Raw genomic sequence first — 205,561 nt, forward strand, 5'->3', positions numbered from 1 at the left:
CTCCTCAGTGAGACCAGGGCAGTTGTACTCTGGTGGCTCTTTTCCCCATAGCTCAACTGGGGAGTTTGCTTATCACACACCTGATGGAGCCCAAATATGGGCATTAGTCCGAATCCAGGCCCAGAAAGGTGAAATTACTGTGGAATTTTTAAAATAAAGTAATCCACTAGGTGGCAGTCTCACACTGAGTGTGCCTATTAATGCGGGAGGGGGGACGACAAGGTGTGGGAGGGAATATCTTATTGGACCAACTTCTGGGGGTGAGAGAGACCAGCTTTGGGGTTACACAGAGCTGTTAATGGGAGGGTTCCGTGAGAATTTGCTACATGCTGGTGCCACTGGGTATCAATAACTTCAGGCACTCTCCAAACACACAAAGGCCACTCCCTGCTCCAAATCGCATTCAGCTAATTATAGCAAGACAGACTCCTTGAGTCTATGGTGGTGAGCGAAGTAGGCTTGTGGGCCCCATTTTGTGAGTTGAATTTTGTAATGGCTGGGTATGAACTGGGGTTGCTGCAGCCAGTGTGGCCTTGCCCAGGTTGAGTTTACAGGTGTAGTGTTAGCTAACATGTTTTAAAAGTCTAGTGTAGACAAGCCACGTGGCTTTTAATAACTGCTAAACCATTCGAGTTAAGCCCTGGGCTTCCTGCTCATATCTGCTCTCAGGGGACTTTCTACAGCAAGGAGCCTGAGCTGGGGGGCTGCTCGGAGTCTGTGGAAGGAACTCATGCAGGAACTAAGGGTCATCCCGCACCTTCCCACTTCCTCTCCAAGTGCCAGGGTGCTTCTCTCAGGGGCCTCCTGAACCATAAACCCAGAGCAACATGGACATCAAGAACATCACCCTAGCAAAACGACACTGCACCTGCAGTTTTCCATCTGGGGGAGAGAGTGAACCACAAGTGACAAGGTTAGTCATATTGTTGATGCCCTAAGGGAAGGTGCTCCCGATACTCCAGTGATGAGGGTGGGATAAGAACGTGTCTGGGATAGAACAGTGCTAACTGCACCTTTAAATTCTAGCGTAGAGAAGGCCTACGTAAGAGATGAGAGGGTAGTAGAGGGAAGGCTGAACTAGAATGGAGTGGATGAAATCTCTGTACACCCTTCCTACATATCCATGGGAGTGCTAAAATCGTGACACCCCCCCCCCCCCCCCATTGGTATTGGTATGTTCTCTGGATCGGGGGAGAGACAGCCTGAGCTTGTCTGATGGGGGATTTGGTTCACACATACCAGCCTGCAGCGGTCTGCCCTGCTTTTATATTAACTTACGTTAAAGTGATCTGGATACAACTTTCTCTGCCTAAAATGGAAACTTCAAGCCACTTTCTGAATGGCTGGAAACTCTCCTGGCTGTATGGTCGTCTGTCCACTGCTGAAATGCTATTGAAACTGAGCAGCGGCGCTTCATAGAGAAGCACTAGATCCCCCTCACTGCAATATCATGGAGGGGGAACTATTTTTCATTCTTCTTCTGTGGTGGCAGCATTACAGAAGTCTGCTATAGCAGGGCTCTCGCCATGTTTTTCATGATGCTTATGTATCAAGTGTAGGGAAGAGATTGAACAATGGTTTGCGTGTGGGTGAATGTGGTCTGCTAGCAAAAACAAACCCTACTGTAATATTTAACTGTTACGAAGGGGTTTTTGTTCATAAATCTCGAAGCACTCCATGAGGGAGGGTACGTACCATAGAATCATAGAACTGGAAGGGACCTCGAGAGGTCATCTAGTCCAGTCCCCTGCACTCAAGGCAGGACTAAGTATTAAGACCATTGTTGACAGGTGTTTGTCCAACCTGCTCTTAAAAATCCCCAATGATGGAGATTCCACAGCCTCCCTCAGCAATTTATTCCAGTGCTTAACTACCCTGACAGTTAGGAAGTTTTTCCTAATGTCCAGCCTAAACCTCCCTTGCTGCAATTTAAGCCCATTGCTTCTTGTCCTATCCTCAGAGGTTAAGAACAACAATTTTTCTCTCTCCTCCTTGTAACAACCTTTTATGTACTTGAAAACTGTTATGTCCTTGCAGTCTTCTCTTCTCCAGACTAAACAAACCCAATTTTGTCAATCTTCCCTCATAGGTTATGTTTTTTAGACCTTTAATCATTTTTGTTGCTCTTCTCTGGACTTTCTTCAATTTGTCCACATCTTTCCTGAAATGTGGTGCCCAGAACTGGACACAATACTCCAGTTGAGGCCTAATCAGCGCGGAGTAGAGCCGAAGAATTACTTCTTGTGTCTTGCTTTCAACACTCCTGCAAATACATTCCAGAATGATGTTTGCTTTTTTTTTTGCAATAGTGTTACACTGTTGACTCTCATTTAGCTTGTGGTCCACTATGACCCCCCAGATCCCTTTCCGCAGTACTCCTTCCTAGGCAGTCATTTCCCATATTCTCTGGTAGAGAGAGATGAAGTGACCTGTCTTAGGGTCACACAGCAGGTCAGTGGCAGAGCAAGGAAAACTCAAGTCTTCTGCTCCATTGTCCCTATTCGCTGCCCCCACAGCCTGGCAGTGAGCATTGTCGTTTAGGATTCTGGAGTCTTGTTTTATTCTGGTGAAGGGAAGTGGCATGGTCCAGTGGTTAGGACCTGTATTCTGGAGACCTGGGTTCTATTCCTGATTGAGTGCATGACCTTGGGTGAGTCACATCCCCTTTATGCCTGTTTCCGGTTCAGTAAAACTAGAATAAAAATAGTCACCTCTCAGGAATGCCTAGGGTAAATGTATTAACACTCGTAAAGCGCTCTGAGATCCTCCAATTGGAAGGTTATAGTGTCACTGAATAAAAGACAGCGCTCAGACATTGAACAGGAAAATATCTGCATTTTCAGGCTAAAATATTGTACTTGCTGCTCCAATTAAGTTATTACCATACACCCATAAGGCTAAACAAAACGCATACTTTTGGGGTGGTCCAGTGCCCCCTGCAGGCTGCGCTTCCACATGCACCTTCTAAATTTTGTGCCTGCAGTTTTGTGCTTATAACCATTTATGGTCAGGCTTGACAAAGCCCTGGCTGGGATGATTTAGTTGGGGATTGGTCCTGCTTTGAGCAGGGGGTTGGACTAGATGACCTCCTGAGGTCCCTTCCAACCCTGAGATTCTATGATTCTCATGTATGTATAAACCGCCACATGGCAAGGTACACAGGGTATTTGCAGGAGCCATTTGGGGTAGTTGTATTTACTCAGTTCACAGCTGCAAACATTGCTCCTGCAATGATCTGGGAGTACCAAATCTGCTCGGAAATGTTGGCTCGGTGTGTAATTGTAATACAGACAGCACATTCCTCTTCAGCATAAAGATAGCTGGAAGTATTTTTAAAATCTGCTGTAGGTTCTCTAATGTCTCTTCTGTTCCACTCAACAAAGCCCCTCTCTCCAGCTAGCAAGACTCCTCTGTGTAAAAAAATTAGCTTTACTTAGTTGGCTTTTAGTCTAAATTCTCCTTCTGATCTTTATTTTTCTTCCTTACAAGATGGAAAAGTGGGTGGAAGTGGCATTTCATCCACAAAGGACTCTCCCTTAGAAATGTTAATTGTTGTTTTTAAAAATTTGTAAAGAAGGTGGTTTTGCAGTGTGTGTGTGTGCTTTTCTCCCTCTTCTCCCCCTCCACCACCCTGCTTAAGGCGCACTAGGGAATAAAAGTATAAAGGAAAGACTTGATCATAACTCCACTGGCAACCGAACAATATTTTTTTGAGTACCATAGCTAATTGAAGAAGGAATTCAGACAACAATTTTTGCAATCTAAGGAGGAGTAAACATTAAAGGGGATGCTGTACTTTTGATGCATTCTAATGAGTTTGTGTGAGCACAGAAGATGCCCCTAAAATTAAACTCGAGATGAATGGCTCAGATGTTACATTTTAGTCTTTTATTTCTTACATCGCCGGATCAAAGGCACAAGCCAAAGCCCACGTCCGAGAATACCTGTTGAGAGAAGAAACATCTGGTAGGTCTCACAGGTAGTGAAATCCAATACGCAACTGGAATGGGGGCCTGGTTCAAACCCCATTGCAATCAATGGGAGTCTTTCCATTGGCTTCAATGGCCTGTGGATCAGACCACTGAATGGCATAATGAAGTTCCAGTCCTACATGTGGGCAGACTGCTGCACCTGTGTGGTGATCCCTGTTGGCTGTGCTGGGGCTGCATACGGGCTTGGGGGCCTGCCCACATGGAAACAATTACAGGATCAGGGCCACTCACTGAACTTGCACTGGATTGGCCAGAACTGTGTTTTAGATGGACTTAGTTAAACTTGTGCTAGCCCCTGTGTGACACACTTTACAGGCCAGTCGTAAACCAGTGGTGGTTCTGTTGTTGGCCTTTAAATGCTCCCCTGCCCTGTTTGCCACCCAAATCTTCCAGCTTCTTGCTAGGTCATGAGCACCAGAAAGTGAAACTGTCTAGATTTGTAGATTTAAGGCTGATCATCTCGTCTGAGCCTCCTGCGGCGCACGGGCCAGTGGTTCCTGCGTGGAGCCCAATCATTTAAAATAGAACATCTCTGTTAGGAAGAACTTCAGTCTTGATTTAGAGTCTCAAGTGATGGAGAATTTACCACATCCCTTGGTCATATGGTCCAGTGGTAAATTACCCTCACTGTTAAAAATTTGCATTTGTAACTCACGTAGCTTTGCACAATGTAAGGACGGTACACGGCAAAACATTGTTTAAACTCCTAGAGTGCTTTTAGTTATAGTACTCTAATGTGGCATTAGTTAACACCGGTACGGAGTTGGGGTTTTTACTTCTTGTGGAAGGAGCTCAGATGCCCTGGTGATGGGTGATTAAAAATCTTGATAAATTACAGTGATTTTTTAAAACTTGACAGTGGCCCCCTCTGTAAAAGCAGTGACCCCTCCAATAATATCTAGTTGCATAGGTTGTGGTGTTCTTCCCCAGCACATACAATTTTTCCATTGTAATTATTTATGATATGTATTGTGCTGGTGCCTTAATACATTCCTCTCATGTCAGTGCAGTCTTTGTTAAAGCTTTTATGTGTGTCATGCTTAAATCTTTTGCCCGTATTCAAAGCAGTGTCTGGGTTCGCTCGTTGAGATCTCTTCCTGTTGTCATTGTGGCTGCATTAAGGTTTTCATGAAACGGTTTTGGAGGTGACTGAGTATTCCACGTGGTTGGACTGGTGATCTGCCATCTCACGGCTTCTCCAAAACTGGCACTTTTTGCTCTGAAGTGCAGATTTGCCTTATTCTTAGCCTTATTCTTAATAAACATTTATGTTTTTCGGCACCCAAAAGCCCCTAATCAGGCTCAGACCCTCAGCGGCTGTACATCAGTGACTTCACTGGAGCTACCCGAATATACACCAGCTGAAGATCTGGCCCTGAATCTCTGCCTCAGAAGGTTTAAAATCTCTGGACTTAGGATGTAGTTTATAGGATGGTTTAGGTTAAGAAATAAGTACAAATTAGGTAGTTCACCAAGTGATGGTCCCTGTGGGCATTCCACACGTGGGACATGCATGTGCACAGTGCTCCTGAGTCTGGAATTGGGTGTAAGCCGTGTCCGTTGGCCTGCACATGTCTATAGCTCTCCTTGTGCTCTGAACCGAGGGCATAAAAGGGGGTGCAGGCTGACGCCTCTCCAGTTCCTTCTTAGCACTGCATGGTCTGAGTCGGAATCTTTGGTGTCCTCAGCTTCATTTTTTACTGCATCGTGGCTGTAAGATATTTTTATATAGTTAGTTTTAGAAGTTAGTGTTTTCTCCCCTTTTCTTCCACACTCAGGGGACCCCCACCCAACCCTGGACCCTCCTAAGGAGTCTGGGATTATGCTCATGGTCCCAGGGTTCAAAAAGTGTGTTTCCTGACATGCTCCTTTTCAGTGAGCGACAAACGAACATCAATGCTGCCTCTGCTGCTTGGGTGAGGCTCATTTCTGCCAAGTGCAGTATCTGCTGCTCTTTCCCCCCAGAACTCTTGGGGATAGGGAACTGAGATGGAGAAGACAATGAAGCCCCAATCGGATCTGGGCTGGAGACCCCCCCCCCCCCTTCCCACCTTACATCAGTTTCACCAAGCGGGCAGCACTTCTCTGAGCATGAGCTCGCGAATGGAGACGAAGACTGTTAAGGCCAAGAAGAAGGCTTCACTTGAGAGCAGTGGACGCTCTCGTAGACATAAGGACAAGCCGTCTCCGTCTAAAACTGCTCTGAAGAGAGAGGATACTTTCCAACCCTCTCAAAGTTGGGCAAGCCGGCGTGCATGGGTGCTAAGGACATAGGCCTGAGTAAATCTTTTTGACAGGAGAAGGTGACACAAATGGGTACGGATCTGATGGTTCTGACGTTGGGGCAGATGGGGAAGCCTTAGGATAAACAGCTCCTATCTGCTTCTAGAGCTGATGCAGTACCGGTAGTGACACGTTCCCATAGGGAGCTGACTGCCGCGGTGACCAGGGGAGCGCCGGTTCCGATGACTCCGCCAATGGACTCTTCCCAGGCCCCAGGGCAATCAGAGACCTACGTCTCCCAGGAGGACATCTTCGCTCTTCCCTATCTGCATTCACCCCTCCTATTGGGATCATCTCTATTCCAGGACGTTGTGACACCAGAGGAAGAGACCATCCCGACGAGGCAGAGTCGTTCTCCCATCCTGCCTGCCAGCCGTGAGGCGCAACCATTGGTGCCTTCAGATGAGCCGGAGGCGCTGTAGGAGGCTCTGTGGCATCGGGTGGAAGTGGCATGAGACAGGAGCCCCAGAAGATTGGGGTTCCGGCCTCCAAATAGATATGATTGGCCAAGAGACAGGTGGTAACTTATGCCATGGGGTTCTCCTCCACCAGTTGATCCATCCTACTGGCTATATTGAGGACTGTGGGAGCCTTACTCTAGATTCCCAGGATTAGCGTAGGAGTTCCATTTGCCATCGCCTGGACACCCACAACTGGTCCTGTCAGAATGCTCAGAAGGGGAAGGTGAGCTGGGCCTGATGGTGCCAGGAGCAGTCTGCTCGTTTTCATCCAGCCTCTCTGTCTCTGCGGGACGACTTTACACAATATCAAGAGCTCATGCCCACGTTGACTGCAAAGTTACAGATTTTGCTTGAGGAAATCCAGGAGCCTCAGCACAGTTTACTAGACATTCTGCAGCCTTTCGGTCCCAGTCGAGTGGCCCCTCCACATCAACAAGGCCATCGTGGACCCAGCAAAGACGGCTCCCCGAGAAGGCCGAGAAGGGCGACTTTGATCTGTCCAAAGGGAAGAGTTTTTGTTCTCTCACCCACCACTTAGGCACAGGTGGCTACAGGGCAGTCCAAGCAATGAGATCCAAATGCTGCTACTCCTGTTAAGGGACACAAACCACTTAACCTTCTGGGGAGAAAACCTTCTTTTCCACCTCCCTCCAGTTCAGGATCTCAAATTATCAGGCCCTCTTGGCCAAATACAATTTTACTAATTACAATAAGTTTTTGGAATTTAAGGACAAGCTCCCTGAGAAGGATAGGGCTGCTTCCAGGCCTTAGTGGATGTGGGACATTGCTGGTCAAAACTTCCCTCCAAGCCGTGGTGGACACAGCAGATACTGCATCTAGGGGGATGGCTATTGTTATGAGGGGATACTCACAGGTACAATCCTCAGGTTTCCCTAGAGAGGTGCAGAGTGCTATCCAAGATCTGCCCTTCGATACCGTCAGCTTATTCCACAAGAAGATGGAGGAGTCTCTCCAACTCCCTCAAAGCCTTGAGAACAATGCTTTGCTAGGTGGGTGTTTATATCCCTGCTCTGAAGAGCAAACACCATAGACGGGTAGAGGGCTAGACCACCGCTTCAGCTGTTTTACCACCAATGTCCTTAGGAGCCATCACGCAAGAGACAGAGGGTTTTTAGACCCAGAAACCCTGCCTCTGCAACATCCACCACCACATCATGCGCTAACCCCACGTGAAGAGCGTCTTTTGATGGACTGTTGAGACCCACATCCTTTTATTGATGCCGCTTCATTCCCCTCTTCTGACATTCAGAGGTCGGCTTACCCAATTTGTGAAAAACCGGAGGGCCCTAACTACAGACACATGGGTATTAGAGATTATTCATGGCAGTTATCTGATCGAGTTTCTGGTACGTCCGACCCACAAACCTCCGTCCTGGTTCCTGTTCAGGGATCAGTCTCATGAGGAGATTCTATCATAGAATCCCAGGTTGGAAGGGACTTCAGGAGGTCATCTAGTCCAACCCCCTGCTCAAAGCAGGACCAATTCCCAGACAGATTTTTGCCCCAGATCCCTAAGTGGCCCCCTCAAGGATTGAACTCACAACCCTGGGTTTAGCAGGCCAATGCTCAAACCACTGAGCTATCCCTCCCCTCCATAGAAAGGGTTTCACCTCAATATCAAGGGAAGGGATTCTATCCCCCTTAATTTCCGAGCCCTGAGAAGAATAGGGGATGGAGGGCGGTTCTCTGTCTGAGACAGCTGAACAGGTTCTTTCGAAAACCAAAATTCCGCATGATCTCCTAGATAATTCCTTCATTAGAGGAGAGCATGTGGTTCTCGGCTTTTCATACGAAAGAGACACATTTTCATATAGACAACCACCGAGCCCATAGGAAATTCCTCAGGTTCCTCTGTGATCAAGAACATTACCAGTTTGGAGTCCTCTCCTTTGGTCTAGCTACAGCTCCCAGGGTGTTTACAAGGTTTTTTTCAGTAGTGGCAGCTTGTATGAGAAGAGAGGGGTTCTCAGTCTTCCCCTACCTCAGCTGGCTTCTGATGGGCGGTGCCTACAAGGAAGTCCAGTGGGCAGCCAGTGTTCTTCTCAGCCAGTTGCTGTGTCAATCACAAAAAATCCACAATGGCCCCCATGAGGTTCATACATTTTATAGGGTCACGCTGGACTCGACTACAGTTAGAACGTATCTACCCCTCGAGAGGTTTCAGGCTGCGAGTGCTCTCCTACATCAGGTCACTATCAGTGCCAGGACATCCATCAGAACTTGCCTTTCCCTCCTCGGCCACAGGGCGTCATGCACACATGCGATGCTGTTCGCCAGGCTTCATCTTCGCTGCCGATAAGCCTGGCTTCTGTCCATGTACATAAACGGCAAGGTCAAGGTGACAGTTCTGTCCGAAGTTTTAGACACTCTCATCTGGCAGACAGACCTGGAGAATGGTTTGGGTGGGGATCCCTTTCCTCACACCGACTCCTGAGGCAACTTCAACTGGGAACATTTCTGCATAAAGGTTACAAGAGATTACAAGAAGCTGCGGACTCCCCGTGGGAGGAAATGTGAACATGGTGGTGCCCACAACGGGCAGGAACCGTCTGTTGCTGTAGCACAGTAGGACCTGGGGGTGGCCTCTGGGCACCATTGTTATATAAATGTCAAGAACGATACCTAGAAGTTACAGCAGGAGCCACGGATCTATCAGTTTAAATGCCAGGTTCTAGTTTCTCTCCTGGACTTTTTCTTACAGGGCACTTGGGTCACTGCATTAACCCACTTCATAGCAGAGGGCAGATAAGCCCATTTTTCTCGTCCACACCCAACACTCCCTATTTAAAGGGTGGGGGTGTGATTGGGTTCCTGCCCTTTGTGGTCTACACAGACGACTGGAAAGGTTAGTTTTTCTCAAAGGGTTTTTAGACTCCCATCCATTGTAAATCTGAGGAGTGTCAAGTCTCATGTTCCCTTTCGTTGGTGGATGGCTTCTTAGCTGACTTAAATGCTTTGGGAGCTCTCTCAGCTGTTCTTAGAAGAGGCAGGGATGGAGCCTCCCTCCCCGCCTCCCAGGTGTTTGAGGTAGATAAGTTTCGGTGAAGACCGTTCTGATTATGAATAAAATCCTTTCCTCTTTCGGTTAGGGTTATGTTACGGCAGCACCTAAAGGCTCGAACTGAATCCCAGTTGGGCTGGGCGCTGTATGGACATGAGACAGATCCGGCTACAGGGAGCTCAAAGGCAGTATTATCTTTTTGTTACAATAGACAGGCACAGAGAGATGAAGTGACTTGCCGAAGCCCCCACAGGGAGGCAGTAGCAGAGCTGGGAATTAGTTGGTGTTGGTCCTGCTTTGAGCAGGGGGTTGGACTAGATGACTACCTGAGGTCTTTTCCAACCCTAATCCTCCATGATTCTAGTAATTGAAACCAGATCTTTTGAGTCCCAGCGCAGTGCCTTTGCCATATGACCATTCTTCCTCTTTCCAGTTCTCCAGTCACCCGCGGAGTCTCCCAGAGAAGCCAAGACCTGACTTTCTAATGTAAAATCCTCTTTTTGAGGGGCAGTCTGGGGACAGATTCAGGCCAACTTCATAGCACAGAGCAGGGGACAAAGAAAGCAGTAGCGTATTCCTCACTCTCCCGTCTTTGCAGGTCACCGTTAATACAATTGGAGATGATTTTTCATCCCTTCCCCCAACGCAAACACACTGTTTTTAAAAGCACTCTGCTCGGCTCACTTTCCCACAGCCATTCTCCCAGCTTCAAAAGGTTTACTAATTACCCTAATGAGGTCAGGAGAGACCAAACGCTTCTGTCACTTAAAAGAGGAGGGGGGGGAGAATATCTTGACTTCTGCCCATACTGATCTATCTATAAGAAGACTCTGTCTCTCTGTATCTCATAACTCATTGCCTTCAACTCCCCCCTCCCCCATCTCCAAATCTCCAGCAAAAAAAGAAACTATGGACAGAAGGTCTCAAATGTATCAAACAGCTTTTAAAAAGAAATTCCTTTTGCCTGTCAAAAGAACAAACAGATACACCAAAAACTGTCAGAATTAGTGTTGGAGTAATTGCAGAAGCTCTCCAAGGTTAATGCTCCATTAGTGAGCAGCTCTCACACAGCTAAAAGCCAGGAAGAGACAGGTTGTCAAAGGCTTGTTGGAGATTAAAGAGCTGCGTTCCCAGCCTAAACTCTCTTGTGTATGTTGTGTAGGGAGGATGGGAAGATGAAGATAATAGCAGCGTTGGTTTGTGCTGTGTGAAGCCACCCAAAGTATTTGACAGCAGTGTCAAGGGAGAAAAGCAGACTCAGAGCTGGATTAAGGCTCTCTCAGCCCATGGCTGCCCCCTACCCCGCCCTGACCCCAAAGCTCCCTGGGGCCACATGATCATTGCAGGAGCTTAGCTTAAATTAAAAAAAAAAATGTCTCTAGCCTTCATGGATGCAAAGCAAAGCTTAAAAACTTGACCCGAAGACACCTTGATGCCTGCCTGAGTTTGCAGACAGCCTAGAGGGATGGCTCCGATAAGTGTGAACTGCCCCATTTATTTGACCTTTGCAATATGCGGCTGCCCCAAAGAGCGACAGGCCCGGGCAGTGATGGGAGGCAGAGGGGTATGCCTAGGGCCTTGGATTGCATTAATTAATCCCGAAAACAGACAACATGGGTGCCACCTGAGCCTAGCGGGCTGTTTCAGTGAGCAGGGCTCAGTGGGGCCCAATTCTCCTCCTGGGCCAGTTTAATGCTGTTGGTTTTAAATCCAGTTGACCTTGTGGTATGGGGGGAGAATTGTGCCCTGTCTCCCAGAGTGCAGCACCGCTGCCCCTAAACGCACTGTGCCGGGGTTGGAGCAGCTGGAGCGTGGCGGGCACAGCGCCACCTACTGAGCTGCCATCACCTTTTCCTTTTCAGCGGAGGTCTCCCGTCAACATGTTGACCTCGCCTAGCCTGTGAGCTTTGAGCTCCGCTTGAGATGTCCCTGCTCCAGATTTATTGCTAACACGGCAGACCAGCTCGATCGGTTTCCAGAAAGGTACCCGTATGAAAATGCAGCTTTCTTCGGAGCACTTTAGCCATGGGGTGTGTGGATTTTGGATCACCCAAAGAATTGGGTCTATGAAAACAACACAGATAGACCCCAAAGCACCGTGCTACCAGACAACCCCATTGCAGCTCACCTTCATTTAAACGAACACGTGCTCAAAACTAAACCAGCGGAAGTTATCAGAGCTGCTGGCGAACTGAGCTGGGATGAGTCTTTTCGACTGGGCTCTGGGGCTGCTCCAGCACTGGGGTGGTGGATTTGGGTTTTAAATTATTTATTTGTATTATGGGAGTGCCTATTGGAGCCCCATTCTGCCGGGTGCTGTATGCACCCACAGTGAGAGAGTCTCTGCTCTGAAGAGCTTACAAGGTAGACAAAACGTGTGAGGGAAAACAGGCACAAAGGGTCCTTCTACACTGCAAAAGAAACCCAGTGGCCGCGAGTCTCAGAGCCTGGGTCAACTGACTTGGGCTCCTCGGGCTTGCGCTGCGGGTACTAAAAATAGCAGTGTTGATGTTCCCACTCAGGTTGGAGACCCTCCTCCCTTGGTGGGTTTCAGAGCCTGAGCGGGAATGTCTGTGCTGCTATTTTGAGCTCTGTAGCATGAACCCCGTCAGCTTGAGTCCGCTGACCCAGGTTCTGAGACGTGCGGCTGCAGGGTTTCTCTTGCTGTGTAGGCGTACCCAAAGAGAGGAAGTGACTTGCCAAAGTCACGTGACAGGTCAGTGCACGTTTAAGGGGTGACTCGATCATGGTCTAGAAGTGTCTACGGGAGATGATTTCTGATAGTAAAGGGCTCTTCGGTCTAACGGACAGAGACATAACATGACCAAGTGGCTGGAAATTGAAGCTAGACAAGTTCAGACTAGAAATAAGGTTCAAATTTTAAACAGGATCAATAACCTTTGGAACAACTTACCAAGGGATGGGGTAGATTCTCCATCACTAAAAGCCTCTAAATCAAGACTGGGTAGCTTTTTATAAGAGATGCAGGAATCACTTGGTGGAATTACTAATATTTATTATTTGCATTAGTGTAGTGTCAGGGAGGCGCCGGGGGGAAGATGGCGGCGGCTGCTGCCCGAGGCACAGGTACGGCGTGGCCAGGGTAGGTGCCTCGTGCGTGGCTCCGTGGTTGAGGTAAGATGGCGCTTGCCCCTTGCAGCTGTGCTGGGGAAGCGCCCTACCCCCGGTTCATGGTGTTGTGCCCGCCCAGCTTTGCTGTAGGGCTCGAGACCCCCTTTATCCTTAACAGGCTGTTACAATAGGGAAGAGACTTAGAACAAGGAGCAATGGTGTCAAGTGGCAGTGGGGGAGGTCTAGGTTAGATATTAGGAAACACTATTTCACTAGGAGGGTGGTGAAGCACTGGAATGCGTTACCTAGGAAGGTGGTGGAATCTCCTTCATTAGAGATTTTTAAGGTCAGGCTTGACAAAGCCCTGATTGGGATGATTTAGTTGGGGATTGGCCCTGCTTTGAGCAGGGGGTTGGACTAGATGATCTCCTGAGGTCCCTGCCAACCCTGGTATTCTATGGACCAGGCCGCCACTGTGTTAGGTACTGTACAAACTCTGAACAAAAGAAAGTCCCTGCCCCAAAGAGCTGACAATCCCTGTGGGGGTGAATCTAGATGATCATAATGGGCCTTTCTGGCTTTGAACTCGATGGGTGAAATCCTGCTCTACTGAAGTCAAATGGGGCTGGAATTTCACCCTATCAATCTATGAAATAGTGACTAGAAACCAAGTCTCCTGACTCCTCGTCAGGGGGTTCCATCCGCTGCACCATGTGGCTTCTTTAAAGGGTCAGACATGGGGAGGGGGAAACAAACAATGTCATAATTAGAAAATTAAACCTTCCTCATCCTTTTGCTGTCTAGATCGAACTTGTGATCATTAGACTTAGGGTGCAGCAGAGCCAGGCTGTGCAAGAATATTTTGGAACAGCAAAGCAAGACTGCTGCTCAGACCACATTGCTTTAGTGAGTTGATTTGCATTCATAATCTTCGTTTGCGATTATTATTTTTTCCCCTTGTGCTTAGAGAGTGATATTAGCATAAAGTCCCTTTTTTCTTGTTTTCTATTCACGCTCAAGGTCAGAGACTTAGCGAGACACGGAGGAAAACAATCTCTTCCTCACCCTCTTTTAATTCTTTGCAGAAATGCGTCCTGGGGATTTTAACATAACAATTGCTGGGAAAGGGGAAAAAAGGACTTGAACAGAGGGCCCTTTCTGTGTTGGAAACAGGAGCTGCCCCAAAAAGAGATGCAAATCCACCAGAGGAAGGGAGGCGGGCTAGATCCCAGAACAGCGCCAGTCCTGTCTTATTTCTCTGACATTGTGGGCTAATGTAGCAATTGGAAAGGCAGGGCTCGTAGCACTGATTTGGAGCAGACCTGAGGCTGGCGGGAGGCACGTGAGCAGCTTCTCTGCTGAGCAGTGTTGACTGTTCCTAGTGGTTCTTGAACAGAGTCAAAAGGACAGCGTTTTCCAAGCACAGAAAATTAATCTTGCCGACTCTCAACCCTGACCCTGTGCTATCCCCTATGCCGCTTGCGCAGGAGCCGGCAGGGGACTCCTGTGTGTTGCCTCTGGGTTTGTCTACACTGCAGCTGTGCCTCCCAGCCTGGGTAGACGGACACGTGTCAGCTGCCCAGATCCAAGCCCATCCAATCCCCTGGGTCCAAGCTTGGGAGGCGAACTCAAGCCGCTGGCCAGGCTCCGTTGTCCACGCTGCTGTTTTTAGTTCACTAGTTCGAGCTGGGAGATTGTCTCCTAGCTGCATTGTAGAGGTACCCTTCGTGCCCTTTGTAGCAGGGGACAGGCCCTAATTGGAGCCACACCCTAGGGCATGGTATGTCCATATATAGCAAGGCGTATTTCTTCCAGATTTTAAGTCAGAACTGTCTAATCAGTGAAAAGGGCAAGGAGGGAAGATTTCCCTTTAATAGCTTGAGATAGTTGAGGTTCAACTTTTTTAGGGGGAGGGAAAGGGTAGGAAATTGATTCCGTTTTGTGTGGTCAGGCTGTGATGGTTTTAAAAAAGAATCTATAGTTTATAGAAATCTCCAGTCTTGGGTATAGACTTCAAGGCAGAGCGATTTTCTGTTAAATCAGATGTGGGGGTTGGGTTTTGGCAGGTGGCAGCTGCTTTTGCTAATGGCCCAAATGATCTAGCAATCTAGCCATAGGAATATTGAGAAATTGACTGCAGAAGCTGTTAATTAAGCTTCCAATGGCCAGGCTGGAAGTGGAGATGGGAGGGTTGCATGCATCTGAAAGCTCAAGTGTTGTTTCCTAGTGCTAAGAGGTTTTCATGTATATTTTCTTTTGTAGGATTAGATGGTGGGGTGCTTTTTTGTTTTAAAGGATGCTCCAGGGGGTTTAGATGTTCTGATATGCAGTCTGAGTGTTTTCATGGCCCCTTTAATGCTCCACTAACCAGTCTGAGATGCTGTCTCTTAATGCCCTAGTCATGCCCCAAATGCGGCAGAGCTGGGCAGAGCAAGCAAGAGAAATGGGGATCGATGAAAAATGAGCTCAAGAGAGGTAGAGATAGAAGGGAACGATGGTGGGGAAAGACTGCACCGAGTCCCATTCCCTGTTTAAACAAACCAGCCAACCACTTTGTCTTGTGGGCAGAGCAGTGGAGTGCGGGTCAGCACTCCTGGGTTCTGTGCCTGACTCAGGGAGAGGATTGTTCTACTCCACTGCTTCCCAGCTTTTTCCATGACCCCAAGTTTCGGGATCCTCTTCCCATGCAGTCATAAAGGAAGGTCGTGAACCCAAGGTTGAGAACCCACCTCCTGGTGGTTAGAAGGAGGGAGTGACTTTGGTTCTGACTCTGGGAAGGAGCGTGGGCAAGTGGTTAGAGTTGGAGAATTGGGAATCCAGACTTGTGGGTTCTATCCTGTTTCTGGCAGTGATATGCTAACCGTGTCAGGCACTACAGTGGCGCTGTTATAACGTAGATGCTTTCAGCAGCGACGGAAGGGTTTTTTCCATTGCTGTAGTTAATCCGTCTCTCCTAACGGCAGTAGCTGGACAGAAGAATTCTCTAGCCACTGTGACAAAGTTCCTCCTCTATCTTGGTGGGTCCTGCGCTTATTGGCGGATTTTCTTGCCTCAGAGATTCACCATGTGGGTGGGGGAACAGCCCAGAGACCTTCCCCTCTGGAAGAACCCACAGTCCAGGTCAATTGGGAGGTTTGGGGGGAACCCGGGCCCACCCTCTACTCCGGGTTCCAGCCCAGGGCCCTGTGGACTGCAGCTGTCTATAGTGCCTCCTGTAACAGCTGCATGACAGCTACAACTCCCTGGGCTACTTCCCCATGGCCTCCTCCAAACACCTTCCTTATTCTCACCACAGGACCTTCCTCCTGGTGTCTGATAACGCTTGTGCTCCTCAGTCCTCCAGCAGCGCTCGCTCGCTCGCTCGCTCTCTCAGCTCCTCACACTCCCACCACAAACTGAAGTGAGCTCCTTTTTAAAACCCAGGTGCCCTGATTAGCCTGCCTTAATTGATTCTAGAAGCTTCTTCTTAATTGGCTCCAGGTGTCCTAATTAGCCTGCCTGCCTGAACTGGTTCTAGCAGGTTCCTGATTACTCTAGTGCAGCCCCTTCTCTGGTCACTCAGGGAACAGAAAACTACTCATCCAGTGACCTGTATATTTGCCCTCTACCAGACTCCTGCACCCCACCGGTCTGGGTCTGTCACACCGCATCTACCCCAGGGGTTAGGGCGGCTTACCTACATCGCTCAGGGCTGTGAATTTACCCCTGAGCGATGTAGACCTGGGCCACGTCCCTGTTCTGTGCCTTGGTTTCCATCTCTGCGCGGTGAGCAGATCGGGTGCTTGGGCTATGGAGAGCCCAGGATCATTCCTGCTTGCTCAGGCACTCAGGAGCTGTCTGCTAGGCAGGGCTATTTTGGGTGCATATTTTTTAGAACAGAGACATTTAAAAGGTGGAGAAAGGGGGTGGGAGGAAAAAGATGAAAAGTTTTAACCTAACAAGGCAAAGTTTGTGTCTCTTCCCAATGGCAACTGAGGGGAGTTGTTGGCTCTTGTGTTGTTAATTCAAGTCATTAAATTTCCTGCACTCTGTGTATTTCTCCACAGCACCACTTGCCCTGTCTGTTTGATCTGTAAGTACCAAAAGTACAGCCTAAGGCGGCGACATCAGCAACCTCGCGGTCGCCATAGGAACCAGCGTCTCCCGCTCCCATGTGCCCAGGTCTCTTGTGGCCCAGTTCCTGAGGCTGTGCTGTAATGAGCCTGTGAAGTTTAGCTTATAAAGGCCTGGCTACAAGGCCCCGGAGGCCTGCGTGCTCTGCAGCAGGCTGTTGCTAACCTGAAAGGTAGACTTCCTTTCTGAGCAGAGAAGCACAAAGGCAAAGGTTATTAGTGTCAGAGAACTTGCAGATTGAGAGGCTAAACTGCTGTAATATTCTCTTGAATATGGGGCGGGGAGGGAGAGCTCTCACAGCGGGGCCCTGCAACCTGGAGCCAGAGCCTGTTTCCTCAGGCCTCCGCCAGGGGAAGGTACCAGCCGGATGATGAGTTATGATCTATAATAGGCAGGGTGGTTAGAGCCCTGGACTGGGATTCAGGAGGTCAGTGCCCGGCTCTGCCAGAGAGGCGTGACCTTTGACAAGTCCTTGCTTCTCTCGAGTCGTCAGTGCCGTGTCTGTAAAATGGGTGTAATGATCCATCCTCCCCTCCCCCCCTTTTGTCCGTCTTGTCTGCCTAGAATGTGAACTCTTTGACAGCCCTTGCCCTGTCTACTACGTATATTTAACTGTGGCTAAACTAAGAGAGTTAGGCACCCAACTTCCATTGAAGTCAGTAGCTGTTTGGCACCCAACTCCCTTGGATGCCCTTGAAAACCAGAGCCCATTTGGTTTACACTGGCTCCCTGAGGCTCTAACCAAGCCGTGCTCAGTTCTGCAGACATGCAAGAAGAGACGTTCCTGCCCCAAAGAGCTGACAGACTAAATAGACAAGACAGACAAAGGGGGTGGGGAAAGGGACTTGCCCAAGGTCACCCAGCAGATCAGTGGCAGAGTTGGGACTAAAACCCATGTCTCCTGGCTCTCCCTCTAGTTCCCATAAAGGGCTTAGTAAGGAAATCAGGTCCTGATCTCACCTGGGGCCTATGGGCACTACCATAATACAAGTCAATAATAATAATCTATATATCATGGACGTATATGTGGCCTTTGGCAGTGTAGTATCCAAGCTCTACAGATGGCTGAATAATATTGGCAGTAGATGAGGGGTGAATTTTTTCCATCCATGAACTAAATGAGGCAGCGTGGTCTAGTGGATAGAGCACTAGGCTGGGACTCAGGAGACCGGGTTCCAAACCTGGCTGTGTGACCATGGCAAGTCTCTCTGCCTCTGTTTCTCCTCTGTCTATTTACACTGTATGCTGTGTCTGTGTCTCACCATGTGTCTGTACAGCCCCTGGCACAGTGGGTCTCGGATCTTGGTTGGGGCGTCTGGTATAATGGTAATGCAGATGATTCCTGCTAGTGAAAGTGAATAATCTCCCCTCCCATGACTTGAACCCTGTGATTGCAGACCAGGCCCCAAGCAGGGGCTTGCAGTCCAAAGGCAACTGTCACTCCCCTCCCTTTGAGACAGCTGCAGGGGTGCAGTCCTTTTGGCCCAGAGCTTGCTGCCTCTCTTTCTCTCTCTCTCTCCGTGATTGACACCCCTGAGCAATCCTGACTCCCGTCTATAAACACATACACTTTCTAATTGCTGACAGTTATTTACTGTAAAGAAAGGAACGCATGCACCGCCAACCTTGACATTTCATGTCAAAACCCCGCAGGAAACAATATATATATTCCCCCTCTGTTCCAAACAGTCGGATATATTTCCCCCTTCTCTTTGTCTTGTTACCTTTGACAGGTGAGCTGCGCCTTGGGGTCCCCCCCCCCATGATAAAATCCAGTCCTGGGGAGGTGCTAAGAGGGGGAGGAATCTTCCTTCTAGTCCCTCACCCCCTAAGTCCATGGCTCACTGCTCTCTGACAGATGGGTGCAAACTTACATACAGAGAATTCTAACTCACGCCTGCTTGTTTATTTGCTGTCTGTTGGACCCTCTGTGTTCAAACATAATTGGTTCTGCTCGGAGCAGTAAACAATGATGTGCAATGCATCACTAAGCCCTAAACGGCACCTACATGCAATTAAAATAATTGGGCCCGTACCTAGGTCTGATTTCTTCCCCGCCCCCATACCTTCTCTCTTCATCTGCTCTTTTTCATGCTTTCATTCCATCTTGGCAATGCATCACACAAACACGCGCCCCCTACCCTTCCTTATTCCTTTTAGCCCTCTAAACCAGGTGCTATCACTTAATCCTCTTCTGATTGGTGAGTGTGCAAGGAGGTGCATTGCGGGGGACGCGCGCGTGCGCGAGTGTGTGCGTGGGAGGGGATGGGGGGCGGGGCGGTTTGGAGGCTTATTCAGCTTGGCCTTGACACAAGTGCAAAATGAGTTCTCGAGCAATGAGTGAGAGAAGATATTCCAGCCGAGGTCCATGAAATATAATGAAGGCCCAAGGGATTGTAGCAGCTCCTTGGTTAAAAATGATGCTGTTATATTTAGACAAGGTAACTAGAGGCCCCTCTGGACACAGAGGAGTACAATTTTTTGTTTAATGATTCCATAATCTGATATAATGTTGGGCCTGTAAGACATAATGAAGACCTGGGGGAGTTTACATCTTTGCTGCTTTAAAGGGCCCGCACTGGGGGCTAAGCCAGGTGGAGGTTTGAACTTTGATGCAGTCAAACATGTTTTTCTCTGGATTTGTTTGACATGATTGAGAGAGAACCTGGCAGCTGTGGGAAGGGGGGGAGACGGCTGTAAACACAGGAGCACTTAAAACCAGCCCAGGCAGCTGGTTTGCTGGCATGTGGATACACCTGGGGTGTGTGCCTGGAATGCTTGGGGGCCCAATTTGGAGTGTCCTGACCCCTGGGTGCTTAGCAACTCACAGGATCACCATTGTTTATGGTATGGCTGTGGCCCCAGCCGCGATGGGGAGAAGGGATGGGGAGTGGGCATGGCTCTGCGCGGCACAGACAGGCAAAGACAGAGTCCCTGCTCCAAAGACGTTACAATCTAGACAAATAGGGCTGATTATCCCCATTTTACAGACGGTGAATTGAGGCACAGAGGGATTAAGGGGTTCGGCTTCACCAGGAAAGAAGGTGTGCTCTTAACTCAAGTTAGCCAACACCTGGTGAAATCCCAGTAAAGACAAAGCAGTTCGTAGTTTTCACACGTGCTAGAGGGTCTAGGTAAGGACTGAGGGGGACCTTTGGGGTTTGTCTCAAACTGCTCACTCCTGTGAAAATGACCGGCTGCCTTGTCTTTACCTCAATTTAGCTAACATGAAGTAAGGACACCCCTTTTTTCCTCAGTGAAGACCAGGCCTAAGTGACTTGATCCAGGTCGCATGCACAGTCCATGGCAAAGCCAAGAATTGGGGACCAAGGACTCCCAAGTCCCCCTTCCGGTGCCTTTAAACACAAGACTACCCTTCCTTAATCAGGCCCCACGGTGGGAGGCAGCTGGAGGAGTCAATGAATGGCAGGGAACTTGGTCCTCCTGCTTGTGTTAGCAGCCCATCCGTAGGGTTCCAGCCATTTCATCATTGGGCAGGGACATTCCCTCATGGTTTCTGATCAATACAAGAGATGACGGTAGGCTGGGCCTGAACCAAGATTGGATCCACACCCCCAAATTCGGGAGGGCTTGGAGGCAGATTTTGGGGTTGGGTTCATCTCTAGACAGGTAAGGGATCGGAGGGGAGTGGTCAGGGGCACTGCAGTGGCAGGTTAGTCTGCACTTGTTACGCAGCGTCCCTGGATGGGTTGGTGTCAGGGATTGAGCAAGAGCTGCTACTGCCTGAGCTAAAGAACCCATGCTCCATAGCTCCATGACGGTGGCAGACTCATACCCTTGCACACATGGACCAGCTCCTAGAGAGGGACAGAAAGAGGCTGTTTAGGGAGGGTGACATAGAATCATAGACTATCAGGGTTGGAAGGGATCTCAGGAGGTCATCTAGTCCAACCCCCTGCTCAAAGCAGGACCAATCCCCAGACCAATGCCCCCCTCAAGGATTGAACTCACAACCCTGGGTTTAGCAGGCCAATGCTCAAACCACTGAGCTATCCCTCCCTGCGTCACGGCAGGGATACAAAGCGGGCTCTTGGGCCACAAGGAGACCAGGACAGGGACTGAGTGGCTTGGGGAAATAGTAGTCGTGCCTTGACCTCTAGATGGCCAGTCTGGATCCAGCCCAGGGCAGTGACCACTGGAGAAGGGGTGTTGGTTCTAGCTCAGTTCCTCAAGAGCCAGTGTCCATGTTGTGCACAAAAATCCCCCTAGTTTGTTGGTCGTCTCAGCAGAGAGGATGAGGGCTGCCTGGGCTCCTCCCCCATCCACAAGGGTGGTCCCTCTAGCTCAGAGCTGAAGCACAATGGCGGGATGGAGCGGGCCAGGGAGCCCCATACCAGTGGCTAAATGGAGGGCTTCAGTCTGCAGAACCGATCACCAGCATTACGTTTGTTAAGGAAAAGCTTCTCATTAAAAAAATCTAAACAGGAAAGAGAGTGGGATTGAGGAAGGAGAGCTGGGGGAGAAGAGACTGGGAGTCAGGACTCCTGGGTTCTCTCCCAGCTCTGGGAGGGGAACAGGGATTAGTGGTTAGAGCAGGGGGGACCAAGGAGGCAGGACTCCTGGGTTCTATTCCTGGCTCTGGGAGGGGGTGTTCTCTTGTGGTTAAAGCAGGGGCTCCTGGAAGTCAGGATGCCTGGGTTCTATTTCCAAATCGGCCACTGACTTGTCTGAGCCCAGGAGAGTGATATGACCTCTTGGTGTCTGAGTTTCCCCATATTGTAAAGCAAGGATGATCTCTCCCAGGGGTGTTGCACGGATGGTTTCCAAGTCCTCCGAGAGCCACAGCGAGAAGGAGCAGCATGAGCAGCCAGTAGGGTGATGACAGTGGCGGGATCCTGCCCAGGCAGAGCAATCCTGCACTGGGAGATAAAGATGACAACCCCCCTCTCCCCAAGCCTAATATAAACAGTCTCTACCATCTCCCAGATCATCTCCTCCCCTCCTGGTCAGCCTGGACACAAACAACGTGCAAATGGCAACATCCCTTTGCTAGGGTACACTGATCGAGTGAGGAGCATCTTGGAAGAAGGTGACTACAGCTAAAACTTACTCCCACGGATTATAAAGGACCACCAGGTCTGCTCTAGTTCAGGTTAAAACCTACTTTCTGTTTAAAGCACGACTCTTTCCTGTGCTCTAAAGTCCACATGGTTACTCGGATTGCCTTGGAATTCACTTGCAGCTTCTGTTTTCCATTGACACTCATTCTTGGGGGGCTGTAGTCATTAAGCTGTTGTGCAGGGGAGCACAAGCCGGAGAGACTACAGTGATGGGCCCTACATAAGCTAGTCAGCGACGTGGTTGTAACATAGTCCTTCCTTCACTGGTTGGTCCAGTCAGGATTAGAGATACCTAGCGTGGGGGACTGGGCAGCGTAGGCTGTGTAAGTCTGGGAACCAGAGGGGACCACAGGATCTGTCCGTGTCCAACAGCCTATATAAAGAAGCCCCGTTATATTCGTTATCGTTGTCTGTTTACTGCGTGGATGCACCAGGACTAGTTTTGCAGCAGATTCTCAGCACCTACGGCCTAATCCAATAGCTAATGGAATCCAGGGAAAGGCTCCGATTGACTTCAATGAGTTTTGGATCAGGGCCTTGGAGATGACCGTTAATCTGGAATAATCCCTCCCCCTCCCCACTTTCACCAACCCCACTGATTTCAGCAAGAAACTACTGCATGCTGGGGCTGAACACACTGAGCCCTTCTGAACTCTGCGGCCGGCTCAGGTTTCAGCATTTAGAAGATAATCTAATCCCCTTTAGGGTATGAGAGCGCCTGCAGATGCCTCCATTGGGAATAGCCCCTCTGGGGGGGAGCTGTAATGAATTCCTATCATTCCAAGCTTTTCCAACACAAAGGCAGCTTGGCAGAAGATATGTGGGTCACTGACCTACCATCCCTTGGAGACATCAGTTGTACACCAGTGATTCTGTACTCCTGACAGGCAGTAGCCCAGAGCTGCGGGGAGGTTAGTGGAGAGCGGAGAAGCGGGACTCTCACTTGCTGGCTCACTTTCTTCTTTTTTTTTTTTAAACTTATTTTCTGCCTAAACAAAGGTTTTTAAGTACCTGACTGGCGCTGCATTTTCCAGACCCCACGGCACATGCGTTGCTCTGCTTGTGAAACCGAGTTATCTGCACAACATGAGGTGGAATCTCACACGCCGTGGCAAACTTATGGGGTTGCAGCGTGGTGCAAATTATGATCCCGTGTCCCATTGTTTGTGTCCCAGTAGCAGCTAAATCAGGGCTCGACGGTGCTAGATACTGTGTAGACCCAGAGTAAGAGACGGCCCTGAAGAGCCTACACTAAGCGTCAGCACGGTAGGCAACGGGTGGGAAAAAGGAAGGATTCTTATAATTATTCGTTACTTTGGAGGACAAGTCACTGCGTCGCTCTGTGCCTCAGTTTCCCCATTTGTAAAATGGTGAGAATAATTACCGCTTCCCTGGGGTACTGTGAGCTAAATCTGCTCCAGGTTGTGAAGTGCGTTTGAGATCCTGCATTGCTATAGAACAGGGGTTCTCAAACTTCATTGCCCCGTGACCCCCTTCTGATGATAAAAATTACTACACGATCCCGGAAAGGGGGACCAAAGCCTGAGCCCCTCCGGCCCGGGGCTGGGGGTCCAAGGCCGAAGGCTGAGCCCTACCCCCCGGTGGGTGTCAAGCCGAAGCTTGAGAGCTTCAGCCCTGGGTGGGTGAGGGCTGTAACCTGAGCATTGAAGCCCTCAGACTTTGGCCTCAACTTTGGGCAGTGGGGCTTGGACTTTTGGCTTCAGCCCCAGGCCCCAGCAAGTCTAACGCCAGCCCTGGTGCCCCCATTAAAACAGGGTCGTGGCCCACTTTGGGGTCCCGACCCACAGTTTGAGAACCACCGCTATAGAAGAACAAACTATTACCCTTCCGTTTCATATGGTCGTTGGGAATGAAGGGACAGAAGCTCCTCCCTAGGCTGTTTGGAGAGAAGGCGCCCCCGCCCGTCCTTGTATTGCTGGAAAAGTTACTAGTAGTTTGATCCTTATTATACTGAGCAAACCTCTCCCGGACAGGGACTATGAAGAAACTGCCCCATGGGTAGGTTATTCCATAGTTATCCACTAGGGGCCAGACTTTCAAAAGTGCTCAGCAGAACCAATGGGCGCCAGATGTCCCCAAATGCTCAACACTTTGCTGCTCCCATTGGTTCTCACGGGAGGGGGCAATGGGGATTTTCCATTGTTCTTAGTGGCGGGAGGAGGGATGGTCCATTGTTCTCTCCTGGGTGCAGAGCCCTTGTGAAAGTCCTGAGCAGTGCTGGAGGCAGATCGTGGCCAGGAGAGACCCGTGGTCTGGTCCAGCGTGGCCATTCCGCTGTCCCGATGGACTCGATCCTGTAAGGTGCCACGTGCGCTGACATCTTTGCGACATGCAGGTCCGAAGAGTCATGAAAAATCTTGTCAGGGGCTTGCACAAACCCTGTGTCCGTGTCAGTCCGGGGGAGGGGGAATTGCATTTCCCCACATAACTTTGGGGTCACCAAGCATGTTCCTGCCAGCCAGTGAGGCCGCAGTGGATGGACCCTGGCCCCCCACCCAGGGACCTGCCCCCCCTCACTCAGGGTTTGTTCCATGTCTCTGCTCTCCCGTTTCCTCCGTCCTTTTTTTTTTCTCTTCCCCCACATGAAAATGAAATAATGAAACCTGTCCCGTCAAGATGCTCTTTAATATGGTTCCATATCTCGGGCCTGGATGTTTCACCTCAGGAGCTGCCACTCCATCTCTGTCAAGCTGTCAGATGCAGTGTGTTTGCGCTTGGGCTGAAGCCGAGTTGCAATTCAAAGTGGATTAACTGTTTGGGCTGCTTCCCTCCCCCCTCCTCGCTTCCAATTCCACTTGGGTGGGTTCTGGCCAAGCAGAATGTGGTTTTTCTCTCGTGGTTTCCATATTCAAGCGGCCGAAGCACAGAGTTAGACACCTGATGGGCTGATTCTGCTCTCGCTGGGGTAAATCCACCGCAGTCACTGCAACCCCATTAGTATGAAAACAGCAAGAGCAGAATCAAACCCCGGCAGCCTCACTCCAGCATCTCTTCTGCCCACTGTATCCTGCCTTACTCACACCCATCCAACCCCATGGGCCCTAAGAATTCCATTGGACCGCTGGCCAAGCCATTGATTACTATCCCCCCCTCTTTTGATACATGCCAGCGAGCCTTTCGCCTCTTCCGGGGACGTTGAGCCAGACCCTCCAATGGTATAAATGGGCACAATGGATGTGCATTAATTGACTCCAGCGGAGCATCTGGCCCCATGTTCCTGTCCCTCCCTCTGTACGTCGTTCCTGGAGACAGCCACACAGTCAAAAAGTTTTTGGTGCACGAACTTGATTGCATTTGGGGTGGGGATGGATTTGGGGAGGCAGCTGCAAAGGGGCCATCAGGCTTCTGGGGTCAGTGCAGCGGTTGGGTCTATCCAGGTTCATAGACTGGGTCCATCAGTGCAAGATCTGACTTAGACCTAGCCTGTTAAAAGGCACATCCCAGCCAATGGCTAGGTAAAAGCTGAGAGGGTGGGAAAGGAGCATGGGGTGTGTGTGTGTTTTGTTTAAATCCTAACAGGGCCTAGGGATAGAGACCCCAGTGGAAGCTGAAACCAGGCACGTCGGAGGCTTTGCTGGTAGGCAGGACAAAGCACTTGAAAGAGTTGGCCACCGCGGTGCAGTCTCCTTTGGTTGAAGGTGCACACCCACAATGGGTCCGTTCGGTGCGTAGCCTAGCCATGCTGCCAGATTCCTCACGGGCTCTCACGTTGCAGTATCCACGGATAACACTTTCTACCATCTCCGGTGGGCTGAGACTCCGCCCCATCTTGGCGGATGATGACCTGGCCTTGGTTATATTGGCAGGCCTACAGCAATGCGGTACACCTGAGCCCTTAGGAGACCCCACCTGGTGCAGAATGCTGCGGCGCATCACGTCCGTCCTCCGTGGTCTGTGCCGGTTCCCTGTAGGATAGCGAGTCAACTTATCTTCAAGACTCTGCATGGCCTGAGCCCAGGATAGCTAAAAGATCAACTAAAGCTCGGGGATGAAGACCATGTCGACAACTTTACTGCTCTGCCACAAAGGAACTCTCGGTGATACGGGGAAAGCTCTCAGAACTTCCTCTGGGGGCCTGTCCAAGCCAGTGCAACGGACTCCCCAGTCACTAAGGCCCATCACAAACCTCCCCACCTTCCTCACCAAGCGCAAGATGCGTTTCTGTGACCTGCCTTCTCTGCCATAAGCATATAGCAAGGGGTGTGTCTCTACCAAGTTAATACAATCCAAACCAAAACACTCCATGCATATGCTTCTCCCCTCCTGGCCTCCCCCCAGAGAGGAGGAGAGGACGGACATGTGACAGATGTTAGTCATATATACTAGTGGACGGTGCTGAGATAGTACAGGAATGGGTGCTGGAGAAGAAGCTATAGAATGGATTTGTACCTGCAGGCAGGTGTTTAGAAAGTGGGGTTCAGGTCTCAGCCACCCCTGTCACATGGATTCCAACGTGCCCTGCTGTTCTGTGGCCTCCTTTAAACAGGCCCGCCAGGTTCTTTACCAGAACTCTTGAATTCTGACAATGCCCCTGTGTGTGACAGTAGATCCGTGTTATCCCCGTTTGACAGGTGAGGCGCAGAGACAGGAAGTGGTTTAAAGTGCTCATGGTCTTACTGCAGGTCAGCGGCAGCGCTGGGAATGGAATCCAGGCGTCCTGGCTCCATGTCCTCTGCTCTACCACTGCTCCAGCACACGCCCTGCCGCAGTGCTGCAGCGCCGGCTCGGCCTGGGGCCTGAGGCCTTGCTTCCACTGGAGGAATGTCAAGCTGGGAAACTGCCATGTAGGTTTTGAATGTTAATATCCCCATTCGCTCAAGGCTTTTAGCACCAGCCTGGTAGCTCACCTCCCAAACGGGGTGAAACAGGCCTCTTAAAAAGTTTCCCCATAACTTTCAGTTTAGGTTTCTACAGCAAACAAAGGGAATCTGCAGATGTTTGCACTTCTCTGGGCTGTTTGCCATGGACAAACTCAGCTTAGGAGGGTGAAATTTGCATCCATAAATGCAAAAAGCCCCATGTGTGCCCCTCAGAGATTCCAGTCTCCTCCCATGCATGTTAACAAAGCTCCTCTGGACTGCAGAGAAAGGTGGGGTATTCTCTCAGTGAAGCAATTATTACAAGGGGGGGACATAACACAGAGCTGCCACTAGGGGGAAGTATTGTCTAAGCGATTGTGCATCTTTCCGTTACCCCCTGCAGAAAACCAAGGACCCATTCTTTGTCTTCAGCTGCAGCGTTGGTTAAAAAATTAAATCAAAACTTCAGAAGAACATAACTTTGTATTTTATCTTTTGAAACAATTTAACATTACTCAGTCAGAGAATCACTTCAACTGGGCAAAGTACATTTAAAATCTAACTTTTCTTTTCTTTCTATTGTATACCTCTCAAATTTTCCCTAATACATTTTTTTATATATAACTAAAACACCCCTCTCCCCTTATGAACGAAGATCTGGCTGTGTTGCTGCAGAATGAGGGAGGTATCTCAAAGTAATAGTTTGTGAAGCTATTAAATGAGGCGAGATTAATTGTCTTCCCCTAATGACAGCATGGCAAATCCCGGTGTTCTAATTCCACCTTTTCTGCTGTATACCGTAAAAATGTGAGAATCCCAGACTTGCTCAGTAAATTTGGGTCTCAGAGGATGGGACAGTTGGGTTGTAGCTCAGGGATTGTTACGTCTGTTCTTTGCTTGTTCTAAGTGGCTGTTAAGAGTACCATGTAAAGAGCTGCTTGCATGAAGCCATTGGCAAGGCACATTCGATTGGTCCTACAAACCCCTTCTCTTGAGTGCCCTGTACTGGCACCGTATCTGTTCATTTACAGGTCTACATACCTCTCTCATTTAGAGAGCACGCTCATCTCAGTGGGCAGAACTTGATATGGGACCCTCCAACTCCCAAGGGAGGTGTTTCTGCCCCCTGCCTACCGTCGGGCACTGTATTTTATCCTGACAAGCTTCATTTGGTGCCGCTCCCTTTCAGGGACTCCTGCAGCGTCATGTGCCGCTGTAAAGGCGTCAGGCTTGCCTGCCGTTGGCCTGAGTTATGCTGGCTAAACAGCGAGGACAGCCATTGGTTCCCTCCACATGGCAGGGAGGAAAGGCCCCATAATTCTTGCTGTCGTTAAAATTAATTGGGTTTCTTCTGCCATGGATATTCATAGTAAACCGCTCATAAAATCTCCACTTGGCTTAGGATTTATTGCTTCCCCCTTTAGAGAACCTTTTTAAAGAGGTGAGTCTAAAAAGGCTGAGATAGCGGAGGTCTCACCCGTCCCGTTCTGCAGGCCCCTGTTCCCGAGAGCGGCCCAGAGCCTGCTGGAGAAGAGAAGCTGTGAGCAGGGTGTTAAATGGAGTGCAGGAAATGTCTGTCAGACCACGGGCCCAGCGCATCTGCTACTTGGCCTTTGATAGCGGCTCCTGCCTTGTAATGGGCTTGAGTGATGGGGCCATGAAACCGGACTGCATGTGTGTTAGCATCTTCGAGTTGATCCTAAACCTGAACCCCCAGCCTTGAACTTCGGGCAAGTTTGAAGCTAGAGCCCGATCAACACTTTGCAGCTTTGGACTCATCCTATAATGGGTCAAAGTGTAACACCGACCCCACCCCAGCACCCCTGAACCTTGGGGAACTTGCAGATCAAAGCCTCTCGGCTCTGATCCATCACTCCGTACAAGCCTAGTAGGGTATGTCTGCACTGCAATAAAAGATCCATAGCACATCACTCAGGCTTGTGCTGCGGGGCAGAAGGTCAGGCTTGGACTGGAGCCCTGGCTCTGAAATCCAGCCTGGGGGGGTGGGACTCAGACCCTGGCTGAATGTCTACACTGCAATCTTCAGCCCCGAGCCTGAGGCCAAGTCAATTGACCCAGGCTCTGAGACTCCCCTTGGGACCAAACCCTGCAGGATGAGACCAGGAGCCCTGGATTCTTACCTAGTTTCTGAAACCCCTGTGGCGATTCCCAAAAGAGTCTGGAGAGTCCTACCCAGGAGCTGGGACAAGCCTTTCTTACACATTTAGACCCAGTGTCTCTTACTTCCACCCCATCTAGGACATGTAGGTGCAGACTTACCCCTTTGTCCTGGGCTTCCATATTGTCCCCAATAATGTCACCCCTCTGCAAGCAGTCACAGTTTTGGGGGGCCTTGCAGGTCTGTTTTCTATTGGAGAAGAAACCAGTGATGTGGAGTCAGGTATTTTCCTAGCGTAACTTGTTTGATTTACACGAACCCTGGAACAGAGCTGGTCGCCAACACCACGCAGGCAAGCCCCTGGTTCTGAACTCTCTGCCCAAATACCAGTGCCCAGGAGGCAAATCTCCTGGATGCTCACTAGCGATTAAGGCTGGGAGCAAATGCTCTTGCTGCTTGCAACAGCTCCCCCAAAAGAGAGACTCCAGCACAAAAGTAACAGCCCCACGCTCTCGCCGTTAGACCATGTTTGAGTCTAACTCTTGGCGCTCCTCCATAGGGCCTCCGGTCCTGGGCCCTTTTTCACCAGCAGAGTGAGAGGCACCTGTCAGGCTTTAATGACCCATCAGAGCAGCACGGACTAAAGAGCGTGGCTCAGTGCCTCTGTATCCCTGTTGAAATATAGTCCGAGCTGACCCCTCTGCCCTTTGTAACAGCTCAGAAGGATGTCTAAAAAGCTGCCTTCCGTGGCTCCCAGCAAATGTGAAAAATCGGGACGAGGGTGGGGGGTAATAGGCGCCTATATAAGATAAGGCCCCAAATACCAGGATGGTCCCTATAAAATCGGGACATCTGCTCACCCTAGCCCCGTCTATCCTAGGTGGATGCAGGAATCCCTAGTTCGGAGTGCGGGCACATTCCCTGCTCACACCGGCATTGCTAGCACAGAGATCCCAAGTCTCTTGAGTCCCCCAGCGCTGGCTTTATGGCTATGCTTTCCTTCTGCCTTTATATTTTGGGATGAAATGAAGTGTCCATACCCTGCTCTGCACCTTGTTCCTGAGGTGTAGCCGGCTCTTTCTGTTCAGTGCTCCTCCTCCCAGCTCTGCTGATGCCACTCAGTCTTGACCCTTAGCCCCTCCCATAGGTGCTGGGACAATTTTTATCCTGGGGGTGCAGCAGCAGCAGCTCTGATAAGCACGCGGAGTCCCGGCATCTGTGGCCCCTCCTGCTATTCCAGCCCTGGCATCTCTGCAGAGGCCACATGGTCTGTTTTACTGTGATTTGGCAATGTGGACTAACGCTCACTAGATAAGATTACCAGAACAGTTTCACTTGTAACTTAAGCCTCATTTGAATGCCTGTCTCTGGCAGTAAGAAGGTTGCATGCAACCCCCGACCCCGCCCTCCCCCCACCTTACAGTCTCCTGTCTGCAGCCCTTACAACATGTGACTCTTGAATTCCCTTCCATCCTCGCCCATAAAAACGGGGAGGCTGATCTTTTAATAATCCCTTTTCCCTAACTTTTTAATAAAATCTCTGAATTAAAGGGGGGGAAAAAAACCCAAACCCTCTTCAATGTTTTATGGAAATCCCTTATTGCATGGAGCAGACTGTCTGTGTGTGCAATAAAATGCCTTTTACTGTCCACCTTATTCATAATGCATGATTTTATGTCCTGGGAAAATAGACTTTAGACTGCTATAAACTTCCACTGGCAGGAAGCCTTTGGACTAGGAGCTGGCATAGTATGGATGGAGCCTTCTAGCACAATCCATATCTATAGGAGTTAGGTACCTTGTAGTGGTGTCCCGTGGCGGCAGCTGTGTTACGGTAGCACCTAGAGGCCCAGCTGAAGCTGCAGCCACATTATGCTCGGTGCTGCAGAGAGCCAGTGGGGATGCTGTCAACGCAGCGTTAAGTCGAGTTATCTACACTCGAGTGGCTCCTCTTGTTAGCCTCGCGCGCTGCTAGCAGCCACACTGCGCACCAGCCCGCGAGCTGCTGCAAGCGTAGCTGGAGTTACTGCCCCCACTTGGGGGTGGCGGCCCGGCTTAAGGGGCACATCCCTTGGTTTGTAGCCCTGCGCAGACTGGGCTGCCCTAGGATGTCTTTCGCAGTGGATCGTGGGAGGACGTGTTTGTCTTTCCTGGGCACATGGGAGGAAATGGTGTCGTCCCAGCAACTCCCTCGAAGAAACCGCTTCTGGCTCGGCACACTGCAGATGTCTGTCTGCGACCTCCCTTCTAACCGGTGGGTAGGCGCAGCGCCTACTCTGAACAAAGTCTGGGGCTCAGGGCTGGCTTTGGCAACAACCCAGGTGAGTTTCAATTTTGGAAAAGGAGGCTGATGTGGGGCCCAAGACGCAGCGAAGGGCATTGCCATCAAACCAGAGACGGGGTTTATTATCCCCCTTTCACAGAGGGGAACTGAGGCCCAGAGACATCAAGGGACAGGTTTTCCCAAAGAGCTCCGCTCCCAAAGTCACTGGCGAGATTTTATCCCGTGCTGAGCATGCTTGAAAATCTGGGGTTTATCTATGGGCCTCTATGAGAATGTGACCCCTGTGTGTGCCGAGCGCCAGCAAAGCTAGCCCTAAGCCTCAGCTCCCATAACCTCCTTTGAACCAGCCTAAGAGGTTTGCCCAAGATCACCCAGGAACTGAACCTAACCCTCCTGAGTCCTAGCCCACTGCTTTATCCACAAGCCCCTTCCTCCTGGAGCTCCCTCAGCTGTGGGAGAGAGGGGGTGTAACCCTGGTAACAACAAGACTTTCCTTCCTCTGCAGCCAGCCCTGGAATTTCTCACTGGCTCCTTTAGAAACTCAAGACAAACAAACCTGGGTGTATAGAAACAGGAAAGGCTCCAGAGCGTGCATCCTATGGGCAGCCAATCTGTACCCAGTAACCCAGATTTCTCCCCCAGGTGACTTTCCTGTTAGGACAGGGCTGGATTCATGAGCAGATCTGATGCCAGCTCTGATAAGGAAGGGTCTGGGGTTTGTCACTTTGTTGGGAAATCGGTGCTCTTAGAAATGAGGCTTTAGCTTCTGAAAGTAACTGACCCCTCTAGGGGGTTTGCCGGCTGCCTGGACAATGCTACAGGGGCAGGAGATTTAAGAGCATTGAAGAAATGGAAGTGACTTTCATAAATAAATAAAGCTACACAGGGCTCTCTGAGCATGGCTGATGGACAGCCGCAGCGCACACAGGAAGGGGCATTTTCTAGTGGTTAGAGAGCAGGACTCCTGGAGTCTCCTCCCAGCTCTGGGAAACGTGCTCTAATGGTTAGAGCAGGGGACAGGGAGTCAGCTTTGGGGCGGGAGAATACGTTAATGCATGGTGTAGAACTGAACACCAGGACTCCCAGCTCTGCTACTGTGTGACCTTGGAGGAGTCACCGCCCCGTGCCTCAGTTTCCCCATCTGTAACAGGGGGATTCTGTATTGAATTGCACATAGAGGGGGTCAATCGCTTTCCTAGCTAGGCAATATGGGGGGGGGGGATAACTTACCTACCTCCCTGGGAAGGGGCTGAGGCTTAATTAATGTTTGCCAATTGCTCTGGGAACTGCTGCTAAGAGGGCCTGGGATATTAGCAGTGCCTGCCTGTGTTTGTGAATGGCAAAGCTTTTTCTGTGGGAACAGCTGCTCAGCCAGAGATAAAACACTGGTTAATTTCGCTGTGAGCTGAGCACCCTGGGGGCACCGTGCTGAGCCCTGTGGAAAAGGCGCTTCTGGACAAGTAAGGGGTGAGCTTGATCAGCTCCCAGGGGACCACCCTCCAGGTGTCCTGGCTAAGAAAGCTTTGGGAGGGGGCTACAGAGGCAGGGGGGCTGGCTGCAGAGTGTCGGGGGCGCGGGAAGGGGAAACGGGAAGAGGGAAACCTAGAACTTCTGACCCCTTCCACTGCTGAAAGTCACCTAGAAAGGGAGGTAAGTCTGGGGATCCTCTGCCAGAGGCTCTCTCAGCTGTCCCCATTTCCGTCCATGAGCCTCTGCCCTCCCTGCCATCGGGATGGGAACCCTACACGGTATTGCCAATGCCCAGTGTTCAAAAACCAGGAGTTGGGCTCACCACAAATCACGAGACTGGCTTCAAAATCATGAGATGATGTAAAGAGAATAGATTTGGCGTTCTTTTTATTTGCCTTCTGCTTTGTGAGCCTTTAGGGTCACATTTTGAAGCTTTCTCCACAGCCACGAGGGCTAGAAACGTACTTTTTTCTTTAAGAAGGAAGGCTGAAATCATCACTTGACTCCAGGAGCTGGGGCTTTAAGGAAAACAAGAATGATCGGGAGACTCAGGACAGACAGCAACGCCACCTACGTTACCCCTTATTAAACTGAATTCCTGCTGCGTCTCCCAGCTCCCCCGTTTAGCAGAGAGGGGCTGAATTTGCCAACTTGGAAGGAAGCCTCAGCACCTTCTCCACCCAGAAGAACCCACTTCCCACCCACCCTGTAGACATTCTGCGCCATCCACTCTCTCAGCTGGTGCTCTTGCTGGGAATCCCCAGTTCCTGGGATAGGAACTGAACACAACAGGGATGGGATCGTGGTGAACCCCTTCATTGGGGCCTGCACTGACGCTGCCTGGAGATTTCCTCCACAGCGATCGCCCCCCTTGGGGAGCACGTGGGGTCAAACGTATCCCTGTCTGACGTAGATCAGCTTTGCACCCTTGAAGTCAAGGGAAGCTTTGCTCACGTGCGCCTATGGCCTCTCTCAACAGATGAGGGAAGGTTTGATATGCAGCTGGATTCCTAGGACTGGCACTGGGGCAGATACCTAGCCCTGCGGCTCAATCTCTGTGCAGACCACTTGGAGCAGTTTCCTCACTAAAAAGAAAACCACAGCCCCAGTGGGGGGGGGGTGAACTCTCTCTAGGGGGTGGGACAGAGAGAAGGAGGCTGCCCACCCAGCCTGCCTTGGGAAGGTCTGTTTCTTATGACTTCTCCTGACAAACTGCGGACCAGGTGCTTTTTCCTGCTGGCTGCACCGGGCCGTTGACCGTTAAGCAGAACTCCCCTCTGAAAGCTCAGATGTCAGCGGCTCAGGACGGCCTGTGGTTATTCGCTCCCTAGTGCGGAGTCCTTCCTATGCAAATGTGTCTCCTGGGGAGTGTTACTGAGTGCGTTACACGCCTCAATCCGGGCCAGCAGCTCTGGGTCTCAGGGAGGTGACCTGCTAGCCCTGTGTGGGCCGTGTCCCTTGTGGCAGCGTGGGGTAGAAAAGGGATTCTCTCTCTCCGGACTGCAGGAGACAGACAGACCCTGTGCCTCTCTCTGGCTGTGCTGCCTAGTGTCACCATGTGGCGTCTCCCGAGGCTGGCACCCAGGTGACATAGATTGGAAGGGACTGTTCACGGGATGGGCAAAAAAGGCTTGCGAGCATTAGCACCCCCTGCTGGCTGGCTGTGTTTCCCAGACCGCTATCCGGTCTGACCTCCTGCACAACCCAGGCCAGAGGATTTCACCCAGTTATCCCTGTATCGAGCCCACTGACTTGTTTGACTAAAGCATCTTCCAGAAAGGCAGCCAGTGTTGATTTCAAGACTTCAAGAGATGGAGAATCCACCGCCGCTCTCGGTAGCGGGTTCCACTTGTGGGCACCTCCTTGTTAGAAGTGCGGGGCCTTATTGCTGTTTGCCTTTAGGAGAGGAGGGGCAGTGGTTCTGTGCCAGTTGATCCCTCTTGAACCGGGAGCGCAGACACTTCTCGTGCTGCCCGGTGTGGAGCGAAGCTGTTACAGTTCAGGAGCTCTGGCCCCCCAGCCCGGCTTGGCTCAGGGGAGCAGACAGGCCTGAGCTGACAGGGGATGCTAATCAGCTGGCAGTAATGTACTTGTGGTTGTTCATTACTTTGGGTTTCCTGACATTTGGGTCAGTTAATGGATTTGTCTCTTTCCCTCTCTGTATTCCTCCCCCTCCAGTGTCTGCCTGGCCTAGTTGTAAATTAGCCCTTAATTTCCCACATGTGTCTTCACTTAACTAGCAAACTCCACCCCGCCCTGTAGACATTTTTGGGTGAGTTTGGTATTCATGAAAGTGAGGGACTAAAAGCATTGGATTAAAGCCAGGCCCAGTGTGGGCAGCTGCTGGGAAAGCTCCTCCCCCACTGCCCCAAATCACACACAGCCCTGCCAGTTGCAACAGCCCCTGCTGTTTCGGTCCTGCCCTGCCTCCTCCAGCTCTGACAATGCCCCTCAGTCAGGACCCCCTAGCCTAGAGTGACCAGATGTCCCGATTTTATAGGGACAGTCCCGATTTTTTGGGTCTTTTTCTTATATAGGCTCCCATTGTCCCTCACCCCCTGTCCTGATTTTTCACATTTGCTGTCTGGTCACCCTACCCTAGCCCCCCTGCTATTCCGGTCTTGGGTTTCCTGCGTGTACCCAGCTCTGCCAATGCCCTTCAGTCCTGACCTGCTGTTGTCTTTGCCTGCTACTCCGGTGCTAGGCCCGTTCCTAATACTCCTTCCAGAGCCTCTGTGTCCTGACTGCAGCCCCCTGCTATTCCAGTCCTGAATCTCTCCCCCTTCCCCCCCGCTCTGCAAATGCCCCTCAAACCTGACCTGCCTCACCCCGGCCGTTCCCATGCTAGGCTCCCACACACACAGCTTTGCCAATGCCCCTCAGTCCTGACCCACAGCACCCCCTGCCATTCCATTCCTTCCCCTCCCCGCGCAGGCACCTCGCTCCTGACCTTCTGCAGCCCTGGCTCTCGCAGTCCTGAATTTCTCCTGAGCAAGCTGCCAATCACGTCCCAAATCTGCAGTCATTTTATGGTGCAGATCAACTCCTCTAGGGGCCGAGGTTCCCCCCCTCCCCCACTCAGACATACTCATGTCCTGCTAAGGATTTCAATCCAGGTTTGCAAAAACTCCCAGCCAGTCATAAGAGCCCCCTTTTAACTGTTGCGTCTAACAGACAGTAGCCATATGTGTTATTAAAGAGACAGATTCATTTCTGTGCCACATTTTCGGTACCATTCAATTTTGTTCTCTTTTCAAAGCATTATCACTTTATTGGTTAAACAGGGAATTTCTTTCTTTCTTTCTTTCTTTTTCCCCACTAGCAAAGCTTTTTCCTGCTCTCTGGACCAGCTCCGCTGACGCTAGAGCAGAGAGGTGTAAATTACACTTCCTTACAACCAGTCCTGGCCCCTAGAGTAGTGGAAGGTTGGAGATTTGAGAACTGCCATCATTAAGGTGAGTAGGGGGTGTTTTTCTTAATTAGCATCGTTACAAAGAAAGAAAGAAAAATTCATACAACGTGTTTTTCTTCCAATTACCAAGAACTAGCAGAGGGGGGGAAAAATCAAGATATGAAAAGCTTTGGGTTTGATGGGGGGACACAGAGAAAGTAAAACAGAACCTCATAATAAAGTCAACATTCGTCGCTGTCAGGGGAGACGGCTAACAAGTAGAAAAGATTACCGGGGCTGTTTCTTGTGTTCTCGATGCTTCTCCTCTTACAAGCCATTTTCCAGTAAATTTGATCCATGACTTTCCTGAACGCTTTGGCGGAGCTGGGCAACCTATCTGCCCAGGTGCAACCTAGCAGAGCCTTCTCCAAACCAGCGTTGTCTAGTGGTTAGAGAAAAGAACTGGGAGTCAGGACTCCTGGCTTCTACTCACAGCTGTGGGAGGACAGTGTGGGGTTTAATGGTTAGAGCAGGGAACAGGGAATCAGGACACCTGGGTCCTGTTCCCAGCCCTAGGAGGGAGTAGAGCAGATTTGGCAGCAGGACTCCTTAGTCCTATTCCTGATTGCCACTGACTCACTGCACAACCTTGGACAAGCTGGTTAGCCTAAATTTTCAAAACTGGCCATTCATTCTGCGAGCCTTAATGTTGGGGTCTTAGCCGGACACCCCAAACTAATGGCCACTATTTAAAATATTGATGTAAACCTCTCATTGCCTCTGTGTCTGCAGCCACAGGAAAAAAACAGATTAATCCCAAGGGATGTTGTGAGGCTTAAAGATGTATTAAGTATCATTATTAATGTCTCTGCGTAGGGGCCTGGTCAACGGGAGTCTTTCCATTGACTTCCTGGGGTTTGGATCAGGCTTTAGCTGCCGCTGGTACCATAGGCAGTGAAAATGTGCTGAACAATTGAGAGTCCCTGCCCCAGAGAACTTACAGGATAAACCACAGCTGCTGTAAGTAGGTGCAGATCTGCGCAGGTTCCGTGGTGTTGCACCCTGGCACGCCAGGTCTGAATTTGGCTCCCGTCTAAGGCACCAGCTGGCCCAAGGCAGAGTCCTGCAGATCTGGACAAAGGGGGGCGGGGTTGACCCTGATAGCTGGAATTCTGGGGTTGGGAGGAGGCACGTCTTGAGGAAGAAATGGAGGTCTCGGGGTGGCTATTAAATGACCAGGTTGTCCAAGCATAGCTAACGTTAGTGTGGAGCTGGAGATGCTGGGGCAGAAGACACTGGAGAAAGGCGGGCAGGTATGAGTAAGACCTGGGTCTTTTCCCCACTCCTGTGTCTTTCCAGAGAGGGTTTCCCAGTTGCTAACGCCGCTGTTTATTCCTTCGGGGTCTCGGGTTACCCTCTGAGCATCACTGCTGGATTTTCTGTATCGAAACAGAACAAAGTCCTGCCCTCGCCCCCACCCCCCATTGGAACCATTAGCCAAACTCCTGCTGAAGTCAGTGGGATGAGAGTTGGGCTCCAGCTCTCTGTAGCCCCCCAGGAGGAGGGGGAAATGGGGCAGGTAAGGGCTGATCTGCTGCACCAAAGCTAGTAGGTGACTCAGCTTTCCGAGCAGCTGGTCTTCTGCCCTCAGCAAACCCTTGGGTTTCTGCCAGGGCAGGTTTAGGCAGAGACTGACAGGCTGCAAGGCCAGGACGATTATTTAGTCTGACCTCCACGGGCCAGGGAATGTCTCCCGGCGGTTCCTGCCTTGAGCCCCAGTCACTAGGGCGTGACCCAGACTGAATGTCGCTAGCCCCGTCCTACAGAGACAGAGGCCCAAACAGACCCGCCCCACCTCCAAACCGAACGGTTCTTTTAGGGACAGCCCCGCAAAGTGAGCTCCCCCCGCAGACGCGACCAAGCAACCAGCTCCCCTTGCAGCCAGCCCTGCAGACTACTTTCCTGTATCCCAGCGAACGACTGCCCCAGAGTGAGCGTTTCCTCTCCTAATAGCGTCCCGCTGAGCTCGTGGCCCCAGCCCTCCTGCCAAAGGAACACCTCCGCTCAGCTGCCCCTAAACCTGCCCAGACCTGTAAAGCAGCAGTACCCTCCTTGTTCAACCCCAGCCCCACTGACTCCCCCAAACCCACCCCTCCTTCTGCCAACACCCCCACGCTGAAATCTGCCAGCAGCACTACCCCCTCATCCCACCTCCTAGCCCACACTGCACAAATGTCCCAGCAGGACGGGCCTGGAATAGACCGGGGTGACAAAGTGACACGGCTGAACTATTCAGGACTCCACTCCCTCAAAACCAGCCTTTGTTACAGTCCTCCTGGTTCAGTTGCCTTCATACGCCCCAGCTACCCCGGGGCCTCCCCCTCGGGTACTTCCTGCCAGCATCCATTTCCCTCACCCATTGGCTGGTGGGAAATTGCTACCACGCATACTTGTTTCCTCCCCCCCTTTGCACTGGGTATTAGGTTCCTTCCCAAGCTGTGAGCAGTTTGCTGTAGACTCAACTGCTCTTTACCCATCTGCTTGCAGAGCACTTAGCCCTTCTCCTCTGCATCCCATTAGCATTTCTATAATGGGAGCACCACGCAGCCAGCTCCGGGCCAGACCCATACACCTAGGCCTCACCCTGCTCCCCATCCAAACCATGTGGTGGCTGACCACCTCTGCGGGCTTCTCCCAGACCACAGGTTCAACGGTGATCGTGGGGGTTTCAAATACAGGTCTCAGACCTTTAGGGCTAACCAATATAGAGCAGGGACAGGCGGTATGGTCTAGTGGGCTCATCTCAGGGTATGGAGCCAGGACTGATGAGGTTCACCAAGGACAAGTGCAGAGTCCTGCACTTAGGACGGAAGAATCCCATGCACCGCTACAGGCTGGGGACTGACTGGCTAAGCAGCAGTTCTGCAGGAAAGGACCTGGGGATTATAGTGGACGAGAAGCTGGATATGAGTCAGCAGTGTGCCCTTGTTGCCAAGAAGGCTAATGGCATATTGGGCTGCATTAGTAGGAGCATTGCCAGCAGACTGAGGGAAGTGATTATTCTCCTCTATTCCGCACTGGTGAGGCCACATCTGGAGTATTCAGAGTAGCAGCCGTGTTAGTCTGTATCCGCAAAAAGAAGAACAGGAGTACTTGTGGCACCTTAGAGACTAACAAATTTATTAGAGCATAAGCTTTCGTGGACTACAGCCCACTTCTATGTGCACTTATATGCATCCGAAGAAGTGGGCTGTAGTCCACGAAAGCTTATGCTCTAATAAATTTGTTAGTCTCTAAGGTGCCACAAGTACTCCTGTTCATCTGGAGTATTGTGTCCAGTTTTGGGCTCCCCACTACAGAAAGGATGTGGACAAATTGGAGAGTGTCCAGCGGAGGGCAACGAAAATGATTAGGGGTCTGGGGCACATGACTTACAAGGAGAGGCTGAGGGAACTGGGGTTATTTAGTCTGCAGAAGAGAAGAATGAGGGGGGATTTGATAGCAGCCTTCAACTACCTGAAGGGGGGTTCCAAAGAGGATGGAGCTCGGCTGTTCTCAGTGGTGGCAGATGACAGAACAAGGAGCAATGGTCTCAAGTTGCAGTGGGGGAGGTTTAGGTTGGATATTAGGAAACACTATTTCACTAGGAGGGTGGTGAAGCACTGGAATGGGTTATTTAGGGTGGTGGAATCTCCATCCTTAGAGGTTTTTAAGGTCAGGCTTGACGAAGCCCTGGCTGGGATGATTTAGTTGGGGATTGGTCCTGCTTTGAGCAGGGGGTTGGACTAGATGACCTCCTGAGGTCCCTTCCAACCCTGATATTCTATGATTCTATGACTCCTGGGTTCTATTCACAGCTCTGCAACTGATATACTGTGCATCCTCAGGTAGGTCATAGGCCCTCCATGTGCCTGTTTCCTCATCTGTAAAATGGAGGTAATGGTACCTCCCCCTCTCCCCCGCCCCGGGGGGCGCTATGACCTTAATGTTGATTCAGAGTTGTGACTAGACCCCAGGAATCATAGGGATGTAAACGCACCATAAGACGCGCTAAGCAGTATTAATATTGTATTCTATTTTATGTCTGGAAATTGCCGATAGGTCAGAAAAAACAAGCAGCTCTAATGCGATTTCACCCGCAGGCCGGTTATTCTCCTGGCGCCTGGCATTCTTCGTCAGTCTCCGCTCACGTGACTCTCCCACCGAAGGGCGAAGTCAGTGGGTGTTCGCTTGGGTGAAAACGGAGCAGACGCCCCCGCGTTGGCCCTGGCGAACAGGAAATCAGTGCTGGCCTGGCTCGAAGAGTGACCATTCACTGGGCTGCGACCTGGAGCGGTTGGAAAGCGAAATAGTTATTATCGACAGCAGCATTATCGAAAGCACCAGCTGTTTTGGTGCCTTCGTTTTTGGGTGGCCTGGCCTGTTTTCCCCCCCCCCCCCCCAGCACTCACAACTCGGGTGGAACTCAGGAGAGGCGGGCGGAGGGGGGCACAGCCCCTCCACAACGAGGCCCTGGGGGGTTCCAGTCGGGTGCCCAGAATCAGTGACCACTTTTGAAAACATTGGTCTGAACCTCTTCAGGCGTTGTTGCTTTATTCAAATAATTAGATGCCGCCCGGACTCCTGGGTTCTTTTCTTGATTCTGCCACTGACTCACTGAGTGATCTTGGGCAAGCCACTGATGGTCTCCAAAAGTGCTCAGCCCCCAGTGGCTCTCATTGGCCTAGATTTTCACTAGTGACAAGTGGTTTTGGGTGCCTGACTTTAGGTACCATAAAGCCACCCGATGGTCAGAGGGCAGGTGCTAAGCACTGTCCGGAAACCAGACCCCCACAAAGGGTCTCAAGTTGGACCCCCAAAGTTGTTAGCTGTTTGAACGTTTGGCCGCTTCATCTAAGTGCCTAAATGGAAACTTAGCTGTTGTGGCCAGCTGGCCATTAATCGCTCCATGCCTCAGTTTCCCCATCTGCAAAATGGGATAATAATAGTCCACTGGCTTTGGAGAGCTTGTGAAAGACCTATGGATGTAAAGCACCTATAGAAAAGCTAGGGGATGGTTTCTGTCTCCAGGGTCATCCCCATATGTTGCTTTGGTGGTTTACAGGAGCCAAAACTGTGCCATGAAGGGCCAGGGGCAGGCAGGGCCCTGGGCTGCCCTCCTTACAAGACCTGCCACAGGGGACATGCCAGGGGTGGGGCTAAAGATGAGAGGGGGAGTCTTCGTAGCACATGCTGTACCGGAGTTTCTGTGCTGCTCCAAACTGCGAAGTGACCCGTAGCCAAACTTACTTCCTGTACCCAAGAGCTCCCGGGGGGCATGGTGGCCCTCGAGCAGCCCAAAATGTTGCAGGCACAAAGGGTCTAGAGCCCGTCCCCACTTCTCCTCCTGCCCCTAAGTATCCTTTGATTAGCGGCACCGCAGGGACCGCCCCTCACCATCGCCGCAACGCAGGCAGTGTTTCCATGTGAGCCACATACATAGGGACAAAGCATCTTGGATCAGTGTTTCCTTCATATTGTCTCCCCCTGCTCCCCTCCCACCCAATTCCTCCCAGCACTCAAGTACGCGCAGAGCTAAATTCGCCCAGCACGCGACATCTTCCCCCTGTAGGAACATGAACAGCACAGGGCCAGATCCTCCGCGGGTTTAAATCAGCCTCCCTCCCTTGTGGCTGATTTACACCAGCCGAGGATCCTGGCTCACTCCGTTTTTTAAAAAGAAAGAATAAACCGAAAGAATAGAAGGAAAATACAACGGAGAAATCTGATGTGACTTGGTGACACTCAGCACAACAATGTGTACATGTGGGTTATCCGTTAGAGCCGTAGGGCTTGGAATGGAAGGCTCCTCTTAGATTCCCTTTCCCATTCCTTTATTGTTCATATTATAGTAGCATCTAGAGGGCCCAGTGAAGATCATTGACCCCATGGTGCTAGGCGCTGTACAAACACATCGCAGGAGACAGTCCCTGCACCAGGAGCTCGCAATCTAACTGTAGTTAGCTGCCCAAAGTCATTTAGCAGCTCAGTAGCAAAGCCGGGAATAGGTGGCCCAATGCTTCCCATGATAAGATCCTGTTTTCAGTCACTTATAACTTTGCCAAACTTCAACCATTTGGGCTGACATTTTCCAAGCTGGGTGTCTGTCTGAGGCTGGATTACTTTGGAAAATTTCAGTCAAAACAATTAAGCCATTTCCAAGAATCTGGCTAGGGAAAAATACATCGTTTTGCCCCCCATGCTAACAAATTCTGGCAACCTTTCCTTTGAAAAGCTTTAACGTCCCCATACTTTAGAGCAGGGACTTGAAACTTGGCAGGCAGTGGCCTTTGTGTCAGGGATGTGCCTTTTACCATCCCTGTGAAAATCGGCCCAAATTTGGCCAAGTTCTAAAGCTTTGAAAAGTTGCAGTTTGCACATGCTCAGCAGAGCCTTCCTAAATTTTTAACTGCTAAGTTTCCCAGAGATTGTGTCTGTAGTGCACTGGGCGTGTTCCAGTTTAGGGTTGAGCAGAACTTTCCCTGCAAGTGCATCTCTGGGCACCTGAACTGCGTGCAGGGGGACTGTCTATCCTCTGTTCTCGATGACTCCCCTGCTGGCCCCTGTTTAATTCAAATATAGAGGAGACAAAGGCCGGACCTGCAGGGGAGGGAGCGGGAGAAGAGGGAACTTGGGACTGGGAATTTGGGTGGGGAGTGAGGGGAGTGTAACTGGCTGGGCAAGGAGACTGGGACTGGGAACCAATGGGAGGGGGGAAGGAGGTGAGTCCGAGGGGTGGCAGATCTGATGAGGGGGAAGAACTGGGACTGGGTGGGACAAGGGGTCGGGGGGGGGGGAGGGATGTTGGGAAATGAAACACACTGAGCGTGGACAAGACTCCTGGGGAGAGAAATTGGGACTGGAAGCTGGTGGGAATTGAGAACATGGGCAGGTGGTGGGGGAGAAAAACAACTAGCATGAGGAGCTGGGAGTGGGGGAACTGGGATTGGGACTGAGACTGCGGGTCTGGAGGGGTCAGAGATTAGGACTGGCTGGACAAGAAGACCAGGACTGGGATGAGATGCCGGAGTGGAAAATGGGACTGGGACGAGGAGTCCAGGGTGGGGAAGAAGGGACAGGACTGGGACAAGGACAGTTTAACAGACACACGGCAGAACGGGTCAACATGGGAGGGAACGAGTAGAAGACTCAGTGCCCCCAGAGCACGCTCCCCTCCAGGGCCTGGAACGAAACCCAAGATTCCTGAGACTCACCGTTCCTCTGCTGCCAGCAAATATCTGTGCAACTCCCCAGCAAAGTGTCCCCCCCACCGCCTTGTCAGGTACTTCCTTAGTGCCAGTAGCAGAGCTCTGTGTGGTGGCTTGAAGGTTCCAAGCCTGCTGACGAACCATGTGGGTGTCACTATGGCCATGTCTGTACTATAAAGTTTTGCTGGCCTAGCCGTGGCGGCCAGGGGGCGTGAGTCCTGACTGCCGCAGCTGTGGTGATAGAGCTGGCGTAGGTGCAGCTACATCAGCAAAACGGCGCTTTTGCTGGCTTACCTGGCCCTGGAACTGAGCCCCTGCCCGTATCACACCGACAACCCCCCCGTGTCATCGGTGGGCCGGATCGAACTTGGGATCCTCTGGAGCTAAATGCATGAGCCTCTATGCCACATGGCCCTTAGCTAAGGCTGTAGCAGACTCATTAATCTGGAAGTGGTCTCGGTGCCACTAGGTGGGACAGAGCACCACACCCAGGAGGTGTGTGAATTACACCAGCTTTAGGGGGAGGGAGGCAGGGCCTCGGGGCAAACACGGGCAGCAGGGCCGGCTCCAGCTTTTTTGCCGCCCCAAGTGGCAAAGCGGAAAAAAAACAAAACATAAAGCCGTGATCGGCGGCACTTCGGCGGCAGCTCTACCGCGCCGCCTCATTCTTCGGCGGCAATTCGGCAGTTAGTCCTTCCCTCCGTGAGGGACTAAGGGACCCGCCGCCGAATTGCTGCCGAAGACCCGGACATGCTGCCCCTTTCCATTGGCCGCCCCAGGCACCTGCTTCCTTCGCTGTTGCCTGCCCTGACGGGCAGGGCCATGGCCTGAACTAGGGGAGGCTTGGGCTGCCCTGGCCTTTGATACCCACTGCCCAGGTGGGCTTAGCTGATTTCACACAGAGGTGGGGGAAAGGGTTGGAATAAGCTGTGCCAACAAAATTGCAGTTTTTGAACAATGAAGAGAAAACAGAATATTGACCAGCTGTTCGTTAAATCCTGTGCACTGAATGGGGCAAAGGCCCTGTGGGAAAAGTAATATATGTGATCATTTAATTGAAGACTGTACCTTAATGCATATCCACAAGTGGGCTGAGTTAATGTTGCACCCACAGCCTTCATTCTGGCATTTCCTAACTTTTGAGGGCTCGACTTTGCAACCTTAATAACGTTCCTTTAACGTAGCTTTGTGTAGGCAATAGATAGGTCACCTGTGGAGCAGAGGAGAGGTACAATGCCCACCCCTGGTCTCCATGGCTTCCTAAACTCAAAGGAGATTTGCCAAATGCAAAACACATTCCACATCAAACCCTGGATCAGAAACCCCAACATCATGGATCTTAAATCCCTGACATCATGTGTGTGTGTGGGGGGGGGGGGGGGGCGGGGGCATCTGAATTTTTGCAAACAGACCCCTGCCTTAATAATGGGCTGAGTCCAAATTCCAGATCCCATTGCCAGCGACTTTGGGGTGTTTGAACTCTGGATCCACACCTGAATCCCGCTGCCTGAGCCAGCGTCCGTAGATACATGTTTGGGCGCGGAGATGGGGGAAGATGAAGCCATGGAAATGTACGGTATCGTTAATGATTATGATTACGTTCCTGGATGTCTCACAGACCCACAAAAAGCAGTTGGGAAATCGAAAGCTGCCGGAGCATGGAGTTTCGCTTCCGATGCCCAGGAAAAGGTCTCTGCCTGACCCCCCGCCGAGCTCAGCTCTACCTTGTCAGCGTGATAGGACATAAGAGGAGGCCTAAATTTGTGACTGCAGACGTCAAACGGCAGGGAAATGTGTCCTTCAGCTGATGTGCTGAGAGAGACGTTTAGCCTACTTTGCCGTGTCCCTCTTACCTTCCTCTGCTGGAGCTGCCTCCGTTCAGCCTTCAGTGGTGCCGAGCTGGGAGGGGCACTAGCATGTGTGGCTCGCAGTCCTGTGGATCCAGTGGGGATGGGAAGTGGGGTAGTTATGGGGGGTGGGTCAGGAACGCAGGGTTTCCTTGGGAGCTAGCACCAGGAGGATGGGAAGGGCCAGACCAGCTCAGTGGAAGGATATCTGCAGGAAACCACTGGCCCCAATCCCACCAATAGCTTTTGATCCCCCGTCCATGTCTTGGGGATGGGTCCCATCAGCATCCTGGACCCAGAGCGGCGCTGGAATCGGACTGGTCGTGAGAAGGGAATGCCATCTGCCGCCTGATGCCAAGCTGCCTGCTGGGAGATGGGGCTTGCCCAGCATTTGGCAATCTCCTCTGAGCCCACTCTGGGCGGGCTTAGGAACGCAGGGTGACCAAGGGAAGGGCTATTGCTCAGTCCCTGCTGGGACCTGTCCTTCTGGTCTGAGTGTGATCCCTTCAGCTGCCACACAGGGCATCATCCCCTTTGGGTTGTAGCTGTGGCAGGTCCTGGGCTTGCCTCAGGCCTGTGGCTTTGCAGACCACGTCAAGTCAGCCTAGATCCAGTGGTTGGATGGGAGACCACCGCCACATCCGTTTTGGTTGGTGCTTCAGCAGATGGCGCTCTTCCCTCTGAGTACTGAGCCAGCAGGGCATGGGGACTATTTTTGGGATGAGCTGTACTGCCCAGATCCTCCCCACTTGTAGCTGTCACAGATCCTGTAGCTAATCATGCTTTGCTCTGCTTTAACACCTTCCGCTGAAGGATCTCAAAGTGCTTTGCAAACAGGAATGAACCAATTCTCACTCAGATCCATGAAGATATGGCTCTTGTCCCGCCCCATCCCGCCGTCCAGGTCAGAAAACTGAGACACAGAGCAACTAAGCAGTCACGTAGAAAGTCTGTAGCAGAGCCAGATCTCTGGTCCCTGCACTATGGTGTGTTAGCCCCAAGAGAGGCGTTAACATGGCAGCTGGACTGAATATCAGAGCTGGAGTTTACATTCAGCCTCTCAGAATTCTCCTTCTCGCTCTGGTTGTGCTAGATCCCCTTCACCCTCGGTCTGTACATTTTTGTGGGCAGGCTTGCAGGGGCTCAGTTGCTGTGTTCCACCCCAGGGCAGGCTGCACCTCTGTGCACTCTGGAAGTGTTCCTCCCTGTACGTATAGTAGCTTGGGATCCTTCAGGATCAGGAGCCCTACACAAAACTGTGAGCTGTGTCATTGTTATTATTTGTAGAAGATGGTGTAGCAAGGACAGGGGTAACCCGGATGGGAGCTGGCCGTGAATTTAAAAGAACGCTCGCGTCGTTCCAAAAGCTCCCATGGGGGGAAAACATTTCTCTCTGTGTTTCTGCTCTCTCGATTGTGTTTGAAGTTAAAAGTTTTTTGATCTTAATTGGCATTTGTGAGCCTCCTGCCAGCAGCCACCATCCAGCTGGGAAGTAACATGGCCAGGCAGCCCGGTGTCAGGGAGTGGAAACCAGTCCTGAGCATCTTTCCTGCTGGATGATTGACCGTGGGAGGGATTGTCCTTTTTCTCTGCCTATGGTCCCACTAATCCCATCCACGTTAGGGGATCTTCTCTCTGCCCCATCAGTCGGCTCGAGGGGATCCTCCAAGAACACGAGGCTCCCCCTGGCCTCGGATGTCCCAAATTCTGATTTCCATAGGCCACCCCCTTGTGCTGCAGCGAGATGCTTGGGCAGGTCCAGGCATTTTTTTTCTTTAGCATTTAAAAAAGGGATCAAATACAGCGCTGGCGTAAGCAGGTGCAAATCCTTTTGAAACCAAAGGGAGTTGAGAGGAAGGATGACCTTATGGAATGGGACTCAGGGGAGTTCAGTGCCTTTCCCAGCTCTGCCATGGACTCCCTTGGGCAAGTCACTTCATCTTTCTGGGCCTCAGTTCCCCATCTGTGAAATGGGGATGCTAATCCTTTGTCTCTCTGGTTTAGTTAGACTCTTTGGACAGGGACCATCTCTCGCTATGTGTCTGTACGGTGCCTAGCACAGTAGGGCTCTGATCCTGACCGAGACCTTTGGGCGCTACCATAAACACAATCAGGAAGATGATTACCAGCCATGAAGTTGTACCCTGGAAGTGGTGTAACAAAGTTGTCCCCCGTATGATCAGATGCTTCCTTCTCCGGTCCACGTCAGAATCTGTAATATACTATAGCAAGCAGCCACCCTGAAGTGCTTGAACTTTCTGATCTCTGTCTTATCAGCACAAACTTGAGAGGCTTTCTGGCCTATCAGAGAGCGCTTAAGTGGCAAAGCTCATTTGCAAGTTCTCAGCCTGGGTACCTTTCCTGCCTGCTGTCCAAGCATATCATGTTTATCCTGGGTTGTTTCTTCCTCCGGACCGATGCCGTTGTTTGGCTCCAGCTTTTGACAGGTCAAGGTCATGAGAAGCTTCTACTCCAGTATGAAATCCCCTCTCCCCTCGTCATGGAAAGCCTGTTATCGTTCTGGGTCACACGAACACCAGTCCAGAAGCTCTAGGCCAGAGGCAACCTATTCCCAGTAGTTCTGCTTCATAAGCCCATCTCAGGCCATGCTAAACTACTTATGAGTGGCTAGAGTAACTCACTGTCCTTTAAAGAGTCCTGGTTCCCAGCATTCCAATTCTAGGTGCTTGGAGGTCTTGGGAAAAATCTCCAGTCTGGCTTGGCTTGGGGACTGCTCCAGTTTTTACCAAGCCTCAGACGCACTTCTCTTGCCCTGCTGCTTGGACGAAATACGTTTTTGTTTGGTTTTAGTGGATTTTCCCCTCCTTTGCACTGCAGGGTGCAGTTTTACACAGCCCAACTGGCCGCAGCCTGACACTACACCAGGAGTAGGCAACCTATGGCACGGGTGCCAAAGGCAGCACACGAGCTGATTTTCAGTGGCACTCACACTGCCCGGGTCCTAGCCACCGGTCCGGGGGGCTCTGCATTTTAATTTAATTTTAAATGAAGCTTCTTAAACATTTTAAAAACCTTATTTACTTTACATACAACAATAGTTTCGTTCTATATTATAGACTTATAGAAAGAGACCTTCTACAAATGTTAAAATGTATTACTGGCACGCGAAACCTTAAATTAGAGTGAATAAATGAAGACTCGGCACAGCACTTCTGAAAGGTTGCCGACCCCTGCACTACACCAACAGTGGCCGGTCCCCTCTTCCCAAATCCTCTCTCTTGCTGGCCATTGCCGCTGTGATCATACATGACGGGACCATGTGCGAGCCCCGTCGGTGTGGGGAAAAGGCTTTTAGTGGCTGGGCTTGATGAATGAAAACAAGTAAAACTGATGGACAAGTGGACAGCTTTATGATAGCTTCGTGCTGACAGGAAGAAAGATTGGTTGACGGTGGCTTGATAGAGAAATATCTTGATGGGAGTCAGATAAAGAGATGTATAACCTTGATGACAGAGAAGTCAGTTGCACAGGAGGAGGAAGAATTCTGCCTTTATTTTTGGGGGGTGTCACACCCACAGTTCACTGGCGTTTTCAATTGAGATTTGCCAAATAATGATGCAAATCCATATTTGATTCATATTGCACCTATCCAGATAACGTATCCCAGGTGCTTTATAATAGCGCTTGTTTTGTGTTAAAAAAAAAAACCCTTCTCCAAAACAAAACGTAGCTGAGATGAAGGGCCAGATTTAAAGAGGTAAATAGGTGCATGCAAGCCACCTTGTCAGCTGTACAAAAGCGTCCGACTCCCACTGATTTCAGGGGACACCTCGTCATTTTTGAAAAGCTTTAGGTGCCTAAATACCTTTGTAAATCTGGCACTTCAGCAATACTAGATCGGAGGTAGGGCATGGCTTTGTCGTTTGAGTAGCTAGCCTAGACTAGATGGAGCTGCAGGCTCAAATCTCCCCCCCACCCCCAGCATCAGTTTATCCTTTTGAGGTGCTGATAATTTGTGCTTAGGGGTCTGAAACGATAAGGCCCTCAGCTCTCACTTGAAGTCATTGGGAGGTGAGGGTTTGCAGTATCAGGCTGTCATCTGAGGCTGGTAAGTGGCTCACCAAACACTTTACTGTGTCTGGGTCTTTTAGAAGAGACCTTAACTAACCAAGCTCCTGTCTTCCTGCTTGGAATGGAAGGATCCCCAGGTGTTCATAGGGGTTTGCTCCTGCATTCCCGGCTAAGAGTTCTCCTCCCCTGCACTGGTGTTAGAAAATTATCCTGCAGCGGTGATCTAAACCACCGCCGTTTACATCAGTGATTCTGCAGGGTTCGGGGCCCGTCTTGCTCTATCCCTGCTTGAAGGTGGGTCGCTGCGTGCCAGCAGGCCGCCCCCTGCGTTGGCCAGGCTGTGCGGGGTTTGGGGATGAAAGGTGCTGTGTATAATGGAGTAGGGCTTTGAATGCAAAGGGCCAACGGGCGTTGCAGTGGCTGTATACGAGTTAAGTATTATTATAAATATGAAATATTGTCTGTCTACAAGATCTACGAATGAACGTGACGTATACATGCAAACTCTCATATTATTTAGATTACTATTTGATTTGTTCACCTATGAGCTAGCGATGAAAAGGACTGTATAATGCAAGGTATTTTATCTGATCTCTCTCCCCCCATGTAGTCTGCCTGGCTCTCTACACCATATTTGGGCCTTTTGCTTGTATTTTTGTAAGGTGATCCTTGCCCGTGGCACTAAAAAGCCCACCAGGCACAAACCAATAACTAACCCCCCCTGCTCCCAGGCCTGGAGCCAGGGAAAGGACAGCCCAGCCCTGAACCCTGCTCTGGCTCGGGGAGAGCCACTTCCAAGCCTCTCCTCTCGCTCTCCAGAGCGGAGACTGACTCGGCAAGAGACACCCCCATGCAGAGGTGGGGCCAAGCCCGTGTGAGCCTGGTGCCGGCCAACCAACCTTGAGCCCGGGGCTCCGCCTCTGTGAATGGGGGGCCGAGCCGCGGTTAGGGTGACCGCAAGTGGCAACAATGTAAAAAAAGAAAAAAAAAATCAGTTTCATTCACTCGGAGCTTGCAACTCCGGCGAAAGAGGCGCCGAGGAGCGGCGGGGGCGGGGGGCAGGGAAGAAGGGGAGCAGTGTCCCTGCCCATCTCTGCAACTTTGGACTGAGAGATGGGGGGGGCCTCATTGCTGATCATGATGCACTTGCATTAAAAGCCCGGGGGAGGGGGGGCAGGAGAGGCCTCCTGTCCCCCCCCTCTGCCTTTTGCATTTCATTTCGGTGCAATGTTGGTTCGTTTGGTTTCTGCCTGTTTCAGGCTGAAGTGAAAGAGGGAGAGAGAGAGGGGGAGATCCTGGATGCCAGAGGGAAGCGGCAAAGGTCTGTGAATCGGGACTGCGCTGAGTAACCGGTTGTAGCCTGGAGCTGATCCTGGCACGAGATTTGCAGCGCCTGCTCCCCGGATCTCAGCCCATTCTGGTTTGACAGGTGTGGGGAAGGCGCCCCGACTCTTCCTGGGGAAGGCAAGGGCAGAAGGAGCCCTTTAAGAGAAGAAGAACTTGGTTAAAAGTTTGTTTTGGGGGTGGGGGAAGAAATTATTCACGCTTGGAAATATGTGTGTCTCTCTTGCTGGGCTGTGGGATTGCTGAGGACGATGGGTTGGCTCTAAGACTCTGAAGGAAACCTCCCCCCCTTTGCATCGCTGTTGCTGAGTGCGAAGTTGCCTGCTTTATATTTCTTTTCCTCCTTGGAAGACATGGGATGTGTCCGTGTGGCAGTGCTGTCGGGGAGAAGAGGAACCACAAACTTCGCCTGTTGACTTTGCTCCCCTTTGGAGAGGGCTGGACCATGCCTGCTCAGAAATGGTAAGGGGATCATTTGCAACCTGTCGCTTGAGCCTGCCGACTGCGGCTGTTCCTAGCTCTCCTTGTCCTTTAAATTTGCACCGATTGGATTGAAGATTTTTGATTTGGAAAGACATGGGATCCCTTCACTTCTCCTGCAGGAAAACCACCTACAGAGTTTGAGAACCAGGGACTTTGCTGGTGCAGAGAGAATGCACGAGAACAAGGCGAAGGGAGAAAGTTATCGGTGAATTCCCCTTCTCACCCCCCATAGGACTTTCATCCACCGCTGGATTATTTAAAACAAAAATTCCCACAGCCCCACCTACACCAATACAATCAGAGCATACTGAAGACCGGCAATACTTTTGTTTCCAAAAGATCCGATTGCAACAGACTTTGCAACAAGGGGCGACTGCACCCAGGAACTGCACATGCTGCCTAGCAATGATTGCAAAAGGGATCCACTGCTCTGAATGAATCAGGAGTGTTTAGTTGCATCAGGAGCAAGGGCAGCCAGAGGCTCTGGGAATAAATGAACCGGTTGCATTCTTGGTAAAGCGAAGCCTTGCAGAGAAATCGGAAGGTGGGGGGGAGGTGGGGAGAGAGAAGAGAAGGAAGAAAGGACGATAAAATACGATGGTGCATTTGGAGGTGGCCGTGCTGCTGGTAGCCCTCGTCGGGGTTTGTGTCTGGACTGATGATACTGGGAAAGTTATCTCGGATCGCTATGCTGTTTATTGGAACAAGAGCAACCCCAGGTAAGATGGACAGAAGCCAGATGCATGCATGCACCCTCCACACCCGCCCCCCTTTCTATGCAACCCCAGGGCAGCATCAGAGAAAGCCAGCGTCCCAATGTTCCCCTCCAGCCCTAGTAAAGAGGGAGCTGGGCTGGGGGGAGGGGGCTGGAGGAGGTGGGGGAGAGAATCTGGCTCACATCATCATTTTGCTGTTGTACATGTGTTTGTTTGGTGGGTGGTTGTGTTGGCTGGGACAAGAAGGTCTTTTATTCTCCAGGGATGCACCAAGCCTGCCACAGAGCCGTTCCTGCTGGGAGATAGATCTCTCTCTACGTATGCATGTAGGTGTATATATATACATACATACACACACACATATTTCCTTCCCCCTCTCTCCTCTAAAAAGCCCAGTGGCAGTGATCAGGACAGAATGCCAACTTAATGATCCGTTCAAGCTGAGGCGAATAAGGTGAAAGGTGCAAATCAGATGGTGCCTGGGTTTTTCTGTTTGTTCATGGAGTGGGAGCAGAAAGGGCAGGATTATCATAGACGCTGGGGAGATTATTTTATATGAAAGTTGCCACCAACTTTTCAGCTCAGCCCAGGCCTGATTTCCCGAAGAAGTGAGAGTGATGCCTACCTGGAGAGTTGCAAACAGTCTGCCTTCATTTATTTGTCTTGTGTGTGTGGGTATTATTGCTGACTTGTTGCAAAGCAAAGCATTCCTAAATAATGAATCGTGTCAATTTGCTCATTCAGACTCCTCTGTTGTAAAACTGGGAGTGGCAGAAGTACACATGCATACATGTGGATATAGATTTGGTCTAGCTATGATTGTATTTGGCTTCGCTTGCATAGTGATTTGATATCCTCAGGAAATCAGCATGCTTTATTAATAAAAGTATTTGTTGCAAAAAAAGCAATTCTGGGCAATATCCATTCGCAGTGAATAATGGATTTTTAAAAAATATAATAGATGGCAGCTCCCCGTAAGTCTCATATTTAACAGGAAAAAAACCCCAACCATTATATTTTATTTTATTTTATTTTATTTACTGCTGCTAGTTTTAAGGGGCTTTGCGAGAGTTTCACTTTTAAACTTGTAAGTCCTTGTTGAAACAAAACTGATGCAAACCCAATAGATATAGATATTAATTTTACAGCTCTGTTTTTTGGCAGACGTGGTGCTGGCACCAAATATCCATTCACCCAGAAGCCAATTCTGGGAAGTTGTGAGTCTGCTTAGCCAAGGTGAACAAATTATAGCAGTTTTCAGAACCACTGCAGACTGTAAAATCAATTACACGTCACTTAGGAACTCTCTTCTTGTTGAATTAAACACCCTCCCTCCGATGACAGTTGTTCATCTTTCTTTGATTACTGCCTGCTGGTTCAGGTGTATATTGGATGCAGGTAAATATGGCTCATGCAGGAATCTTTTTCTCAGTTGCCTTTTTAAAGTTTACAAATGGCTGAAGAAGAAGCCTCGCTCCTGGTCTGAGCTGCAGTAGGTATAAAGATGAGGTCTGTGTGGGCAAGTAATTTTGTTATTACTTTAAGTGCAGGAGGGATGCAGATTCGTGTGTATTTTTCAATAGTGAGGATTTCCATTTCTCAGGAAGTCAGAACCAAAAAAGGCCACATTACCTTTAGAAATTCATATTAAGCCCAATAAGATAGCCTTGGCCTGCCCTACGGACCATACTTAGGGGCTCTGCAACCCCTGGGTGTGTGTTCCTAAATTTGCCCAATTTCTGTTGTGAGATATTTAAACTCTACCATACTCCTTGATAATGAACTTTGGGTAAATTAAAGTTTTCCCTTCCATGCAAGATCCTGAGCTGGTACTATTTGGGGCTCTTGAAAACAGAATGGATCTTCCAGTGTGACTTTAAGAGAAAGCGTAACTGTGGGGAATGTATAGTGTGGAGCCATGAACGTACACGGTGAGAACCCGAAATATATAACAAAAGGCATCTTGTACTGCCAATTATTGCCACATGATTATTTAGAATAAACCCCCATGGCTGCTTCAGTGGTGAGACTAGAAAATGGGTTATCTGTGTTCAGAGGCTCATAATGGCTTTTGTGAAATATTATTCAGTCTACCAGTGTCTAATAAATAGATCACAAAACAGTGATTGCATGTGGTGTGGAAAACTCAGAATTGAGAAACAAGATTTCCCAAATACTGTAAAGGGGGAAAAAAATAAAAGTTTTTTTTTTCATTTTTTCATTGCGGTTGAAAAAAATGGTATTTGGTTACTTTAATTTGTCTTTGAATTTAATTCTGTTCTTTCAAAGGTTAATTTAAACAAAACAAAAGAAAGTTTCAGTTTTGTTGTAATTCTTTTAAGTCTGAATTTTTTGGGAAAACAAAATAATTTGAGTTTTAAATCAAGATTAAATCATTGTCCCCCCTCACGACTCAGGTGACTAAGACCATAAGGAATCCTTCCTCCCCCCCCAAAAAAACCTCCTCACAAACACCCCTGCTTGAAATAGACAAATATGTGGACAGTTCTGTTGAAAATCTACTTTTTACAATTAAAAAAAAGTTACACTAATCACCAAAATCTTCTTTATACGGCACTAAATATAATTATCACTGAGTTTGTAGGAACAGTAATTGTGCTAATTTTATTCACTAGATGGTTTATATTTGCCGTTTCCTTTAGATCTTGTTTTATTTATTTGGGTAAAAAGTGTATTTTTCAGCTATCTTCAGAACCTGCAGAGCGTTAAATCCGTGCAGGTATGGAAACATGAACCTTAGCTGATCTTTATGTAAAGACCTGTGCCCCCTTGTAATAGTGAAATAGACAAATAGGTAGCGAAATAGACAAAATGTTGCTGCTGACAGGGGGAGACCTTTTGCACTTCCAGTGCTGGAGATATTTCCCCCCTCTTGCTGTGGGAAAGCTCCAAGGGGAACCTTTAATAGAGAACTTTTTATTTTCCAGTTCGCTTCCTGACAGTATGAATGAACTCTTCATTCTAGTTGATCTCCAGTGAAATTTTTACATTTTATTAGAGCTCCCAACTGTATTTCAATGAGGATCTCTGTCCAAACAAGCATAGCATGATGTATGAAGTGGAGGCTGGTGAGACAACTTGTGCATGGGTCTTTGATGCAAGTCGGTCTGTCTCACTAGTATGTCCCTTATATAACGATCTGTAGTCACCTATAGACTGTTAGATGCACACAGGATTAGGAGAATCTTAAGAGTCTTCCTACCAGCTTTATTTATCCAGCCATCGCATGTTCTCATGGAGGGATAAACAGGATCCTAAAATGTACAGTTTCTTCCAGCGTCGTGTCTGTGTTGCTCATACAGTAACCCTAAAGTTCGGGAATCCCATCCTTTCGTGCGTGCAGCCCTGTAATGGCTTCTTTATGGGCCGATTTTGTTGCATATGGATTTTATTATCTCTCTCGCATTTTTGTGGGGGGTTGGAAAGGAGAGATTTTTTTCCCCCCTCACTAAGTTTTTGGTTACAGCTTCAATTCCTTCCCAGCTTCCACGGCCTTTGCTCTTTTCTTTTGTTCTGTTAAATGCCAAACATGTGCGAGGGCCCTTACAAGACAGAATGGATGTGGCTTTAACATATGCTATGTGACCGATCAAGCTTTAGGATCAAGGTCGTTGGAACTGGGGGACAGTATCGCCAGATATTTTGGGTCAGTTTCTGTTACTAGGTGCTCAAGGATTGTTACAATAGTACTAAAAGCTGAAATTAATTGATGGTACTTCACTCCCCCTTGATATAAAGATCTCAATAATAACGCTCACCTTCTGTTATAAGGCTCATGACCTTTACCTCCCAGCTTCATGAAACATCACTATAATTGCCCTTTTTGCCACAGCGCCTCTGTCCACGCCCCTGGGTGGAGGTATATAGGAGGGAGTGGGGGTATTTACCACTTATGCTTTCCTTGTGAAACATTATTTTATCTGCAAAGAAAAAAATAGGGCCGGGGGTGAAAAAATGAAAAAAAAAAAAAAAAAAAAAGAAAACGGAGAAAAGGAAAAAAGAACAATGAAAAGGGTCAGTGGATTTTAGCGAGATGCATTAGCAACATTTGGATCCAGTTAAAGGTGCCAAATTTTCCTGATGCGGTTACGTCCCGCATTGTGGTGTGCCGCGTGTGTATGTCTCCGTTCCGCGTGAGTGGGTGCAGGACATTTCGGGCAGTTTATTAGATGTAGTAAACACAGAAATTTCTGTTGAGTTTTCTGTTCATTTTTTTTAAAACCAACAAGTGGTGTTTTTATTTATTTACCTTTAGAGATAGCAGAAGTTTGCGTCAATCTTTACAAACATTATTTTTTGTCTGTTGTTTTCTGTTTTGATTTATGTTCTTTTCCATCTTGTTTAATAGAGGAGAAATGAGAAATATTAAAAAGGAAAGAAAGAAAAGGAACAAAACCATAATCCTTAAAACCCACGCGCCTGGCTTTGCAATACGCGTTTTTCCTTTCGATTTGTACTATAATTTATACTCCATAGAAGCCAATGTTAAATCTCACGGTCCACATGATTTGTCTGGGTTGCATAGTAATTCCACACTCGATAATTGTGACCAAATTAAAAATGAATTGTAAATTGAGACACTATGGTCTACCTGTTCTGTACACATTTTTAATATAGGTAGTCTCAATAGCTTGAGAGAGACGTATTTATAAGGGTGTTGTAACCATGCATCTGGAAAATGATAGATACGTTTTATTAAATATGTCTCATATTGGGCAGTATCGAAATACCCGTAGGAGAGATTAGATATCATGTATCTATATCTAGCTCTCTTTCTAGATATACACCCACTTACATACAACAGATATGTACTTACGTACACACATTTATTTGTGTGTGTGCGCGCGTGTATGTGTGTGTGTAATATATACACACTAATACTTTTGTATATGCTTAAATGATGGAGGTACCAGTTGTTCTCATGAAGCTGTAAACACCCCAATCAAGCTGCATAAAATGGGCATATGTGTTTCCCATTCATAGATGTATATCTAAAAATCTAGGTCATACTATGTTACATGCATGTTGATTGTAATATCTGAAAGGAGCCACTTTCATATTGGTTCACACGAGTCATTGTATGATTGCCTGCAAACCCCAACGTACAAACCATGAATGTTTAACTTCTAGTGATGGAAAAGACCCTGATTTAGAGCTCCAGTCCATTGCTCGGCCAATGCAGGATTGTTTGCTACAGTATATTTTCTAGAGTGCTGTACCGTAGAGTTTTAATGGTCCCGAGCGGTGGGGTTTTCTTATGCAGCACCCGCATAGACATTGCATATATTTTTAATCCATTTGACAGTGTAGTGCAGGGAACCCTTATTTGTAGGGCTTGTGAGCCAGTTGGTAGAGTTTGGGTTGAATTAAAAATGTAGGCGAGGCAATGCCGATGGAGCGCGGAGAGTTGCGAGTTTTGTGTGTGGAGCACGTATGTATCTCATGCCATCACTTAGAACCAATATTGAAACTTTTCCAAAACCTGTCCTCCAACTAGTTGGATCACGTTACGTCCGTCGATTGGAACGCACATCTACAAACTCTGGTAGCTGCATTCGGAGGTACGGCTGTTTAGTGGGCAGGAATGACTTCACTCCAAGAGGGCTCTCTGATACTGTACGGCCATAAACCCCACCAAACCCGCACTGTCCTGTGCGTGATTGAAAATCTCTACAAAGGCAGAGGGAGGACCATGGATTTAATATTTGTCTCCATTCCCCACTCTACCTGCAACTATGTAATAGGAGGTTATAGTAACTCTAGAATGACAGCTTTCCTGCAGCAAATGCAGTTCCTGTACACAGCCATATATTTATATATATATAAAGAAAGAAATATGCAGCGTATTAGGTATTTTCTCTCTCTGTTTCCAGTACAGGTACAAACACCGTAAATGCTCTAGCGTTTATCCATGTCCTATATTTAACTGCCAAGTCGTTTCTTTGCCTCGGAAGATTTATTTTTTGATTTTTATTGTGTTAGCACCTCTGGGGTTTCTTCTCTGTTCTCCTGCACCCCCCCAGTTTTGTGGAAGGCAGGGATCGGCAAACTGGACACAGTCCCCATCGGGGAGGTAAACCCTTGGGATTGGGGCAGGCCACGGGGCAGATGACCAACTGCATGGTGATGCTCAGTGACACCCCCCCGATGGGAAGAGCTTTCTGGGGACTGTCCAGGCACCAATCTCAGCCCTGTCTGGAGTGGGGTGGAGGTGCTCGCAGACGAGTTGGTGAGATGTCAGAGTTCGTCTTGCTGTTTGGATGCGAGTGGAGGGTTCCCTTCCAGACAGGGCAGGTTTGAAGGCTGATCCGCATTCCCCTGTCCCTCAGGAGGGACAAATTCCCCCAACCCACGTATCATGCTCACACTGTCGTCTGTGTTATTTCCCCATAAACGGTGGAGTCTCCTACCTGAAAAGCTCTAACTAAAGGCATCTGGAAGAGGCACCTCTTTGTACTCCAAGGCGCAGGAGTTCAGTGCACAGCAGCTATGGAGGAGACCAAAAAAAAAGCCCAGAAACTTCGCTTCCTTTGGCTATTCTGGGATCGGGATGGTTTTGCTCATACCCAACTTAGGTGGCAACGGGTTAAACTCTGATGGGCCAAATTAATCACCAGGTTCTGCTGACTTAAAAGTGTTTTCACTGGGCCAGATTCATCTTTGTTGCAACTCCATTATTTAAAATATGGGAGCAAGGGGCACATGTCATTATTGTTCTGGGGATAGTTTGATGCCAGGTAGAAATGATGGGGGATTGAACAGGGTGGTTAGAGCCCCATGGGAAAGTGCATGCCTATGTGTATCCTCCCGGGAGCATTCAGTGCCAGGCTTCCAGCTGGCCTTATCGTCAAGACCTCTGCTTTCCCGCACTTTCCGTGGGACCTTGGAGTTGGCGATGGTCCTTTTGGATCATTTCTTCAATTTCTCCAGCTCACGCCCCACACAGATTTTTCCAAGCGTCGCCCTGGGATTTTTGCATCAACCTCTCCAAGAAAAGTGTCTTATTCTACGCTCAGCCCTCTTTAGAGATCAACACCGGCACCCAGTTAATTTCAGAGTCCTTGACAGAGTGCAGTTAATTGCCCCCTCGCTCCATTAATGCCGTGCACTGCAGCAGGCTGGCTTATTTTTTTGGGGTGTGTGCGAAAGGGCTTTTTCGGGAATGCTGATTTGAGGCGCAAGACGCCACTGTCCCAGCTGCCCCGCTCCCCTCTGATGCACGCGTCATTCTCCTCTATTAGCTCTTTTTATTTTTCATTTATTTTATTTTCCTTTTATACAAAGATTGTTTGCAACCCTGCCTCCACCCCCTTTCTCTCTCTTTTCCAGGCTGTTAAGCCCTGTTAGCTGTTCTTCACTCACCAAGGTCTGTAGCAAGCACAGTTAATAAACAGCAGATACAAACAGGTCCAATGTCTCTGACAAGATTTTCTCTCTCTACCTGTCTCTCTCTCTTTCTAGGGATTGCAATTACATTCCCCACTGGTTGCACATTTGGTATCCAGATGCTGGCTACGCACAGAATCCTAATATAAGGCTGGAGCTCGGAGGTTTGAGGTGGAGCGAAACTGTTTGCAGGTTCACTACTCACCTATGCACTCCACACGTTAAATCCTCTAAGCCATCCACCCGGTCTTAGCGCAAGACCAAAGCAATAGGGAAAGGAGCCGGAGTGGGAACGGTGGGGGAAAAAGCCACTTTGAATTGAGACATGAGGGCTTTATATCTCAGACACATGTATATTCTACATCTATAAACAATACACACACACACATATAATCTATCTATAGGCATTGATATATAATATATACACATTTATCTATAGTTATCTATAGGTGCACACACATCTCTATATTTATATATAATATACACACATGTATGTATATATAATGCAAAACCAACAAGGAGTCTGGTGGCACCTTAAAGACCAACAGATTTATTTGGGCATAAGCTTTCGTGAGTAAAAATCTCACTTCTAATGCACACACACTTATCTATAGGCACGCATACATCTATACGTATCTGTAATGTGTATAACACATATTTATAACTGTCTGTCTATAGGCACACATCGTATCTATGTTTCTCTATATAGGTGATACTTTCCCACACACGTATATGGTTCTAGAAATAGTATGTTGTATAAAACAGCCGTTGGTCTCCGAAGATGAAAATGTTGGCTCTTTTGCATTGGGAGTAAAGCAGGTTTTTAGGGACTGCCTCCCGCCAGTAGAATTAAATGAATCTTTTGGCAGGCGATCACATCTGAGCATTGTCACCCTCAGCACTGAGGAGTGTTTTAACATTTTTGAGCTCATCGCGTCTCACCCCAGAGGCAGCCGCATTCCAAGCCCTGAGTTCCACCAGTCTCATGTGCCTGTGGCTTGTTAAAAAACAAACCAAACCCACCTCCCAACCCTCCCCCACAGCCTTTTGTGCCTTCTTGGGTGAGGGGATGAGAGGCGCTTCTAGAAATGTAAAATACTAATATAATGGGAGCGTCGCGTAGCTGATCCTGCACATTCAAGCCCCTTGCTGCTTGGGCGCTGTCTGGCACCGTGCAGACGCAGCTAGGGAGGTAAGGTCCAAATGTACCAACATGGGGAGAGAGAGAAGGCAGAATTCTCCCGCCGCCTGTGACACGCTGGTATTTAATAGATGAATTTGTGGAGCGTCTCTAAAATCAGTGACATTCTCTGAGCAGGTGTTGGGATTCACTATGGGCTGGGGTGGAGAACTCTGAACTCTTCAGCTGCGTGTTTGCCAGCGGAGTGCAGTATGGAAAGGCCAGTCGGAAAGGTCTGCTCCCAAAGGCTGCGCCTCCTCTTAAAATCTCCCACCGTGGCACTCCCACCAGGGCAGCACGGGGCAGGGGTGCCCTGGCCGTTGTAATGCTCTATGCTGTGGTTGCGGCGGGTAGGAAATCTTAAGGAAAAAGCCTAGCATAGGCCAGACCCATGAAAGAAAGAAGGAAGAAAGAAAGAGGAATTGTGTTACAGTAATGGATAGGTTTTATTGCGTGCACTGCCCCTGGCCTGCTTCCTTTGCTCTGAGTCATCCCAGCTCCATCCAGACAGTTAATCAGCATTTATTAGTAGGTGTTAAAAGTGACTTCATTTATTTATTTATTTCTCCCCTTTGGTTGTTGATGCTGTCGCTGCCAGGCTGCTAAACAGCTTCCCATTGTTCGAGGGCTAATTAGCTCTTAATGAACCTCCTTGCTCAAAGCCAGAGCCGAATGGAAGGGGATGCTATGGTGGGTTTTTTTTTTTCAGGCGCGTGAGTTGAGGGCAAACTGTGTCTGGGAAAAAAGCATGGCAGGCCGGGAGTGATCTATAGAGGGATGCCAGGGGAGGGTTGGGGGGCTCAGTTGAACTCCCTGTTGAAAGTCAAAGAGGGTCGTGCTTCACCCCCCCCAGGATCACGCCCTTCGTCATTAAAAAGTAGGGGTTTAATTTTGCACCGATCCAGGACTGAAAAGCTTCGTACCCCAGACTAGTTAAAATATCCGTGGTGCTTCCGCTGTATGTTCTGTGCTCCCAGTGCTTCTCAGAGGGTAACAAGGGGAACAACTTGGCGATAAGTCACGTCCTGGGCCTTGAACTAGGTAATTTTTTTGGTTTTAACTTCTCAGCTCCAAAGTGGGTTTCAGAAAACTTGTGCAGGAATCACGGGTTGAGATTGGCCTGGGTTACGCGGGAGGTCAGACTAGATGTTGCTAACAATCCCTTCTGGCCTTAAGAATCTAGGACAGACTGGATCCGCAACGAGGAAAATAACATTGTCAATGGTCATCTATCGAGGATGATCATTTTAAAACGATCCATTTTCATTCATATGTGCAGCTGCCCAGGACGTTCTAAGCAGATTGTACAACGCCTAACACAGCTGGGGCCTTGGCACTACGGTGAGATAAATAACTAATAGCAATGATAATAACTTGCTTACAGCAGCCTCACACATCAGTGCAAATCCTCCTGCGATCTGTCGGTCGAAGTCAACTCAACCCAACCCTGCTTTGGTTGATGTCACCGAGCCGAGCCGTCCTGGCATGGGAAGATCAAGTAGGGCTGTGGCCGGAGCAAAGCTCCGTTGATCGGGAAGTAGAATCAGTCACTGAGAGTCCCGAGGAGCAGGGTTATGGGATAATTTTTGTATAGGGCAACATGGTTGTGTGTGAAATAAAGGCTTTGCTATTAGACGGTTCCGCAGTACATGGCGAGAACGCATGTTCTCTCTGTGTATAATATTTAGCTTGGGTATTTGAACCAGTTTCTTAGCTGTTTCACTCTTGTTAAAGGGAAGAGGGCAAGAACGAAATAAGGTTTTTAATATTTGCCGTGTTCCTTTCACCCCATAACTAGCCACGCGGAGCTGGATCGAGCCACCGAAGCTCCCGAGTGGTTTGAATTGGGTATGGCCCACTGTCTTTTAAAAAAAACAGCCAAGGGGGCCTGATCCCACAACCAGGGAACACAGGTGTTGTCCCATTGACTTTGATGGGAGGTGGATGGGGGCCTTTGTTTTCAATGATGCGACTTGCGCCAGCAAAGGAGGCAGGATCAGGGCCAGGGTGGTATATTTCTGCCAGCAAATGTACCGAGTTCCCGGAGTCCGAAGCATGCTGCCCTCCACTGTGCCCAGGGGCCTCCCCTGTGCTGCTCCAGGAAAAGGGCTGGCACTCATGGGAAAGAGATGGCTAGCGCGCAGCGGTGCTGCTTACTACCCATAGGATAAAGTGTCTGGCCAGAGTGGCGGAAGGAGAGTCCCCGTCTCTCTGCTCACTGGGTGTGGAAGGGCAAACCTCGGGTATGTTCAGACCGACTCCTCTCTCCCCAGCTGGTTCTGGTGGCGGGGGTTTGGGAGCGGGCACCCTGTCGCGGCTCACGCAGCTCCTCTCTCTGTGAGTCAGCTGGCGAGGCGGACAGGGTTGAAGCTTGGCAGACCTGATGAGAAGAAGGGTCCTCTCCAAAGCGAGTTCGGAATCCACCCCCCTTCCCCACCCACCTCCTGGTCTGATTGAAGCTGGCCTTTGTGTCCTGCTGCGCCCCGGTCTGGGGGCGGGGGCGGATAGGAGGCTCCGAAACTTCAGACGTGGGGTGGAAGGAGTCCAAGCAACAACGATGGAAAAATAAAGGGCGGAAATTGACTTTCTAGGATAATAACTAAGATGGGGAATGACTTTTTACTCCCCTGCACAGTGTGGGTAGCTCCCGGTGCTGCGGTCGGGATGTGCGGAGGGTGCACCTTGCCTCTCCTGGCCCTGACCCTACTCTCAGTCAGCCCAATGTAAATCAGGAACGACCCTGTTTACAGCAGTGGAATTACACCAGTGTCAGCGAGACCAGATTTAGGCCCTAATCTGGGGTTGATGGGAATCTCAGGGGCTTGTGGCCTGGTCCGTTGAAGGGCCACATCACCAGCTGGTTTAAATCGGCAAAGCTCTGCTGAAATCAATGGAGCCAGGCCAGTTTATGCCAGCGCAGGATCTGGCTGTAGGCTGGACGGAGCGCTGGAGTGATGGGACAGCCCTGACCTCCCCCAGGCCCTTGGGTAGGAGATGGACTGGGGGAGCATTTCCCACCGCTGACGCTTGCCCGGTGATGGGCAGCCTCGCGGAGATGGGTGGAGGGCCAGGGGAGGTAAAGGAGAGTCTTGCTGCATGTGGATCTGACAGAATTCTGCAGCAGGGAAGGGTGTGCGGGGGGGGGGTGGGGGGGAGCCTGGTGTGCATTTGATCTTTCCCCAGTTTGCATGTTAATGAATGTACCCATGGGAGATGGGGTGGGGTGGGGGCAGGGGAAGGCAGAGCTGCTGAGTTGGACAGGCCTTTCTGACCCTGTAACAGGGATCCCAAGTCCAGAGGCCCTTGGGCGGCAAGGAGGATCCCCAGTTCCTTGGGTTTACCTGGTGCTGTCCAAAAGTCCCCCTGAAAGTTTGGCGCACCCAGCTCCTGCGCCGTTGGCCGTGAGCGGATATCGATGCCGGGAAGCAGGGCGCGCTCAGCATCGCTGGCTGTATTGATCCTGGAGAGTGATTTGACGTCTCACGGCCTCCAGTGAAGCCAAATCAACATCGGGGCCGGCAAGATCTGAGCTTTCCTTTCCCAGCTCTGCTCATAGTTAGTTTGACGTTTCCCTTCAGGTTGTTAATCGAGGGAGGTGGGATGCAGCGGGAGAATGGAAATGAAGACTTTTTATCCCCCCCCCCCCACCCCACCAAGATTGGCGTTCCAGCGCCATGTATCTCCCCGACATGCCAGACGAGACAGGGCGCGGTGCCACTTACAGGCAGGATCCCCGTCCTTCCCTGCCCTGTGATGCTCTTTCAGGAACAGTGTTAGCAAAGTCCCCCCCAAACTTCAGTTGCTGAAAACTCCCCGCTCCTCCAAGCAGGTGCCGTTCCCCAGAGTCAGGCAGCCTTCGTCTCTTTCAGCACGTTTGCTCCACTCGATGCGCCGATTTTTTTCTGCCCCTCTAAATTCTTTTTCCCCCCCGGCCCGGGTTTGCGCTCGGGTGTGGTACAGCAGTGACTCGGAGGTGTATGGTGTTGAAGGGCAATGTTCCAGGCGCTCCAGAAAGCCCTTCGGAATAGCCCAGGCTTCCGCTTATACTCAAGATTCTGCCTGGTTTACACTATGAAATTGACAACACGCTGTACCCACTGGAGCCCATATATAAATATGAACGTTATTTCCGCCGAATGCTGCACTAGCATTCCTGTAAGCTGGAGCATTTAGGACCATTGTTCACGACTCCAGTACTTTTTATTTGAGGAAGAGAGCGTTCTTTTCAGTCCTTGGTTAACAACCTCCCAAACTCCCTCTCCCCCAAGGATGAAACCTTTTTATTTCTGATTTTTTTACAAAACAAAAATCCCCGTCTTTGAATTTTATGGTTTTATTTTCTAGGGGGTCCGAGATCAGCTGCTTCTGTTATTGCAGGATCTGTACCAAAGGCATATAAATGGCAAGGCTGACTCGTAACAATCAGAGATGGAAAAGACCTATTAGATTGTTTGGTCGGTTCTCCCTTCTGATGCGTCAGAATTGTCTCCTAAATGCGTTTTATTAGAGCATTGTCCAGTCTCATTTCAGAGAGAATATTTGCTGGTTCTCAACAAATTTGAAACCAGATGTTGTAGGATTTTTGCACAAGGGCTAAAAATATTTGTATCATCTTATTTGCTCTTTAACATTCTGTGAGGAGCAAAACAGACCCCAGTAAAAACCTCCCCATGTGCTAGGAAATAGACAAAGAGTTTGGACAACTAATCCAAATATTTCTGATCGATCGGTCCAGAAAATTTGGCTGCCAAGTGAGATTTCTTACTGTGCTTTCTAGTGGGTTTTTATTTAGGCTGGATTGGGATATTTTTTTAAAGCCCTATTTATGTTTGCAGTGAAATAAAATCCACCAAACCTGACCTGGTAGAGAACTTGCAAAATCCCAGTTCTTTCTCTTTTCAATCCCGTTTCTGCTGAGAAAAGCCGCCAGCCCTCATGCCCCACACCAAATCCAACCGCAGTGGAATTATTTCTGTGGTTGAGATTTCTGAAGTCAAAGGAACTCGTGTATGTGTGTTGCAGGAGGCGGTTGGGGGGTAGAATGGTGTCTCCTGATCTGTGGGAGGTGCGGACGTGGAGGATTCTTGGGGGGAATATGCAGGGCTTTTCAGGATCTACGTTCCATCTCGCCGATCTGCCTGTGAAATTCCTAGCGGGATGGGTTGGGTGTAGAACAGGCAGCCACATAAAGGTCTTTGAGCCATAGACCAAGGTGACTAGTGCACCGTAATACACTTATCAAACCATAGTACGAAGCACAGAGAAAACACAGAGCGACCGAGGAGTCACGATAGATTCCCCGGTGCGGGAGTTGCGGCACATTGAGCTGGGAGACTAGGTATTTCATAGCACGGGGAAACATAGATTTCCTCCATATGGACAAACCTCCCCCCCCCCCTCAGCTCTGCCGAGAGCTCTTCAGAACCCTGCTCGGGCATAGAAGGCAGGAGTCCTGTGTAATTTTAGCTCCTTTCCCTCAGATGTGTTTATCTTTGTAAAAGAAACTCTCCCGTGCGTGATTTTGAAAGGAAGTGGCCAAATAGGTTCCTTTGATTCATTCTGCCCTGCAACCCCCACACCCCAACCTGGGATAGAGAGGTCGGTAAAGAACCCAATCGTGCTGCGTATAGATTGTGGCCATTCTACTCACCCTGCTTAGACCGGTGAGTTTGGGGGCTTAGGAAACATCCAGTGCTGGGCAGTTTAACTGGGGGTTTAGCCTTGTGACCTTGAGATTGTGCGGGGAGAAGGAAGGGACGGAATCAGTGAAAAACCAAGCCTGCCGTAGCCTTAGGTACCAATGAGGTGTCTCTCCCCGTGAGCCTCACAGCTGGGGTTGGCGTGGAGATGCCTAAGCTATTCAACTAAGCCAGCTGCCAAAAAACCAAGAGATATCAGGAGCAGGGGAAGCTGTTTCCCAGCCAGCTCGATAATCCCAATTATTATCTGGTTTCTAGATCAGGATTCTTATTAAACCTGGCACTGTTGGATTTGCTGTTCCGGCCGCCTGCCTCAGCAAAGGGCTCGGAACGGATTTATCTCCCGCGGATTCAGGAAGGAAATTGAGTGGAAAAAAAAAACGGGGCAGCGCCCCACAGGAATGCTTGGTATTTTGGAGTAAGCAGAGAAAAAGCTGCCGGGGGGGTTGGGGTGGGGAAGTTAAGAGGGCTGTTTGAATTTGGGGCTGATGGCTTTCCTCTTTTGAAGTGACAATTGACGCTGATCTGGTGATGGCATGGGAAGAAAAAGCTTTAAAATGTGTATATATGTGTGCGCGCGTGTGTGTGCGTGTGTGCGTGCACATCTTTGTGCGTGCACGTGTGTGCGTGCACATTTGTGTGTGTGTGCACATCTGTGTGTGTGTGTGTGCATAAAACCACATCACTACAGCCTGACTCTTGGCTGCCCTGTATCTTCTTGCAGTTATTTACACTAGGGCAAAAGGGGTGAAACAGAATCAGGCCCCATGTGTGCACACGTATCTCTGGTAATATATGTACATGTGTGTATTTGTATTACTGTATGTGCCTGTCTACGTATAGAAATGTGTGTGTGCCGGTATACCTATCGCAATAAGTGTATAGATACTTATAGCTATATAATCAGGGCCAGTTTTATTTCAAATTATTTTAAAAGTTTGTAAATTGAAAAAAGTTTTTAAAAACTTACTAAAAAGTGGCCGTAAGAAGAGCGCTGTGTAGCTTGAAAGCTTATCTCTTCCACCAGCAGAAGATAGTGCGACAAAAAGATATTACCGCCCCTCACATTGTCTCTCTAAAAAGTTTTTCTCCCTCACTGATGAAATTATCAAATAAACCTATAGCCTTTCTTTCTTTCTCCCCATTGAGAACCCCCCTAAACATTTTTATTTAAACAGAGTTTTCAACCTCTGTTTCCCCCACCTTACATTGTGATTTGTTTTTCGAACACCTGCATCGGACCCGTCCCCTCTGTTCATTAGCATAAGAGATTCATTTCATGACTGGTCGCGGGACTTTAGTTTTGCAGGGCGATGTGTTTTTATAAATCTGAGCCATTTATTTTGCCTCACAAGGGCCCTGGGTCCCATCCTCTGAGTCACCTCTAATTCTCCATCTGCGAGTTTTCTCTACGTGGTTCATTTGCGGTGCTGCCTCACGGACCCAAGGGGCTGCGACCAAGCGACTGGACCACAGAGGGGACAGGTAACACTGCTGAGGGAAATGGTACAAATTGGAAAAGTTTCCCTCTGAAGTTACTACTTGAAAATAAATCTAAATCTCCCTTCCCTGCTCCACTGAAAAACCGAGGACCTGATCCTCAGCTGGTGTGGCTTGGCGTAGCTCCAGAGACTTCAGTGCAGCGACACCATCGATTCCCGCCGGGGATTTGGCCCGTTGGGTTCAGTGGTGTGATGTTGATTTACATCTGCTGGGGATCTCGCCCTAAAACACCTTCTTGTTCCGGCAGCTGTGATTCCGAAATGCAGTCGAGAGCGTTGTGCATTCGCCCGTAATAATGAGGCTGGCGATTCACGGCCAGATCAGAAACCAACTAGAGCAAAGCGCCCCAAAATCCTGAACCGATCCGGGCGCGGGGTGAGCGTAATTACATGATTAGCAGCGTGGCAGCAAATGCAGGCTAAGCCTCTTAGCCGGACTTATTTACAGCGCTGGCCGGATTGCAATCAGCACCGTGCGCTGGGGCGAGCCGGGCTGCTGGTGCCGCTCAGCGCAGAGTTTTGCTAGATCCTAGGCTGGGGTATTGAGTCCAGTGGGTGCAGGACCTAGCTAGGCCTGTGTCGAGTGTGTTTCTCCCCCGTATATAGTTGTTAGTCTCTGAGCGTGCGAAGTCTAAACCACGCACTTGGGTTTGGCCGTCTGGTCCCAGGTGAGCGCTCGGGTCGGAACTGGGCCTCCGCTCCTCACCCAACTTGAGAAAATTGGGGGTGTGTGTGGAATCCCTAGCACCTAATGTGGCGGGTTGGGTTCGGAGAGGGGGTCTTGCATCCCCTTCCCTATCTGAGAATCTGAGCGTGGGCGGCGCACAGGGTCAGCTCCAGCATTTCTGCCACCACAAGCAAAAAAAAAAAAAAAAAAAAGCCGCGATCGGCACCGGCAGTTCGGCGGCAGGTCCTTCGCTCCAAGAGGGAGTGAGGGACCTGCCGCCCCCGAATTGCCGCAGGTGCCGCCCCTCTCCCTTGGCCGCCCCAAGCACCTGCTTGTTAAGCTGGTGCCTGGAGATGACCGTGGTGGCGCAGCAGCCTGCAGTTCAGTGGGAGCTGGGGGCACGCAGCACCTCTCCAGATTGTGCCCCAAAGCGGAGGACGATTTCAAACCGGCTGCTGAAAGTCAGGGGCCGTAAATGCCCATGTTAGGCACTTGACTCAAAGTGGCCTGGTTTGGGTTTTTTTTTCCAGCGGTGCTGGGCTCCTGCTGACCCCATCAAAGCCAGCGTGAGCAAGAGGGACTCAGCACCTCTGGGACAAGCCTGGTGCTTTTCCTTCAGTGCCCAAGCGCGGGTTGAAGGAGACGAGCTTTAGGGATGGCAAAGTTCGGCCTAGGGTTTTTGCTGTTGATGGAAATGGCCTTTGCCCCCGAGATCCTGGCTCTAGATGCCCCGGAAAGTGGACTCTGTCTCATGAAAGAAACGTCTGTGTTCCCTGCCCTGCGCTGCTCCGTCGCCACGGGCTCTCTCCTTCCGGCTTTCTCAGCAGCCGTGTTTCCATTTCCCTTCCTTTTTTAATCCTGTTTTATTGTTTCTCCTCTTTTTCTCCTCTCCTCTCCCCTTGGTTGATTTTTATCTTCCAGTGTTTCCTCTCCTCCCCACCCCTATCCCCCACTCCCTATCCCACAGTCTTCCCCTCCATATGTACCCCATGATCCCCTCTGACCTCTGTTCCTAGCCCCATCCTTGGGTCTCTGTCCTTCATCCTTCATCCATCCTTCCTTTTCTCTCCTCCACAACTCCTTTGGTCCTCTTGGGATGGGGGCTAGATCCTAGCCCCCCTCCAGATATAGGTGAGGAGAGTGTTTCCGGAGGGTGAGCAGGTGCCGGGATGAACTTGCCGGTCTCACCTGTCAAACGGAACTGAGTTGACAGCCGGAGCTGGATTCTGGCCCCTGCACTCACACAGCCTAGATACGGATGTGAAATATCCCTCTGCTCTGCATTGTTTGGGGCCTTGGACAGGGGATGAATTCTTAGGAGTGGGTATTTTTTTGGTATTTTATTAAAATAAATGACTGTTATTCCCAATCTTGACGGTTCTGTTGTCACGCGTTGGGGAACGGAGGCCATCTTGAAAATCCCCAAACTTCCCCCTTCCATTCCAGGTTTCCTCGAACTTAGAGGGTGCCCCCACTTACAGCTAAATGCAGTGTCTCCCCCGCCCCGCACCAAAAAAATAATTTTCTTTCCTGGCCCTCTCCTCTGCAGTATCTGAGTGCATGGATCACTATATTTCTCTCCCCGGGAGAGGTTCCTGGGTTTGTCCATATATTCCCTCCCGCTCTCTAGATCCTTGATACAGAGGGAGTTATGAAAACATTACCTCTCTCCTGTGCCTGGACCCTACCCTGTACTCCCTCTCTTCCTGTGTCTTTCCCGGCGCGGTGAAGTACTGGGGATCTGGAATGAAGCTGTAGCCCCGTTGTGCTGCATCTCAGATGTTGGCATTTGGAAGCAGATGATTTAAGCGCTTCCGTTCAGACACCTGTTCTCACTGTCTGTGGCTCGTCCTCTCCTGGGACACCGTCTGTAAATACCTGAGCCCCTTTGAGCCGAGCAGCGCTGTTCCGGAGCAGAGTAACGGTGGGCACTGGACCCCCGGAACGCCCCTTAAATACTGTGTCAGCTAAACCCGTTTCTCAGGCCAGCCCCAGTTTGGCTTTTTTATTTGGCGCAGGGCAGTGGAGTCCAAACCCAGCTCTGGACTTGGAATTGGCTTTCGGCTGTTGGGCCTGAAAGCGTCTGAACCAGAACCCCAGGTCCAAACGGCCCCCTGCCTGGGATCATAAACTAAATCCGGCTCTGCTATTCCTGGTTCTGACACTCTCTGCTTTGGCTGGTGCCGGACATAGGCGTGTGGCATTCGGACCTTTAAAAACCCCTGAGCCTGGTCCTCTACCTGCCTTGTAGGAGCGGTCAGGTACCTTGCCTACCCGACCCAACTGTAGCATCTCTTGGCTCTGTGCATACTGCGCTAGAGACAGTTTGACAGGAACCCCGGTTAAACCCAGTCAAAACCTGTCTCCTATCTCGGTGTCCTGGATAAGCCGCGAACTCTCGAGCAGAGACTGACCCTACAAGTTTAGTGGGTATTGCGGGATGGCGGTTGGGGTGGGGTAAATGGAGGGACATAGAGGGTAGGTCTGTTTCCATAGCATGGGAATGTGGTATGGGGGGGCATGTTCATAGGGGAAGTCGGGCTATACGGGTTGGATTTTGCGGGTACTCTCGCGCTTCTTTTTTATAAACCAGTTCCTGCCGATGCAGCACGGTTTGGAATTCTCATTCACTTTTTACATTTCTTTTATAATGACCTTTTATACCCACCCCAACTGGACTCTGTTCCCCCTTTTCTGCTGTCTCTGTTGGGTGGTAGGTTCTCATGGGCTGCGGTTCTGAGCTTCCGCCTGGTCTGAATTCTCTTTACGCCCCGGGAGCACGGTACCCAGCCCTGTCTAGAACCTTCATTTGCGTTTTCACTCCAGGCCTTGGCTGATTTGCACAGATTTCCTGCGAACCACGAACTTCAGGGAAAGCCGCCCACTGGGACAGATCCTCCGCTGGCAGAGGTCACAACAGACCTGCATCAGTTGTCACCAGCTGAGGATCTCGGCCCTGTGTCTGTGCCGTAGAGAATTTTTTTAAGTTGATTAAAAATCATCATCATCTCTTTTAACCAAACCAGAAAGTGAGACTTTCAGGCGAGGAGAAAAGATGCTCGCCTGGTTAATAAAGACACAGGGCTGCGAGTTAGGTCTCCAGGGTCCTATTCCCAGCTCAGGGCATGAGCGCAGGCAAGTCACTTCTACTCCGTGTCCCCACCGTGAGAGTGAGGATTCCTCGCAGGAGGCTAAATCAATTAATTAACGTTTGCAAAGCGCGTGGCGAGCTGGAGCGGGGTGTTGCTATCCAAGTGCAAAGCGCTGCGTCAGCTGCAGAGAGCTGCTCCTTCCTGAGCGGTGTAGGTGTCTTCTTCCGTATCACGTCCTCCCACAGTTTAGACGCTGGCCAGACCTAGATTCTGTCGTCAGCATTTGGGATTCAAGCTGGAGCCGGGGGGGCTGCGGCGGTTCTCTCCACAAAGCCTGCCTGGGGGCTGGAATCTCCAGCTGCAAACACTGGGCTCGTAGCCCCACCGGCAGCTCCAGGAATTCCACCCGTCCCAGCCGGAGGGAGAAGGCTGGCTGGTGAAAATTGCTGACAGGTTTTTAAAAAGGCACTCTGTAAACAGCACGCTCCCCTCCCCGCCACTGTGATCCCTAGAGCCTCAGGTTCCCATGTACCCTGTAAAACCGGGGAGCCAGTTACAACACGGGGCATCTTCCGGCGTGGTTAGAACGTTGGTCAGCGTAGCTGGGACCTAACTGTGTTTTACCCACTTTCCCATGCCGCTGCCTGGGACAGATCCTGTAAGCTGCACGGCCGAGTGCGTTTTAACAACGGCAGGGCTCAGCTTTATTAGAACTCCCCAACCCGGCCGACATTCCTCCTTTTATGGTGTAAACGGGACCTTCTTGGATCCTGGAGGCAAGAATCTAGGCTGTCCGGTTAGTGGATGAAGGTATCTGATTGCAGAGGGTCACCAGGAAATGCCCATGTGCCAAAGGGATAGGAGGGCACAGTTACTACAGTCTAACCTTTGGGGTGCAGGGGAGAGGCGTCCATCTGATTTTTTTTTAAACCTTTTAATATTTGTTTCACCTTATAAATCATCCCACCCGGCCAGCTTGCAGAGACGGGATTTATGGGCCCAGGTGTAGCTGCAAGGAGATGAACTCGGTTGCTGGCGACCAAACTGTTTTAATGTTTTTATAATGATGGCATTGCAGGAGCGATTTCGTTTAAGCGAGAGGTCTCTCCTGGCCATAAATCCTCCCCCAGACAGGCTGGGAGGCACTGCCAGCTGCCCGGGGAACGTGTGAAAGGAATAGGAATCGGACTCACGGGGAGGGACGGTCCCCGGCAGGACAGAGTGAAATCCACCAGGCCGTATGGTTTTGCATTTAGGGTTTGTTTCTGCGCTGGAACCAGTTACGAAACTGACACCCGGACACAGCATGAGGCCATCGGGTCTTGTCCATAGCTGGCTTCCCACCTTCCTCTGGATTCTGGGCCACCTCCCCAGTTGGTGTCAATCAGGATAGCTGCAACGGGGCCTGCACCCATCGACAGCACGGGGGCATCTGGCCATAGATTTGAAGTGGGCCAAAAACGGAGCCAGTTTTCTGACTCCTGTATCCCCCGTTTTAGGGGTTTGGATCAAAGAGGACCTGGATGAGAACCAGCACTGGTGGGTTATTTTTGGCTTGGCACCCTGACTGCTGTAGATTTGCAAAATCTCAAACTTCCCTCTGACTTAGTCCCGCTCCTAAGTGTCTCCCTATTTATCCCCATATCCGTGATGTGGGCCAGATTCTCACCCGGTGTGAGTCAGCGTAGCTATGTTGAAGCACACGGCCAGCCGAGTATACTGCCCCGCGAGCAGTGACACGGATCTGGGGGAAAACAGACAGAAACATCTCTTTTCATTGTATTTTTCGCTCTTCCCTCAGCCTTGTCCGCTAGCTGGAAAATGGCGAATTTAGGGGGAACCTGTCTGTGCTGATTGTGGTTATGAAGAAAGGGATGACAGACGCTCTGATCCCATGCTGATTATGATGCATCAGGGCCTAGACAGATAGTATTTCCTAATGGCTTCAACTTCCCCAACAAAACATTTAGCTGGTGTAAATCGGCATTGCTCCGTTGTCCGTACTGGGAGTGACACCAGTTCACGCCAGCTGCGGGTCTTGCTCTGTGAATTGTTGTGCTAAAAACATGTGGGTGGTGGCAGCGACCGGGGTCGTAGGAATATCCTGGGGAGGGTGGATGGATGGACAGTGGCACGTTTGCAGGTGTGGTTGAAAAACGGGGAGTGAATGACTAGGATCTTGCTTGGAGGGCTGGGGCCCAAGGAGGGTGAGTCTCACACCAAATAAACCAAACCAGAAAGGGGCAAAATTCCTGTAAGGCGGAGAAAGGCTCAGTGGGATTTTCCCTGCGCAAAAAGTGGCTCCTACACCAGCACAAACGAACCAAGTAATTGGCGAAATTGTAACATTTCGTGCTCATTAGACAGTCGGAAGCAGCTGATGGTAAAGCAAGCCCTGTCCAAAGTGGGCAGAGGCTGGGGAGAAAAGCAGGGGGAAGGTCTCCCCCTTCCTGCACCCCGGGGAATGGACTGGGTGGGAGCTGGTGGACTGGAAAATTGCAAACCTGTGGCAGCGAATGCAAAGCCACTGCAACTCCATCTGCCGGATTGTGGGGTGAAAGTCCGGGGGTGATTTTAAATGCATGGCAATATGCAAATTGCACTTACCCCTGAGCCAAAGGGAAGGGTCCCAAAGCACCACACAAGGTGTGCAGAGACGATTCCTGCAGCCACCTCTGGGGTGGAGAGTGGCAGTTAGGCAGACAGCTGTGATGCACAGGAGGGAGTGGGATTGGGGAGCCCCTTGTTAAAATCCTACCACCAACTCAGAGGAGTGTGGGAGCGGATGGTGATTCCCTTCTTGCTTTCCAGTACACAGAGAGGGTTGGTTATTTGCCCTTCCTTCGCGGGATACTGTTGAAATCCCGCTGCCGGAGGCAACTAATCTCCGGGGGCCTTGTTAAAAAAAAAAAGGTCTGAAGCGGGTGGAATGGGCCAGATTGCACCAAGTGTCAGGTACTTTGAAATCAATTCCTGAGGGGAGGATCACCTCCCCTTGGGCTCTGTAACCCTTCCCTTCCTCCGCAAGCCACCTGTCCAGAACTCAGAACTCTTCTCGCCAGCAAAAGTCTCCACGTTCCCAGCAAGTCACTGGGACAGAAGTTTGTTTGCTCAGTGATGGTGCTTCCCCTCCTGGGTTGCGGTTCGGGGAAAGCGCTTTCTGATTGGGAAACAGTTGACTAGAGCCCTCCTTCCATTCACACCCAGGGCTTCATCACAGGTTAAAGGGGGTTAATTTTGGCAGGAGCCCCTTGTAATATCGGCAGCACATCCCCTGCTGCCCAGCCATTCAGAAGGAGGCAGTTGTGGCTTGCGGGTGCCGGGGAAGGCACCCTGGCGATCTTTAAGGGCCAGTTTTTAAGGTTGGAGCTGAATTTGCTGGAGGAGGTTGGTGGGAGAACATCTCTGAAGCGGGGTCCAGTCTGGGAGCTTTCAAAAATCCGGATGAGCTGAACCATGAGAGCAGCTCAGTCAGTCGATTGATCTGCTGAATGCGAAGCGCCGTTGGCCCAGCTGTGCTACCGCGTGTGCTATGTGTGTGAGTGTGTTTGGGGGGAGGTGGGTTTTTGTTTTGTTTTTAAGCATCCCAACAGGGCAGCAACCGCGGGAGTTAAAGTGTGAGGAATCCCATGGAGGGGAGGTGCAGGGCACGGAGCGGATGGATTTCAAAGTCAGTGGCTGAGGGGCCCAGACTGACTGAGTGCTCTCTCCTAACTACCATAAAGCCGACGGATTAAAACCTGAAACGGCGATTCTCAGCCACCGGCTTTGAACTCCTCCAACCCTGGCGTGTGTTGCGGCGAGGCTCCGAGAGGGGTGTCAAAGGGGACGCGGGAGAGCTCAGTAGCCCCTCTTGGTCCCATCTGATTCCTGCCTTACAAAAAGAAACAGGGCCTGGTTTCCAGAGGGGGCCGAGGCCTGCAGTCTGCCCCCTCGGCGCTCCGGATGCTGTGCAACCTGGGTGATCTGGCCCGAAAGGCAGAGGAGGGAGCTACAGGTCTGGGGAGCGAAGCTGAGAGAGATTGCCCCCGTCCTGTTCACGCCAAGCCAGGGAATTGCTCCAGAAATCTCAGTTCAGGGCTGGGGAAAGGGCTTTATTTTTCCAAGCCCACTGGATGGAGGTGTCCTTAGCAGCTCAGGGAGCTTGCAGGGATCCTGGTGGGTGTGGGAACATCGCTCGCCTGCTGGAAATGGCAAGGGAATAGGATGGGGAGATGGCGGAGCCAGGAAAGGAGAGGGGCCTGGGGGGCTGGCTGCATGGCTCTTAGGACAGCCTGTAGACAGAGGGAACAAAGGGGAAACTGACAGGAGAGGAGACCTCAGTAGCTAAAGGGGAGGAGAGGGGATTTAGCTTGGTGTGTCTGTCTGGGGTGGGGAGGGAGGGGTCTCCCCATTGGTTGGGGCCCAGTGAAGGCTGTGGTGACAGGGGCAGGGGGAGGGGGACGGGGCAGAGCTAAGGGTCGCGGGCTGATGGGGAGGGCTCTCAGACTGGTTTGCAGGGCAGGGGCAGTACAGCGAGGGAGGGCAGAGGGGTAGCCAGCGTGGAGAGCCTGGAGTTCTCCCTGGTTGGGATGCAGAGGGGTCAGGAGGAAGGGACCAGCGGCTCCTGAGTTGAACTATGGATTCCCCAGCACAGACGAGGCCTCTCGGTCTCTGTTCGTGCACAGACCCCGATCCAGCAAAGCAAGGAAACGCCTGAGGACCTCGGGCCTTCGGTGCTTTGCAGGACCCGGGCGAGTCCTCAGCGGTGTCCTTGGCATTAACACCGAGAGAGGGGCCTCTTCTGCGCGGCTGGGAAACGCGGGGCCTGTAACTTGCTGGCGGTGGGAGCCACAGTGTAGGGAGAGCGCTTGGGCGTCTTCTCCAGTGCGGGGCTCGAGGAAGCAGCGGTGAAACCTCCTGAGGCCCGGCCCACCGTGGCTGCCACCGGCGGTGAGTTACGGGCCGCGCTGCCGCCCGCGTAGAGACGAGTGAGAACGTGTGAGCTTTATGACTGTTGTTCCAGTGGCTTTATGATATTGTAGCTGAGCAATTACCTGCTATTACCTGGATCGATGCAGCGGGATTGAGGCCATCCGGCCAGGCCCCTAATCGCCGTTACATGGCACAGGGTCATTTTCACTTTCACTAAACCCCTTCGGCATTTTCTATTTTAATTCTCTGACGTTCTCCCGCTTCCGCCGCCAAAACCGCACGCTACTGGGCAGGGGTTTCAGGCAGGGGTGGAGAAGTGGGTCTCTGTGCTCCCGTAGGGGGTGTGTGTGTGTAGATGGATATAGGTCGGTGAAGGGGTAGGAGATCCTGGATTGCCCTCTGGACTACAGGGCATTGGCCCTGTTTATTATCTCCATTACTCACTTGTTTGCCCTGGGTGGATAATGGGCCCTTCCTGGTGTTATGTCCCTGACCCACCTAGGGAGGCAAACATGACACAGGATAACAGCATAAAATAAGGAAGGGTCAGGAGCGCTGAGCCCAGAGCTGATAACGGCCACTTCCTTGTGCGTGAACCAAACGCTTCCTGTTGCAGCAAGACAGGAGAGCTGCGAGTGACACGTCCTGGTATATTTCTGATGGGCGTGATCGCCTTCCGCCTGGTAGTTCAGCGGTGTGCTGAGTTTTCTGGATCCTCTGCCAGGGTGGGATCAGTCCTCGGAGGCACTAGAAGAGGGGATTGGGAGCGTGGCCGCCTGCATTCTATCCCTAGCTCTGGGAGGGGAGCCAGGCATGCTGATAGGCGGTACTCCAGGGTTCGATCCCCAGCTCTGCGAGGACAGGGCGGGTCTAGAGGGTACAGCAGGGGCACGCTGATAGGCAGGACTCCTGGGTTCTATTCCCAACTCCTACAAGTTCAGTAGGTGCCTTTGGGCAAGTCGCTTTCATTGCTGTGACTCAGTTTCCCATCTGTAAGATGGGGATCGTCACACTGACATACCCTACCGGGGGGATTGCAGTGGCTAATTTAAAAAGTGTCTGCAAAAAGCATCCTGAGGTGCCCCAGTCATTAATGCCCCATCTGCCTGGCGCCAGAGCCATCACTTGCAGTTATGCCTGGACTTTACGGGCACCTTCCCGTGGAATTTTATTACAGTCCCTAGTCCTGTTTCTTCCAGCCATCCACTTTAACTCTTGCTTCTGGCGGGGGCATTAACAATGAAAGCCGAGGCGTGGGAGTCAGGCCCCCTGGGTTCCATTCTGAGCTCTGGGAGGGCACGTGGTCCCAGGAGTAGAAGAGGAGTGGGCTGCAGGACTCCTGGGTTCTCTTCCCAGCTTTGCCTCCGCCTTGCGGTATGACCTTGGGTGAGTCACGTAAACTCAGTGCACGTCATTTTCTGCAGCTGTAAAACGAGGACAGTGCTACCTTCCCCACCTCGCAGGGGGGGTTGGGAGGCTTAATTAGTTAATGTTCGTAAAGTGCTTTGAGGATTAATTAATACTGTGACTCTAATTTCTCCGATGGTAAAATGCAGTTTAAATATCTCAGTGACGATACGTTTTCTGTGACCCTATAAAGCGAATCCACAGGGGGTCTTGCCTCTCTGCAGGAGCCGAATGCAGCTCGGTTTTGTTTCTCTCTGCATCATCTCCCTGGCGCCGAGCTGCGAGGCTGCTGGTGCTGGTGAAAGGGGCAGAGCCTTGCCTCAGGAGAACAACTGGGCTGAGTACAGCAGGACGGCCCAGTCATAAAACAGTGCCTGAAGCTGCTCTCCCCCGGTAAGCACAGGGCCACGCTCCCTCACGGATGCGAGTCCTGACTCCCTGAGAGCTTCCTCGGCGCTGATCCTCCTTCCCTGCAAGGCTTCCCCCTGCCGTGTAAACATTACAACTCACAAATAAGGGAATCCGCAGTGACTGTGCCAAGGCTCGGTGAGTGGAGCGGCTGTGGGCACCTGCAGCACCCACCTTGTTCTGTTCGTCGTTGCATTCGCAGTCATGTCTCCTGCAGCCAGGGCTTTTGCGGTGCCGCCCAAAGCCCAGAGAGATCAGAGCCCGTCCTGAGACATCTCCGACCTGCTGTGGGGTTTATGGCAGGTGCAGCCGAACGGCGAACGCTTTCTCTCTGCCCAGGGCTCCTGCGTGTTTGTTTCTGGTTGAAATGCTGGGATGTGGATGAGCCCAGGCCCTGAAGCTCCCTGTGTGGTGCCCGTTGGCTGCGGGTACCTCATTGGGGCGTGTGGGTCGCACCGTGCACCCTGGTGCGGTCTGGCCTGTGTCTCTGTGCTGTGCCACCAGGAAAGGAAAAAAACAGCTCATCAGCTTTGTACAGCCATGAATCCGTCGTCCTTCCCCGGGAAAACACGCTGTTGCAGACACACCTGCCTGGGAAACTGCTGGCAGGGACAAGAAAGTATTTTCTGGTATCTTAATTCCCATATGCTATTAGCCAGATCGCTGACTGGCAAGTTTTGTTTCCTCTGAGATGATTTCACAGCAGCTTCTATGGCTCTGCAGAGCTCTCTCCTTTGCCTGCACTCCTGCTCAGGGCTCTACCGGGTCAGGGAGCATGGGCCGACACCCGGCAAGCCACAGCTGGGTTTCTCTGTGGATCCCAGAGCTTCCCGGGAGAAGGCTGGCTCCAGCAGTCCTCGGTCAAGCTGCAAAGCCCCGATCCGGATTCAGAGAACGAAGGAACTTCCAGTATCCAAGCCCGCATCTTCCACGCAGGCCACTGAGACAGCATCAGCGGTGCACAAAGACCTATTAATAACAGCTGTGAACGGGACGGCTGGTTCTCCTGACCTTCTGTCTCTCAGCCCAGTTAATAATCGCGTCCCCAGCCCCATCCATCCGAGGAGCTCAGAGCCCTTCTGCTGAGGTTAATGAACTAAGACTGGCTGCCCACTGTGATAGCACTCTCATTCGCCCTCGTTTTCAGATGGGGTGCAGAGCACGGAAACAGCAGAGCTGGGGGATAGAACCCAGGTGTCCTGGGATCAGCCACAAGGCCAGCCTGGCTGTCCGACACAGAGGGTACAAAGAGCTGCGGCACAGCCGGGGCTGACCGGGGTCAGCTGACTCGGGCTTGGGTGGCAGGGCTAAAAATCACTGCGTAGACTCTTAGGTTCGGGCTGGAGTCCGAGCTCTGGCACCCCCCTCCCAGGATCCCAGAGCTCAGGTGCCAGCCCGAGCCTGACCTTCGACAACGATTTTTCAGCCCCGGAGCCCGAGTCAGCTGATCTGGGCCAACCGCAGGTTTTTTATCGCCGTGTAGACGTACCCAGAGGCACTTGAGCTGGGACTGAGGTTTTACTGGTTTCTGTCTGCACAGGGGCCCCTGGGTTTTTCCAGCCGTTTATGTGCATGACACAAGAGGTCCTGTTTTTCGGCACACCGTGTGGTGATCGTCTGGAGCCCTCGCAGCCAGGGGCATCAGTTGGGTCTGCAATGTGGTATTCCAGCAGTTGTGATCCGGAGTCACCCTTTGAGAGCACATATGTCCCTCTGCCAATCCCAGCTGCCCGGTAACAACGTGGACCCAGGTAGAATTCATCTCTGCCTTTCGAGACTGTTAGAATCATAGAATCATAGAATCATAGAATATCAGAGTTGGAAGGGACCTCAAGAGGTCATCTAGTCCAACCCCCTGCTCAAAGCAGGACCAATTCCCAGCTAAATCATCCCAGCCAGGGCTTTGTCAAGCCGGGCCTTAAAAACCTCCAAGGAGGGAGACTCCACCACCTCCCTAGGTAACACATTCCAGTGTTTCACCACCCTCCTAGTGAAATAGTTTTTCCTGATATCCAACCTGGACTTCCCCCACCGCAACTTGAGACCATTGCTCCTTGTTCTGTCATCTGCCACCACTGAGAACAGCCGAGCTCCATCCTCTTTGGAACCCCCCTTCAGGTAGTTGAAGGCTGCTATCAAATCCCCCCTCATTCTTCTCTTCTGGAGACTAAACAATCCCAGTTCTCTCAGCCTCTCCTCATAAGTCATATGCTCCAGACCCCTAATCATTTTTGTTGCCCTCCGCTGGACTCTTTCCAATTTTTCCACATCCTTCTTGTAGTGTGGGGCCCAAAACTGGACACAGTATTCCAGATGAGGCCTCACCAATGTCGAATAAAGGGGAACGATCACGTTCCTCGATCTGCTGGCAATGCCCCTACTTATACAGCCCAAAATGCCGTTAGCCTTCTTGGCAACAAGAGCACACTGTTGACTCATATCCAGCTTCTCGTCCACTGTGACCCCTAGGTCCTTTTCAGCAGAACTGCTACCTAGCCATTCGGTCCCTAGTCTGTAGCAGTGCATGGGATTCTTCCGTCCTAAGTGCAGGACTCTGCACTTCTCCTTGTTGAACCTCATCAGGTTTTTTTTCTGCCCAATCCTCTAATTTGTCTGTTACCTCTCAGCGCCCAGAGCAGCCAGGGAAAATCTCCGGAGAGCTCTCTCACCTGGTTAGTGGCTGCCCTGGTTCTCAGCTGCCCTGCCCCTTGTGTGGGCTTTTATGCCCAGTGCAGAGTGGGTGTAAGGCTCGGAATTGCAGCCCTTGCAACGGTGTAACGTCAGCGATGGGGCAGATCCTCAAGGGCTCTGCACCCACGGTCAGGGGCGGATTTTCAGACGTGCTCGACGCCCTGCGTCTCCCACGCTGGCACTTGCGGACAGAGTTTTGGAAGTGCTCAGAACCCACTCAGCACCCAGCCTGCCGAGCTCTGTTGAAAATCCAGCCTTGTATTATTGAACAATAGCACGATGCAGATTTCGACGGGCAGAGTCAGACGTTTCTAAGGCCGGGAAGGATCGTCGTTAAGATGGAGAACTCCAGATTCCCTCCCCCCCAAGATCCAAATCTCTTTCTCACCCAGAATTCGTATAGAAACTGGAATCTTTTATAAAGGCTTTGGGTCTTCCACCCGGCCTTGGTAAAACCAGAGTTTCATTGTGTGTGACCCAGGAGGCGGTTTATTATTCTTTTGTATGTGATTGTTGCTCATGTATTAGTATTGATCGATTTTTTTTTATGCCTCACCTTTCACCTGCCTTGAGTCCTTTCCACACATATATGGGGGTCACTTAGCTCAACCTCTCTGCGGCGGAAAGCAGCAGCTACTTAACGCCGCCCCACGGGAAGGAAATGTTGCATTTACTAAAGCAACATGGGAGATGAATTTAATTCCTCACGATTGATTTGCCGAAACTGGAATTTGGCCAGGACAACAGGCTGAATGCCCCCCAAAATGCCAGGGTGTCTCGGATGACAGAGAGTTCCGGGCCGTAGACATCTCGTATGAAATACAGAGCCTCCAAGCAGCATTTCCTTTGGCTTTTCCTTGAGGGGCTCCCATAGGCAAGTCACTGAGGGGACCTGATCTTCCAAAAGCCAACATGCCCGCAGCCCATGGCAGGGCCCGCTAAGCTCATGCTCCGGGGGGGCTGGATCCAGTCTGTTATTAGCGTCAGCACAAAGTGAGTCTTTTCACCGGGGCAGAGATCGGGGCTGTTTCAGAAGGATCAGACCAGGAAGGTGACTCGTGAGAAGCAGTGCGAGCACGGATGGAATGAATTTCTGGAGCAGAGTGGAACTTGATACCAAATAAATAAGTGACTGGAGGGGCGTTCTCCTCTCCTTCTGGGGCCCCTGGTTCTCTCCGGGTTACAGAGCTCTCTGCCGGGCAGTGGGGACCTGGAGAAGGATTGTGGCATGCTGGGAACGCTCACTTTTCCTGGCTGTGGGAGGGCCCCAATTTGTGATTGTTTAAACCAGCCAGATCCCTCTCTCCATCCTCCCCTCCGCCAAAAAAGTGCTGAGTGAGAAAATCCTTCATCGGGAGAGGGAGAGGCTTTAAACTCCGGAGCGAGCGAACGAGCCTCGATCCATCAGAGCGGATCTTGGCAGGCCCCATGGCTTCTCTGGCTGCTCCAGAGGCCCTGCTAAGGCCTGTGGCAAACGCAAACACACGCAAGAGGCAGGAGTTAAAGAGCATCCAAGTGGGGGGGAGGAAGGGGGCACTGGATGGCTCTGGGGCTTGGTAACGGGAGACGGGAGCGCTTCATCTCGAGGATGCTGCTTCATCAGGGCCACGGCCGCGCGAAGGAGACACCGGCACCTGCGTGAAGTGAGTTTGTTGGGCCTCAGTTTAATAACCACTGCCCTGATTCTGCCCATAGGCATTAATGGGACTTTCAGGGCAGACTTTGGTGCCAAAAATGCCCCCGCCACCGTGTGCAGTTCATAGCGTCGTAGGCCACTAACCGGGAACTGATGTTGTTTTTCTGCTGTTCCCTTTGACAGCATCATGGCCAACCCCAGGCGTTCAAAAGAAAAATCAATGTTGGGTTCTCTCGTCTGGCTTTTGGGCTTTCAGGGATCGTGTTTTCAAACTTTACTCCATAATCATGAGCACTGGAAACATACAAGTTTTCTCATAAAAGCCGAGTTTTCACTTGATCACAGGACTCCAGGAGCTGAGGGTCTAAGACAAACTGCAAATATCGCCGGAGCTGGTGACACTGGGACACGTCAATTTCACTTTGTGTTTGCGGCAGATTCCAGGTGCTGGTTCTTCAAGTTCATTTCTAAAGGTTACAGCCCCTGTGCCCTATTACAAGGCCAGAGCACTGCAGAGGAGGGATGGGGATCTAAATTCAATTCCCCCAATTTCATTGATTTTTTTTTTTAAATAGATGATTGTGCTGAACCATCCTGGACCTAATTCTCTCCTGCCTTGGTCCTGAGTCACCATTTACACCTTGTAAAATGCTCGAACCCGCATGGATGAGCGGAGAACGTATCCAATTTGGTGGCGTTTCACGCTCCCTTTGCACTGGTGAAAGCGACTACACAAGCCTTGGGCAACAACGGATCGGGCCCACAGGGTGCAGGCAGGGGAGAATCAGGCCCATTGTGTGCTGTTCAGTGCCTCCTCCTGTGCATCTTCGTCCTGGAGAGATGGCAGCCTCGCTCCCCAGGTGGCAGTGAAGGCACCCGAGATTCTGTCTGCGCCGCGAAGAACCAGCGTGGAGCTGAGGGTCTGAAGCCACTGGCTCGTATTTGATCATCGAGACTGCAGCACCGGGCTTGGCTGTTTGCTGTCAGCTTCGACAGTGATTTGTATATCCTGCCTCCAGCCAGTGTGCCCTAGAACAGCAGCCCTCTGCACTGGGAGGGACTGGTCTGCCGGTGGCAAGGGTTTCGGAGGGCTGGAATGGAAGCTGATGGAACTTGGTGTTCCAAGCGAACGCCTGGTTCCAAACACTGGTGGGGACGGGTGGATCGCTCGGCCAGATTAAGCCGGTACAGTCCTTTGGTGGTGGGGCTAAGACAGAAGCCATCCATGGAAAATCCTGAGTATAAATAAAACTGGCACCGAGAGGCCCTGGGGGGGCTTGATGGGACACCCCTGACGGGGGGAAAGAGCCGGAGGAGCAGTTTAAAGTCACTCCCGGGGATGTTTGCAGAGATCACAGGGATCCCCAACTCCAGTGATCGTAACTAGATTTTCCCTGGGAGGCGTCCGGCGTGGGGGGTTTGTGTCAGTCGGTGCTCAGGCCAGCCCGAGGCTAGATGGCCAGGTGGTAGAAGAGTTCAGCTCCTGCTTGGGCACCCGAATGACGCTGCCAGGTTTCCCCAAGTGCTGTGAATCTTCCTGTTTCTCCCCCCCCCCCCCCACTGAGAAACCGGGGAGCTGTCGGGTGTGGAGCGCTTTTCAATCTGGGCTGGTTAGCGAATTGGCAGTCTTCAGGGTAAGCTGGAAGGGCAGCCTCAGGCGAAGTTGCGGGACCTTTCCCTGGTGCTGGGCTGTGGGGTCTGGCCCTTTATTTATGCTGTTTGCCCTGGTAACTCGGTCACGGGAGCAGGGGTAGATTCTCGGTTCCATGTCGCCACTCCCCATTGTATATTCAGCATGTGCGAGTCCCACGGACTTCAGGGAAATAAGAGATGAGATGCTGAGAGAAAAGGTCCCTGGAGCAGATTGAATCAAAGAGGAAGCTTCAGCTATGACTTTGCGGTTGCAAAACGCTCGGCTCTGCTCCCTTTGGTCAGGATGTGATCTGAGGTTGGAGCCGTGACGGGGCAGCGGGTACGTTCTCCGTGGCTTGCAGCAGCCTGGCTTAGCTGCTCACGGCCCGTGGGGCAGATTCATGCTCACCTTGCCCCTTGTGCGGCTGGTGGCACCAGTGCAAAACCGGTGCACATCGTTACTTCTGATTCAGCAGCGATTTGAACTCGCACGGCCCTGGCGCGAATGACCCCATGGGCTGCGTGGCCCCAGAGAATGGAGCTGCCCGTCGAGTTCTGGCTTGGCTCCCACCCACACTAACTCAAACTAGCTGTGCCCAACCCCACTGAGTATTCCAGGCTGATGTTGGCCCTGGGGCTGCTGGAAACATGGGGTCTCAGACTTGGAATGGAGCCAGCCCAGCTACCGGATTGTGAATCCCCTGAGCCAGCCCAGTTACCGGATTGTGTTGGAACCCACAAGCCCACAGCTCCAGCGATGATTGGACTCCAGGCAGGTTTCCCGGGAGTGCCTGGACTGGCTGCACTGGGGAGCTCCTCCTTGGAGTGTTCCAGGGAGTTTGCTGGTTTTCCCACGTGTGGATGGACCGGGCTGGAGGCAGCTGCCTTGGTGTGAGTGCAGCATGGGAGGGGAGGGCTGGAGAGCCGTCATCAGGGTCTCTGATCTCCCCTCGGTGGGTCAGATGTGCTCTGGAGGAGCTGGGCCCACTTTGCAGACTGGAAGGCACGCAGACAGCTCCACCAGGAACGCTGCGAGCAGTTCAGTTGGTGCAACTGCATTGGCTTGCCCCTGCCCTCAGCTGGGTCGTTTGTCCAGGCCGTGGGGCCTTCAGGACTCAGTTATACCTCTGGGCTGCAGGGAAAGGACCAGAACCCCATGAACGGTGGTGCCCCCTGTCTGGACTGTGCTGAGTCCAGAGGGGCTCACTCTCTTTAAGTCACTGTTTCCGGGTCTCAAACTCAGCAATCAGTGCCATGAAATGAGGAACGACAGTACTTTACCCTTCCGCTGGAGGATCTTAGCGTCCATGAATTAACCCTTCCAACACCCTGTGGGGTGAGAATAATCTCTGATTTTACAGAGGGGGAAGTGACCTGGCCAAGGGCATAGAATCATAGGACTGGAAGGGACCTCGAGAGGTCATCTAGTCCAGTCCCCTACGCTCATGGCAGGACTAAGTATTATCTAGACCATCCCTGACAGGTGTTTGTCCAACCTGCTCTTAAAAATCCCCAATAACTGAGATTCCACAACCTCCCTGGGCAATTTATTCCAGTGCTTAACCACTCGGACAGTTAGGAAGTTCTTCCTAATGTCCAACCTCAGCTGCCCTTGCTGCAATTTAAGCCCATTGCTTCTTGTCCTGTCCTCAGAGGTTAATAAAAACAAGTTTTCTTCCTCCTCCTTGTAACAACCTTTTACATACTTGAAAACTGTTCTCATGTCCCCTCTCAGTCTTCTCTTCTCTGGACTGAACAAACCCAATTTTTTCAATCTTCCCTCATAGGTCATGTTTTATAGACCTTTCATCATTTCTGTTGCTCTTCTCTGGACTTTCTCCAATTTGTCCACATCCTTCCTGAAATGTGGCGCCCAGAACTGGACACAAGACTCCAGTTGAGGCCTAATCAGCGCAGAGTAGAGCGGAAGAATTACTTCTCGTGTCTTGCTTACAACACTCCTGCTAATATATCCCAGAACAATATTTGCTTTTTTTGCAATAGTTTTACACTGTTGACTCATATTTAGCTTGTGGTCCACTATGACCCCCAGATCCCTTTCCACAGTACTGCTTCCTAGGTGGTCATTTCCCATTTTGGATGTGTGCAACTGATTGTTCCTTCCTAAGTGGAGTACTTTGCATTTGTCCTTATTGAATTTCATCCTATTGACTTCAGACCGTTTCTCCAGTTTGTCCAGATCATTCTGAATTTTAATCCTGTCCTCCAAAGCACTTGCAACCCCTCCCAGCTTGGTATCGTCCGCAAACTTTATAAAGTGTGCTCTCTATGCTATTATCTAAATCATTGATGAAGATATTGAACAGAAGTGGACTCCACTCGTTACGCCCTTCCAGCATGACTGTGAACCACTGATCACTACTCTCTGGGAATGATTTTCCAACCAGTTTTGCACCCACCTTATAGTAGCTCCATCTAGGTTGCATTTCCATAGTTTGTTTATGAGAAGGTCATGCGGGACAGTATGCGCTGACTCAGTGAGAGAGCTGAGAACGGAACCCAGAATCCCTGACTCCTGGTCCTGTGCGTTATCCACCCGATAGCGCCTCCTTCCTAGAGCTGGGAATGGAACCCAGGAGTCTCCGGCTCTGCCCACTAGACAAACTCTGTCCCAGGACCCAGGAGTCCTGGCTTCCAGTTCTTTGCCCTACTCACTGGACAGCCTCCCTCCCACATCCCAGTCCTCAGCCCCCAGCTCTCCGTACTCCCTCCTGAGCCGGGGTGAGTGTTTAAGGGGTGAGAGGCTGCTTCTGGGTAGAGGAGCTGAGAGAGGAAAGCCGTGGCATCTTGGGGTCAGGTGGCTGGCAGATCGCTCTGTCCTCAGCCCCGCCACTGCTCCCTGCCTTTGCAGCGCCGGAGCTGGGAGTTTTTCTGGAAGTGAAGTGTGTGCAGATCTGAACAGCAAATGAAGTGGAACAGCTGGTTGGGGCGAGCCGTGCGGCTGGGCTGCCTGCTAGGCGGGTTAATCGAAATTTACATTGCAAAGTGGCCAGGGGATTGTCAGAGGGAGAAATCAGGGAGGCAGAAAAGGTGAGCGAGGAAGGTGACAGAGAAAGGCAAACAAATAACTCGCCTCCCCCCACCTCCGCAGTGCCGGCCAGAAGAACTCATGGCCCTGGTGTGATGCCAGGACCTGGGAGTGGGGCCTTGTCCAGATGCCTGCAGACTGGAGAGAGGGCTCCAGCCGGCTGTCTCTAGCCTGGGGGGGGGTGTGTGTGTGGAAGGGAGAGGCAGAGAGAGAGAGAGGAAAGGAGGGCTGAAGGAGTGGGAGGCCAGGCACATGGGATAGAGAGAAGCAGGGTGAGGTGAGACAGAAGGACAGGAGTGAAGGGGACAGTTCCCCACCTGGGGTAATTGGACATAGCCCCATTGACTCCGGTGACAGTCCGTGACTCCAGTGGAGAGGTGCCGATTTACGCTGGCTGGGAACGTGGCCCGAGAACTAGTCATTCCTGCGCTGAGACCTAACTAGCCCGTGCCCCCAGCCCAGTGTCTGCATTGCTCCTAACGGGGTCCTAGACACGTCCTTCTGAAGTCACCACCTGCGTCTCCTAGGGGCCAGGCTGGGCAGACGGGGGAGTTTGCATTGATAGCCCCGGTTTAGGGGTTAGCTGCAGGAGTGCGCGGGCATCAGCTGCAGCTGAATCCACTGGCTTTGCCTCTTTCCAGGGTCCCGCAGAGCCTGCCGCGTCCCCCGCCTGCCTGAGGAGGTGCAGAGCCGTTAGGGACGGGGAAGCTCTAGCCGACCAGAGAGTCCCAGCGGACCAACCCAAGAGGGAGGAGCTGTGTCCACTGCAGGAAGGACCCCGCCCTGGGGCGCAGCAGAGAGCCGGGGTAGTGTGGGCTGGGATGCTCGGGTTGGGTCTGGAGAGCTGCAGGCTGTTATTGGTCCAGCTGTGTGTGTGTGTGTGTGTGTGTGTGGGGGGGGGGGGGGCATGTGATCTCCCGTGATGCAACGATGTCATCGCTCCCGGGGTAGCTGGTCTCTGTGGACTCTAACCTGCCCTACGGCTTTGCCGGGGCGGGGAGGGGGGAGGGTGAGGCTCTCAGACCTGCCCGGGAGCTCAGGGAACTGCCAAGCCTCGTTTAACGGGGCAGCAGCCTGAGACGGAGTTGCGTGCTCCTCGGGCTGGTTTGATCTGCCTGTCTCACTCCACCCGCTGCCCCGCCGCTTGGCTTTCCCAGGAGCCGGATGCTGCAGCCCTGAGGGGCTGAGAGGGGCAAGGGGATAATCCGCCTTCGACGGGGGGTGTTTCCAGGGTCTGGTGTTTCTGTGTGGTGGGCAGAGTGGGTGGGGGTAGGAAGATGCGGCTGCGTGGCTATGAGACGCCGCGTCCCGTCTGCAAAGGCGACGGCTGCCTCATTTGCTGGACTTGCACCTGGGATTTGTAGGCTGCGGGGTGGGTCGGAGGCTGCGGAGAATCTGGGAGCCGGATCTTAGAGCTCCGGCCAGTCTGCAGCGCCCAGGATTACTGTCATTGGGGAAAGCCCCTTGGTTCCAGCACTCCCTTTCCTGACCTCAAAGCGCTGTCAGCATGTGCCCTGCCCGGCCCGCCCAGCCCTGCTCCCTGCCCCAGGTTCTGCCAGGTTCCCGGCGGCTGGTTCTTCGGAGCGGAGCTCCACGGGCAGCAGGGCAGGGCTGTCATCACGGACCGCCTGCGGCTCAGCGGATCCCTCGGCCCGTCTGGCTTCCTTTAGCCGCGAAAGCAGGCAGCTTCATTGGAAGGTTCTTGAGCCTCTGTGCGCCCCATCTCTGGGAGGGGAGGGGGCTCTCCAGCCACTCGGCTCTTGGGCTAGAGCTGGTGGGAGAGGCGCGGGGAGTCAGGACTCCTGGGTTCTGTTGCCAGCTCCAATAAGAGGGAGTGCAGTGTAGTGGTGAGAGCGGGGCTTGGGGAGCTGGGAGACAGGACTCCTGGGTTCTGTCCCCACCCCCGCTACTCTCTGTTGCTGGGGCAAATTGGAGAACGGCTCCATGCCTTGGTTTTCTGGCTCTTCACAAAGGGGCCTGCTGATGCTTCCCTCCCCCATGGGCCAGCTGTGGGAACAACGAGGGCTGGTGAAGAAGGTTAGGGTCCTTGAATGCTAAAGGGGAACCCGCCAGCTCATCTCACGGGTGCACCCCCCCGTTTGAGCAATCAGCCGCCCTGAGACTTCCTTTCCTGGAAGGCCCCGAGGCTGGGAGTCCTGGCTGTTGGTGGGGCTGGTCGTTTCTCGCTGTCCCATGTTGGCGGGTGAAGAATAACCCTGTACTGCCGTATCAGCCCGTCAGGCCTGCAGAACGCCAGGCCAGAGCTCCTTGGCAGAGGGCCCCATGGCAGGAACACGCATGCCTTTGCGGGGGAGGCTGTAAAGGGGGCGCATCAGGGCCGAGCATATCCGTAGCTGGCGTGGGGCACCCCGGAAGGCGTCGGTGGCCAGCAGGAAGGGCGATTCTGGCACAGGCCCTAAGTCCTCTGATCACCCAGCTGCATCTGTGACAAAACTGTGACGTGCCTCTCTGCCACTGGCCACCGGGGGGTGGTAAATCGCTGCTGACGTGCTGTCCCCCCCTTCCCAAGGGGGTCAGGGGTGTTCCTCCCACCCCCATCGCCCCCAGCGGCAGGTTCTCCAACTGCCCTGCGACTGGCTGTGGCCCCCATCGTCCCCTCTCCCCCCACTCCCCATTGTCTGGCTCCGTATAGCTCTGAGGGGACCGATCAGATGGCATCTGGTTCCGATCAAAGCTGATCGAAAGGGCTCCGGGAAGGGGGTTGAGTGGTGACTGTTTAACGGTTCCCCCGTGGGGGTGGGGTGGGGGGAGCAGTTTCCTAGTTGATGGAGAAAACATGTGGATCCAATTGTTGGCTCCCTGTGTGGGGAAACCTCAGGTGCTGGGCTGGGGGGGCAGATGGGGGGGCGAGGAACCATGTCCCCCTCCTCTATGGGCCAGAGAGGCATTTTGTAATGGAATCGCCACGTCCCCCGGGTCCTTCCTGTGCTGTCTGATGGAGGCATCTGGGTTAGGGGTCTCCCCTTAATGGCACACAATGGGGACCCATCGGTCCTGTGGACGGGGTCGCACCGCGTCCCCAGCTCCAAGAGTGGTACCCTTGCCTGGTCAGCTGGCCCGGAGCCCGGCTCTCTAACCATGCTGAGCCCACCCCTGACCCGTCTCAAAGCCCTGCCGCCCGTCCGAGTGCCCGGCTGCCCTTCCGGGCAGAAGGGGCATCGCCCCTGTTTCTTCTCAGCCTTGGTGAAACTGACCTTGAGGCTCGCTGGAGAAACCCTGCAGCTAATCGCGTTTGGAGGCGCCTGGCTGCAGCTCCTCACAGGTCCTACCTGAGTGGCATTAGCGAGGGGGGATGTGTCACTCCTGCTCAGGAATGGGTGGGTTTTCTCAGCTCCCCCTTACGTGAAAGGAAAGTGAGGGGACTCGAGGGCTACGGCGCCTGGGCGGGGGGATCAGAGTGACGATTGGGGCTGGCCAGTGTCTGTTCAGCTGGGCGCCGGAGAGATGCTGCTAGGAATGGGCCGTCCACTCGCCAGATGTTGCCAGGCAAGGGGACGGTGCTGGAGCAGGGCTGGCAAGGGAGTCAGCCACAAACAGTGTGCTAGGCTCCAGAACGGCAGCTAAGGGGGTCAGCCCGGGTCTAGAGCCCCCTCCCAAGCAGTGACGTTCTGCAGCTAGACAGCTCAAGGATTAGGGTTGTGAGTTCAATCCTTGAGGGGGCCACTTAGGGATCTGGGGCAAAATCAGTACTTGGTCTTGCTAGTGAAGGCAGGGGGCTGGACTCGATGACCTTTCAAGGTCCCTTCCCGTTCTAGGAGATAGGATATCTCCATTAATTAATTAATTAATTAATTAATTAAGGGAAGTTCCCATTTCCCCTAGCATGCAACACCTACGTGTGCACACGCACGAACACACATTTGCACACACACACATGCATATACTCACAAGCACACACGGGCAGATACACATGCGCACATGCACAAGCAAATACCCCAGCCCTCCGACTGCTGTAGTGGGATTCAGGGGCCTCCAGATGGCTGCTAGATTGGTCCCTGGTTGCAGCGTTAACACATCCAGCTCTGTGGACACCTGCCAGCGCTGGGGTGGGGGGAGCTCCCTACCCCAGAACGTGTAATTGGCCCATGGGGGACAGTGAGGACTGGGGCAGTCCTATGGGAAGGGCAGGGTGTCTAGCTAGATCTGCCAAGTGGCGTAACTAAACCCATCCCTGCTGATCCCCTCCGCTCCCTCCATGGTGGGCTGCACCTTTAAGGGGACTGCCAGTGAAACGATGAACAGACTGTCAGGGTATACCAAGGTGGAACAGAATTGGGGATTATTACTCTTGGGTTCAATTCCTGACTTTGCCACTGGCCCACGCTCGCTATGTGACCTCAAGTGACTGCATTTCCGACCTCCTGCGTGCCTCGGTTTCCCCATCCACTAAACGGGGACCCACCTGAGCAAAATGCTTTGGGATCGACGCAGGACTAGAGCAGGAGGGGCATGGCTGCCCTGTGTAGCTGAGGGTCAGTGTGTTGTCCCTTACAGGCCTCTCTGGGTCAGAGGATAATCTCTGTCTAGAGAAAACATTAACCCTAGAGCCATTGAGGACAGGGAGGGGGACAGGTGTGACTCAGGTTCCCCTGGTGTGGAAGCCAAAGGCCCTCCCACATGAGATGCTTGGGAGAGCCCGATCCCTCCTGCACCTTCTCTTGGGGGTCACCCCTGCCGCCCCCTCCCCCGCTCTGTTTCGTTGGGGTCGTGCCATGGGAGCGGGTGTCACTGTTCTTCCTGTCCCCCAGTGCGGGGTGAACCCGCTGGGGCCACATGCATCCTGCGGGCCGGCTGGTACCAGCAGTCGGTCTCCAGCGCTGGCAGGCCTAGCGCTGCGGTTCCTCTCGTTCTCGTTACCACCCACCTCCCCTCAGAAAAATGTACAGGGAAGGGGAGCAATTGTGACTTTCTGCCTGGAACCAATTAAAAGGTCTCTCCGCAGAGACGAAAGCGCCCGTGCACCTTTGTGTGCCGCTAGCGGGTGGAAGAAAGCCGAGGCAGCCTTTGAAGGGGAGAGGGAGGTCTCTCCGCTGGGACCCCTCCGGGCTTTCAAAGCCGGTGTGATTGCTTTATTTTTAAATCGCCAAATTAAAGAGGCTCCTGCTTCCTTTCCTTCCCGTGAGCAAATCGCGCGTTAAGTGCGCGGCCCCAGCGAGCTGTGGGGAATTCGGCCCTGGCGAGCTGTGGTGGCAGCGTTTGGCGTGGAGGCGGCTGCTGGGCAGGGCTGGCATTAGGAGAACAGCATGGCCCCGTGATGAGCACTGGGGAGAGGGAGGCTGGTTGGGTGCGTGAGCCACGGGGCTGGGACTCCTCGTTCGATTCCTGGCTCTGCCACTGCCTCCCTGGGTGACCTTCAGCTAGTCACTTAGCGCCAGGGTTTCAATTGCTCAGCTGCCCTTTGGGCACCAAAATGAAGTTGAATGAGATGCTTAAATGGAAGGCGAGCTTCTCCGAAAGGCTGGATTTTAATCTGTCCGCACCTGACTTCCCCAGCTGTAAAATGGGCATAACTCTCCCCCCCCCCCCCCCCGTCCAGCCGGTCTATTTTGTGTCAAAGGCAGGGCCTGGCTCTCACTAAGTGTCTGTGCAGCACCCAGCACAGCGGGGCCCTGAGCTCGGAGCTACTAGGCTATAAATAACCAATAATAATCAAATCTGGGGTCTCTTCCCAGCCCTGCTGCTGACTCACCGAGGGACCTCGGGCCAGTCACCAGTTGGCTCGTTGCCTCAGTTTCCCCATCTGTGCTGGGGGTGGGTGGGGAGGGGATAATGGTAGAGCACTTGGCCAGAAGGGGCAGTATAAAGGCAAAGGACCTTTATAAATACCCCCCCTCCCCCGAGGGACGCAGGCTTGGGTTTGCTCTGGTGGCTCCTGCAGTTTCTTTAGGGGCAAGGGGGGTCATGAGGAGTGGGACGGGGTCGCTGGCGTGGCCAGTGAAGGCTCTGCACAGTGGAGATGACAAGGGAGGAGGTGTGCCCTGCAGGTCCTTGCACACTGAGAGCTGGAAGGGGTTCAGCCAGCTGAGGAGGTCGGCCTGTCCGTGAGTGGGTGAGGGAAGAGGTGCCTTGCGGGTGTGTGTCGGGTGCGGCGGGGGGAGCAGAGCCCAAGCACAGGAATGCAGATCTGGATTCCAGACCCTTCCCCGAATACGCAGGGACCAGCCCCCTGTTTGCTTTCGTCCATTGCGGAGCCAAGGGGCTGTCAGCAAAATCTGGAGCCAGGTTACAGTCCAGATTTCGGCCCCCAGCCCCCTCCAAAGACCAGACCCCCATCCTGTCTTGAGGCGGAACCAGCACAATCAGGGTCCGGCCAGTGCCACGCCACACTGCCCAGCCACGGTTTGTCCATTGACATGAGGCTTATAGGACTGATGGACGACTCAGACAGACAGACTCCTCCCTAACCTGGGACTGCGGCGCGGGGGGGCTGGGGTAACGGCACACATGCACCCTGCAGGGCCTGCTGGCTTTGACAGACGCTTCCTCCTCCCCTGGGCTGCCTCAGCGCACCAGCTCCTTGAACTCAACCAGCCGAATGGATGAGTGGGTTTCTTCAAAGGGACCCCCTTAAAGATCTCCCTCCCCTCCCCGCCCGCCTCCCTTGTCCCCCCACGCCACCGCCTTAAGACTTCAGTGAAAAGGCGACCAGAACAAAGCACAGGAAGGATTTAAGGTGGTTTCCGCACAGACCTGAATATCAGATTGTTCAAGGGAAGAAAAAACGTCTCACAAGCTGGAACTCTTTCATCCTTTGGCAGGAGTCTGGCCAATGGGGTGAAGGGGGGAGAGATCGAACCCCCCCAACCCTTCCTGACACCCCCTACCCCCCAACTCCATTCTTTTCTTTTCTTTTCTTTTCTTTTCTAATATATAGTCTCAGATTTATTTTTCCACAGTATAATTCTGAAAGACAGCGAAGTATGAATTATTCATTGGCCCCTAACTGCCTTTGCATACAATCCTGGGCTGGGGAGAGTGCCCGTGTCGAATGCATTTGTGTGCTGAGTAGGGCCCCGTTGAATTTCAATCATTTTTGTAAGTTTGGTGGTGGGTATTTGCTGTAAGGAGGGACATGGGCATGGGGGGGTTAAAGAAGTAGGGTGGGGGAGAATTCGAGAAGTTTGGAGACCGTGGAATTTAATGCACAACTTTCCTCCGTCCGTCCATCTGTCTCCTCCCGTGGATCCCTCTTTTTGCCAGAGAGAGTTTTATTCCTACCCTAAAGATTCCCTTCTGTAGGGTCTTCTTGTTTTAAAAAAAATGGGAAGTTGCAAGGCCTTGCTGGCCGTACATGGAAAACTCATTGATAAAATACGAGCCCTGGAGTTCCCAGGGATAAACTGGGGGTGTGACCCTGGGAATATTGATTTGGAGGTGGGCCCTGTAAAAGAGGCCCTGGGTTTTTAAATAACAAACCAAAATTCCTGGGGGGGGGGTGCAGATCTCCTGCTATCTGGCTGGTTATTCTCCCCAGAAATTCCCCATGGCAGCAAGAGTGCCCTCCTCCTGTTCACCTGGGGGTCTGGCCACTGAATTGGCCCTGAGCCCTGCCCGGCTTTCAAGCAGCCATCGCCCTTACCCTGGTCTGGAGCCAAGCCAGCCGCTTAGCGGCGAAAGGCCCCCCATGTGCAACGCTCCTCTGCTGAGCCCCTCGGAAGTTGAGCCTTTAGGGTCCTGGTGAAGAGACCTCTAGGTGAAACAGAACCAGGGACAGAGAGATGGGAGGGGAGCCAGACAGCCCAACAGGCGGAGAGGGATGGGGCTAACCTGCTCTCTCCCCAGCAATAGATCCCTTCTCGCTTTGGCCCAGGAAAGCCTAGACTCCGTCATGCCCCAGCACTGGAATCCGGAGGCCAGAAACCCGGCTGGCTCGTCTAGCTGTTAGAACAGAAGCATCGCCCCCCCCACTCCCAACGCTAGTGGGTTGATTTATTTGCTGCTGGTGCCAGAGTCCCAGCTGGCGAGGGGAGAGCAGAGCCGCGAGGAAGTTGGTGGGGTTAAGGTCACAGCCTCAGCTATTTCTGCTTCTAAGGAAGCAGCCTGTAGCGTTCAGCTCGGAGCAGTTTGGTCAAGGGCAGCTGCTGGGGAGCGAGCGCTTCTGTCTGGCGAAAACTCCTCTTGGGTGGAAAAAAAAAATCCTTTTGACTACATTTCTTCTGTTCTTCGACGATCCTTTAGCCTGACTTGAAATGTGAAACATCGCTGAAAAGAGGGGAGGTATTCCCCAAAGAGAGAGCGCTAGGCTTCAGGAGAGGGCTGGCGGCCTGGCTTTCTTTCTTTCTCATTGTCGCTACCTCCCTTTGCTGTACTTTACTGATGCCCTGTGGGCACTCAGGGCCCATCCCCAATGTTTCTCGCCCGTCTGGGTTGGCATCGGCCCATTCCAGGCAGCACCAGCTTCCTACGCTCTTCCCCCTGTGGTGCTGCTTTCCCCAACCCCCCCCAATCTGACCATGGGGTCAGATTCTCCACGGTGGACCCTGTTGCCCAGGGGGTGCAAACCCAGTAAGGAAGGATGAAGTTGCACCTCGAAGCTGAAGGAGCTCTGGCTGCCAAGGGGGGGGGGCGGTGGGGGCGCAAAGACAGAGCGAGCGAGAGCGCACCTTTTGGAAAGTCTTTAATCTGATTAGCCTTTGAGTGAATGGAGAAAGCGAAAAGACTTAAACCCCAGTGAAAGGAACAGGGAGGGGGGCTTGGCTGCTGTTGTGTCCTGTGAAGTGGAGACCCCGATAGATCACGCCAAATTAGGTCAGATTTGGCTGGGGGATCATGAGGGGAAGAAATGAAAAAGGCAGGAGAAGAAATAAGTGTGTTTCTGTTGGCCCTGCTGACCTCCCCCCAGCCGTGGCCCGGGCCAGGGAGCAGCGCAGAAAGTGCAAACACAGACCTTGGCGTCTGTCTTCTGGTGGGGCAGAGTCTGTGAGCAGCGTCTGCCTCGCCTCTGGCCGTAACGGGAGCTGCCGTGGCAAGCCGTGCCCCCTGTGAAAAGGCTTTTGCTGCTCATTCAGGCCCTGAATGGCCACCGTTGCAAGGAGCAAAACTCCCCTTCTCCTCTGTCTGCACCCGCCATTTATTAGACTCGTGAATTAATTGGAACAAGAGGAGTGGCTTCCCTTACTCTCGCCCTCCTCCCAGCCCTGATCCCCAGCCCAGGGGTTGCCAAGAGGAACATAGGAGTAACTGAGCCGATAGCGCTGTCAGGCCCCCTCCGGCGCCCGCGGAAGCCATGGAAGAAATGCTCCTTGACTTTCAGTGGGAGCGGGGCTAGGGCTGGCTGACACCAAGCTAAGTGTTTCCAGACCTGCGCAGAAGCTGCAGGAAAAGGAAATAATTTTTTGCACCTCTGGAAAAGTTGGGGAGGGGGGAAGTTGAGTTTCAGGGAGGGTTAAGAGCCAAAGTCGTGGCTGGCATTTTCTTTCCTCTGAGCCCGTAGGAACTTGCTGAGAGAGGAGAGCGGTTGCTGCTCCCGGAGAGGAACATCGGTTGGTAAAAACCAAACCAGCAGATCGCTCCATGAGGAATGATCCTGACCACATGAAACAGACCCTTCCCCTCTCGGCAGGCTGCTGCTTTGAACAGGGGATGTTCTAGCCACAGATCAGCCTGGGGAATTGGTAAAACAAACCGCGTATCTGCTCACCGCGTATTGATTTCTCATGCTGTAATATGAAGCCTCCTAAGCCCGCCGCTCAAGCGCTCTTTGTGCCACATGGATATATAGCATCATATTTTTATTATTCATCTGACAGGAACACCGAGAGGCCCCAAACGGAGCTCAGCTCCCCGTTGTGTTAGGTGCTGCACAGACGAACAGGGAGAGCCAGGCCCTGCCCTGCACTGCAGTCAGAGGTGTGACTGTAGCATGGGTGGGCAGACCCGAGCTCACTTTGGTCTAGTTAGCCTGGGTACGAGCAGTGGTGGAGCCGAAGCAGCACAAGCCAGCCGGGGAGCCTGGGTACATAGGCAACCAGGGCTGCTGTGGCTTCCTTGCTGTTGGTACCCGAACTACCCAGATCAAAGCTAGCTCGGCCGTGTCCACGTGTGCTGCAGTCACGCCCCTGACTGCAGTGTCGACGTACCCGTAGAGCGTACAATCCAAAGAGCTAAGACAGGCAGAGGCGTGGGGAGGGGAAACTGCGGGGAAATGACTTGCTCCAGGTCACCCAGCAGAGCCAGGAATAGCACACGATCCACTAGCCCATTATGGTATGTGGCTCGTTTTACAATAGACCGATCTGTTATAAGGGCACCACGGAAGTTGGCAAGTGAAGGGCATTGCCTAGGCCTGCGCTCCTTCCTGGAGCCGTGCTGGTGGCTAGCCAGGGGGTACATTTTATTCTACGGACAAGGTATTTCAGATCCACCAGCTGATGGCGCCCTGGGAAGAGGGTTGAGAAACCAGGCAAGGCTTGGCTTTAGTTTCATGGTCAATTTCATCTATTTCAAGGCCAGAAAGCACCATTCAGGGGTCTAGTCTGACCTGCCTAACATGGGCCAGGGGATTTCCCCCCCTGTTACTCCTGTGTTGAGCCCAATCGCTTGTGTTTGACTGAAGCAAACACTCAGCCAAAGCTGGAGGGAATCCTGCATCGTCCCATTTTACCAAGTTTGGGTGCTGGTGGCTTTGCTGTCCTAAGGCTGTGTCAAACCTGGCAGCCTGCCTGCCCGCCCGCCTTCCCCCTCGCCCTCCAGGCAGCAAAGTGTCAGTGCTGAAAGACAGCAGAGCCCAGGGGTGCGGGAGGGTCCCCTGGCTGTTGCAGCCCTGTGTTCAAATTTTTGCCCGAGTTGCCACCCTCCCTTTAATTATTTCCTATTGTATTGATCCCGCCCTGATCAATGAGCCTTTCTATTCAGGGAGGGGGGGTGGGGTTGGGGTGGGGAAGGGAGTGAGAAATGACTTTTCGAAAAGCCTTGAACCGGTTCCAGCATCGATCACTAGGCAAGAGAAGAAGCTCGCCGGAGATCAATTAGGCCAGTCATTAGCCGTGTCCAAATGTGGAACCATAAGTCTTGCTTATGTTTTAAAAGAGAGAGAGAAAAGAGTTTAAGGGATGGATGATGTAGGAGGGACTCCAGCTGGCAAGGGGAGGCGGCCGGGCAGGCCGGGGAGGTGGGAGTATGGGTGACTGGCTCTGCCTTTTGTTAGCCACACGGGGTCAGGGAGACGTCTAAGGAAGACCTTGGCCGTTGTGGCTGGCGTGGTAAATGTGCCAGGTTCTCAGCTGGCGTAGATCAGCACAGCTCCGGTCAGCTCATTGGAGCTAAGTTGAGCGGTGACACTGGTTACCTTTCCCAAACCCGAGGAAGAGCTCTATGGAGCTCAAATGTCTCTCACCAACAGAGGTTGGTCCAATACAAGATGTTCCCTCCCCCACCGTGTCTCTCTAATGTCCTGGGACCAACGTGGCTACAGCAATGCTTCTCACATCTTTCAGAGTTGTTAAATTACGGTGCTGGTCCCTCAGGGAGGAAGGACAGCCCAATGGATAGGGGGCTGGCTTGTGATTCAAGAGAGCTGGGCCCAATTCTTAGCTTCATCCTGGGTGATCTTGGGCTTAGTTTCTCTCTGCCTCAGTTCCCCCCTGTACAATGGGGATAACAGCCCGGCCTCTACATGCATTATTGTGTGCGGTGCACAGATGCTGCGTGAACAGGTGCTGCCTAGGCTCTTGGATTGACGTCACCGGTATCCGTGGCACTTTGTGTTGGGTGTGAGCCCTGGCCTCTCGGTCAGATTCCACTTGACATCATCCCATTCTCCCGAGCCTGTTTCTCCCTGCAGTTACAGAGAAGTGTGGGTGAGGCTCTTCAACTCTGGCTGCTTTCCGCCCCAGAGGAGGCTGCCCTGCCGCGTGGGCAAAGTGCACGATCAATAGTGTTTAGAAAGCACTTTGGGAGCCGTGCGGATGGAAGGATCTGCATCACTGAGAGGTAACTCTCATGATTACAGCAGCTGCAGAGGCGCAGGGAGGGGATGGCAACCAGAGGATTTTTTCTCCGATTTTCTAATAGCGGGAGTTGACAATTAAGGCCCTGATGCGGCTCATAGTCAGACATTGTGCCCAGTAGAGATCAGCAGGTCTGCAACCTGTTTGTAGTTCAGGGCCTACATGAACACAGCCTGGCCACGGGCTTGTGGAATAAAAACAACGCTTGGCTCTGGGCACACTGCAAAGTGCCATTGGCCCCATTTAATAGAGGGGGACGTTGAGTGTTGGGCCCACTCTCACAGTCCAGGAATTGAACCTGTCTGTACTGTATCCCAAGGCAGTTTATTGGGGGCAGGGATAGCTCAGCATTGAGCATTGGCCTGCTAACCCCAGGGCTGTGAGTTCAATCCTTGAGGGGAACACTTAGGGAGCTGGGGCAAAATCAGTACTTTGTCTTGCTAGTGAAGGCAGGGGGCTGGACTCAATGACCTTTCAGGGTCCCTTCCAGTTCTATGAGATAGGTATATCTCCATATTTATTTAATTGTCCACTGGGCCACACTGAACATGAGGTATGGATGGGGAATGCTGTGATTTGGTACATGGATTGGACCCTCCTGTACTGCAAAAAGAATTAAAGTTTCGAGGGGGAGACAGGACCAGTGAAAAAATAAAACCCTTGAAGATGACAGTCTGAAAACAGAGGTGGAAGCTCCTAACATTTCTGCAAGGACACATGCACCTCCCTTATTAAAAAATGCTCCTGTGTTAAAAATACCAGAGTACTCCATCTGTAGTCAATGATTCTGCAAGGTTACAGTAGTCAATACCCTGTCGGATTATTAATGCACATTGAAATAGGTAGCAAGGAGAAAAAAACAACCCTATGGAATTAGTACTGTAATTTTGATCATGCATGTATTACAAGAAAGATGGTCTTTTGGTGAGAGCTCCAGTGACCCACATTCCTGGCCCTCCCAGACCTTCTGTGTGACCTTGGCCAAGTCACTGCATCTCTCTGGACATCAGGTCCCCATCTACAACATGACCCTTCCTTTACTATTATCTGTATTGCAGTAGCACTTGGAAGCCTCAGTCCAGCACCCCACTGTGCAAGGTGCTGTACAAACCCAGAACAGAACAGTCCCTGCCTCGAGGAGCTTGGTTGGTCAATTCTATTTTGATTGTAATCGCTTTCTGGGAGAGGTTTGGGGTTTTTGTATATGTGTGGTTCCTGATCTCCGTCTGAGCCGCTGTGCACTACTGTAATACGAATAATAATATCTGTTATCTGTTAATATCACTACTGAATAGTAATATCTGTTACCTGTGGGTTTTCTATAGTGCAGATCACAATAGTACTTAAGCACTTTACTTACACAGTGGCAAAATCTCACGTTGTTAAGTATATAGTAAAAATACCGCCGTGTTCTGTAGTTAAAAAAACAGAGTATTAAGTATATAATAAAAGAATAAAACAGGGTAGAGTATATAGTGAAAATGGTACTGTAGTGGCTCAGATCCTGCCATGACACTAATGTGAGCTGTGCTGTTTGGATTGCTGTAGTGTTTTTTTAAGGACTCATCTCACCAGTGATTACTTATCCAGATCTGCTTTAACCGGCCCAGGTGCTCAGCCTGTGTACGTTGGCCCGGACTATCATAGCACCATGCTGATGTAGATCAGCTGAGGGCTTGGTCTGCAGTGTCCTTTCACTGGGGAGGCTCCCGACTGGAACCCGTTGGGATTTTTCGAATACATTTTGGTGTTGGAAAGTGGCCTCTTTCAGAAAATGGAAAATGTTTGTTTGTTTTCCCAAACTTTCAGCCTTTTTACAATGAAAACAGAAACCTCGTCAGGTTTTGGTTTTTCCTTTTTAGCCCTTTCTCCCCTCCCCTCCCGTCTTGAGTGGCAAAACGAATGGCAAAAAGGGGAAGAAAGGGTCAAAAAGCAGAACCCCCAATGCTTTGAACCACTTGGTTTTACCGTGAATCTCTGACAGCAGTTAGTATTAGGGCTTATCTCATGCCTGCAGACCAGCCACTAGGGGGCAGCATGATCTCTCACACCCACAGCACATAACACTCTGGGCTCGTGAGAATCAGGTGGCGGTAGAACTGGAGTAGGGGGAGTAAGATGCACAAGCCCCCTCAGCGCTCCTGGACCCAGAAATCCCTCCTCCGGGTCCACTCCTCAAACCCCTAGGACAGCCCTTCTCAACCGTTTCAGGCTCAGGACCCACGATGACGGGGGAGGGGTGGCTGGGCCAAATTTGTGGGGGAAAATTGCAACCTGGAGCGTGGGGTTGCAATGCCGTTCCACCAAATTTGGCCCAGACGGCCCCCCATCATCATGATGGAACGGTGGCTGGGCCAAAGCTGAGAGCCCTGCGGGACCAGAGCTGCAGCGGCCCTCTGCAGGGTGAGCTCTGCATTCCCTCCATCCCAGGACCCCAACATCCCACGTCACCCTTTGACACGTTCTGGGGAGCCAATTCCAGATTGCAACCCACAGGTTGAGAAACCCTGCACCAGAACACAGCCCCTTCCCAGAGCTGGGACAGAACCCAGGAGTCCTGACCCCCAATCCTCCTCCTTCAGCTGCAGCGGTTAGCCAGTGCGTGCCTGGGTAGACAGATTTAAGTCCAAGCGATTTAAATCATCAAGTGGAAAGTCTCGGTTGAAATCATGGAGTTGAATCAACTTTTCCATTTGTACTTCAGTTGTTTTCTAAAGAAAAGTGCATTCTCATGGGTTGAGGGAATCACTAAAACATGTTGATTTATAACTAAATAGAGCCTTTTCACTAGATTTGGTACATCTATTTGCTATCCAGGAGCATACACTATAACTATATGGGTCTGTTTAAGCAATTATATAGCTTAACGTTTTCAGATTCTTTGAACTGTACATTTTTAGAAGATGGTAAATGATATATTGTTTACTGACTAGCTAGTTAACTTTTTCCTCATGATCTGTGTCAAGCTGCGTTAGGATGGTAACTGGAATTTAATTCAACCCACAAAACTGCATATAAACTTATTTTTATTAAACAAAATAACCTCAAATGTTTTGGATACATAAACTTCTCTTCTCAAAGCATGTTTCACATTTACAACTAAATCGTTCTAAGTTTAGGCCTTCACATATTTTGTATCAAATTCAGATTTCATTTTAAGCAGGCTGATTTTTAAAAAGAAAAACTCACGATCGTTTAAATAAAATTAAAAAATTGGATTGTTTTTTTTTGAACAAATCACCGATTTTTATCCACTCTGCTTGTCCGCGGAGACCCCTGCCTGTCTTGCTCCCCAGGACAGTCCCTGTGTTTTCTTGGACTCCCCCGCTGATCTGTTGTCTCTTGTCTTATTCTTAGACTGGAAGCTCTTGTGAGCAGACAGTGTCTTTTTGTTCTGTGTCTGTACAGCGCCTAGCGCAGTGCGGGCCTCTACAATAAGAAAATAGAGCACTCTACCCCTCTTCAGTGCAGATCGTTAAAGCACAGAAGGGATTAAACGGGAGAAATGGAAGGCAATGTGGCCTGGAGGAATTGTCTCTGATACAGACAATCCTGCATTCTGCTCCCAAGCCCTACCACTGACTTGTCAACCTCAGGCAAATCACTTCTCCCTTCTGAGCCTCGGTTTCCCCCTATAAGGCAGGCTTGGTAAGTTCCTCTTGTGCGGATTAATGAGTTAGAATGGCATTTTAAACACGCTAGGGGATATTAAGTGGAACACACGGCAGCAGAGGCGGAAATAAACATACTCGAGAACTGGAGAGACAAGAAACATTCCTGCGTGAAGGGGCGTGGAACCAGCAGGGTGCTGGGTTCAAAATCCACCGTGCGTGCTGCTGCCCTGCAATTCTTTCTAGTTCTTTAGTCAAAACCCAGCTGGAGAACCAAGCAAACAAAACAGGCCCTTGGGTTAGGAAAGAAATAACCTAGAGCAGGAACCTTCAGTGACATCAGCCTGCTACCCGGGAGCTTCAGCTTCCAAGAAACAGAAAATGAGGTTTAAAAAAAAAATACGTTCCCCGATTACATCTGGTGAAGTGACAAATCTGCCAGGCAGGTGATTATTCTGTGTACAGACGTGCTGTACACAGATGCTGGAAGGATTAAAGGGGAAGGGAGGAGGGAGGAAAAAAACCCACCCTGTTAAACCAACACCTGATAAAAGAAGAAACCAGCCAGAGGAATAAATTGCCTGTACTGGCAAGGTCACGCGCTCTGAGATGCCTCCGCTGTTCTGCGAAGTGGGGGTTCTGAGCTCGCTAACCACCTTTGCCCCTGGTTGCAAGCCGGCAGACAAAAAAACACCACATCCCTTATGCTTGACACTGGCCCCTTTCCCTCTCGCCCCCAGCCCCTCTCCGTGCCTGGCATTCCCACTCTGCGTTCCCTTCCTTCCCCCAAACCACCCTCCGTACCCGGCATGCCCTGGGCTCACTGGTTACTTTCCAAGCACGTACCGGGCATCCCCTTGGGACGGCGCAGAAAATTAACAGCAGTTCAGATCTGAGGAACTTTATGACACGTGTATGATAGGACTGAACCAGGGCATAATTGAATGACGGATGAGCTTCCAAGAGCCACATTTCCAGGGAGTAATGAAAAATAGAACTGATATTGACTAAAGGAGCTTTAACTGGCTGCGCTGCGCTGGGCTGGGATGAGCAGGCTGCCGGCAGGGGGAATGCATCAATACAGCAAGTAATAGCTCAGTTATTATAACTCTGAAAATGTCATTCAGGCCTAACCAGAGAACACTAGCTATTAACCAGCCTTAAACAGAAAGGACAAGGGCGGGAGGGGCGGGGGGTGAGTTGGGAGCTCTCCGTAATTATTTTACTTTCGTTCACAGCTCATCAACCCATTTTCTTCCCCGTGTCCCAACAGGGGCCTAATGGTCCCGTGGCCTTCCGCAGAGACCACTGCCTGCTCCCTCTGGGGGTGGGGCCCAGAGTTCACACCCGCTCCGTCCTTGCGCAGCTCCCGCTGTGTGTCAGAGGCGTTTCAGAGCAGCCAGCACTGGTTTTATACCCCTCTGCGGATGTGTGCTGGGCGCGATTCGCCTCTCTCTTTGCTCCCCTGGCTTTGGGGGGATTGACTGTTGATTTACACCGGGGCATGGGACAGGAGGAACCAAATCGCCTTGTCACTCCTTGCTCCCCCTCTGCTCATCTAGCACCGACCTTTTCCTTGTGCCTCCATGCTCTGGGCGCAAGAGCCTTTTCCTTTGCAGCCCCTTGGCCCCTGGAACAGTCTTGCTGTATCCCTCCTCCTCGATCCCTCTCTTTAGCTTTTACAACTTCTTATGTGTCTCATCTGTCTCCCTTTGCTGCTGTTGTCTAGCGCTGGGGAGCAATGGGGGGGCACGCTGAGTGACAGAGGGTAGGCAAAATAAAATCACCATCGTGTTGGATGGTCCTATGTCAGTCCAGGGGGCTAGACTATAACATGTGTGACTCATAGGATGTTCCCAAATCCCTGTGCAGGTCAGAGCATGCTGTTTGCTGCACTGCATCAGAGCTCGATGCCTTTGGTCCAGCATTGTGCATCCAGCCGACCAGGGCCGGCTTTAGTCCGATTCCCCCAAATCGGGCCCCGTGCCTAAGAGGTCCCCGTGCCTGAAAGAAGAGCGCCTAACTTAGGCGCCTTTTTAATTTTTACTCACCCGGCAGCGCTCTGGGTCTTCGGCGGCGGGTCCTTCACTCGCTCCGGGTCTTCGGTGGCATTTTGGCGGCAGGTCCTTCAGTGCCGCGGAAGACCCGGAGCGCCGCCGGGTGCCCATCGAAACTATTCGAATCAGGCCCCGTGCTTCCTAGAGCCGGCCCTGCAGCCGACGCCCAATGCTTTAGCAAGAGGCAAGCTGCGTTCCCTTACTCCACCCACATACAACGCACCTGGCCAGTGGCTTAAGGCTGGGGGTGTTCCTTCCTGACGGCTACAGGTGATGGGTTTGAGCCCGGAAGCCTGGCATTGGATTACCCTTTCCCTAGCCAAGTCCTGTGCTCAGTGCCATTACATTCAGATCTGGGTCCAGACTCCTCCAGAGGTTCAGGGTGTTTGGATCCAGGGTTCTGCTTCTCTCGTTGTTATTGACCCCCCCTAGTTATCCAGACCTCTTGTTTAGATTATGGGAAACCCTCCTTCCCAGGAGGGCCAGGGTCTCCTTTGTGGGCAGAAACGTGAGTCCGTCTCCCTGTCAAGGTAGTTTGCTCCCCGCACCCACCCACCCTGTGCTGAAGGTGCTGGCGTTACCAGCCAGACGCCATCTGTAATGGACCAGCCCTGGCGTTTCTTTCAGGCGAGCAGGGCATGTGCCAAACCCCAGTGGGATATTAATGTTGCTTTCGCTTCCTACGGCTGCGAGTTTAGGGCTAAAACACCACTTTAGCCACAACAGGCAGGTTCTGCTTCCCTCTCGAGCCTCTGCAGAGAGACAGATAAACGGTGGAGATTTGATCTGGGATTGCACAGTTTACCCATATCAGGGTATAGTGCACCGCGGACCCCTGAGGTGTAATGAAAGCCTGTGGGGAGAGTATCGAGTGAACCTAAATGGATTTTCTCCATTAACACAGACCTATCATCCAGTTATCAGCTCCTCAGCACAGCGCGCCAGACCTGCGGGCTGGATGGCTGGCACTTAAAGCACTCTGCCGTGGTACAGAAAACAACTACAGCCGTATGCATGCGCCTCTTCTCCCACATGTCCACACTCAGCCCCCCTCTCTCCCGCACATACACACGCTCACGTTCTCACCCTGGTTCAGACGTACAAATGCACCGGATCCCACCCGCATACACACCCGTGCACCCTCCCACGCTCACGTCACACCTGTACCCATGCACAGTCTCAGACATATACCCACACACATTCTCACCCGTGCATGCTCACCCGCACCCACCAATGCACATACACGCACATGCCGATGTTCTCGTGCACGCTGCCCTGTACGCACGTTCAGTTCAGCAAACTGTGAGCTGACTTTTTTGGGGTAACAGGAACAACGACTGACGCCAGGCTGACCCCAAAGGGCCGTGGGTTGGCTCACGACCAGCTGACTGACAGGGGTGATGGGGCGGGAGATGACATCTGTTTTTCCTCCGTTGAGGGCAGTAAGAGGCGAAAGCAATGTGGTTTGGGGTCAGTAACAAAGGGCTCGGCTTCTGCTGCTCCAGGTGCCCAGCGGGTCTCTGGGACAGACTCTGTCAGACATACAGATGGAGGGGAAATATTCCAGGATCCAGTATCGTTCGGGGTTGCAAACTCCAGTGACATATGGCCAGCCTTCCCCCTTGCTTACCAACAACCCCTGAAGGCATCGGTTTCACCAACCCTTAGATAACTCCCCAAGTGTGGCTGGGGGAGGGGATGTGTGGGCAGGAAGTCTGGGCACGGGCGGGGGGGAGGGGGCGGGGGAGAGAGGCAAAGGAAACTGGCATCATTCCTTCACGCAGCCGCTACCTGCTTTGCAAGTCAGAGTTCATCATTAGCCAGGAAATAATTAATTGTCGGGCAGACAAAAGGCATCGCTCAGCCCCCCCCGGGACCCCGTCAAAGGGAGCTGTCAGGGGCTGGCCTGACAAATTACGGTTCCTTTGGCTGTGCAGTCATCAACATCCAGGGCTCGGAAGCAAGTCTCACATTGTCCTTTGGATTTGGGGGTCACCCGGGCTCAGATCACTTCCCCTTCGAGATGCAAGGGAGACCGGTGGGGTGCGGTGGAGGGACAGCTGAAGGGGGTGCCGCTCGAGTAGCATGTGGCATGGAGATGGGGGGATAGGAGGGGGAGCCCAGCTCTGGGCCGCCAGGGCATGGGAGAGCATACCCAGGAGCCAGCAGTGGCCCCAGGCAAGGGCCCCCCATGAGCGTCCTGGGCAGCGGAGGCCAGAGGGGAGGGGGTTTCTGCCCTGTTTAAGGAAAGCCCCAGGGACGTCACCGCCTCACTCACACCCAGCTTGTCTCCCCGGGGTGGGTCGAGCACCAAGAGCCGACAGGGCAGAGTGGGGGTGGGTGGGGGGGTGGAAGTCTTCTGCCCCCGCGAATAGTTGATGGGGGCGGAGATCCCGGCGACACCTCGCCAGCCTGGGAAGCGTGCGGGAGGGAGGGCTGCAGTGGGGTCTCACCCAGGCCTCTCTTATCTCTCCAATGCCAGCCCCACGGGACCCCAGGGCATGAGGGGAGAGGCTGGGAATATAGAGAGGGAGAGAGACGGGAGCAGAGCGAGACAAGCCAGCGAGCCAGCTGTGTCCCTGAGAGCAGCAGCTCCAGGGGAGACATAAGGGGGGTAGGGGAGCACAGATGCCCCTCCTCTGCTTGGAGTAGAGGGACACGCCCCCTCCTCTCCTCAGCTGCGGTAGGAGGGGCTGCCCCATAGCTTCCCCTCCCGGCTGGAATGGTGTGCACCCCCCTCCTGTCTCAGTCTGTGGGACTCTGAGTTGCCAGGCAAGAGGCCTGGGACACAGGCTGTTCTGCCGGAGGAGGGGGTGTTGAGCTTGGGAGGGGCGATCCTACTCTTCCCACAGTGCCCTGCAGGGAGGCTTGCAAGGTCCGTGACCTCAGGGGGCGGGGAGGGGGCTCAGCAGTATGGGTCTTGCTCCATAAAACACAGCTGGACTGGACAGGAAAAGCAGGGGGAAGAGCTGAGATTGCAAGAGGGGTGCACGGGGGCCCGTGCAGCAGGGCGTAGACCTGGGCAGGTCAGGAAGCGATGCCACTGCCTGCGCCCAGGGAGAAAATTGCACAATGGGTGCCCATTCCTGATCGGCTCTGAGTGCTACCAACTCCCACTGACTGACAGACAGACAGACAATCTATCTGTCATACGTGCGCATCTATCTAGCTATCATAAATACATACACATCCTACTGTCTGTCTGTCTGTCTATTTATCTATCATCCATACCCCACTACCTGTCCATCCACTTATCTAGCCACTGAACGACCCGTTTAGCTCCCATTGACAGAACCACGCCTTGCTAGGCAGCTGATTTCCACCTCTGAGGCACGATCGCTGGGATTGCCAAGCTCCGGGGACGGCTTTCTCTGTGTCCTGCCGATCAAGTTACTGCAGGGCGCATTTGCCGGCCAACACATTTAGAAACCGCTCCTGTCGCTCCTTTGAAATTCCCTTCGAATTAAAGTGTTACCAGGTTAAAATGTCACCCATGAAACACGCGGCCCCTCCGCCTCCCACAGGGACCAACCGTGACAAAAGACCTCCCGACAATAAAGAAACCAGCAAATGAAATAATCAAAAATGAAAAGCAGCATCAGCCAGTGGAGAGCAATCGCCGCGCGTCCCTCACAGCTTTGTCTATAATGGGAGCATCTTATCTGTGTCGCATCCGCTAACAAATCGCTCAGTCTCAGGGAGAGACCCAAATTCAATCAGTAGCTCATAGGCCAAATAAGTATGAAGAAGGCCATCAGATCAGCCTCAATAAACCCCACACGCTCTCAGCCGTGTTCGTTTATGTGCTTAAAACAAAGCGAGATGGAATACTGTTACTTATTATTCGTATTATGGTAGTGCCCAACCAAGATCGAGGCCCCACCATGCCGAGTGCTGCACAGACATACAGCGAGAGACAGTCCCTGTCCCAAAGAGCTCACCGTCTGAATAGATGAGACAGAGAAAAGGTCCGAGGGGAAACTGAGGCACAGAACGGGGCAGTGACTTGACCAGGGTCATCCAGCAGGTTAGTGGCAGAGCAGGGATTAGAACCCAGGTCTCCTGGTTCAGAGTAGAAGCTATATCTTTTCTTTGCCATAAATGGATCCAAATCCCACTTCATCCTAGGGTAGAGGTAGTTTTTACCCAGGGATCCAGTCAGGAGGATATTTTTTTAAATTCCTTTAGAGGATCCAGAACATCAGTGGGATGGCCAGGCCGCTTCTGAGACCCTTACGCTACTAACCTGTGCCGTCACACCTGTCTCCCCGACTACTTCGATCTCTCCCCTCTTGTCTGCGTTACTCACTAAGCCCTGATTCAGCAGGTGCGTAAGTGACTTCAGCGGGGTAGGGGCTTAAGCATAGGCTGAATGTTAAGCACAGGCTTAAGTGCTTTGCTGAATCAGGGCCCTGGTGCCTCCTGTCTAAATCCTAGACTGTGAGCTCTTTGGGGCAGGGTCTGTCTCCGGGTTGTCTGTATGTATAGCCCTGAGCACACTGAGACCATAGACAGATCAGTGCCTCCTGGCTTCTCCCTTTCTGCTTGCCCCCCAAAGCTGCTGCTAGTTGGAGCAAACACAGAGGAGCTGGCATGACTGTGTACGGCACAAGCAAGAGCGCTGGCAAAGGGGGCATTGGCATTGCTGAATATGGGGAACTCGGGTGTTATGTGTCTGGGAGGGCCGTGATTTCTCCCTGGATCTGCTGGGCCCTGGATGATGGGGTATAGGTGGGCTGCTGGGAAGCAGTGGGGACCAGAGGATGGAGGTCAGGCCCGGGACTCAGGAACTCCATCTAGCTGTCAAGGTGCAGCGCTGTATTTCCCTTCCCTATGCACACGCGACTCTACAGTTTTGTTGTGTGTGGGTGGCATTGCCTGCCCATCCCTGCCTATGCCCCTGGCCCACGCTGGGGCCTCCACTGCGTCTCTGGCTCAGTGTCTCAGCATTTGGCAAACAGCTTTGGCCATGTTTGCAGGCGGGGCTTTGCTTTTCCAGCCTGCTGGGGAGATCAGAGATGGCTTGGCAGGGTCATGTGTGTGTCCCAGGGCCAGCAGTGGCCCAGCGTCCATGAGATCCCTCCTCTGGTGTCTGCGTCCTGCTCCCAATCCAGGAGCCCTGCACCTGTTAACGTCGGTGCGAGTCCGAATAGCCAATGGGCTCTGCATCATCAGGGATCGTCCCAGCAGGGCACTAGCCATGGAGCTCCAGGGATGGGCCCGTTAGAGCAGCATTAACGAGGGCAGCCCCTGTGCTGGGGCACTAATTATTGATTTCCAGGGGGATTGTTTACCTGTGGGGCCCCCCATTTTTGGACAGTCCCAAAACCTGCTCCCTTATCTCCCTTTCCTGGTGGATTCCTAGTGAGATGCCGCTCGGCGCTGAGCAGCTGTGGCCGGGAGGGGTCCCCCGCCTGCCTCCGGTAGATAAACTCCAGCAGCTCCCAGCCGGTGCCAGCTCTCAGCGCCCGCCTGCGTTGCCAGACATGTGAATTAGGGCATGCAGCATGAAGAAGCTGGGCCGAGCCAGTGCAGAGGCTGGGGAGGGGTGGCGATGGGGCGGGCATGAATCAGACAAACCCTCGAGACCCTTTATCTGCCCTAGATGCAGATGCGGGGGCCAGCATGCAGGGAAGAGCTGGGCCCAATGTGGAACATGTGGTCTATACAGGGGCTACTCCAGATCCCATGAGTGAAGCCTGAAATTGATCAGTCCTGTCACTGATATGTCCAGTTTTCTGTCCCCTGGATCTTCCTTGGGGTCAGGCCCTCTGCCCCTTTCCATGCTGAGCAGCGGGGGGGGGGCCGTGTGCTCAGGCAGCCGGGCGTGGGCGTGGTCCAGCGGCAGTGCCCTTGCAGCGCACCCAGGCTGTGTGCGTGTGCGAGCGCCACACCTGTGAGCATGTGTGGACGGGAGCCTGCACCTGGTTGTGGTCGCCCCTGCAAAGGCGAGAGCCCGTGTGGGCCGGGGCACATGTACAAGCGTGGATGTGCGAGGGGTGCGTGTGAACGTGCATGCACATACGGGAGTGTATTTGTGCGGGTGTGCGAGCAGGTGTACGTCTGGGGGCACGTGCACATGGAGGCGTATGTGCATGTGTCCTGAGGCAAGGAGGGGGACTTCCCTTCCCTTCCCCACACCACTCAGCCCCCAGCCCTCTCCCTAACCTTTGCAGTCAGCTGCCACAGTAAACACCTTCTGCCGCCTCGGTCCCTGTCCTCTCCCGAGCCATCTGGCCACCTGCGTTTGCAATGCCTCCTACCCTGTCCCCCATCCCCCGCCCCTCTTCACCTTTCCCAGGAGATGGTCTGCAAGACACACTGGTCTTTGGCCTGTCTAGTCCCCCTGCGCAGGAATATTCCTGCTTCCCAGCCCCCGGCTCTGACCACTGCCTCCCACTGCTCTGGGAGCTGCATCTCTCTCGCCCCATGCCTTGTCCCGTCCCTCTGTGCATCTCGGACTCTCTAGGAATGGCAGGGAGACGAGGAAACGCCGCTGACGGCGCTAACACAATTATCATTAAACTTCCCAGCCGCCGTCTTTCTGACAATGAATTTCTGATCTGATTCAATTTGCAAGGATTCCGACTTCACATACAAATGGCAGATGCCATCCTCTGAGCAAGTCAGCCTGGATTCCCCCAGCATTATCGACAGAGCCTGGCCCCGTCCCCAGACTACTGGCCTGGTGGAGTGGGGTGTCAGCGAGGTAGAGGGGCAAGACGGGGTGGCATTTGTAATCCCTAAAGCCTTTCGATCCTGAGGAGGAAAATAAACGTTTTCCTCTGTGAGCTGGACTGACATGGGCCAGCAATAATATATTTCACTGTATTTACAATTAAAGAGACAAGCAGCTCCTTGTGTGTAATTATACTGGTGTTATTCCAAGTCACCAGTAAGCATGAATGAGATCAGTTTGGCTGGCTGGAAAAGGACAGCTGCCCAGTGGTACCTACTGGCAGGAGCAGCCGCTTGAGTCTTAGGGGTCAGCCGCGGAAAGCAATACCCGTAGTCTGCTATCGGCTGGTGCTTCGTAATCCAACGGAGCGACCCACAGGTCAGTAAAGAACGGGAGGGGGGCAGCAAGAATTGACTGGCCACGAACCAGATACAATGATTTAGATTGTTCTCAGGTTCGGAGCTCCCATGGGATCTGGGAATGGTGCATGTATGAATGGTTAAAAATACAGGAAAAAATGGGAAGAAAGTGCCCCAGGAGGATCTAAAATGGGAGGCGAGGTGCAGGAGATACCGATCACAGTGTCTGGGGAATTGGCCGAGAGTCCAGGGCTGGAATAGTGGGGTGGGGATGGGGGCTGCAGGTCGCAGTTAAGGGGCATTGGCACATCTATGTGCTGGAGAGCCCGGGATGGAACAGCAGAAATGAGGGACAGTGGTGGATCTGGGGTCGGGGGAGCCCAGGGTTGGAATAACACGGAGTGGCGGCAGCCGAGCAGGGGGGTGGCGGGTCAGGATTGAGGTGCATTGCAGGGGATCGAGGGGCGGGGCAGTGTGGCGTAATGGAAACCCCTTTGCCCATGCTGCGCCTGTTCACACGGCTGGTATGACCTAGTGGTCACCATGGGCGCCTGCCTGGGGAGTTGCCTGAGTTGTGGACACAGCTGCTCATCGCTATCCCCTCCAACTACAACAACAACAAAAGGGGGGGGGCTTTATTCCCCAGCAAAGCCAGTTTGTGCCAGCCCCTGTCCATTCTTCATGCCCATTGAGATGGGCACCGTGCCCGGTCCCGGCCTCACCCCCGACTCCTGAAGCTGATTGCACGTATCACTCAATTGTCGGCTAGTCAAGCAATATTTATAGACGGGATTAGGTGGGGAGGGGGGGAAAGTCTCTCCACCGCCTTGCTTTATTATTGACTTTAACCTACAGGCTTCCTTACATGCCACAGTGCCCGAAACGAGTGCAGAGGCTGCTTTTATGTGCAAATGAGCCTTTTTTTTGGGTAATCTTTGACAGAGGATGTGCTGTGTTTACATAACAGAGAGCCCTGGTACTCTGGAGAGGGCCACTGACAGCACTGGCAGGAGATGTTAAGAAAGATCTAACATTTCTGATCTCTGTGTAGCCAGAGGCTGTAAGAGGCAGCCAGAGAGGGTGGGGGAGAGGCGACTCTGTAGCTTGTTGCCTTTGGTGCCTTCATGGCTTGAGGTGGCGGTACAGTACCAGGATTTCTGGGCTGGGGTGGGTGGTCCCTGTTTGTGGCACTCCGGGGGTGGAAAGGGCCACAGGAAGGATGAGGAATGGCAGATCTGCAAGACCTCTCTCCAGGGGTAACACACAACATTACTGTCTCGTGTTCCCAGGGTCTCCAAGCACTGTGCAAACATAAATGAATTAAGCCTCACAACCTCCGCTCTCACCCCAGGACAGTGTCACTGTCTCTGTTTTATAGATGCGGGTCACTGAAGCACAGACAGAGCATGCGCCCGATGAAGTGGGTTTTAGCCCAAGAACGCTTATGCTCAAATACATGTGTTAGTCTCTAAGGCCTTGGCTACACTTACCCGCAAGTTCGACGGCTGGAAATCGAACTTCTGGGTTCGACTTATCGCGTCTAGTCTGGACGCGATAAGTCGAACCCGGAAGTGCTCGCCGTCGACTGCGGTACTCCAGCTCTGCGAGAGGAGTACCGCGGAGTCGACGGGGGAGCCTGCCTGCCGAGTGTGGACCAAGGTAAGTTCGAACTAAGGTACTTCGACTTCAGCTACGTTATTCACGTAGCTGAAGTTGCGTACCTTAGTTCGAATTAGGGGGGTAGTGTAGACCAAGCCTAAGGTGCCACACGGACTCCTGTTCTTTTTGCGGATACAGACTCACACGGCTGCGACTCTGAGACAGCAGAAAGTCTCAGAGCAAATCACTGGCAGCATCAGGATTAGAACCCAGGAGTTCTGGCTCATGCGCTTTACCCACGAAGGCAGATGTTAGCAGCTGCAGAGCCTGCGTCCACTGGGACTCTCCTCCCTTGGCTCAGGAACTCTGGGGTCCTGGCTTTTGGTGGCTTGTGGGGTCTGTGGGTTGGATGAGTAAACACCTCGGCTCCCCTGGGACCGATAGCAGCTCTTTGCAGCAGGGCCCGATCTCAATCGGGTTTTGCTTTAGCTGCTTCTTCCTCATCCACATGCAGGAGGGCTGAAACAATGTGCGTAGTGGAGGTGCTGAGAGCCATGGAAACCGCTTCAAAGCCAGCCCCCCCCACCCCTCTAGTTCCATCATCTATGTCCCCATAGCGCTCTGGGCAGGACACTGAGACAGCTGGGTGCCCGGGATGTTATCCTGGGCTGTGAATGACAGGAAGAGGTGTGTGTCATCTGCATGCTAGTGACATTTGAGCCCGAGGTTTCTCACCGTTGTTGCTAGCGGTTGCACAGACCAGTAGTTGTTGCATGGAAGGGAACAAGGGAGGGAATGGCTCCTGGTGATATTCTGCAAGTGAAGGTTCTGTGGGCAGCAATCCAGTTTCTCATCATTACCCTTTGGACGTGGCCTTCCAGGAAGGCCCCAAGAGGAAAGGTGGTCGTCAGGCACTGGACTGAGATAAACCCAGTCTGATCCAGTGTGGTAGTTCCTACGTTCCCCGGTTCCTCATGGCGCCACACTGCAAGCCAGGAAGAGCGGGGCTCCGCTTTGTACCTTGTGGGTCTGCGTACCGGCCTGTCGCTTGGCAGGGCTGGATTCGTGGGAGAAGGCAGCAAGATGGACTGTCAGTGACAAGAGCTTGCTATCACCTTGTCCAGAGACCAGGTCTAAGGGGAAGAAATAAGAGCATTAGACCATAAGGACCTATGGGCCCACTATACAGGAGAGAGAGATGTCCGAGGCCTTTTCAGTGCGGATGGTGGAACTCAGAATCTAGAACATAAGAACGGCCACACTTGGTCAGACCAAAGGTCCATCTAGCCCAGAATCCTGTCTTCCGACATGCCCCAGAGGGAATGAACAGAACAGGGAATCATCAAGTGATCCATCCCCTGTCGCCCATTCCCAGCTTCTAGCAAACAGAGGCTGGAGACACCAGCCCTGCCCATTCTGGCTAATAGCCATTGATGGATCTATCCTCCATGAATTTATCTAGTTCTTTTTTGAACTCTGTTATAGTCTTGGCCTTCACAACATCCTCTGGCAAGGAGTTCCACGGGTTGACTGTGGAATCTAAGGCACTTTGTCATCATTACGGTCAATCTCTGTCAGAGCCTTCTTCTTCCTCCTTTGTACTGCAGAGCCCCAGTCATGGGCCAGAACGCCACAGTGCTAGGCACTGTACAGACTGCCCCAGAGAGCTTACAGTCCCCAGGAAACCGTTAGTCTAGGCCTAGTAGGGAAATGGGAGAATGATGTAGCAAAACACACCCAAATCTCCCAGCTGTTTCTGTTTCACGGGATTCAAACCAGACCCATTTTTCACAGAATTTTCTGCGATCGTTATTTTTCTCCCCAAAACGGATTGATATAATTTTTGAAATTTTTTGCTTTCTGCAATCAGCACGTTCGTATTGGAAGCCATGTTGGGTGCGGGGGTTTTTGGGGTAAAGGAAAAAATCCTGATAACGATTCCAAAAGCACCGTTCAGAAAAATAGCGAAAAGTTTTTAAAAGTTCCGTAAAACATATAGTGAAAATGGAAACATTCAATAATGTTACTGATTTTTGGGGAAAAGTTAATTTTTTTTAATAAGCCCATTTTGGGAGTGGGGGGGGGGGGCGTAGATGACCAGAAAGCCTAGTTAGCTTTGGCTCTGGGGTCACCCCTCTAGGGGAGGAATTGAAAGTGTCTTGCATTTCCTGGGGTACCTTTTTTTGCCTTAGACACGATAGATTTCTGTAGGTGCCTAGCGAACTCTTAGGGAAATAATAATACTTATTATTATTCTAGATGGTATGTATAGGGATAGATCAGCATGAGTGGGGACAGATAGATGCCACAGGATACAGATTTGTAATGGGGTTCAGAGGTCGAACACTTTCGGACATGGGAGTTTGGTTCAGGTCCAGGGATCTCTACCTCTCACCCATAGAGATAGGTGCCCATATATACAGAGAGAGAAGTATTGTAAAGATATAGAGAACTGCTCACCCACAGCTGAAAAGCAGCCACTTCTGGGGTGGAACATGAGGCAGCGATTCTGCGCCAGCCACAGTGGCAAGTACTCTATAGGGAAAGTGCAGAGCAGGTTCCCTAAATTAATTCATGGCGGGGGTCAGCAAAACGCAAATACATATGTGGGAGTTTGGCTTAGGTTTATAGCCCCTGGCCGTGCAGAAAGCACCATGGGACCCATCTACTTCTTGCAGGAACAGACGCAGCTCCAACAACGGAATGTTGTTTAAATAACGTTTTGTGTCGAGTCATGGCACCTAAGACAGATGGCACGAAGGAAGCAAATGCACGTGGCTTCCATGGGGGGTTAATCAACTCTGGGGTGGCTTTGTTTTCCACGTAGCAGGAAGATGCAGTGGGAAGATGCCAGCGGTTAGTGGTGAAATGTGGTAGCAAGAAAAGGAGACGGCGTCTCACCAGTCTTGAGTGGTGAAGAGTAGCCTTGTGGCTCAGACAACGCTTTCTAGTCCCAGCCCCGCCACAGATTCCCTGGGTAACCTCAGTCAAGTCACTTTAATCTCTCTCTGTGTTAGTGCCTTATCTTTCAAATAGGGATAATATTTCCCTATCTCCCAGAGTGTTATGAGGATAAAATCTATTCATGATGTTGAAGGGCTCAGATACTACAGCAGCGAGGGCCATGCGAATAGATCAGACTACCCTTTCCCCACCCTTTTTGTTCAGCTTGCAGTGTTCTTCACTTCCTGTCTCAAACCATGGTGCAGCTTCTTTGTGCACTGTGAATGCTGCGGCCACGCTCCACCCCAGAGGTGGCTGCAAACTGGTGATGCCGCATAGCTGGAAATCGCCGAAAAGCAATTTCTGTGTTTTACAGAGAAGGATGGGGCAGGGGGCAAGGAAGGGGTTCTTCAGAGCAAAAAGCCCTTTATTCAGGGGTAATCTAGCATCACATCACCTCTTTGCACCCGGCCGGAGTTCAAGTCTTTTGGAAGCTGGAATGTGAGAGAATGAGGCGCTGTCTGATAGGGAGTTGCCCAGTGGCAGGAGCCTCGTGGGTTGGGCTCGGAGTCAGAGAGGACGCTTCAAGCACATGCTGCATTTTTCTGAATCAGGACCTCAGACGGCATGCAAGTTAGTCGGCAAAGGGAGCTCAGGCAAACAGAATGGGTATACGGCCGCCACACACACCCAAGGATACGTCTACACTGCAAAAAAAACCCCACAGCAGCCAGTCTCAGCGCCCAGGTCAACTGACTTGGGCTTGCGTGATGGGGCTAAAACAGCTGTGTAGACACTTAGACTGGAACTGGCTCTGAGACCCTCCCCCCTTGCTGGGTTTCAGAGCCTGGGCTCCAGCCCAAACAGAACGTCTACATGGCTCTTTTTAGCCTCTGAGTGTGAGACCGGCCAGCCCGAGTCAGTTGACCGAAGCTCTGAGTTGCTGTGTGCACATACCCGGGGAGGGCACCAATCCGACCTAGGAATTTATGGCAACATAGGTTGGGAAAGGGAAAAAATAAACCTTTTTCATGATCCTAAGGCCTGCCAGGTTACAATGCGTTAATTCAGGATAGTTCGTTAATGGCAGTATTGATTAGTCTCAGTGCTTGGCTAACGAGCATCCATGTTAATGAAGGGTGAGTGGTGTGAATTACAGCAGCTGGTACAATTCCAGGGAGCTTTGATTATGGGGGCTAATGATAGCTCAACTCAGAGAGGGGCTGCAGCTTCAATTACCATATTTGTGTGGCCTCTGATAGATTTTCCACCTTCTTGGGAAGAAAACAGCAAACGCGGGGCTGGGGCGGGGGGGAGCAGATAGAAATGGTTAAAAAGCCACTGATTGGCTAAAGGAGCTTGGACACGTCTGGGGTTTTGAGAGACATGTTTGGCATTTGGGAGGCTGATTATTTTTGCCCAAAAAATTATTTTGGGTTTTGTTTCTGATTCTTTCATAGTGAAGCAGGCAACCTTATGAGACAGGGGAAAACCAGTATCTGTCTATCATTAGCAATATACCCATCTATCTGTGCGTGCGTCCATCTATCTTATACTGTGTCATTACAGCAGTATCGGACGACAGGCTGATCAGGGCTTTTGTTAAAGGATCTGTGCTGCCAAATCAAATTTGGTCCCAAAGTATGTTTTGTTTAAAAAAAACACTTAAGTTTTTATGGAACTTTAGACCAATGGAAATATTTCCATCAATTTAAATCCAGTGGGAAGGGATTTCTTTCTTTCTTAAAACTAAAACCAAAACAACTACAGTATTCCCCTGGAAAAGTGTGCAACCCAAATACGGCAGCGTGATGCTAACGCAAGAGGCCCAAAACATGAAACTAAGCTTGACGCTGATTTAAAAAAAACAACTGTCTACCCCCCCCCCCCCCCGGTTAATTTAGGCCCTGAGCTTGTAAACTGTTGTGCGTGTGCTTAACTTTACTGCTGTGAATAGTTCCCTTGATTTCAAGGGGGCTACTCCCAAGAATAAAATGGAGGCCGTAACTCTTTGGGACAAGGACTCTCTCTCACAATGGGCTGGTTGACGTGTATTTTTTGTTCTGGTACAACTGTTGATTAGGAGTGTTTAACCAAAATAGTTAAACTGGTTTGGAAGCAGTTTTATCTCTATGGGTGCCTCATACCAGTATAGCATATTGCCCTTCCCCCACGGGACTAGCTGGACACCGGTCTAAGCACATTTATACCAGTATAGCAGCATCCACACTAGGGGAGTTGCATCATTTGAACTACAGTGATGGAGTAAGAGCAGTCGTGGACAAGGCCTGCATGGCTGTAGCAGAACTAGTCAAAGCTGTTTTCCTATGAAAAGTGGGGGTTCCTGCTCCCCCAACCGAAAACGTTAATGAAAAGCTTTTGGGTTTTTAACATTTTACAGTTTTTCTTCAAAATGGAAAATTTTCAGTATTTTTGACATTTGAGATTTTTCTTTTGTTGTTGTTTCCCGCTTCTCCCCTTCTATCCTTTATTTCTCCTCCCTACTGAATGCCACTGAATGAGGTGTGCCCGGCTTCGTGTGGCCTCCTGTTTTCATGATTTCATTTTTCCTTTTGCCGCTGTGTCGCGTTTCAAAAACCTCCCCCTGCTTTGGACAAATTTGAAGTAGCAAAAGGCAGAAGGAAAGTCTGTGACTCAGCTATGCTGTAACTTTGAAAATTTAAAAATCTGAAAATTTGAAATTTTTCACACACACACACACACACACACACACACACACACACACACACACACACACACCACATTTGTTCTGTTTTCAACCATTTGAAAATGGGGGGGGGGGTAAGCTTCAATTTTTTGAATTTTTTCACAAAATTGTCTTGTCATTTTTTAACCAGCTCTGGTCTGTCTGGCTCCTGGGAAAAAGGGCCCGTGACTTTGCTCGTGGCTGGGGGGGTCTCTCGGACAGAGTGATCTAAAGGAATAAAGAATTTTCTAAGAGGTTTCTGATTTATCCATGTAGGAGCTGATCCTGCAAACACTTAAGCATCTGCTTAACTTTACTACGGAGGCCAGGTGGGTGAGGCAGTACCTGGTATTGGACCAACTTCTGTTGGTGAAAGAGGCAAGCTCTGGAGAGCTCTGTGTAAGCTGCAAGAGCTTGCCTCTCTCACCAAGAAGTTGGTCAATACCAGGTACTGCCTCACCCACCTGGTCTCTAATATCCTGGGACCCACACAGCTACAACAACACTGCAAATCCTTTCACTACTCTGAGCTCTCCCGCTGAAATCAATGGAACTGCTCATGGAAGTTAAGCAGGAACACAAAAGCATTTGCCGGATCGGGGCCTCAATCCCCAGAGAAGAGTCTCTGGACAATTCTGAAGCATGAAAATGAGCAGCTCCCCCTGCAGCGCTCGGGATCTCTGTTGGGGCCTGTATTGCAGATCCATTCACCAGAGAGGCACATGCTTTGCATTGTGGGTAAGACATCCCCCAGCACTGCCCCCGAAGGGGCAAAACTGCAGCTCCGGGGACGCTTGCTGTGAACCCCAAGGGATTTTGGAAAACATCTCCCCAGTTAGCTTAGTGCTCATTGGTGTTAAAGCGAAAGGATGTGTTTTTCCAAACACTCCCCTTAGCCTGGCCTGACCCTCCGAAGTGCCTGCTGGCCTCAGGACAGAGAGCCCCCAAGCCCCCTTGACTCTGAAGCTGCAGCACTTCAAAGTAGCGGGAGGGATGGGACTGCGGCGCTGGGACACAGTATGTTGGGACACTTGAAAGCACCCAGGAAAGAAGCGAGGGCCTGGGCAGGGAGGACATGCCCCCCTTGCGCCCCACAGAACTACGGAGGTGGGGCTAACACAAACTCTTGTTTGCTGCTCGACTTCAGCACCAACAGTTTGCAGACTTCTCCTTCCACTTCCCTTCCCTCTGCACCCGGCTCGCTCTGCACTTTACAACCATTAAAGCCTCCAACCCCCCGGTGAGGTGAATTAGTATCACTTTCCCCATTGTACAGAGAGGGGAAGAAGTGTCCAAGATCCTGGCTATGAACCACTGGAAACATCCCCCTCCCCCAAGCTGGGAATAGAACCCAGGAGTCCCGACTCCTAGTCCCACATTGAAACCCTCGACTCCCCGCTTCCCTCCTTGTGGTGGGAATAGAACCCAAGAGTGCTGTCTCCCCATCCCATGCAGGAAGCACTAGGCCATGCTCCCCTTCCAGGACTGAGAATAAAATCTAGGACTCCCAGTCCCCTACTCTAGCTCCTGGAGCAGTGGTTCTCAACCAGGGGTCTGTGAGCTCCAAGCCCCTCCACTGCCTGCCCGGCGGCTGAAGCCTGGAGCCCCAAGGCTCCCCCTCCACTGAACCCTGGAGTTTTTATAGCATGTTAGGGGTGGCACATGGATTTATTTCAGGATCAGGACAATGACCGAGGCGTCTTGCTCCATCAGTACACAACACGCAGCCCGGAATCCTCGAAGGAGGAATAATATATGTATAAAAGCCCATTGGAAGAGTTGTTCCATCCAAGTCACTTTGTAGCTTGTCTCATACATCCAGAGCTGGTCTGCATGATTCAGCTCCAAATTAATATGTACGGTTGAGGGCACATCTTATCAGATAAGTGTGTCGTCTGGAGAGCATTTGAGATGTGAGAACGGCTGAGTGCTTCTCTGGGCGAATGAGACCAAAGCCGCGATAGGACCCGCCTGGAATTGTTTAGATTCTGCCTTATTATCAATCACCGCAGATTGTCTTGGGGTTGTTTTTGTGTAAAGAGCCCTGTGGGTTGGGAAGGGCTGTTTTCTTCTGTTGCAAGAGAACTGGTGACCTGTGACGCCTTCAAGAAATGCAAGAGCTTAGGGTTGGTTTACATTTCAAAGTTACGTCGACATAGCTACATTGTTGAAAAACATACACCCCGACCCACCTGGCTAAGCCAACAAAACTCACAGTGTAGACGCAACTCATGTCCCCTTAAGAGGGCTTCTGTGAGGCTTGGTCTGTACTACAGAATTAGGTTGACGCAAGGCAGCTTACGTCAGTCTAACTATGGAAGTGTCTACACTTAACATTTCACTCCCGCCGACGTAATAACTCCACCTCCGGGAGTGGTGTAGAGTCCAAGTCTATAGTTAGGTCGACTCAGTGTCAGTGTAGACCCTGCGTTGCTTCTGTTGACTGTTCCTGGCTTTCAGGAGCCTTCCCACAATGCCTCACGCTGACAGTACAATCGATACAAGCGTTGCTAGTGAGGACGCGCACCGCCGACACAAGGAGCAAAGCGCACAAGCGATGGCATTACCGCAGCGGCTGTATGCTGACATAAGCTAAGTCGACTTCGTTTTGTAGTGTAGACGTGGCATAAGTGTAGCTAACGTCGTCCAGGGAGGTGGTGTTCCTACACCAACAGAAAATGGTGTTGGTTGTGTCTCGGCTAGGGGAAGACGTAGGTGTAGGCGGTGTCCGTCGTGAAGACATAGCCTTAAGCTGGGTTGGTGGAACAAGGTGCAGAGTACCTTGTTCCAGGTTTCCCAAGCTACCTGGGCTGGAGAACATGGCACTGATAGAATCCTCCACGAGGGACGTAGCCCCTTACCAAGTGGTATGTCTACACGGCAGAAAAGTTGTGTTCTTAACTCAGGTTCAAATAGCAGTGAAGACACGGCAGCTCAGGTCACTGCAGCCTTGAACTCAAGCGGCAGAGCTCAGTTAAAAGCCTAGTTACTGGGACTTCTCTGCTATTTTAAACTGAGTTAAAATCACACTTCCCCCCCGCAGCATAGATATTTCCTGACAGAGTCAGGGGGCTACGACTGAGACCCAGCGAGACCTCCACTTTTCAGTCACAGATTCCGAATCGGTACCTGACCTGTACGTTAATCTGATTGGTTCCAAGCTGCTCCTGGGATGCTCAGACTTTTCCAGTGGGCCCCACAGATCATGTACAGTTTAAGTTTTCATTTAAACAAAATGTAACTTTCTAGCCCTTTTGGCAGTGAAGGAAACCTGAGCATGACAGATACAGGGCTGTCTTCCTAGGACTGCCAACAATAGCTCTGGGAGATGTGAACAGCTTCTTTCTTTCTTTTTCTATTGTGGAACCCATTATTGTAGCATATAAGCATTTCCCAAAAGATGAGGCTGAAAATGAAGTGTCAGCTGGGGCGTTAGCTCTGGAGTGTAATGATGACAATTTAAATGCCAGCCTGAACTGTTCCGCCACGGAGCACTGTAGCCAAAACATCTAGTTCCTCTGGGACCATGGACAGAGCTTGTGTGAAGTTGCCTTCGCTCTTCGTTTTCTTTGCCCTGCTTTTCCTTGCAAGTCATTTCCTCTTTTTGTAAAAGTCTGTGTGTTAAAATCGAATGGTCTCTCGGGGGCGCGGCTGAACTGGCCTAGAATTAGCACGGTGCTGGTAAAAACGGAATGCATAGGGGGTCTGAAGGTGCCAGCAGGACTCATGTGCTGGTATGAAGGGACAGAAATTGGGCTAAGTTGCATGATTAACGAATGCTCATAGGGAACTCCAAGTGCAACTCCAGGACTTTACCAGCCTCATTCAGGATCAGGACATTTTTCTATCTTCTGATGAGATCTCACTTTTTTATTGCTTGTTTGGGGGTGAGGGAGGGGGATAGGGAAAAGCACGACCCACCGCCAGATCCTTCAACATCCCCTCATCTGGTTCATTGCCCCCCTCACAGATCCCTTGGTGGCAGTTTTCGTACAGATTTCCCTGCGAATTTTGCATGGCGGGCTGAAAGTGATTACCTTCAGCTTGGGAAAGTAATCACCAGCAGCCGAGTGTCAGTTCTGCATGATAATTTGCATACCATTACCCACAATCCCTTGCCCCTTCCAATTCTACTTTGAAAGTGTGTGCGTGTGCTTTTTTTTTTTTTTTTTTTCGCTCAGGCTCGCCATAACCTCATTGTGTCAGTGCTAGATAGCTGATGGCATTTATATCACCCACTGGAAAGTTTAAAAAGCAATTTAAAAAAAAGTAAATTTAGGAAGTGGGGGGGAAAAGAAACCATTCCTCGCCACAGGCCACATGTTTGTGAGTGGTGCATGGAGTGACCCACTGCCTGAAGGTGCTGGCCTGGGGATATGTGCGTTATACAGCCAGCCTGCTAAAGACTGCCAGCTCTGCATTGCAAGCTTCCTTTGCTGTGGATGTCCTAGGAATCTGTGCAGGGTAGGGAAGGTGGAAGTGCTAACACTTGACTTTCAAGGCCAAGATTTCCAGCCCGTTCCAGAGGACGGTTGGGCTTGTGGTTAAGGCATGGGACTATGCCTCATTGTGTGATTGTGTCCACCAGCGACCTTGAACAGTCCCTTTGACCACCAAGCAGACCAGTGATCTTGCGTGGCACCTGGAAGAGGCCTGATTCTGAGAAGTGCAGAGCACCTGCTCTCTGGGCAGCAGGACCCTCTAAGGTGTCTCCAGTTGGGCACCTGCAATTGCTAGTTGCTTCTGAAGATCTCAGCCCATAATTGCAACATAGAATAAGAGGAGGGAAAAATTTTTTCCTGCTCTCTCCTTTCTCCCCTCTCTGAGATGTCACATTGAGAGGCAGTTTCTTGCTATCTTTCTAAGATGGTGTTGCCTGAGGCGTGAATGCTAGAGAAACTCTCAAGTATGCTGGAGGAGAAGTAGCAAGGCAACTGGGGGGTATGGCTTAGTGGTCTAAGTGTCTCATTTACTATCCTAATGCTGCCTGGAAATGGAGGTTCAAATCCTCCCTCAGCCATTTTTTTTTAACAGCTTCTGCCTGTGAATAACGAGGGGCGCAGGCAGTTTGAGGGTCAGTTACTCAGCACTTCTACATGAACCACAGGGCTCTGTTTGTCAGAATAGGGGATTGGGGGATCAATACTCCCCTCTTTCCCACACTGGCACGTCCCCCTCAGATGGGGGCACTGTGTCCCAGTGGGGCGATCCCCTAGGGTGGCAGGCAGCTTTCTGTTATTTCTAGCTACGTAAACTAAGCTAACGAGGAGAATGGAAATCTCATGCACCAGGGCATAAACTCCTTGCTACAGGGGTCAGGAAGGAATCTTTTCTCCTCTGTGCATAATTATCCAAGTGCTTATGGGATTTTGGAGGGGTTGTTTTTATTCTCCTTCAAAGCATCCGTTCCCGACTACTGCCAGAGGCAGGATAGTAGGGTAGATGGACCGATGTTTCGATGTGGTCTGGCAGATCCTTTGTTACCAGAGAGGGTGCGAGGGCAGGGCCTGTGAAAACTGCTGACTGCAGAGAGTCTAGACTCTTGTCTGTTTCACTTAATCACCCAGTGCTGCCTGCGCTTCTGCTTCTAGGATGCTTTGCACAACCCCCCAGTTTGGTCAGGTCTCAGGGCTGCTAGGAGCCTGGGGCAGATGTGGCATGGGGCTAGGGGAGCTGGGATCCTGGCAGCGAGCAGGTGATACAAAGAACAGGCAGAAAGTCGAGATGGCCCTGGGCCCTGAATAACCCAGGCCTGGCTCTGTCCAAACCACTTTTCAAACTCCATCTTTAATTAGATTAACGAGGCAGCGGGGACATGCTGCTCACAGCAGCAGCCTGGTGGCATCTTCTTGATACGCCAGTGCCCAGAGGAACCAAGCCAGAGGCTTTCGCCTTGGATACTGGAGCAAGCAGATCCCTCCTTCCTGCCTGGTCCCCTCTGCAATTGCAGGGAAGGAAGCAGCTAATTCCTGGATGCTGAGTCCTTGTCGTCATCATCATGCCTCGGAGGGCCTGTGTAGGGTGAGTAGCCCCACCTTGCTATGCAGCTGTGCTCCGCGGGAGACCCGTCTGCACTGCGGCACGCGTGTTGTGGGAGAGTCTGGGGAACCCGGGCGGGCTGGTGCATTGCAACAATGCAGATGCCCAGGTACCACTCTCGCCCCCTGCACACACAGGACACTGGCTACGGGATGCAGGAGGAGCCTCACAACAACCTAAAATTCAGCCTCACCTCCTGGTCCCCAGGAGAACTGCCCAGCTACCTGACTGTGCATATGGAGGAACCAGCCCTAGGGGAGGGCTGTGCAGAGCTGGAAGCAGGAGGCGGCAGGAAACAGCGAGTATACATTGCCTAGATCTTAAAGCAGGTGGCTGGGGGACAGGACTCCTGGGTTTTATTTGCAGCTCTGCTACTGACCCACTGTTGGACCTTGAGCAAGTCACTCTCCTGCCTCAGTTTCCCCATCTGTAGAGCAGACGCAGCGATGCTCAGACCCACACTGGGGTGTTGCGAGACGCAGTTACTAGTTTTTAAAAGGACGCTGGGACCCCGTGGAGTAAGGAGCCATCTGAACGTTGTTACTCGAAAGCAGCCTGGATCCTGCAGCCAACAGTTAATTTTTCCTTTGGATGCCGGATGGAAAAAGAATCCATTCAGGATTTACGGATACTGAAGCGCGTCATCCCTGCAGGCTGCACAAGACGGGATTGAGGACTGAATCACAAACGGAGGAAGCAGATTCTGAAGCCAAGCTGGGGCACGTCGGGCCGACCTTTGTGACTAATGAGATGAGCGTGGCCCTGGGAACAAGAGTCCAGGCCCCGGAGCATGTTGTAGCAGTCAAGGTTGGGGCAGGCCATCCACGCAGCTCAGAGCAGAGAGAAAGAATGGGAGGGATGTGGAGGAGGAGGAGAGAAAGGGATCAGGACTCAAGAGTGAATGTGCCAGAGGCTCTAGGCAGGGCAAGAAGGATGAGAAGAAACTCAAGGTGATAGATACAAACTTCTGGGGAGGAAACACAACATATTACGTTCGTAGATGTCCATAAGCTGTGGGACCCATTGATTCCAAGGCCAGAAGAGACCACTCTGATCATTTAGTCTGACCACCCGCTGAGCACATGTGTGGCGGTGTATGCACACCCCGTTACCTGCCGGGGTGGACAGTGGGTGTGTGGATACTGTGGTTACTATCTGCCTGACTATCTTGGACCTCATCGCACTGAGGGTTCAAGGGTCATAGCGAAAGCAGTGGTCCTTGGGTCTGGGGCTGCGCGGCCTAGTGGCCAGAATCAATACAACAGCCCTCAGATACAGGGCAGTGCGGCCTAGTGGCCAATACCCGACGGCCGCCACCACGGAGATGGTGGCCCAGGTAGGGGGGCCCGGGCCCACCCAACTCCACTGGGCCCCCGACTCAGGGCCTTATCAGTGGCAGAGTGGTCCTCCACTGGGTCAGCAGGGAATCCCACCAAAACATGCTGACCTCACACGGGTGGAGGTACCACTCGGTCACCCTCTGTGGGTCACTTCCGTGCTTCCTGAAGCTGCAGTCCGTGGGGCATCGGGGTCACGAGGTTCCTCAGCGTGGGCAATTCCCTGGGGCTCCATTGGCCACAGATCTCCAGGCCGGTTCTTGGGATCTCCAGCTCCCGCAGGCAAGTGCTGTGATGGCTCCTCAACCGGAGACTAACAAAGGTCCTCCCTCTCCAGCAGTCAGCCCAGACTGAGGGGCTGCTCCCTTTTATACTAGCATAGCACTTGGAGCATGCCCAGTACGGTCTGAGGGGCGGGACTTCCTCTACCCATAGTGTGGTGTTAACCGCTTCCGGCCCAGCACGGGGTATGCACACTCTGTCACAACAAGCCATTGTATTTCACCCAGAGATCTCTGCGGCCAGCCCAGTAACTGGTGGCTAAACAGGAGCGTATCTCTGAGCAAGGTGTCCAGCCTGGATCTGAGAACTCGGAGCCATGGGGAATCCATGGAGGGAGATGGCTGAAAAAATTATCTCTAAGTGCTTTGGAAACTGGCTTTTTGAGAAAAACAGACATTTTTGTGAAAAATATCTGTTTTTGACAAATATGGTTGGGTTTTCCTAGAAAAAACATATTTTTTTTCAGTTTACAGTTTTTCAACAAATACTTGAAAAATGTCATTTAGACAAAACCTAAATGATTTTTGCTGATTTTTTTTCATGGGGAGAGAAAAATCATTTCCCACCCTGCTCTATCTTGGTTGGCTGTCCCAGTGGCTAATTAACCTCACTTGTAAAATAGGTCCTTAATTCCACTTCGAATTTTGCTGAATTCAGCTCCCAGACACTGGACCTTTTTATGCTTTTGTCTGCTAGGCTAAAGAGCCTATTACTATCAGACATCTCCTCCTTACATAGGCTGAGATCAAGTTGCCTTTTAACCTTCTCTTTGATAAGCTAAATACACTACGTTTCTTAAGTCTCTCATTATGTTTTCCAGCCTCAGATCATTCTTGTAGATCTTGTAGGTGCAGTATTAAAGGATAGATAGATAGATAGAGAGAGGCAGAATTCTAGGAGTATCTAACTACCTGTGTAGATATACTGAGTCAATACCAAAGACCTCAGAATTTTATCTGTCGTAAACCGAATGCCAGTTCCGCAATGGTTTCTAGTTAAGATGTTGCTGGTCCATCATTTCTCAGCCTTTGTGAATCCACCACTGCTTAGGCTAGTGGTTCTCAGCCATCTGCTTAGTGTGACCTCATGTTACAACGGGGAAAAAAATTCAGGGCCCCTCTTACCCCCTGAGGTTCCAAGCTGAGTGCCCAGGACACGTTCCCACAGGAGCGGAGAATCATAGAATCATAGAATCATAGAATATCAGAGTTGGAAGGGACCTCAAGAGGTCATCTAGTCCAACCCCCTGCTCAAAGCAGGACCAATTCCCAGCTAAATCATCCCAGCCAGGGCTTTGTCAAGCCGGGCCTTAAAAACCTCCAAGGAAGGAGACTCCACCACCTCCCTAGGTAACGCATTCCAGTGTTTCACCACCCTCCTAGTGAAATAGTTTTTCCTGATATCCAACCTGGACCTCCCCCACCGCAACTTGAGACCATTGCTCCTTGTTCTGTCCTCTGCCACCACTGAGAACAGCCGAGCTCCATCCTCTTTGGAACTCCCCTTCAGGTAGTTGAAGGCTGCTATCAAATCCCCCCTCATTCTTCTCTTCTGGAGACTAAACAATCCCAGTTCTCTCAGCCTCTCCTCATAAGTCATGTGCTCCAGACCCCTAATCATTTTTGTTGCCCTCCGCTGGACTCTTTCCAATTTTTCCACAGGTGTCCTCCGTGGGTTTGCTAAGTGTCCATGCGCTTTCCCCCGCTCGGACCTTAGAGGTGGCTGTGATGGCGAGAGGCTGGCGTGTATTTAGAAGCGTTGGGGGGAGAACAGGTGTTATGCTGACAAGTCATTGTGCCTGTGGATTTATCCTGCACCGTCAGGGAACACGACGCCCTGTGGGGTTGTTAAAGCTTTACCTGAATGACTTGCCCAGAGAGGAAGTCAATGCAGCGTCCTTGCATTAGTGCCATGGGGTGTTTCCTGCTCCCTCTAGTGTCCATTCCAACGCCCTTCTGGTTCTTCTCTTCTCAAGAACTCAAACTGGACTCTAGTGGTGGCCACAGAAATTCAGGTCAGGATCTTTGCTTTGGGGATCCATTTGCTTCCCAGAATCCATTGCAGTAGCAGCACCTTCCTCCTCTCAGAGGCGTTACCTCGTGTCCATCCAGAGTGGGCACAGAAATTCTGGTTCTTCCTTTGCTCTTGAATGAGACCCAGAATCCCTTGCGGCGGGGCACTGCAATCACCTTGGGTTCCGCCCTGCTCTGAACCCAGGGCCTGAGTCTCAGTGGCTCTCTTCCTGTGTTAGGGGAAGTGATGGAGGGGAGGAATCAGGGGAATGTTAGGGTAGCTTTAAGCTATCTTTGCACTCCTGTATTCTGGGGCTGGTGTAACTGGAGGAGCCTCCGGGCTGCTCTAAGATATTCTCTGTACCCCATTGCCTCCTATGCTGTCTGGGGTAACTGGAGAAGCCTCCGGGCTGCTCTAAAGTATTCTCTGCACCCCATTGCCTCCTATGGACATCCCCTCACGTGCCTGGTGCCCATCTACTCTGTAGGGTGGGTGTGTAGTTCCACGCAGGCCAGGGAAGCCCCCTGCACGGGGCGGATTTTCAGGGGCCACTTCCACCTTCAGGCCTTACGGGCTACCAAAGGAGGCCTCAGCATCATCACTGAGAATCAGGTACCCCCCCCCCCCCCCCCCGAGCGTCTATTCCGGCAGGGCCCGGATGGCCAGTCCCGGCTCTCCTGAGCCTCCGGGAGCTGGCAGTACACAGAGGCCTGTCCCCGGCTGGCTCCATAGAAGCCCTTTTACCCAGGCTGGGGTTATTTATTTATTTACCGAGCGATTCCCTGGAACGGGTGCTGTCTGGCTCCAGTCGCACTGCGCGGAGCTCCTGGCCACGGGCTGCAGCAGGCCTGTCAAACAGCATTAAGCCTAAACTAACCTCCCATCTATAGAAGCCGTCACAATCATTCCAGATAACTGTAATCGAGTTGCTGAATATGTAGCTGGGATCAGAGTTTTGTAGTTGAGATAAATATTGATATTAAAGCTGTCAGGGCTGGGGAAGTAACGCTTGACACGGGCTCTGCAGGCGTCTAATCGCCTGACCCTGCCTGTCAGCTTCCTCCAGGCCAGCTGGCTGAATGGCACCAGCTTCCCCCCAACTACAGGGAGTAGGACATTTGGGGCCCATCTTTTTTCCCAGAGCAGCCCCCTGTTTCTCCCATCCTTTCCCCTTGCGAGACCCCACAGCTGCTGGGATCATCTGAAGCAAGGGTCTGCCTCCTATCTAAGGTTTAAACGGGAAGGTGTCTGCGGCCTGAAATTGAAGCAGAATGACCCTTTATTATGAGACTAAGGACCTGATTCAAAGCCCAGCAGACAGAACACAAGTATAGTCTCCATGTGAGTGAGAGCACAGTGTGTGTCTCTCCTCTCTTACAATCTGCACTGAGCCAGGCACAAAATGGTTACATGGCTTCCCCAGCTGGAACGATCCATAAAGATTTAAAGATATAGACAATTTTAACAACATTAAAGCCTAAACATGTCACACAGCAAAATACAGCAAAATTGCCAGACTTGTCTCTTTCCAAGGGTGTGGGGAAGTTCTGTGTTGTCAACTCTTGCAATTTTACCACGTCTCACAAGATTTAGTGTTTTTCTTAACGCCTCAGCTGCTGGAATCAAGGGACAGCCCGAGTATCTCGGTCTTCATTTAAAAAATAAGTACGTTTCTAGCTTACATGTAGAGGAAAGCTTGAACATGGGGACCTGGCAGCATTCTAAAGGCTCGGACACTAGAAGGCTTGTAAAAAGAAATGTATTATTTTAAAAAATTCTCATGAGTTTTGAGCAAACCTTGTGATTTTGGGGGCCTGACCCGCCAATTTTTGAAAGTTTGGAGTTGTGGGACTGAGGAGGAGGGTGGGAATTTCATTGTTGGGGCATGAGTTGTGGTTTTAATCCAGGTACCTAACCCATTTGATTTTTGAATGAGTTTATATTTGCAGTGGCTCATACATGGGTGTTGATACAGGCGTGAGATTTTAGAAATAAAAATTAAATAATAAATGGGCTTCTTTCTTTCTTTCTATTAATATTAATCAGCAGATTTGCTGACCTGCTTTAAAATTTCAAATGCAAATTCCCCCATCCCATAAGAAACATCATGAGACAAACTTAGCAGGCTTTTCCTAAACTCCCTCTCACTCCCCTCCCAATTGGGTTAAAACCCAAACAACGTGTGTGTGTGTGTGTGTGTGTGTGTGTGTGTGTGTGTGTGTGTGTGTGTGTGTGTGTGTGTGTGTGTGAGAGAGAGAGAGAGAGAGAGAGAGAGACACCCCTCTATTACTTCCGGCCTTTCCCGAGGAGGGGACTTTACACGTGGCTTTCTGTCCTCCTAGTTTGATTTCATTTCCCCATCCAGACACCTGTTTTCTCTCTCTGTGTCTTTGTCCCACTCTCTCTCTCTCATTCTTTATTTTTTTAATTAGCTGATTTGCTATCTCATGTCGAACCGCATTTCCAGGCACTGCACTCAGGAAACCTCATTAACACAGATCAAAAGCAGCTTTTAATGATTTATAAAGGTGCAGCAGTTTGGAGAAATTAAATAATTTACGTGGAGTGTGTATGGCAGGTCCCTCAAGACCACATTACAGACTTGCTGTGAGATCCAGCCGCACACTGATTTCCCTTCCTCCCTCCGCCTGCCCCAATGTCCCCTTTTCCCCGCCCCTCGTGCCGCACCTCTCACCCTATGACTGCCTCGGCAAGGCAGTGTCGTGCTGATTGACAGCTTGCCTGGCAAATCCTTGGGTGATCATCAGACTGGCGAGTGGCATTCTGGGAAATTCCTGCATTCACCCCATTCTGATCCTGGAGGCACAGGGCCAAATCCATCCCATTGCTTTGATGGCATGTGTGTTACTGTAGTGCCTCGAGACTGGAGCTCATTGCGCGAGGCACTGTGCATCCGCATAGAGGAAGGCTCATGGCCTAAACAGACAAGGCAGAAAGGAAGGATTATTGTTCCCATTTTACAGATGGGGAAGCGAGGTATCAGAGAGATGAAGCGACATGCCCAAGGTTATTCAGGGAGGCTGTGGCAGAGCTAGGAATTGAGCTTCGCTCTTCTAAATTCCCAGCCAGTGTCTTAATCACAAGGCCAGCCTTCCTCTTCAATGTAAAATGGCTTCCAGTGGAGACATGCAGCACAGCCCCTTTTCCCAGTACTAGCTCGTGAACTCTCGGGGGTCGGGCCTGCCTCTTCCAAAATGCCTGCACAGCACCCAGCATAAAAAGGCCCCGACCCGGGGTTGGGACTTTGAGATGTTACCGTAACACACACGATAAACTACAGTCGGTTTTATTCTGACCTCAGTGACGCTACTGTCAATCCGGAGTAACTCCTGAGACTCCCGTGGGATTACTCCAGATTGACACCCGTTTAACCGGAATCAAAGTTTGGCCCCCCCGGCCTCATCTTGATCCATAACCCAAGGCAGGGAATAGTCACAATCAATGTTATTATTGTGCCTGGAGGCCCGAAGCGAGGTCGGCGTGCCCCATTGTGCGAGGTGCGGTATGTACACACAGTGAAAGACAGCTGTAAACACGGCCGATTGAGCTGGCACCTTGAGGATTGTGTTAGCAGCCAAGTGTATTTATAGTTGGACACTGAAACGGGAAGGATTTACTCCACTTCCAGCGTCACACACGTGCTGAGAGGACGGAGGAGAGTAATAACCTCACTCGCAGGGTACAGGTTGAATCTGGATTGGGGTCCTAGAGCCTCTGCTAAGCAGTCCCACGAGCCCTGTGATTTCTGTCTGCTGTGCTCTCCGTGCCCACTGTAATAGAGATACCCCTTCCGCATCCCCCAAAGACGAGGCTGCGCCCGGAGAATCCATCCTGCTGAGTGCACGGCCGGCTGGGGCAGGGCTGGGGCAGGTTAGCCAGTGCCTCCCTCCCTGTCCTCCAGTGGGGGCCTACACCTGATGTTTCCAATCCCTCGGGCAATGAGCGTACACAATACAGCAGCACGATCATCCCTATTGCAACACGGACAGCTCCACACGTGGTTATTGCTCATGTAACCACCCAGCCGTGTCTACCAACCTGACCCCCAGTATCGGACTCTCCGAGCACCTGGGGCTGTGAATTCCATAGGCTGAGGCATATGCTAGGTCCCGCCACTTTTACCAGTCATTAATTTCACTCAGCAGCTCCTTGGATCTTTTGTTGTCAGACGCTCTGTGCCACCTTCCCCCCTGCTTCGCTTCCCCATCAGACTACAGACACTCCTGGCCCCTTTAAATACAGTCGTGGGGCCTGATTCTCTGCTCTCCGGTTTGATACCCCTGGGAGTTCTGTTATGAGCCTCGTTCTCTGGTGCCCGGGGTAGTTATTTCCACCAGTGCAGATCAGAAGAGCAGCGTTTGACGCCTGCTTTGCGGTGGGATAAGCCGCCTCACGAGCGACAGGAGAATGGAGAGGCAGCCCCACGGACTTCAGTGGCGTTCGTTACTCCTGATTGATTGATTCCCAGTGCAAGTGGAGGATCAGTCTCTTAAAGAGACAGGGACCCCTGAAGTCCTGATGTGCATCCAGACCCTGGCCACGTTGAGAAGTGGAGATTCTGGGGGTGGAGAGGAGCCATTTCCAGACGTACAGTGAATATATTTATAGCATCCCCCACCCCTTTTTTACTTCTATGGCTTTTGTCTCAGTCTGAGCCAGTTTCTGCCCTTTGATACAGGCCGAGGGCAGGGAAAGCCCCGGCAGAGCCAGCAGCAGTTGTTGTTTGGTCAGGACTCCAAGTGCCCAAAAGGAAAGACGCAGGGTTCTCATTTCCCAGCGTTGTGGGGTCCTTGCTCTGACGGAGAAAGAGGGGAAATCGTCCTGTTCCCCTCTCCTCCCCCATCCGGCCTCCCCACCGTCCTGTGTTGTTGCTGTAGGAGGCGTAGGAATAACTGTGGTAATTCACTGAAGCGCATTGCGGCCAGCAGCTACAAAATAGCATTTCAGCAGGAGGTTCAAAGGCATTTACAGGAGCTACAGTGGAACTAGCGAAACCTTCCCAGGTAGGAGGAATAATAACAATGCTTTCCCTTTGTGCGGTGCATTTCCTCCAGGTGCCTCAAACGTGGAAAAAATAAACCTCGGTCCCCCTGAGGCAGGTCGCTGTTATCACCCCATTTTACAGATGGGGAAATGAGGGCAAAGTCAGGAATCAGAGCAGGTCTTCACTACAGGGGGGGTCGATTTAAGATACACAAATAGCGTAGCTGAATTCGACCTATCGGAGCCGACTTACCCCGCTGTGAGGACGGCGGCAAACTCGACCTCCGTGGCTCCCCGTCGACAGCGCTTACTCCCACCTCCGCTGGTGGAGTAAGAGTGTCGATTCGGGGATCGATTGTCGCGTCCCGACGAGACGCGATAATTCGATCCCCGAGAGATCGATTTCTACCCGCTGATTCAGGCGGGTAGTGTAGACCTAGCTAGAGTCCTGCACTAACCACACTCCCTCCCGGAGCAGAACCCGGAGTCCTGATGCCCAGGCCCCTGCTGCAGCCACTACACCTCACTCAGAAGAGAACCCAGGAGTCCTGACTTCCAGCTCTGCCTCTCTCCACGAGACCATACTTTCTCCCAGAGCCAGAAGAAATGCGGATTTCCAGCCTCTGTTCTGAACACTAGCCCATACACCCCTCCCTTTCCTGGCGAAGCAAAATTAACTATTAAGCAAAGAAAATTAATCTGTAGCCAGGGTATTTTCATAAATACAGAACTAAAATTAAAAAAAATCCACTCAATGTAACCTTAATGGGTTCCGGCCACCTCCTGTTGTCTGTGCAGCGGCATTAGCATTGCCCACAGACACGGGGTTTAGCTTCACACAGGCCAGGGCTCCAATCCGCGGCATTTTAATACAGACCGTCCAAGGAGAAAGAGAAACAGATGGGATAACTACCTTAAATGTTCCCGGCATGAAGTCCATTGCGAGCTATGGACATGCCGGGAACCGACAGAGCGACAGGATTAATGGAGAAAAAAAAGGCTTAATATTTCGGAAAGAAAGCACACGCACATACCTCCTCCTGGGGGAGTCATTCCCGTGCAGTCCCACATAAGAAATGAGGAGCTGGATTTTGCATACTTACTGGGGGAAAATGCAACATAAGCCGGGGTGTGTGTGTGTGTTATCTCGCATTTTCATTTTCATCAGGGTATGTTTAAAACATGGCCACAGTGAGTTGGGGGTTTTGTTTTATTTTGCGTTACAATAGGCTTATTACCCACAATCAAGCTGTGACAATTTGAATGAAGGAGATTTCAGGAAAGGCAAGTGTAGGTAAGATTTTTAAGTGTCAGTGAAAGATGGAGCAGAATCCACGGGTAGAGGGGGCTGCTTGGAAGGAAAAAACGGTCTTATTTAACCCTTGGGACACTGGCTAATCCTGTGGGGTTTAACTAGGGCCCAGGAGGCTACTACCCAGTGTTGTGGTATCATGTTTTATCTTCAGTGTCCCAAAGAGCTTTTTGTTATTCCTTATTTTATAAAAGGGGAAACTGAGGCACAGAGAAGGGAAGTGACTTCTTTCTTTAACCATGAGCCCATACGCCTTTCAGCAGAAGGGAAGCAGAACCCAGGTGTCCCGACTCTGTCTTCCAGACCTATGACAAAGAGATTGTGTTTGGATCTGGCGCAGGCAAGGGTGCAGAGCTCTGATTTATGGCCAAAGCCAGGTTCACATTTCAGCATGGATTCAGTGGGAAGAGAGATGGGGCCCAATCCCCAGGACAGGGAGGGCCAGTGGCAGGGAAGAGGGAGGATTAGGGTTAGAGACTGTGTAGGGAAGTCATTGATCCTCCTTGGGATGCCTTCCGCCTAGTCGCTGATTGTAAGGGAATCCCAGGTGCTGGGGGACTGTCCCTTCCTGTGGCTGTTGGGAGAAAGGTTCTTTATTGGGGTTCACGTCGACTCTCTGGCCCCTTTGTTAGGTTTTGAAGCTGCTTCCTGGTGCTTGGAGCCAGCTGGAGATTTTCCGGTTTTTCCGTTGGGGAAGGGAATGCACCTTTGTTGAACAAGAATGGTTCCTTCCAGATTAACAGTGACCCTAGCAAATGGCACCATGTGTGGGTGTGTACATATGGAATAAGCCACTGAACACAATCAGGACCGAGTGGCAGAAGGGAGGAGGAAGTGGGGCTTGGAGGGAAGCAGTATCAGCAAAGAGATTTAAACCTTATCCTCACTGGGGCTTTGCCCGAATTCCAGGCTTTGGTGCCAACCCTCAGTGTAGACAGGGTAAACCACTGTTTGCACTGGCGGAACGCACCTCTGCATAAAACGTAAGGTGCAAATCGTGGCTTGCACTAAGGTGGGTGCACTGATGCAGCTACCTTGGTGGCAAACCGACACTGTGGGCAGAGCGTTAGACAGGGAGATGAGCCTAACTGTGTTTTGCAAAACGTCCTCAGTCAGGCTTTTAATTTGCAAAGTTAAACTCCAGCCCAGGGATTGGATCCCAGTGTAGCCAACTTCTCTGTTGGCTACTAGCAAGCTGGGGCTTGGGCTTGTCCTTGCTTTGAGAAGTAATTGATAAACTCCTGAATGGATCAGCTGTCTGCGGACCTATCATCATCATCACTGGAGGTCTGATTTCTTCTGTGCCTGGTGGAATTGTCCCTCATTTGATGAGAATGACATTCTGGTTTTAGAAAGTGAGTGGTTTATTCCGCTTTCTCTTTGCACACAAACATTTCTGATTCAGTGCAGACCCAATGCTGTGTGGGGCGAACAGGCTTCCCTCTGCAGATCATTGCAGGGGCAGTATGAGCACGTGATGACAAGTGCTTTTCATTTTCGATTTCCTGAGCTGGTTGGTGAGTGTGCGACGGACGCCCTCTTGCTCAGGTCATTTTAGGTTCAAAATGTGGGTTTTGTTAACAATAAATAAATACAATTTTGCTCAAACGAATAGGAGCCAAAATGCTTAAACCTTTCGCTGGACCCGGGGGAATCCCAAACGTTGGCTGAGAAACGGGAACCGGAAAGGGAAACCCAGCAGATTGGATTCAGTAATAACTGGTTGCTCTTATATAGTTGCTTTTCATCCATAACACTTAACAAAACAGGGTGAGCATCATTATGCACATGCTAATTCCATATTTTCAAAAATCATGACTCGGGCCTCCCAAAGATCACGAGACTAAAAAAAATACATTGGATTCTTTTTCTTTGCCTTGTGGCTTTTGAGCCTTTCGGGGTCACTTTTTCAAACTTTCAGCTGCAACCATGAAGGCCAACTTAGTTGTTTTTTTAAAAATGTGGGTCTTGTATGATCACATGACTCCGGGAGCTGGGGCTTTACGAAAAACACCAGATGGCGGCAAACTCCATTATCCTAACAGATGGGGAAGTAAGCTGCCCTGAAGTCACAGAGCAGAGCCGTAGGGAAGCTGACAATAGAACCCAAGAGTCCTGATTTCCAATCTCCTGTTTTACCCATTTCTTCCCGGACCCAGCATTTGAACTCCAGAATGGTGGCTCTTAAGCCAGTGCCCTATGTACCAGACCATACTGCCTCTTAGAGCAGTTTGTTACATTGTAAACCAAAGGTGCAAAGTGAATGGGATTATTTTTTTTAAGGCCTTTCCTGTTTCGATCACAGTAGCACATGTGGCCTCATTCTGGTCCCCTCAAAGCCAATGGCAAAACTTGCTTTGGTGGTGCAAGATCGGGCCCTCGAGAAGATACTTTTTAGCGTAGCCCTTTTAAAAATCACTGTTGTTGCTTTCCCAGAGGCTTGGTTCCATTTGCCAAGTCAGAGAAGTCATTATTATGACCAAGGAAGAGTCAGACGCGATCAGACTCTTGCCAGAATTACTGCAAGCAACCGCTGAGAATGGAGGGTTCTTTCAAACAAATTGGAAGTAGATGGAATATTTATTTTCTCAGGGTATTTAAAAAAAATAAAAGCCCGTGAAAAAAATATCGAGAGCCGGTTTGAGCTAAATCTCCCACGAGGGGCTTGTAGAATAGGAAATGTTCTTAGAAGACTTTTTTTTTTTTTTTGGGTGAATATCTGAGAGTTAAAAACGTTGGAAGTTAAAAGCTCACAAAGCAATCCCCGAAGAGGAGTTAATTTCCTGCCCTGAGTTTAACACAGGGCTGGCATATAAAGAGGCAACTGTCAAAGGTTGTGTGTAGCGGGGTGGGTTGGGGTGGACCGGGGAAGGGCGAGCAAAGTCGGTTCATTAGTTCTAATATTTTATTCCAGGCAATTTCAGTCCAACAGATTTCCGCTCTTGTCTGCAAAAGGGGGGAGGCACGTGACAGCTGGGCCCGGCGCAGGGAAAGTTATCTCAGGCTGAAATTACCCCGGAGGGATTAGAACAGACTCCGCAGCGAGGGCCCTTAGCATCCCAGCTGATGGCCGCAGACCTGAGGTGGGGAGGTTTGCATGTTGAGGGTGTGGTATACCTAATAATGCAACTCTTGGTTTTGGGGCATCTTCCGTGCAAACGGTGGGGCTGGACTTATCCCTGGTGTCACTCCAGGGGTGTCTCAGCAGGTTACACTGGGTTGGGGGGTCCCCATGGCCTGGAGAGTTAACGAGCAGTGGGAAGGGGCCAAAGAAGTACCGGTATTTAGAAAGGAGATGAAGCATCAATCCAGGTGGGAATACCTGTTATTTCATGGCTGCTGTCTCTTTCTGATGCAGTCTTCTGGTTGCATAGTCCCTTTGTACTGTAGCAAACTAGCATATATGGGCAACAATCAGAGCTGCTCAGCTGTGTGTCATAAGCCCGATACTGTGCAGTTAGCATTGATTTTCCCTTAGCTCAGGTGGTAGGGGCCTGTGCTTTTGGAACAGGAAGATCTGAGCTCTGGCTGTGCTGTTGCGGTGAAGTCTTGTCAGTTGGGTAGAGCTGGGAACGGGTAATCAGGACGCGCCAGTTGCAATCCTGGTCCAGCTGCAGACTTGCTTTTTGAGTATGGATTGGCTGTGCCTCAGTTTCCCCATCTGTAAAGTGGGGGTAGTAACACTGACCCCACTCCAGGGAAGAGGGTCACGAAACTGAATTCATTAATGTCTGTAAAGTGCTGTGAGGTCCCCTGGTAAAAAGCCCTGTCAAACTCAGAGGATTATATCTACCTCAAAGCAGCGTTCTGTGTCCTTCCGAAATCCGAGTGTGTCTGTAGTCAGCCTTTGCTCTGTATACGTTCCTCCTCAGACATGCCTGCAACACTGGAGAACAGAATTAAAATCAGCTAAAAGCCCAGATGAAGCCCAAAGGGAACTATCCGTAGCTGATTCCCTTGGTGGGGAGAATGACGTGCGCACTCCGGACTCAGCTGCCATCTCCATCCCAGCTTGATTTTTTTAAATGGAGACTCTGGCAAGTTGGATGCCCCCCAGTTTATTGATTTATCTGATCGCTTCTTTCGTCCCCATCAGACTCCCAGCTGGCATAAATCAGCGTAGTAAATCCACTGACTTCAGTTTACACCAGGTTTGCACCAGCTGAGGATCTGGCCCTGAGGATCTGGGTCCATAAAAGGGTCCCGGGAATGTGGATGGTTTCCTGCTGATAAGAAGTAACCCACACTTGGCTGCTTGGCCACGTTTGTTGTCCCATGGCCTGTAGGTGGCCACACGTGGGTTCCAGCCGCCCCGCCCACTCCCAGGACACAAGCTCTGGGACAAGATAACCCAGGCCAGGTGAATGTGGCTATTTCAGCCCTGGCGTAACTGAGCCAGAACCAAGGGGGCTGCGTAAGGGGTTTTCAGGGGGGGCTAATACTGACCCCGGGATAGGCTGAGTTGTCTGCTCCCATCATGGCGATCACGCCCCCCTCCCCCGCCCGGTCCCAGGCCAAGTGCGAGCCACCTGGAGGAACATGATTAGAAAGTTTAGTGCATGTCAACATCCTGGCTGCTGCACCGAGGCCGAGATGGGGATTATTTAATAAGACAGCTGGAAAGCTGCCACAGAAGGGGGGGCAGAGAAGAGAGGGTTCATTAATAAAGACATGAGGCGCATGGGCCAACGTCCTTCGTGCCTTCCCGACCCCACCCAAGAGGGGCCTTGGCAGGTAGCGCCTCAGCAAGGCAAGGGAGGAAAATGGGGCCCCCACGGGAAAGGCTGCAATGCCACCGCCAACAACCTCCAGCGCCGAGACTGCTTTGATTCGGCTCTCGAAAGCCGCTGCTCGCTGCGCGCACTTCGCTTCGTCGCGTGCTGCAGCCGCTGCTCTCAACAGGTGCAGCCCAAGCGCAGCTAAAGAGCTGGAACAATGGGAGGAACAATCTAGGACGGACAAGCCTTTCTTACGGACTGGGCCTCAGGAAATCTGCTAGGGGATCCCCCACGTGAATTTAGGCGAGTTGCCTCGAGCCAGAGGTTTCTGGGTGCTGAGCTCTTTTGAAAATCTGTCTGGAAGTGTCACCGTGGCAGCTGAGCAATCTCCCCTGGGAAGTGGGCAGTTTCATTATCCTCCAGTGTACAGATTGGGAAACTGAGGCAAGGAGCGGGATGTGACTTGCCTAGGGTGACACACTGAATCAGTACCAGAGCTGGGAATAGAACCCAGGCATCCTGATGGCTAGTCTCCAGCTCTAACCACTAGACATCACTCTCCAAGCCAGTGATAGAACCCAGGAGTCCTGAATCCCAGTCCCCAGCTCTCGCCCCTTCAGTGATCACACTCCCTCCCAGATCCAGGACTAGAACCCAGGTGTCGTGAACCCCAACATCTTGTTCTTGCCACCAGACTACCTTCCCTTCCAGGGCCAGGAAAAGAACCCCAGAATCACTGGAAGAGAGGAATTGCCAGACTGAATCAGACCCCTGGTCCTTCAAGTCCAGGATCCCACAGTGACCCCACCAGATGTCTCAGAGGAAGGTCCAGAATCCAGCGGGAGGCAGATGTGGGATACGCTGCTCCTGTGACGGTCTCGTCCTAACTCCAAATAGTTAGAATTTGGCTTAAGCCCTGAAGCTCAAGGGGCAATTTTAATCCTTCCTGAAACTTTCTGAGCATCGGCTATTATAGTTCTGGAAATTCTTGTTATCCATAGAAACGCCCAGCCTGTCTTCAAATCGTACCTATGTTCTTGACATCAGCAACATCCTGTGGCAATGAGTTCCACGGTCCAGTTATCCATTGAGTGACTGTTTCCTTTCCTGATTCCCAATCCTTTGCTCTCACCGCTAAACCATGTTGCACCATAAAGTTGGGGGCTAGGGGGGTGACACAGACATGCCTCAATGAGATGGGTGGAGAACCCTTCCTTCCTGGATGAGACCTGTGCAGGGGGGCTGGAGGGATGGCTTCCTTCCTTCAGCTTAACGGACATACACAGGGGGCAGGACGTGGGGGAGGGACACATGACAGTGACTTACCTGCCCTCAGTCCTCGAAACGCTGCCCAGCTTGGATCTGACCCAGCGCTGTCTGAAACGCAAGCTGCACATGGTTAGAATTCGTCCGGGTGCCTCCAGGGGGCTCCGGAGAGTTTTAACGCCCTGGGATTGCATTGCATTGTCTAGAGATGTCAGGAGGGGTGGATTTCCTCCAGATTACAGCCCCTGGGTCCCCTGGCCGGTATGGGGGGATGTCGTCTAAGGGACCTGTGCATGGAGGGAAGGGATTAAAAGCATCAGGAGCGGGTCCTGGTCTCCACCCTACAGGGGAGGGAGAGAGGCCTGGTTGTCAGCCGGCAATAACGGTAAAGAATGCCCCTAATGAAGCACCCAATTAGCCAGGATCCCAGCCTTAATGGTAGCTGACAGAGCTGAAAGCTGAGAGTAGTCAATTGTCAAGCGGAACATCCCATTGGAGTGAAATGTGGAGGCTGCTCCATTCATCTCTGTCAGGAAAAAAGCAAAGCTGTACACGTTAACCCCTTTGGCGATGGCCGAGCCCCCGCCGGCGGGGACGCTCTGGGGCCTGGCCATCAGGGGTGGCGGAACAGGGCTCCGGGGACTTGCAGCAGGCCAGGGCAGCTGAGGCCCGTCCTTCCCAGGGAGATCGGCTGAGTCCCACACAGCCTGTGGGCGTCTCAGTTCAGACCATAAAGTTAGGGCCCCGTCTGCTCTGCGTGGACATTAAAGATCCCAGGCTGCTTTCCATAGGAGCACGGGTCTGTCCTGAGCTTCTTTACGCAGCCTAGCCCTGCGTTTGCCCGTGCTGCCTGCTGCAGTAGCGGTGCAGTGAAGGGGGCTCCTGCATCATGAGGCCTAGTCAAGAATCAAGCACAGTTACCCCTGACTCAATCCAGAGCTATCTAGTGTCCATCAGATGCCTTGCCCGAGGTCACGCAGCGCATCAGTAGCAGAGGAACCCGTCAGCCTTGACTGCCGCTTCACTGCTCTAACCACTAGACAGCACTCCCTCTCAGGGCCAGGCGTAGAATCAATGGGTGCTTATGGGATTTGATCCCCAGACCATCCTTCTTGCCTTGCGTCCAGTCGCACTACGGTGACGACACTAGCAGCGTTTGGACCCATAGCTCCCGCCAGGAGTAGCAATGGTTGGGACCCTACTACACATGAGGCTCAGTTGCTTCTCCCGCCCTGTCGTCTGACCCTGCTCTCCACGAGTCGGTCCCCTGGGGCTGCCACCATGGCAGGGTGACGGCTCCTGATTTTCCTGTTGGGCCCCAACTCTCAATTCCTTCCTCAGTTGCCAGGCGAAACGCTGTCTGGAGTGAGACCCAGCCCAGGAATGTCAGGGGTCCTGTCTCCCCATCCACTCCTGGGGACAGAATATCACTTTGTGGACAGCCCCCAGGCGCTCCGCCGCTGTGATTCAGAGTCACACCAAGTTATATATCGGGCTGGATCACAGCCACCGTCCGTCTTCAGTCCCCGTCTAGGGGAGTGCCTCAGATAGAGATGCGTTTATACCTAGATCTTCCACTGGTAGATTGCAAAGCACTTGACAAAGGAGGTCAGACTCATTTCCCCCCTTTTGCAGATGGGGAAACCGAGGCACAGAGCAGACGTGAGTTGCCCAAGGCCACCCAGCAGGCCAGGGGAACAGCTGGGAATACAGCCCTGGTCTAGTGCACTATCCATTAGGCCACACCGTTTTTCAGTGCATTTCGCGCTGTGTGTTGTGTCACTCACCCAGTAGGGGCTAGCGTGCTGCGTAAACTGTCCGATCCGACGCCCTGCTGTCGTTCGTGGCGACGCCCCGCGCTGCAGTGAGTGGACGGCCTGCCCCATTTTCCCCCTCGCTGGTACCACGATGCGCTGTCCGGCTCCGGCAGCCCGAGGCCAGGAACAGTGAGCCTTTTCTCTTTTGATTTCTCCGTCTCTCTCACGGGGAGTAACTAGCAGGCAGCTCCGCGTTACAGCTGCCGGGGAGCCCGGCTCAGGTCCTGCCGGCGTTCAGACACCGCCGGTTTATTTAGGTGAAAGTGAACCGAGTGTTTGGGAAAGGCACCGGGGGGAGGGCTTGGGGGTCCAATGGCTGCTGTCCCGTCACAGCAAAGGCCACCTTGCCCCACACAGTCTCTTGCCCTTGGCATCACAACCCAGAGTTGGAGGGACCACAGGCTGGGGGAACAGGAGATGTTAGCTCAGCGGAGCCTCATTGGGGCTGATTCATCCATCGAGGTACAGGGGACTCCCCTAGCAGCCGCTCTACCTTGTGTCCCCTCCTGCAAAGCCCTTTACTGTAGGGATGCCCCAGTCACACCCTCTGCTCCCGCCAGCCTGCCCCCTCAGGGCTCCTACGAAGGTGGTGTATTCCCGGGTTGGGGAGGGGCAGCTGACATCTGTCTTGTGGACCCCTTTGCACCAGCCTTTCTAGTGCCGCTGGGCACGGCGGCGGAGAAAGCACCACACCAGTCGTGCCTCTGAATGCACTCAGTACTATGGGGGGCAGGGAAGTTCTCATCCCGTCTTCATCCTTGTGCAAAGTGGGGGCAAAACACCCCCGGCAGAGATTCTGCAAACTCCTTCTGCAGAGGCATGTAATGAATTCCAGACCCTCCGTCCGAGCCCACCCTGGATTTGAACCAGCAACCTAGAGATGAAAAACGCCCTCTTCCATAACTAGTCCCCCAGGCCACTCACCTCCCCTATAAGCGTCTGACTTTATTTGTGTAGGACAGGGATAATCATCTTCATTACACAACAGCACAGGAGCGGCTCCATTTCCAAATGTAGCCTGCACAGATCCCCACATAGGGGCTGTGGGGGAAGCTTTGGTTTCCATGGCCAAATGAAAATCCCAAGAAGCCATGGACTGGACCCGATTCCGTGGAAATGCAGGGCTGGGCAGTGTTTCCCCATAGCTTTCATTCACTTGTAGCCGGTAGCAGTGTTTTTAATGCTCCAAACCCATGTATTCTAGCAATATCCTCATGCAACCGTGTCATGAGAAAATTCCTCCTCGAAGTTGTGAGGTTTGTGTTATTGGAACCCTAGCCATACAAATAATACTTTCATTAACTGGTGTGTATGTGTGTGTGTGTATCTCATTGCCCTCTGCTGGAGGGAATCAGAACTACTCTATAGTGTGTCATATGCCCTATATTGCTGATAACTAAGGAAGATTCTCCTTCAGCTCACATGGAAGGGGCTTGTGCTTTTGTAGTAGGAGAGTTTGAGTTCTTTCCCTGCTGTCACTCTGTGGTGGCCCTAGGATACATCAGGGTGACAGCTGTGAAGTCTTAATTGGCCTCGATTTGTTACAACAACAACATGTCCTTCCCCAGGTTGAGGATCTCAAAGCACTTTACAAACATTAATGGGATAAGCCTCACGGCCCCCACTGTGAGGCTGAAAATTATTATTATCCTCATTTTACAGATGAGGAAGCACGCACAAAGAAGAGCGCGTGACTCACCCGAGGTCGCACAGCGAGTCAGTAGCAGGGCTGGGAAAAGAACCCAGCCCTTCTGGTGCCAGAGGTGGCAAACAGCAGACTGCACTGTCTCTAAATGCAGGCATAGATGGGAGAGCTGGGGGTATTTACTCTTCCGCTATGAGAATTACACGGTTCTCCTGTTCAGTTAACAGGTCAGCGGTTGCAAGCAGCTCGGTAATTCACCGTTGCGAGAAATCTTGTCATTCAGGGGTGCGGCGGCGCAAGTTTAGCTGGACAGGCTCAAAAAAAAAATGGTTATTGAAGTGAAAGTGCAGGAGGCAGTCGCGCGTCCAGCCGGGCTGTGATTAAAGACGGAGGGAGCATTGGTAAGAAGGGTGGATTCGGTTCCATTCTCGAGTCACTGGGCCAGTCTTCAACTGGTGTAAATCGATGTCGATCTTCAGTGAAGCGGGGCTGATTCACGCCGTCTGGGGACTTGGCTCCAATGGAGCCCTGGTGCTCGACACCAGCTAAGGATCTAACCCTCTAAGTTGCTTTTCTGCTGCTGAAATAGTCCCCCCACCTCCATTGAAGTGTGCAGTTGGTTTCTATGTAACAGGAAGAAACACATTGAAAGTCTTGAGTAGGTTATTACCGTCTGGGATCCCATTAGCCTTATGCAGGGCGCTTGAGCTTCACCCTGGTCCTTTATATCATTATCTGGGCCTCCCCACAAACCTGAGCAGCTTTAAGCTTTCAACCGGCAGCCCCATGTCTATTAGTCCAGACCCTCCACAATTCAGGTGTGCGCCATTCGTGGAATCAAACGAATATATAATAATTTGCCGTTCTCTAGCACGTTACACCAAGGAGCTCAAAGTGCCTGGGAAACAGTGACGATTTAATTCACGCGATTCCCAGCTCTCCCAGGTTAGCTAATGTCATCTCCATTTTGCAGAGGAGGCGACCGACTGGAGAAGGAACATAGACGAAGAAGGGCACTGGGCTGGGACTGAGGAGATCTGCTGCTCATTCCCTGTGTGACTTTGGGCCAGTCCCTCTGTAATAATCATTCCTTTATCGGTCGTGTCTGTTACGAGTGTAAGCTCTTCGGGGCGGGGTCTGGTGCCTATTATGCATCTGTACAGCGCCTAGCACAGCGGGGCCTCTAGGTACTACTTCACGACACATAGTCATACGAGGAAGAGATCTCTCCGAGGTCAAAGGGCGAGACAGGACTAGAACCCAGGTGTCCCGCCAGCGTCCCACAATGAACTCCCATCACACCAGCTGGGGCGGCTGTTTTTTCCTGTGCTAACGGAGATCCCCACCTGGGCTGGTGGGAGCGTGCGGCACGAAGCGCATTGCTCCTGGAAAACAATTAGAGTCCCCTTGAGTCGTTGCAGGCTGACCCGTGGAGAGATTATAACCCTGTTTTCAGCGCATCCTCTGGAGCACACATTATTTCTGTTTTCACGAGCGTTTAGCTCGCGCCGTTGAGGGGCCGGTAATTACACCTTAACTGCTGGCGGAGCAAGAGATAATTACCTCGCCGCTTTCTGGAGCTCCGCAGACCTGCATAGCAATTGCAGCTCCGTGGGGCTGAGGTACGGCGTGTGGGGAATGTGCCCCTGCACTCTCCCTGGGGGCTTAGTGCATTTCTGGGGTGCCGAGCACCCCCCACTTCCTCGAGTGAGAACTCGCCCCACCCTCACCCCATCAATAGACGCCTGCAAGGTCCTCGCCCCAGCAGAGAGCGCCAAGAGAGTAACTTAGAGGGAGTGTTCTCTAGTGGTTATGGGAGTGGGGTGTGTGTGTCAGGACTCCTGGGTTCTATTCTGAGGTCTGAGTAAGAATGTGGCCTAAGAGATAAAGCAGGGGGTGCTGGGAGCCTATGTCCAGCTCTGGGGAGGGAGTGTGGTCGAGGGGGTTAGAGCAGCAGTGGGGCTAGGTGTCAGGACTACTGGGTTCCATGCCAGCTCTGAGAAGAGAGTGGGGGCTCTAGTGGTCAAGGCAAAGGTCTGGGGGTCAGGATTCCTGGATTCTCTGTTCAGCGGTTAGAGCAGTTTATGGGAGGGGTGCGGGGGGCAGGACTCCTGGATTCTGGCCAGATCACCATACAAGGGGACACACAGACCCTTCCCCATGGGGGTCACTCCTGGATGGAGTGCAGACTAGTCTCCTCTGCAGGTTTTATTTTTCCTCCCTCATTCAATGGACTTGACCAGCTGATGTGGCTCCCCCAGCCCCGCGTGTGGTCAGAAGACGCCGTCCCTCCAGGCCCAGCTTCTCCGGGCTCCACCTGAGCGAGGCAAAGAACAGCTCCCTTTGTGTAACCCGGGCAGACCCCGTCTCCGGCCGGGCCCCTGTCTGCGAGAGCTGGGAGCCTGAGCCGACCAGGCACAGAACAAAGGGAGGCCCTGTTTGGTGGGCTTTGGTAGCCTGTGTATTTGGGATGGCAGATAGGAATGATCCCCGTCTGCCGCGGGAGCGCCCCGACACGACCGTTAGACCGACTGGTCCCCCCGTCCCCACGGTTACATTCATTGTTATTAAAAATGAAAGACGTTTGTCTCCTTGGGGAGCTGGGGAAAAGTCTTTTGGCAGAAACACAATGCTAAGGGGGCAGAACGGCACCCGGATGGGCTCTGCACGTGCACTGCCCCTCCCCTCCCCCCCCCCCCCCCGAGATAAAACACACGGCACCAGAAAAGAACGGCCGAGCATCTCATAGGAAGCGGGGGGGACTGGGGGAAAAGGGTGTGGGGAGTTGTGTGTGGAAGAGAGAGACGGGTCGTGTGTCCTATGAGACACAGAATGTGTCCGGGGCGCGGGGGGGGGGGGGAACTGTGTGTGTTGGGGGGGTTGTGGGGATGTGTCTATGATACAGTGATTTCTAAAGGAAGGCCCATGCGGGTCCACGTCCCCATGCAGATGTCTAAGTGCCCTGATCTCGTGTCTCTCAGTGCCTCTACGATGCAAAATTAGAAAACAAGGATTAAACAAAAAAGCCATGTGCAGGCTGGCATGGTGCCAGCCAAGGCCTCTCCCAGCCCACTCGCTAGCCCCCCACCCTGCCTGGGAAACCCCAGAACAATGGGCCGGCTTTGCAGCGTCATCAGACCTGGCCACTGGCCAACAGGAAGGGCAGGAGATTCCAGAGACAAAGACCCCTGCCAGAAGCCCCCCTCCCTGTAAGCCAGTGGCTCTCAAACTTTTTTACTGGGGACCCCTTTCACATAGCAAGCCTCTGAGTGTGACCCCCCCTTATAAATTAAAAACACTTTTTCATATATTTTAACACCATTATAAATGCTGGAGGCAAAGTGGGGTTTGGGGTGGAGGCTAGGGTGACCAGACAGCAAGTGTGAAAAATCAGGACGGGGGGTAGGGGGGGTAATAGGAGCCTATATAGGAAAAAGACCCCAAAAATCAGGACTGTCCTTATAAAATCGGGACATCTGGTCACCCTAGTGGAGGCTGACAGCTTGCGACCTGCCATGTAATAACCTTGTGACCCCCTGAGGGGTCCCGACCCCCAGTTTGAGAACCCCTGCTGTAAGCCATGGGACCACGGGTTAGTGGCAAGGGTGGAAAGTGCACTTGTGAGAATGTGTGCGTGTGCATGAGGGTGTGTGTTCATCCTTCGCTGCCTGGCTCACGCATTCGGGTGCTTGTGCAGAAGTGTGGGGGGGGGTGCGGAAGTGTGTGTGCATGGTGCCTGCAGAACTGGGCGTGCGTGAGGGTGTGTTTCTGGGCACGTGTGGATGTGTACACGTGGGCTCAGGATTGCCTCCGTGGTCCTTGAATGATTGTGCGTGTGTGCATGGGGCCAGTCAGTGAAACTCACCAGCTCCAGGCTTGGTCAATAACCCACATGGCAGACCAAATTCCCCCCAGGGGAACGGCGGGCTGGGGCCGGAGCAACCTTGGGCTGATATTAGGGCGACCAGACAGCAAGTGTGAAAAATCGGGACGGGGGTGGGGGGTAATAGGAGCCTATATAAGAAAAAGATCCCAAAAATCGGGACATCTGGTCACCCTAGCTGATATTTTGGTTTCACGGGAGCAGAATCTGGTGTTTGTTTCAGCTGCCTTTCCCTTCACCCAGGGAAGCTTGACCAACATGTGATCCAACCCCTCTGGGAAGGCCCATCCCAACGGCCGGATGGTCAGCAGCCCCCTTCGCTCCCCCAGTTTGTCTCGGAATGATGGGCAGCGCTGAGGAGCTGGCGTTTGGGAATCAACCAAGGGAAACAAATGAAGAATGAAGAAGAAATTATCAGGCGGAGAGGGGGGGGAGGAAAAGTTTGCATCCATCAGCTCAGGGAGGAGCCAAGACGTTCCTGTCACTGTCTGGGAGGGAGAGGTTTGCTGCTGCATGGGGTGTTTTTCTGGTTTGGTTTTTTTCTTGTAAAGGAGCTAAGTGGCGTGAGATTTATGAAGCCCAGACAGGGGAACGCTCTCGCTCGCTCTCTCCCTCGCTCCTTCCAAAGTGCTCCCTAATCACAGGTTGTAGCTCTGCTCTAGACGAGGAGGCTGCATCTCGGCTGCTTGATAAAATGCAGCCCCGAGCCAGGGCCCCGGCTAACCCGGCCCCGATGGCAGATAATAAAGGGGCCATTTGACAAAAGGCTGCCGCAATCCAGTGGCACGATCAGTCACTTTCGCTGCCCGGGATGGCTGTGCGCGTCTGCCCACGGGGTCGTGTGCATGCGTGGACGTGGAGGAGTGCGTGTGTGTTCACCTAGGTGCGTGCACATGTGAACACATGCCTGTGCGTGCCTGGGTGCAAACATAGCCTGCATGTTTTTGCGGGTACGTGTGTGTGCATACACGTGTGTAAATGGAGGGTACACGTGCCTGTTTGCTTGGCCGCGTGGGCGTGTAAACCTGGGCGTGTGCATGTTTACACGATTGCATGTGTGTACATGTGTGCACATATATGACTTTGCAGGTGTGTGCATGAGTGCATATAGCTGGAAATGTGTGTTCATGCATGTTTGCATGGCTACCTAGGAATGTATACGCTCTCATGTGCCTGACAGACACACCCGACTCTGCAGTTTGGGGACTGGAGAAGGGGGAGACTTTATCTTGCCAGACAGGCATTGGGGAAATAAAAACACCAGCAGGGGACTCAAACTGGGAAGTGAATTCCATCCCCGCTCGGGGCGCCGGTTCTGGGGGAGGGAAGCTGTGTCAGGAATCACTTGTTCCCCAGGGATTGAGGTGACTCCCCCTTCCCTCCCCACCCCCACATTCCTCCTGGCAGAGGAGGGGTCAGGGACTGTTGTGCCCTGTCCTCAATGGGGCAAACTCTGGTCACCCCCCTTTAGAGCAGATCACAGCACTGAGCCGACGGCTGGCGTGGTCGGCAGGCGAGCTGTCATGCAGAGAGCAGGGATAGGCCCTTGGGGAATGGACGAAGGCTGTTTATGCCCTTGCTCCAGCATCTCCCTTCGCATTGTCCCAGCTCCTCCTCAGACACTGAAATGCAACAATCTACACAGGGCTTGCTCTGCCCTCAGGGAGGCGAATGGAGGGGCGTGTGCACCTCATGAGGGGGCCAGAATTCCTTAGTATGAGTCCCCCATAACACGCATCCACTAGCAGGAACACGGGCCAGTAGTTACAGCAGAGAACCAGGACAGCTGGGTTCTATTTGCAATGCCAAGTGGGCTAGTGGTTAGAGCTGTGTCCCCTGGGTTTCTGTTCCTGCCCTCGGGCGGTGAGTGTGGGCTAGTGGTTAGCAAACTCACTGGTAGCTCAGGACTCCTGGGTTCTTTTTGCAGTGGTGCCTCAGGAACCCCCCCCCCATCTGTAAATTGGGGGTAACAATATAGAATTGTAGGACTGGATAGGACCTCCTGAGGTCATCTAGTGCAGTTCCCTACGCTCATGTCAGGACTAAGTATTATCTAGACCATCCCTGACAGGTGTTTGTCATAGAGTCATAGACTTTAAGGTTAGAAGGGACCATTATGATCGTCTAGTCTGACCTCCTGCACAACGCAGGCCACAGAATCTCACCCACCCACTCCCGCAACAAACCCCTAACCTATGTCTGAGCCACTGAAGTCCTCAAATCATGGTTTAAAGACTTCAAGGTGCAGAGAATCCTCCAGCAAGTGACCCGTGCCCTACGCTGCAGAGGAAGGCGAAACCCCTCCCCCCCCTCCCCCGGGCCTCTGCCAGTCTGCCCTGGAGGAAAATTCCTTCCCAACCCCAAATATGGCGATCAGCTAAACCCTGAGCATCTGGGCAAGACTCACCAGCCAGCACCCAGGAAAGAATTCTCTGTAGTAACTCAGATCCCACCCATCTAACATCCCATCACAGACCATTGGGCATAGTTACCGCTAATAGTCAAAGATCAGTTAACTGCCAGAATTAGGCTAGCCCATCATCCCATCCCCTCCATAAACTTATCAAGCTTAGTCTTGAAGCCAGATACGTCTTTTGCCCCCACTGCTCCCTTTGGAAGGCTATTCCAGAACTTCACTCCTCTGATGGGTAGATTGTCCAACCACCTCTTAAAATTCTCCAGTGATGGAGATTCCACAACCTCCCTAGGCAATTTACTCCAGTGCGTAACCACCCAGTTAGGAAGTTTTTCCTAATGTCCAACGTCTTGTCCTATCCTTGAGGTTAAAGAGAACAATTTGTCTCCCTCCTCCTTGTAACAACCTTTCATGTACCTGAAAACTGTTCTCATGTCCCCTCTCAGTCTTGTCTTCTCCAGACTAAACAAACCCAATTTTTTCAATCTGCCCTCATAGGTCATGTTTTCTAGACCTTTCATCATTTCTGTAGCTCTTCTCTGGACTTTCTCCAATTTGTCCACATCCTTCCTGAAATGTGGCCCCCAGAACTGGACACAATACTCCAATGGAGGCCTAATCAGCGCGGAGTAGAGCAGAAGAATTACTTCCCGTGTCTTGCTTACAATACATATTCCGACACCTTTCCCACCACAGCACTGAGATGCAGCCACCTCTGGGCTGGAGCCATGGCACAGCGAGCGCTTGGCCAAGACATCGAGACAAACCTCTGGTGCCCAGTGTCCAGTGTGCCCAACCCAGGCCTAGGCCCCATTGTACAGCTTAATCCGTGAGTGCACAGGGCCTTGGGAGCCGTGGCTGAAATGGGGCACCAGAAGGGCAGAGAATTACCCTTGCCTTATGCTGCAGAGAAGAAGGACAGGTTTGCTGGTGCTGGCCTGGGGGTCAGGAGTTTGGGGTTCCCGTTGTAGCTCGGCCACAAGTTTTCTGGGGGACCTGGGGCAAGTCCCTTCTGCTCCGGTTTTCAATAGCTCAGTTCCACCAAGATACAGAGCCAGGCTTTCAGAAAAGCTCCGGGTGCTGGCTCAGAAGCTGTAAGTGTCCCAATGAGCAGGGGTGCTAAGTGGTTGAAGATCTGGCCTGTAACTCCCCTCAGCCTCAGTTTCCCTATCTGTAAAATGGGAATAACATCCTTTTCTTTGTCTACTTAGCCTGTAACCCTTTGGAGCAGGACCTGTCTCTCCCTCTCTGTGACAGGGCCCTGACCTGGGTCAGGAACTACTGTGATGCTGTTACTGGGAGAGTTTTTAAGCTAGCTGGATCAGGACATTTGGAAAGCGGAAGAACAGAGCGGGAATTCCCCCTCCCCTCCCCTCCTCCTGCCAGTCCCAGCCCCACCCCGTTCTCATTCCTTCTGGCTGAGTTTTAAAGCAGGGTTTTTTTTAGCAGACGAATTAGTGATGTGCCTCATTGAGACAGTTCAAATCCCACTCATTTTAATTATCGCAGCCTGGCAGCCCTGCTGTGGGTATCACACGGGGCGACGGGGAGCTTGCCAGGTGGGGGTTTTATATTAAACGCTTTTGACATTTTACGAACTGAATGACTTAAATGATAACAAATTAACAGACGGCTCCATGCGTGCGGGTGAGGCTGTGTCTGTCTGTCTCTGTGTGTGTCTCTGCGTGCGGGTGTGAGTTTCTGAGTCTGTGTGTGTGTCTCTCTCTCTCGGTGTCTGTTGCTCTGGGTGTTTGTGGCTGAGATGTGAGTTTGTGTCTGTCTCTGTGTGTGTGTCTCTGTATGGTTGTGTTTTTCTCTATGTATGTGTGTCTTTCTCTGTCTCTGCGTGTATATACGCACATGTGTGTGGATTTCCGTATGTCTCTCTCTCTGTATCAGTGTGTGTGTGTGTGTCTGTCACTCTCGTGTTTGTGCATTTGTGTGTCTATGTTCCTCTGTATCTCTGTGTGTCAGTCTGTGTGTGTCTCTGCCTCTGTGTTTGTGCATTTGTGTGTGTGTTTGGGTGACTATGTTTGTGTCTCTGTGTGTGTCTGTGCCTCTCTCTGTGTTTGTGCATTCATGTCTGTGTCTCTGTATGCATTTTCATGTGTGTGTCTGTGTGTGTGTGTGTATATGTCTCTGCCTCTCTCTGTGCGTGTGTGTGTGTGTGTCCCCGTCTGGTTGTGTGTGACTTTCTGTGGCCTGGAAGGTGCTGAGCTCTAGGCAGGCAGCACGGATCCCGCTCTTTCTCCCTGTCGCTGCAGCATTAGGATCCCGGTGTCATTGCTGTCTTCGCTCCTCTAACAAGCTCTGACGGTGCCTTCCAAACGTCTGCCTTTGCAATCAAAAGTGCAGTGAGGTTATTTCATACACACAATCTGGGTAATAAATCCGAGAGTTTCAGGAGTGGAGCTGAAGAAGAAGAAAGCTTTTCAAGCCTCTGGGGGACCCAGAGATCAGACAGGCTAGAAAGGTCCAGGGCATGATCCCCCTTGTTGCAAATTGATCCGATAGTCACCTTTCTGCCATGCAGACGGCACAGAGATCTATCGGGAAGTCTGCAGAGTCCACGGTGCACAGGCCCAGGCTGAGCCTATGACGAATGCAGCCGTATCAGCTCTTCCTCGCTTCGCTGCATCCTGGCAAGAACACTGGTCATCAGTGGGACCTTAGGGAGTGCTGTGCCGAATGGCCCTGGGAGTTTGTTCAGAGTGGTTAATGCCAGAGTAACGCGGAGTATTAGTGTATCTTCCAGTGTGCTCCAGCCAGAGTAACACGGAGTATTAGTGTCTCTTCCCGTGTATTCCAGATAAAGGTACTTAATGCTGGAGTAACACGGAGTATTAGTGTAACCTCTGGTATACTCCAGATAAAGGTACTTAATGCCAGAGGAACATGAAGTATTAGTGAATCATCCAGTATGCTCCATGCCGGAGTAGCATGGCGTATTAGCATGCCGTCATGTATAGACCAGCCAAATGTACTTAATGCTAAAGTAAGCGGGAGTATTGTATCTTCTGGTGTACTCCAGCAAAAAGTACTTAATACTAGAATAATATGGGGTTTTAGTGTATCTTCTGGTATATTCCAGAGTAACTGGGAGTATTGATGTGCCTTCCAGTGTACCCCAGCTAACGGTACTAAATGCCACGGTATTGCAGAGCATTAATGTGTCAATGTCTGAGTAACAGGAAGTGTCACTGGATGTCCCAGGACTCCTTGGCCTGATACAGCTCATGCTGGAGCAGTGTGAAGTGTAACTGTAGATGAAGGTGGAGTAACAGGAAGTATTAGGCAACAGAGGGTCCTGTGGCACCTTTGAGACTAACAGAAGTACTGGGAGCATAAGCTTTCGTGGGTAAGAACCTCACTTCTTCAGATGCAAGACTTGCATCTGAAGAAGTGAGGTTCTTACCCACGAAAGCTTATGCTCCCAGTACTTCTGTTAGTCTCAAAGGTGCCACAGGACCCTCTGTTGCTTTTTACAGATTCAGACTAACACGGCTACCCCTCTGATACAGGAAGTATTAGTGTCTCCTCAGGTATGCGCTGATTCATTTGGATTTGGTGGTGGCGGCAGGCTAGCTCATGACTGACTGTCACCCCAGCTCTCTGTTCTGGTCTCAGAGGGAGCCGGGTTCCAAGCTGCCTGGGACCCGCACGGATACTGGTTTTCCATGTGCTGCTCCTCTCAGTGGCCAGCGGGAGGCGCTGTTCCCAGATAGGCAGTGTGGGGGAGCGGGGACACCATGGTTGGCTGGGCTCTTTAGTGCTCCCCCCTTTGAACGCAGCGCAGGCTGAAATCGCAGCCCTGGGACTGCTCGGCCCTGGAACTGGTGAGGCACGCCCTGCACTGCCCTGCCTCTGTGCCTCACCCCTGCCCTGGAGACACCGTCCCATGGGGTGCTAAGGTAGCTCAACTCTCCGGGTCCTTTCAGTGCACCAGCTGGGCCTCTCACTTGGCCGCTCTGACTGTCTGGATCTTCTCCAGCCGCAGGAGCTTCCAAGCGTGTTGGTGCTTCCCGAGGCTCCTCTGGGGGAGCCGTGACATCTGTATTCAACGCCATGCTCGGCCACCTGGGCTAGACCCCAGGCCTGGACGCTGCATTGTTTACTTTTGCCCTTTCCTCCCAGGTGAGCAGGGAAGCAGTTGAGCTCGAGGATCAGGCATTGGCCGCACGCGCGCACACACACACACACACACACACACACACACACACACACACACACACACACACACACACACACACACACACACACAGGCAAAGAGAGAAACTGCTTTAAAAACCAATTGGGCCTCTGGAATGTGCTTATTGCAGCGTTCAGCAAAGCCATCGGGAGGGAATATTTGATCAGGCAGAAATGTAATATTTATAGGAGGGGGCGAATCAGCAGGGGGAAACAGATACATAAATAAAAATGCGCTGGCAAAGAAAAGCCAGGACAGACACGCTGAGCCAAAGTCGTTTGGGGGCCTTGGAGATCATGCACACAACCCTGGGGAGGTCCTGCAGCGGCAGAGGTCCCCACAGGAACATCGCCTCTCCAGCCTCAAAAACTCCTGCAGCTATCGGGGTGCCCTGCTAAGACGGAGCCCATCTTCGGCCTCCGGAGCACTTTCTGGCTTCCAGGGATTATAGAATCATAGAAGATCAGGGTTGGAAGGGACCTCAGGAGGTATCTAGTCCAACCCCCTGCTCAAAACAGGACCAATCCCCAAACAGATTTTTGCCCCAAATTGCCCCCTCAAGGATTGAGCTCACAACCCTGGGTTTAGCAGGCTAATACTCAAACCACTGAGCTATCCCTCCCCCCTCAGCATTTGGCAACTCCTGCTGAGAACAATGGAGGATATCCCTTGTTTATAGGCTGTTTCTAATGCAACAGGCTGGGAGGGGTGGATTGGACCCGCGAGGGGCCGTGGTAAGCTTTGAGCATGTGCAAGGTACGGGAGCCACGGGGCAGCCCTGCGGGTCTGATGCACGGCCCGTTTCCCTTGGAGCGTGCTGTCCATCTGTCCTGCCGTTCCAATGGTTGATGGTCCAACTGGGCATGCTAACAACTGAAGAACAGGGGTGGCGAGGCTGCTCGAGAGAGGGCACCGGGCGTGCACCAAGCCACACCTCGCATCGTGGTGCCTCTGATGTGGCCTGACTTCCCAGCACCAGGGGGACATGGTTCAGGCGAGCCGCTGGCCCAAACGACTACCTGTGCTGAAGGACCTCTCTGTATCTCTCTAGGGGCTTACGGTGCAGCTGTTCTCATGGGGACCGAGTGCCCGTTGGAGCTGGGCAGCTGGGTCTTCGCTTGCGTCCCCATGGACTCCTACCGGGCGACCCAGGCTGAGCTTCCGGCAATGCGACCTCAACCGTCCCAGGGAACAGAGGAATTGGTTTGCAGCAGGGAGGGGGGATCCAGGGATGAGGATGAGGTTGCCAAGGTGTAATTTGCTGCGAAGCTTAATCAATCCTCTCTACTGTACTTTATCATGACGTCCCGAGGGGCCAATTAATGTGTCTCAACATCCCAAACCAATACGAATCATTTCAAAGCCACCTGGACGCCATCTGCCACTCAGAGCCCTGCGCCACGGGTCAATCCCGCCTGTCAATCCCCAGCAAACGGGGCATCCCGGCTGATGGTGCCAGGGGGCAGGGTGCGGAGAGGGGCATATTTGCTGGGGTTGGACTTAAATAATAATAATGCATCTGGCTGGGTCCTTACGTGCTGTAAATTGGTGCAGAGCCACTGAAGTCAATTGAGTTATGCTGTTTCCCATCAGCTGCGGATCCGGCCCATTGACTCCCAGGGAGCTGGGTTGACTCATGCTAGCCGGTGATCTGAGCCCTTGACTCCAACGGAGCTGGTCTGATTTACACCATCTGGGGATCTGGCCCCATTCTGCCTTTCATCGGAGGATCCTGACTCTTTTTTTAAGTAAAGTTTAAGTATCATTATCCCCAAGGTATGTTTCAATGGCGGTGAAATGACTCGCCAAAGGATCGGGGCAGCACGGGGAATAGAAACCCACATCTCCTGAGACGCGGTCCCTGCCTCTAACCAGAAGACCGCGCTGCCTCGGAAGCCTGGTAACCTTTCCCTAAAGCAGCTGGCATTTAAGCTGTGTTCTTATAGAGAACAACTCTGGAAGAGCACCGCAGTGATCCAGGGTGTGGGGAAGGAGGGTGAGAGTTGCACACACTAGGCTCCGGGAAGACGAACCCCAGCATAAGGGGGAAGCTTTCGGATCAACGCTGAAGCCTATAGGAAGGCTGGGCTTGTGGTTGAATTACTGCGTTGGGCTCTGAAGAGTTAGGGGGCAGTTCCCAGCTCTGTCACAGATTTCCTGCGTGACCTTGAGCCTCTCTGTGCCTCCACTTCCCATCTGTAAAATGGGGATAACCCATCCTTTATCTAGATCGCAAGCTCATTAGGGCAGGGACTATCTCCTAGTCGTGCATGGTGGGTGCCTAGCACCCTGGGGGCCTGATCTCAGTTGCAGCCTCTAGACGCTGCTGTAAAACAAATACTCCTGAAGCCCAGCTGACATCTGGAAGCCAGACGCAGGAGCACTGGAAAGAGGCTCTCTTTGCTGTGTTGAGCCAGAAGTACAGCGTTCTTTGGCCCCGTTCGCGGTCCCTGAGAAGAAAGGAGCGAGCTGCAGGAGAACAGGCTGGGCAGCTGCCTCTGTCAGTCCCCACCCCAGCTTTGCCCCATTAGTCTTGGGAGATCCTGGCTGTTCCCACCCTGGAACCCCTCTGGGTTCAAAGTTAGAGCAGGGACTTGGCTTGAATGCCCCCACTGCCACAGGACTGCATTGGGACCGGATGACTGGCAGTTGCCTATGAAATCGGTAGGGCAGTATGTTAGATGTCGGGACCTGACAGGGATCGTGCTGGAATGGGATGGAAACGCCCACATTTGGTTGTCCTTCCATGGCTGGAAAATCAGCGAACCTGATTTCCAGGGCTTCCACCCCCCGGGGGGGGGGCTGGGTCCCGTAACCCACAGCCGCTGCTATGCTCAGGATCAGTGGCAATGAGAGGCCGGGCAGGGCACCCAGGTTCGGCGCAGGGTTCAGACCTGGGGGGGGCATTTGGAACCCAGATGACCTTAAAGTCAGGGAGAGAAAGACAGGGTGTGGCACTCCCCCTGCTGGCTGATTCACACACTGCAAGGGCATCACTCCCCAAAGCCTCTGTGAGAAAAAGCCTCAAGAGAGACATCCGAAGGGCCAAACGCAACACATGGGCGTAGGGAGCAGGGGCAGGTGTAAGTCAGAAGTGCACATGGGTTATATGCAACCTAGCGTGTACATGGCGTGGCAAACCGCGGGCTTTTATTTCTGCGAAGGGATGTCAGAAGTCAATAGCTAACAGCAGCAGAGACCAGGTCAGGTAATAAAAAGTATAAGGGGGGTGGGGGAATGGGTTGTGTGATGTCCTGATTGATAGAAAAGGCCTCGTTTTTATGCCTAACGTATAGGGCTTAGATCATCCTTTCGCTCTTCCTCGCTGTCGTATGGAGCGCTGGCAGGATTTATATCCGTATGAGGTTGGGAGATATTATTCCTGTTTTGCAGAATGGGGAAACTGAGGCACAGAGCGGGATGACCTGCCCAAGGCAATGACAGAACCAGAACTAGAAGCCAAGAGTCCTGAGTTTTTGTGCCTTTTGGAAGTCAAAGAGTTTGCTACAGAAAGTGTCTCCCAGTGTAGGCAGGGGTTAGGGGAACAATGGCTGACCAGATCCCTTCTGCGGGCCAAATGTGGCCGTCCCAGATGCCTGCTGTGAGTAAATGGAAACAGGGTGCCAAGATCAGGACGGGGTGGCTCAGGATAGTTGGGATGGTGTCTCACCTCTGAATCACTGCCCCAGCTCCTGCCCATGTAGGAGTGACTAGGAACCGTTCTCATCTGGTGACAGGTTGGGGGGGGAGGGTGGTCTCAATCCAGCGTCTAGTGGGCACTGAAAGCATCATCTGATGTGGCATGAACTGCCCCTCCACACACCATGTGCCCTGTCTTAGCAGAAGGGACCAAGAAGGCCTTTGATGCTATTCCATGCAGCGGGGTCCTTCCAACTCAGCTGTGGCTGGGGGCAGCGTGGCTGGGAGAGATCTGCAGGTGGGGGGGCACCAGCCCGCTTGCAGCCTCAGGGGCAGCTTCTGATTGTGGTGCTGCCCTTCCCCTGGACTCCCCAGGCGAGACGCAGGCCCTGTGTGCCTGCCCCTGGGTTCCCTTTCCCTGGGGGGGGGGAGCGGGGGGCTGCACCCTGGAATGTGAATGTGCAAAGGGAAAAAAAAACCAATCCAGCAACCGAGGGCTCCGTGCCACTGACCTGCTCGTGTGGAGAACCAGACAATGGGCTGTCTGTTGTCAGTGCGGTTTCAGGCTCAGATCCCAGCTGCAAGATACAGGCTATACAAGGCGGGGAAGAATGTTATCGGGCAGCTATCTGTTGGCTACACTGAAATGTAATCCTAGTTCGGGGTGTTGTAAGAGACATGAATAGAGTCTGAGCGAGGGAAAGGACAGAGCTTGCCGAGCGCTGGGAAGTTTCAGAGATTCACCTTTTCTCTCTCCTGCGGCGTGGAGGGGGGAGCGGCGCGCAGGGCAGACATTACATGCATGCAGCCGACTAACGGTTAAACGTTCATAAAGACAAGTGCAAATTACTACACTTAGGAAAGGAAGAATCAAACGCACAGCTACAAACTGGGGACGAACTGGCTAGGTGGTGGTACTGCGGAAAAGGGGCTCCTCGTGGATCACAAATTGAATCTGAGGCAACAGTGGGATGCAGGTGGGAAAAAGGCTAATATCATTCTGGGGTGTGTTAACAGGGGTGTCGTATGTCAGACACGGGAGGCGACTGTCCTCCCGCTCTGGTGAGGCTCAGCCAGAATCCTGTGCCCAGGTCTGGGTGCCGTGCTTCAGGAAAGATGTGGAAAATTGGAGAAGTTCGGAGGAGAGCAACAAAAATGATCAAAGGATCAGAGAACCTGGGCTTGGAGGAAAGGTTTAAAAAAACTGGGCATGTTCAGTCTTGAGCAAAGAAGACTGAGGAGGGACCTGATAACCATCTGCACATACATTGAGGGCTGTTATCAAGAGGACGGTGAGGTCTCCATGGCCGCTGTCGGTAGGACTAGAAGCAATGGGCTTAATCTATAGCAAGGAAGATTTCAGTTCGATGTTAGGAATAAGGGGGCTCTGGAACAGGCTTCGAAGGGAGGTTGTGGAATTCCTGTCACCGGAGATTTTTAGGCCCAGGTTGGACAACCCCGGTCAGGGCTGGTCTAGAGTTACCTGGTCCTGCGTCAGCGCAGGGGGCTGGACGCGCTGACCTCCTGAGGTCCCTTCCAGCCCAACATTCCTGTGATTCTGTGATCAGATGCCTGTGGGCAGATGCCTCTGTCCTTTCCCTCGCTCAGACTCTATTACAACTCACTGAGGATGGAGCAACTACTGGTTTGCTCCCTCTTTGGCCACCTCACTCCAAATGCAGTTGGGTCCCTTTAAGACCCCCAAGTGGCCCCTCCTTTGCCCAAAATACACAGCATGGTACTAATCAGGGCAGAAGGCCTCCTGCTGGGGGGAGCGTTTGGCAAATGGGTCCCGAGAGAAGCAGGGCGAGGGGAATCCAGGGAGGGATTAGCCTTTGGCTACCTACGCAAACGAGCAGAGAGTCTCCTTCTCACTGTTAGTCCAGGACAAACAACCTCTCTCACTGATCCCTCAAATCCACCCTGCCCGCTCCAGACCGCTCATTGCCCCATTTAATATAATTCTACTGCATGCTGCTGGATGGGGTCCTTCCTTCTCAGGGTGCGTCTCATTCTAATATTGGAGAGAAAGGAGGGCACTGGCATGGGAATTAGGGGATCTGGGTTTGGATGCCCTGTGTGACCCTTGGCAAGTCATTCCACCTCTCCGGGCCTCCGTCTCCCCATCTGTAGCATGGGGATAATGATCCTTCCTTTCCCTCTCTTGATTATCTCAGCTCTTTGAGGCCGGTACCATCTTCCTTTGCACCTAGCACAGTGGGGTCCTGGTCTGTGATTGGGGTAGTTATGCACCACCGTAATACATCTAATAGATCCTCCTCCTCATAATCTTATAAAGTGCAGTAGGGGAAGGCAGCATAGCCTAATGGGTATGGCCCTGGGAGTCAGGGGGCCTGGGCCGAATTCCCAGCTCTGCCGGGTGATGTTGGGCCAGTCCCTTCCCCGGTCCGTGCCACCGCTTCGCCCTCTGTAAAATGTGCAGAGTGACACCCCCGTTTGTAACGTGTGTTGAGTCCTGTGTGTGGAGCGTGCTAGAGAAGCCAAGTGTTATTAGTGAGCAACACCAGTCCCGGGGGTGGTTCTTGCTACATTGTCCAAACACCAGAGAGCCACGGGGAAGAGAGAAAGAGCAGCCCCCCGCCCCGTGCATTCACCTCTCCAGCAACCGAACGTGTTGTGTGACGGAGCAGGTGCACCGTCTGCCTCCTCAGCGCCGAGTGACACGTCCCCCAGCAATGAGCAGCCCCTTCGCTGGTTTCTAAGGTTGGGGCACGACTCTTTTTCGTTTTTAAAGCCTTGAAATGGCAAGAAACCAATGTCGGGGGGGTCGGGGGGGGAATATCCTTGGCTAAGCCTGGCTCCCAGTCCTGGAGCCTTCGTCAGCCCTTTGAACCCTCTGGGAGCCCACACAGAGGTCCGGCCAAATGGATCAGATTGCAGGGGGCCCCGCTCCTGCTGCCAGCTCTGCCAGTGTGGTGCCTCATTGAAATCAAAGGATCTTTGCGCAGGCACAGGGGACCCCCACTCCTCAGAGCCAGCCGCAGGATGGCCTTCGTCAAGCCATGGCCCCCTCTCCGTGCCTCAGTTTCCCCCTCTGTAAAAATGAGGATCATGCTACTGAGTTGCTTTGCGACGCCCTTTGAGCTCCGCGGATGAAAAGCTCTCGATAAGAGCCAGGGATTACTGTTATTATCACTTGGCGATTTCATCACCTCCACCTCAGAGCCGAAGGCTAAACCTTTCACTCCCTCCCCCCCCCCATAGCCATCAAATCCTCTCATCCGCCCCCCCATTTATCACAGCTGATCGGTTCTAATTCAGCAGTTTTTCATCCAGCAAAGGCCTTCCTAGTTAGTTGGGGGGTTCCCCAAAAGACCCATAATAATAATTATTCCCCTGATAATCCTGTTTTCTTTCTTTCTTTCTTTCTGCTTTAATAACAATCATAAAAATAAATAAATAAATTCCTTACCAAAAAACAAAGGGAGGAGAGGAGAGGTGGTTTTTTCCCTTTATTGTGTGTGCGCATTTGAAAATTGGTGCCCAGTGAATCACGGCCCTCGGTATTAATTTTACATTTTAAAATGTTACCTTGCCAGGGGCAGGGCTGGCACGACTGAATCGGAAAAGGAGAGAAGAGAGAGAGAGAAAACCCTTCTCCTTAATTAGCGTATTTCACTGTGTGATCAGAGTGCTTATGAAGCGAGTAATGAGGTGTATAGTAGCTTAAAGACTGCAAGAGAGCTTCTTCAGTAATATTCAGGGACCAGCCTTCCCCTTTCCTGCTCTCCATTTGTTCTCTCCTTCCTCCTTTTTTTTCATTCCCTTCTTCCCTTTGTGATGACTGCATGTCTTTTGTGTCATCCTCTTGAATCCCCCGCTATGTTTCCTGGTGCATCAGTGTTTTTCTTTCTTATTTCACACACACACACACACACACACACACACACACACACACACACACACACACACACACACACACGTATCCCTGTCACTGTCTGTACATTTCATTTTTTCTTACCCTGCCAAGGCTGTGGGAATCGCAGTGTCGCCAACTATCTTGCCAGTCTATCAATAGTTGCACAGTGTTTGGTGCTTTCCTTAAAGCCCCACCTCCTGGAGTCATGAGATTTTCACAAGAACCTCAGCTTTCACTTACATTTTCTAGTTGTCTGAGTTGCAGAGCTTGAAAATGCCTGAGTGTGTGCATGCCAGAGAGAGCGAGAGTTATGGTGTGTGTGTGCACTCCTGTGTGTCTGAGTGCGCGCATTGTGTACAAGCATGTGCATGTGCCTGTGTGTGTGCAGGTCTGAGCGTGTGCGTAGTCTGTGTGTGTGCGCATTGTGCATGAGCATGTGCAAGAGTCTATGTGTGTGTGTGTGTGTGTGTGTGTGTGTGTGTGTATACCTGTGTGTGCGCATCGGAGGGAGAGAATAGGGGTGTATATGCCTCTGAGTGTCAGAGTGAGTGACTCTGTGTGTGGATGTGGGCACGCAGCAACAAGAGAGTGTGTGTGTCAGAGAGTGTGTGTGTGTTGTGTCTCCCTGCTGCCCCATAGAACTGACCCCTGCCACTGCCTGGATTTCCACGACACACATAAATCAGCCAGACACATATTTGTGCAGACAGCAGGGCCAGCCAGGAGAGCTCCACTCGCCTCCTGCCGCAGGCTGACTGCTGGGCCAACATCTCCCCCACACCCTGCCCTATGAGAGGGAGGGGGACCTCTCCCTTTAAACCCTCCCACTGACTGGCCTCCATTGGCATGCAGCCCCTCTCCCTCCCCCTGCCTGGCTGTATTACACACACAGCAGTGTGTGCTTGGCTCACTAGCAGGCCAGGGGCTTGGAGAAAGAAGCCCATCCCACAGCGCTGAATTACCACTTAGAGACCCTGTAGGGCTCTGTTTGTCTACCGGGCCATCTCCATCTAAATGGAGATGCGGCTGCATCTCCCCGCAACGAGAGGGGAAGCGATTTGTCGATGGGGGGGGGGGGGGGTATGAATTTTCCTCTGAAACGGAGGCTCTTTAACCAGACGCCGCAGAGCGGCCACCTTCCTGCGCCTCCCACCATGCGCACCCCGGGGCACAGCGCGGGGGTGGGGGACCCCGCCCTCAGGGAGATGCGGAGAGTGGAGATGCAAAATTCAGAACCAGGTCCGGCTCCTGCAGCTCAGATACTGCAGGGAGAGGCAGGAGGAGAGATTTCATACTCCAGGGTATGGGGGGCAGAGGCCTGGGGCTTTGGTTCAGGCCCATTATAAAGCTGGGAGGCCACTTGCAAAATTCAGATCTGGGTCCGGATCCAAATTTCGAACCTCCCCAGACTTGGGAGTGCTTGGATCTGGGGCAGAGCTCCTGGCCTGTGTGTAAACAGCTCTGGGGGCTCAGTCCCACCCTTTGACGCCCCCCCCCCCGGTCTTCCCTGACAGTTCCACCCCCACTTCCCAATCAGTAACAGTGTGTGTGGTTCGGTGGCCCCCATGGGATGAGTTTGATGGGTCTCAGCCTAGCTCCCCGCGGCACAGGGGCCGGGTCGCAGTATCCACCATTGCATTCAGCGCTCACTGGCTGTTCCTGGTGGACAGACGTGGTAGAGAGACCACGGACTAAATGAGCCACGGAGAGTGAACTCCCTCCTGGTCCCCAGCACGGGCTCCTTCGAGGCAGTAAGGCCCTAGCGATGGAGGTCAGTGCGTGTAGCTCGGCCTCTCCGTGCCGTAGAGAAGAGAGGCCCCAGGCACGTTTACACCACAAGGGCTACAGTGACGCAGCTGAAGCTTCCTTCAGCGCCGGAAGGGGTTTTTCCGACGATGTCGGTAATTCACCTCCCCGAGCGGTGGCGGACCTGGCCACGTCTAGACTGGGAGTCAGGCCAGCTTACCTACAGCTCGCAGGGGTGTGAATCTTCCACCCCTCCGAGTGGCGTAGCTAAGTGTAGACCAGGGCTCAGGCCTCGTCTTCACTGCAGACTTCACGTGGGTTCAAACATGGGTTTTGCCTTTAACCCGTTCCACATTCACACACTCATGTCGCTATCCTTCCCCCACAATAAAGCAGCCCTCACGCCCCGAGCTACTGGGCAGACCCCGAGTTAGCGCATCCTGCGTGTTGCTAACCCGAGATAACTGCAGTGAGAACGTGCAGCCACGGACACGCACAGGAATCAGTACCCGATGGGCCTCCAGTCCCTCCCACGGTCCTCCAAGACGCCCGTTCCCATGAACTTTCTTGCCATCTCCCTTGCTCGGACCCCTGATGGAAGCAGTCTGCCTTCATGTGCCTCTGCTCAGCATCCTCGCTCCCACCCTGCTCGCGGTTTCTTTAGCCTCACCCTGTGTTTAGGGCTAGCTGGGGGAGGGGTCCTTGAAACTCATGGAGGGATCCCCAAAAGTTTTCTGTTGTTCCACAGGAACGTAGTCTGGCTAAGGCTGACTACCACTGGCAATAGGGAGACACCCAGGTTGTTAGCTCCTAAAGAACTATGGGCCAGATCCCCAGTCAGTGGAGTGACGCTGATTGAAACCGGCAGAGAATATGGGTTTTATAATCTGGGTTGGTTTCCCACAGCGCTGGTCCCCTTTGCAGCCGAGCGTTGTGACTCGGTAGCGTTGGGCACATGGTTCTCAGGTGGCCCTGGCCCAGCTGTTTGCTGCGTTCCACCAGTTCCGGTACCAATTCACCAGCCGCCTCCCGGCCCCGGGGCTGCACCAGGCATGCACTGCAGTGGGGCACCGGCTGGAATCTCACACACACACACCCTGCCACTCACACCGCCCTCCCCCTCCACTCACACCCCCAAACTTTTGTTGTGTGTGTCTTTTAAGGCTCCCCCACCCGGCGTTCATGAATAATTCCTCTTTCGGCTGCCGGAGTGTCAGTGACCTGCCTGCTGCCTTCGCAGAGGGGTGTCTGCCCGCTTTTTTGTCTGCAGTGTTTTAAAGAGAGACTGACAGCTGACAAGGCTTCCCGTAGTGCCCAGCCCCCTCCCGCCCCTCCCACAACAGGGGGCCCATGTACTGCTGTCAGTCTCGCCTGATGGGGAGTCCTGGGGTGGGAGGAGAGCAGGCCTGCGGAGCTACAGTGGGGACTGTTCTTGGCCCGCTCTTCGCTTCAGGGGGCCCTAGAGGTTCTGTGAGAGGAGGGCAAACCCAGCATCACGCTGAGCCGTCAGTGCCCCAGGCATGAGCCCCTTCATACCCCGCGCCCTGGTATCTGGTACCGTCCTGACGAGGGAAATCTTCACTGGTGCCAGGACAGCGATGTAGCAGGACAGGCTCGAACTCCCAGTCACTTCTCGGGCTCAGTAGCATCAGTGCAGCGTGTTTACACTGGAGGGGCTTGCACTGGTGTGGCTAATTCAGTGTTAATCTCCCCCCCCTCGCTCTCCTCCCCCACACACCATAGACCAGACGGGGGAAGTGACTCACCCAGGGTCACACGGCTGGGCAGTGGCAGAGCCAGGGAGAGAGCCCAAGAGGCCTGGTTCCCTGTCGCCCGTCACCACATGCAGTCAGTTACATCAGTGCAAAGAGCCGCGGGGGTCGTGTTCTGCACTGATTTTGGCCTGCTTCAGGCGACTGCAACTTGCCCTTCATGGCTCTCAAAGCTCTTTGAGCACTGTTGTCCCTGGTGGGGAGACTGAGTCACAGAGTGGTAGAGCCGGGGATAGAACGCAAGCACACTGACCTCTCCCTGGCCCTGTGCTCCGTGCCCTAAGACACAACTGTCTTACTGCAAGAGGATTCTTACCATTGACTTCAATGGGCTTCGGATCAGGCCCCTAAACTAGTGTTTTCCACAGGCATCGGCACGATACAATATGTCGTCAAAGAGCCTGGCCGGAAAGGGACAGAGATACAACTGTGTCTGGGGAAATCTCATCACGTAGCCAAAATATAAGCAGAAGAAGAAGGAACAGTTTTATGTTAAGTGTCTCCTGGCATCTTGTGAATGCCCGGGTATATTATTTATATATACACACACACACATACACAGAGGCCCCAATTTTTATTCCAGATGTTCCATGCCGTGCTCTCTCAGCAACTTGGAAGTGACTCAGTCCCGCACACCTGCCCTAGCCTTGCTGATGCCGGCAAGAGAATTTCTATTTGAGGGCAAGTGCCTCTGTAGGAACTTCAAATTAATTAGCAGAGAAAACCCATTCGGTGTGGGGAGAAGTCAGGATCGCTCCTGAGGGGCTCGTGCATTTGACTGAGGAGTCTCGTCAAACACGAGGGCCAATCAAATCTACACAGTAAGTTATTTTAAATTTCCCCAGAAGGCGGGCGTGGGTTTGGAAGGTGGCAAACGGAGCTGGCTAGTCTTAGGGGACTCTGGTGTATTGAGGTCTAAAATGGGAATTGCCAAGGTATTGTGGAGTCGTTTTCCAGCTCTGCTAATCCCTTAATCTCTCAGATAATCAGTACCAAAAAACATAAATTACAATAGGATTGGAGCACACATCTGCAGTAATACCAAAAGGGTTTGATGGTATCGCAATGCATAATGATTTTTTGCTACTTATTACCAAGTGTTGCCAGTTTATTCCTCTTAAAACAATGAGGTACAGAATTTAATCTTGTAGCGCGAACGCGGATTCGGAGTGTTTGACTGGTGGTTAGGGCAGAGGACCTGTGCGTCAGGATTCCTGGTTTCTGTGCCTGGTTTTGGAAGGGAGAGTGGTCTAGTGGTTAAAGTAAAGGGGAGTAAGAGTCAGAAATCCTGGGGTGCTTGGATGGCAGTTGTGGCCTATGAAACACAGGGGCTCAGACTAGAAGATCTGGTGGGTCCCTTCCAGCCTTAAGCTCTATTCCCAGGTATGTCACTAATTTGCTGTATGGGCTTAGACAAGTTGCTGAATATCTCTGTGCCTTAGTTTTGCTTCTGTAAAATAGGGTGAGTCAAACTCTGCTCCTGGGGATTTTCTCGGGTTCCATTAACTGAGGTTTGTAAAACGCTTTGAAATCTAGGTTGGGAAGCACTGGATAAGGGCAAAACTCTTTTACTGTCTGTTTCCCTTTGTAACGATGCCGGTTCTGGTGGGGCCCCACTGGAAGTACCAATTCAGGACAAAGTGCTTAAAACAGGGCAGTCACAGCCCAAGGGTGGGGTTCCCAAACCAAACCAGCCAAATGGAAAAGACTTCGGTCTCACCCCACTGGCTAACCACAAGTCACACAAGCAATCTCCTTAGACACTCCAGTTTCCCAGGATCACCACCAGTGCCACTCGTTATGGGGATGAATGGTTATGCAAACCAATACCCCAGTCAAAGAAAAAAGGTTCTCTCGATCCCAAAGGACTAAACCCCAGACCCAGGTCAATATACAAATCAAATCTTAGCCACAAATCACGCTGTTGCCAATCCTTTAGAATTTAAAATCTAAAGGTTTATTCATAAAAGGAAAAAGATAGAGATGAGAGCTAGAATTGGTTAAATGGAACCAATGACATACAGTAATGGCAAAGTTCTTGGTTTAGGCTTGTAGTAGTGATGGAATAAACTGCAGGCACAAATCAAGTCTCTGGAGTACATCCATTCAGCCCTTTGTTCAAAGCTTCAGACTGTAGCAAAGTTCCTCCAGAGGTCTGAAGCAGGATTGAAGAAAGATGGAGGAGTTTTCAGGGCCTTTTTATATTCTCTGCCCGTGGAAGAACACCTCTTTGTTCTTACTGTGGAAAATCCCAGCAGCAAGATGGAGTCTGGAGTCACATGGGCAAGTCACATGTCCATGCTTGACTCCGTTTGCAGGCCAACGCCATTGTTTACATGTTAGTTTCAACGTTTCCAGGAAAGCTTAGATGTGGATGGGCCTCTCCCAAAATCCATTGTCAGTTAAATGTTTCTTGATTGGGCACTTAAGTTGAAAATTCCTTTCTCAAGAATCTGACCAAATGCTTTACTGAGGCTACTTGGAATCAAATCATATTGATATACAAGTACAGAGCCAATATTCATAACTTCAACTACAAAAATGGTACAGATAGCATAATCATACCCAGCAAATCATAACCTTCCCATAGACACCTCGCACGACAACCTTTGTACAATATCTGCTGCAAATATATGAGTGGTTGCAACAGTGATCTACACGCTTACAGATTATATCATTAACATCACACCCTTATTCTCTATGTAGGGAGTGGTTGGTTTGACACAGCAAAGGGCAAAATCAGAAAAGAAGAGATGGGTTCTCTGTGCTTGTTACAAGTACCAAAAAGAAAGAGGGAAAAAAATGTAGGATGCAATTCTCCCTGGCTTGGCCCCATTTGCAGTTGTTTATATTGGGTTAGTGTGATATGAATCAGCATGGTTGTGTTCTACACTCACTTTGCACAGCTGCCAGTGCCTGTCGAAGGAGAAGAGTAGCAGAGAGTCAGGCCTTAAGGTCAAGCTTTTTACGAGTGGCTAGTGATTTTTTTGGTGCCCAGTTTGAGATACCGAAAGGGGCTGTGGTTTTCAGAGGGTGGGACCTTGGCATTGTCTAGAAATCAGGGCCCTTTAAGGTGTCCCAAGTCAGGCTCCCGGAGTCACTAGTCACTTCTGAATTTCTTAATGCCCGAAGCATCCCATGACTCATTGCACGGGCCCCACAAAATGAAGCATTGGCAAGGCGTGTAGTCTGCTGGCTCGTGGGAGCCAGGACTCCTGGGTCTTTTCCTGGCTCTGCAGAAATCTTTCAGAAGGGCATACTGTTTTGGGTTGGTCCACTTGAGCCCCTTAGGGGTCTGAGAGTCACAGGTGCTAAGCACCCACAGTGCCAAGCAGATACATCCAAAGCTGTGCTGCCGAGGGCACCCGAGCTCTCATCTTGCAGAGAGCCTGGCGTTCTGGCTGACATGTGTCAGGCGGGCCAGTCCGCTGCGGTCTCACCCCCGCTTTCTCCTTCCGTTCCCCGCAGGTTCCATCGGGGGGACTACACGGTGGAAGTGAGCATCAACGACTACCTGGATATCTACTGCCCTCACTATGAGGACCCCTTCCCGGCGGACAAGATGGAGCGGTATATCCTCTACATGGTCAATTACGAGGGTCACGCTTCCTGCGACCACCGGCAGAAAGGCTTCAAGCGCTGGGAGTGCAACAGGCCCGACTCCCCCAACGGGCCCCTGAAGTTCTCAGAGAAGTTCCAGCTCTTCACACCCTTCTCTCTCGGCTTTGAGTTCAGACCAGGGCACGAGTATTACTACATCTGTGAGTATCCCGCGCTGCAGACTGGCTGTGCCCTACCCCCTCGCGGGAAACGCCCCCTGGCCACGGCGCACATTGCTGACCGCGGCCCTTCCTGTTCCTAATCGGGTGAGGGTGACTTGAAAAATCTAGGTGGAAGGCCTAGTGCAGAACGTGCAAATTTGCCCTGTGAGCAGTTAACACAGCTCAGGGCGAGCGTCTCGCTTAGCAGCGGCGTGAAGCCCATGGTGGAAGCACATTGAAATGAGCTGGAGGGTGGGTACGTGCAACGCTGCCCTCTACTGGATACAGTCAGAACTGTTCTGCTGTGTGTCCCATGGAGCAGCTCTGGTGGCAGGGGACTGTAGTTTTGGAATAGGACAATTCGAGCTCTATCGCTGCTGTCCCTGTGAAGTTTCAGGTGGCTTCTGCGTGCCGGGGAGTCACAGCCATGATGGTGCAAGCTGGCAGTGGTTTGCTACGATGTTAAGTTTCCTTGCTGACTCCGGGCTTTATGAAATCGCTTGTAAAGCTGCAAATCCACAACATAAACCATGCAAAGATTCATGTAGGGCTGGGACAGTTTGCTCTAGGTAGACGTGTCCACTGAAAAACATATCGATGCCAACAGAAAAAAAACATCGCTAAGGCAGAGGTCGGGCTCCAGGCTCAAGTCTGTACTTAAGTGAATAATACTGTTCAAGAACCTTAGAGTTCAAATAATCAGTAAGTAACCCCATCACATGAGGAACCCAGGTGCTCTTGTCAAACCGGGAGCTCATACCGCTTTAACTCCGCCCCCGTGAGAGGCCAGCTGACCGCCTGCCCTCCTTCGCAGACGGAGTGTTGAAAGCTTGGCCCATGCCCGTGTCTCCAACGCTCAGCTTGGTCACCGCACTCACCTGTGCCCTGATTTCGCTGTCCAGACACATGGAGTTTTTCTATGGAGACAGGCTGGCTCTGGGTCTAATGACACTTAGAGAACTGGCTGCCATATGCAATCCCAGGCCCGGATCCCTTGAGAGCACCTCCTCTGAGGTACTCAGTTCTCTCAGCATCTCCCAGGATAAGGCCCTCCGGCTCCATCCTGCCAGGTGCTGAACACTGGCGCTGTCCCAGCAAAGCACGTACAGACACGTTGAACTTCAAGCACATGAGAAATCCTATTGACTTGGGGGCGACGGACCCAGCCCTTAAAGTGAAGCCCGTGCTTGATCAGGGAACTGTCCGTTGTGGGTGGATAAGGAGTTTTGGATCTTCCCAAGCCATAGCTCTGGAGGCAGAGCGCAAGGATGGGGGTAGCATTGGGGGAAGCTAGCAGCATGGTGGTTAAATCCTGTCATTAGGGCCTCTTCCCTCCTGCAAGGCTAAAATTCCCTTCAGAAAAAGAAAACACCACCAGAAAATACACAGTCTGAGCGGTACACAGGAGCCAGGTTCTGCTGGACGCGCACTGTCTGCTCTGTGCCGCTCCGGTGATGCAAAGCAGCCGTGAAGCCATCTTAAGCGGCCTCTTCTAAACCCTGCTTTCTGGCTGCGTTGCAATACCAGAGGTGTGCAAAGGAGCCGGAGTGTGCCGGGCGAATCTGGCTCCAAATGTCTCCGCTGAAATCTGGAATAACTCCTAGTGCTTTTCACTGTCAGAGCACTTGGATAGCCCTTTGCGGGGAGACAGGCAGAGCTACTCAAGATCACAGCCAGTATCAGAGGTCAAGGATCAATGGCTCCTCCGGTCCAATATTCATACCCCCACTGGACTAGAAATCTGGGTCACGTTAAAACCTAGGGGGCTGGTCCAATGGGAGCCTTCATTAACTTCAACGGTCTGGGCTCAGGTGAAGGTCCTGGGTCAGGTCTGAATGGACCTGTCCATAGCATTCTAGGAGGAATTCTGAATGATTCCCTGGTCTGCTGGCTGTACGGTAACCCCAGAGCTAAAATCTTTCTGGGGCTCTTCCTTTCCCTTCAGGATGGGGCCTCTCTTATTTCCATGCGCCAGACTCTGCGGTGTCGGTGTGCTAAGATCAGGTCAGTTGCCCCTGGGACCAGTGTAACCTCTGCCTGCTTGGGTCTGCAGAGGTCCTGAAACAAGAACCCCAAGAGGTGTGAACTGCCCCAGTCTTCTTAACTCTGGGCACAGCTGTGGGTGAGCGTGCCGGCAGTCCCCCTGTTGCCTTCATTCTGCCTCTCCCGGGACACAGCAGCTTCCCATGCAGCGAATAATACCCAGCTCCAGCAGTAAACCTGAACGTGCTTTCCAAAGGTGGGCAGTATCATTAGCCTCATATGACAGATGGGGAAACTGAGGTACGGAGGAAGAAAGCAATTTACCCAGGGTCACCCAGCAGGCCAGTAGCAGAGCCAAGCCTAAAACCTAGGTTACCTGAGTTACAGTCCAGCACTCCAGCCACAAGGCTATACTGCTGGTCAGAACAAAGCTCACCTTTTTTGTTGGGTGATGGAGGGTTTATTACGGTTTAAAGCAGCAGCGTCATTTATTCTCCATTGATCATGCCGGAATCTGAGACACGAAAGGCCGCATTCACTGAGCCTTCGTTTAAGACCCGGGCCAGCTGAGTGCTCAGAAAAATAGTAAACCAAACCCAAACACACAGAGGGTGAGCCGGTGTTTCCTCCCCCGAGAAGCCAGGGATGAGAGCATTAGAGTTCATTCTGCTCCCGCCCCATGGACCATTCGCCTTGTAAAATGCAGAGCTGAAGCTGCCTGGGGGGTCTCCCCTGCCGTGGGCTCCCAGCAAGCAAAAATAATCAAGTGACTGTAATTACCCGCCCGACCACCCATTGGGGAGGCTGGTTTACGTCTCTGTTTTAACAGAGCCCCATTCATCTTGATTAGAAGCAGGGCTTTTATCCTGTGTTTCTTTTAACGGGGGCTTGAGGGTCGCGGAGAGGGACACCTAGCCAAACTAAAGGCACTGTCCTTGGGGCTAGGACGGAGGAGAAGGTTCCAGCCAGGCCTCGCTCGGAGGGGAAGGCGGAGGGCCTGGGCAAGGGGGGAAGGCCGCAGTTCAATTGGCAGAACTGATCCCCGCTGGAACTCCATTGAGTCCGGCCTGGGAAATTCCATCTGCACCGGTGGGGGCCTAAAATTGGGAGCCTGAGTCAAAAGCGTCCGTTGAGTCTAGTTCCGAACTGGCCCCCCCATCTCATATTCCCCAGTGCTGTCACGGCTGGTGGGGTCTCCAAGGACCAGGAGATGGAGGTACGGCCTCACAGGGACGTATTTGGCCTCTGAGAAGACAGGGGAGGCTGATCTTCCCCCGTGGCCAAAGCCGCAGAGTTTTGATGGATACAGAGAGGCCGAGGCCTTGGTTTCCAGGCGAGGGTGAAGGGTCAAAGGGTTATGTGGCTCTCCGATGTCTGTCGTCAAGGCGGTGGTATTAAGGGCTGTCTCTCGCCTTCCTCCTGTCCCTTCCTTTCAGGGGTGCCGAGAGCCAGTAAGCCTGTATATAACGGAAACCACTTCAAGCCGGGGGGGCTGTAGCACCCCCAGTTCCAGCACCTATGCTTCCCTTGGATTAGACGCACGTGGCTGATAGCAGGTTTCAGCTCACCGGTGCCTCTGGGCCGGGGCGTCTACTGTCATTTCCCCCGTTGTAAAAAAAGAACCAGCACGCAGTGCAAACTCTGCCCCTCCCCCCACAAGCCACCTGGACTGCTCCCCCCCCTCTCCCCCCCGGTACTTGTGCATCCTCACCTGTTCGCATGCACGGCTCGGGGAGCCAGTTCCACCACTCTGGATATCTCTGCTGCAGCTGGGAGGGAGCCTCCCGGGGTGGGGCGACAGCCTTGCGCTAGTGGAGTTGGAGCTAGCATGCTAAAACAGCAGGGTGGACACCACAGCTTGGACGGCAGCTCGGGGCCCCCTGGGTCCGAGCTCAGGTGGCCAGTCCAAGGCTCTGCCGGCTGTTTTTAGTGCACGAGTCTTTCTGCCCAACTGCAGTGTAGACGTACCTTCAGAAGCTCCAGCAGGCCCCCAGCGCAGTATCCTACCAGCCTTGCCGTAGCGGATTGACCTGCACTGACCGATTCATCCCCTTCCGAGTACATTTCACAATGGACAGCAGCTACTTACAGGGACTTTCATGGTCTGTGAAAACCTTTTCAATGAAACGCTTGTATCACTCAATTGTTAATTAGAAAATTTCCATTTATTTTATTTCATAATTTGGGAGGTTCCTCCCCTTTTTCTCCCTCCCCCCCCCTTTTTCCCCTGGGGCTCAGAAAATGAAAACTGAAAATTTGTCATTTTCACACACAAAAAATATCAAAAACCTTAACTGAACCATTTCCAATGACATTAGGGTGTTTGGGGTGGGATCTACCTACCATTTCCCAACCAGCCCTATATAAGAGCACAGCTGATTTAGGGCCCGCTCTCGCCCTACACACCACAGGAACGGCTGAGATCAGCTGAGGCTGCATTGGCTTGTGACCCTGGATGCACGTTTGGGGACTGGAGTGAGGCCATTTTGAATAAAGTCTCCCAGATGTGAAACTTTTTAGCTAAGGATATAAATCCTCATGCTTCAGGGCACGAGCCAGCCTAACTAAAAGGGTCAGGAGGGAACTTTCTATGGGGACAGGTTATCCCCTCACTGCCTCCTGCAGGATTTCTTACACCTTCCTTTGAAGCATCTGGTGCTACCCATTGTCAGAGAGAAGACACTGGGCTAGATGGACCTCAGGTCTGATCCTGTCTGGCAATTCCTACGTTCTTGTGAATCTCACTCCTTTTGGAGGTCTGGCCACCTCTGGAGTTACAGCCTAGCCCAGTTTACAGCAGTTAGCGCCCTGACAGGCCCTTTACAAACAGCCCACAGAGTTACTCCTGGTTTACCCTGCTCCAAGGCCCTAATCCTGCAAATGTTTAACCACATGCAGAATTTTACTCACGCAACTTAACTGAAGTGCGCTGGGCGACTCCCATTCTTAAAGCCAAGCACACGTGTACAGGATCGGGCCCTAAGCAAGAGGAGAATCGGGCCCATTTTAAATTTTCAACCTCCCGAGTGGATGTACACAAGACAAAAATCAAATAGGGGGAAAGAGTTGCATTATGGGGCCTGAGCCAAAGCGGATTGGAGCTGGTGAAACAATTCCATGAGTTTTGGATCAGCCCCCAGGAGTTTTGCAATTAAAGGTTAAAATTCAAAAAATTAAAAATCATGACCCAAAAGCACTTGATGGTGTCATTTGAAGCCAGACGCCCTTCTCCTTTTGTGTGGGAACTACTAGCCCCGTTATCTTTCTTATTATTTTTCCCCTTTTTCTAAAGCATCTGTTTGGAAACCACTTAATTTGTTCCTTTTATCTAGATTAAATTACCATTCTCCCCTCCCCCATAAAATGTCACTCGTGAAATAACTGCGTCTACAACTCTCTCTTTTCTTATTCTGTTTTTTTATTATTATTTTATTTTTTAATGTCGTTAGGGAGAGATTACACAGGAGTAAATGGTGAAACTGATCATTGCTAAACCAGTTAGAATTCATGTCATGCGGAACATTAGAAATTATGCCTCTTTGAGGAACCGTATTTAGCAGACATGAAAGAAAAGAAATTACCTCCTTCTAGAGCTCACAAATTGGAATTCCATTAACCTCGCAGGCATAGAGACGAAGCTTTGTGTTCCCAGTTCTGGGTCAAGGTTAAGAGCCGGCGCTGGGGACACGAGCAAATGGCGAGACCCATTTGCCGATTCGTATTGGATCAGAATTTACAGCTGGGTTCTGAAGATCTGGAACTGGGTTACTTGGTCTCTCCCCAGCTTAGGAGGTTAGTTCATGATCCGGGTGCGGCACGATCAAGACAATGTGCTGGATCACTCCTTGGGAAACAAATCATTATGCCTGGGAATCAGAGTGGAGTCTAGAGCAGAGATGCTTCAGGATTTCAGCTCCCTGTTGGTTTCAGTTTAGGATACCTGTTAATCCATTTAAAACAAAGATCCGTGGATAAGGAGAGAAGAGCCCGAGAGCCTGACACATCTTTCCCAGTCGGAGACGGGTACTTGGATGAAGTAATCAGGTTGTTAAGCCAAAAGAAGGTGATTTGGGAGCTTGGGGAGAGAAAATGATACATGAGCTGAAATAGGAAAGTCAAGTTAATGGGGAATTTTGCAAGATTGGGGGGGACCAGACATGTGACCTGACTCCAACGCTAAACATTATGATTAATTATTTGGCCCCAACCTAGATCAGAACCCCATTGTGCTGGATGCTTCACAGACACATAGGGAGAGGGAGTCCCTGCTGCAGAGCAATCTGAATAGACAATGGGTGGGAGGGGAAACTGAGGCACAGAGAGGGGGAAGGACCTCACCCAAGGTCATACAGCCGGTCAGAAGCAGAGCTGGAAAGGGAACCCAGGTGTCCTGAGTCCCAGCCCTTATCCACTAGATCAAATCCCCTGGAAGCTGCAAAGAATTTATTTGCTGAAAACAGATAAATGACATGAAACGTGCTGGACCCCGTAACAAGACAGCGGCAAGCGGGGGCCTGGCAGGTACGTTACAGATGAGCCTTGTCTGCGCTGGCAGGTACATTACAAATGAGCACTAAGAACTGGAGCTCTCGGTAACATTTCACTCGCCCGCCTGCAAACAAGCCTCTGGTGCAGACAGGCCCGGCAGGGGGTGGACGGGAACATGCATACACACACACACACAAACACACACACGCTTACAGGAACAGCAAGTAGGATGCCGCTTGCTGTCTTACGAAGCTAGGCTGCGTCCCTTTAGACTGTGGAGTTAAGAAATAGCCAGTGACTCGGAGGCCTTGTCTGGGCTGGGGATTTCAGCCCATCGGCGGCCAGTTCTCAGTGTAGCTGCATGATTGCAAATCCCTGGTGTGGCTAGACAAAGGTGCTACAAGCCACGTTTCGCCCTGGTGCTCTCTGGCCCCAGCCTGTCTGCACTAGAGGTTTGCACTGACGCTGCTCTGCCAGAGGCTGGCTACCGACGGCTGTGACAAGGGCAAATTCCCAGCATAAATAAGGGCCTTTTACTCCTTCCCTCATTCCACGATTTCAGTTTGGATGCAGGGTTGGAGGCCAGGCTGCATATCAAAGAGACGGTCATGAGTCCCAGAATTCAATGGTGGGACTCTAAGCGAACAGAGATTATCCATGCAGCTGGGGCAGGCTGTGGACACTCCATCTGGGACCCGCCCACCTCCAAACACCCTGCCACTTACCAGCATGTGGCTCCCGCCTGAACCTTCCTTCTCCTGTTTTTGAGACTCCACAGCATCTTGGGACACCCCCAGGTGGCAGCTGGGCAGAGGGCATTAGTGGAGGAATGAACTAATTGGATCTATTCCCAGCTCTGTCACTGACTTGCTGGGTGACTTGGGCACATCACCTGGCCTCTCAGTACCTCTGTTTCCCTTCTGCCCTGATCTCACCTGGGGCCTGTAGGTCCTCCTGTACTACAATAATAATGGATGTGACCTGGGTGAGAGCACCAGAACTTGGCCCAGCATGAGAGGAGATCCAGAGGGAAGAACAGAACCGGGGGCAGAGAAGATGGCTGGACAGGACTATCAGGGTACGTCTGCACTGCAGTTGGGAGGTGTGATTGTGGCATGTGTAGACACACCCGAGTTAGCTTTGATCTAGCTAGCCTGCAGCTTGAGTACGTACCCAGTATTCCGGGTGGGCTTATACTCAGGTGGCTAGTTCATATTGTTGCCCATGCGGCCACGGCTTGGCTGTTGTTTTTAGGAAGCTGGCTAGATCCAAGCTAGCTTGGGTTTGCCTACGTGGGCAGCGGTCACACCTCTGATTGGAGTGTAGACGTACCCTCAACAGCACTGTGTATATTCTGAGTGTGTGCATGGGTGTGTCTGAGTGGGCAGATCCCCAGGTTGTGTGGACAGAGTGGTGGAACTGCTCGTTTGTCTCCTCCACCTGGCATGTCTTGTCTTTCAGACTATAAGCTCTTTGGGGCAGGGTTGTCGGGTCGTCAAGTCTTGCGATAATTTGGGGTTTTTCCTAAAGCTCCAACTCCTGGAGTCACGTGAGAATCTCAGCTTCCCTTTTAAAACAAAAGTCTGTGTCTAGCTCTCGTGACTCCAGCCAAATGCTTGAAAACGTGATGCCTTGAAGGCAATAAAATCCAGAGGACAAATAGAAAGGAGCCCAACCTTTAAAAAAAAACATACAATTTTTAAACCAATCTTGTGATTTTGGGGAACCCGACTCAGGATTGTTGAACAGTTGAGTGAAAGATAGTGGGACAGCTATTGACTATAAGTATCTGCAGCACCTTGCGTAATGGGGCCCAACCGAGCTGACTTCTAGGCAGTACTGTAACAGATGTTAAATGATAACCATTAACAATTATAAACAATGCTCCCTCTCCCTATCAGGTTACTCATAAACCTGCTATTTATTAATTCATAGTTATCGAGGCCCCAGCAAGCATGCCCAATGCACACAAGACAACCGTTAAACTAGTCCTTGCAGCACAGAGCTTACCACCCCAGCTGGCCAGCCCTGGAGCAGGCTGGGAGCATGGTCATGGCTGCAATAAGATACCGTTTTTAAAGAGCGCTTGGAAAATTATATTGCGGCTCGAATGGAGAGTGCGCCTGGCAGGACGTAACAAGGGAAGGGAATAAGGATGGGGCGGCGTGTCTGTTGCTGAACAATGAAATCACCAAGGGGTAGTCATGATTTTGAGCAGTTTCTCTGGAGCGAGGGAGGTGGGCAGTGGGCCCAGTTCTGAGCTCACCGACCACAAGTTGAGATCAGTCAATCGAGTCGCTTCTGAATGATACTGGACTGATCTCGATCAGGCCCAGAGACAGGATGGCGGGGGGCGGATCCAGAACCTCGGCCCTTTGCAGCCAAGGCCCGGTCCCTGGGGGGGGACGGTGTGTTAGGGTGTGCGTGCGTGTGGCTTGCTTTTAGTACATGGAGCAGGAGGAGGAGAGTTGGAGGACAGCCAGGGGCCTGTGCTGTTAAGAGCTTTCAGAGCCATTGGGGAGAAATGAAAATCAACCCAGCACTTTGTGGGCAGCCAGCAAAGAGCTAAGTGGGCAGGAACACTGCCCCAGCTGCCCCCGCCAGAGACGGGCGGCTGCCGCACGAGCACGATGTGGACGGGCAGCTGCGGCCGGTGGCAACGCTTGGGATGTTCAGCCAGGGTTGTCGGGTCCCCTCCCTAACAGCTGGCATTGGCAGGGCGGCTGCCAAACCTGGGTTAGTTCACCCTTGCAAACAGGGAGGGGCACGCGGAGCTGTTTTCCTCATCAAAGTTGGAGCAGGGGAGTCCCTTTGGAGAGGAGAGGGCTGTGTGTGTCCCCACCTAGAAGGACATGGGGGGATCCATCCGGAGAGGGGTTGTAGGTCTCCCCCCTCCCCATTTGGAGAGGATTGTGTGTGCGCAAGGATGGGACATGAGGCCCATTAACAATAGCAGTTGGGAGAATCACACCTCCTAGCTCCCCCTGCTTCAACTTTTAAATTAAACTTTATTGAGAATAATTTCCTCCTTCCCTTTTTAATTAAAAAATAAATACGTTCTTTTTAAAATGCACATAAAAAAAATTCCATTTTCCATTTGGAGAGGGGAGTTTTGCCAAGATAATTATTGCAATTACGCCTTTTATCTCTCCCAATGAGTATTATTTTTATTACGTGCTTTTATCTTCGTTTTCCCTGTTAAGGGGGAAAGGCGCACAGACCGCCACTCGAAACAGACAACAGCACGAAGCCCCCCAAGGAGTCACGCAATGGTCGAGTTCTCACACCTCCTAAAGGGAAGCCCCTCCCTGCTACAGGCACCTGAAGGACTGGGAGGGGATGATGATACTCTCCTATTGTTAATAAGTGTCATTGTAAATTATCAATGTCACCGCACAGGCCGTTGAACAGTATTGAAAGGTACTGGCAACAACTGGCTCTGGTCACGTCACACAAAGGGATTCATGTCGGCCCAGCCAGACCCACGCTCTCTACTCTAAGCGGGATAGTCTGATGAAGCTTTTCCATCACCACAACGTTCACACATCAGCAGCTTCCCCTCCACTGCAGGGGGACACTAAAATTGGGGTGATAAATGAGGACAGGTCACTGCTGCGAAGTGACGTGCATGGCTTGGTAAGGTAGGCACAAGCAAACAGGGTGTGTTTTAGTACATGTAAACGGACACCTCTAGGAACAAAAAGACATAGGCCATACTTGGAGGACGGGGAACTCTCTCCTGGGAGGCAGTAACTCAAAAAGATTTCGGTATTGTGGTGGATAATCAGCTGAACATAAATTCCCGGTGCAGTGCTGGCCAAAAGAGCTAATGTGATCCTTGGACACACAAACAGAAATCTGGAGGAGAAGAGAGATTATTTTACCCCTGTATTTGGCACTAGTGCAACTGCTGCGGGAATACCGTAGCTCATACCAGTGTCCACAATTCCAGGAGACTGTTCATAAATCAATGGCAGTTCAGAGAAGAGCCAGGAGAACGATTAAAGGATTAGAAAACTTGCCATGTAGCAAAAGCCTCTAGGAGCTCAATCTATTTAGCATAACAAAGAGAAGGTTAAGGGGTGACTTGGTCACAATCTATTAGTACAAACATGGGGAACAAATATTTGATAGTGCAGGACTCTTCAACCTAACAGCCACAGCTTGAAGATCCAGTAGGGTGACCAGATGTCCCAATTTTATAGGGACAGTCCCAATTTTGGGGTCTTTTTCTTATATAGGCTCCTATTATCTCCCACCCCATGTCCCAATTTTTCACATTTGCTGTCTGGTCACCCTAAGATCCAGTGGCTGGAAGTTGAAGCTAACCAAATTCAGCCTGGAAATAAAGCTTTAACTAGCAAACCACATTCATCTAGACTCCCTGATGGCCACCGCAGGAAAGTGTTTCATGTCTATTCTGCTACAGCCCTTAATACCAGCCTAATCACCACAGCCCCACCCAGCAGCAGAAACCTGGCTGTACCTAGAGCCAGCCTTTTATAGCTTGTCTCTGGAAGTGGGTGTGGTCTAAGGCATGACTCCACCCCCTGCTTCCTCGCTATATAAAGGCCTTTGCACAGGGCCTCTGGCTCTATAGGGATGGCTGTTTAGAATTTGTAGGCAGACTGTATCCCGGCTTCTCTGGGAGTTGGGTGGGTTTTTGGGGCCTATGAATCTATTCCTGTTTTTTCTCAAGCAAATGGCGTTTCCTCAGGGCTCCTGGCCCTAAGGAGTTGGCTGCTGTTTCCTGGGTATTTGATTGCATTGCAACCTCAGGCTGTGCCGCCCTCCGCTCTACGGGAGCCAGCGCAGCTCCTTCCTTTCCCAGCGCAAACCCAGAAGAGCTTGGCCCTCGAGTGCCTCTCCTTGCTAGCATTGCAGAGCCGCTCTGGTAACTGCATTTTCGGGGTCTCCGCTCTCCCCTTTGAGCCCTGGTTCAGGGAGCGATGAGCAAACCACCCCCCAAACGCACCTATGTTCTGTTTTCTCTTAACCCCTGTTAGCAGAAGGGCCTTTCATTCCCTCCCTGCCCCAAGAGCTTTGGGGGGCATTTGACTAACCTGCTCCTGTTAACCTGCCCTTTGGGGGGCTGCCCTCCCCTGAAATGTTCCTGTCAGGGATTGGGGAGGGGTGGGGGGGTTGTCTGGTTCCCACCCAACTCTGTTTCTATTGTTGCTGCCTTGGTCCTTTGATCCACTCCTATACCCTGAGTAGCAACGTTCTGCACAAACCTTGGGGGGGGGGGGGGCAGTGGCTTCCACCCCCATGTGCCAGGAGAAAACGGGACAAGCATGTCCCAGGTTGCACCTCGGGCCTGCTGGAAGGGCTGTAGGCAGAGCTAATGCCTGCAAAATATTGGACTCTCTGGAGCAAGACTCCCCAGGCCCTTAAGGGGAGCCCCCTTTGGGGCCCCTCCCTGGAGTTCCCAGTCTCTGGGTTGGGAGGAAGTGGGGGAGATGGAGGGGAGCGTCTGCTGCTGTGAACTGGGCTGCTTGGCTCTTCCCAGGCTCTGCATGTGTCGTCCCCTCTCCCAGGCCCAGGTGACTCAGCAGGCCCAAGCACCCGCGCAGACCCAGTCCTCTCACCGTTTTCTGTGGGCTCTGATTATGATGTTCCTGGCAGCCTCTTGTTCCTCTCCCCTCGGCGTGAAACGCGCAGCGCCGGCTCCCGGCTTTGTCGGGCCCACACAATGGAGAAACATCGGCCCTTTCCTGCCTGTCTCGATGCCAGCTCCCTCCCCTGGCACAGAGCAGGCGACCGGGGAAGGGCTCGAGGCGTTGCTGCGTCCCAGCAGGGCACTGAAAGCACACGCCCGTCATTAACGGAGCGCTCGGGGAGGCCGCGGTGGCTTGGCAGCGCCGCTCATGGGGGGAGCCCGTGGGTATAGCATGGAGAGGGCGAAATGGCATTGGTTAGGGGCTGAACATGCATCACAAAGTCAGCTGCCTCCTGCCCTCTCCAGGCTGGGATCGCAGCAGCGAAGGGTCGGCCTGGGAGTGGTGCTGACATCCTAGCGCTCTCCAGGTATCCAGGCCTAGCCGAGGAGCCCTCACAGCAGGGGTGGCAGAGGGGAACGTTGGGAGCGACGCGGCCGCAGACTGGAAGCCGACGACAGGGATAGGGTTAGAGTCCAGGGGTCCCTGGATCCCAGGTCTGCTGCTTTCAGGCCTGTGTGGCATGTCATTTTGTGCTCTGGCCAGTCGCTCCGACCCTAGAGTTTCTCTGCTTCCTTTTCCCAAGGTCCAGAGGAAAGGAATCCAGGTTTAGCTGGATGGAAGCCAGTTTCTAAAGGGGAGGGGAGGGCTGCCTGCTCCTGGGACTTTGGGGAGAGAGGGGGGAGGAAGCGTGGAGTGACCCTTCAGCTGAACGCCACTCCTTTAGATCCTGCCCACGCTGGCAGTAACTGCAGGTTGTTCTCATTGGATGGGGCCGTTCAATGCCCTTTGTGAAGTCAGTTGTATGTTTCCTAACACAGAAACTTCCCACAAACTTCCCACTTTCCCTTCCCACAAAAACCACCCGCCCCTTTAGGGCTGATCCTTTCACGCCTCTTCGTTCCTGATCTCAAAGAGAGGGAGTGACCAGCGCTGCCGTGAAACCCAGGGGTGGCAGTAAATTGGGAGGCGTTTGAGTCTGTATCCAGCTGTGGTCCCACACTTCCAGAAGGGGGGTGGTAAATTGGAGAGGGCTCAGAGAAGAGCCAGGAGAGTGATTAGTGGGTTAGAAAACCTGCCTTCTAGTGAGAGACTCAATCTATTTAGCTTAACTAAGAGAAGGTTAAGGGGCGACTTAATCACAGTTTATAAGTACAGATGCCCTCTGACTTATGCAATCACTCCGTTCCGGAAAGCCTTGCGTAACTCGAATTTTGTGTAAGTCAGAAACATATACTTGTACGTTACGCAAAAATTTCTGCAACTCGAAAATCCTATTTCTGGCTTATGGAACTTTTTCAGTAAGTGTGAATTTGCGTAAGTCGGGTCTGGCATAGCCCGGGGAGCATCTGTACCTACACAGGGGAGCAGCTATGGTCTAAGATCCACTGGCTACAAGTTGAAGTTAGACGGATTCAGACTGGAAATACATTGCAAATTTCTAATAGTGAGAGTAATTAACCATTGGAGCAACTTACCAAGCGCTATGGTGGATTCTCCATCACTGGCCACTTTAAAATCAAGATGAGTTTTTTTCCCCCCTAAAAGCTCTGCTCTAGTTCAAAGAGGACTTAATTCAGGGAAGTCCCAGGGCCCGTGTTATACAGGAGGTCAGACTACATGATCACAGTGGTCCCTTCTGGCCTTGGAATCTCTGAATCCATGAAATGCTGATGAGGACAGAGAAACAATAAAGCGCAAAGGGACACAGAGATTAGGAATATGGCCAGGCAGTGACCAAATGAGATGTAGCTTGGGAAAATGCACCAGAGAAAATGAATTCCTGACGCACGGAGCTGAAGGCAGAGAGGAACTGGGGAAGCAGTGAGACTGAAAGAGGAGAACCGAGAGCAGGTTAGCCAGGAGGCCTCGGTGGGATATGGCTACAAAAGAATCCAGGGCTGGTTTTGTGGTTAAGACACTGAACTGGGATGCAAGACAGCATCTTAGCTGGGCCACCGACTCCCAGCATGACCTTGGGCAAGTCACTTGTGTCTCTGTTCCCCAGCGGTCAAATGGGGATAAGAGCACTTCTCCCCCTCTCAGGGATGAACTGATCAATGTTTAAGAAGCGTTTAGATGCTGTGGTGAATGTAGATAGAAACATACATAAAAACATCGTCTTCAGTTAGTCCCATGGTATTAATGCAATCCTGCTTGGGACAGTGTTTTCTTCACACAACGCACAGTCAACCTGTGGAACTCCTTGCCAGAGGATGATGTGAGGGCCAAGACACTAACAGGGTTCAAAAAGGAACTAGATAAGATAGGTCCATCAATGGCTATTAGCCAGGATGGGCAGGGATGGTGTCCCTAGCCTCCGTTTGCCAGAAGATGTGAATGGGTGACAGGGGATGGATCACTTGATGATTACCTGTTCTGTTCACTCCCTCTGAAGCACCTGGCATTGGCCATTGACAGACGACAGGATACTGGGCTAGACAAACTTTTGGTCTGACCCAGCATGGCTGTTCTTGTTTCTGGGCTCCAGAAAGATATTGACCAAGTGCTCAGAGAAGAGCAGTGAAAATGATCGGAGGGGTAGATTACAAGGCTGTGTGTTATGCAAATAATTCCCTTCCTGCTTGTGGCTGGGCCTGGGAATCTCAGGGGTTCGATTCCTAATGGAGCACAATACCCTTCCTGGGAGAGTCTGTCTCCCATGGAAAAAGCGCTGCTCGGTTTTGCTGGCATGGTATCTAGGGTGTGGGCCAGGTGCAGAGAGGACAGCCCTGGTGCGGGTGGGAGGAATGTCTGCACTCAAGGGCCCTGCCCCCCTGGTGAACATACTCACACTCAATGGTTCAAGCTGCTTTAACATTTATTTGAGATGACCCCGAGAGGGGGGGAGCAGCAGGCTTTTCTCATCAGCACAGCTGGGGATCGGGGCTGTCAGAGAGGATCAGTCTCAGAGCGAGTTAAAAACCCACCTCACCTTGTTCGATTCTGCCCCTTCCCCCCACCCAACACACAGTCCCTCTCCCCATCACTCCGGCTTAGCCCCCTCCCCAACCTAATCTCTTCTCCCCCCACCCCCATGCTTTTCACATGGCACCCTTTTAATTGCAAACTGTTCTCCTTCAATAGCCGCTCAGGCAAACTTCAACGAGGCTTTGAGGTGCCCCCTGCATCCGCTGCGCCTGTAATTCTCCCGCAGCAGGGGTTTCACACACAACGCCCCCCCTTCCCTTCCTTCGATTGAAGGAGTCTGTAACAAGCATGAAATCTGGCTTGGCAGACATTTTTTTGCCGTTAGAACATGTATCCAGGGACAGTCCGGCAGAAAGGCACAGCCCGGGGTCGGGCAACTTTTGACACCAGTTAAGTGTTGATCAAAGAGGCGGTTTAAGTGGCAGGGATCACTTCAATAATGCAATTGATGCCTTCAAACTTTTAAGCTCCTTAAAGGGAGCTGGGAGCAGCTGGAGGTCAAGCAGAGATGGCTGGATGTGCATTCTCTCTCCCAGACTAGCTTGTCTCCCCTTTTATAGCCCCGGATTCCAACCCATATGGAAGCTCAGTAGGAAGCCCCATTATCTCAGCGACTTGAGAGCCAAGTTGGTTAGAGCCAGGAAAGCACAAGGGAGACAGGACCTTGCTTCTGGGAAGTGTTACATTCTACGGCCAGTCACCTCTCTGGAGCTGCAGACGCGACAGCTGCTGTGATGACACCCAAGCTAAAAAAGATCAAGTCAAAAATTAAACTCAGCGAAAGATTTCACTGCTGCATGCGCATGTCAGGGGGACAGGGACTAACATACCAGAGCACTCCAGCGGTCAGTCTGTCTGACCTGGCTCCAGTAGTACCAGACGTTTCAGAGCAAGGTGCAAGAAATGGGACAAGCTGCCCCAGTGAGTCAGTTGTTGATCCATCCTCTGAGCATGAGGATTTGTCCCCCATTTTACATTTTCAGGCAATATAACTGTGGGTGTTTTTATTATCCGTACAAATGTCAAATCCCCTTTGGAATCCCACTAAGCCTCCATAATATCATGTGGCAGAGAGTTCCACTGGCTGATTAGGCATTGGGTAGAACAAATAAAGTATTTTGCTTCATCCGTTTTTAACTCATTGCCTTTTGAGGGCGAGTTCCATCTAGGAGACCCCAGATGTCCTTCTCCGCTCAGTAGAAAGCCACAGAAAAGGCATTTCTTACACACACGCCCTTTGCAGCAGCTTTGCAAGTGGCAGTTTTAAAGGAAAGTGGCACCCGGTTTTGTATAGTGCAGAGAACCTCAGATCATGAGCAACGTCCCTGGATAGTCTGTAAACTGCCAGATATTTGAAAAACATCCTGGCCCTAGAGATCCCAGCTGCGATCACGGCCTCGTCGTGCTAGGCTCTGTACAAAGAATGAGAGACAGCCCCTGCCCAGGAGAGCGTACAGTCCAAACCAACAAGGGGTTGGGGAAAGGAAAGACTTTTACCCCCACTTGACAAATGAGAAATGTAGGGAGATCGAGTGATTTGCCCAAAATCACACAGGGGAATTGGTGGCAGGTCTAGGCCTCCGGAATCCCAGTCCCCAGGAGCCCATGTCTGATGGGTGCTCACAGGCCCCTGTGTGGAATGAGTTTGGTGGGCCTCAGCCCATTTCCCAGGGCACCAGCTGTCCACCTCGCAAAAACCGATTGCTGGCATTCAGAGACCCCAGCCCCCGTTTTTTTGAGGTCTGGGCTGAGTCGTGTTAATGGGTCCGGATGGGGGAAGTGGGCCGTGCTCTAAGCCATGCTTGGGTGACCATATTTCCCAAAGGGAAACTGGGACACCATGTGGAGCTAGCCTGAGTGGAGCTCCCCCCGTGTGCAGGGCTGGTCTGAGCTGCTCACTCGAGCCTTGTTTCCCCCCCACGGCTGGGGCTGCTGCTGGTGCGGAAACTCTGTCCTGGGGAGTCCAGCCGCACGAAACGCTAGCAGCACCGGAGACAGGGCTAACATTTCTGTCCTGCTTGAATATGGGCGTAGCGACCTCATTGCTAAATATTGAACAGAAAAGAGTCCGCTGAGAGTCACAGGGAGAGTCTAGATTCCCCACCTCCCAGCTGTGATACGAAGCAACAGCGGCAGCTCGGCAGTTGCCATAGAAGGAAAATCTGTGTGCTTAGCTGGAACTGCTATTTATAGGCGAATTCAGGAGGGGTTAGAAATAGATCAATGATCCTTCAGGCTACTGCCCTCTGCAAATATCTCCCAGCTCTGGTGAGATGCCTATAAGAAATCAGCCAATTAACACTGGCTTGAGGGGCAGCCCTCATTCGTTGAAAAATCGCAATGACCCATATGTCTATAAAAATCGCACCTGCCTGATCCTCTCCCTCCTCCACCCACACCCCTCACATGTCGCTCGTCTGCTTAGGATGCAAAGATCTTTGGCGCAGAGGCCGTGTCTTTATATGTGTTTGTCACACACCCAGTTCAACATGGCCCTGACCCTGAGTTGTGCCTCTGGGCACGATGGTTGGGAGTTGCAAAAGTGCCTAAGGGAGTTAGGTGCCTTTCTGGCCTATACTGTCGTCCTCAATAAACTGGCTCGTGTTCAGTGTGCCGCGAGCCGGGGGAGCTGCAGTGTGAGATGCTGCCGGTTTAAAAGGTAGCACTGTGCTGGTCTTTGCTAAGGCAAATGTCACGCTCCTCTTCTAACACCGCTGTATTTTCTCTCTCTCTCCTTTGTGTTTCTTCCAGCTGCTTCTCCCCCTAACATGGTGGACAGGCCCTGCTTAAAGCTGAAGGTTTATGTTCGACCAACGAGTAAGTAGCTCAAGTGTATTGCCTGCTCCCAAGTGGGCGATGGGAGCTGGGAAGCTGGGTGTTCAGGAGCTTAGAACCCAGAGCTTAGAACCCAGGGGTTCTTGACATAGAACCGGGCACGGAGTCTGCCGAGCTTCCCGTTCCATGTGGCTAGGGCGAAATGCAAGCTCTGAGCAGCTGCGAGTTTATTCGTGGTATTTCCCCGACCAGGCTAGGCGCAGGGTGGGAATCTGCCAGTCAGTGATCTTTTGAGTTTGCCCAGCGTGGAGCGCTGGGGGGGGGTGGGGATTTTACTAATTAAATTTCCCTTCAAGTACAATGGCTTAAACGAAGGGGAAAAAGATTTGGCAAAACCCCACGCTAGAGACGGAACTGAGCCAAGCGCTCGGATCTAAACAGCCGTAAACGTCGCGCAAGTTCTGACCGAGCCCCAAACATGATGCCTCTGCCCCACGTCACCCCAATCACCACGGGCTCCTCCAATCCCTGCTTTGTTTGCCCATGCAATTTGGGGGCAAAGTCCCTTCGAGGGGTGCGTGAGCCAAGCCAGGACTTAGGGAGATCCCCTGGGTGGTAACATTGGGCGGCCCAGGTGGGAGCTAGAGAGGTAGAGGGGACCGCATGGTGGGTCTCTATCCAGCAGCCTCAATAAAAGAATCCCTGTCATGTTCAGTGCAGGAGCCCTGTCTCTTCCCTGCAGTGTGGTACAGGGTGGCGACTGCTAGCTGGAGGATTTTGCTCCCTGGGAGATGTTGATCTGGTCCCTCGTACCAGCACAGAAACACACTCAGGAAATACTTCAGAGGATCCTGAGAAGAGTCTGATTAACCTCCCCTCCATCCTGATCCTGCCTTCCTGGGCCAGATTCTCCTCTGATGTAAATCAGTGCTGATTTCAGTGGCGTTACACTGGTTGACGCCACTTGAAGAGCTTGGCACCCTGTGCTACAAAGCCGTAGGCACGACGGGTGCTTTGCTCTGCATTCGTTTGCTCTTCCTGGTTTCATTTGCAATGTAAAAAAATCCTGCAGCTCTTCAGGGCAGCTTTAAAAATATTTGAAGGTGGTGGTGAGAATAAAGCCATCCCCATATATCAAACTTGTGCCCACGGGTCACTCGCATGCAGTAGGTTAAAACCCTGGCTATTGTCACAGCTTTGAAGGCGCACTGACGTCAGCCTTTTGCCAGGATTTTTGTGTAGGACGAACGCTCTGCGGGAGCTCCCCTACCAGCTGAATGGCACCTGAATTCCTAGCACACCAGCCCTGCCAAAGCCTGCGGGAGGCTGCGTGGTACCTCGATTCATGCCAGGCACATAACCTGCAAGATGGACGTTTGCCGCTGAGTTTCAAATGAGGGGAAAAAAACAATAATCTCGGCACAGTGGCGACTTTTCAGAATCAAATAACTCAGGCGTTTCAAAAAACAAATTAATAATTTTCTTCTCCTGTTAACGTGTAATTAGTGCGTGGCAGCAACTCTCGCTGGGGAAGTGAGGGACCGGCTGCACAGGTGAAAAGGACGTCGTTTCTTTGTCATTCGAGTGGCTTTAAAATAAAACCCCAAATAATGAAGCCACCTAAAAACACGTTCTCGTTTTTGGGCGACTTTTGTAGAACGAAAAAAATCTCGATCACTGTTGTTAGTATTTTATTACGCTGCCGCCAGGCAGCCCCAGCTGAGATCGGGGACCGCACCATGCCAGGCGTTATACCGGGACTTAGCAACAGAGGGTCCTGTGGCACCTTTAAGACTAACAGAAGTATTGGGAGCAGAAGCTTGCATCTGAAGAAGTGAGGTTCTTACCCACGAAAGCTTATGCTCCCAATACTTCTGTTAGTCTTAAAGGTGCCACAGGACCCTCTGTTGCTTTTTCCAGACTCAGACTAACACGGCTACCCCTCTAATACTTGATAGCGGGACTTAGTAGGAGATTCCTATTGACTTCAGTGGGCTTTGGATCAAGCCCTAAGTCAACCCTTTAGTTATTGTCGACTCGAGACAGGGCGTGGGCTTGATTTTTGCAGAGGTGCTGAGCTCCTGAATGTCCCCCCTCCCGCTGATTTCAGGTGGCGTTATGGGGGCTCAGCATGCCATACGTGCGGGGCAGCCCAAAACTTCATGAGGCTGAATGCTCCCAACTAAGTGGGAGTTTGCGGGGAGTACTCAGCGCCGCGCAGGACCAGCATCCCGCTGCCCGATGACCCGAGTTATTTAAACTGCAGACGCATGGAGGAAGACCCTGTTACTAGGTGTCTGTGCAGCACCGAGCACATTGGGGCCCTTGCATGGAACCTGGAGGCGCTACTGTAACCCAAACAGTAATGGCACAAGTGTGTAAAACACTGCAAAAGAACAGCAGCAAAGGAAGAAGAGCAGATGAAAAGAAAAGACACACGAGAGGGAGGGAAATAGGACAGCCAGGAACGAGAGAAATTTGCACCAACGGCCGGGGGAAAGCTCTGCTTTTCCTGGCTTCAGGTCCGTAAAATCCTTAATCCAGTAATAAACATAAGAGAGCGGAGCCCAGGGAACGTGTTAACAGCTTTAGTCGTAATTTAACTTATTCCCTTGAATGCATTTTGCTTTGCTGCCTGATTAGGGTTTTGGATGCTGGATTATTGGATTGTTATTAAGCAATTGCCCTTTGACCTCCCAAACGTTGGTCCAACTCCAGTTCTGGCCAGAATAGCAGGGCGTGAGTCTCCCAGGCTTCTTACAAGTTGGCAACAGCGGTCGGATCTAATCCATCTCGCACAATACCACCCGCATATTTGGCATACTCGGCTGTCAGGGAGAGGCTTAGGAGAGAATCGGGATGAAATGCCTTCTAATCCCATTTACAGAGCAATAACCTTACCCCTACCCCCAGGGTCAGCGCGGGGAGCTCCTGGCCCCCTCTCCCACACTGCACGGCTGCTGGGAACAAGAGCAGATAAGAGCATGTCCCGTGATTCAAACCCCAAGAATTTGCCTCCCGATTACCTGTTATTCCAGCTGCTGTTTATATGACAATAAAACATGTGGGAAAGACAGACGCATCATACTGCGTGTGAAATACGGACAGACGCAGGGAGAGAGAGAATGGAAATTATAGAAATGTAGGGCTGGAAGGGGCCTCAAGAGGTCATCTAGTCCAACCGCTTGTGCGGAGGCAGAATTAAATAACCCTAGACCATCCCTGACAAGTGTCTGTCTAATCTGTTCTTAAATCCTCCAATGACAGGGATTCCGTAACCTCTTTAGGTACCTGTTCCAGTGCTTCACTTTCCTTACAGTTTCAAAGTTTTTCCTAATATCCGATTTAGATCTCCCTTGGTCCCTTTTATCCTACCTTCAGTGGACATGGAGAACATCGGCTCCTCCTCTTTATAACAACCTTTCACATATTATAAGACTGTTATCAGGTCCCCCCTCAGCCTTCTCTTCTCTAGACTAAACATGCCCAATTCTCTCCTCATAGGTCGGGTTTTCTAAACCTCTGATCATTTTCGTTGCTCTCCTCTGGACTCTCTCCAGTTTACTCCCATCTTTCCTAAAGTGCGGCGCCCAGACCTGAACGCAGGACTCCGGCTGAGGCCTCACCAGTGCGGGACGATCACCAGTGTCTTGAGCAGTTACCTCGTATGTTTTGGGAGGTTGACGGTGGTCCGGTTTGTTGCTTTTTCTCAAGTCACCAGACTGACAGTCCAAAACCCAAGACCCAGTTGGACACCTCTGGGTCCCAGCCAGCTTTTGAACAACTCCTTCGGCATCGAACTCCGTGGGGATATTGGGGATTTCATTCCGAAAGGCTCACTGTGCAGGCAGGCAGCTATTCCCAGGGGTCTGTCAGCCTGGTTTTAATGAAGCAGAACAAAAACATCCTGCACCACACGCCTTGAGATCATCAGCCCATAAAAGCAGTAGCAGCAGCGCTCACCCAGGGCTGGGCTTTCCTACCTGCCCAGCAGGTATTTTCATTTTGCATTATTCTCCCCAGGCCTTGCTGAGTTCCCCACTTTCACTGTCCTTTAGCTGCTGGCTGCAATCAGCCTCTAAACTCAGCGGCTGCAGTTCCTCGCTGTGGTTTAACCAAGACAGCTTAGCTCTCCCGTCCGGGCCAATGCGCACAGAACTCCCTTTGCAAGGGCCCGTGTTTGTCTTGGAACTGGGGGTTCCTATGCAACCCAGCATTGCCGCCGGGCCCGCACAAGAGTAGGACTGGGTCTCTGCTTCGCTAGCACCTGTCTTCACGCTGCACCGTGAGCCCAGTTCAAAGCCCTTATGAGGAGAGATTACTAAGACTGGGACTTTTCAGCTTGGAAAAGAGACGACTAAGGGGGGACGTGATAGAGGTCTGTAAAATCATGAAAGGTGTGGAGAAAGTGAATAAGGAAGTGTAATTTATTCCTTCACGTAACACAAGAACCAGGGGTCACCCAGTGAAATTAATAGGCAGCAGGTTGTACTTCACACAACAAACAGTCAACCTGTGGAACTCATTGCCAGGGGATATTGTGAAGCCAAACGTATAACAAGGTTAAAAAAAGAATTAGATAAATTCATGAGGAGAGATTAAAGAGGCTATGAGGAGAGATTAAAGAGGTTTATGAGGAGAGATTAAAGGGGCTAGGACTCTTCAGCCTGGAAAAGAGGAGACTAAGGGGGGATATGATAGAGGTATATAAAATCATGAGTGATGTGGAGAAAGTGGATAAGGAAAAGTTATTTACTTATTCCCATAATACAAGAACTAGGGGTCATCAAATGAAATTAATAGGCAGCAGGTTTAAAACAAATAAAAGGAAGTTCTTCACGCAGCGCACAGTCAACTTGTGGAACTCCTTACCTGAGAAGGTTGTGAAGGCTAGGACTATAACAGAGTTTAAAAGAGAACTGGATACATTCATGGTGGTTAAGTCCATTAATGGCTATTAGCCAGGATGGGTAAGGAATGGTGTCCCTAGCCTCTGTCTGTCAGAGGATGGAGATGGATGGCAGGAGAGAGATCACTTGATCATTGCCTGTTAGGTTCACTCCCTCTGGGGCACCTGGCATTGGCCACTGTCGGTAGACAGGATACTGGGCTAGATGGACCTTTGGTCTGACCCGGCACGGCCTTTCTTATGTTCTTATGTTCATGGAGGATAGGTCCATCAATGGCTATTGGCCACGATGGACAGGGATTCAACAGCATGCTTTGAGTGTCCCTAAACCTCTGATTGCCGGAAGCTGGGACTGGACAACAGGGGATGGATCACTTGATAATTGCCTTGTTCTGTTCATTCCCTCTGGAGCACCTGGTACCAGCTACTGTCAGAAGACAGGATACTGGGCTAGATGGACCATTGGTTTGACCCAGTCTGGCCATTCTGATGCCCACGGGCTTTTGTGGGCCTTGGATCAGGCCTCACCTCAGAGGCTCTGCAGAACTAAGCAGCGAGGGGAATTAAGCAGCGAGGATGACTACAAACACATGGACTAAGATGCAGAAGGAACCGTTATCATTCAGTGACAGTGCCCAAGTGCTAGGCAGAGCCTGTCTCTACTAGATGCTATCTCCCATTCATCTGACAAGGCTCCAGGGACTCATGGCATTTTTACCCGCATCTCAATTAAAGGGAACTGCTCATGGGAGAAAAGTTACTCACCTGCTTAAGCGTTCCCAAGATCAGAGCCATAGCTATTTTCTGGACGAGCATTTGCCAGGTACACGTTTGCAACTCCCTTGATTTTCTGTTTCTGTGGGCCAGATTTTGCCGGCTTTCCTCAAGCTCAATAGATCCTTCCTGGCTGAATTCAGTGAGCGAGGATGTCAGATCTGGCCCCATTGTTTCCCCTCTTCGGTCTCATTGCTGGTGCCGGAATTGCCTTTCCATTTCTTTGATCCAGCACTGCCAGCTCTCACGATTTTACCACCAGGCTCACAATGTCTGAGGTTTTTCTTATTCAGAGATTCCTAGGCCAGAAGGGATCATTGTGATACTAAAATCCAGCCTCCTGTGTCTAACACAGGCCCTGGGACTTCCCTGAATTAATTCCTGTTTAGTAAGCTGCTAGTGCGGTTAATTACTCCAGGTGTCATAGAAACAAACAACAAGAAAACAAACAAAAAGACCCAAAGCTAGCTACAAGTCCAGCCCCCCGGGGTGGCAGAAGAAAATTTAAAGACGGGACCTGGAAAGTTTCGGACACCAGAGGGCAAATTAAAAAAGAGCCCAACGTGCTTTGTTCTTTTTTAAATCTTAAGATTTTGAAGCCAGTCTCATGACTTCTGAAGGCCTCGCTCTAGATTTTTGAATGCTTGAGGTTGACGGTATTCTTGCTCTACAGCCTAATCACTTCCCCCATACTGGTTGTATGTTCCCGTTCCCTTTGTTGGTATTTCTATGGATATAATAAATCAAATGAAACAAAGAACAATAATAACTTACCAAAGGAAACCAAGAGAAAGTGGCAGGTGATTGAGGGAGGCTCCATTGAAATTAAATGCAGGGGGGGAAAGTATCAAGGTGTAAGCGGCTCTGAAATGTAGCTGCTGTATTTTCTCTCCTTTTTAATAGTGAGTTTAGTTTCCCGGTGTGGATATGATCTGGAACGCCGTGTGTCTGGATCTCTTGAAGACAACAAAATCAGTTGGGAAGAAGTTTTCTTTTGATGTGCCCAAGAAGAAAGGATTAGAAACGACAGTGTCTGATGCACACAGCTAGCTACTGACCTTCCTAGATGAAGAGCATGTCTTTGATTATGCAAATTGATTAATGACACCAAAAATTTCTGAAGGGACCATCAGGCTTCAGGGCTTAAGCCAGTCGGTAACGATCAGAGATCAAGGTGGGACCTGATGTAGGGAGCAGATTATCCCACATCATTAACCCATGTCTGGGTTCCTACATCTTCTTCTTAGTGTCTAGTATCGGCCACTGTGGGAGACAGGATACCGGGCTAGATGGCTCTTGGATCTCATCCTCTCTCGCAGTTCCTATGTTCCTATTAGGATGATTTATTCTTTCACAGCATCCGTAAGTATGATCTGGGCCCCTCCCAGAGCAGCTAGAAATGCTCATAGTCCCAGCTCCAAAGAGCTTTACAATCTCAGACACCAATCCTGCAATCTCAGTGTTGAGTTTATCGCCACTCTTCTAATATTTGGTGGGTTTTTTTAAAGCCCCAGTTCCTGGAGTCATGTGATTAGGCAAGGCTCTCAACTCTCATTTAAACCTCCTAATAAAGTACGGTTCTCACATTGCTGGCTACGGAAAAAAGCTTGTAAATGTGACCTCCCCCTCCCCCCAAGGAGGCAAATAAAATCCGGAAAGCAAATGAAAAAAGAACCTAATAGTTGTTCCTTTAAAATTTCATGATTTTTTCGGGGGGTGGGAGGTGGGTGCTCATGATTTCAGAACCCAGGGGGTTGACAACCTTGCAGTTGGCTCAGACCTCTGCAGGCACCACGGATATGATCCAATGCAGGAGGACCACAGCACAAACCCCCCAGTGGGCCTGATCCTGGGATAGAGCCAAACAATTCTGTGAGGTGCTAAGCGTCCCCTGTTGACCGTGCTCAGCACATTGCAGGATCAGGCCCTACAGCTTCCCAGGTGGGCATTTTGTGGTCTGACATATGTCTCTTTTCCTCCCCCTTCACAGATGACTCCCTGTACGAATCTCCGGAGCCTATTTTCACCAGCAATAACTCCTGCTGCAGCCTCAGGGTCCCGCACCTCATCCTCGTGGTGCCGGTGTTTTGGACTGTGCTCACTTCCTAGCCCCGAGAGGAGAAAACAAAGGAAGGGGGAGCGGTTTGGCAGGGAAAGGAGGAGAGAGACGGACACACGCAGGCGAAGAGACGTGTTCTGTCTGCCTCCGGAGAGAATGAACCCTCTCGCGCCAGCCTTTTGCTTTGTTTTTTAAAAAGTTTTCTCTTTCACAATAACCTTTGAACTGCGACTCCTGAGCCGGGAGGTGGGGTTGGGCAGGGGACACGAAGAAGGATTTTTTCCCTATCCCGGCCTTATTCCCAGCTCGGAGAATTTCTGTTCCTGGCGTGGATTCGCTTGGAAGAAGGCTGCAAAATTTCTACCGATGTACAAAATATAACACCCCTGCCCCACTCCCCAGCCGTCTGGTTTGGAGGTGGGGGCGGGGAATGACAAAATAACAGTGGAAAAGCGCAGCGTGGGATCGGCGCTGCTTTCCTGCTTCCGGGACGGCCCACTTTTCATGGTGCTGGGCTCAGCTCGCTTTGACCCTCCTTGTAGGATTTTGCTTTTGAAATTTCTAGACCAAATATTAGAATCCTTTTATTATTATATTTTTTGTGTGTGCTTTTCTTGCACCTCCTGAGACTTAGCCACAAAACGAACCCCCCTCCCCTGTCTGTGGTTCAGAAATCTCCGTGGGCACCATTCCCTTCCAAGCCGTCAAGGGAATGCAGGATCAGGGGCTAGCTTGGGCTTTCCTTCCCGGGTTTTCCATGATGCTCAGACAGATTCAGTCCCTGGCTCCAAGCAGGGGAGCTGGTGGCTGGCGAACAAACAAGGTGTCTGGACTCTGGGACGGGCCGGATCCGGGCCGAGAACGACAGTGCTCACAGCTTTTTTGCTTTGGAGTCTTTCCCAAACTAGCCCAGCTGTTTGCCAGTGCTGGTACCATGAGACTCAGTGCCACCTGGCCAGAGCGGTGCCAATACCTTACTGCTCCTTTCAGGCCTGTGTTTTGGAGGCAGGGGGCCAGATGGAAACAGGCCATCAAAGGCTTTTTGGAGGAGCGCTGACCTGGCTTGGTTGTCAGAACGACTGTACCGTTTTCGTGGATATGTGGGTTGTTTCTTTGGGCGGGGGGAGGGTCGGGAGGGATGGGCAGGTATACAAATAAGCCAGCCAAATGTAATTGACCCTGCAATTGACGTCCTTGGCAAAGCAAGGAGCAACGCCTGCAGAAGGGTTACTGGGCCTGGTGAAGGCAGTGGGAGAATGGGTGGGGAGGGGGCTTTGCCACGGAGGTCACCGAGAGCAGGATCAAAAATCTAGTTTGGGAAAGTTGAGCAGGAAGGCTGGAGGGGAGGGGGGTTTAACGTCAGGCATGTAACCAGTCTGCTGGCAAGTGACAGCCGGCGATTAGTGTAGGGGCTGGGGCTGGAATTTAGAAGGGGCTCTGGCTGGGTACCACCTCCCCATGGAGCAAAGGGGAATTAAGTGGGCAGGAAATGCAGAGAGAGCCTAGGTCCTTCAGAGGGCATCTGGGCAGAGCCCTGCCGTAGACCACGCGAGCCACTAAACTAGGCCGTGCGCAGGTGAAATTCACCCTCTTGGGTTCCCAAAGCTAAAAATTCCGCCGGTTGAAATCAGCATCGCTCCACGGACTTACGTCCGTTGACGCCAGCTGAGGATCCGGCCCCAAATCTTTGCCTAGTACCTTCCTCCTCTCTCATCGCTGACTCCGTACTTGGGTTTTTAATTCGCTCCCAGCGCTGACGGTAGCCTTCCCCTCCCTACTTCCCCCAAGTCCCTTAGTGAAAGCAGTGCCCCTTCCTACATAACCCCGCTGATCCCAACACGGATCCGCGTCACCAGCCCTGCCATTCCAATTCCCCCTCCTGTGGCCACTTCTTCTAGACACGTGGAGCAGAGCAGCTCCGTCTGTCTTGTCCTAACCACCGCCCCGCGCAGCTCAGTGATCCCCGGCTGTATTACAGATGCAAGCAAGCTGCTAATCAGGCTGAGACAGCAGGAGAGAGAATGGAGCTGACCTGAGGGGGTGGATCTCTATGAAGTTTTCCCTGGGCATCCTTCCTTCCCTTTATGAGTCTCCTTCGATCCTGCACATCCTGATGGCTTGTTCCTCCGTTGCGCTGTTCCTGGCTTGGAGTAACTGCTGGCTTGGCTTTCTTTGCTTTAAAATAAAGCCGCCGATTGGCCCCACTCTTCGGAATTCAGATGATTAAATGGGGCCCATTTTGCAAAATTCAGATCCCCATCCAAGCCTGGATCTCAACCCCTCCTGTCCTTACATCCGGGGACAGTCTGCATCTAGGGTTTTGGCACAAACCCATCTCCAAATAAAACCCCACTTCCTGATTTCTGCCCCTTCTCCTGCTCTATTGGAGGATTTTGGTGATAAAAGGAAGTTACATTCCAGGGAAAAAGAACTAAGAAAGCGGGACAAGCAAAGGGACATGGAAGAGTTGGTGGCGGTGGTGGGGGAAAAGCGAATGGCTGATTCTTCCTCGCACATACCTGTGCCCATTAGAGAAGAGTCCAGCAAGGTGCTGGCAGAATGCTAGTCTCTCTCCAAGGGATGCAGTGGATGGGTTTGGGGCTGGGGAGGAGGGACCAGGGGGGAGATTTGCATCACCTTCTAAAGCTGGAGCCATATCTGCGGGCGCCTCCATCGCTGCCTGGCTCCCCCCACCGCGAAGGCAGAACTCGAGTTGTCTCCTCGCTCCCGGAAATAGAGCGTAGATTTAAAATCACAATCCTAATAATAGTACAAAAAACGGTCTTTCTGCGGATGTCTTTTTCAATCGCGCACAGAAACCGTCCGTTTCTACAGCCTCTGTCTGTGAGCCCCAGGGACCGAACCGGAGCGGGCGTTATACTGATCTTTCTGTAAATATAGCCAGCAGGCGTTATACTGTGACAGGTTTTTGGTTTGTTTTTTTTATGTATCGTTGAGAATGAATTTTATGGAAGGTTTTATGTTAATTTTATTTTGTTTTTATTTTGTAGACTAGGAAGCTAAAAACTCGCAATAAGCTCATCTTGACGATCAACAATTCCAGCTCTGCTTCCCCTCCCTCCCGGCCCCCCATTGTATCTAGACCAGGGAACGTTTTCTTAAAGGCAGACGAAAGCCCCACTTTTCTACATGCGTCACCCTCCTCCCTGTCCGTAGGGGGCCAGACTTGGCTTCCCTGGCTCAAACCGAGTAGCCTTGCTCCAGGAGTCAGCCAATGGAGTAAAGAAGGAAGGGCGGCTGGCCTGGCACCCAGGAGACCAGAATCTGGTGTGACCTTTGGACCGGATTCAGCAAGGGACGGAAACACACAAGTGATCCTGGAGGTCAAGGGAACTACTCATGTCCCTGGGTTTAAATCATTTGCCGACTCGTCAGGGATTTTCAAAGGAGCCTGAAGGATTTTAAGTGCCCAGCTCCCATGGACAGTCAGTGCCTCCTTTAAAAATCCCAGCCTCAGTGCCCCCACTGGTAATAATACTTCCTTTGTCTACCTTGTGTGTTGGGGCTCAATCCTGGACAGACAGGCTCACCCAGAGCCCGCTTTCAGGACAAGGGGCTTAGGCTGTAAACTCGTGGGGGCAGGGACTGTGAATGTACAACCTCTAGCCCAATAAGGCCCCCATCTTGGTTGGCTCCCGTAATATAAATAATCTCGGGACCGCAGCAGTGGAACAGTGGCAAAATCGGGCCTTTGGTCTGTGGTATATATGTTATATATATATAGTACAGCGACTGTGAGAGAAGAAAGAAAAAGCAAACAAGTGAAGCTCTAATTTAAAAAAATGGGGGCTGGGGTTTTTTTGGTTTGTTTTTGGGGGTTTTGGTTTGGTCTGGGGGTTTTTGGTTTTCCATTCGGGGATGAACCCATCTTACGGGAACTGTTTTTCGCTTGTGGGTCTCAGCTCAGCCTAGCTTGGTTCTTAGACATGCAGCTTTCGTTCTAGACGTCGTGCTGATGGTAAACCCGATCACAACTTCATTTGGAGTCTGTATTTTTTTATAATAAAATAAAAATAAATGTCATGTGAGTCCATTGCTTTCGAGACCTCCTGCCTTTTCCTCCACCCACCCTTTTGGCATGTCCAGTTTTCTGCTTCACTTGGATTATTGTCTTTTTGATGTCTGTTGAGTGTTTTCTTCCCCTCCCTGCAAATACCAGCGCTGACAGACAATATCTTCCAGGGCCAAGAGTAAGGGAATGGGAGTCAGGAGTCCTGGGTTCTTTTCCCCACTCCAGGAGGACATGTGCTCTAGTGGCCAAACAGGGAGTTAGGACTGCTGGGTTTTATTCCCTGCTTTGGAAGGGGAGTGTAATCTAGTTTTTTGAACAAGGAATTTGGATTCAGGGCTCCTGGGTACTGTCCAAGCCCCCACCCACCTCCTGACTTGCTGTCGGACTTTGAACAAGTTACTTAAAAGCTCTGTGCCTCAGTTTCCCCCCTCCCCCCAAGGTGCTCAGCTTTTATTGGGCCATATACGTTCCTTAGATATTTACGGATAATATTTCCCTACCTGGGAAAGGGGTGGAATTATTGATTGTTAAGGGCGTTGAGCAGCGCAAAGTGCTGTTGTTTTGTAGTTGATCCCTTCACGTCACAATTAAGTAGCGTGGTGAGTTAATTAGTGTTAGAAGGCCAGAGCCACCGGACGAGCCAAGAAACGAAATCCCCAAAGGATCAAAGAAATCAGGAGCCCACGAGAGCCGGGAATATTGCTGAAGCGGGAGTGAGGCAGACGCTTGTGACAATCACACTGACGGCACCTGGAAAGGAAATGACTGTAACTCACCTGCGATGGGCGCAATGCTGTGAGAAGAGGTGTGGCCTGGGGGTTAAGGCAGTGGGTCCACACTCAGGAAATGTAGGTGCAAATCCCAACCCTGCCCCAGGCTTCCCGGGCAAGTTGCTTTGTCTCTCTGTGCCTCAGTTTCCCCATCTGTAAAAGCAGAATGCTAATCTTCTGTCTTGTCCACTGAGATTGTAAGCTCTTTAGGGCAGGGTCTGTCTCTCACCAAGGGCAGCACCTGACACAAGGGGGCCCTGCTCTCAGTGGGAGCCTCTACAGTACACATGACAAGACAGCCCCAGGCACCTATTTCAGTGCTGTGTTCCCTGCCTCATGGGGGTGCTTTCTCCGGGACTCGGCTGCTGCCGCCGAGCTCCAACGCGCATCCCTGCAGCCTGGGAGCCCTGACTCTCTTTGGTGTCCCGTGTTTTATACTGTAAAGAAACACAAGGAGCTCTCCTTCCCCGCCCAGAGGCACAGCTATATGTGGCCTCCCTTCCCTTCCTCTCCCAGTCACTGACGCATCAGTGACCATCCAACGCCGATTAGCCCTCATTAAACACTACAGAGGGCAGCGCCACCGAGCAACTCACAGGTTGCGCGGCACAGAACGTGTCCTGTCTCCTTCTCCCCCTGCCTGCCACTGGGGCCGGGAGTGGCCGTCAGCCAGGGCCCACCCTGCCATCCTCGCTCAGGTGACTATCCCTGCCAGGGCCCGATTCCCTTCGCGTTTACACTGGTGCGCATCAGCCGTCGCTCCACAGAGGTTGACAGGCCGCATTGCTCAGCCTGCCTTGTCATTTACATCTTTGCAGTGGGGGGGTGTTGGCGTTATGACAACAGCACCGAGCGCTGGAGACCCCGTGGTGCCAGGCGCTGTACAGACACAGTAAGAGACAGGCCCGGCCCCCCAAAGACTTTTATTACTTGGATTTGTGTTTCAAAAAGATAGGGTGACCAGACAGCAAGTGTGAAAAATCGGGACAGGGTGGGGGGTAATGGGAGCCTAGGTAAGAAAAAGACCCAAAAATCGGGACTGTCCCTATAAAATCGGGACATCTGGTCACCCCACAGAAAGAGCTTTTCAGTTTACCTGAAACCTGTCCCCATTCGACTCAAGCTAAACCAAAGTAAGCAACTCTTCAACTGAACCGGGAGCGTTCCCACCGGGCTTAAATTCCCACCCTTCCTTAAAGTGGTGCAAATCTTCACGTAGGCCAGGCCTAAATAGACAAGACAGACAGACGGTGGGAGCGGGTAAACTGAGGCACAGAGCTGGGACGTGACTCCTCCCAAGTCACACAGCCCTACACAGCGATGTAAACAACGACACAAGAACCAGGGCCGAGGTGCCGGGCGTCTGATTTACACTGGTTGAGGATCTGGCCCCTCTGTGTGTGTTCGTTGCAGGGAGAAGGAATAAATGAATCAAGCGGGGGGAAAGCAGAGCTCGGATCCTTCTTTCAATCCCATTTTTAACGTTTTTCTTGAAGGAATTTGAATAGACCCTGGGAAGAATTTGTCAGCTCTGCTCCCCATTCCATCACATCCAAAAAAAGCGCCTTGGTGGAGGGGAGAGGCTGTTTCAGAAGCAAAGCAGGATGCACTGTCAAGAACCCACTTTGCATTGGGACGCCAGTTGCCAGGCAATTCCCTCCTGCGGAAAAAAAAAATCGTTTTTTTTTTAAGTGCTAAATAATTTTTTTGTGCAGCCCATGTTAATTTCCAGTGTTTAATGCATATTTCAGCATAATTAGCAGAATAGGAACAATCCGCTGGTAATTAATTCAGCCTAATACAGCTGATCCGGGGCTCTGAAGTTTGCCACAAGAGGGTGAAAGACTAATTTTGCTTTTTAATGAGGGCCATCTGTGCACCAAGAGTGGTGAGAAATAATAATGCATGGGGCGCAAGAGGGTGGAAAGCCAGGGTGGTACGACTTGCTGAAAACGTGGCTAACCTGCCAGCCAGAGCCCGGTTCAGAGGGTTGATTCTGTACTTTTTTCCCCTCCCGCCTTTGCTGCCACGTTTGCAGACGCTGTTGTTGTTGGTTTGCTGTTTAATTCCACCCTGGCCCCTCTTTTAGTCGTTTTTTCAAGCTATTTGCAAGCCTGGATTAGCTGCCAGTTTAGGTCCGAGGCCAAGATTTGGAAGCTGAACTGGAGCAGAGCCTGGCTGTGCAAAGCGCAGTGCAAAGCGGAGTTTAGACGGGGAGGGTGGTCTGCTAGCCCCCACCCCCCTTTATCCCTCAGGGACCCAGCAAGCGTAGGGAATAACACAGCAAGGTTACTCACAGGCTTGGTTGATGGCTTCCGCTTCAGGCTTGCTGCAAACAGTGGCAGCATCATTCGCGCAGGGGTGGGGTGCAGACAGCTAGCCCCAGACTAAACAGAGGGGGGAACGCTTGGGAGCCGAATCCCCTTCAAGCACATGTTCCCCAGTGGCAGCGGATGCTCTTGCTGGGTGAGAACAAAGGCCGTCATTCAGTGACTTAGCACACAGGGGTTCCCTCGGGTTGGGAAACAGGATCGTTTAGGAGCAGGTACCCACCCAGCCATGAACCTGAGGGGAGGTTGGCGGGCCCTCTGCTTGCACAAGGGGGGCTGCTGTTGGGCGTCCCCCAAACCCCACCCTCTTCTGAAGAGCAGAGTGATGAGGTCGAGCTGCAAAATTCAGCTGGGGCTCAGGGGTTTGAGTGCCCCAAGGGTCAGGAAAGGCTGGGCCGTGTGTGCGCCTTTCAGCCCAGCGTGAAGCCAGGAGGTGTTTGCAAATGTTGGAGCTGGCTCCGGATTTTGCCCCCTTCACAATGCAGAGGTATTATGTGCCAGGATTTTGCTGTAGATCCAAACATAGCCATAACCCTGATTCTCTGTGACTGCATCCTGTGCTTGGGACAAGGATCAAGGGTTGGCAATTAAGGTAGCTTTAAGCTACGTTTGTGCTCCCTGTATTGGGGCTTGGTCCTGCTTTGAGCAGGGGGTTGGACTAGATGACCTTCTGAGGTCCCTTCCAACCTTGATAGTCTATGATTCTATGATTTGGAGGGTGTTCAGAGGCCTGTCTGTTCCCTCGGTGTAATGTGACTCCCTATGGGGCCTGGGAAGCATTGACTTGCCAAAGAGCAGTGCGCTCCAGCCTCATGCCAGGATGGGGGAGCTGGGCTTCCACAGGGGAGATTTTCAGGAGGCAGGTTTCACCCGCTTTAAGGCCATAGCATAGCAGAGAATATACACGAGCCTCACGGTAACAGACATTGGTGGGCTAAGCTGATGGGTCAGTGCCCCAGGCAGGAGACTAGCTCTCGAAACAGAGCACATCTGTACCAGCTGGACGCGCTCTACTGCTGTTGTTCGCATCCCTGCTGTCGCTTCCACATGCTGCCACCTGGACCCACAGATTTAGCATCTGGGACCCACTTTTCTGGGTACCTGTCGGAAAGTCGCCTGCTCCCGGAGTCGGGGGAATATGGGAGAAGCTCAGCCTCCAGTTTGGAAGAAAAAATCTGTTTCCAGCCCAGTCGTGGTTGCGAAGAAAAGCTTAAAGGCTTGACCCGAGTGCAATCGAACGGCTCAGAAGCCGGAAGGGAATAAAAAAGAACTCAGCGACTTATATATATAAAAATGTGAACGCTCGTGATTTTTAAGCCCTTTTCTTCAGGCCTGACTCATGTTTTTTTCACGCAGGGCTGGAAACACTGGGATAACACCAGCAAATTGGCAAGGAGCGCACGGAGACACATCGTTATCATTAATTAATTGTAATAACAAGAATAAGCCCATTGGGGCAGAGACTGTCTTTTTGTTCGGTGTTTGCCCAGCACTGGGCACATTGGGGTCTGGCCCCTGACTAGGGTTCCTGAGTGAGCTGGTAATACAAATAATGCTAATACCCAGCTGTCATCATCCCAAGATCTCAAAGCACTTTACAAAAGAGGCCAATGTTACTATCCACATTTTACAGATGGGGAAACTGAGGCACGGGGAGGGGAAGTGACTTGCCCAAGGCCACCCAGCAGCAGCACCAGAACACTGATCTCCTGAGTACCAGTCCAGGGCTCTAACCACTAGGCCACGCTACCTAGAGTCATAGACTTCTCAGGCCAGAAAGGTCCCTTTATGATCATCTAGTGTGACCTCCTGCATGGCCCAGGCCATGGACTCTCACCCCGTACACTCTGCATCAAGCTCATAACAATGACATCCAGTCCCGATGTCAAGGCTTCAAGTGATGGCGGTTCCCCCCGTCCCTAAGCCAGTTGTTCCGATGGTTAATTGCCCACCCTGGTAACTATTTGCACCTTGTTTATTTGAGACGACTTTGCGATCCGCAGTGGGAAGGCCCAGGGGAAGGCCCTAGTACTACTGATTTACTGTTATTCAGCTCATCCGTTCCATCCATCTGGCGGTAGCGCCCATCGGCTCCAATTCGGTTGGCGCTCCGTTGAGCTGGGCCCTGCACAGCCATGCAGGAAGACAGGGCCCCTGCCCCAAGGAGTTTGCAGTCTAAGACAGGATGCAACACATGGCTATAAGGGCGGGAAACCCAGGGGGACAGGAGATAAGGGGCATGGGGACAGGAAGATACAGGGCCACCAGCTCCCTTCGGGCACCTTTCGGCCCTGATTCTGCAATTGGTTCCATGCTGGGGGGCCTGTGTCATCGTCCCTGTTTTATAGACGGGGGAAACGTTTCACTGCGGTAAACTAACTTCTTCAAGGTCCTCCAGAGAGTTAGTGGCAGATCTGCCAAGAGAACCCAGGTGTCCGGACTCCCAGGCCGCTGCTGGAAGTAATCACTAGGGACGTGGGCTCCAGAACCCTGGGACTGGAATCCGCGCAATGCAGGGCAGGAAGGGGCCTTGAGAGGTCAGCACGTCCAGCCCCCTGCGCTGAGGCAGGACCGAAAGGTGAAGGGATTTGCACAAGTCCACCCAGCAGGAGAATCTAGGAGTCCTGACTCCCAGTCCCCTACACTAACCACTAGACAACACTCTCTCCTACAGCTAGGAGGAGAACCCAGGAGTCTCGATGCCCCGTCTGCCTGCATTAAACACTGGACCATCCTCCCTCCCAAAGCTGAGACTAGAACCCAGGAGTCCTGGAGTCCAAGTCTGCCTGCTCTAACCACTGCCTCCCCTTCCCACAACAGACAGCATCTCCCAGCCAGAAAGACAGTCTTGGGGCTCCACTCTCCCTGGCAGTCATCTGTGACCTCAGAGGCCGCTGGCACCGTGGCACCTAGCTCCACGTGGCAGTGCTGACCAATCCCGGTCTGAGGGCTGCCACCTGGGGCGATGCTTTGAGGGTGCGGGGGGGGGGTTGCCCCATCCATGGCAGGTGAGCCCCAGGGCTGCGTTTAAAGCGGGGGGGGGGGATGTGTGAATCCTCAACTCTGGTGGCGCTGCTGAAACGCCAAGCTACTAAATGTTTAATTAAAAGCGACTCGCTCGTCAGCGGGGGAAATTCCTTTGAACCAT

At 51.7% G+C, this 205,561-nt stretch overlaps 1 protein-coding gene and 1 long non-coding RNA gene across 2 annotated transcripts; one reads left to right on the forward strand and one right to left on the reverse strand.

The window, feature by feature from the left end:
* Positions 1-26,447: 26,447 nt before the first annotated feature.
* Positions 26,448-35,787, reverse strand: LOC112058890 (uncharacterized). The gene is made up of 3 exons (XR_006177184.2): positions 35,668-35,787; positions 29,125-29,212; positions 26,448-26,576 (listed from the first exon to the last, which is right to left on the reverse strand). It is a non-coding gene; the product is annotated as an uncharacterized LOC112058890 (long non-coding RNA).
* Positions 35,788-48,454: 12,667 nt separating this feature from the next.
* Positions 48,455-199,329, forward strand: EFNA2 (ephrin A2). Its single transcript, XM_005302339.4, has 4 exons — positions 48,455-51,780; positions 169,412-169,704; positions 187,515-187,580; positions 195,212-199,329. Exons 1-4 carry the CDS (start codon positions 51,659-51,661, stop codon positions 195,328-195,330), a joined length of 600 nt encoding a protein of 199 aa, XP_005302396.1. The 5' UTR covers positions 48,455-51,658; the 3' UTR covers positions 195,331-199,329.
* Positions 199,330-205,561: the final 6,232 nt, after the last annotated feature.

This window comes from Chrysemys picta, chromosome 25 (genome assembly GCF_011386835.1).
Source record: "Chrysemys picta bellii isolate R12L10 chromosome 25, ASM1138683v2, whole genome shotgun sequence".
Taxonomy (NCBI): Eukaryota; Metazoa; Chordata; order Testudines; family Emydidae; genus Chrysemys; species Chrysemys picta.

Coding starts and splice junctions, on each gene's coding strand:
- EFNA2 (XM_005302339.4), top strand. CDS start 51,659: ATGGTGCATTTGGAGGTGGCCGTGCTGCTGGTAGCCCTCGTCGGGGTT. Junction 169,705..187,514: donor GCACGAGTATTACTACATCT/GTGAGTATCCCG, acceptor TGTTTCTTCCAG/CTGCTTCTCCCCCTAACATG. Junction 187,581..195,211: donor GGTTTATGTTCGACCAACGA/GTAAGTAGCTCA, acceptor CCCCCTTCACAG/ATGACTCCCTGTACGAATCT.